Below are 251,410 nucleotides of genomic sequence, written 5' to 3'. Positions count from 1 at the left end.
TTCTGGTAATCCTTGTATGAGTGGGTTCTGGACAACAAGACACGGTTTCTTCCATCTTTTGTGCCGTCAGAATTGGAAACTCATTTCTCATCCAATTGATGAGATTTGCAGGGGATTTCAAAATTTTCCATATTCAAGGATGGCTACCAATGCCATGACCCTCCAGGCTCCAAGGAAGGTATCGTCATTAGAAAGAATATTGTTAGCGAGTACTAGTTAGCAAGTCTTTAGTCTTAATTTTGATGAGTTCTTCGTTGGCTTTCACGTCACTTTCAATTCTTGCTACTGGGCTTTAGAAGTTGAGCGATCACATCAAGTTGGTCCAGACTTAAGAACAAAACCACACTCATAAATTTCTACTCACACTTCTGGTGTAACCTAGGCAGGTTATTGTGAGTTCTGGCTAAGAACCGTACATTAAACACCCAAAAGAATAGCTGCATTTATATTTTGTGACATGCAAAATAACTTTTACATAGTTGAATCTTGGAATGGCATGAACCTCATTGAGAAACCAAACGGCTCGACCTGATCTTTCATATATATTGCTAATCAAATGTTAGAGTTCAGCAGATTTTTACCAGTGACTGCATACATTAATTACTGATAATCTAATTTTTATTTTTTTCATTGTTTTTCTAACAAAAACTTCTGTGATAGTACAGATGATCGACCGAGGTAAGAGGTTGATACACTGAACTACATTTGATAAATGCAGAACTCACCCTGTATAGACAGACCAACAATAATGTAAGAGAACATGCCATCTTTGTCATGCAAGAGATCAATCAGATCAAATAGAAGTAATGATAATAAAATGGGAGTGAATTTGATCAACACCAAGGGTTTTACAAAAAGTTGGCGGAACAAGTTCACATTCAAAGAAAGAAATTCTAGTAAATGATATGTTGTTTCAGAAAGCTTAGAACGAACTGGAGGCTGGATGTTTGCATTTGCATCAGATTCCATCCGTGTTCCCCTTCTCTTAGTTTACGTACTTGGTTGTTGCATTTGCATCAGATTCTTGCTTGAACTACAATGTCCCGAAAGAATGTATAAATTGAATGGTTTAAGCTGGCCATTGTTCATGATACCTTCCATAAGCAATTTTAATGACTCTAAGGGGGAAAAGAATTCCCATCCAAAGTAAAAAAAGAATGATTTATGGAGTCACATGATTAGCTTGCTCTAGTAAATTTTGGAATATTTCTTCTGAGAACTCAAAAGGAAAGAATAAAGGGCATTTCTTGGGGAAGACAAGTATCCCAAAAACCATCGTGAAAGCAAAGCTCTTTTGCTTCAGTACATGAAATTAAGAGATTCCATGGCCTTTTCCAATGTACTATATATACATCAAGTAATAGATCATATGAAGCATCATCAAATCATAAGCTCCTCTTTGCATGCCCTTTTCATTTCTCCTCTTTTCTCAACCAATCAATTAATTACTCCCTATATTGCACATTCCTAAATTTATAATCCTTTTATTTCAATTTTATCCCCTCTCAAGCATTCCTTAGTTCTGCATAGTATGGCTGATGCTCTTGTTTCTGTAGTCATGGAGCAGCTGAGCTTAATGTTTGCTCAAGAGGTGCAACAGGAAGTGAGGCTCGTTGTTGGTGTCAAGAACGAGGTTAAAAAGCTTACCAGCAATTTCCAGGCCATCCAAGCTGTGCTTGCCGATGCAGAGGAAAGACAGTTGAAGGATGGCTCCATCCAACGTTGGATAGATCAACTCAAAGGCGTATCTTATGATATGGATGATGTTCTGGATGAGTGGGGCACGGCAATTGCAAAATCACAAATGAAGGTAAATGAGCATCCCCGCAAGACTGCTAGGAAGGTATGCTCCATGATCTTCTCTTGCCTTTGTTTCAGAGAAGTTGGTTTGCGTCGTGATATTGCTCATAAGATAAAAGAACTAAATGAAAGAATAGATGGCATTGTGATTGAGAAAGATAGATTCCACTTCAAATCATCTGAAGTAGGAATTAAACAGCTTGAATATCAAAAAACCACTTCTGTTATAGATGCAACAGAAACTAAAGGTAGAGAAAAGGATAAAGATAGGGTGATGAATATGTTGTTGAGTCAGAGTAGTCAAGGACCAGCCCTCCGTACAATCTCTCTAGTAGGGATGGGAGGGATAGGAAAGACAACCCTTGCTCAACTAGTTTATAATGATCATAAGGTGGCTACCCATTTTAAGAAGAGAATATGGGTTTGTGTATCAGATCCCTTTGATGAGATAAGGATTGCCAAGGCAATCCTTGAAGCCTTTAAGGTTTCTGCCTCAGATGCAATCGAATTGCAGACTTTGTTGGAGGACATACAAAAATTATTTAGGGATATGAAATTCTTGCTTGTCCTAGATGATGTGTGGAATGAGGATTCCTCAAAGTGGGAGCAACTGAAAATCTCCCTTAAGTGTGGTTGCTTGCCTGGAAGTAGAATTTTGGTGACCACACGTAAGAGGAAAGTTGCAAATTGCATGGGCTCCTCATCCGTTGACATTTTAGAACTAGGACTTCTCTCTACAGATGAATGTTGGTCATTATTCAGTCAGTTTGCATATTTTGAAAAAAACAGTAGAGAGAGAGAAAATTTGGAAGATATTGGTAGAGAAATTGCAGCAAAGTGTAAGGGCTTGCCTCTTGCTGCAAAGAGTCTAGGAAGTCTTTTACGCTTCAAAAGAAGCAGAGCAGAGTGGCAAAGTGTCTTGAACAGCCATGTCTGGGAGACTGAAGAAGCTGAAAGCAAAATTTTGGCTTCTTTACAGTTGAGCTACCATGACCTACCCTTTGATATGAGACGTTGTTTCTCATATTGTGCAGTCTTTCCAAAAGACTTCAGATTTCAGAGGGATACTTTGATCAAACTGTGGATGGCACAAGGTTTCCTTCGGGAAATGCAGAATAAAGAGATGGAAGTAATGGGTCATGAGTGCTTCGAAGCTTTAGCTGCTCGCTCTTTCTTTCAAGATTTTAAGAAAGAAGCGGGTGATGGTAGCATTTATGCATGTAAGATGCATGACATGGTGCATGATTTTGCACAAAACTTGACAAAAAATGAATGTTTTAGTGTAGATATGGATGGTGCGGTAGAGTCAAATATAGACTCTTTTTCTAGAGATGCTCGACACACCATGGTAGTGTTTGGAAATTATAATACCTACTCATCATTTCCTGCAACCATTCATAAGTTCAAAAAGCTTCGCAGTCTGATTGTTGATGGTCGTCCTTCATCGATGAATGCAGCCTTACCTAACTTAATCGCTAATTTGAGTTGTCTAAGAACACTGAGGTTGTCAGGTTGTGGAATAGAAGAAGTCCCATCCAACATAGGAAAGTTGATACACCTGAGGCATGTTGACTTGTCTGAAAATGAGATCAGGGAGTTACCTGAAGAGATGTGTGAATTGTATAACATGCTAACTTTAGATGTCTCCTTTTGTCAGAAACTTGAAAGGCTGCCTGATAACATAGGAAGACTAGTCAAATTAAGACATCTCAAAGTTTTTATTTATAGGCATGATTCGTGGTTTGTAAAGATGAGAGGATTTGAGGGGTTAAGTTCTCTTCGGGAATTGGATGAGTTCCATGTGAGTGGTAGTGGTGAAGTGTCTAATATTGAGGATTTGAGAAACTTGAACCACCTTCAAGGATCTCTTACGATAAGTTGGTTGGGAGATGTGAAAGATCCAAATGAGGTTAAGAGAGCAGAATTTAAGAGGAAGAAACACCTCACTAGGTTAGATTTATGGTTTGATTCTAGGACAGATAGGAGGATAATTCGCGATGTTGAAGTCCTTGAAGCCTTAGAACCAAATCCAAACGTTGATTCATTGGCAATAGGTTGCTACCAAGGAATCATCCGAGTGTTCCCTAGTTGGATTAATAAAATAAAGGTTGTTAGACTCTTTAAGTGGGGGAAGATTGAGAATCTGCCTCCTTTAGGGAAGTTGCAATCACTTGAAAAATTAACTGTAGAAGAGATGGAATGCATAAAAAAGGTGGGGCATGAATTTTTGGGAATGAAAGTTGATGATGATGATGATTGTAACATTAGAAACGGAGAAATGGCACCATCACCATCACCGTCAAATACTATTATTGCATTCCCCAAGTTGAAAAGTCTTACCTTTATAGATATGAAAAATTGGGAAGAGTGGGAAGGACGAGGTGGAAATGAAGATAAAACAAACATCTTCAATTCAATCATAATGCCATCTCTTCGTTACTTGGAACTTGTGGGGTGCCCAAAACTGAAAGCAGTTCCGGATTACGTGCTCCAGTCAACAACTTTTCGGCGCCTGCATGCCGATAACTGCGAAAGTCTACGTATCCCTCGCAACACCTCTCATCATATTGTTATTTCAATGGTGTTATGACTGCAATACCCACAGTTTAGGTAATATGTTCTTTTACAAGGTAAACCTATTTATTAAATCTGACTTCATTTTTTTTTTTTTATCTATTTATTTATTAATAGAAAAGAGTTGCACTTTTATGTATAATTTTAGGAAACTCTTCTACTTCGTTTCTCCTCTTAATTGGCAGTCCTATGAATTCCTTCTTCTATGGAATTCAAAGAAGATCGACTGCAGGTAACTTATGACAACTATTTTATTTATTTATTTATTTTTGTGTGTGTTCCTATTGAATTTTGCCTATTTTAGTATATATCAATGAAGTAGATATCTTCAGCTAATAAAAACGTGTGATTTTAGTGTATACTTAATTTAATAAAAAAAAGCTTGAATTAAAATGAATAATAGCTTTGAATTAAGAGTATGATCCATCAGTTTCAATTATATAATCATTTTTCGTGTTGCCATGCAGGCGCCTAACAATATGGGGAAAGGAAATCCATCGGAGGAGAAGATGTGTATCCTTTAATTAATTAATTGTATTGTTCCTGACTTTGCTTCTTTTTATTTTACTTCTTATTGTTGCTCGTTTTCTGTCTCTTATAATAGCTTGAATATTATCTGTACATTAAAAAAAAAAAAAAACAACAAAGTTGTTACCTTAATGTTTAAATTAATAATAGTGTTTCTGTGATTGTCCCGTGGTTTTTCCCCTCATTTTGAGAGGGTTTTCCACGTAAAATTATCGTCTCCTTTCCCTTCTCTGCTGTTCTGCTATTTTTGTTTTTTTTCCATGCTTTCACTGCAATAAAAACTTTACTTAAGAAGCAGATGCTGCTTTTTAATAGCCAATTGTTGAAATTAAGAGAATCATCTCTTAAAACATAAGCATGTTTTGAGCCTTTCAATCAACATTGTATATACACCAGAGTTACTCAATGCTTTCATTGACTTCTACCATCAATTGGGGCTTCATATTAATTTCTGCAACAATCAGTCGAATTTGATTTCCGCGGCTTCATTAACAATGAAGAAGTCCTTACTAGGTTAGGTTTATGGTTTGGATCGAGGACAGACATGAGGATAATTAACAATGAAGAAGTCCTTAAAGCCTTAAAACCACCTCCAAACTTAGAATATTTGAAGATACGTGATTACCAGGGAATCATCCCAGTGTTTCCTAGTTGGATTAATAAACTAAGGGTTGTTGAACTCATTGATTAGGGGAAGATTATCTGGGGAAGTTGCCATCTCTTGAAAAATTGAGAGTATATGGGATGGGATGCGTGGGGAGGATGGGGCGTGAATTCTTGGGATTGGGAGTTGATAGTGACATTAGTAATGGAGAAATGACATCATCATCATCATTCCCCAAGTTGGAAAGTCTTTCCTTTTGGTACATGGGAGAGTGGAAAGAATGGGAAGGAGGAGAAAAAGGAAATGAAGATAAAACAAACATCTCCATTTCAACCAAAATTATGCCTTCTCTTCATTACTTGAAAATTGTGTATTGTCTAGAACTGAAAGCACTTCTAGATTACGTTCTCCAGTCAACAACTCTTGAGCAACTGACAATCAAATTCAGCCCAATTATAGGAGCGCAATTCAAAGCAGGAGGAAAGGGCTGGCCCAACACCTCTCATACCCCAACCATCACATTTGAGGTAATATCTCAATTTTTTTTTATCTATTTATTTATTTAATACCCACAAATTAGATGAGGTAAAGTGTTCTTTTATAATTAAATCTGACACCTAATTCTTGAGGACCTGGAAATCTATAGGAGCTTAATTATAGGAGCGCAATTTGAAGAAGGAGGAGAGGGCTGCCCCAACGCCTCTCACACCCCAAACATCATAGTTTTCTAATACCCACAGATGAGGTAATGTGTTCTCCTTTTACTAGCTAATCCTATTTATTAATTCCCTTGGCATCACATTTTTTTTATCTATTTATTTATTAATAGAAAAGGGTTGCACTTTTATATATAATTTTAGGAAACTGATCTTCAACTTAATTTCTCCTTTTAATTGGCAGTCTTCCTAATTATTGGCAAGGTTTAATACGAGAACAACAACAATAGATAATTGGCGGCAAGTAACTTATATATATGTAATTAGGAACTAACTTCCTCTTTTATTTATGTAATTAGGAACTGTATAATTAATTTTAATAAAAGAACAATAGCTTTGATGAATTAAGAGTATCATCCATCAATTTCCTAGTTCAACTGTATAATCGTCTTTCGTGTTGCCATGCAGGCGCCTCACTAACAACCTTTTCCAATGCTCAAATCCATCGGAGGAGGAGGAGGAGATGTGTATATATCCTTTAATTAGTTAATTATATTGTTTCTGACTTTGTTTCTTTCAATAGCTTGAATATTATATGTACATTAAATAAAATAAAAAAAACAAAGTTGTTACCTTAGCATTTAAATTAATAATAATCTTTCTGTGATTGTCCCGTGGTTTTTCCCCTCATTTTGAGAGGGTTTTCCACGTAAAATTATTGTCTCCTTTCCCTTGTCTCATGTTCTTCTATTTTTGTTTTTTTCCCCTGCTTTCTCTACAATAAAAACTTTACTTAGCCTGTTTATTTGCTAAAAAATAATTTTTTTAAGTGAATTTCAGAAAAATAAATTATTTTTCAATGTTTGGTAGTATAATGAAAAATAAATTGAAAAATATTTTTTCAGTGTTTGGTTATGTCATCAAAAATTAACTGGAAAATAACTTATTAATGTTTTATTTTTTTCAAGTTTATTAAAATAATGAGGAACAAGTTTTATAAATTAAAAGGTTGAATGAGAATAAAATTGAATAAAAATATAATTTCATAAATTATTTCAAAAAAATTAAAAATAAATTATAAAATCTAATTTTCAATTAATCCAATGTTAAATAATAAAATTAAAAAAAAAATCAATTAAATAAAATAACAAGATAAACTTAAGTCAACTAGGATTAACAATCTAAATCTGTGATCATGATAACTTTACATCAAATATATCAAAATAAAATATAAATGTAATATTAAAAAATTAGAAAATTGAAAAATAAAGTAGATTAAACAAAAAAAATAAGATTTTTAAAAAGGCAAAGCTCTGTTATAGGAATCAATTTCGTAAGTAAGGAGGTAAAAAGTAAAATCACCTCTTCTTTTAATTTTTGTTAATTAATAATTATTCATGATTTGTTCTGTTTCTTTCTTTTCTTCCCTATCTTGTACACGGCATCCCTTTCCGAAAAGTTTAGCATAGCTAAAAAAGAATGTAGATTTTAAAAATTATCGTAGCTTGCTTAGTAGCTTGGATGGATCCAAAGGAAGGAACTAAAAACAGGCGGGCCATATGACTTAAAGCAGATCCTGTAGTAGCTGTTTTTCAACATCCATCACTGGTACTCCACATTTTCTTTTGTGCTGATCATTATTTATTTATTTATTTATTTTGGGTGTTCCTATTGGATTAATTGCCTATATTAGTATATATCCATTAAGTAGACAATATCTTCATCTAATAAGAATGTACGTGTGGCTTTACTGTATAATTAATTTTAATAAAAGAATAATATCTTTGATCGATGAATTAAGAGTATAATCCATCAGTTTTAACTATATAATCATGTTTTGTGTTGCCATGCAGGTGCCTAACTAACAAATCTATCGAAGGAGGAGGAGATGTGTATATATCCTTTAATTAATTAATTAATTAATTATAATGTTTCTGACTTTGCTTCTTTTTATTTTTTAACTTATTGTTGTTGCCCTCTCTCTGTTTCTTATAATATCTGTACATTATAAAAAGATCGTTACCTTAGCGTTTAAATTAATAATAGTCTTTCCGTGATTGTCCCGTGGTTTTTTTCCTTATCTTGAGAGAGGATTTTCCACGTAAAATTATTGTCTCTTGTTCTGCTATTTTTGTTTTTTTCCCTGCTTTCTCTACAATAAAAACTTTCATTTAGCCCCATTTGTTTGCTGAAAAATATTTTTTTTTGGAAAGTGAATTTCAAGAAAATAAATTATTTTTCAATATTCGGTAGTATAATGAAAAATAAGTTGGAAAACATTTTCCAGTGTTTGGTTATGTCATAAAAAAATGAGCTGGAAAATAACTTATTAATGTTTTATTTTTTTTCAAGTTTATTAAAATAATGAGGAATAAATCTTACAAATTAAAATGTTGAATGAGAATAAAATTGAAAAAAATATAATTTCATAAATTATTTTAAATAAAATAAATAATAATCAAAATAATAGAGATCAAATCTAAAAAATAAAAAAATTTGAAAGATGAAGAAATTAAAATAATAATAATTAACATTTCATAAATTATTTCAAATAAAATAAGTAACAATTAAAAGAATGGGGATCAAATTTGATAGATAAAAAATTTCAATTAAAAAATAATAAGGGAAAAACAAAATAAAAATCATGATCAAAGTTAATATACAAATTAAATTCTAAGGGATGAAATTGAAAAACAAATTTTCAAAACAAAATATATATAACAATCAAAAGTTTAAGGATCAAATTTGATATAATCAGCAAATAATATGACTTTTTTAAATTTTTAACAACTTCCAGAAAGTATTTTCCGTCCAAAATAAATGGAAAACATTTTCTTGGAAATCAAGCCAAATTTTTTTTTGATCGGAAAATGTTTTTCGTTGGCTGAAAAATATTTTTGGTTGATCAATTTTTCTAATATCAAACAAACATAAAAAAGTTTGAAAATTGATTTTCCAGAAACTATTTTTTTGAAAACAAACGCACCCTTAGAAAGCTAATGGTGTTTCATTAAGAGGATCAGACTCCATAAGAGTTCTAATTTCTACCATCGTGTGATTGCATCAAGCCTATTGGACAACAAAAGAGGCGTAAGAGCCTGCCATCCGATTCTTTTGGATTTCCTTCGTCCCTATTGTCGCACGTGTGCGGCGTCGCGGCGAAATTGAGTGTTTCCATTTTTTTTTTTAAATGTAAATCTATTTCTATATGGCAGATATTGGGAAGACAAGAAATTCTTGTTGTTTATTGGTAGAAAAAATGGAATGAGAGTCGCCACCTAGTATTTTGATCACTAGGAACCTTAACTAGTCTCAAAGATCGGGTACGGGGACTGGTTGCGTAAAGAAAGATATTAGCACCCCAAATACGCCTTACCTAAGGTAAGCTGCATCATTTGATTGTCTGATGAAAACTAAGGTGTTATTGTACTTCTAGTTGTTGGTCTGTCTATGGTTCAAGAAAAATCCTCCTCGATAATAAGGTCTTTATCTTATCGGGTAAAAACTTAACCGTTCTAACGTCTATACCAAAACTTTATTAATAATGTTAGGAATACGTTTTACGTATAAATTTGTAATCCCAAATACTAAAAGAAAACAAAAAGATTTTTTTAGAATTTTTGAAATATTGGCCTAGTTCTCATGGCTTGAATAAACTGGTTATTAAAGCCAAAATGTATGCTAATACATATATTGTCTTGAAATTTCCTTTGTTGTGTGAAAATATGATGTTATAATATATATATATATTGGAGAGGCTAGGCCGTATTTTAAAACAAAAACATTTTTTTTTATGTAAATACATATTTGTTTTATGCTTTGATGAAAATCGGGTATTTTAATACTGAGTTTGTATCCTTACGGTATAAAAATACAACCCAATATTAATCCACCTTAATAAAAATATGCAGGAAAAATCAACAATATTTTTAAGGACTTTTGGAATTTTTTTTTTTTGAAAGCAAAAATTTTTTTATTTTGAAAATCTTTAATGTTTTGACGAAAACCGGGTATTTTAATACTGAATTTGTATCTCTACAATATAGAAATACAAACCATTATTAAGCCATTTTGACAAAAAACTATGCGGGAAAATCAACAATATTTTTCAAAGATTTTTCAAAAAAATATATTTTTTTATATATACAAAATATACACACACATATATATTATAATTTATAATATATAATATAATATATTAAGTGGGTGGGGCTGGCCCAAATAAATGGGCCGGACTCAGCCCAGCAAAAAAAATTAGGCCGACCTCGGCCCAAAAGGAAATTGGGCCGATCTCGACCCAACTGAAAAATCCCTCCTTAGTCTGGGCCCGACCCGGCCCTGACCACAGGGCTGGGCCAGAACCATTCTGGCCCACCCCAAAAATATTTCTAGGCCAGAACCCGTCTGGCCAAGAGAAGAAAAAAACAACGCTGGGCCAGCATCAGCCTGGCCCAGCAAACTAAATGGGGGGGAATTATTTTCCCTCCCCGCCTCCTGCATGCAGAAACGATTCTGCATGTAGGAGGAAATCTCGTGCAGTGAAGGAAAAAAATGCAGGGGGAAGAAAGCGTACCTGGCGCGGAGGAGGCAGTCGCGAGTGGAGGCCAGTGGCGATGTCGTGGCTCACGGACGACGGCTCCAAGCGGCGGCGCTGCTATTCCAAACGGTTTGGTCCGCTCTCTCTCTCCTCCCTTCTCCTTGTTTTCGGTTCTTTTTTTTTTCTTTTTCTTCTCGGTTTGTTCAAGCATTCCCTTTCCTTTCTCTCTTTCGTTCTCTCTCTCCTCCCTTCTCGGTTTTTTTCGTTTTCCAGTTGTCTCTCTCTCCTCCCTTTTTTCGTCCCTTCTTTCTTCTTTTTGTTCTCTATTTATAGGAGCGAAAGGGCGTTGGGCCCTTCATTAGTGCGCATGGGGAGCGGGTTTCGCGGCGGCTGGTCGGCCACCACCCGTGACAGCAAGGCGCCGCTCCCGTGCTTTCGGCAGGGCGAGCGGCCTGTCGGCCAGTGGCTTCGGTTGGTGGTTCAGAGCATGGGGCTTCGGGTTGGTGGGCGCGAGGAGAGAGAGTGGTAGGTTTAAGGAAGAAAACCATTTCTCTCTTCCTGTTGCAGTTTCGGGGGGGAAGAAGAAAGGGGAACAGTGCCGTTCAAAACGGCACCGTTCGATCTTTCTTTTTTTTATTTTTTTATGTATGAAACGATGTCGTTTTGGAGAAAACGCGTCGTTTCATTTAAAAATGGCGCAGAACGCTCCAAATTTCAAATCAACCCTCAATTATCTTTTGTTCATTTCAATTGCGTCCCTGCCAATTTCGGTCCCCGCCCCCATAGTTGGCCGCGTTTCTCACTTTGGTCCTTGGCCTCTGATTTATGCAATTGAGCCCTCAATTGATCAATAAACTTCTAATTTTTTCAATTAGGCCCCTGAATCAATTCAATACAACCCCCTCTATCTTCACGCCTTTTCCAATTTGGTCCCTGGATTCGAATTTTCTCAATTAAGTCCTTAATTGGCCATTAAACTTCAATATTTATGCAATTAAGCCCCTGATTTGACCTAATAAATTCCTAAAAAATATATTTTGGCCCCAGAACTTAAATTTATTCTAATTAAAGCCCAAATTGACTTAAAAATAAATTTTTCTTGCAATCAAATCCCCTATAAATTCAATTAAAAATCCAATTAAGTCCATAAACATCCAAATTTGGACTTTCCTCCTCAAACTTCCAATTTCTTATCCAACAGGGCTCTCATCATTCAAAAATATACTGTTAAAAAAATCTATCTTTGTATTTTTAACCTCCTTGACCAATTTTCCGACCATTTTCTGAGCGCTTCTGTCTCCTGTTATTTTTCTAACCTCTTTTGGCTATTTATTTTATTTTTTTGTAGGGATCCAAAAACGAGTTACAACACTCATCTCTTCAAACATAAACATGTTTTGAGCCTTTCAATCAACATTGTATATACACCAGAGTTACTCAATACTTTCATTGACATCTACCATCAATTGGGGCTTCATATGAATTTCTGCAACAATCAGTCGAATTTGATTTCCGCGGCTTCATTAACAAGCACTAAGCAATCTGGCTAGCTAGTTACAAATGCTTGAAGATGTTGATACTTAATTTTCTAATACAAGGATACTGATGGTGACAAGAATTATCACACCTGTGCGGCATTGGAATCAGCCTCGTTGAACACCAAAGAGTTAATGAAATTATTAAGGACAGATCTTTGACACTCACAGCTTGCGGCATCGCTAACGATGCCCTTCTTAAGATTGTCATTGCCGATTTCCGTAGTTCCAAGCCCAAGTCCTTGGATTCTATTTAATTTAACTCGGCCAAACAAGAATGAAAAACAAGAGCAGTTGCAATCGCCATCACTGGAGTCACATAGCTCATCAGTTTAAGGGGATTTCTCAAACCTGAATACATCCCAAAAGCACCATTATTTTGTAGGAATAACTTTACGTATATGTCTTGCATTAAAATGTAGAGAGTTACTAACCAAGGCCAAAATGTTAGGATATAAATTGACACTTACAATATATGAGACTTGATGCGGGCACTGTCTGTGGCCCGATGTAATCTTGGTGCGTAATGCCACAGTTGCTTCATCTTTGCAATTATGGAACCCTGCAAGTATGTAGGCTCGTCGTGTTTAAGAATAAACTGTACTCAAATCAACCTTTCAGTTGGTGGACCATGAACCTCTTAAGATGCTCATGAACCTCATTGAGAAACAAAATGACTCGACCAGATCTTTCACATAATTGCTAATCAAATGTTAGAGTTCAGCGAATTCTTGATCTTCTTTCTGTTTTTTTTTTTTTTTGACAAATCAATAGCCTTTTTCCTGTGACTGCATGCATGAATTACTGGTAATGTTTTGTTTTTCAAACAAAAACTTCTGTGCAGAAGACCAACTGAGGTAAGAGGTTGATGCACTGGACTACATTTCATAAATGCAGCACTCACCGTGCATAGAAAGACCAACAATAATGTAAGAGAACATGCCAGCTTTGTCATGCAAGAGATCAATCAGAAGTAATGATAATAAAATGGGAGTGAATTTGATCAACACCAAGGGTGGTTTTTTCTCAGGATTCCAAAGCATCCATACCCATGCTAGCCAAACCCAGTCATTAGCTATAATAGCCAACGAAAGTGGGGAAAATAAAAAGCAGAGAATTTGGCTAGCTATTCTAGCAATATGTACTGTAGCGCTCCTCGGTCGGGTTTGGAGAAGGCGTGAGAGAGAGCTAGGCACAGGGTTATGCACGCGAAGAATAAAAGAATTGTTGGCTGCTAAAAGGAAAACATCAAAGCAGAAAGAGAGAGAGAGAGATGAACCACTATAAACGGCTGCAACAGGAGTGATGAAGAGGAAAAGGGTTTGCTATGGAAGCTTTGGCGCTGGTTGGGAGTTGGTTTTGGTGTCGACCTGGAGGTCATTAATCACTGCTTCTTGTTTATCAATTTGTTATTTTGTTTTCCTGAAATTGAGAGAATTTGTTTGGTTCTAATTGAAATAAGTAGAACTTGTTAATTGGTTAGCCTAGGGTAGGAAGAACAATCTGGGCTGAAGTAGTATCATTTACTGTGTAGATCAGCTAGATTAGATAGTTAAAAAATTGGGTTTTTCCGTCGGGTAGGAAGAGCAATCTGGGCTGTTTCATTTCAATGTATTCTACTTGAAAATTGGTTGGCGATTAACTTTATCTGGTTTTTGTACCAGCTGCTTCCAAAAAGATAATAAGCTTCCAATAATAAGCTTATTGAGCTTAAAGAAGACTGTAGCAGATGAAGCAGGGGCAATCTTACAGGCAAAACTGAGGCGGTTGTCTCCGGCAACCTAGGATTTTCAGAATCTCAGCACTCTTTCTGTTAGGTTTTAGAATTTCTAGCTTTGTGTAAATGTACTGCTGCGTAACACTGCATCAGAGATGACGTTAATGTTCACCAAAATTTCTTGTTTCTCAGTGAGGAGTGGATAAGTTTTCTAAATTCAAATTAATTAGACTATGCTGAAAATACTGAGAAGTTAGTTATGATGCTTATCGTTAATCTTGTCAGTAGGGAGATCACTGAGGTATCCTCCCTGTTTCATCATTTTAAGGCATGTTGATCCGTTTAATGATCCTTTTGTTTCGGATTAAGTCTTATAACTATTGTCTTCAAAGGTGGTTTTTCTATGAATTTATTATTATCAGAAATTCGACGTGTCTTTCACTTTTTTTTTCTTCTCTCTGTTTTTTATGCTATATGTTAATAGCTATCGGATTATTTTTTTTTATTTTATAACTATTGATTCTTTATACAACATGCATGTTGACTTTTGAGAGCATAAATTAATTTGCTTTAGAAAAATTGAAGTTTAAGAGCAGTGTATTTGAAAAAGTTTTTATGTTGTTTTTTAAAATATTTTTTTATATAGAAATATATTAAAATAATATTTTTTAATTTTTAAAAAATTATTTTTAATATTGTATCAAAAATATCTAAAAATATTAAATAAATATTTATTTAAAGTAAATAAAAAAAAATTAAATACTTTTAAAACTCAAACGGCATTTTTAAGTCATAGAAATTTTTGTAATATGCTAGTTTTCAATTAAGCTGGTTTGGAAAATATTAGGAAAAGCTTCGACACGCACTTTCTATTTTCTCCTTGTTTGATAGAGAAACGGTTATTGTCGTTATCTATTAAACAACGCGTGAGTAACGCCTCCTACTCACCGTCGACTCAGCATGACATGGATTGGGGTTAAGAATGTTAAAAAACACGCCATATTTGATCGATCTCAATCGCCATTGATAGCCCTCCCAGCTGGTTTCGCTAATAAGAGAACATTAACATATTTGAAGCGTGCTAACATCCTCTGTTCACCATTCGATCATCTTACCATCAATCAATGTTGGACTCCAAAAAATCTCAACCTTCTATTTTTCTCTTCTTTTCTTATTATTTTGAATGTTTCAGCCAAAATTAAGTTTCCTTTTCTTTTAAATTTATAAATCATCTTAATAATTTATTTTACTCTCTTAATTATCTATGTATAAAATACTTTATGCAATATTGTTTTTATCAATACAAAGAATTCATGGATAGAATCATTTACATCTTAATTATATAGGAGATATGAAAACACATTTAATTAAAAATACATTAAATTTAAATGTATAAGCATTAATTGATTTTTAGATATCTTTGATATTATTATAATCAATAAAATATCATAAATGATATGCCTTCCTTCGTTTTAGAGATAAAATCTGCTCTTATTTTTCACTTTATTTCTGTGTGTTGGATATTATGGTATTTTTTATGGTTGTGATTTGAAAAAAAATTATTTTATAAAAAATATTTTTAGTTGAGATTTGTTTGATACTTATATATGTTTGGTTAAAACTGTGGTTGAATTTGAGATTAATAAAAAGTAGTTTAATGTGTTTGGTTAAAAAATTGTTTTTCGAACTGAGGTTATAAAATAATTAATGTGTGTGTGTGTGTAGTTTTGAATTTAAATATTTTAGATTTAATTATTGTTATTACATCGTGAAATAAATAATACTTTATATAAAATATTTTTTATTGTTCAATTAAACTATCTATAATTTCATCATATATGAAATACATCCGACAAATACTACAGTTTTCTTGGTTTTTTAAGCGCGCAACAACATCAGATAAAATATAATGAGAAACAAAATTGGGATTGCAATCAAATTCTGCAAATCATACGTCATAAATAAAATAAAATAAAATAATTTAATTTAATTTTTTCACTGGATTGGACCCGATTCAATGTATTTTTTAGCTTTGGACCGAACCTAATAAATTTTAAAAATAATAAATTTAATTCACTCTCTACTGTTTATAGGTTTGCAAAAAACAACTAAGAGCTATTTTCCATAGACATTCATTTTGTTTTAAATATACATGGATCCTTCATGCATAATAAACTATGTTTTAAAAAAATCAAATAGGTTACGCCTACATTTAAAACAAGACACAGATATAATCTCCTAAACAAACGGCCTCTTAGTCCATTTTAATTTGTTATGTGTACTTTTCAGTCTCTTGTTAATACATATAAAAATAGGAAAAGAAAAAAGAAAGATAAGGATGCCACATCGGCCAAACATGCTCTGACAGCTGTGACTGGTCAAATCTAAACTTCTTGATCTGGAGGTATACAGCTCCAACGGTCCAAAATGCACAGTGCTCGTTCTGATTAAAATGCGAACGTTCTCTTCTGATCACTCCTGATCACACCCGCCATCAACTTACTTTGCTGGCTTAAATTCCCGAAAACAAGGCAGCAATTTGTCTCCATCTTTATCAGTCTCTTTTGAAGTAGAAGGAGGTGAAAATGCGAATAGAGGAAAGCGATGGAGTATCGGCGTCGAGAACGCACCTGGTGTTTGCCTATTATGTTACCGGTCATGGTTTTGGCCATGCCACTCGTGTTGTCGAGGTCTCTTTCGCTGCTCTTATTTTTTCTCCAAATTGCAATTCCTCGTGGTTCTCAATTTTCTGTTCTTTTTTTTTTTTATATATATATAAAAAGACCATCATTAATTTAGAGACAGCTTGATGTTGATGATCATAGCGTGATTGCGATGATCATGCATAGTATTTTTCTGTTTTATTTTTTTAGGAAATTTGGGTTTGAGCTTGAAACAGTGTGATTTTGCTGGAAAAGGTTGTTAGGAACTTGATTTTGGCTGGGCATGATGTGCACGTGGTCACTGGTGCACCTGATTTTGTCTTCACCTCTGAAATTCAGTCGCCTCGTCTCTTCATTCGCAAGGTATATTATTATTATTATTATTATTATTATTATTATTATTATTTGGGAATGTGGAAGTAGAAAATTGATAATTCCAATTAATTTTTGTATTTGTGTTTGAATTGATAGGTATTATTGGACTGTGGAGCAGTACAGGCAGATGCATTGACCGTGGATCGCCTTGCGTCGTTGGAGAAGGTATAAAAACACTAATTATTTCCCTTTTTCTTTATCTTTTTTTCGCAATTATAGTTTCGGTAATTAGTGCTGGCTCATACTTCATAAATATCAATTGAAGTGATGGAATTTTTCTTTTGCTATGCTAATTACACTTTCTTGTTTTTCTGGATGTTAGTATTCGGAGACGGCTGTGAAGCCCCGGGAATCTATTTTGGCTACTGAGATAGAGTGGCTGAACTCCATCAAAGCTGACTTAGTGGTATTGATCTTGTTTTTCTCATATTTGTTATTATAGCTGAACTCCTGCAGTGTCTATTTATCTGGACTATGGTGTCAAGGGTTCACTTTAATTTAGTATTAAAAGACAAAAATGGTGAAAAATGAAGAGCATTCAGCATTGATGAATTGCGTTTTTGCTCATATGAAAACAGGTTTCTGATGTTGTTCCAGTTGCGTGCCGTGCTGCAGCTGATGCAGGAATTCGATCTGTCTGTGTCACCAACTTCAGGTAACTTCTTGTTGCTAGCATTCTTGTTCATTTTACAGTTTCTAGAATTTCATTTATTTGAGTCTAATTATCTTGGAGGGTAAATGTATTGAGTGTTATCAATAAACACTTTAGTCTTGGAGGACGAGAGGTTTTAACGGATAGCTCCACAAGAATTTATGTCTTTTTGTTCTTCTTCTTTCCTTTTAAGGAAAAAAAAATAGAAATATTGGTATGGTGAAAAAGCATAATTGCATGAAAAGTTTTTAATTTTATCCGCTGAATAAATATCCTTTATTGTAACTTACTTTTTTGTCATGTCAAAAAATTAAAACTAGATCATAAGGTTGCCTGACCTTAACTGAGATACTTGGATGTGAAATTCTTCTGTTGCCTGACCTTATCTAAATTTAAGATGTGAAACAAAAAAAGTTTGCTTCTTATATCTATTATCTATTTTAGTAAAGATGCTTCTTTCTAGATGAAGTTGCTTAGTGGAGTGGTTGATACACAGTGCTTAGGTCATGTTATAAACCCCAGACTTGGTTTGATGTTTGTGTTACCATTCCATGGTTGAAAATATGATATGATGTGCAAGGTCATTGGTATAACTTATGGAAAATTTAAAGCCCCTGCTTGAAATTTTGCTAGCCGCGTCATCAATCCTTGTAATTTTATGAAAACCTGTTTGATCTTTGTCTTTTCACTGTTGCAGTTGGGACTTCATCTATGCAGAGTATGTCATGGCTGCTGGAAATCATCATCGTTCAATAGTTTGGCAGGTGTCATATTGTTTTTATAGAATTCCTTTCCCCACGTACTCATAATTGTTCAATTAGTGTTTCCATTTCCCTAGTTCTTGTGACCTTTTGCCAATGCCTTCTTCATTTGATATGTTCTGGTCATAATTCCAATATCTTCTCCCATTATCTTTATTCCTTTTGTATCCAAAATTCCAACTAAGTCAATTAATCACGCAAGGCATAGAAAATACTCAATATAGTGATTTTACTGTCGAACCAATTGCCAATGACTCTTCATCTCAAGAATTTATATGAAATTTGAGATGGCTGTACTTTTTCTGTGTACCTGCACTGTTTTGGCATTCAGGATTTACCCTTTTGATTTGGGACTTGTTTTGGTGTGATTTTAGTAGTACTAAATTTGTTTATGGTCTTGAAATTATTACAGATAGCAGAGGATTACTCTCACTGTGAATTCCTAATCCGCCTCCCAGGATATTGTCCAAGTATGTTGGTTCTTACATAGCCTCAAGACGAATCTCCCTGTGTTTCCTTTCTCATTTCCATATCTGGTGCAGGAACATTGTTTGGTAGCTCTCAAAATATTAATTTGGTTCTCTTCTGTTTTCAGTGCCTGCTTTCCGGGATGTTATTGATGTACCTCTTGTTGTGAGGAGGTTGCACAAAACCCGCAAGGAGGTTTGGCTTCTGAAAACTGTTGAAACCCTTCTTTATATCATTCAAATGTTGATCCAGGTCTTCTATTTTCTTAACATAGGCAAGGAAGGAACTTGGCATCAGTGATGATGTGAAGCTGGTAATCCTTAACTTTGGTGGACAGGTGAGAATATTAAAAGTTTTTGTAGATCTGATATGTGTGCTCAAATTTGCGTGAAGTATATTTCTCTTTCTCCATTTAATGTCCGCTGCAATGTTTGCCCCTGATATGCTTCAATGCCTTATGCATTGGTTGGAAATGTACAATAATTTCATTCTTACTATAAACTTCTTTCCCTCTTGTGTAGCCATCTGGGTGGAAGTTGAAGGAGGAGTACTTACCTTCTGGTTGGCTTTGCCTGGTACCTTTTTCAGTAACAATGTCTATGTATTTGTAATGTATAAAAACACATTTTCATAATGGTTATTGAAGCATGTGAGTTTTGATTCAGGTTTGTGGTGCTTCTGACAGCCAGGAGCTTCCACCAAATTTCATAAAGCTTGCAAAAGATGCCTACACACCTGATCTTATTGCAGCATCAGACTGCATGCTTGGTCAGTATGATATTTTTGGTAGCTGAACTAAATTAGATGGTTTGAAACAGAAACTTAATGGGATTTCCATTTCTTCAGGGAAAATTGGATATGGCACTGTCAGTGAAGCCCTGGCATTCAAGCTACCATTTGTCTTTGTGCGAAGAGATTATTTCAATGAAGAACCCTTTTTGAGAAATATGCTCGAGGTGCAATAATTGTTTCCAAATGTCATCATAATCTTTTGTTTTCTTCCTTTCTTCCTCTTCCTCTTATTCTTCAGTTCTCTCTGTGATCTTTTCTTGTAGCTCCTTTCACGTTATTTTGATACTAGTGAAATATGATGTCTTGAAACAGTATTACCAGTGTGGTGTTGAGATGATTAGGAGAGATTTACTCACTGGTCACTGGAAACCTTATCTTGAACGTGCAATTAGTTTGAAACCATGCTATGAGGGAGGCATTAATGGAGGCGAGGTACTAAACTTCCTTTCTTGATTTCTGTGATTTTCTTGACATATTTCTCAACACTGATATACTGCTTTGGGATATTTTGAAATTGTAGGTGGCAGCCCACATTTTGCAGGAGACAGCTATTGGTAAAAACTATGCTTCAGATAAGGTAAGCAAAGGTTTGACATCTAGTTTTATATGGGGTGTAATCAATAATGCATGTGTTTCACATCAACATTGTTGTGGACAAGGTTTATGTAATGATAATGTAACTATCTTCAAAGAAAATGTACAAGACAAATGTTAAGAATAATTAATCCATGGATTTTAATCCTCGTATTCCTTCAATTTTCAACCTTTCATTCCTTTGTGCTGAGTTTTTGAGAGGTTTTGCATATGGCTGAGCTGCCTTGATTCTTTTCGCTGTGACAATTTTTATTTTGTCAAACACCTTGTACATTGTTAAAATGGTAGAACTTTTTATGAAAAAAATTGAGTTTCTAAATTCAGATTTACATTGAAATATTATTTCCTTGTCTTTGAATGGTCTAGAACAATTGTTCTGTTTTTCCTTGTGAAAGTGTAGTTCAGTGGAGCAAGAAGATTGCGAGATGCCATTGTCCTTGGTTATCAATTACAAAGGGTCCCTGGACGAGATATCAGCATCCCAGAATGGTATTCAAGTGCTGAAAATGAACTCAATAAATCTACCGGGTCTCCAACTACCCAAATAATTGAAAATGGATCCCTGACAAACATGTGAGTTTTGTCTTTCTCCATTTAACTTGGCAGATTCTTAATTTTGATGAGACATTCAATTCTTTATTCTGTTGACATTTTTATTCAACTCTTTCCAGATGCACTGATGATTTTGAGATTCTACATGGAGATCTTCAAGGCCTTCCAGATACAAAGAGTTTCTTAAAGAGCTTGGCAGAGCTAGATACTGTATATGACTCTGAGAAGAACACTGAGAAGCGCCAAATGCGGGAACATAAGGCTGCTGCAGGACTCTTTAATTGGGAGGTCTGTATCATGTCCAATAAAACACATTGATTTTAACTCGTGTACTCTTTTAGTGTTTTCACAAACCAGAATGCTTAGCATTAATAGCAACTATGTACAAGGTTGACTCTAGGCATTGTAGTGATTTGCAGTTTCTTCTCAATCAGTTGCATTCCTGCACTATGAATCACTATCATCTTCAAAATGGATGGATTGTAATGTCATTTGGAAATTAAAGTAGGTCCTCTTTATGTGTTTGATACAAACATGGAAGGAGTTTATGTGCCCGTGTTGTATTTGTACAGGAAGATATCTATGTGGCAAGAGCACCTGGGAGATTGGATGTAATGGGAGGGATTGCTGATTATTCAGGAAGTCTTGTGTTGCAGGTTAGACTTCTCTATTTTTTTAAGCTTTGCCATCACAGTAAAATTTTGTGCCTTTTTTTTTTTTTTTTTTGTATTTACTTAAACCACACCGCTGTATTTTATCCTTTTTGTTTCAAAAAGTTACTGATGCCTGAAGGCAACACCACAGTTCTCACTAAGTCTTGCTTTGGGTGCCTGAGCAATATCCATTTTGTGAAGAATTAATACACTTTATATTAATCTGGCTTCTCAAAATAATTTGGTGCTAATCAATTTATCTATTTCTCTTTCTGTCTATCACATCTGAATCCTATTTCCTCCGTATGTTGACTATTTCTTCCTTTCTCTTTGTTTGCTTTAGAAGAATCCTAATGTTGACCATGGTCCTGACAATCAAACCACTTCTGTATCCTTAAGTGTATTATGATGCACCATGTATGAATGCAGTCATAGTGAGGAAAAACTGCACTTCTTTCACATCAGATCTATCACTAAAGTTGATTAACCATCTTCTGTTTCTTTTGTCATAGATGCCTATTAAAGAAGCCTGCCATGTTGCTGTGCAAAGGAACCATGCGAGTAAACATAGGCTCTGGAAACATGCCCAGGCTCGGCAAAATGGAAAAGGACAGGGGCCTACCCCTGTTCTTCAAATAGTAAGTATGACATTTGAATATTGAACCATTATTTCCACACACACTCATACATCCATCATCCCCTCTAGTCACTCTCCATATACGATGTAGATTGTTGGTTTATGTTGTTAATTCAGCTGTGATAACTATGATTTGAACTCATTTTGTGCAGCTTAAAGTTTAATATGTGAGATAGATATTTAATTGCTATTGTAAACATCTTTCTTTATCTCAACCAGGTATCCTATGGGTCAGAATTAAGCAATCGTGGTCCAACCTTTGACATGGATCTATCTGATTTTATGAATGGAGAGATGCCAATATCATATGACAAGGCAAAAAAATATTTTGCCCAAGATCCATCACAAAAGTAGGTCACTGTCACTTTTTTTTCTTATTTAGATATATTGAGAACTCTGTATCTTACTTTCATGGTCCCTCTTCTAGGTGGGCAGCTTATGTTGCAGGGACAATTCTTGTTTTGATGACAGAATTAGGTGTGCGCTTTGAGGATAGCATTAGCATGCTGGTATGAGTCGCCTTCTTGCATTCTTTCTCTATTAGACGATTCTATTGCTTCTTTTTTTATCAATTGCTATATTGGCTTTCTTTGTTTTTCCCCTTCCTCTGTCCCACTGACTTCAATATGCATGAAAATACGGATGATAAGATTGCTTTCATGTATCTTGCTGTCATATAACCATAAAACTGCTATACTATAGGTAGGTTTACAATGACCCAAAGCTTAAGGTGAACTAGGTAAACTGTGCTAAATTTCTGGTTATTGTAAGTTGCATGTGGACTTTTTTTGTCCTTTTCGTTGTAGATCATCTGGTGCACATTCTGGGCTTTGCTCATTTCAGATCTTAATTATTCCTACTCGGAAATACAGGTTTCTTCAGCAGTCCCTGAGGGAAAAGGGGTATCTTCTTCTGCATCAGTGGAGGTTGCCAGCATGTCTGCTATAGCTGCTGCTCATGGTAACTGCTATTCTAATTCTCCTGAACTCATTGGCAGTTCATTTTTTCTTTTAATATATCTGTCATGTTATAATTTGGTCCTTTTGCTAGCTGCCCAATTAATGCTCTTATCATGACTAATGACCTTTATGTAAACTGGATTTTGAAATAATCAAGATGGTTCAACCACAGATCAATGGGATAGTGGATGGCTAAGTGGAAGCACATGAGTTTTAGGACAGAATACTAGGTAGGAAATGAATAAATAAATAAAAACTGTGAATTTGTAATTTTTTACCCTGAATCAATGGATACGAAGACCTTTCTCCATTGTTTGAGACTTTTTCAGAGTTTCTTGAAGATTAATTAAATTGGTTTTACTTCCAATTACCAGAATAAATGCCTTGCCACTTTGGAGGACTTGCCAACGTGAAACAAAATGCTAAGCTTAAATAATGTAAAGCTTTGAATTTGTCACCGTAATTTTTTGTTAGGAATGTTCCTTGCAGAAGCTAATAATCTACTTTGTAAACATCTGCAGCTAATGAACTCTGTAAATATCAAACAAGGTTTAGTTTATTTATTTCAAGCTGTAGTCTTGTTAGATTGAATCCCAGCAATTTATGAAGAATACTGCCTGCATCATACAAAAAATTATGTTTCTTACAGTAAGCTGTTGTATAAAGGCACTATCATTTATAAAGCCACTATCATTTATTTTTCCTACTGGACCATGGATACTCTTGGATATTCATGAACTGATATTCTTGATGTTGTTAAACAATTGACTTTAAAGTTCAACCTTCCTGTAAATGTTGCAGGATTAAGTATCAGTCCAAGAGATATTGCTTTGCTCTGCCAAAAGGTTTGATTTTTAACAAATAGAAGAAAACTTCTTATTAGCAAAATATGTATATCAGTTCTGACATAAGAAGTGTTCAATAGGTAGAGAATCACATTGTTGGAGCTCCATGTGGTGTAATGGATCAGATGACGTCAGCATGTGGTGAAGCCAACAAACTTCTTGCAATGGTGTGCCAGGTAAGGATCATTCATGCCGTTGACTAAACTTTTGATAAAGATGTTCCAAAGGATAAGAAACAGTGCTATACCTGTGTTGATTATCAATGCAGCCTGCAGAGGTTATTGGGCTTGTAGAAATTCCTAGCCATATTCGTTTCTGGGGAATTGATTCAGGAATACGACACAGGTATCCAGCCCCCTGAATGCTTTTTATTAATTCTCCTGCCACTCATTTTACAAATTGGCATTTGCATGTAATGTTCATTCATTCTAAGCACTCTTTCATATTCTCTATTTCAGTTTTTTTCTTGATTGCTTTCACTAATTGATTGCTAAGTCCCCATGGATGTTTTATCTTATTTGATTTGAGGATTTGGCATCTTTTCATTTTAGTAAAAGAAACTGTGTTGTGGCTCACTACCAACCTCTCCAACCTCTATTGGACATGGCATATTAGTTGTTTACAGATCAGGCATTATGGAACTTAATAATGGTTGTTAATTCTTGTTCTTGCCAGGCCCTTGACTTGCTCACTTTCCTGCAGGAAAATATTTATTACATGTTCAAGAAATTAATGGTCTATGAAGCTCCTTTTAATGGCTACATTCGCTTCTGGATCATTGTAGTAATTTTTTGGCATTGCTAATGGCTTAGATAATGTAGTAATTTCACCAGTTTGATAACTTCTGTAGCAAAACACGCTCCTTTATCTGTTGGCATTGCTTAGCTCCTATTTTAATGTAGTAATTTTTTTTCTTTGGCAGTGTTGGCGGTGCAGATTATGGATCTGTAAGAATAGGTGCCTTCATGGGTCGAAAGATGATTAAGTCTATAGCATCATCTACTTTGTCCAGATCACTGCCCACTGCTAATGGGTTAATCCATGACGAGTTGGAGGATCATAGTGTGGATCTAATCAAAGCTGAAGCTTCATTGGATTACTTGTGTAACTTATCACCACACAGGTAAGGGTCTTTTGAGGTCCATTCCATAATTTGTGTAAAGTAGGTAGTAATCCATGTGATGTGTGGGATGCTTTGATTAATTTCTCTTATGTTGATAATGTTTTTATCCTTACATCCTGTAGTTATCTTACAGAGCCCTGTGACTGTTTTGATTAAAAAAAGCTCCCTCTCTTCTCTTTGCGGGATGAATTAAATACTCTTACATTGCTTAAGAAACATGGGCTCTTATTATAGTTGAAACGCACATTTTAAATAAAATAGAGAAAAAACAGTTTTTACTTGTCATAACCTCGTGCTTCCACAATCGACAGGTGATTCCCCGCTTCTATAATATATTATCACAGTGTTAGATGGTTCTAACTTGATGTTCTCTTTACTTTCCGTTCCAAATGCTGTATTTCTTTGTGAGTTTTACATCTTAATGTTAGTTTTCTGTTCTCATTCTCTATTATCTTGCTTTATGATTATGGTTATGTAACATCTGAATCTTGTCCTGCAACTCTGAAGTAAATGTACGTGCATTTTTTACTGTTATGTTAAATCTGATAATACAGATATGAGGCTCTCTATGCTAAGATGCTTCCTGAATCCATCCTTGGAGAAACCTTTCTGGAGAAGTATATTGATCATAATGATGCTGTCACGATAATTGATGAGAAGCGCACATATGTTGTGAGAGCACCGGCTAATCATCCTATATATGAAAACTTCCGTGTCAAGGTCAGCAATAATTTTCATTTCATTGTTTCAAATATAGATTGAACAACTTTGGAAATTATGTTCGGTGGATACTGTTGTCCATGCTATTTCTAAAATCCTCTTTGTTCTGCTTCTTGATGTTAGGCCTTCAAAGCATTGTTAACTTCCACCAGTTCAGATGAGCAACTTACAGCTCTTGGAGAACTATTGTATCAGGTATATTCAAATTCGTTTGACATTACTGTGATTGAGAAAACTTCAGATTTGATTTGCTAGATATTCATTATCCAGATATAGGAAATGTTACAAAGATGTTCACTGCTCTATATTTCTGTCCCGTAATCATGATAAAGTGACTGGAAAAGCCATTATTAATGTGCGAAGCCAGCCATGTTTGGTTAACAGTGCCATGTCCCCTCTCCTTTAGAGGAACTATTGACTTATTGACCACAGTAAGCATTATTCTGAAAGTAGATAAACATCCTGATTGTTAACTTTTTATCCAGATATAGGAAATGTTACAAAGATGTTCACTGCTCTATATTTCTGTCCCGTAATCATGATAAAGTGACTGGAAAAGCCATTATTAATGTGCGAAGCCAGCCATGTTTGGTTAACAGTGCCATGTCCCCTCTCCTTTAGAGGAACTATTGACTTATTGACCACAGTAAGCATTATTCTGAAAGTAGATAAACATCCTGATTGTTAACTTTTTACACACAATAAATCTTACTATTTTTTAACGTTCAAGTAAATAATAACAGCCTGCTCAATGAATGGAATCATGACAGCACAAGAAATATGAAATAGAGGAAAGTGGATTGAAAGTATTTATTAATGTGCCATGTTATTTTGCAGTGTCACTATAGCTACAGTGCTTGCGGGCTTGGCTCTGATGGGACGGATAGGCTTGTGCGGTTGGTACAGGAAATGCAACATTTTAAACCATCAAAATCCGAGGATGGGACGTTATATGGAGCAAAAATAACTGGTGGGGGTTCTGGTGGAACAGTTTGTGTAATCGGTAGGAACTGTCTTAGAAGCAGCCAACAAATTCTGGAGGTAATTCTAGACCAGCATGATCATAGAAAAATGTTAATTTTTCTTCTTTATGCATTTGTTCCTTTTATCATGGTGCACATGTTCTTGTTCTTCGAGGTGGCCAATTACAAATAGAATAATCTTGAATTTGATATTTGCCGAGATACTTTCCTTTCCCTTTTGCATACATGCCCTGTTTATTTCATGCTCTTGCATTTGATGATAGGCCTAGGACACCGAATTAACTAGAGCTTATATTTTTGCTTTCTATTGTCATTGCTTGTATTTAACAAGTAATTACAATTGCAAGCCATTGTAGATTGATGAGTGTATTTCCTGTTGCTTATCGCTGCTAAGCATTTAGAAGGGGAAAAAATAGTAGTATTTTTCTTGGTCCTTTATAATTGCTATTGGATTTAACTTGTTAATGAGCAATCTGTCATTTTGAATTTCCAGATTCAGCACAGATACAAAGGTGGAACTGGCTATTTGCCATTTATTTTCGAGGGTTCGTCGCCTGGATCAGGAAAATTCGGATACTTGAGAATTCGCCGGCCAGTGTCCAGAACTTAGTCAACTGTCTCTCATTGTGGTTAGTGGTTACTATATTAAGATACAGAACATTTCTGTATTAGTAAACTGTAACCACAATCCAGCTGCATAAATTATTATCATTATTCCAGGAATTTGTATCTCTGATGTTAATTTATAAAATCCAACTGCTTCCCCTCCGAATAATAAAGCACGTTTCAGACCAAAAATTGTCACCGATTCACCAGTGTGCATTAGAATCTGATGGGATATCCCTCTATGACGTTGATGTGAAGGACTCAGTACAGTTTTGATCGCCTCTGTGCCATCTGTTTTTTACCGCCGCAATTTATCAATACGGAAACGAATCGTTTAATGACCCAAGACATACAGTTTTATTGCCTGATAGTTTAAATTAGTCAGTTACGTTTAATGACCCAAGAGATACAGTTTTATTGCCTGATAGTTTAAATTAGTCAGTTACTTTTTACCACATAATTATTCAATGCTGATTTATTTACTGGGAATTTAAACTTGATAGTTAAATTTGTCAACTTAGGAAAACGAAGGGGTTTCCTAAATTGACTAGATACTTGTTCCAATCAGAAAAGGAATATGGTGATAGAGCCTTTGAAGCCTATAGATTTACATCAAATGATTCTTTTGGTTATATACTGTCCAGGAATGGCTACCAACATCCATTATAATGCACGTCTGGGATTATAAGTCCCCACTCGCCTTTTATGAACAATTGACCATAAAATCATAGTACAACGCCTCCGCCATTAATGTAAATCTAAATTCAGCAGAAGGAATGTCTGCTTTCAGGGGGCGAGGGGACTGTCGCTGCCGTCCTGCTGATAGTAGGATTCGTAAGTGGCTATTCTTGTCTTCGACTCGGGCAGCTCCAGATCTTTCCTAAATTCAGCAGCCATCTTGGCGAAATCCGACATCTGAGTCCTCTTCCATTCCTTTCGACAAATACAGTAAAAACAAATAAGCAAGCAAGAAACAGAGTTGAGGAAAATGAAGGGGTGAAGGCATCGGAAGTAATGCAGCAAATGCAAATGATGGGGCTAAAAGGTGGGATTGACTGGAGCATTAAGAACATATCCAACAGATTGACAGCAAAATCCTAGACGTTCTCTTAAAATAGAAACAAAGAAAAGAAAAAACCTGGGCGTGGGCTTTGGTTACATCTTGGGCTCACTTCAGCTGAGACAACACAGTGGCTTGCCACGTAACCTAGCTGGCAGCCATGGCAAACCTATAGCTAACCCTGACCAGCTAATACTGTTGTTGGCCAGGCATGAAGCAATATAACCTTGATGATTTTGTGGTTGAGACGGGTCTCATGCTTTCAATTATGAATTATAGGATTTATTCTTAATGCTCCTCCAAAACCAGAACAACAAAGACTAAGAATAGGTACGATGACAGGATTTATCATTTGTAGACTACTAGATTTCCAGAGCCTGATTCTCACAGATTTAGAGCGAAAGTACATTGAAACAAAGCACAGCAAAACCCTGGTTGGAGGCTTGAAAGTTCAATGGCTGTGTAAATTCAAGACAAGTGGGCAAAAAGTAAACATAGCTATCATGCAAGGAAAAGAAAAGACATGCAGTCTATTGGATGATATTGGTATCTTAGTGCGGACATGAGAAATGTGTGGAATCTACTCCATTTTGACTTTGCCAACAAGGTTATTGACCTCGGCACTGACCAATTAATTAACTGATTTAATTACATGGTGAAACAAGAGGAAACTAGCTGAATCAATCAAGATTTCGACCATAAAAAAAGGGGTACGAATAGAGCCAAGCACAATTGCCTTGACCTTCTGATTTTTGAAGTTTGCTGAAAGCAAAAATGGGACTCTTGGTTCACAATTCATATTCTAACATTCCCCCGTTCTCGAACATCTTTTGCCCGAAACTACAGTAAAGCATACAGTAGCAACCTACGCAAAGAAGATTTTCAAGAAAATAAAATATAGCATGTTTACCTCAAAATCCCACTCCCCGTACAAGTTGGGATCATTTTTGTCTGACCAAACATAAGCAAATGCTTGTGACTTGTTAGATGAGTCCTGCAAAATATCATCACCATCTATTACTTTCAGCAACAATATAGTACAACTCCATGAGAGCCACATGGAGCGATCTTTCTCATCTGTTTGGGGACCTTCCCCTTGAAATGGACCATAAATTTTCAAGAGTATCTGGCTTTTCATTTGAATTTTAGCCCACGCATTCGTTTAAGATGCAGACTCAAAACCACAATACTTCTTTTGCATCCACCCATGAGACATTATTCAAATTTGAAACGTCCAAAGAAAAGTATGACAAAACTAAAAGGGCGACATGCCACTTAACCAATTGATTATGAATTAGAAAGAAAAAAGAGATGGTTCATGATCAACAATGTTCTTGACAGTCAATTCCTATCCTGCGGAGAAGGAATTGGCAGCTTACCTACTTAGCAACAACAAGGGCATGCAATCAATGAAGCATGAACATCTCATTTAAATTCATGACAAGAAAACATTGAAGATTGTTGAACCGAACTCACTTACCATCAAAGAAACATCAACAGCGACTCTTTCATATTCAACATCCTCAAATTCATCTAAAATATACAATTCCAGATCAGTGATGCCCTGGAGAACCTGCACTAACAAGAACTCATGCATTGGATGCAGCCTAAGACACAAGAATCAAAATCACTAAGAAAACACGTTCATTAAATTTAACATTTTAAAAAAGAAAACAAATGGCAGCAACCAAAACTTGAGATTATACATAAGAAAGATTTCTGCTTAGATTAAGAAGTGAAAAAATTAGGACTTGAACATAAAAGTGAACCATTGGGGGGATGAAACAGACCTTTCCAGTAACTTTCTTGTTCTCCACAGGTAGAATTGCAGGGTAGACACGCCCTTTTATGCTAAACCTGTGACTACAAAACAACAACAACAACAAAAAGTAAGCAAAAATAAATTGAGGGTTATTATGACTGATGAATGAGCAATAAAAAAAATGGGAAAAAAAAATCGATACAGGGGGGGGAAGAGTTAATATTGAAATGAAATCACAGGCCAATTTTTATTTAACGGAAAAAAAAAAAAAAAAAAAAAAAGAGACAGACTGGCCGTTGAGGATGGCTGGAGAAGATTGAGGGATGCGGCTCAAGAGGGCACGAACAACGTCATCAGCAAGAAGGCTCCCGTACACGAACACGTTGTGGACCTGATTGCCTCCTACCATTGCCATTGCTGTTGTTGGCTTGTTGCTGACCAAATATCGCCCTCTCTTTCTCTGAACAAGACAGGACAAAATGGTCTTCTTATTGCCACCTTGGACAACTCATTTGTAATGTGAGATGTTCATTCTAGTCCTCAAATTAAAAACAAAAAAACAAATTGAAATGTTATCCAGTCAATTGCACACAGTCCATATACTTCATTGATTCGATTGATTGAGGCCCTCTCGGGTGTTTTCATGTGTTTGATAGTTTTCGTAAGATTGGGATTTGTTTGAGTGAATGTTTTTAGCCTAAATGGATTTTGGGCTATATATAATGGAGTATCTTTCTCTGTTGAGTCAAGATATGTATAGAATTAGGGCATCCATCAATGGCAACATAACTTCATACGCTCATTGGATAAACACAGATGCATTTAACATGTCCAACAATGGAATCTGAGGCTCCAACTCTTCATGCCACAGTGGCAGGGGGTCAACGGGGTAACAGTTTCTTATCGCTCCCTCAGAGTTAATCCTTGAAAACAATGAATAAAAAGAGCAATAGGATTGAGTTTGATCTAACAATGACAGTGCAAATAACAGCCCCATTTGAACCATATCGTGAACGGGAGGAAACTGCCTTTACCACCAATTGCTGCAAGAAAGTGCCAAAGAGCCGTTGTTACTCACAGCTCAAGCACAAATTCGCATGGAATGAATGTGCTCTCTGTTTTTGGGCCCGCAGGTTGCTTGGCTATTGTAGATACCCCATTTTGTCAAATTTAATTTGAAATCATATTTCTTGACAATTTGTTTTAGATACATACCCTTTCAACACTTCAAAACCATTTTCTTCAGCTCCCCTGTGTATCCTATCAGGTTGTTTATGGCAGCTATAAAGCAAAAGGTTTGGATGGGCTTTTTTTTTTTTTTAAGCGCCACAATTATTTTTTAAAATATTTTTTATTTAAAAATATATTAAAATAATATTTTTTTATTTTTTAAAAAATTATTTTTTATATTAGTATATTATTACAATGCAAAAATATTAAAAAAAAAATAATTGATATCCATTATATGTTTATGTTTGGTCTATTTGACTAAGTTTCCAAGTCGCTTCAAATCAAAATCTTTCCAAAATGGAAGGAAACAAAATCTTTCTAAAAGCTATAAGCTATTAAGGGTCTGTTCATTATTAAAATCAATTATTTTCTTTTTCCTTTTTCATTTTCAATAAAAAAAATTGAAAAACATATTCATTTATTAAAAATAAAAATGAGTTTTTTAAAAAAAATTTCATTAAAATTAAAAGTTTTTTTCATAAAAAAAAAATCAAATTTTTACAACAGTCATCTAAATACTTTATTTCATTTAAACCAAGAAAATATTGTTAACTAAGAAAATATTTGTAGTTAAATTTATGATATTATTGAAACATGAAAATGTGAAAAAAATAATTTTAATCTTTTGCTGGCATTTACAAAATTATATTGTATCCTGTCTTTTTTTCTCATCTCAAAAACTTGTAAAGAATAAATGTGAATGTGGATAACCTCTAACATGTGTGGTTTTTCAAGCTTAATAGAAATTTGAAAAATTGAAAAACTAATCTTTTAGTTTTTAGATGGAGAAATATTATATTAAAAAAAAGTTTCACTTTTTATTTTTCTGATTTGAGTTTTTTTTTTTTTTTTCTTAATCTGAGTAATAATTTGTTCAGAATTGAAGTATTGCTTTGTTTTTGCAGCAATAAATAAATGGATGGGTATTTTGAAGGCCTAGCGAGTTAAATGATTTCCTTTTTTTCTTCGAAGGCACTTCATTTTTTTTTTCTTTCCTCGTACAGATGACTCGCTTGTTCAGCGCTACTAACAATTATCATGACTAGCAATAGTTTCAGCTGTGAATCTCACGCAAGTTAGGTTATGGTTGGGAGCTGTAGGAGTGCTGACCATACGCTCAGCTATCCCCAAGGTTCAACAATAGCAGTTTATATACTAGGAATTTGTCATGCTGTTGGAAAACAAAGATAAACTTTGTAAATTTTTGGCACTATTACAAGATCAACAGAATTCTACAACCAATATTCAAAGCTTCGACAGCTTTTCTAGTCTCCTAAATCGTCAACGCTATTGACCTGTGACCAATGACCAATTTGACGGCCTCCTTGTTTCATCTCCCGGGAAATTTCCAGGAAGAAAGCACGCTAGGCATCTCAAAACATTCTACCCTTGATTCAATCAAAATCAAACATTCAAGACATGCTTCTGAAGATAAATTGACACTCGCATGAAATAATGGAATTTGAATTATTCCTTGTTCTTTTCATTGGAAATAAAAGGTTGAATAAAAGAAGTTGTTCCATCTACTTTTCTGTCATTTGGCCAATAAGAACAAGTAAACATCTTTTGCCGTTTGGAACTCAATCTAATTGAAGGTTAGAGATGTGGCACAGTCAAAAGACTAGATAGACTGCTACAGACTCTACTATAAAAAACTCTTCCTCTGGTTTGGAAAGGTCAACGGAAGATTCAAAAAGTTGGGCTAAGGAAGCTTGGTTTATCTCTAATGTATAGGTCTTCTACTTTCAAGAGTCCATTGCGACGGCTTCTTGGAGTGGACGAAGTTGAAGGACTGGCATATGGGATTTGAGTGCTTTTGGGGATGTCCCCGTTATCTTCTTCTCAGTGGGAATACCATTCCCTGTAATTCCAAGAACCTTCCTCACTTCTTTTGCCAGTTCTATCACCATGTCGTCCTCATGACCTGTTTACACATTTCAGTGCTCGATCATTAGCAAAAGCAATTCAAAATGGATATAAATAGTATGGTATATTGATGAGGAATGATCACTTTACAAAAAGAAATTAAATCTTACCAATAGCAAACATGGCTTTTTCTAGCAGGAAGAGATAGTCTCTGTTGTTCCCACATGGTCCATGAGCAGTTGCAATTTGCCTGAAACGGTGAGAAAGAATCTATAAGGTAATTGTTTATGGGCTGCACTTCATTGAAGCAGAAACAATAATGGCTATAAAGGGTTAGATTATGTCAGCTAACGTACCTCGCCATTTCCACCAACGGGGCAGGCCCTAGGTAGTACTTGTTTGACACCTTGTCTGGAGTCGATGTGAAACTGCACATGTGAACACATTCCTTTAAGAAAATAATGCCCAAAAGGAGGATGGATGTCATAAACATCGTCTCTTTTAACTAAAATAAATGTGAATTCATAGATGTTAAAATGGTTAACTTACACTATAACTCCAGTTAAAGCAGGCTGTGCGGGTTCCCCTTCCTACAATGAGGAAAAGCACAAATGAATCAAAAATATGAGGACAATGAGCATAAAGACAGACCTAGAAATCATTTGGCAAATTCAGACACTTCAACAAAAACAAACCATCATCTTACCTTATAAAAGTCTACGAGGGTCTTTTTATCATATTCGCATTCTCTCCTCTCCAAATACTACAAAATAATAAAAATCAATGCATATCAATACATGTAAGAAATGACAATTCAGTAACTGCTTTCAAAAGAAGGGGAAAAGATTTCCCACTATAATAATATATGAAAGTGGCTGAATTATGTAAAAAGGCGTATGAATTGCAAATTAATTTCTTTAGTAATGCCACTCCATCTTAGATCATACCCCCTACATTTCTCCCATCAAATTTGTACATAAGTCAGCTCTGCTCAGCAATGTTAAGCTAGAAATACTGCAACAGGACATACCTCCATAGCTAATCTTTCCCTTTCAGGACTTCCCCGTACACAATAGGCAGCTCCCCACTACAAGAATTGAAAAGAGAGGAATAAGAAACAAAACAAGGAAGAACGCAAGCCTATTGAAAGTGAGATAGAGCAACAGTACAAACATTTAAATGAAAAAGAGGCCGGCCACCGCCACCAAAAAAACCAGGTCAAAGGCATAAAAGTTGCTAAAGAGTTGAACTTACGCAAATAGCTCCTTCAACATTTTCCAGCGTGCAAGTTCTTGCAGGACTCTCAGGTGTACCTCTGTGATCAATGCACGCTGACATCCAGAACATGAGATTTGTTAACAACAGCTTCACTAATTAGAGACCATAAATATTCATGATTATTACTGTAATTGATAAATTGACTTCAAATTAACAAGTAACATACCAAGATCAAAGACACGCCTGTAGTCCTTGATAAATCCAATCACTTTCTCATCATATTCAAAACCTGGGTTCCACACCAATGAACCATAGCCAAAAATCCAGAAAACCATTTTCGCTTATCTCCTGAGAAAGGTCACCATTCACATAATTAAAAACAAACTACAAGGCTAATCCCAAATCATAACATTATAATTCCCGGGAAAAAAAAAAGAGAGAGTTTCAGGAATCAACACAAATAACAGTAGTTCCGATGGGCCATATTCTCCAAGTTCAAATAATTACAGCAAAAAACAAAAACCCCAGTTCCTATCCTACGGGATTGCATCTAAAATGTCGATCAGAAACATTTCCCTTGGTAAAAGATTCTCACTTTTGGCCACACCACATAAGACTGAAGCAAGAATTACATTACATAATAAAATCAATGTTCGAAAAGTAAAATGACAATAAACAACCGACAATGTTTCATGGACAGAAAATGGAGAGACAAAATAAAAAGAAAACGAAATCTGAAAGAACAAAAGATGAGATCGAAAAGGAAAGACAAAAGGATGGTGATTACAAGGAGTGGAGCAAGAAGGAGACGATGTTGTGCGATCCAAGAGGGCAAAATGTGAGATTTACGAAGATGGTGGCTGAAGGGCAATGACCAGTCAGCTGGTTGGCGGGTTAATAGAGAGGAAACAAAGAGGGGAGAGAGAGATGAAATCGGGGCTTAAAGGATCTTCTCTCTATCTTCTCGCCTTGGTTTCTTCTGGTTTTTGAGGATGAAGAGGGATTGTTAGAAGGGCGAAGATAGAGCCTATTTATCGAGAAAGGAAAGAGTGATGAGAGGCCTCTGCAAGTTGTTGTGCGGCCAACTGGACTCAACCCCTCGACCACAATTCCATGCCTATGCCACCTATGTGTATTATGTATGCATGCATGTATGTATTTCTCTTGCATGCATTTTTTTTTCTCAAAAAAAAAAAAATCAATTTAATTTTCTAAATAAAAAACACTAACCAAAGTAATTTGAGAAAAACATAACCAATACTATGGATTTTCATATTAGCTTTTATATAAGTAATATATTGACTTAGTTCTTATACATTGAGATCAAGTCTATCTTTTGATTTAATCAAAAGAAATATATTATATAATAAGATTAACTCTTTGATTTTTATATTAACACATCAAAACCATTAAAAAACACCTAAAAACATTTAATTAATATTGTTTTAGATAAAAATAATAATTAAAATGCAAAAATACTATCCATATACCATATTAGTACTTGAAATTAAGAATAATATTGATTGTATGATATTAAACTACATATCCATGCATAAAACTAACAAGATGACAAGCCTTTGCTTTTTATCTTGAAAAATTGCCAATGAGGTTTCAGCACCTCAAGTTTAAGATAAGAAGAACAAGTTCATGGTGGCCCTCTGCGAATCTCCCATTAATTTCTCCATTGATCTTCTTGTTTTCTGTTCAATTTTTATTTTTTATTTTTATCTCAATGTAGTATTATTATGAAGTGTCTTTGTAGGAGGTAAAAATGAGCAAGAAAATCTATATATATTTAATAAAAAGATATTGCCTTGAAAAAAAATAATATATATATATATATATATATATGTTGTTTTTTTCTCCAAATAAAAGTGTTGAATAGTATTTAACAAAAACTATTGAATAATGCAAGCAGTGATCATCATGCATGGCATAATTAGCATGAAAGCATCGTGATAATGGAAAACAGTAAGTGTATTGGTGGAGGGCAGGGCAGATGCATTGAACGTGGACAGCATTTTAGATGGATGGGTTTCTTCCGTTTTTCCATTGAAAGCTTCAAGAACAGGTTGCTGCTGCAGCAACTCGTTGTTCTCTCTCTCTCTCTTCTTTTTCCAAGTCAAAACCCACGACGAGAAGCTATCACCGTCCAATGACGGTCATTCTTAAGGTTCAATGAACCTGGACATGCTCTCTCCCTTTTGCGTTTTAATAGCTGTTTGGGATTGCGTTTGAAAATTGTTTTTTATAAAATTTGAATTTTTTTTTTTTTTTTAGCTTGGAAGTAATATGTTTTTGATGTTTTCAAATCATTTTGATGTGCTGATCTCAAAAATGATTTTTAAAAAATAAAAAAATATTATTGGCATGCTTTTCTAAGTAAAAAGCACTTTGAAAAGCAACAGCAATCACACTTCCAAACACCATCGCTTCTTAACCGTGTGTTTGGGATTACACGTCCATTTATTAGTGGAATTAATTAAAATTAGTTGTTTAGGACTATTTCTCTGTACTCTTAATATATTAATATTAAAAATAAAAAATATTATTTTAATATATTTTTAATTAAAAACCATCTCTTACCGCAACGTCAACTTATCCAAAAATCATGTTGGAGAGAGGGAGAGGCTTTGGAGGGAGCAGCAATAGCGTCATGATCAGAATTAAGATGGCCACAAAAGAGACAAGATTTCACATCCAGTAATGAAATGTAATTTAATAATTAAGATTTATAGTTTAATGGTTCATGCGTTAATTATAATTACATTGTTATTAATTTTAAATATATAAAATTAATTGAGATATATGTAAAATGGTTCAAATCACTTATTTTAATAAAATAAAATATTAACAAGATATAAACCATTCGAGATGGCTGGAATATATTTATTAAATTATTTTAGATATGGGACAATCCGTTTTGATCATTATATATATATATATATATATATATTATATATATATATATATATATATATATATATATATAAAGAACACAGCAATATAATTTAATAAGAAATTACTTGATTGTTTCAAATATTACAAAACAATAAGTCGTCATAATCAAGCAAGCATTATCTTCAGCCCTTCGTACAGGCTTAGCACAACAATCACAGTACATCAACATACAATTAATAACACCAAATTGTTGACCTTAGTTTCTGTGCAGATCTAGAAGAAGTCGACTTTTGACGGGATCTATATATCTCTTGAAATCTAGATTTTGCAAGGCACGTTGTCGTGAAGATATATATATTTGGTGTGGTGCCCTTTGTCGCTTGTGTTGCCTGCAAGGGTGTTAACGATTCAGTATCCTTGCGAGCTCCATATATTTGAAATTTGAAAGGTTCACTTCCCTACCTCTTATAAATGAAATATAGCCACTCTCGGTTTCCCATAAATACAATTGAAAAACAATTTTAACTCAATTTCATAGTGCCCTTTTAAATATTTCAATCAAAATTTTCTTATAATTTTTACCTAATCATTTTACACAAAACATATCAAAAGTAACCTTATGGTTTTTAATGATGTATGTCTAATATCTTTTAATTATGCTATAAAAGGGCTTGATTGAAAAAAATAATTAAAACTCAACGGGTTAACTCGGAACTTGGTTAACTTAGAGCTTGGACTGAACTAAGTTGAAAAAAAAATAAATAAAGAAAACAATTTGACTAACTCTGTCAAAAACTTGATCAATTTATTGACTTAGTTTATCTGGACATCACTTAATCAAAACTCAATTCTCAATTTATCAATTTTTTTTAAAAAAAAATTGATTAAAATAATTTTATTTTGATCATTTAAAAAAAATAGAAGTAAACCAGATTGATCGGTTCAACCCTTTTAATCCATGACTTTTAATCTTATCCTGTTTGGCTTCTTCCAACTATGTTTCTACCAATGAGGTTGCTTATAATTCCTTGTCCAAGGAAAACTACAAGAGGATTGTTTGGCAAATTAACATCGCTAAGCTTGGATACTACGTGTTGTTGATATTGAACCCCTTGGAAAAAGAAGCACGACGTCGGGCAAGAGCAAGATGATGAGCCGTCGGGCCATGGTCGGTCTCCTGCATGTACACGGAGGAGTTGATGTGCTAGCTCGAAGAAATGGTGGGCAGATGTCCTCGATACCGTCCATCAACAACAACATTTCCACAACCATGGCCTCCGGGTTTATTTTAAATTATAGTAATTTTATCTAGAAATATATTAAAATAAATATATATTTAAAATAATTTTAGAGTAAAGTTTTATAATTTTAAAACAAAAAATACATAATACTCTTTCATTTATCACCATTAACTTTTTTTATTTATTATAAAATAGTAACTAAACATTACTTTAATAATCGACACCATTCAATTTTACACTTTAAGCCTCTAAAAGTTTATTTCATAAGCCAACATGTTTTTTTTTTTTCTTTTTTGAAGTCAAAATACCATGAAAAGGTCATGTTTCATATGCAATGTCAATAATCACGTATTTTAACCATGATAAATGAGATAATAGCACTATGTGATATAAGTACATTTTTGGAATTTGAATCCAAACCCAAATTCAATTTTTTTAAAATAAAATGGGAAAGAGAATTCTATCCCCGTCTAATTCAATGGATCCTCTATTAATAAAAATATATAATTGCCTTTTTAAATCAACTTAGCATAAAACTAAACTCTAAATTTTATTTAATCTTATTGCACATTATTTATAAATTTATTTTAAAACATCAAAATATACCATTAGGTTTGCGAATTCAAACTTTGTATTAATATATATTGGTTATTTAATTTTAGAGTTGGATTTTAAATTAAATTGATTAAAAATTGATTCGAATGATTCAATAAATTAAATATTTAAAAATTATTTTAAGTATTTTTTAAATATATTTTAAGATAGTATGTTTTAATGATTGATATGATAAGTTAATTGTTTAAAACTTGTTTTATATATTTTTTTTTAAGTTGTGCTGATACAATATAATTTTAAAATAAAAAAAATATTGAAACGATACTGTTTTGGATTGATCGGATTAATCCATATTGATCTGTATAACTATGATTTCAACACCGGCCGGGTTTAATAACTTTGTTTCCTAGAATTCATTCATTGGAGTGTAATTTTGCCATCGCTAGACCTGAGCAAGACATGCCTGGGATCACAAGACCAGAAGTGTCACGGGTGAAGTGTGCAAACACAACAGAAGAGAAGCTCCACCGCAGGTTCAAACCGAAGACCCTTGTCTCCGAACGTCCTCATTTTCTCCACCGCAGAATGGCCATCTTCACGGTCACTTCGAAACGCTGCCACGGATCACTGCGTCATCACCGGTACTTATCTTAAAGAAAACCCAAATGCCTCTTTTGCTTTTCTATTGAAAATTTAACTAATTTTTTTTTCTTGTTTTGCATTGAAGTTTAAATTCATATTTTTTCTATAACTCATGAACTGAAATTTAGATTCTTTAAATTATTCTTTGATCAGCATGTCTCAACTTATATTTGTTACAAAAATCCTGGGTTAGTTTCTGAATTACAAAAATTGAACTCTGGATCAAGTCTGGTTTTGCCACCATCCTGTAACAACTCGATGAGCTTTTTGGAATATGGGGTTTGATTGATTTTAACATGGCAGATATTGAAATGGAGGCAACACAATCAACCACATCAATTAATAATAAGAAGCGGAAAAAGGGAAATCAAGACTGCAAGAATAGTAATTCATCTCGTGTTTTGAGCACTCCGCGAACGCGTTCTCAGGTATCCCCGGAGTGGACTGCTAAACAAGCACTCATTCTAGTGAATGAGATTGCTGCTGCTGACAAGGATTGCTCAAAAGCGGTATCGACCAATCAGAAATGGAAGATCATTGTTGGTAACTGCGTTGCGCTGGATGTAACGCATACTGTGAGTCAGTGCCGGAGTAAGTGGAACTCTTTGGTTATCGAGTACAACCAGATTAAAAAATGGGATAAAGAGTCCGGGTCGCGGAGTGACTTCTACTGGTCTCTGGGATGTGAAAGGAGAAAGGAATTTGGACTTCCGGAGAATTTTGATGATGAGCTGTTCAAAGCTATTGATGATTATATGTGGAGCCAGAAGGAACAGCTGGACACGGATCCAGGTACCGACCTTCAAAAGGCTGGCTTGCTTGATGTAATTGCAAACTTGGGCATGCTTCCTCTCCGATTTAACATGCAGTAATTTTGCTGTTGCTAGTTAAATCATTGATTGGGTATGCATATCATATTGTCAGTAATTACGAATGGTGCTTTACAGTGTTTATGATCAAGTTTTTTTTTCTTTTTCCCCTCCTGTTTTTGTTCATTTTAGATCAATTGTCATCTTATTTTATGTGTGTCACAAAAGTTCTTTAACGTTTGATTTTGGTATTCTGCTATGAAAATCATGAAATTAAGCTACTATGAAATTAAGGTGATAGATTATATTTCCAGCTGTGCTCTTACAATCTCCTATGCCTCTCAGGGGCCAAGAAACAAAGGAGGTGGTTAACATCTCTGAAAACCCATACGGAAGAAAAGACTCACAAATGCTGCAGAAAGGAAAACTCTCAAACAATCCACGCAGAAGAAGAGCCTCAGAAAAGACACGAGGAAGAAAATTCTCAGATATACTGCACTATGGAAAAGCCTCATGGATTCCTCGCTGAAGAAGAATGTCAGGAAAGTCAGGTGCAAGAAAACACTCAGACATGCTGTGCTGAAGGAAAGCTTCAAACAATCCATGCAGAAGATGATCCTTGGGAAAGTTGCACCGAAGAAGAGCCTCATACAATCCATGCAGTAGAGTGGCTGCAGCCATGCTGCTCAAAGGAAAAGCCTCAGACAATCCATGTACAAGAGGAAAATCAAGAAAGATATGTGGAAGAAAAGCCTCAGACAATCCCTGCAGAAGAGGAACTTCACGAAATTCAAGTGAAAGAAAAGCCTCAAAAGCGACTTAGAAAAGAAAAACCTCAAATTGGCAATGGGGATGAAAAGCCTAAAATCTACAGCGGACGAAAAAAAATGCCCAGCACAGAAGATATGGAGCAAATGATGGTGGAAAAACTCAGTGAGAATGCTGAAATGATCCAGGCCGTAGTTAATGGCAACCTTCCTGAGATGGCAGACCTCAAAGCTGCTGATTCAAACGATATCGAGGGCTTCAAAACTGATCTTATAAGAAGTCAAGGGGACAAGCTTATTGCATGCCTTGAAAATATTGTCAACACTGTGAGGCAGTTCCCTTGGCTTCTCCAAGATGCAACTAGATGATGTATCTAATGTTAAATTTTCCCCTCATGGGTTAATGTAGGTAGTAGCCTCCATGACCGGGATCATCGGGCATAAGACAGCTCCCTCTCCTACAGGTTTGAGCACGTTTCCTTAGTTCAAAGCCTTAAACTTTCACATGTATTGTACTGGTTTGAACGATGTAGAAATGGAACCCCGGTTGCGGAATAAAACATAAATCTGTTCTTCAAGCTATCTTCTGGATCCCCCGATGAGGTTTAGCATATTTCATCTTGTCAAGGTGAAAGAAAAAGAGAAAAAAGAAGTGAAGAAAACCGGGGTCCTCTGGTTTACACAATGCACGACTCCACTGGGGATCGAACCCAGAATCTCTGGTTCCGTAGACCAGCGCCTTATCCATTGGGCCATGGAGTCTGATAGCTGTCAGCCGTTGAGAACGGTAAGTCTTTAAAGTTGCCATGCAAACATTCAGTTTCTAGAGGTGTCAGGATTAAATAGGTTAATCTTTATTTGCCATTCCATGACTGTGCATGGACTAACATCTAATTCATCATTTAACATTTTTTCAATGAGCAATCATCAAATTAACGTAAGATCCTTTATCTCTTCCTACAAAACATTCAACTGAGGAGAAACATGGAAATGTGTCATCGAACTTCAACTAGCAATAACAAACATGAAGATCTTATTATTCTTCAATAAACATGATTCCAAGTTACAAATTCAGAATAAAGATTTAAATTTATAACATCTCAGGCATTGCTGGGGTAAATTAAATAGTTCCATAACAACTTCTTAAGACAAAACCACCACTTTACTCATAATCCACATCCCCAAAGAGAACTCAAAAGCAAAGAGTGTATGAAGCAATCCTCGATCAAGTGCAAATCCAAACAGTGTGATCCCCCCATTGTTGTGTTGCAAATAAGCCACTGCAATTGAGAACGTTAATTAATATTGCAATCATCTGCTGTTAGATTCAATAGCGAATCCAGAACAAGATTTTAAGCGAGGTAACGACATAGCTAGCCAACTGCTCTCCCCTGCCTCTATGTCTAATCAATCCTGCATTGATTCTCTGGACATACAGATTGACAAGGGTAAGTGAGAAATATTTAGGTCAAGTTTTACCCACCTAAAGCCTGCCTGGTTTGGAAGGAGCAAGGATCCTGTGAGGAAATTGCAATGAAAAAGTCCGAAGAATCGGACTCGCTGTCTCCAGCATTGAATGCTAGACTCCCATCAGCTTCCGGCAAATGGTTTTTTCCCTGGTCTACCCTGGCAAATGCAGATGTAACATTCATATGCCATCTAGTGGCTATTGACACAATACGTTGAGCTCTATGTGTAATTCTTGCAGCTCCAAGTAAACATAAGAAGAATCCACTTAGTTGAACTGCTGAACATATCTGCATCAATCCCTCAAAGTATTAGGAATCATCAGTCTTGTAGACTGCAAAACACTTAGTATAAAGGCAAACTTCTTACCACAAGGTCTCCGGAATTGAAGAAACTCTTCTGAGTGTTGAATCCCAAAACCAGCAACAATGCTCCAAATTGACTAACTGTAATGGTAACCAAACAGGATATGATAAAGAATCGATATCTATGGCTTGTAAGAGATAATTGCTTCTTAATCCTAACATGCTCCCTGAATATGACACCGGCACCCGATCCACAACCCTCAAACAACTTATGAAGCCCTTCAAATCTTAGTATCTGAAGCTCACAAGTCAGCCGAAACAGGACACAAACCAACAAGAACACTCCTGTCCTATAAACCCAAGACGCCAGCACCAACACAAACATGATGGAATTCAATGGAATACTGTGAGGACTAATATTATAAGGTAACCATATTTTGACTGTGGAGAAAAATATGATTTTGTGTGCAAGTTCGACAAAGAAAGATGGAAGCAATATGCAGGCTAGGTACCGAAAAGCCTTATCGAGCTCGCGCGAGTATCCTTGTCTAACGAACAACGAGTCATCCTGTAAGCCATCGAGGAACAAGAGCTGGCGGAGACCGTATCTCTTAAAGAAACGGAAAAGAGTAAAGAAAGCTATAAAAGCCAAGGCAGACTCAGGAACCTGCACCAGCTTGTTGTAAGAAATGGGGTCGTCAGCTGGTGCTGAGGATGGGACTCTAATGGAGAGGGAGCTTACAATCGGGACAATAATGGCAAGGAAAATGAAAACAAAGTAGGACACAGTTTTTCCTATGCAAGAGGAATGATCAAGTGCACACCATCTAAGGCTCATTCGGAAATTGCGTAGCTCATCGAAGAGTAGTGATTTTGATCTAGCATATGAAGGTTGAAGTAACAAGGGTACATTAGCCTGCAGCTGGTCTGATTGATCGTTTTCCTTGGTGAACGTTACATGCGGACCGGAGCAATGAGCATCTATAATGGTATCGCCAGAAGTGGTAGAGGTGTTGTTGATCATTGTTGAAGTTGTGAGGTGGAGATTACTCAGGTTGGCAGTCCGTGTAATTAGGGCTGGTACTTTATATGTGACTTGAGAGAAGCTAGCAAGAGGTCTGTGACACCATTCAACTTTTGTAGCGGTGAAGAAAGCAACATCTCACAATATAGGAGAGAGTAAACAACATCTTGCTTGGGAGTTTAAGCTAAGCATAATATATATGCTTTGTGGAGGGAAAGAATACAGATTTACTAAATCTACAGTGTGAAAGATTCTAGTATCCCTGCAGCAGCTACACGGCTTTCTGACCACAAAGATGCAGGAGTAGCAGTGAAAATTAGCCGAAAGCACTTGCTGTAAAGCAGAAAGGCTTAACTTTTTCCCGTGAGCTCTCTTGGCCTTCAATGAAGTGAAAGGGAAAAAAGACATTGAATGAAGTGAAGAATAAAGGGTTGCTACTTGCTCCGAGTGTGAAGGTGGAGAACTCTTTTTTTTTTTTTTTTTTTTTTTTTTGGGGGTTAATTACCTTTCTTCACTTCTCAAGTCATTATCATATTCTTTGCTTTGCTTGAGATGTCTGATAAATATCAACTTTATTAAATTTATTATTAATTATAAGATAATAATTTGTTTTGATTCACCCAAAACATAATAATTTGGATATTTAAGTACCTGGGCTTGAAATTCACGATTTTTTGATGACCTGGACAGGTTATTCAGTCAAACACTCTTGTGTCCACATGATCTGATGGGGAAATAATTTGTTTATCCTTAAATTAATTAAAACCATTTTGATCCAATTTCCGAGTTCATGTAAAAGGTTTTCTATCAAACTGCAAGATAACACGTAAAGACTATAATAAAGTCCTAAATACAGAGCCCAGCTTAATTGGATCTTGATCGGCAAGGATTTTTTTTTTTTTTTTAATCCATAATGACTTACTAGAAACGGGCTTCATATTCATAGTTTCGCCACCGTAGATCACATTGTCCAGTCAAGTCTTTTCGAGCAAATTTGACCAATTCTGTGACATGGTGGCCGAGTTTAACATCAAATCAACTACGAAATTGATTGAAAAAAACTAAAAGGTTCCGGAAAACACTGTAGCTACTGAGTGTAATCACTGTGGATTGGAGTTGTTTTTATCGCTTGAAGTTCTACATTTGTGTGGTTTTGTTGTACTATCCTATGTAATTTTTGTTTTTGCAAACTCAACCGATTCAAATATAAGGTATTCAAAAAAATAATATTATTTTAATAATTCATTCAAAAATAATATAAAAAGTGTGTTAATTTAGTCATCCAAACCCTTGGATCGGTTTTAGATTCAACATTGCTAATTACTTGTACCTATTTTTTAATTTTATATTGCATTTATCATAATTATACACTAACACATACCAAATTAAAAAAAAATTAAAATTAATTTGAGAAATTATTAAATCTAACTTAAATAGTAATCCTATCAAACTATTAGATTTATTAGATTTTTGAGTTACTGGTCGAATCATATGTTGTATGTGTGTATTTGCAAACTCAACCGATTCAAATATGAGGTATTTTAAAAAAATAATATTGTTTTAATAATTCATTCAAAAATAATATAAGAAGTGTGTTAACTTAGTCATCCAAACCCTTAATTGGATCGGATTTTAGATTAAGCATTGCTAATTACTTGTACTTATTTTTCAATTTTATATTGCATTCATCACAATTATACACTAACACTTACCAAATTAAAAAAATTAAAATTAATTTGAGAAAACTAAATCTAACTTAAATAGTAATCCTATCAAACTATTAGATTTTTGAGTTATTGGTCGAATCATATGTTGTTTGTGTGTATATATTTGCAAACTGAACCGATTCAAATAAGAGGTATTTAAAAAAATAATATTGTTTTAATAATTCATTCAAAAAAAAAATATAAAAAGTGTGTTAACTTAGTTATCCAAACCCTTAATTGGATCGGATTTTAGATTGAGCATTGCTCATTACTTGTACCTATTTTTCAATTTTATATTGCATTTATCACAATTATATACCAACACATGCCAAATTAAAAAAAATTAAAATTAATTTGAGAAATTACTAAATTTAACTTAAATAGTAATCCTATCAAACTATTAGATTTTTTGAGTTATTAATCGAATCATATATTGTGTGTGTGTGTATATATATTTTAGAACTTGTGAAACATTAAACAATAAATAATAAAATAAAAAGTGCATAATTTTAAAAGATAAGGGTGAAAAAATTGAAGCTTGGCAAATTATATGTAATGTCTTGAAATAGAAAATAAAGATTTTAATAGGAAAAGACAACAATACCCTTAGAGCTGTAGTTATTAAGTACAAATTAATGAGGGACATTAAGATAATTGCACAACCAATTGATAAATATAAAAGGAAGAGAAAAACAAAAAGAAAGAAAATAGAGAATTTGAAATTGAAAGAGAGAACCGGAAGTGGAAGAAAAAGAAGAGAATTGAAGGAAAATAGAGGAAAGTGAAGAGAATTTATGAAAGTAGGTTTTTTTTTATTTTTTAAAAATTATCGGACATGCAAGCTGTTTCAATTTTTTTTTACATAAAAAAAATTTAAAGTGTAAATTGAAAAACCTTTGCAAATATCTAGTTAAATAAATTGATAACTATTTATATAAATAAATAAATCATTAACAATAACCAAAAGAGAAATTAAAAAAATTAAGAGTTGAATGGATTGAATCAAAGAAAAGGGAAATTGAAGGGTTGATTTAATGTCTTGCATGATCAATATGCAATCTAAAGAAATAAAAGAAGGAAAAGAAAGAAAGAAAAAGCATAATGGTGCTAAACCAGATCAAACCATCATACACGCGTTATCTAAAGAAGAATAGGACATTGGGATAAATCAAATGATATAGTGAAAACACAATTAACACCACCGAATTCAGCCGCACGCGCTGTCTGCTAACGTATATAAAATATGTATAAACAACTTTATCCTTTTTTTTTTGTACAAAATAAAACATGCCTCTAGGACTAAATAATAATAACAAAAACCATTATAAAATTACAACCAAATCCCTTAAAGTCAAGACTAAAAAAATTGGATGTTAAAGGTAATGGAGTAATTATGTTTAATGAGAAACAAAATTACTATAAAAGCTCCTGGATCAAAGGTTATGATTATTTACTTTTTAAGGTCAATATTGTAATTGCAATGTTAAAATCAATGTAAAATTACTACAATGCTCTTATTACCCTTGAAAATAACACATAAACCAATAAGAAAAGATAGCAATACCTCCATCCCAAGCCTTATGAGCTTTGAATATGTCTTAATCTATAATAGAATGTGTCTTAATCTATAATGCATTTACACTAGAAATCTCACATGATTTAGAATTTTATTTAATATCAAATATTACGTGTAACTCTTGTTGAGTTAATAGAAAAGTTTGTATGTATATTTCAGGGACTATGAAAGGGATCTATATTAGTTATGCATTCAGAAATTAAGTATGTATATATGTGTGTGTGTGTATATATTTGATTCAATTGATCCAATTAAATGATTTGTCTAAGTTTTAGCGTCAACTCATTAGGTGAATGGTTGAGTCATCAAGTTTTCAATTAAAGAGGGATCCGTTTTGAGGTTCAAGAACAATGCTAATTGTTTTCAAATATAAAACATCCATTATTATTATTATTATTATTTAAAATGATGTCTTATGTATATTCACAATCCAGTTTAAGCCTCCTGGGTTAGAGGTTTGGGGGCCAACTAGCCAAACATAACTCTATTAAAACAGAAGAAAATCTCAGTACTATTCTGGATGAATTGACAATAATCTTCTTGTGATGAATTACAATTTGCGTAATTCGGTGCATGAAAAGCATTTAACAAAAATATTAATTTAATATTTTTTAGGTAAAAAATAATTAAAAAAAAAAACAGATTGAATGACAAAAACAAGGGTTATACATGCAAATTAACCATGTCCTCTACCATACCATATCGTCTAAAAGGAAACACACAAATCACAAAGATTAATTAAAGACATAGAAGTCATAAATCAATGTGTTTTTCTTGTCACCATCACACTGATTACAGACTGCTTGATGCCTTGTCAACAGCAAAAGACACCCACATAAATATAATCATATGATCTTACCAGGACATGCCACTAGTTACCAATCAAGAAAATCATTATATATATATTATATAAAAGAAAAAACATCAAAATGGCCGGCCTCCTTGTAACACAGCTCATGCTTCTTCATAGGAAGACTTCGTCAATTACAACCTTAACTTGTACCCTTTGCTTTCTCCAAAACTCTTGATTTCCTAGTCTGATACCCTCTTAACCATTTCCCACCCTCTCTTTTTTGTTCAATATTTGATGCTTGAAAGAAAACTACACACATCTTCATTATGGCTCATAAGGTAGCTTGTTGGCACCTCATGATGCTGCTGCTATTTTACTTTTTGGTCACGGCGAGCCATTTTTTTGTGACATCACACGGTGCAACTGATGCTGAAATCCTTGTCAACTTCAAGAACTCCTTGTCTACAAACTCCTTGCTCTACGATTGGAATGTGTCAGGCATTCCTCCGTGCACCGGTGGCACTGACAATTGGGTTGGTTTGCGTTGCAACAATGATAGCACGATCGATAAGTTGTTGCTTGAGAATATGGGCTTAAAGGGTACCATTGACATAGACATCTTGATGCAATTGCCAACGTTGAGAACGTTAAGCTTCATGAATAATAGCTTTGAGGGTCCAATGCCTGAAGTGAAAAAACTTAGTTCCTTGAGAAACTTGTATTTGTCCAACAACAATTTCTCAGGAAAAATGGACAAGGATGCATTTGACGGAATGAGTTCGTTGAAGGAAGTTTATTTGGCACATAATGAGTTTACTGGTGAAATTCCTACATCACTTGTTTTGGTGCAGAAGCTAACAAAGTTGAGCCTTGAAGGGAATCAATTTGATGGGAACTTGCCTGATTTCCCTCAAGAAAACTTGACTGTGTTTAATGCTGCAGGTAACAATTTCAAGGGTCAGATACCTACCAGCCTTGCTGAATTCAGTGCAAGCTCCTTTGCAGGTTAATTCCTATAGCAACTCTATGCTTTTCAATTTCAATCCAATATTCACCTTTTTTCTTGTTCTCATAAATATACATTGGATGCAACTGGAAATCCATTTCTGTGTTTTCCCTTGATAATTATGTGAAAACTGGTCTAATAATTTTGATGGATTTGTATGTGGTAAGCACGTTGTTGATCCGATTCTTGTTGTAGAAGTCAAATTATGGGCTGTAAAAAGAATCTCTTCAGAAACATTATGGCTGTTGCAATATTTAAGGCATTCATTTGTGTATGCATGATGCAGGGAATCAAGGTTTATGTGGAAAGCCACTGACTGTATGCAAATCATCCAGGAAAAAGACCGTCGTAATTATTGCAGTCGTTGTTGTATCTGTGTTCGCATTATCTGCTATTGTTGTCTTTGCCTGCATCCGCAGCCGCCAAAACAAAACACTCAAATTTAAGGATACCAAAAAGAAATTTGGTGATGATAAAAAGGAAGCTCAATCACCAGATCAGTTTGGTGATGGTAAAATGGGTGATAGTGGGCAGTTACATTTCGTAAGATATGATAGGGATAGATTTGATTTGCAAGACCTCCTCAGGGCCTCTGCTGAGGTCCTGGGCAGTGGTACTTTTGGGTCATCTTATAAGGCAGTTCTTTTAGACGGGCCTGCTATGGTTGTGAAGAGGTTTAGGCATATAAGTAATGGAGGTAAGGAAGGATTTCATGAGCACATGAGAAAGTTAGGAACATTGTCACACCCTAACTTGCTCCCTCTAGTGGCATACTACTACAGAAAAGAAGAAAAGCTTTTGGTCTCTGACTTCGTTGAAAATGGCAGCTTGGCTTCTCATCTTCATGGTAACTAAGCCTCTCTCTAACACTTTACATATACTAAAGGGAATTGTATTAAGAAATTGTCATCCACGCACATGTTTGTGCTTTTACTACGAGGGACAGACATGATTGCCTTAGCGTGTGGATGATTGTTTTTTTATCACATTTATAATACAAGAAATAGAAGGAAAGAGTGCTAATATTGTTTATCAAGACTGATTTGTTGATTTTATCGATTTATCTTCAGGTAAGCGTTCCCCGGGAAAACCATGGATTGAATGGCCAACTCGGCTGAGGATCGTCAAAGGAGTTGCCAAGGGGTTGGCCTATCTCTACAAGGAGTTTCCAACACTAGCTTTGCCTCATGGTCACCTAAAATCCTCCAACGTTCTTCTAGATGATACATTCGAGCCCCTCTTGACAGATTATGCCCTAGTTCCTGTGGTTAATAAAGACCATTCTCAACAAGTTATGGTTGCCTACAAGTCGCCTGAATGCTCTCAATCCGTCCGAATAGGAAGACTGATGTGTGGAGTCTTGGTATACTAATTCTGGAAACCTTGACAGGCAAGTTCCCTGAAAATTATCTAACGCAAGGAAAGGGTGGTGATGCAGATTTGGCAACTTGGGTTAACTCAGTTGTTAGAGAAGAGTGGACAGGAGAGGTATTTGATATGGATATGATGAGGACCAAGAATTGCGAGGGTGAGATGCTAAAGCTGTTGAAAATTGGGATGTGCTGCTGTGAATGGAATTTGGAAAGGAGGTGGGATTTGAAGGTGGCTGTAGCCAAAATTGAGGAATTGAAGGAGAGAGACAATGACAATGATGAGTTCAGTAATTCCTATGCAAGTGAAGGTGAAGTCTATTCTTTTAGAGCAGTGACTGATGATGATTTGTCCTTCTCAGTCAATGGTTGAATTGAATGAATAAAGTTAGCTCTCTTGCTGCTGCTATTTTCCCCAAAGTCTGCATTGGAACAAGGGTTGGAGTAGCTACATAAGATGAATCGATATTGTTTGTTGCAAGTGTCTATTTATTTTGACTTGATTCATAACTGTTTATGTAATGTTACTGATTGAGTCACATATCAGTTGTTTATGCTCTCTGTTTCTTCTCCCTCTCTCTTTTCCCCCTAATCTTGCTACTATATGATGGTGTAAGAAAATCTTTTGATGTTTTTGACAAAATTTGAGAGGAGAAGACAAGATAATAACTGTTCAAATAATAAATTTGGTTAGTGAAAGAATTAAAGAAACTAACAATGGACGTTGACAGAAAATGAAGAAAAACTATATTCTCTGCATACTATTTTATTTACAGTGTGCATATATATATGCGTACAATCTTAAAGATAGGATAAGTGCAAGTATTTGAATTTTGAAACTATAACAGATTTGAAACTATAACAGATTATCTTTATTCATCTTCTTCTGATCTTCATCTGATCTTTCTCCCATGCTTGATTCTGCTCCTGATTTTGTTGACGTTGCTATGCTATTCAATACTCTAACACCCCCCCTCAAACTGTGGGGAAGAAGACAGACACACAGTTTGTCTCTGAGAAAACAAAAACGATTTGCAGTATGACTTTTTGTAAAGACATCAGCGATTTGATCTTGGGTGGAGGTATGCAGAATTTGAACATCATGATTAACCACCTTCTCCCTGATGAAATGGTAGTCAATTTCAATGTGTTTGGTGCGTGAATGAAAGACAGGATTAGAAGCTAATGCAATAGCACTGACATTGTCACACCATAAGCTTGGAGCAGTAGATAACGTGATATGCAATTCTCGAAGAAGCATGCGAAGCCAGTACAATTCAGCTGTAGTATGAGTCATGCTTCTATATTCAGCCTCTGTGCTAGATCGAGAGACAACACTCTGCTTTTTGCTGGACCAAGATATAAGATTAGAGCCAAGAAACACACCATAACCGGTGGTGCTCCGCCTGTCATCAGGATTGCCTGCCCAATCAGAGTCACAGAAGGCATGCATTGTGATTGGTCCTGGAGTGTAAAGAAGCCCAAACTCGACAGTACCTTTAAGATAGTGCAAGACACGCTTAACAGCTACCCAGTGAAGTTCACGTGGAGAGTGCATAAACTGGCATAACTGGTTTACTGAGTAGGAAATATCCGGTCGTGTGATTGTGCAGTATTGAAGAGCCCCTACAACTCGCCGATATTCAGTTGGATTTTCTAACAGTTCACCAGCAGTAGATGAGAGTTTTAAGCCAGAAAATGATGGACAACGAAGAGGCCTTGCACCAAGCATATAGGTACTGTTGAGCAAATCAGTGATATACTTTGTCTGTCGCAGATGTAAACCAGCTTGGTTCCTAATGGCTTCAACACCAAGAAAGAAGCTTAATTCCCCCAGGTCTTTAATGGGAAACACGGTCTGTAGTTGATCAATAAAAGAATGAATTGCTTGATTGTCAGATCCTGTGATTATGATATCATCAACATATACTAACACAAAAACACATAAATCGTCAGAATTATATGTAAACAGTGAATAGTCCATCTTGGATTCTGAAAAACCAAAGTCAATCAGCTGCTGTGAGAGGCGTTTAAACCAAGCTCGAGGAGCTTGTTTGAGGCCATAAATGGACTTGTGTAGATAGCATACATGATCAGGAAAGATGTGATCTTCATAACCTTTCGGCTGTTCCATGTACACTACTTCATCGAGTATACCATGCAGAAAGGCATTGGAAACATCCAATTGCCGAATATTCCATTTGAATGAGACTGCAAGAGAGAGGATTAATCTAATGGTTGTAGGCTTTACTACTGGCGAAAAAGTATCAAAGTAATCAATACCAGGAATTTGTTCAAATCCTTTGGCTACAAGTCTTGCTTTGTAGCGATCAATACTGCCATCAGGATGTCTTTTTAGCTTATACACCCATTTATTTCTAACAACATGTGTATGTGAAGGTCTAGGACAGAGAGACCATGTGTTATTTGCCAGTAACGCATCAAATTCACGTCCCATTGCTGCTTTCCAATGTGGGTTGGATACTGCCTTTGTGAAACAAGTAGGTTCAGATTCAATGACTATACTAGATAAAACACGTAGAGGATGTCGGGTAGAATAAAAAGTTTTAAAACCAGGGAACTCTTTAGGCTTAAGGCTACCCGTTTGAGATCTGGTAACCATCTGTCTAGGTAGTTCAGAAGACATTGCAGGAGAAGAAACAGGATCAGCTAAGGACACAGGGGCGGTAGGAGAAGGCAATATTGGAGAAGACAGGACAGGGGATATGGCAGGACAAAAACTAGAATCAGATAATGACACATGTTCGGTGGAATAAGGTGTAGGAATTGGAGTTGCAATTGTGGAAGGTGATAAGGATGGACCTGCAGTAGAAGGAGGACTTTCGATTGCAATAGAATTGGAAATTATAACTGGTGGAGTAGAATTGAAATGCTGAGCATGAGAAATTAAAGGAATTAATTTGGAAGGAAGAGTAATACCTGGCGACTGGTTGCTCGTAGGAGTGGCAGAAGAATGACTTTTATCCAAGTGAGGGAAAGTGTCTTCATCAAAAACAACATGCCTGGAAATAAACACCCTGCCTGTAGCAAAATCTAAACACCGATAACCTTTTTGCTGACTGGAATATCCTAAGAAAATACATTGTTTGCTTCTAAAAGCTAACTTATGTTTTTCATATGGTCTGAGATAAGGATAACATGCACAACCAAAGGTGCGCAAGTCAGAGTAGCGAGGCATAGTTTTATGGAGAACAAAGTAAGGTGTGATATTATTAAGGACTTTCGTTGGTAAACGATTGATCAGGTATACTGAAGTAAAGAAGGCATCTACCCAATAACAGTTTGGAAGACAAGCTTGTGCTAATAAAGTCAATCCCATTTCTTGAATATGGCGATGTTTACGTTCAGCAATTCCATTTTGTGGGGATGTATAGGGACATGTCAAGCGATGAAATATTCCATGTTTAGCTAAAAAATTCTGAAATTCTGTTGATAAGTATTCTCCACCATTATCAGATTGTAGTTGTTGAATCGTGCAGGAGAATAAATTTTCAACAAGAACTTTATATTGTTGAAATATGGAAAAAACGTCACTTTTAAAACGCATAGGATACATCCATGTAAAGCGACTAAAATCATCAATGAATAAAACATAATATTGACATCCCCTTACTGAAGTAACAGGAGATATCCAGACATCAGTGTGAATCAAGGCTAAAGGTCTGGCCGATTGTCTTTGAGAATCACTAAAGGGTAGTTTTTTAGCTTTTCCTAACTGACAAGGAGAACAAATACTTGATTTGCTAGGTGACTCTTTTATTGGTAGGAAAGAAGATAAATAATTTAAAATGGAATTGGAAGGATGACCAAGGCGTTTATGCCATTGATCTCTAGTTGCCTTTGTCCCTAATTTAGAAGTAAAACAACGAAATTGCTTGGTACAATTTTTATTCCCATTGATTGGATAAAGGCCATTCTCAACCAGCCCTTGGAGCAGCAGTCGGTTGGTCGTGTTTTCCTTGACAAAAAAAGAAGTTCCAGTAAGTATGAAGTAACAATTATTGTCAAGGCAGAATTGATTAATGGACAAGAGATTAGATGCAGCTTGAGGACAATACAAAACATTATTCAGACGGAAAGAATTATGTGATGTATTTAACAAGGAGGAACCAGTATTTTGAATCATCAAACCTGAACCATTTCCAACTTGGACAATATCCATACCATCATAAGGCTGCAGGGTTGTTAAATCTGCTACATTAGCAGTAATGTGAGCATTAGCCCCACTGTCAGCATACCAAGTTTGTTGCTCAAAAGTATTATTGGCTTCAGCAGCCATGGCTGCTAATTCAGAAGGAGGTCGTCTGCCCTGAAAAGAAAAGTTAAACCGTTGAAAACAATCCAATGCAGCATGACCAGATTTGTCACATATTTGACATTGTGGTCTGTCATATGAAGGAACACGATCACTATGAGGCTGAATTCTGGAAGGGCCTCGAGGTAGTGCAGAATGTGGCTGGAATTTGGTAGGAATCATTGCAGGTTTCCGTTTTTGATAATGAGATGTTTTTGCAGCAAAAGCAAAATTATGAGTTTGGATGGGATTGGAGGCTTCAAGTAATGTTTCAAAACTGAGAAGTTCAGATTGAAATTCATCCAAAGATAGATCTTTATCTCTGCAAGCAAAATTATAGGACGTGATAAAGGGTGTAAAGTGGGGATGAAGACCTCCAATTAGAAATGTAATGAAGTCTTGATCGTCGACAGGTTTGCCTGCAGCAGCAAGTTGATCAGCCAACAGTTTTGCATCTTCAAGAAATGCAGAACATGGTCGGTTGCCTTGAACAAGAGTCTGAAGTTGCCTTTTAAGAAGAGCAATACGGGACCTTGAGGTAGATGAAAATCTTGCCTGAAGAGAGTCTCAAACTTGTTTAGAAGTCTTTAGATTAAAGACAGTAGAAACTAACTTCTCAGAAATGGAAGCTAGTAGCCAGCTAAGAACACAATTATCTTGTTTGAACCAAATTGCGTAAGCTGGATTAGAAGAATTATCTGAAAGAGTTCTGGTTGGTGGCTCTGCAGAACCATCAATCATACCATTGAGATCATGGCTACGAAGAAAGACTTGAAATTGAACACTCCATGGCAGGTAATTATGTCCTTCAAGTCTTTGACTAACTGGTTGTGAATTGGATTGAATCTTTTGGGATGAAGAGAACAGGGGAAGAGTTGTAGAATCAGATGAAGTCATGGTTGATGAAAAAGAAAGAGTTGTGTTTGTGTTTAATGTGCGGAAGCTGTGGCAAATCAGGTGTTAACCTATATTTGTTCTGATACCATGAAAGAATTAAAGAAACTAACAATGGACGTTGACAGAAGATGAAGAAAAACTATATTCTCTGCATACTATTTTATTTACAGTGTGCATATATATATATGCGTACAATCTTAAAGATAGGATAAGTGCAAGTATTTGAATTTTGAAACTATAACAGATTTGAAACTATAACAGATTATCTTTATTCATCTTCTTCTGATCTTCATATGATCTTTCTCCCATGCTTGATTCTGCTCCTGATTTTGTTGACGTTGCTATGCTATTCAATACTCTAACAGTTAGGACTTCAAAGAGGATCTAATGCCAGCATAATTATGGAATATACCTGGCGAGGCTAATAGTTGCTTTCTTAACTGTAAACTGTCACCTGTCACTGCACTTATCTAAAGATAGAGATCATCTCCATCTGAGGATACACTTGATTGCCTACGTACATATTCCTTCACAAGGGATCCTCTCTGAGTTGGGTTTATCCTCTCACACGTCTCTCTTATCACTTCTTTTGTATTGGAATCTGACCAGCTTTCTCTCCCTCATCTTAAACTCCCATCACAGGATATCATTAGAAATACTAAAGTGCTTTCGCTTGCTGTTCTTTATTTCCAAGGTAAGTTTTAGTAGTTGGAAATTTTGTGTCATGGATAAGCAGACTTGGAGTTAGTATGCCAGGCAGTTTTGAGAGCCATTTGCAAGAGAAATAAGACATTTTAGTTTGGTTTCTTCTACTTGAGTCCTGCTTTATACTTATGGGAATTACTGAATCACATCCTTGTCTAATTCTCATGATATCAGCCTACAAGAGTTTTTTATATTCCGATGATGAAATAAACCAAAAGGAATTTCAAGGAGTTTCTTGTCATGTGTTGAGGCAATTGATTCTGTGTTCTTAACATGAACATCCCTGATTTTTTCTACTATTGGGCTGTCAAATGCTCTCTTTTTCCAACCTTTACTTGCTAGATTGTTGCCTCGGTGCTGCCGCTCTTCCTATGATGTTTGAGGGAACCTGCTTTAAGTACAATGACAAAACAAAGAACCCATAATTTATAAGAACACTATTAATTCACACCATTCTAAACAAATCCATTATAATAACTGATATATTCTATTCTCAAGTTGTCTTTAGCAAAAACTGGTATTCTGACTCACATACATATATTCATATCAAAATTAACTTATAATATCAATTAAATAAAAAGTTATCAATTCTGAACTATATAATAATTTATATCAAAGATTCAATTTTAATAAGTGATCATGCTTAATCATAAATAAAGAATAAATAACATTATAAAAATAACCAAGAAGAACGATCAATTCCATATTAACAATTCAAGTATTTATAATAATCCTTTGGTATATTGAAAATTATCCACTCACCCGACTCAAAAATAAAAAATAACATGAAAATAGATATTAAAAGCAATTCTATTGATGTGTTGTCACATGCAGAGTATCAGGATTATATGAATATAAAAAGAGACATACTAAAAACCAACTAAAAAAAATATAAAATCTATTTAATATACTTAATTAAGGGTCTAACTCATAATCTTATGTGTTTTTTAACCAAACTGGTCATTTTTCTAAAAAAAACCTAAAAATCAAATAATTTTTTTCAAAAATCTAATTTAAAAGAAAATAAATCATAAGATTTGATAATAAGTCACCAAATAAACCTCAATTTTTTTTTCAAACCAATCTGAAAAATTATAATTACAACTAGGGACCAATCAGAATTTTATTAGATTTTAGGGGTTAAATTGTAATTTTATCAAATGAAAGGACCAAAATGAAAATATCATAAACTCATAACTATATTGAAATTTTGCCCATAATTCATCCTCAATTCTGTAAAAAAAATCTTAAATTTTACTTTAGGGACCAAACTATCATTTTTTTCAAAACTCAAGGACTAAACTGTAATGGTTACAAATTAAAGGACTAAATTAAATTTTTATCATCATCAACCTCAAACCCAGATATTTCTACATATCATCTACTGATCTACCAAAATCTCTAATTCAAATTTATTATTTAAACAAACCATAACTTAAAATCATTATTCTTACCCAAAATCTTCTAAAATCAACTCAATAAAATATTACCATAACAATTAACTTATAATATTTCAATCAACTCATCAATCGAACCCAAATTAAAATATTCAAAACTCTAATTTTCAACAAATTTATAATCTTAATTAATACCAATAATTATACATATCAAAACATAAATCTTACATTTTAAATTTTATTTTGTTTAACTCTCTTCTCCTTCCTTTATTTTTTTTCTTTTTTTCTCTTTGCTTTTTTAGGGTTTTCTCTTTTTAAATCTGAGTCTTGTCTGTCTTTTTTGTCTTCTTCATTTTTTTATATATATTTATTAAATTTTTTTAATTACTAAAATGTCCTTTATCCATACATACCTAAGACTACTCTTCTAAGGGTATTGTTATCATTTCCTTTTAAGCCTTCTTATTTTATTTCAAAATATTACAGACTTTTGTGACCATCTTATCAGCACAAGGGATAGATTATCTTTTTTCCTGTGGAACTCCCTTTAGCTGTGATTCTTTTTTTTTTTCCTTTTCCTTCTCTTAATTGCAGATATTATATCCTTGCTGCAGACCTTTTATGTTTATGTTTGATTACTGAAAAGGTTGATGAAAAAAGAAAAGTTACGGTTTATTTAGCTTCTAAAAAGGAATTGTTCAATGCAACGAAGAAACAAAAATGCCAAATCTCGTTTTTATTGAGCTCAGGTGCCCTTGTCATCATGTCATGGTAAGGTAATTTCCCTCCTCTTCTCGGCAAACTGGTGCAGGCCATGTAAATCATTTGCTCCCCAGCTACTCAAAATTTATAATGCCCTAAGAGCTACTGGCAAAAAACTAGAGATTGTCCTCACCTCCTTTGATCGCGACGAGGATTGACTCAAGGAACACTTCAAGTGCATGCCACGGCTTGCAGTCTACAGACCGAGACCTTAATGAATTTAATACCAACCCAAGTAACATGCCATAGCTTGCTATTCCAAACAAGGATAAAACATGGCAAGGCCTCTGCAGGATCTTTAACATTAAAGGGATTCCAGCTTTGTTCATTATAGGACAGGATGGTGAGACCATTAGCACATATGGGAAGGCCATGATTTCCTTGTGTAGTGCTAAGGCTTCCCCACTTACAGAGTCAAGGATTACAGAGATGAAGGCAGCTTTGAAAAAGAAAGGAGATGCATTGCCCCGGCAAGTGAAGAATGTAAAGCACCAACATGCTCTGAAGTTGGACATGGTAAAAACATGTGTGTGACTGTTTCAAAGGGCAAGGCAAGTTCTGGGCATTCTCTTGTGATTTTTGTGATTATGACCTTCATCTATCATGTGTAGAAGAGGCATGCTCAGAGTGTTTAGTGGGAGTGGAAGATGTTAACATAACAGCTTAAATGTAGTACTTGAAACACTTGAATGAATAATACATTACCTTTCCAAGAAAAAAAAATTCTTTGTCCATCGATTTAATGTAACAAACTGATTTTTTTGACACCACAGACCAATTGGCTGCATCAATTTAAGACTAGTTGATTGAGTCACAAGGCCTCAATTCACTAATCCTATGCATGCCATTTAGGATAACAGAACCATAAATCTGATGGCAGCTGAGTATTTATTGGTCAAAGCTCAAACACCAGAGAGCAATTTGTGGGGGAGAGAATTTAGAGGGTATGAATTTAATTAATTAATTTCGTTAGAAGAGAGAAAATAAAAGGTTAAAAAAAGAAAAAAGAAAAAACTAGACTAATTTAGGAAGATACAGCTAGGATTGTGGAACTTGAGGAAAAAGGATATTGCAGTAGAACCACAAAGAGCTAAAGGTCCCTCCCTGGCTCTCTTCTTCTAGAGAGAGGGAAATAGATAATCAAAGAAAAGAGAAAAATTCCCATTTGCATAAAATTTTGATATGCAGATTGCATTTCTGAGTTTCTTGTAGAGAAAGTTAAAGGTTGATCAAAAGGTTCTCATCAGCTTCTGATAAGATACCAGAAGAGAAATCAATCCATTGAACGTTTTGAAGGTTCTGTTATTAGTTTCAAGGATAGAAAATAGTTGATTGAGAGAGATGTGGATGCCCAGGTCTTTGCCAGAGAAAAGGGTTGGAGGAAATGGATTAGTTGCAGTGGCAATAGACAAGGATAAAAGCAGTCAAATTGCCCTCAAATGGGCTATTGACAATCTTTTGGTTAAAGGGCAGACTGTTATTCTCATCCATGTCAATCTCAAATCATCTCTTTCTTCACATTCTTCTTCACCAAGTAAGCATCTCCCTTGCAACCATAGTCCTGCATACATATTGCAGATGCAAATGGAAAATTGTCGTGGATTCCATTTTGTAATTGTTAATAGCTTGATTTCTTAATATTTTTCTGAAAGCATCATCTTAGCAGGAAATTCTATTTCCCTTAGAAAGTCTTACATAAAAAAGGGATGGAAAATTGGAAACAAATGAAAACATGTCATGGATTTGCATGCTAACAGAAAGATGCCGCGCAAAAAGCAGTAAAGCTTTAAGCCTTGAGATGAAAGCAATATTTCTGTATCGTAGTCTCGTATAGGAGAAGTTTCTTAACCATGTTACTGATCATATTATTGCAATTTGCATATTCATTTTCGATGCAGAGAAGAACCAATTTGTTGGTTCCAAAGATCCTGATTCCAAGGATTTGTTCCTTCCTTTCCGCTGTTTCTGCACACGTAAAGATGTAAGTGTAGAAGATGAAATCTTCATTTTCTTTCAACGTGAACTTGAATGGAAAAGCCTATCCTGAAATAAATATTGAGTTATGGAATTATCAACAGCATATGCATACTTGTCCAGAAATTCTCTATGAATTGAATTCGTTAAGGCCTTCTAAGGATGCCTGCACTTTAAATTTATAGTTAACCATACTTGTTTCATATTTTCAAGTCTTTAAGCTTCTGCATTCAATTTTGACATCAGATTAGCTGCAAAGATGTCATGTTGGAAGACACGGATGTCGCAAAAGCATTAATTGAATATGTTACCCAGACTCTAATTGAGACTTTGATTGTTGGTGGGTCGACGAAAGGAGGCTTTCTGAGGTATGTACCTCTCTTGTGAAGTCACTAGCAGGAAAAAAAATCTAGCAAAACCTTTTCAGATAGAAAAAAGTCATATGTTGGTGAGAGATGAGAAGATGAGTGCTTAGAAGTTAGAGTTCTGAACATGGTGCTTCAAATGGCATGTAACAAATGCATCTGAAATGCTATCAAAGACAAGACAGACTGACATCAGATGCTATGATAAATTGTTCAAATTTCTTATCCAGGATGTTGAAATGTGATGATAGGCATGTGAAAATGGCTAACAAGCTTTATATCAATAATCCGTATGAGTGTTTTTGTGTTTCTGTAGAATGTAAAGCTAATGATATTATGAAAGCATAAATTTCTTCCGAGTTCCCTAACCTCCAAAACATTTCTTCCCAAAAGATTCAAAGCAGCAGATATAGCAGGCAACGTGTCAAGGGGGGCACCGGATTTTTGTACTGTTTATGTCATAACCAAAGGAAAGATTCAGTCCATGCGACCTGCCTCCCGTCCTGCACCGGTTACCTCAGTGCACAGCCAACTTCTTAACCAAAACGACACAATGCCAGCTTCAATGGACACGCATATCCCTCCAACTCCTGTTAAAAGAGGTTGGGGATTTTGTTTTTGTTTTTGTTTTTATTTTCTATGCTCTGAGTAAAATCCCATTGATCATAAATTTAATAATGTGTATTCAATCGGTAGCTGAGAAGCCACCACTGGAACCACCCCGAAGATCAATTGGTGAGACAGAATCCTTCAGGCAAGTGATGCTCAGCGCTCATTTTCCTTGTTTTGTATGAGAAGAACAATAAAACTGTGAAAAACATAAATTATCTATATAGTTAGTTTTCTAGTGAAGGGAGACCTGAAATTTTTCATCAAAATCGTTCTGAACTCTTATCGATGACCTACTGTGTCTTTTAGAGTCCCCAGATGAGAAAAGGGAAAATCTATCAGTCTCTTGAAGAACAAACATTAAATTTTTTGCTTCTGAAAACAGGTCACCATTCACTAGGAGAGGTTTGAATGGAAAGTCATATGGTGAACTCTCGGTTCCAGATAGCGATATATCATTTGTCAGCTCTGGCAGAGCAAGCATCGACAGCATATTTCCAGCATTCTATGACAACACAGAAACAAGCCGCACCCCTCCACGGCTGTCAAACATCTCTGACTTTGACAGCAACTATAGCTTTGAGTCATTGCATTATGGAAGGAGATCAATGGATCAAGGTGGCTTTTCACCTGAATTATCACCCTTCTCACATGAAAGTGACCAGCTGCCATCAGCCGCGGTAAGAGCATGCAGTCATTCATTTCAATAGCAGAAATATATAAAAGTAGCATCTGCATTATCTGTAGATGAATAAGCATACATCTATAATAGTATCTTTCATAATTAGTGTAACAATGAATAAACATAGATCTAAACATTGTCGCCCTGGAAATAAACTAGTCTGTGAAAAGTTCCAGTTTAATCCACGCAGATGAAAGCACGTTCCACCTTCCGGTAAAGCTGGCAACAATTTCTGACTTTTCTCAAATGACAGATAATCCACTATCTACATTAGTGTTTGTGATTTGTGAGAGCTAACAATTACATTCAATATATTCTGTAAAATCTCAGGAAGATGTGGAGGCTGAAATGAGAAGGTTAAAGCTGGAGCTCAAGCAAACAATGGAAATGTACAGTTCCGCTTGCAAAGAGGCACTCACTGCAAAACAAAAGGTATAAGAAATTTCATCTTCTTGTCATGTGGCCTTAAGAACTCCACCATGAGTTTTGAGATTAACGTCTTTGCAGGCAAAAGAGCTCCAGCGCTGGAAAATGGAAGAAGAGCAGAGATTAGAAGAAGCACGGTTAGCCGAGGAAGCTGCGTTGGCAATTGCAGAAAGGGAAAAAGCCAAATCCAAAGCAGCAATTGAGGCTGCAGAAGCAGCTCAGCGAATTGCTGAGCTGGAATCACAAAAAAGGATTAACGCAGAAATGAAAGCACACAGAGAAGCAGAAGAGAAGAGAAAGGCTCTTGATGCTCTAGCAAATTCAGATGTCAGATACAGGAGATACCCAATCGAAGAAATTGAAGCTGCAACAGATTACTTTTCAGAATCACGCAAGATTGGTGAAGGGGGTTATGGTCCTGTATACAAGGGTTATCTGGACCACACGTCCGTAGCAATTAAGGTTTTACGTCCGGATGCAGCTCAAGGAAGGTCACAGTTTCAGCAAGAGGTACGTAGCCAAAAAGATTCTCTACAGGTGCTTCAATTTTAAAAATTTTCAAGCTCTTACTTCTGAACGACTTTTTCGAAAGGAAAAATCGGTATTGTAACTTTTCAGAAAGAAATTTCTCCAAAAACACAATTTTTAAATTCATTAAGCAGCTTAGGAGTGACCCCCTTCGAAGATTTTAACCCTTTCATGGGTTACAACAATTCAACAGAAGCCTTTCTGAAACTATACTAGACAACTCTTGAAAATTATCTTTTTAGATTTTCGATTAACCTGGTGAGAACTGTTTTCAGGTTGAGGTATTGTGTTGCATAAGGCACCCTAACATGGTCCTCCTCCTGGGAGCCTGCCCTGAGTACGGATGCTTAGTATATGAGTTTATGGCTAACGGTAGCTTAGAAGATCGTCTCTTCTGCAGGGGAAACACTCCACCTTTATCATGGCAGTTAAGGTTTCGCATTGCAGCTGAAATTGGCACTGGTTTGCTGTTCCTCCACCAAACGAAACCTGAGCCACTCGTACATCGTGATCTAAAACCTGCCAACATCTTGCTTGACCGCAACTTTGTGAGCAAGATCAGCGATGTTGGGTTGGCCAGGCTAGTCCCACCATCAGTTGCTGACAACGTGACGCAGTACCGTATGACATCCACGGCTGGAACTTTCTGCTATATAGATCCAGAGTATCAGCAAACAGGCATGCTAGGTATAAAGTCAGATATATACTCTCTAGGGATCATGTTTCTACAAATATTAACAGCGAAACCGGCAATGGGATTGACTCACCATGTTGAAAGGGCACTTGAAAAGGGTACTTTTGCTCAGATGCTGGATCCAGCAGTGCCTGATTGGCCGATCGAAGAGGCAACATACTTTGCCGATCTATCGCTGAAGTGTGCAGAGTTAAGGCGGAAAGACAGGCCTGACCTCGGAAAGGTTGTCCTGCCAGAACTTAAGAGATTGAGAGCAATTGCTGAAGAAACTATGCATCGCTCATTGTCAACACCAAGTGCAGTAAGCTCGCCAGAATTAATTCTGCATAAAAATCTACAAGTATGCATAGCTACAAATTACCACATTAACAAATACTTAATGTTTTTGCAGAGTGACCTTCCTTCTTCAAGATCCGAAGTAAGCTCAAGAAGCTCTTCAGCCCATGCATGAAATGTCAAAATCAAACAGGACTGTTAATAATTAAGGAAATTAAAATGGAAGTTCCATTGATTTTTATTTTTTGATACCGTGTAGATATAATCAATCAAGATGAGGTCAGAAGTTCCTCTGACGTTTTTCTCTCCTTTTGTGCTGTGTTTCAATATTGTCACAAATTAGTCGTCCCATCTCTTTGAATTGCCAAGGGAAGTGGCTAGCAAAGAGCTTAATTAAATTTGTAGATTGTCACTACAACTTTTTGCAAAAATCCTGAAATTTGATTTTGCTGTAAAGGTACCCCACATTGGTACAAGCATAATCACATAATACCTAATAATCTGATTACCGATAGATGTTATGTCATCAAATTTTGATACTCCCATGTATTTGCAATGTACTCTCGGTTGAATATGAGGTCTCCTCCTCAGCTTCTGCTCCATGTTCTCAGCCTATCAACTCCTAAGATGGCGCTTTAATTGCTTAGACTTTCCCTTTTTACTTGGTGGTTTAGTTTTATAGTTAAAAAAACTATCATAACTCATAAGTTAAAGTTGTTAAAATGAGGTTTTAAAATATAATTTATATTATTTTTCAACATATTCTTTGTGAAAATCCTTTAAAAATATAATTTATATGTACACTACACTTTCATTTGACCACAAGATTAACATATTTACGTAACAAAAGTGCTCTGCTTGTCTGAAACAATGAAGTGAGGACACCCATAACTTGAAGTTATGGTAACAATCAACTATTCTAGACGAGGCTTGTTAAATGATTGATAGATTAAAATAAACTTAATCCAAGAGATGGACATTGTTTTGAAGTACGTGCTAGAAAACTCAAGAAATTCCGAGTTTGAATTACATCTTACATATACAACTCGGATAAGGTAATTAAAACTCAGTTAAATGATGACGCATTCGATCTCAGAGAAATCCATATCTCAAACAAGAAAAGGTGTCCAGAAGAAAAATCATCCAAAAATGGTCCTAGAACTAACGGTAATACATGAGCTGCTGAGCAGCCAAACCGTTATGATATCCATCATACATAGCTTGGGACCCACCAGCGCTCAGGTCCATTGAAGCAGCAGCTAGGCCATGCTGTCCGGTCAGCTGGAGAAGAGCTTGGCCTGAAAGGCCGGACGCAGCAGCCTGGCTCAAGGCGAGCTGGCGCTGATAGGCCAACAAATCAGCTGCAGAGTAGCCTTGGTTTATACCAGTTGATGGAGCGATTTGATATGGTTGAGCTGGAGGTGGAGGTGGCAATGGATTTGAAGCTGTTCCAGGAGGAGTTGACTTGCTACCCCATGAGCACTGCACATGAAAACACCAATGTTGACATGAAAGGAAGCAAAAAACAAAGAAAAGAAAACCTATCAAGTAATATCATGTCTGACCTTCACGGGCTTTCCACAAACTATCTTCCCATTGCCCGTTTGAATGGCTGAGGCTGCTTCTTCATGAGTGTTGTATCTGACAAACCCAAAACCTTTATCTCTCTGGACTCGAACATCCTCAATTACACCAGCCCCAAGAGCATGAAAATGACGATGCAGCTCAGCCTGGGTGACCTGATCAAACATACCAAATTGTCAAGCAAAAAGTACAGAGCCAAGGAGCCAACATCTTATCACTTCCATTCAGAAGTAAGAGCGATCAAAGAAGATAAAAAATGACATGAAACCCATCACTCTCAAAATCAGAATTTCCTGAACAGATGGCATGCTTTTTATTCAATCTGTTGCCTATAAAGCACTTATTTAATAAATGCAATATTGGAGATAAAAGTTACCACTTCCAAAAGAAAAGAGGGTTCAACGTAAACATGTAGAAAGCAGTAAAATAACTGTAAATTCCTTATTCATCCTTTAAGTACCTCATGGGAAAGATTGCCAACATAGACAGTGGTGTATGCAGGATTGTTTTCAGGAGCCTCCTCGTTAGTGCTTTCCTGACCTCCTTCTGCTTACCAAGATACAAAAGCAAAACCCTGTCAGCATTCAACTCTCCAACCATGCATTTACAAAAGATATCTGTTTTACAAACTCAATACAACAGGAAATTGCTCAGCTAAAATTCAGAACTCTGGAGTGGGAAATGAAGTTCAATAGTGATTACAGCTGAAATAAATTCATGCCAAAATGAAGCTCACATATGGCAAATCAAACCTGATAGTGATCACACACACACACCCCTGAGTCCACTTCATGAAAGCAGGGACTAGTAAATACTTCGGGACTTTGAAATCAGCTAGTCACCTATCTACGCATGCTTGGTAAATAACCTATTAACCATAAGTGCAGATATGAAATATGGAAAGAATATAATTTCTTATTTAAAGTCATTTGCCATTATCTCAAGTGGCATCGGATTGAATCCATCTTATAGTTGAGATACAAAGGACAAAAGGAGGGAGAGAGCTACCCCCTTTCTAGGTATTACGTAAGGCTCAATGACCTTTTGGATCAAGCAAAGAAAAAAAAAGATTATTTTACATAACGTGGGCTGAATTACCAGAAAAGGTTTATGCTACCTGAAGATCCATTAGTAAGTACAACTGCATTTTGGTTATCACTGTTTTGCTTATCTTCATTGGATTCAACACCTTTAGTTGCCCAATTACATCTTATCTGCCTGTTTCCAAGCCATTTACCTACAGTTCAGAATGGAGCAAAACATCAAAAGTATGCACTAACTCTTCCCAGAAAGCACAGAAAAGTTAACCCAAGGAACCAAGGATAAATTTATGTGCCTTACCAGTTAAGTCATTAATAGCACTTTGTGCCTCCTGCAGATTAGTATCATAAGAAAATTAGTTTATGGCTTAAGCAACTTCTTCAGAAATTTTAGTCAATATCCAAATGGAAAAATCAGAACATAAGGATATCCATGCCACCAGACATCTAAATCAGTCTTCAATTTGCTGTTGGAAACCAATCATTATTCACTCAAAAACATTGAAAATAGATTTGTTAAAAAGAAATTAAAATGGAAAATAAAAGCAAATAATTTCTTCTTGAATCTTTATATCCCCAAATAAACTAGAAAAGTACAAACAATTCTAGCAGAGGACCTCAATACTTCAAGCTCCAAGCAAAACATTGTTAACTCATAAAATCTTCTATCAACTTGAACACACTGTGTAACAAGAAGTTCAGAAAGCGTAAAATGGATTGAGAAATAAATCCACAACCCTGAAACTTGATCCAGTAGCTACTCATAACTGGAAAGCAGTACCTGCTGATTACGGAATGAAACAAAGCCATATCCTTTTGAGCGGCCAGTTTTGTGATCCCACATGACCCTTGCATTGCTGGAAATGAAACAACATTGTGAAAACAAACATAATGTTTTTAGAACAAAAACAACAACCTGGTATTTTTACACAGCCAAAAAAGAGCATAAGACATGAGTAACATAAAAGAGATGGTAGCAGTCTACTCATAACATGTTAATCAAGACTGTTAACATCAATCAAAGAGAAAAATCGTGTTTTAACAAATACATCTGTAGTTTTAGACAAAGTGCACAAGAGTACAGTGTGATTTAGCCATTTACATTTCAGTGATATCTTCTTTTCCCACTTGAGTGACATGTGTTTTGTTCCTCAACAGTGTCATTAACTGTTTTAGCAGCAAGAAATATGCCCCTGACACTGCATTTAACAACTACTTAAATGGATGAGCATAATTGGGTTTACTTAAAAGTGTCACAAATAGCAAAAGGGCATCATTACCTTTGCCTTAATTTTCTTATAGTATTGACACATTTAAGAGCATTGCTTGAAGAATAAAACACAAATAAGTGCAAATGGCCAAATTACAAAATACTTTGTTTGCACTTGACCCGAAACATTTTGGATGAAAAAAATGATAAACAGAAAACAAGGAACTTACGAGCAACTAGGAAAGACTGAGAAGCACGCAAATAAATTAGCATCAGTAATCTCTGGACTCAAATCACCAACAAATACATGGAAATGCCCTGACAAGATGAAAGAATAAACCCATAAAAACTGCGAACAAGCAAGACAACCAAATAAAAAACAGCTGAAACAATGAAACTGAAAATAACCTGATGTATCCTCCCTTTGGCTATTGCCATATGCCCAATTCACTTTAAGCGCCTGACCATAACTGGAAAATTATATTAATAAAACACAAAATCTATGATGTCCGGAAAAAAAAAAAAAAAAAAAAAAGAGTTTACATTGAAAATAAGGTAGCATTTGCTACAGAGTAAAAATTGAATAAAGTCATACTGATTATTTGCAAATCTTAATCACTCAATACACAACATGCAATCAAATCAGTATTTCGACAAATAAATAAGTGGCTTGGTCCAGAAGAAAATGATAGAAATTAGGAAAAAGATTCGGTGGTACAAACCATATTATTTAAAATCATTTCCTTGCACTTGTTTTAGATTGTCAGCTGAACGAATCCATTGGGCTAAAGGTACAAGATTAACCAAGCTTAATCAAGGAGACACAAAAACTTACAGTTGGCGTCCATGCAATGTCATTATTGCAAGTGCTGCAGATGATTGGTCATGGTAGTCCACAAAACCGTAAGATGACTGCAATTAGCACAAACCATATGAATCATTAAAAAAAAGTGCAGGCAACATTATGGAAAAGAATATTGTAAGAAGACAACAGGCAAAACCAGCACAAAATCAGAAGAGAAGAATTTTTTCAGAGTAAGAGAAATACAATATCTAGAACAAGTCATCCTCTATTCTAACACTAAAGTTTCTTTGTTTGTTTGTTTTTTTTTTCCTTCCCATCTGAAATAATACTAGGAAGTGCAAAACACTTAAAGAATTCAACGAAAAATGTCGGAAAAACAAGAGGCTGGGGCAATGGGGAGTTGAATTGATCGGTAAGGAAAGAAAGAAAGAAACCTTATCCTTTCTGATGAGCTTGCATCCAGCAAGAGGGCCAGCAGTTGCGAAAACTTCAGCAAGAAGTTTGTCAGTGACGTTTACATGAATATTTCCTACATAACTAATTGATCATCCATGGAAGGAAAGAGTGTTAGAATTTTTTTTAAAAAAATTCAAATCCAAGAGAAGGGAAATTAGGATAAAGATGAAAGAAAAGAAAGGGGAGAAAATGAAAGAGGCTTACACTCTGCGACAAGAAGAAGAAGGATCAAAAGCAGGAGGCAGATTACCACCAAGGATAGGCTCCATCTGCACCAACCCCGCACAATAAAATAAATATTTATATTAAAATAAATGAAAAAAGAATAAAATTTGAATTTAATTAACTGAAGAATGAATGAATGAACTAAAAAAAGTGATTGTAGCGGAAAAGAAACATAATAAACAAAGATTGAAAATTTAACAAACAGAGGGAGAGAAAGACCTGAGACATGGCAGAAGCGACGAGAGCAGGATGATGATACATGTGATGATGTTGAAGCAGTGCTTGCTGTTGCATTCACGCTCTTCAAGATGACGACAGTGACGGGGACAACGGTTCTCGCTCTCCCTCTCCTTTTCTTCCAACCTTTTTTTCCCTCGGTTACGTTATGCCCCGCTTGTCAGCAGCTACATCAACGATCCCTAAATTTATATTTTTATGTTACTGCTCCAACCATTTTATTTTTTAAGTTTATTATTATTATTATTATTATTATTATCCCTCATGGAAATGATTAAACTCCATGGCATTTAGTTATTCGTTTTCGATTTTAATAAATTTAGTTCCATTAATTAAACCATCAAGAATCAAAATGTTATTTGATATTTCTTGATTATTGAAATAAAAATATTTTAAATGGTTTTCAATGAACACCATATTTCTCTCAACTTTTTAATATAAAAATTGATTTTATGGTTTTTAGTTCTTTGAAAAAACATATTTCTCTCTATTTTTTACTATAAAAAATGATTTTTTGTTCCTTGAACACACTTTTTTTCTGGAGTTGGATCTTCTACATTTATTGATATATTAAAACACAAATTTTTAGTATTTATCACCAATTTGTTTCCGAAAAAAATTCCAAAGCTTCAATTAATTACAAAGATAAAAACATCCAAGTTAAATAATATAACACATAAATATAAACATACCCCAAAAAAAATATTCAGAAGAAGAATTTCCATGGTGAGTGCATCATTTCTAAACTTAAATTACCACACAGCAGCTTTCCAAGATTTTCTGCTGAATATTGTGAAACCGGCAACCAGACTGTCCTAAAAAACCCCAACAAGACATTTCAATTGCTACCTTACAATATAATTGCATATTCTTACACTGCTGTACAAAATTATATTGTAAGAAGAATCTCTCTTGTCCATACAGGGGCTGGAACCCTTCTCAGAAGAGCAATGCTTTCTTCTGTTGAAACTAAAAAGCTGCCTTCGTTCAACAGATCCATTGATTCATTCATTGTGTCAAGGTGTTAGCCAAAAATGATTCCATGTATTTACTATTTACCAACTCCACTCTCCCTAGCCTCAACAGCTTCTTTGACTTTCGGTTTGCTCTTAGGCTGGCCGGGTCGATCTGCATTTTTACCCAATAAAAGCTCCAACGCTTTCTCCAGTGCGACATCCTCTGGCAATGTTTCAAATAACATTCTGCATATGTTTCAAATAACACCCCGAACATGAATAGTTAGATGAAGATCCTGGAAGTCTAAAACTATCAATTGCTTCATAGATTCATCAAGGGGAGAAATGCAAAGAGGCACTTTGTATGGAGTGCAATAAAAGAGAAGGTTTTTTTTAACATAGATCCATCAAAGGGAAATGGTAAAGAGATACCGTGGATGTAGTGCTATAAAACAAGGGTTTTGGGTTAAGAAATTAAGAATATTTTATCTTGATCACTTACAAGCAATCATTTCATACAAATAACTACTGTTTATAGTCTCCCTCCCCAATTGCGCCGGTATTCCACCACTTTGCTGTGATCATAAGCAGTGATTGACCTTGAGGTAGACAGGAGCCATAACGGTTCACAAAAATGATACGTCCCCCTTAATATGCAATGATCCTCATTTGCCCTTATTTCACGCTAACTTAAAAGTGTAATTCACTACCATGCTAATCCCCTTAGGGTTCCCCACATATGAGGGGCCCAATCCATTTGGGGTGACTCTTTACATTCCATTTTTCCCCTCCAACTTCATGCATTGGTAATAGTCCCTTCAACTATGCTTGCCAACATGGATGATAAATTAGGCTAGATTGTAGTAACATATGAAAATCACTACTCAATACAACACAAAGAAATGCCAAACAAGACATACCTTGGGAACAGAAGCCATTGTTTGGCGATGTTTAACCATATATCCAACCCTTCCGATCTTTAGTATCACAGGATTCCCGTCCTTTGGATGGTCACCCTAACAAAAAGAAAAAATAACTGAGTGCAACAATAGCCAAAGATGAGGGAAAGATAAATCTGTAGAGAAATTAACGAGCATACCAATGTCCACGGGTAGCGTAGCAAGTCGAGAGCAACTTCAAGAGCAATAGCATCCACATCTTTTATCTAAAAAAGAACAATTCTGTCCATTTAATACTTGTTCGCTAATTACAATGATAGCATGGCACAAAGTGTATTTCCAAGAACAAGTTGGACCCATCCAAGCAGATGCTAGCAGTAAAAAAAATAGAAAAAAGAGTGAGCACAAAACTTCAATGAATAAAAGATACCAACAATGACAACAATATGCTGGTGCAGAGCAGCATGGCAAATGACATCACTAAATTTGCCCCGAAGAAAAGAAACCAAGAAATGGACAATGCACACACAACACTGCATCACCATAAATGGTATCAGAAAGAAAAATGAGGTTCCAAAATAATTGCATGTATCATGCAAGCAAATCTAAACACACATGGGAAACAGAAGATCTTTTAAGCGTGCAACCTGTCCTGTCTTCGCCAAGCTGTACATAGAATCCATATGGACCTTTCTTCAAAAGAACCTAAAAAGGAAGGAAAAAATTTCTAGTCAACTTGAAAGAAACAGCAAACAAACCAGTTGCACTGGTTAATGGAAGTGATACCCTGACTCTGATGCAAAGAACTAAAATTTTCAAGGAAAACCTACTCATCGGAAGTTGGATGAACATCAAGCAGTTTTGTTTCATCAACATTAGTATCATTAGTATCTTGAGGAGTTTCTTCTTCCTCATCATCGCCATATAATGTCTTTGCAATGTACCTGTTGCATTGAACAGCAAAACTCAACATTTGCTACCAAATAAAAGAAGGAATGCGGGGGTTGCGAGGTCTGGGGGGTGTTCTCAGAAAACTAAATCCGCTGTCATGATTAAGAGAATCACTCAACTGGAAAAACAGAAAGAAATAATAGGTTATCTCCGGCCTGAATTATCACAAATTAGTGACAAAAACTAAAGATATGATGTGGATCCAGCTTCTCTATCTTTTGCCTCAGATTTACTTCAGAATACAACAGTAAATCAAACTGAAGTACCATTATTAAAAGACCGATGGTTTAAGAGACTTCCAGTGTTTAAGTGTGAATTAAAGGCTGACATATACATAGACCATCCATTGGTGAGATTTTGAGAATGGTTGATGGAGGTAATAGAAGACAGTCCATCTCTTCTTAGTTTAAGCTGTGAGCATTGCGTGTAATTACGACAAGGAGTACAAAATGATAAATAAAATGCTGGATAATTCAGAAATGCCCGGCTTTGTAACTGCAAACATCGATGCAAAAGGCAAAACAAAAAAGATATGAATTAATTTAAAGTTAGCATCTTTATCACTGTATTATGCTATACAGAGAACAGGAATCTAAGAATGAAATGCTTTGTTTTTCGTTTTCATTGACCAAGTACACAAAGAATCAATTTTTATCAAATGGAGCATCAAGAATCACAGATATGAGAGTAAAAATAAAAAAATTAAACTGAAACTAGAAGAAGAGAAAAAGAAGGAACCTTAGCCATGAGAGGACGAAAATGGAAAGCTGTAGCAGAAGAAGTAGAGAGTGACAAAAAGCTCTTCATCTCCCACCTTCTATTCCTTCATTTCCTTTGCTCTTTTGTTAATAAAGTTGCAAGCTTTCCTCCTTAAATTGTCTTTTTTCCCTTTCCCGTTTTGCAGTGTCTGTGTTTTCAGCTTGCTGGCGGTGGAAGAGAGAAACCTCAGGGTCACAGAGGGTGAGGTCCCAACTCCAGGGTTTTGCAAAGGTTTATTAGTTATTATTTTAGTCCTTCAAAATACAAAATTTTTGCCCCAGTGTATCGTCACGGGGTCGAGCCGGGTCAAATATAGTGGTCCGGGCCAAGCCCAACAGAATATATTCATAACTTTTTCAGGTCGTCAATCCAACAAAGCGGAGTACTTATTTAGTTATCGGGCCCCCGACTCCGATAGCCAACTGGTTCTCTCTCTCTCTCACTCCGTCGTTCGATCGCTCTGTCTCTCATTCCCCGATAAGCTCTTTGCCGGTTTTCGTGTAGTAAGATTTGGCTCTGCTTTGGTTAATATCACAGAAGGTATGCTTCTCCTTCTCCTTCTCCTTCTCTAGTATTTCCTCTTGTAGTAGTAGTAGTAGTGCAAGTCATATTTAATAGCTGTTTGTTAGCTGAGAAAATTAGCAAGACTCTCAAAGTTTCAATTTTTAATTACTTAGCCTACTAATTAAGTATTGAATGAATGCGGGATTTTAGTGTAATTGTTGTTTCTTATGTGAAATCATGGTGAGTTTGAGGATGGGTTTTAAAAATTTATTTAGTTTTTTATTTGCTAGGTTTAATGGATAGGCAACCGCCGCCTCCGCCCCATGATTATGCCGCAATGGCATATGCTCAGCAGCAGCAGCCACAATATGGATATCCTCCTCCTCCACATCAACACCAACAATACCCTCCCCCACCTAATCCATTCATGCCTCCTCCTCATCCTTCAGTGCAGCAATATCCCTACACTCAACCTCCTCCACACCCTCACCATCTTCAACACCCGCCACAGCAACAGCAGCACCCTCCGCCTTTTGCACCACATTTACCGCCTCACCTTATACCTCCACCTTTTCATACTCCTAATTATGATTCTCCCCCAGCTCCGGCTCCCCCTCCATCTGATCCTGAGCTTCAGAAACGTATAGATAAGCTTGTTGAGTATGCCACAAAGAATGGGCCGGAATTTGAAGTCATGATCCGTGAAAAACAGCAGGATAATCCTGCTTATAGTTTCCTTTTTGGAGGAGAGGGTCATGCATATTATCGGTATAAACTTTGGTTATCTACGCGTGGTCCTCTCAATCCTCCTTTCCAAGCATCTTCTATGATGCATCCACCACCAAACCCAATGATGAATGCCACTGTTGGGCCTCCTCCTCAAATGCACCAACCTCCTTTTCCACCTTTTTATGATCACCATCACCAGCACACTCCACAGCCCTTTGGTGTTCATAATAGATCAGATTTTGATCAACCATCCAAGTCCTTTAAAGGACTCTCTGGTCCACTTCCTCCTGATGTTGCAGTGGAACTCGGTAATGTGCTTAACACTCTAAATGGTACCAAGGAGTCTATCAAAGGGGCCAAGACTTGGTTCATGCAAAGGTCTCCATTTGCACCAGCTCTTGCTGAAGCACTTAGGGACAGGATTTTTTCTCTGGATGATTCTGAGAGGCAATTGCACATCATCTATCTCGCCAATGATATTCTTTTTGACAGGTATGGTTCTACTTCTGCATTGCTGTCTGAACTTACTGCAACTTGATCACTCCTTAACAAAATCTGTATTGTTCAACAACAGCAGTTTGTCTCTGTTGTTTGTTCAGAAGCTCCTTGCATCATACACTCATGTTTGATTCATTTTCTTTTCATTCGTCTCTCCTTCCCGTCTTAAGGATGCATATATCTTTAATGGAATTGATCTTTGTAATTGTGTGCCTTGTGCTAGAAGGGCCTCTTTAGTCAAATATTGCTATAATCCTTCATGAGTGAATTCCTTGTCAATATTATCTTAATCTGAGGTCTTCTGTTCTTAAAGAAGCTTAAACTCTGTGTTTTCATTGCTCTGAAATCTAGTCCCATTGAGCTAAATTACTCAAAGTTATATGGTTGATCAGAATTGGATGCTTACTGATAATCGAACTTGAAATCATATGGTTCATCAGAATGTAGATACTTACCTATAATCGAATTTGACAAAGATGGAAATAAGATAAATAATCATTGAGTCACAAAGTAGAGAATGAAGTTGTTGGCTTTCAGCTACCAGAAGTAGATTTTTCCATTTGAAAGCACCCTTGAATGATAGATTTATAAAAATTCAAGGAACCAGAATTTCAGAATACTTTGACTTGTGAAAGCGCCCTTGATAGTGTAAATTATATGAAATTTGTGGTCCCAGCTTCCTTCCTAATTGAAAATCTCCCTCTTTTACATAGCATGTAATGGCTTAAGATTTTGGTACATGTAGATAGGATTTATTAAAAGTATTGCCATTGCAAAGATATAAACCCAAAGTTGCATATTTGTGGCCTATTCATAGTTTTAAGCCCCACTTGTTATCCTTTTTATCTGTCTCACAAATATTAGTGAGAGAACATTATATCTTACTGCCTTCTATAGTCTCTACAGTATATAATTGGAAAAAACTCACAAACAGGGCTTCAGATAAAAGGCCACATAATAACATTTTTTGTAGTTTGGGAATAGATTTCAGAAGGCTGAAGTATCTCTCTCAATCTCCGATGCTCTTTTTTTTAGCATCGTCTCTTCAGTCTGCAATCTAGCTCCATGATTGAGCAGCTGCTTCTCCTTGAATTCTAGCCCTAAAAGGCCAAACTCAATCCCAGCTTTAGGCCTTCTTTGTATGAACTTGAAAGCAAATCACAAGCAAGGAACACAAACTTTTGCTGGAGTTGATGGCTTGTTTTCACATCTTTGTATCATTAGGAGATTCTATGAGGGGGCACTGGGGGTGCTCCACCTGTATTGGGAAAAAAAATAACATGTTCAAGTTTACATCATCAGCTAAAATTCTGAGCACAATTTCAGATAACATTATTGGCAATCCCTAATGTTGTTGTAGTTTCCTTTTTGCCCCTGGAGCTCATATTAGATTCAGGTTACATATCTAATATGTAAAAGCTTTGGAATTTATGAGTGCACCTTGAAAGTTGACATTAATATGTAAATGTGTTATAGACTTATAGTTATATCTTCAAAATGTGCAGTTTCTCCAAAAGTCTTTTATGTCAGTCTTCTTTTATCATCCTAATTACCCTGTGGCTGACTCTCTGCAGCTGCCAGTCTGCTAGGTCCTTCATATTTGTCTTTTGAAATATTTGACTATTTTTATTTTAAGAATTATCTTGTATGAATCTTCAAGCCTGCTTGATTTTTAATGCAACCACCTGTAGATTTCCATCTCTGCTTGGTTGTATTTTGTTTTGGTTTTTTTACTTTCTTGCTATGGCATTGTGAGCCATGATTGCGTTTTTTTTCTTTGGTAGAAATGATGATTTTGTTCATAGGGAAAGAGTAGTCTGAAACTTCCTTGACCTTTTTGTTATTCGTTACCTGCAGTTTGCAAAGGAGAATTAATCCCCATGATCTTGATAATGAAGCCCTTGCATTTAAGCCTGTGCTAGGTTCCATGCTTGCAAGGATTTATCACTACCCTCAGAATAAGGATGAAAACCAGTCGCGGTTGCAGAAAATTCTGCAGTTCTGGGCCTCGAAGGAGGTCTATGATCAAGATACCATTTATAAACTTGAAGGTGAGATGGTTAGCGGACCACCAGTAAATTCTTTTCCAGGGCCTCCAAAAGAATTATCTACTGGCTCAACAGATTCTGTGCCTGCTGCAGGTAGCTCCTTCCATCCTCTTGCTATACATGCAGAGCATTTTAAACCAATAGTGTTATTGTACCAGGGGTAGTTGTGACTACTGATTGAGTTTTAGGGGCAACTTAATAGCATAAGGTGATTTGTCTTCGGATTTGTTTTGATGAATTTGGCAATTTCATTCTCGTGAGAAATGTTACAGAAGTTCCTTTTCCTGCAGGCTTTACTCAACATGCAACAAGCCACAATGCTCCACAATGGCCACCTGATAGGCAAAGTGTACCAGATCAGGAGCATCTTGATAAACAAATGCTGCCCGTCATGCTTCCAACCCTAGGAAATCAGCAATTTATTCCAAATCCAGTCCCTGCTGCTACTTTTCCGGGTTCCCTGCCCATAAATTCTTCTGTTCTGCCAGCAGGTCAACAACCTGCACCACATTTATTGCAAGCACCTCCTGCAAACATTGCTGAAAACTTGTCACCATATCCCCTGTTCCCACCCGGTCTTATTCCTGGAATGGTCCGAAAGATGCAGATTGGCAGTGGGGTGCCCTACTCACCTTTGAGCCCTTTGGACATCCCGACAACCATACCCCCGTCCAATGTATCCCCATCAGAAATTCTAGATAGAGTCTCAAAGTTTTTTAAAGAGATTGGAGAGGTTAACCCATCTGAGGGACCTATGAGAGCTGACCCAAAAGATGAAGATGATGAGTATGAGAGAGAGTCTCCCATTCGCAAGGGGGGAGCTTGCATCCCTCCTCCCCCAAACTTACAGGTTGAGCCAGAGACAGGAGCTTATGCAGATGGAAGTGTGGAGCGGAAACCTGGAACTGGCTCAGGAAGATTGGGACTTGGGGCAACAGCCGATCCTAATGAGCCAAGTCAATACGACGATGTTTACACATCTTACAGGAAACAGAGAAGCACCAACTATCACTCGTCCATGAGTGTAAGGGCTGCTACTAGGTAGAAACCCCGCATGATCGATTTGTTGTTAACTGGAAAAGCTGGAGTGGCTGTACTGTCTGCCTTCTTCCCATCTTTATCAAAGTGTTGGGTGTATTCATGGGAACTTGGATGTGTAGCAGGTCGTCAACCTTTGGATTATGCTAGTTAAAGTTTTGATTCAGAAGAATTTGGTAGCATGCATTAGACGGTCCTCCTTGCGAGTGTTGTAATCATTCAACCAATACCAACATTGGCGTAGAAAGTTCAATATAATTACCCGTTTGTGAGTTTTGTTGCCTGGATGAAAAAGAAAAAAGGAATTATGAAGTGCATTTTTTTCTCTTTTTTATATATATTTTAATAATTCAATAGCCTTTGATTTTCCCGCTAGTAATAAATGGCAGGCAGTCATTAGCACGAAATAATCTCAGTGATGGAACTTTAGTCTCAGTTGATGAACAAACTGATAATTGATATTTTTTTTCTTAATTACTGTGCATTATTCTGTTTATTTGCATGTGTATTCCCCACTTGTTTACAACAACTATACAGCGTGGGAAAACTTCCTGAGGTGTGGGAAACGCAAGGAAAATATCTTTTAATGCTGGAAAAAAAAAAAAAAAGTTTAGATGACCAATGGAGTATTATTAAATTGGAGTGTGAAATAGGCCCAAATTAATTGTTTTTGTTTTCTAGCCCTATCAAAATTTATTAGCCAGAAATTGGCTAATAATAAAAATTACTAAGAAAACTAAAAGGCACGGGCTTTTTTATTTTGTGTGGAAGATTGCACTGTTTATCTTCTCAAATATTATTATAGATAAACTGTGCTGAACTTCTTTGTTTTTTTTAATTTGATCCTAAGAAGATTTTTTTCACGTGGTTTCATCCCTTTTGAACTAGATTCAAGGGAAATTAAATAAATTTTATTGGCTAAGGATGAGATTGAAAAATTAGAAATATATAAAAAAGATGTTTTAAATGGGTGATGGTTTCAAAGTTAATATAAAACTTTAATTTGGTCCTCATATTTTAGAAATTATAAATGTTCGGTACCTCAATATTTTTTAATTCTATTTTGGTATGAAAGTTTATTTTTTATTATTTTTTGGTCTCTGATTTAAAAGAAGAGAGAGATCGTTAAATTCCAACGAAAAAAAAATAATATTATTAGACGCTGATTTACGCCACCAAAACAATTAATATTTGTTTCAAATGATTTCATTTGATGAATTAAGGTCATATTAGGTGGATGTTATTTTAGTTTCAGGTTGATTTTTGGTTTCATGATGGTTTGAGAAGTTTTTAAATGCCATGAATAGGTTTATCATGGCTTCTAGAGTGTTGTTCTATGTGTTTTGATTCAAAAAAAAAAAATTTGAAAAATATATTTCGAGTCAAAGAACCATTTTACCTAATTTTTCAGACATCACAACAGGTAGATTATGAAAAAAATCAAATAACAGGTTGTTTGATTCTTTTTATTTTTTTTTTTAAAAAAAATTGGGACAGACAACACACCTAAATGCGACATAAAAATAAAAGGGATCATGCACAAGGACCCTAACGAGTAGGCCAAGTAGGCTTACCTGATCTTTTCTGTCCTTTTTTTTCCTAAAATATTTTTATTCTTGTTTTTTTTAATTAATTTTTTTATTTATATTTAGATTAATATCTTTTCTTTCTTTTATTTTGTTTATAGAGCCATTTTTAAATGACAATTATTTTTTGGCTTTTTTTTTGCTATTTTTTAATATATATTTAGAATCAATGTATTTTTTTTTTCAAAATTATTTTTATTTATATTTAGATTAATACATTTTCTTTCCTTTTTTTGTTTTGTTTATACATCCTTTTTTAAATGACAGTTATTTTTTGAATATTTTTTTACCTTTTTATATACATATACATATACATAATTTTTAAATTTATGTTTCAATTAACACCGCTCATTTGTGATTTTTTTTAGTTCATTTATTTAACGTATTTTGGATAGAGATTTTTCTAAAAAAATTAATTTGCGTGTTTAATTTTTTGAAGCGATTTTTCCAGTGTGTGTGTATATATATATATATATATCTTGTTTTTTAAAATAATAATAAAAAATTCAGATACTTTTTTTAATATATGCAACCTTGTATATTTTGTTTATTAAAATAATTTAATATGTGTTTATTTCTATTATTGTTTAATAAGATAAAAAATTATTTTGATTAGCAAGATTCAACAAACACAACAGGAAATATATCTTGTATTGCGAAATTAAATATCTTGATCTACACTTATCTCTTAATTTTTCCGGTTTTATTTTTAGTTAGCATTAATTTTTTGTTTTCAATTTATCAGAATATATAATTTTTGATTTATTTGATTACATATATCCATAAAAATTTTAATTTATACTTAAAAAAGTTATTAGCTATAAAAATATGTGAAAAAAAACTAATATATATATATATATATATATATATTTTAATAAAAATAAAAATAAAAATATTTGACACAACAAATCACGAAGACAGACATACAAGTAGTTGATAGCCTTAACATAATAATATAATGAATGAAAGCAATTTTCCGGCTCTTATCTGCTAATGTTTATGAGGCTGCCAGTGATCTATAGATACAAAGAACCATATGCAGTCTGCTCTCCAGTATGAAAAATACTGCAGGAATCTGCAGTCTGCTCTGCCAGTGCTTTGCCTCTCCTCACCTTTGTTAATTTCCTCTCCAGTAATTAATATCAAAAAAAGAAAAGAGAGAGAAAAAGAAAAGGAAAAAAAAACCTTGAGTTCTTGGGTAGGCTGGCTCTGGGCGTAAATTTGGAAAATACATAAGGGCAATTGTGTCAATCGAAAATCACGAGAGAAGACAAAAGAAAGAAGGAAAAGAAAGAGAAAACCGAAGAAGCATTGAAAGTTACAAGCAATGAGAAGCCAAGCGGAGACTGTCTGACTGATTTAAAGGACTGTTTGGGTGTGTTTTTTAAAAATATTTTTTATTTTAAATTAATATATTTTTAATATTTTTAAATTATTTTGATGTGTTAATTTAAAAATAATTTTTAAAAAATAAAAAAATATTATTCAAATGTATCTGTAAGTAAAAAATAACAGCAGTAATTACCAAACACTCCCTTAGTGTTTAGCTTGTTTCTTTGTTTTTTGTCTAAAAGTATTCTTCCTCTTCTTCTTCAGCTACAACATCATCATCTCTGACTTTGTGTTGATGATGGAGATGAAGATTATGCATTTGCTTTTATCGTTGATTGATTGATTTCCATTTCATTTCATTTTGATTCGCAGAGAATCTGACGTAGGCAGGCAGGCAGCTTCTTTCTATTTTTTATTTTTATTTTTATTTTACTACTGTTACTTTGTATTTATTTCTTAATTATTACTAACAACTATAATAGTCATAATCATAGGATTGCTAAAAGAAGGAAATCATCTCTTGTTTTTTTTCTTTTCTTAGCTGTGATTGTGTTCAAGACAAATTAATTTTATTAATTAGCTGATCAAATTTCTGTCAGACCCTCTTCCTCTTTTCCCATTTCTATATCTAAAGCTCTAATCTTTTCTCCGATCCTTTTGTTTCCCTTGAAAGAAAGAAAATATTTGAGCTCACAATATTTGCAAGGGTTTTGATTGATTTTGAAGGGTTGTATTATGTCAAAAGCTTCTGACTTGTTATGTGACTGATTTTGTAATATGAATGTTGATTGCAGACAGTGGCAGAAGAATACTGACTTTGTGTGGGTGTGGTGGCTTCAAATCTGTAGAAGAATGTCTTAACTAGCTCTTGCAAAGGTATAATCCTTCTCTTTATACTCTTAACATGATCTAGTAGTGGCAAACTTCATGGTTCTTTCTATTTTTGCTTTCTCATATTATGGCTTTTATTTAACCCCATTTGTTGACAAATAGGTTTCCAAAGTTGCCTGCTTTTCACCTCTTCCGTCTTTAATTCCATGATAATTAGAGAGTGATTTCGCAGGTACATGTCAAGTTGTTTCATTTTCTGCTTCTTAATCATCACTAATGATCTTTCGAGTCTTATAATCATGTCTGGCTTTTTACGTTCTGCCGTGTTCTTTTGCAATTAATGTGAGTGCAAGCTGTGTAAATGGTTTCCGATATCATACCCCACTTAATCTTGATTTCCTTCACCCATTTCAGTAGTAAATACATCACCAGGCAAAACAATGCATTACTTACCGAAAATTGTTGAAGGATTTAGATCAAGATAACTTCAAATGCTCGTTTTTGTGTTTTGTTCTGGGGTACATGTGCTGGACACTCTGTAACAGTAGATGAGTTGCAGGAGTTTATGATAAGACGAATTGTGCGTCTCTGATTTTATCTTGACAAGTTCATGGTTGGGAAAATGGTGGAGGGTCAAAAATTTACTGGACTCATAGGAGCAAGTAACAACAATGGTAACAACTACTATGGCTTTACACAAGGTTTTTATCAAGAACTTGGTGATGGTACAAACATGTCCATTGACAGTTTACAAACAGGCCATGCCGGTGGGTCTGTCTCAATGTCAGTGGATAACAGTAGTGTCGGATCCAATGATTCTTTAACCCATATGCTAAGCCATCCAGGTTTAAAACCTGTCAACCGCCATAACTATAGTGTATCAGTAGGCCAGAGTGTGTTTCGTCCAGGGAAAGTCACCCATGCCCTAAATGATGATGCATTAGCGCAAGCTTTGGTGGATAATCGGTATCCAACAGAGGGACTGCAGTATTATGATGATTGGACAATTGATTTGAGAAAACTCAACATGGGTACAGCTTTTGCCCAAGGTGCTTTTGGAAAGTTATACAGAGGCATGTATAATGGGGAGGATGTTGCAATTAAGATATTGGAGAGGCCTGGGAATAGCCCGGAGAAAGCACAAGTTATGGAACAGCAGTTCCAGCAGGAAGTTATGATGCTTGCAAATTTAAAGCACCCGAACATTGTGCGGTTCATTGGTGCCTGCCGGAAGCCCATGGTTTGGTGTATCGTAACAGAGTATGCGAAAGGTGGGTCAGTTCGGCAGTTTTTGACCAGGAGGCACAATCGGGCAGTACCGTTGAAAATAGCAGTTCAGCAGGCTTTAGATGTTGCGAGAGGAATGGCATATGTTCATGGACTCGGGTTTATACACCGTGATTTGAAGTCAGATAACCTCTTAATAGCAGCAGATAAAACCATAAAAATTGCTGATTTTGGTGTTGCACGGATTGAGGTGCAGACTGAAGGGATGACACCCGAAACCGGGACATACCGTTGGATGGCTCCGTAAGTCTCAACACTTTTTATACATGAAGGTTTCTTTCTTTTAGGTTACATTGTGATTGTATTCATATTTTTTTTGCTGTGAGCATGTGATAGTTTTCCCTTTTCAGGGTTCTTTTTCTGATAAATGCATATTATTACAGTAGATCTCCTCCCTTTTATTGCATGAATAAAGTATCTGATTATGAAAATGGTTGTAGATATAGGCTTTTAAGGAAATATTGGTGGTCCACATCATTGTTTGGAGCTGTCACTCAAATAAAGTAAAGAACTGCACAGTGAATGAGAAAGAATGTCTTAGGAAGTTGAGGTTTTCATAAAGTTTCTGGAAATGTATTCATTCTTTTGCGTTTCTTCTTTCAAAGGGGGTAGGGAATGGCTTGTCCCTCTTCATCGAGGTTTCCCTTTTACCCTGATTCCATTGAATGACAATAGTGGTAGCTACTTCTATTAGGAAGAGTTGATGATGGCAGGGGGAGTAATGGTGGTCAACACCATTTAGGCAATTAGGAGAATTTGGGAAGCTTTTCTTGAGAATATTGGAATTCTACAGCAACGTTGTTTGCAGTGCTATGCTGCCCTACGATTAGAATGGAGGGCCAGCAATGATATTCTATTTTCCTTTCTTATTTTTACCAGTGGATAGACTGATATCTTTTGGTGAGGCCTGAAATACGACTTAAAAAGTAACTCCATCTTTCGTGTCTGGCACCAGAACTGGCTTATGCTGATTAATGCAATGTATATTATACTGAGGTGTGCACAGCTTGCATTATATTGTCTCTAAGAAGCGGTTGGAGTATTGGTAGAATGTAGTTCCTAAAAGGCAATTTTAATTATTATAGATGATTGGTTATGCCGACAGCCACTCCTAACTTGAGTTTTTTCTCAATGAAACAGACACTTGATCAGAGCATACATTCATAGGGAAATGTTAAGTTTGAAAGGAATTTGGATATATTCTATCTGAAAGGAATTTAGTTGGTAGTGAGTAGAACTTGATGCATGTTCTGGAAAATCAATTCATATATCGAACTATAATAAAACTAGATCTTAGTGTCATTGTCCGATCTGGATTTGAACGCTGATACTCGACTGCAACATACATCAGTTTTTTCTGATTTTTCTTTTTCAAGAATCTGCATTCTTTTGCTGATAACAAGGGATTGTGATTGTAACCACCCTCTAAAGTTTTAAATGTCCCAATTCATGCAGAGAGATGATTCAGCACAGGTCCTATACACAAAAGGTGGATGTGTACAGCTTTGGAATTGTTCTTTGGGAGCTCATAACAGGCTTGCTTCCATTCCAGAACATGACTGCTGTTCAGGCTGCCTTTGCTGTGGTGAACAAAGGAGTAAGACCGATAATCCCTTATGATTGTCTGCCTGTTCTGAGTTACATCATGACCCGCTGCTGGGACGCCAACCCTGAAATTCGCCCCTCTTTCACAGATGTTGTCAGGATGCTTGAGAATGCCGAAACCCAGATATTGACCAATGTGCGCAAGGCACGCTTCAGGTGCTGCATAGCTCAACCCATGACAGTTGAATGATCCACCAGAATATAAGACTGAAAAACACACGTTTAAGATGATACAAATGAAAATTGTATTATTAAACCTAAGCTGTGTGAACTGAAGCTATGTCATGTATCAGTTTTCTTTCCCCCTTTTCCACCGCAAAGTAGGAAGATGTTAACCGTTTAGAATGCTGCTTTTTTTTTTTTTACCCTTGTTGGTGGCAGTTGTACTGATGTATCTTTATCGAAGGTCGTAGTGGTGGGGGAGCATCGATGTATCTTCCCACAGTAGCTATAGATGGAGACCTGTCGTTTGTATTGTCTTGCTTGTCATATAACAAACGAACTCAGGTTCTGTCATTTGTTGCTGTTGAGGCTTGCGAGGGCATGTTTTACACGTTGTTATGCGTTCTTGACGGGGACGAATTTGTGTGACGTCGTACATGTAAAAACGAGGTCCACTTGTTTAGGGCATCAGAACCTGAAGATATTAATGACATAAATATAAATAACAGTACCTGTTGTTGTATAATTGCTCCATGATTTTGAGCATATGGTAGCTGTTTTCTAGTTTTATTATGATTAGGAAACATCTAAATTTATGAGGTGAATTGATCAAATTCTCAGCTCTGCCAGGGAGTAAATAGTGTCAACTTTTATGAAGCTGTTGCTCACCTCCTCATCCAGGAGTGCCACTTGACCATATATCGATTAGCATCCAAAAAATGAGGAAACACACGCACACGCTTGCAACACAAATTGTGAGAAATCAAAGGTTGCGACTCAAATTGAAGAATTTAAACACTGAAGGACTTGGAAATAAGTGTCATGCATGGCCCATAACCATTTGCTATATTAGATTATTAAAATGAAAGGGCAGTAAAGTATTTTCACATACATTTCAAGGACATTTGTGTCCTTGGAGAAATAATAATAAAAAAAAACAAATAAATAAATAAAAACTGAGACTTTGAAAGTAAATGCAAAGAGAAGACTGGTCTCTCTCTCTCTCTCTCTGTAGTTGTTGTAGCTCATCATCTAAACATCTTGTCTTCTTCCTCCTCCTCCTCCTTTCCTTGTTCTTCTTCTTTTACTCTGCGATTCTTTATTGTAAAAGGCAGCTGAAGAATTGAATTCACACATTGTTGCTGCTGCTGATGACCCCTCCTTCCTTTCGCTAATTACTGGTAACCACCAGGTGGGTAATAGGTATGCAACCATTTCTTTTTATCTATTTCACTGGTGCTCTTTCCTGATTTCTTTTAAATTACCTGATCTAATATCTGCCAGACCCTGCTTTTCATCTCTGGGCCTCTTACTCATATATAAAGCTCTAAGCTTTGAATTTGTCAAACTTAGTCTTTAGAAGTTGAATTTTTCATATTTCAGCTCAATGTTTTTCCGTTTAAGTCTTTCTCAATTAGTTGTTTCGCTGGCTTGATGGGTTTGGATTTTCAGGGTCTTGACATGTGAAAGTTTGTATCTTTGTATGTGACTGTAACTGCTATGATATTTTGGTCACAGATAGAGTCTAGGATCGGGATAGCTGAATCTCTTCGAGGAGTTTCAGTTTTCATTAATTTATTCAATCATTGCAAAGGTATCACCTTTTCATTTCAGAAATGTAAATTTTCTTATTATTATGTTTCTATATTTGTTTTCTGGTATAATTAGTTTAGGTCATTTGCCCCCAAATAGGTTCCCATTGTGCTCTGTTTCTGTGGAGATTGGTTAACGATTTCACTGTTGCTTGTCAATTTGTTTCATTTTATTAGCTTCCTAACCATCACTACAACATTAGGTTTTCAAAAAAAATTATTTCTTTTTATGTTCTGTTGTGATCTTATCTGGCATTAATTGTGGGTTGTCCTTGGGAGAACCGTGTAAAAGACTTTTGATGGTGCCCCCACATAATCTTAATTTGTAATACCTATAAATGATAGATGACCATTTCAACGAACACTAAGAAAATTAGTGCATGCAACACTTTTCAAATGATAGCATTACTAACTGTTCATTGTCGTATGATGTTAATCATAGCTTAAAAGTCCTTCTTTGTGTGTTTATAGGGTCCATTTAGTGGAGATGCTGCCCATTTAATGAGCGTGACTAATTTTGGATAAAAAGAATTGGGTATTGTTGATTTCAATTTGACGAGCATTCATGATTGGAAAAATGGTGGAAGGGCCAAAATTTACTGGAATCATAGGAGGAAATACCAACAATGAGAACAACTACTATGATTTCACACAAGGGTTTTACCAAAAGCTTGGTGAAGGTACCAACATGTCCATAGACAGTTTACAAACAAGCAATGCCGGTGGATCTGTCTCAATGTCAGTGGATAATAGTAGTGTGGGATCCAGTGATTCTCTAACCCACATCTTAAGCCATCCAGGATTAAAACCTGTCAATCACCACTATAGTGGGACGGTGGGACAGAGTGTGTTTCGTCCAGGGAAGGTCACCCATGCACTAAATGATGATGCATTAGCTCAAGCATTGATGAATCCTAAGTATCCAACTGAGGGGTTGCAGAATTACGATGAATGGACGATTGATTTGAGAAAACTCAATATGGGTACAGCGTTTGCCCAAGGTGCTTTTGGAAAGCTATATAGAGGCACGTATAATGGGGAGGATGTTGCAATTAAGATATTAGAGAGGCCAGAAAATAGCCCAGAGAAGGCACAAGTGATGGAGCAGCAGTTCCAACAAGAGGTTATGATGCTTGCAAATTTAAAGCACCCAAACATCGTGCGGTTTATTGGTGGCTGCCGTAAGCCCATGGTTTGGTGTATTGTGACGGAATATGCAAAGGGAGGGTCAGTTAGGCAGTTTCTGACAAGGAGGCAAAATCGGGCAGTGCCATTGAAATTGGCTGTTAAGCAAGCACTAGATGTTGCAAGGGGAATGGCTTATGTTCATGCACTTGGATTTATACACCGGGATTTGAAGTCAGATAACCTTTTGATTTCGGCCGATAAATCTATAAAAATTGCTGATTTTGGTGTTGCAAGAATTGAGGTGCAGACTGAGGGGATGACACCAGAAACTGGGACATACCGTTGGATGGCTCCGTAAGTCTCTACTCCTTCCATGCATTGAGGTTCCTTTCTTTGTGTTATTTTATGATTGTTATGCATATTTCTGTTGTAACCAGATGAACTTTTTTTTTTTCCTAATTCTGATAGATATGTTTTACATGGGCAATTCTTTTCCTTTACTGAATGATTAACCTATCTCTGCACAAATGGTAGTACCTGTAAGTTTTGTAGGAAATGGTGCTTTCTCCCTCTGTGTGGTGGTGTTGTTGATTAAATAAAGGAATGAAACATTGATAATAAATGAGAGAGGCATTCTAAGAAAGTGGGTCATTTCTTCCCGTTTCATTCTTGTGCACAATGTTGTGTTTCTCTTTGTATAGCTTGTCTAACCTGGATTTCTCTTTTTGCAAATCAATTCAGCATAACGGTTTTTAGTTCCATGGATATTGGTAAGTGAAGCAGTATGGCAATTCAGCATAACGGTTTCTAACAATGGCCATTCCTAGATTTCTGATTTGTGGCTGGCTAAACAAGCTTGACCTAAATCTTTTTACATAAGCACCATCCCGATGAGGTGGGCTTTTTTGTCATTTGTGGGACGCTAGAAGAAGACCAGGAAAGAGATGTAGATTGGAAATCTCATTTCATTCCTTTCTCTCTCTTGGGAACATTGAATCTTATGTAACGAAGTAAAAAAGACTTCTACCCTTTTATTCAGCGCCTCATGGTTTTGAGGCCATGCTTTTTATAAACTATCATATAGATGTTGTTTTTCTGATAGACATGCATGCTGCCATGAGACATTCGTGCTTGTACACACAGAAGTTCCTTGTGCTTAAATATATTTTTCTTGAAGGGGAATTTAATGATTATTAATTGGAGTTTGCTGAATGCTCTAGGATATCAATTATTGTGCTCATTATAGCACTACAGTAAGTTTTATCTTCTTAGTTCCATCAACTGTCAAGCATACGAGTTTTTCTGAATTGCTGTTTTCTTGAATCTACGAACTCCTGTCAATTGCGACAACAGATTGTGGTTGTAATTATTCTCTTACGTGTTTGACTTACCAATTTGTACAGAGAGATGATTCAGCACAGGCCCTATACACAAAAGGTGGATGTGTATAGCTTTGGTATTGTCCTTTGGGAGCTCATAACAGGTTTGCTTCCCTTCCAGAACATGACAGCAGTGCAGGCAGCATTTGCTGTTGTGAACAAGGGGGTAAGGCCAGTTATACCAAATGATTGTCTCCCTGTACTGAGTGAAATCATGACGCGCTGCTGGGATACCAATCCTGAAGTCCGTCCTCCCTTCACCGAGATCGTCAGGATGCTTGAGAATGCTGAGACTGAGATCTTGACCACCGTGCGCAAGGCACGTTTCAGATGTTGCATGACTCAACCCATGACAGTTGACTGATCCAGAACATAAGACCCGATAACAGATCGTAAAGAGGATACAAATGAAAAAAACGAAATATAAACCGAAGCTGTATGGATGAATTTTATGTTTGTGTATGTATCAGTATTTTTTTTTCTTTTTCCAGATAGGGAAAAGTTGACCATTTAGACTGGATGGTTCCTGGTGTTTGGTGTCAATTGTAATGGAGTAGCGTGGTTGAAGGTCATGGTTTCCAAGCTGTAGTAGTAGGGGAGCATTGGTGTATCTTCCCTCTGTAGCTATAAATATATATATGTACCTGCCATTTTCGTTGTTGTTTGTTGTTGTATCTTATATAACAAACGCAGGTTCTCTTTGGATAATAATGCTTCAATTTCCCCCCCTTTACTCGTTCCCTCCTTTGCTTCTCAGTTCCATAACCACCCTGCCCTTTTAGCGTGGGAGATGGCGTATCTGCCAATCGTTCTCAAGTCAGCATGTGTACACTTTACAGGGATGAACTTTGTTGTATTATACTTGTAAATTGGAAGTCTCTAGGACCCGAAATCGTTTTGCTTGTAAATTTGAATCTCTAGGATAGTCGTCCAGTTTTTCAGTAACAATGGCTCAAAAGTTTCTGGTTTTTCAGCAATACCTTCCCAAACCAGAAAGGGATTAAAATGCACTTTGCTGCCAGTTAAACATAAACTAAAGACCAGTAACATAAACACCAGGACAGAAAAGGGGGGTTTTGGGGGTGGGTATTGTCAATACAAAAGAAAAGCATAGATGGAACAGGAAATGAACGTTAATAACAAGCATCAGAGACCAGTCATGCTAAAACTAAGTGTTGTGGTAGCAATATGATGAATTGGTCACCGGTCACCACAGCAGCCGCCGCAGCTTACATAGCACGCTGCCCCCCAGATTGAGAACCGGAGGCCAATCCGTCCTAAAAATAAGAACATATAAACACTTGTATTAAAAAAGAAATGCAATGCTACAAACACATGGAGTTAATTAAGAACTCACGGAGGTAAGTTTGGTCCGCCTTGCTGGTTGACACTCCGTTATCTTTTCCTCCCAAGCAGGAGACATCGTCTCCAGGTAATCCAGATTAAATCCATAAGCTAGATTAAAGGCACTCAAATAGTAGATACCAACAACAGTCCCATTCTTGCTAAAAAATGGGGTGCCACACACATGCTCGCTGCCATAAATAGCTCCTACCTCCACAAATTGTATCGGAACTCTCTCGTGATAAGCATGCTTAATGCTAGGTGCAACTATTTGTTGCACTTCTTTACTCATGATAATAGATGACAAGTTTCTGTTCGGACATGAAACCATTCCTTTAAGATATCCATACGCATTATTAAAAAAGACATGAATAAAATGAATCTCACAGCCTTTTACAGCTGCAGAGGTAGCGAGGCGTGCATAGGGAAAGTCCTCCCTCTCTGACTCCAACTTGAGCAGTAAAAAAGGATGATCAGCATATTCATGACAGATAGCCGCCTTGAATCCTTCATCATCATCATCATCTTTAAAACAAACATGCATTCCTGTTCTGTTAGTGCCGGTGCCGATGTTGATAGTAAGGATGTGGCCATAAGGTGAGATCACAACACCAGCTGCAAACAAGGATAGCGTGCCGGATTCAAAAACATTATAGATTCGAGCAACAGTGGGCACCATGGTTTTGAAAAAAGTTGGTATCTCAGAAGCATCCAGGGATGGATGATCGTCTCCTGCATCATAGGATCGAGCATCAGCCGGATACATTGTGATTTGGAGGATAGTATTTCACAGAGGAAAGATCTAGCGGTTGAAGATAAGGGATCTAGGGTTTATTACAACGGCAATCTAGCGATCTAGCTATGGACGGAATGGAGTGGAAAGGCATTAAGTAGTGACGAGGTCTCAAGGGTGAAAAACCCGCCTTTCAGTCGTTCACGTGAATACTGTGTTGGTTGGAATTTCGTTTTGTACACTGCGCTTTTGGTTACGAACAACTGCCTTCCTTTATCTCCTTGTGATTTATTAATCTAGTTGTTATTTAATCCCTATATCCTTTATAAATTAATCATTTTCGTCTATTTCATCTAATTTATTTTGCTTTTTTTTAAGTTTAAAAAATAAAAGTAATTTTATATACGATGTTGGAAAGTTTAAGGAGGATTAAAAAACATGATATTATTAAATTAAACGTGATCAACACTTATTAAACAACTATATTATAATTAAATATAAAATAACAAGGGAAATTATTGTGCAGCAGAGGATATAAAAAGTTATTCCTTGTAGTAATATAAAAATGAAATTTGAACTATAAAATCTTTTAACTATGCATAGGAGGTTAGGTGATTTTTTTCATTATAATACAATTTTCTCTTACAAATTATAAAAAACTAGACTTGTTATTTTTTTTATCATAGTAAAATTATTAATTTAATCCTAAAGTAAAAAAAAAAAAAAAGTTTGTCATTCAATCAAGGTGTTCTGGTATTTATTATTTTTTTAAAATAATAAAATTACTTTATTAATCTTAAAGAAAAAATCAACTAAACTTTTTACTTATGTTTTTTTTTATCTTTTTACCTTGTGTTTTACTTTTTTTATATCAAAATTATTTATGGATATTATTTTATTTGATAATATATTAAATATTATAAAAAAAAAAAAAAAAACAATTGAAAGAAAATACGTTGATGCATGCAAGATTTGAATAGTCTTGGCGTTTTCTCCGTGTTCTCTGACACCAATAACTTTTTTTTTTTCCACTCCCTGCCTCGATTTCTGCCCGACCACTGAAAAATTTAAAAGCAGTCCCTTCGATTTTTTTTTGGGTATGGAGGGCGAACTCTATGTCATTGCATCCGAAATCGCCAAGGATTTGATCCGCAAATTAATCGATGGCTTCGTATGCCAGAACAGCCCGATGGTGTCTCGCACGGTTATGCATCCTTGGTCCCGGATTTTGCTAATGGCAGGTTTCTGTTGCACAGTCTCAACTCCCTTTATGCTTACTCTTTGAAGGATAAACACCGGAGTTGCCTTGGATCCATGGCATGATCTCTCTGTTGTTGCCGATGGCGCGTTCCTGATGGGGGTGGCATTGAATCTTTAATTGCCTCCGATTTGGTTAACAGGGTCTGGGTGGCAATGGCGCGCTGTTCTTGTTCCATGGAGGTCCACTCTATCATCTAAAGGATGAGAATGGTGTTTATGGGGTAGAATGCTTGGCTGGATGCCTCAAGTTCAAAGCCAAGAAGACACTGGATATATATGAGGGTTCTTTTTAATGCACCTATATATTTTTGCATCAAATTAAGACGGCACATCTGCTGACAGTTTCCTCGCAGTACTAGAGGTAACTTTGATCAATCAAATATAAGAATTTATCCTTTCATATGGTAACTGTAAGCTTTGCATTTTTCAATCTTAGTAGCTGTCGTGTTTAATTAGTTATGAGATATTCTATTGAGATTAAGATAGAGATTGGAACTATTTTCTTGCTCAAGGTTTTTTTGGCTCAAGTGTAGTAATGGGATATTCTATTGAAATTAATAATAAAATCCTATCAATAAAATATATCCAATCTTTACTGAAAAGATGTCAATATATATATGGAAGATTGGCTGCGACAGACGTTTGAGTCTTTACAACAATATTTGCATAAGATATGTATGATCCTTGTAGAAAAGCAAAGAAACCCCATGTGATTCATCAACAATTTTACAGCGTGTATTTATGCGAGGGAAATTGCAAAACTTGCAACTCAATATGCATGTGATCTCCACACAAGCCACATTCTACCATAATATTGCCGCAGCTATAATCATTACAGAATTTCTACCCAATAATTAGATTGCTTGCAATTATTTCTTCAATATGAGCTCGCAAAACATCAATATTGCTTGCAATTATTATTCCAGAATTTTTTTTGTGTTAAATTCTTTTTAAATTTATATATATTTTTTGTTTTATCCATTTTTAATTAGTTTTTTCATATATATCTCTAATTATTTTGGTTAGTTGAGAATTTTACATTATTATTTTTTAAGATTTGTCTTTTATATTATGATTTGATCTCATAATCTGTGTTAGAAATTCATTTCGATTATATATTTGTAAGTGATGGTCAGAGGATTATGATGATAGTAGTTGCTTCAATCTTACAGTAGTGGCGAGGATGACGATTGTGCAGGCAATGGTTTCTATTAAATGTTTCGTCATTATCAAAATCCTCAAATCGCTATTTAAAGTAGTGTAGATCATGTAGTTATTGGACTATAGTTGCGTTCAAGAAAAGAAAGGCATTTTTTTTTTATTTCTTATTAGATTTTCCCACTTTCCCATCTTTTGCTGTTGTACCATATAGAAACCAAAGATCACAGGTGTAAGATCTGCAGAAAAATGGATGGCTGCTAGTTGATGAACCAACATACACGCAGAGGATTGAAGTGTTTGCAAGAACAAGAAAGGCTCAATCTGGTATAAACGAGTCAAACTGTAAAATGTGGGTACGAGGATGGGTAGAGGTTGATTCATAATTTCGTATCTCACTCATGACGGCCTCAGATAGGACTGGTCAAGCAGATGAGCTCAAGTGAGCCATAGCCCCTAACCACTCGAGCACTACATTGGAATGGTCAACATTAAACACTCTTGTTTTAAATTCACGGATTTGAGGTCAGGAGTCAAGGTATTACGGAGCTAGTCTTTGCATATTCGAGAGTAAGTCTCTTTTTTTGGTTTTTCACAGACAATTTTTCCAGGTTCGAATCCAAAACTAACAAGCAGAGTGGCGAATAAAAGTAGTTATGCCCGGTGAGATCAGAACCATAAACCAAAGAAAAGAGTGATGATGGTGAAAAGACGAGATGTAAGAAGGCACGTGGAGATGAGGAGGCAGCCAATAATGCAATTAAATTCAGACTTGGCTTGATGAGTCCTGTTTTGTCCTATAAATACAACGGAAGGACCAAAACCCATCCGCTCATCGTTTTCCTTACAGCCCCCTCTAGTCATCCTCCTTTCTTCACTTCTTACGTGCAGCAGCAGCACCATTGGTATTGGAGAAGAAGAAGAAGATGGCCAAATCCTTGAATTTATCACCATCACCTTCAACACCCACTCTTTCTTTCTCTTCTTCCTCTAAATACTCTACCCTCCTCAAAACCCCAACTACCCTTTCCTTCCCTTTATCTCGCCACCACTCCCACTCCCACTCTCTAACCGTAAGATCCTCCTCCTCCTCTGCTACAACCACCGCTACCCCAACTTCCGCCACCTCTTCCAACCAATTCCGAGTAGACATACTATCAGAATCCCTACCTTACATCCAGAAATTCAGGGGCAAAACCGTTGTCGTCAAATATGGTGGCGCTGCCATGAAACAACCTGAACTCAAAGCCTCTGTTGTGAGCGACCTTGTCCTCCTCTCCTGTGTTGGTCTCCGCCCTGTTTTAGTCCATGGTGGCGGCCCAGAAATCAACCACTGGCTAAAACTCCTCAACATTGAGCCTCTCTTCCATGAGGGTCTCCGCGTTACTGATGCCAAGACCATGGAGATTGTGTCTATGGTATTGGTTGGAAAGGTCAATAAAGACCTTGTTTCTTTGATCAATAAGGCTGGTGCCACCGCGGTTGGCCTTTCTGGCATGGATGGCCGCCTTCTTATGGCCAAACCAACTCATAACTCAGCTAAACTGGGGTTTGTTGGAGAGGTTGCACGCGTAGACCCCACTATTTTGCAGCCTCTTGTCAATAATGGGCACATACCAGTGATTGCTTCTGTGGCGGCGGATGAGTTGGGTCAGTCTTATAACATCAATGCTGACACTGTGGCAGGGGAGGTGGCTGCGGCATTGGGGGCGGAGAAGCTGATATTGCTGACTGATGTGGCGGGGATACTTGAAAACAAAGATGACCCAGGGAGTTTGGTGAGGGAGATTGATATAAAGGGGGTGAAGAAATTGATTGAAGAGAAGAAAGTGGGAGGTGGGATGATACCAAAAGTGAATTGTTGTGTGGCATCACTTAGTCAAGGTGTTAGAACTGCTAGTATTATTGATGGAAGAGTACAACATTCTTTGCTTCATGAGATTATGTCTGAAGAAGGCATTGGTACTATGATTACTGGCTGACCCACTGTTCTGTTTTTGGTTGTTTGTCTGTTTGATTATGGAAGAATAATGACTCAATGCTAAAGCTCTGTACTTTTTGATACTGAGTACTTCAATCAAGTGAAGTCTTTCTTTGATGTTTGTTGTTTTTGCTTGATGGGTTTCTATTAAATTTATTTCTTAGCTTGTCAATGGTGATTGATTGATTTGATGACTCAAGCAATTAGTGATCTTGAGTTGTATTTGATTAACTGTATGACTTGCTAGTGTTCTTGTTCATTTCTGTAAACTCTAATCCATTGCTCCGGCGACTTTGAAGGCGTTCAAAAGACACCTGTTTGATGTTGAGCCTGATGCTTAAATGACTGAGTCAGTGCCTCCGAGATCTGATCACCTACATGACCGGATCCGGACATGCCGTAGGTCAACATTGAACCGGAGCCCCCGTTCCGGTGCTCTCTACAGTAATTTAGTTAGTGAATTGCGATAATCAACAATTGTTCCAGACAGCCATTACTCCTTATTCTTTGGTTCCAAAAAGGGATAAGAATATGTGTTGACAACTCTGGGTTCATATCATATGGTATCGTTTTTATGATTTAGAGCATTGGATTCGGAGCGTGTAAAAAGATTGGTTCGAGGTTTAGCAGTGAACTCAATATTAAAAAATCTACTCCTTTCGCCCACAGGATTTTCCTTTAAAGACTGGTTATTTCCTTTGCATACTCCAAAGGTGCATTTCTATTGGCTTGAACCTCTGCTGGTTATGGCAGCTTCTCGCCGGAGCAAACCTGTTATGACTTATGAGCACCCAAAACCTTACACATCCACCTTTTGTGTATAGGGCCCATGCTGAATCATCTCTCTGTATAAATGGGCAAGTCAAACACATAAGAGAATAATTACCAACACAATCTGCTGTAGAAATTGACAGGAGTTAGCAGACTTATGAAAACATCAATTCGAAAAAACTCGTGTACTTGACAGTTGAAAGCGCTTGCAGGTTCCCAAATAATCTTTCTGTTGTTACAAGCAATGACCCGTCTACCGGGACTTGCGAGTATAGGATCATGATTCAAGGTTAAACAGTCGCCTCTGTTGTTGAAGGTGGAAGAAGGTTTTCAATGTCTAGTTTGGTAGCGTTTATGTCTTCGTGTCTCTTTCAGCGTTTTTGTGACTTTTGGGAACTGATTGTATTGGATTGTTAATTGTATTTCCTTGATTGGTATGTCTAGACGAAGCTAATTTGAGCATTTCACTTTTAAGTCTTGAAGCATACCTGCTAAACAAGAAAACTCAACATGATCAAATTTAGCTGCCCATTTTTTATTCAAGTCGAAGCGCACTATTTTCCACCTGCATTAGTGGACTTCTGATTGCAGATGAAAAGAAAACGTTTAATACATGTTCATTGATTTCATCAAACAACTGGAACACAACAGGATCATAACAGCTAGCTGGTCTCACGCTGCTGGTCGAAATAGTCATGCATCCAGACCAGAATGATGAAGATAGCCTGCAAATGCCTTCCAAACACTGAATCAACTCCTCCATGAATCACAAGTCCTCTGTGTTCATAAAAACGAAAGATGTCACCTCTGAAAATCAAATTTACATATTCCTATCATTCGTAAATTAAAAGGAAGCCATAGCAAGAATGTCAATCAAACAGCCACCCCCTGTAAAAGACCATAGAAATGGTATAAAAGTGAGGGGAAAAAAAACATTTGCGAGGGATGGCTTGGAGAGAGCCTGTCTCATCACAGCAAGATCAGATTCATTAATCTCATTTTTCTATGTCGTTAGAGTTTGAGACCTGGACAAACAATACGGTAATGGGTTAAGAAGTTAAGGCAGAATTATAAAACCTATTAAAAATCGGCTAAATCGACGCCCTTTGTTAATGCAAACTGTAACCACAACAGAAGATAGAAAAAATGGATGAAAAAAGGGTTATGGAGTAGTAATGACAATGCATCCATGCAAATCTCAGATGAGAAGATGCAGAATTTGGGAACACATTTAGCTTGCTAGGGATATGGGTTTCTTGTAATGCGTAAGCTGTCATTGTTAAGAGTAACATTTAATCTATTTTGTCACCGTATTAAGAAAATGAATTGAAAACAGAAACAGAGGATGCAACAGAGTGTAAATAAGATGGAACAAAGCAGAACCAAACTAAAAGAGGGAAAATGATGCTGGTGACGCATGCATCCCAGCAACATGGGAGGATTCGTTGATCAAAGTGATAGATAACAGATCATCGTTAGCGAGTTTCATCTCTAGTGTAGCGTGATGACAAAGAGCTTGAGATCTGCACGGTAAGTCTCGAGTTCAAGTTAGGACGTGCACCTCTTATAAGAACCTGAGACAACTAGGATTTTACTCATTCACCTGAGTTCATAAAGTGCTTTTTTCAGGAAATAGGGTTTCCTCGAATCCAAAAAAAAAAAAAAAAGAGTTTCATCTCTAGGTAAAATGAGGTTGATAAACTGCCTTATTCAATGTAGAGGGAGCTGATTAAATAAAGAAACATTCATGTTATTTAAGAAGCAAATAACCATCATACAATGAACGTTTTGGGGAGTCAATAGAGCTACTGGAAGTTTGATTGAACATCTATACATACATATATGTGTGTGTGTCTGAAAAAAAAAATGGAGGAGTGCTAGCTTGAACACCAAAACTAGAAAAAAGAAGAAAAAACAATTCTTGTCATTACATTTATATTTATATATGTTGTTGCAAAAAGGGCAAAAAAAGCTCACTAAAAAAACCCATGAAAATGCTAGATTTTGATAGTTTTTTTTCTCTAAAAATCTAATTGAACTGAACCAAAACTAAGTGTAATTGAACTAATTTCTGGTTAGTTTTGATTATATATGAAAAGTATCGGTTTAGTTGGTTTTTTCTAATAAAAAACCAAATGTAGCCAAAAGAAAAAATGTTCACCCCTGTTTGAAATGATACACATATTCACTCCATTATGGATGAATCACTACCTACCACCTTAATAAATCATCACCAGTGCAAAATCAACCCTCTTTCCCTGCAACGTCTTCTTCTCCAATGTGCCCGGCCCTCTTCTCTCTTTTTTTCTTTTGTCTGTCTAGTATTCCCATCCTTGTTCTAGCTTTTTTTTTTTTTTGAATAATCATCACTAGAACCGCCATTTTAATTGCAACTGACATGAGAGTCGCGCCACTTTCCCGACAGCATCTTCTTCTTCAATATATAATGCCCTCTTCTCTCTCTGTGTTTTTTTTTTTTTAAATTCTTAATTTACCACTGTTTTCTTTGGCCCATCACAAGCCAGATCATGCGAGGGCATCACATGATCATGCATCCAGCTAATATATACTCATATAAAAGGGAAATCTAGGAGTTGATAAAACAAATGAAAGAAGAAGAAGAAGAAGAAAATAAGTACTAGCAAGGGCTTAAATTCTTTCCAATACCAATGGTGGAGTGCTAGCCTGAACACTAAGATGGCAAGGAGAAACTTATTTGTATGGAATGCATAATAAGAATTGAAGATCCGATGGCAAGCCAAACCGAAACTTGTAAAGCAAAGCCTAATCCAACCCCTTTTCATCTCTAATTAGCCTTTAATATACTTCCCACCCAAATACAATCTCAATGTGTTCATGCATCAAGGGTATTCACAATATAATAATAATAATAACAACAATAACAACATGACACAAATGTTTGTTGCTAATAAATAAAACAACAATAATTGAAGTAATAATATTGTTGTATGTACCATTTAGTAGATGGTCTAGTAGTAAGAATTTGGGACTAAGAAGTTTGCTCTCCTTGTAATCTCAAAGTTTGAGCTTTATGGTTGTTAATATGATGGTCACTGAAGGCTTACAAGGTCATTAACTTCAGGGCTCGTGGAATTAATCGAGGTACGCACAAGTTGATCCGAACACCACATTAATAAATAATAATAATAATAATATTGTTGTATGTTTGTGGTGTTAAGACAAATATCCTTCCAGATTGGTATCATCAAAAATGGAATTAGTGTCGTTGTCTTGTATTTCGATCACTAGAAATTTTAACTAGTCATAGAATCTAGATAAGATAATTGATTATGTATAAGAAAAACGCATCTCTTAACTATTATAAAGCTAAAAACATATAAAATAATAATAAAAAAGACTGCCATTTCATTTAATATTTGAAATAAATCATACATATAAGTTCAAAATGTCAAATATTAAAAGGAACAAAATAAAATTTTGATGTTTTTTTTAGATGTAAATCAAATTCTTATAACTTTTACTAGTTATCAAATTCAACACTTATGCAAAATGACACAAAATATGATTTTTGAAAAACTTGGTAATATTTAAAATTAAAATATTTAAATGTATTTTTTAAAGAAAGATTTTTTTATGTTATTTTTAAATAATAAAATAAAACAAAAACTAGTTTATTTAATATTAAAAAAATATTTTGCATGTAAATTATAATTTTAAATATCAAATATAGAAGGGTAAAAAACAATTGCAAAATTGTCAAATATATATATATATCTGACAGAATTCTTGTAAGCCAAAGATGGCCTTGAGGCTCTACATGTGCTTAGTTTAGCCACGCGGGCAGGGCTTCTTAACTGGGCCACAGACATAAAATTTATGTTCGTAAAGATTTTTAATATATTTTTTTTAATATAAATTTATTATATTTTTCCTTAATTATATATAAATATTGTTACTTTTTCTAAATGTTTTTTTTTAATAAAAAATTTACCTTTAATGAATTGTTGTTCAGGAAATGGTGCTTGCAGTTTATAAGACTCCGTTTAATCCTCGGTTATGCAAGGTTTTTTTTTTATATATATTATTAAATAAAAGTTAATTTAAAAAAGCACAAAATTTTTAAGTTTGACCTGATTAATTAATTTTAATAGCAATATATTCCCCAAGACTCATACAGCGCCGGAACTATCCTAGCAAACTATATATATATAATAGAGGATCCCCGCGTCAAGGGAAAACCTGAAAAGTAACGATGGAGTCTGCTACCTCTTCTAAGCGGCAACGAGTTGGTAATGTTATTGACTGAAATCTTCCTAATTGCTTGTTATAGATTTAGATTCGGTCGGTAATGGTGTTGAATATAATTTTTTTTTTTGTTTTTTTTAATAAAACAGTACAACGTGCGGCGAGGGATACAGTGGATGAGGAGGAAGAGGAGATGTTTGATGAACGGAGTGTGAACAAAGATTTGGATATTGATTCCAAAATAGCTGCTCTCAAGGTTTCTCTGTCTGTTGTGTGCCTCTTGTCCCGCACAGGTATCAATGAATGAATGATAATCTAATGAATGCTCTTACAAATATTTAACTACTACAGAGGAGTTGTTTTTGTTTTTGTTTGTGATCGATAACAATAATAAACAAAATTAATTAATTAATTCAGGTGGTAAGAATTTATGTAGATGCTCGGGGACGGTTGTAGAATGTGAGCGCAAACAAGAGAGTGGCGGCGGGGGTGGCGGCGGTGAATTTGTTGCTACCATCCTCACTTCTGCTAACCTTCTCAGATTTCCGGCTTACTCTAGATATACTTTTTTGGCCCCTGACATCACCGTAATTCCTATCTTCACCAGCTAATTTTTTTTTTTTTTAATTTAGTATCCGGGGTTGGCCTGGGCTATCTTTTTTCAGAAGGCATCAATTCATATAAATTTATTAGTATACAATTCATTCAGGTTGAGGTTTATTTATCAAAGGGCAAGCCATTGAAGGGACAAGTTCTTGGGTATGATTTCCACTACAACCTTGCCATCATTCAAATCACAACCGACTATCCCCTTCCTACAGCAATTCTCACAGACATAGATGTTTCGATGCCTCTAACTCCTACACCTCTGCTCACTGATTCAAAACCATTTGGCCTTCGTCCTCATACGGTAGATTCAAGTTTGTTTAAGCTCCGTGGCGGTGACAAGGTAATAGCCTTGGCCCGAACTCATAACTGCCATTGTCTTCTGGTTGAATCTGGCATGTTAAGGTATGCAAAATCAAACTTGGACTTTAGTAGTTTTTTTTTTGTTTGCACCAATTTTCTGTAATGCGTTTTGTGCGTACCCATAACTTCTAATTATGCTTTCAAAATCATTACCTTTAAATATCTCTAAAATAAAATTTATGGCTTCTACATACGCTCTTACTGACTTTCCTTCCTTTTTTTTTTCCTGCTATCTAGCAATGAACGAACTTTTTTTTTCTTGTCTTGTTATTTACACTTAGCTTCTTTCCTTTCCTTGTCTCATCCCAGTATCTATAAGAGCAGCTGGCTTCATTGTCAAGAGCTCCTCTACACTTCTTGCAAGACTACTCAAGTAATCCCATCATAATCTCAATCTATTTTTAATGTTAGTTATTCTTGGCACGCCTTGGTTTTTGTTGTGAAATTGCAATACTCATTCTCGCGCGTTGCGTTGCGAGGATTTACTTTTGGTAGATTAAACACTTGGCCCAATTGTTAAATCAAATATGGGTTTGATGCATAATTGAGAGGCATGAATAATTGCACGCAAACACTATTGGAGGAAACGGGTGCAATGAAGTGAGATTTTGAATACAAATTTCCTTTTTTCTCAGGGAGTTTTTGTCATTTTGTTAAACTTCTCCTAGTGTTTTGGTTGAAGTAAATGTCAAGGCATAAACACAACCCTTTGACATTTATCACTTTCCCTAAGCATGCCTAAAAAGTGTCAAAACTCACAAATTTATCATTGTGCTGCCCTTTTCTTGAATGAATTCCTCAACTGAAGATCTTGACGCCCCATGCTGCGTGCAATCTACAATAAACATGGCCCTTATACTAGTTGTGCTAATCCCACCAAAAAACAAGAAGCTCACACACTTTTACTCGTAAAAATTAAAAACTTGGCTTTTATACTAGTTGTGATAATCCCACCCGAAAAACAAGAAGCTCACACACTTTATTGGTTCGGTGAATTGCCTATTCCAATAAACAAGAGACTCTAAACAAAACCATTGATCTCAACATAAAAGGATTTTCCAAAATCTTCTCTATAAGAAAGAACTTCACTACAAAAAAAAAAAAAAAAGACAAAAGCTATAATCGGTGGCTTGTTACTTCTTACAAGTAAAAGAAGTGAGGGGTAGAGATTTGAAGGTGAGTGGAAGTATTTTCCGTGCCAGTAGGATAATTATGTTGGATTATGTCTTAAAACCCTCTTTCTTCTTCTTTTTTTTTTTTTTTTTTTTTTTTTTTTGTGTGCGCGTGTGTTGTAGAACTAGTATATTAATTTATTTTGCAAAATGTATTTGCTATGCAAGAATCCTTGACACTAATGTTGCTTTTATCCTAGGTTTATATTGGTGGGCCTCTTATAAATTGTGATGGAGAGGTCATTGGGATTGTTTTTCATTATGATGGCTATGCTGCTTTTTTGCCCATCAACATAGCTTCTAGATGCTTGCAGCTTTTAAAGAGAGACAGGTATGGTGCACATCATTGTTTTGAGTACATGACAATTTATAGTTTGTCCATGATACTCTGACTTGGGTTTGTAAAACATCGAGCTCGTAATGGTGGTTTAGGTTTCTTTAATTTTAAGTGTTCCTTTATTTTTATTTGCTATTTATTTCGGATGTGGAACAGAAAAGAGAAGGAAATTGGTATTAGAAGAGAGGAGTTATGGGTAGAGATGGAGAAGGAGAGGAGAAAAAGAGGCAAAAATAAATAAATAAAATAATTATATAGAGGCACCAAAGAAACCCTAGATTTTTAAAATAAATAAAATTAGTTATCAATGTCTTTCCTTCATAATAGAAAAGAAATGAAAATCCCTAACAGGTCCTCTATCAATTTCATTCTACATGCAATTGGATCTAAGCATGGTTTTGCAACTATTTAGATTGGCGAGGTGTATCTAATACTTTTCTATTGCTGCACAGGGGAGTCTGTCATCCTTGGTTGGGGATGACCCTGACCAATTCTTACGTTGCCAAGGCATCTGTCTTGGAGGAAATAATTCAAAAGTTCCCTCATATCAGCAATGGAATTATAGTTAAAGACGTATGATCTTGCATCTTTTTTCCCTCTCTTTTTTTCTTCCAAATGCTCTTTAGTTGCTTCATTTGTGGTCTGGATGCCATGAAAGATGTTCATGTGTTGCTTAGTCACTTAGGAGGTATGCATTCTTTTGTTCCTCAATGTCCCTTCATTTCTATGATGCTGATGAAACAAATAATTGCTGTTTTGAGAAATATTTCTGCAACAGCTTCTAAACAATATAATTTGGGGTTCTCATAGGTTGCCAATCTACTGGCTCTAGTAGAGTGGTAAATTGCGCTTATATTGGTTAGTGTTTCATGGAGAGTTTGGTTTAAAAGACATATTGATATCTTGAGTGGCTTGATGGTGAGTGTCTTAAGCGCACCTTGTGGATACATAAATATTGATAGTTTGGTTTAAAGGACATATTAAACTCAGTACCTAACTAATTAAATTACATCTCTCAAGATTAATAAAAACACACTAAATCTTAAACTAGATTGTTGGTGAGTATCTTAAGCGCCCCTTGTGGCCTTAGCTCATAATAACTGTATTTAACTACTATCAATGAGTAACGATTGCAGTTTTAGGTGATGTGTAGTACGTGGTAACTGGTTTTGAATGATAGATACATGCTTGAGTTTGTGATTGCTTGTTTTATCAACCTTTTTTTGTTGTTTTGTTAGGTAATGAAAGGGTCTCCTGCAGCACATGCTGGAATAATCTCCAAAGACATTATAGTGGAATGTGATGGAGAAGTTGTTAGATGTTCTTTAGAGGTATTTAATCGAATTTATTTATGCTATCTCATGTACGATTTTATTTTCGTCATGTAGGCATTCTCGTAAGAAACCTACATTTACATGCATGTGGGCTAACAATTCATATTTTTATGGACGTGGGCTGTCATGACAGCTCATATTTACACAACTCATTTTACACCCTTACAAGGCTGCATAACAGCCCCATATGTTACTTAATTCCCACAACATACTCCTAAAAGTCTAGCCAAATACTCTTTACTCCCTATGTTTCCCAACATTGTAGATCAAACAAAACACACACACTTTCATTTTCAAACAATTACACTTATTTTATCAAACACTCGGAGAGTATTCTTAAATAATCCTTTTACATAAACTTTAACAATATTCAAACCTCCACAATATACTTATTTATAACTTAAATCCCACAATTACTCTTATATATATACCATATATAATGAAAGAATGGCAATATAACAATAAAAGACACTCGAGTGTGTAATTTTTTAGATTTTTTTTTTATCAAAGGGCAAAGTGCCATTGTCATCTATTAGGATGCCTGCTGAGTGCAGTGAAACTTTAATCCAAGTGGTTAAAAGGTTTTGGTTTCCTATGGTGCCTTAATACTTAAATGCCATTAAATAGTTGGAGAAATCTCTATACAAGGGGTGGAGAAATCTTTTATAGTTATTATTCTTTGCAAGTGATTTTTAGAATTTTCTATATTGATTTAATCTTTACATCGTGATTTCAGTTTTGTAGAATGGTGTGGAATAGGGCTAGCCAATCCGTGGAAGTGGTTGTGATGAGACCAAGTTCCAGCAAGCCTGTGAAGCTAACTATGGTTGCTGATGAGTTAAAACCTGCTAGCTATAACTGGCAAGTCCTTTTTCATTTGTTTGCATGTTGGTTTTCGTATAGAAATACAAGGTGGCACTAAAATAGAGAGTTCATTAATTGGTTTATCTCAAGTGTCATGATGTTTTTGGGTAGGCATGTCCCTGTTTTATATTTGTGTGTGTGTGTGTGTATTGAAACAATTGATTTTCTACTTGTTCATTTTAAAAAATATAATTATGTCAACATTAACTCATTAAATGATTGCATATTTATATGAGCTTTCTACAAGTTTCTCTCATATGTTTATTCCTTGCTGTTTTAGGTTCTGTGAGCCTTTTGTATTCCATTTGTGCTTCATTATCATCTCGTCCAATTTGTTGCTTTCAGTTGGCCAGTTCCCGCAGATAAAGAGTATGCTGCAGTTATATGGATGTCAATTGACTTAGCAGTGCAAAGAACTACCACGTGGCTCGATGCTTAATATGTTGGATTGTTTCTCTGCAAGTATCACAGGGCGGGACGCTGCTCCATCAGATGTTTATAACTTTAAAAGGAGAAACTATTTGGTTTACTTGCTAAAATATGTGTTTATTGTTTTTGACACATCTCAAGCAAAAAAGCAAAGTACATTTTTCATGATTTAAATGTGGCAATCTGGGGCTTGGGGTGTTTTGTGATTACATGTCTAGGAAAAGATGGATGTTTTGTTATGTTTTCACTATAAACAACCAGAAAACACCTTAAATTTGGTGATGTTTTGTTATTATGAAGATTGTTGAAGTAGATTATAGATGGTTGCTTTTTAAACTAATTAGAAAACATGATGTAAATATTAAACTTGTTCGCGAGTGCAGGTTGCCTACTTTGTCAGTTCTCGGCCAAACAGAAACAAGTGAATTTGCTATGACAATGATAGCTAGACTATATTGTGGTAGCCGAGAAAGTAGAGGCTTTTCCTAATATTTTCCAAACCAGCTTAATTGAAAACTAGCATATTACTTAATGTGCAGATAAAATTTATACAACTTAAACTTCAATTTTGCTTGGCATCAAAACTTTAGGATTTTGATCACGATCAAATGACTCATTAAAGAAGACTGCATTAACAAAATTTCTCTTTTTCTTTAAAGGATGAGGAGCTAACCTGTAAGAGCTTAATGAGAATTGATAGATAAGTTTTTTGATTAATAAAATTTCTTTATCTAATAGCAGAACACATTATCCAAATCCAGGAAGAAGAAGACAACATGAAAACCAAGAAAGCATATGGAACAACTGAAATGAAAAGCATATAAAAAAGCATACATTTTAAATAAGAACACCTCCGCTGATGTGGCCAAACTTCTAAATTATATTTTTCAACATATTTGCACTTATTGCATTACAACTAGTCACTTTAACCCCAAACGAAGGAAACATTAGTTACTCTAAAAGAACTAATGTTGCTTTAACAAAATTTACCACAAGTCTAAAATACATTAGAAAAGATAACCCTAAAGGGTATAACTTAACTAGTTAGGTTCTAGGTTTACTTCTCAAAGATCACCAATTCGAGTGTCACAAACCTAAGAGCCAGTAGAAGTTTACCTAGTCGTTAACTTCAAAGTCTTGAGAAATTACTTGAGGTGCGTGTAAGTTGACCCGAACACTTATGATTACAAAAAAAAAAAAAATCAGAAAACATACAAGGATATAACATAAACACCCTCACCTCTTAAATTATATTACAAGAAGCAAGAAAATAATAAACCCATATATGAAAATTACCTAGGGATAGATATACCAATCAAAATATAAACGTGGAAAGTATCACACCATCATTTGTGGTGTGATACTTTCCTAGTCCTCAAAAGCAGTACATATAGACAAGTGTGATTCTTGGGATGATTTTTTTTTAATGCAAAAAAATGTGGATGTTGTTAAAATTTTTTTTATTTTAAAGTTAATATATTGGTTCAATAAAATTTAAAATTAGATATATTAAAAATTGGTAATAAATATGTTAATACTAACTTAATATTAAGTTTTTAAACTGAAATAAATATGCATATTATATTATATTATATTATAGGGCTATTTATATTTTTTTTTATTTATAAAACAATAAAATTAAATTTGAACTCTATTGAAAAAAATAATCAAGTGTAGCTCTTTTTTTGTTAATATATTTCTTTAACAAAGAAATTTTTTTTTTTTGTCATGGTTCTTAATTTGAAAAACACAAAAACAAAAAGAATTAGAACATATATTATCCTACATGATACCAAGTACCAGCAAGCTTGTGAAGCTAACTATGGTCGCTGATAAGTTAAAACCTACTAACTATAACTGGCAAGTCCTTTTTCATTTGTTTGCATGTTAGTTTTCATATAGAAATACAAGGTGGCACTAAAATAAAGAGTTCATTAATTGATTTATCTCAAGTGTCATGATGTTTTTGGGTAGGCTTGTCCGTGCTTTATATATATATATATATATTGAAACAATTGATTTTTTGCTTGTTCATTTTAAAAATATATAATTAGGTCAACATTAACTCATTAAATGATTGCATATTTGTCTGAGCTTTCTACAAGTTTTTCTCATATGTTTATTCCTTGCTATTTTGGGTTGTGTGAACCTTTTGTATTCCATATGTGCTTCATTATCATCTCGTCCAATTTGGTGGTTTCAATTGGCCAGTTCCCGCAAATAAAGAGTATGTTACAGCTATATGGAGATCAATTGACTTAGCAATGCAAAGAACTATCACGTGACTCGATACTCAATGTGTTGGATTAATTGTCTCTCTAGAAGTATCATAGGGCAAGGCACGCTAAGAAAGAGAGAAGGAGAGGAGCAAAAATAGAGGAAAGAAGGACATTGTCCATCGGTGGAGAGCAACTCTCTTTCATCACAGATGTACACTGTTTTCACCATTCCTCTGTCCATCACTGTCGTGCTGCTCTTCTCCTTCTTCTTCTTCTTTGTTTGGAAACACTCTCCATTGTTCTGCAAAGTAAACAGTGATGAGTGAATTAATTCACTCTCCATTGTTCACGTTGCATCTGAACAGTAGAAAGTGACCGGCCTCCATCGTTTCCACCATCCCTCAGGCATCACCACGATGCTGCTCTTCCCATTCCCCTTCTCATTCTCCTTCGTCTAGAGACACTCTCCACTGTTCTACAAAGTGAACATAGATAGTGTCTCCACTGTTCATGGCAGGACTGAGTCTAAACCAAACCTAAATGCATTGGACCGGTCCAACCCAGTAAAATAAAAAGATCCAAAAACAATTTCTCAAATATTGTGTTTTATTATAAAAAAAAAAAACTAGTACTTAACATTAATCAATGACACTATATAATTACATTAGAAGGAGATCGTATGATGACGTAACATTTATAGAATATGATCGCAATCCTAATTTTCTTCCGATGATATTTTATCTGATGTTGTTACACGCTCAGGAAACCATGAAAACTGTAGTCCTTATTGGATGGATTTCGTACATGATGGAATTACATATAGTTTAATGGAACAATAAAAAATATTTTATATAAAGTATTATTTATCTGATAATGTAATAGTAGTAGTTAAATCTATAATATTTATATTAAAAACCATCAATATTAATATATATCTTTTTTAGTTATTTTATAACCTCAATTTGAAAAGCATTTTTAACCAAACACATTAAACAACTTTTTGTTCAACCTTAATTTTAACCACAATTTTAACCAAACATATATTTTACCGAACTAACCTCAACTAAAATTGTTTTTTATAAAATAATTTTTTTCAAATCACGACCACAAAAGTTACCACAATACCACACTTTTTAACTATAGAAGATCAACATTATCTTTTCTATTCTTTTTGTTTTATTAGCAAGGGTTGTTTTAGCAACCGCCTCTGTCAAGTCTTGAATATTGTTTGCCAATGATAATGGCTATACTTTTTTTTTTTTTTAATGTGCTCGTATATTTGGTTATAGTTTGCACTCTTAAATTTTTACTTGATCAATAGAAACTAACCAAATTTTAGAACAAATGATCAACAACCCATAACAAAGCGCGATCACCTCATATACTACTCTTTTATAAGAAAGTAATATTTTCCATTTCATTCTCAATTTCCAAACAATATCACATATTTATACCTAAGAGTAATTCCTTCAAGAGAATGTCAATATAAATTTATTGATATCATTAACCATCCTCCATTGGATAGCTAATCATATCTTTTTTTAATTTATTTTTAACTATGCACATTGCACAATCAGAACATAAACAAAATAAGTTATTGAGCAGGTACATATCATGTTCAACCACAGTCAGGGGCACCATGCACGCCTCCTCAAAATGCCTCTTCTGGAACCGGCCATCTGAAATGACCACCACGTTGATAGATTATAATACAAACGCACAAGTAATAAAAGCGAAGAATTAAAAACAACCTCCCAAGGTAAGGAAGATTCACACCAAGATCTCATTGATGGACAATAAACAAGAAATTCAAGAAACTTATCCATCATTATTAAATTTTCCAAAATTCAAAAAGAAAAAAGGATCCTACCTAAGCATTCACATGAGACACGATTCTTCTTTTAAATCCATATGTAAGCTAGAGCTAGTTTGTATAATTGTCTAGCTACTTGTAGATTTTACCTGTAATATTTCTTCGGGTTTGTTTCATCGATAACCTTTATGGTTAGACTCAAATCTCTACCAAGACATGGCCTCATCACAATTATCTCCATGGATTCTCCAGTATTGTTCAGCAAAGTTCCATAGAACTGACATTAAAACCACAAAGGTTACAGCAACAGCAAAAACAAAACAATGGTATAATAAATTAATGATATAGTACTGAAGTTATTGCTTATGACCGAGTGTTCACCATACACAACAAGAACAAATAAGGGTAAGCTGAATAAATAAGAGGGACCATGCTAACAAAGCAAATCATCCATATAAAAAGAAAATGTTTTCAATTTCAAAAGGGGAATCTACATACATTGAAGCATTCTTCAATCTTTTTTTTAATGAGACCTAGTTTTCAAAGGATGCAAGTGAAACTCCCCTAGCAATGAAAACAATAAGGTGGCGTACCTCGAAGGAAGATACAACAGCCTGTTTACCACATCGAATGATGATGTCATTAGGACGCACGCCAGAAGAATAAGCAGGAGATTCTGGTATAACCTGTGGATTATTTAAATGATGACAAGAAATAACAAAATTAGTTAACTTGTTAATAAACTAGAAACAACATTTGATCATGATGATTCACTGTATTTAGAGAGAAACCAACTAGCTTAATCCAATTATGCCCAAATTTAAGCCCTTTATGGGTTAAATTAAAAGATTTTGTTTGGCATCATAACTTTAAGATTTTGATTACGATAAAAAAAATCATCAAAGAAGACTGCATTGACAAAATTTCTCTTTTTCTTTAGGGGATGAGGAGCTAACCTATAAGAGCTTAACAAGAATTGACATATAAGTTTTTTGATTTACAAAATTTCTTTATCTAACAGTAACACACATTATCCAAATCCAAGAAGGAGACAACACCATGAAAACCAAGAAGGCATGTGGAACAACTGAAACGAAAAGCAAATAAAAAAACATACCTCTTCAACAAGAACACCTTCACTGATGTGGCCAAACTTCTGAATTATTTTTTCAAACATATTTACACTTATTGCATTACAATTAGTCACTTTAACCCCAAACCAAGGTTGAGGAACTCTCCGGAACTCTCCTAATAAAATAGAGCGACAATGACAAATAAGAGGGAGAAGTTGGAATATATCAATGGTAAAAAATCTTATATACAATTAAACATAAGAGAACAAAATTAAGTGGTTGAGATAAAATGATAATTTGGAAGTAGATATGTAGTTTTATCTTCTTTTTAATTAGAGACATTAAAAACATGATACAACCTGTGTTTTATCTTCTAGTATAGCTCCTTTTTTTATTATTAATATATTTCTTTAACAAAGAAAAATGTTTTTGTCATGGTTCTTAATTTAAAAAAAAAAAAAAAAGAATTACAACGAATATCATCCTACATTAAAATTTGCGTTAATGGTCTGTAACTTTTTGCTTGGCCTATGTATGTAAGCTTTGACTGTAGAAGACCAACATTATCTTTTCTGTTCTTTTTCTTTTTTTTTTTTTGGGCAAGGGTCAGCAACCTCTGACAAGTCTATTCATAAAATTTTTAATTTGTTATATATTTTAAACTATCATTAAAAAAAATCTACATGGATAATATTTGATAAAATAAAAATAAAAAATGCAGGTCCCCTAGCTACACCCTAGTATTTGCCGTTGAAAAAAAAGGGCCTCTTTCAGAGCAAGGTGGCAGAAACCTATTAAAAGGCCCAGCCGTTTTTTTTATTGTTCTTGGAAAAAAGAGGAGGATTATTTACTCCAGTCTCTACTGCTGCCTGCCTTTTCCACATCGTTACTGATTAATAATCCCTAGTGTACCCGTCTCTCCTATCTGGTATCGTTGGGACGGAGAAAACATGAATTTTTCAGGCCGGTGGTTTCTTCTTCTTCTTCTCTCCCGATCAGTTTCTTCCTTCATCTGTTTTTATTTAATCTGATTTTTCTTGTTCTGAATATTTCTTTACAGTTGATATAATTCCGCCTCCGCCTCCGTTTTTGAAAAAGCGGGATGATGATACAAATTTAGCTGCTTTGAAAGTTTCTCTATCGGTTGTGTGCCTTGCTGCATACGACAGAGGTAGGTATATCATATATTTTATTCTTCCTGACATATATGATCTGCCTGGTAACATAAAGCTTTATGCTTTGCTGCCTTTCTGGCAGGTAGCGGAGAAAAGTGTTTTGCGTGCACCGGCACAATTGTAGAATGTGAAGGTGCAGCAGGAGATGATGGTAAATTCGAGGCTACCATATTGACTTCTGCTTCTCTCTTTCACTCTTATAGAGACCCTTCTCAAATCACGGTACAGCACCGACTTTATTATTATTATTATTATTATCATTACCTTTTTAGTAGAATTGAAAATTTCTCAAAATATTGTATTGCAATTGCAGGTTGAAGTACATCTATCAGATGGCAGTTCGTACGAGGGAGAGGTTTCAGCTTTTGATTTACACTACAACATTGCTACGGTCAAGTTCAAGCCTGATAAACTTCCTCAAAAAGCACGTCTTAAATGGATAGATGATTCTATGTCTTTACAACCTGATAATGATCACACCATGGTAGAGGCTAACTTTTTTAACCTTTGTCCCGGGGATAAAGTAATAGCTTTAGCCCGGGTGCAAGATCAATATCACCACAAGCTTCTTGTCAGTTCTGGTGATTTCAGGTATGCCAAAATGAACCTTGTCTTTTCATTTCTTCTAGCAACGTTGGATATATAGGAGGTTAGTGTTTCAAGATTTCATCAATATCCTTACCATCACCAGGATATCTTCAATTGCATTTTTCTGCATCCTTACAATTACCTTTTATTGTTATATGTTTGCTTTCCATATCATAATTAAGCTAGTAGTCTCCTTTTCAATTCTAAATATCACCTCTCTACTCTTGTATTCTTGTTTCTAATGCACCGTGGCGCACTGTTTTGACCACAACGCTTTTTTTTCCGAACTAACTGCTCTGCTGTGATCTTACCCTACTTTCTTCCCATATAGTATTTATTGCTGCGGACTGGATTGCCAAGAGCTCCTAATGACAACTTGCGAGATTTCTACAGTAATAACACTACTCTCTCTGTTTCATGCATTAATTTGTTTTTTGGCTTAGTCGCATCATGTATGTTGGCTTATATCTCATGTGTGTTACTCGGGGTTAAGCATTTTACCCCAGAGTATTTGTGTCGATGAAATGACTATGTACAAGCATGGATTCCTTTTCTAATTATTGTATTTGCACTTGGACACAACCTCATCTCTATCCAAACTAAACAAGCAACATATTGATAACAATGGCTGTTTGTAATAAACTCAACAAAGGTTTTTTTAGAGAAATGATGATGGAGAAATGCGAGAGATGAAGAATAGAGAAGTGTTAAAGTAAGCATACTTCTTGCTTGGTTTGGTTAGTGATATGGTTCTCCGGAGAAGGTATTAATGACCAGTCAATTTGAGGCTCAAACTTTCAAAACCCCTTGGTCTTGCTTACACTTGAAATAGATGAAATTTATTTTCCTTATTGCCTTCATTAGCATTCTTTCAATCTATTCCCAATTTTTATATACAAGCCAGTACTGCCCTCTTGTTTGAATTTAGGACTACGAGTTACATAATACATGGAACATCTTTTGGGCAATAGGTCTCAATTAAACTATAATTGGAGGTTACATCATGCATCACATTCGTGTACTCACATCCAATATTTTAACACTTTACAGTCAATTCACCATATTCAGAAATTTTGAATTCATCTTTTCTGACTCTTGGGCCGATACTCGGACTTGACGCCCTGAATTTTGTATCTGAGCAACATAGCTCAACACTCATCCTCACATGCTATGAGGAGATCAAACTCCTGTGTAGGGAAACCTAGAATGAGAGTATTAAAGTCAACTAGGATCACTGTAGAACTAACTACTAAGAGAAGTGAATGAGAGTGTGAAGGAAAGGAGTGGTGTTTTTATGCAAAAAGCTTGTTTCTTAGAGAATTTTTTGTTCTATGACTAAGCGATTTCACTTTCAAAGAGAGTCCAAAAGATATATCCCCATAAAATTAAAAAAACAAAAAAAAAAAAACCCTTTCAGAGATTGATTTTCAAAAGAATTTTAAGTTGTGCCTATAAAATTTTCACTGTACCCACCAAGTCCTACTACTTGAATTTGTGATGAGCCCATAATTGTTGACCTTCCTATGCCTAATTTAAGGTACCCATGGAACAACTCTTAATTTGATCCATTAACCTTGTTACAAAATGGAATTAACCCTCTTTTGTTATTTCATCCACCCAAGTGCAATGCCTAGACTTGAACCTCGTTTTGAAAGGGAAAACCACCAAAGTGCAAGTTTAGTGACTAAACCACAAGTTTGGTGACTAAATCATGGTTCATTAACACCGCTTTCACCATAAAACAGTCTTTGTTGCTTGAGGATAGCAAGAAAGGGGCAAACAATTGTTTGTCCAGAGCTTGTTCTAGATTTGGCATGTTCTTAGACTGACTAAAAGATCTATGCTTTGATGTTATATATTTGATGAACTGATACCAAACTGTAGCATAAACTAGTTCTTTATTGTAGCCTTTTATTGGGGGGCCACTCATTAATTGGGATGGAGAAGTCATCGGGATCAATTTCTTTTGGAAGGGCCAGACTCCTTTTCTGCCAATCAACATAGCTTTTAGATGCCTGGACTACTTAAATAAGAAAAGGTATGTTCCTCACCATTTTTGCAGAGTATTTATTGCTTTCCATGACATTTTGGCATGCTCATGGCACCGTTCCACAATTGATTTGTATTTGAGATTCCTTTCATAATTTGTATACCCTGTTTACTTACTGATCATGTTGTTCTCAATGGGTTGGAGCATTCCAAATCTTTATATTTATTGGTAGAGATGTGGTATTGGGTGTGTGAAGAAATCGCCAGCCAAAAAACAACAATTCAATGTTCTAGACACGGAGGACAGTTAAAGCTAAACTAAATTACAAAGAAAATTATTTAATTCTTTCAAAATCACCTGCTGCATCGTGGTGCACATGCTGTATTTTCTTTTCCCATCCAGGGTACTGCATGGGGAAGGAAGTTATTTAATCTTCTGTTTTTTTTTTTTGGTCAATATGCAACCTGAAATAAGATATTGTGAAAGAATGTTGGGTGCATCTAATGTTCTACAATGGCGTAGGAGTGTCCCTCATCCTTGGCTTGGGATGGAATTTACTAATCTTTATGCTGCTGACGTGGTCACTTTGGAGGAAATAGTTCAATTGTTCCCTCTTGTTTGCAAAGGGGTTATAGTTGAAGAGGTATGGTCTTTGCTGCGCTTTTTTATTTTCTTCCTCTTTATATTTTCCCCAAATACACTTTTGGAGCAGGTGTTTGCTCCATGGCTTGGTCCATGGTGTCCACTTATTATTTGCTCATATATTCAACAGTTTCATCCTTGAGGCCCTTTCTTCTATTCCATGATTTCTTTTAAGGCTTGTTTGATGAAAGATGATATCTCTCGAAAATATTCTTTTTGTGCGTCTTGTAACTAGCAGCTTCCACACTTATGAAATCCTCATAACCCTGAGCCCAAAGCTGCTGCTTAACTGACCATGCTGAATCAAATGTTTCTTCTTTGGGCTAGGCATCCAAGTTCATGCCCCCTGTTCTGTAATTATTAATGTAATTTTCTTTCAAATGGAAGCAATTAGGAGTTGAAATGATACAGGATAGCCAATGATTTTTGTGCTATCAATTTGACAATCAAAATCAGGAATAGTGGCCATTTGTGTTGACAGCAGCACTTTGTCCTCGATATCCTTGCTTTCATAACTTTGTGCTCAGCAATATTTTTCTTTTATTCATCTAAATCAAGTGTAACACAGGGTTCTTTAGGCTTTGTAATCCCCTGATTATAGATTGATTTTTCTTCTCTTTGCTCTCCACAGTGTCGCCAATCTGAAATTCCTCACTTTCTTTTTTAATCTTCCCTATGGAAAACAACACCAGATTTTTCTTATCAACAAAAGCTTGCTACTCTGTCTCTTTTTTGTTAATCAATGTGATTTATTTATTTTTCTCAAATCCATTTCCAAATCAGTTAAAAAGAAAGAAAGCAGGCAGGACACTCTGTCCTGCATCATAAAGTTCAAGGTTTGGTCTCATTACAAACCTACACAAGTATTTGTGAGTGTTGTATTTCCATGGAAGGGTATTGTTCCATCCAAGGCATTTGTGTGGAGAGCTACGTTACAAAGGAGACCAATGAGAGGGATTTAGGACACATTCTCGGTGTGCTGTTGCATGTCATAGTGGATCCCAATCTTCCAAAACTAATAATTAATGAATTTGAGAAGCTGGCTTATAAATCTTCCAAAACAGTAACATTTGAGCAATTGTATCAGGTAACGGAAGAGTCTCCTGCTGATCGCGCTGAGATACAACCCAATGATGTTATAATTAAATGCGACAGAGAGGTGGTTAGCTGCTCCTTAAAGGTACGTGACTTTAGTTTATTGCTTGGGTGTAGAGCGCCCCGCCTCTGTTGTAGTGTTTTTATCATTCAATGTTTGTCCCAGAAAAGGGGAAACAAGAGTGAGTTAATCTTTTTTAATTCTTGGCATCAGTTCTTTGGAATGATTTGGGACAAGGTTGGGAAATCTATGGAGTTAGAGGTGATGAGGGCAGGTGTTTGTGGGCCTTTGAAGCTCGTTATACTCGCCGATGACCTTCTTCCAGACAGTTATAACAGGTAAAATCCCTTTCTACATTCTTTGGGTGGTTTGTGTATTGATGCATGGTGTTGGCATGGAAAACTTAAGCAAAGAGCTCTCTATGTACGAAGTTTGCTGCTTTATGTTCGTTTCTTGCCATGATTGGGTCATCTGACATGCCAACCTGTTTTGTGATTTATTCTAATCTGTAGCTTTTGGTGCTTTCAGTTGGCCAATTTACTTGTCTGGGGAGAGGGTTTCAGGATGACAAATACATTTGTTCTGGGTGGTCACTTCCTTGAGATCATGGAAGCAGGCTTTCCTGCTTTGCTTATCAAATGCCGCCATGCATATGTAGTTTTGCATCTTCTTTGCTCTTTTCCTAGCTAGTATTGCATCCTGTGTGATTTAGCTTTACAAATTGGGAAGCAGCTTTATATTTATTCGATTCTCTTCATCTGCGTGAATAGTCTAACAACTAACAAGATACTTGAAGTAAGAATCTTTGGCTTTGACTCGATCTTATTATATTCTTGGAATGGAGTTTGCTTACAGTTCATGTAAGAAGAGGCTACATTAGCCCCCCTTTTGATACTGTAATAATTACATCAATTTAGGTCAACCTATTAACCCTATTATTTAAGTCATGAATTTGAAATAAAATCATAAAAAAAAAAAAAAAATTAAATCAATTCAATATTAAAAAAAAATTTTAAAAAAAAATCAAATAAAAAAAATCAAAATAACTTGTGATCTGGATTATGAAACTGTGATAAATTTAAAAAAAGCAAACCAAACTAAATTATAAAGTTTCATTTCCAACATATCTAATGTTAAAAGTTGAAATTAAAAAAAAAAATCAATAAAACTGGTATATAACCAAACATATAGAAAAAAAATATATATAAAGTACAATTTTTAAAATAACCAAACACTAAATGATAAAATTAAAAATATATAAACGACTGAATTGTTAAAGGGTGAAATTAAAAAAAAAAAACTAAACAAAAGGAAGAAAAAAAAATATTATTATAGTAAATAGTGTTTTGTGGGTGTGATTAATAATAATTAATAATTTTGTAACTAAGTTTTGTATAAAAACTTAAATTTGTTTTGTTAATAGAGAGAGAGAGAGAGTATTTTGGTTAGAAGAACAAAAATGGAGATATAAAAATAAATTTGTTCTTAAGATTATTTTAGAATAAATTTATATTATTTTTCAAAAAGATATGTTCCATCTGATTTCATCTTTTTTTATCTCAAAATAATAACTAAATTTTAACTAAGATTGTGCTCACTAATCACAACCCAACCCAACCCATTTATAGCCCAATTGTTTTAATACAAAGCTCATTATTTTTCTCCAGCCCATAAAATAAATTTGAAGCCCATCCCATTGTGTAGAAAACCCATTGTTACTCTACAGCCCATGACATAAATTTGAAGCTCATCACATTACGTAGAACTGAACACATTGTTTCCCTGCGACCTATAACATAAATTTGATGTCCATCACATCATGTAGAACATGTCTATAGCGTGGTGCATTGTCTGATTTAGCAATGCCGATTGTGTGAGTCTCCCCCCTCGGTCTGATCACTCTCCCCTGACTTCTCCTTCAAGGTAAGCTTGGTTTTCATTTTAATAAATTCATAAAAAACAAAGAAAAAATAAAAACGAAAAAAAAAATACAGCTAACAGTTTCACTGTGCACTGTGCAGTGCACAGTGAAACACATAAAAGGCGTGGGAAAGTTACAGTACTTTCCCACGCCTTTTAGTATTGTACCATGGAAAATGCCAAATGCATGAAGAGCTATATCATGTAAAATGCATGAAAAGCAGTATCCTGTGCATGAGTTATTGTTATTTAATCTGTGGGTGCGACGTTTAAACATTGAAGTATTTAGTGCTCTCTCTCTCTCTCTCTCTCTCTCTCTCAGAAAATTAATGGGTTTAAAAACTTATTGGAAGGTTACTGAAGATCAAGGATACCTTGATGATCTTAAAGGTAGTCAATTAAAAGAGTTTTTCGACTGCATGGCTCCAACAGTTGTTAACGTTGAGAATAAAGATAAAGGCAGCGGCTCTGGTGTTATCATTGACGAGGGTCGTTCTATTATCACCTGTGCTCATGAGATAAAGCATGATTCGGAGCCTACAATCTTTAGAGTTTCACAAAAAGGTGGAACGAAAGTATCCATATCTAAGCACGATGAAGAAAGTGATCTTTGTGTTTTGAAGTATCAGAAGAAGAAGAATAAGAAAGTTGATTATGCTGAAGTATATCTTGGAGATGATACGGTTAAAATTGGACAAGAGGTCTACATTATTTCCATGTCTGCAGGTCTCCCTCACGTCTTCACTTGTGCAAAAATCACTGGTTACGGTACCTACGGTACCCTTGGGTTCGATTTCGGCAATAAAAGTCAGCCGATGTTTATGGTTAGTGACATATCAATTGTGTCGGGTTGCTATGGAGCTCCGGTGTTTGATGCAAGAGGGAGAGTTCTTGGGATAGTAACACATGGACACCTTGGATATAATGTTGTGAGGAAGTTTGTCGGAAATGATTTTATTTAAACTTGTAACCTTTGCAGACTTATAGCTTGAAAAAAAGGTCTGTATATCTTAATTAGTTCATCATGTGATCGAGACGACAGGGTAGAAAGTAAGATGGTTACTGCTTTTGGCATTTTGAAGCAGTACTTTTGTGTTCTGCTAGCTATTGTTGATTTTGGACCTTTTCCAGTTCTAAAATGGAGTCCTCTTCGATGTTAATACCTCTGTTGTTGGCATCTTGCTTGTTTCAATGAACTCGACTCAATATCATTATAGACTGTATTGTTTTTTCTTTTGCTTTGTTTATTGAACTTTTATTATTTTCAGTTTTATGATTCCAAGTTACAATATTACTCTATCTTTTTTTTTTCTTTTTTCTTTTTTGCATTCTCTTGCATACATGAAGTCTCAAGAAGTACTCGGGAATGAATTAAAAATACATCAAAGAGTTAAGGCATGTTTACTTTCTCAAGAGTGATTTACTAGAAATAATTTTTATATTTATTTATTATTAGAAAAGTTCATCAACAAAAACTATTTTTTAATTAAAGAAAAAATTGTTTTAGTTTTTTTAAAAATATTTTCCTTTTATTTTAACCAGAAAACACTTTTTAGAAGTTGTAAAAAATTTAGAAATATCATCTTATTTGTTAATTATATCAAATTTGATCCTCAAACTTTTAATTGCTATATATTTTATTTTGAATCTTTTTTTTTTTACAATCTCATCTCTTAAAATTTGATTTAATTTGATTTTTATATAAACTTTGATCTTCATTTTTTTTTTATTGTTATTTACTTTTCTATTATTATTTTTTTAATTGATTTTTTTTCTATTAGATGTGGTTTTTATTTTTTTATTGCTATTTATTTTATTTGAAATAATTTATAAAATTATATTTTTTTTTAATTTCATTATCTTTCAACTTTTTTATTAATCAGATTTGATCTCCATTATTTTAATTACTATTTCTTTTATTTAAGATAATTTATGAAATTATTTATTTTTTAATTTTATTCTCATTCAACTTTTTAATTTGTAAAATGTATTTTTCATTCTTTTAATAAACTTGAAAAAAATAAAACACTAATAAATTATTTTACAACTCATTTTTCATGACATAGTCAAACACTGAAAAATATTTCCCAACTTATTTTCTATGATACTACGAAAATATCAAAAAATAATTTATTTTTTAAAAATTAATTTTTAATGAAATCACTTTCTAAAATGAAACTATTTTCCAACAAACAAATAAGGCTAAAGACTAAGAGTCTGTTTGGTATTATAGTAACTATTGCTTTTAAAATTATTTTTTTAAAAAAAAATATTAGTTCTTAAAATTTTATTTTTAATATCAGCTATTTAAAAACTTAAAAAAAATAGCTTAAAGTGAAGAAAAAAATATATATTAAAAAAAAAGGTATATAAACATGGTATATAGGTTATGCTGGCCTTTAGCTAATATCCTATTTATTTTTATGTTTTAATTTTTTTTTTGAAAAAAGTTATTTTTTTATTTTAAATTAATATTTTTTTTTGATATTTTAATATTATTATTTTAATATATTTTAAGGAAAAATACATGTTTAAAAACATTTGTAACTGAATTCTCGTACACCCGATCCTTCAAGATCGGCATAAATTTGAATAATTTATTTCCTTCGATCCTGATGGGTGACAAGCTAGCGGTTGAAGTTCTCATCATTTGTTACTAAATTAATAATTAAAACGTAAATATACTGCGTGATTGATGGGCGGCGGCTAGCAATCTGTGGTTTTGGCAACTGGGCTGAAGATCAAGCAACGATTACATCTATGGATGATCATGGTCTTCGTCATGGACGGGATCGGAGAGAATCATCATCATCAATTGAAATCCAAAATCAATGGAGAGAGTATGATGCTAGGCTGCAACTCGTTTGCTTGCTTGCTTGAATGCTGTTGTCTCGTTCGTATAGCAGTGATTTATGTGATATATTTGATCGATCGATTGATTAAATGTTGTAAAAAGCAGGATTCAAGATTTACTTAAAGAGAGGTTGATAACACAGGATGATTTCCCTTGGAAACTGCCCATACCCAGCAGCAGCGGCAATGTTGTTGTTGAAGAAGAAGAAGGAACGTTATTGAAATATGTGGGTGGGGTTGATGTAAGCTATTCTAAGGAATTAGACTCAGCAGCAGCAGCATCAACGGCAGCATGCGGATGTGGAAGCCTTGTTGTTTTGGATGTCACCACTCCCACTCTGCAAGTCGTCTACCAAGATTTCTTTCTCCTCACCAATTTCGATGTCCCTTATATTCCTCCCTTCCTTGCTTTCCGAGAGGTCAGTAGAATCTATTATTATCATTGCGATTCTTTCTTTCCTTCTTTATTTCTCATTGTGATGATGATGATGATTTTTAGGCTCCAATACTCTTACAACTGTTACAGAAGATGAAAAACACTGACAATCCATTCTACCCCCAGGTCAGCCAATCCACAATCCTCTTTCTTTTTAATTCCATCCCTCCCCTCCCATCCCCATTATGAATATGATAATATCCTACCATAAATACCTTCCATGCATCATATGTATTGATTCCTACTCTCTTGCCTTGCCTGTTAATTAAGGTTTATCTGAAATTAAGGTTGTCTCTGTTTTATTCAACAGTTACTGCTTGTTGATGGCAATGGTTTGCTTCATCCTCGAGGCAAGTTTCTCTCCCTCTTTTTCCAGTGAATCTTCATTTCTTTTTATGCATTGCATTACATATAGCAAATAGCTCTCTTTCACAGGTTTCGGCTTGGCTTGCCATCTTGGTGTTCTGGCTAATATCCCCACCATTGGCATAGGAAAGAATGTAACTAACCTCTTACTACTTCTCAACTACCACTCTTTTATTACCTAATGCTAACTATTATAGCCACTATTAGTCTTCTAATTAAGTTTCTCGTTGATTTCCTTAGGGTATTCGCAATTCAACTAGCCTTTCTTATTTCATCACTTAACTTGTCCTATCGTTAAGACCTTTTCCCTCTATTTTCTCGTTTGTATGTCTTAGCTGCATCATGTTGATGGTCTCACTCAATCTGGAGTGAGACAGCTTCTTCAGGCCAAAGATAGCAGTGGTGAAGATTTTATTACTTTGAAGGGATCCTCTGGCTGTGTATGGGGAGCGGTAACAGATTTTACTCATCATCTTCTTCTAACTCGGCATAAAAATTTCATATCTGAGTGATACATTACACAATTTGATCACAAGCACTTGTGAAATGGCGAGTTGTTAAGGGATCAGTCTACGAGGTCTTGCCGGGATCTTTATCATCTTTCATGTAAAACTCAATGAAGTTAGCTTGGCGAATCCCTCCTCTTACCTTGTGTGCCATGTGTACAGATGTTCCAAGGATCAAACACTCTAATTATTATAATTGAAATTGGTTTTTAAAATCAAAGCTGTAGAAATTTGCAAAGAGCAGTTAAGGGATGATCAAGCCCACATTCTCCCTCATCTTCAATCTGTCCTCGGTGTTTCTCTTGTTTAATTCTTCCTTTCATTTTAGATAGTTCCCCCTATTACCACTGCAGTATATTATTCTCAGGGAATTTAACAAAGTCCTAAATTAGTTCTTCATCCTAGAAGCTGTCTTTTTCAGGGTGTCCATTTTACGAGATTCCTATTTCTGCATCGTTTGTTATAAATACGAAAGCAATAGTAATGTGGTTAGCTTGTAAATACACATGGATTATCTTAGTTATAGTGGCATGGGAAGTATTTATAATGGGTGAATTGCTGTTTACTTTTTTCTGCCATGTAGTAGAACTGTAGAACTGAAAATGTCCATCCTTCGACATCAAGTTTGACTCTGGATGATTGGATGGTAGAGTGTTTATAGAGGAATTGGTGCATATGTTTTTAAATAAGAACTGCTTTTCATCATGCATCTGCTACTAACCCTAAAAAAATTATGAAGATTGAATTGTGGGAGAGTAAAATTGAAGAAAAAAATATTCAATTAAAAAAATAAACTGAGTTAACCTAAGTCAACTTGGATCAACCTACTAACCATATGATTTGAGTTATAAGTTTGAAATAATCTTATAAAAAGAAAAAAAATATGAAACTTAATTTTCAATAAATTTAATTTTAAAAGATAAAATTAAATAAAAAATAAAACAAAATAACTTTAATCAACTTAATTTAACTGGTTAAATTTACATCCTGCCATAAATTTTGAAGCTCATCACATTACGTAGAACTTAACGCATTGTATTTGTTCCCTTGCTACCTATAATATAAATTTGATGTCCATCCCATCATGTAGAACATGTCTTTAGCATGGTACATTGTCTGATTTAGCAATGCCGATTGTACAAGTCTCCCCCTCGGTCTCATCACTCTCTCCTGACTTCTCTTACAAGGTAAGCTTGGTTTTTACTTTGATAAATTTATTTTTAACGGGTTTAAAAAACTTTTATGACTATCTTTTCTTGATTATGCCTAAGAGAATGAGCAAGTCTAGTACTGCGAGGGCTTGGCAATGTGTCAAAAGAGAATATAATTTATAAAATAATTCAAAATATTATAAAAATAAAATTACCGTTTAATTCTCTCTTCATAAAATAACAAAATTTATAGATTAAACCTTTAAAATAAAATTTTACAAACTCATTCTTTATAATATCTCTCTCCATGAAATTTAAAAGCTCATAAACACAAACGAGTTTTGAAAATAAAGGATAAAAATTTAAGAAAACTCACTGAAAGCAGGGAAGAGGATACCAAAAAGCTAAAAAAACCAAAGCTTCTGCAGGAGATTGAGACAAAGGAAGAGAGGGGAGATGGGTAAGCAAATTGCTGTTTGGTGCAGTGTACTCATTTCTCTTGCAGGCTTTTGAGGGCCAATTGTTTCCCTCTCTTTGACGCCATCCTCAACACGTCTCCGTTTCTTTGCAATAATCACAACGAAAATATCTGGATGCCCTCTGCCACGAATCCTGCTCATGGCAGGTCTTTTCAGCACCTTTAATCAGAGAAGTTATCGTATCCGATTTGGGATTAACTTGGTCAAGAATTTAGGATTGACTCGGTTAAAAAACTGAATCTGAAATTATATGAGTACATTCGAGTCGATTAAAAAATTATTAAAAAAAAATAAAATTTTTAACATTTCATGTAAAAACAATTCATATAAATATATATATATAAATTTATAAATAATAAAATTTAAAAAATTTCATAAATTTACCAAAATAAACTCAAAATTTTTTTATCTCATATTAACAAAATATTATATTAATATATTATCTTTTAAAGTTGAAATATTTTTACTTTTTTTTTCATTATTTAACTTGATTTATTTTAATTGGTTCATACTTTTTTTTTGTTAAAAACATATTGCAGTACCATTAAATGCTTTATTAAATTTAAATTTAATAAAATATTATTCTAAATATTTTTTTATAAAAATAAAAGTTTCAAGCCTATCTAAGCTAAATTAAAACTTGTAAAACAACATATAGTTCAACAAGTAAACGAGTTTAGAATTATAATTATTTTTTAAAATATTTATTTTACTTAAAATAATATTTTATTTTTTAAAATATTTATTTTTTAAAAATATATTAAAATAATATTTATTTTACTTCAAAAATTATTGTTAACATTATCTTATCAAAATCATCTAAAAACATCAAAATAATATTAATTTAAAATAAAAAAAAAATTTAATTTAAAAAAAAAAAAAAAAAACAAACGCACCTTACGCCCAAGTCCCAATCTCTCCACCTATAACACTACAATTTCAATATATATTTCATGGTTGTCATGCATCAAGGGTTGTTCTATAATCATCCAGAGTCAAACTCTGGTAATGAAGGGATGGAGATCTTCAGTTATACTCCGCAAGCAAAAAGTAACCAAAAATTGGCAATCAACTACCCAAACCATGACTGAGATACCCCAATGTTTACTCACAAATCAACAACATTACTATTGCATTTGCATATTAAAAATAAAGGAAAATTAAACAATCTAGACCGAAAGGAAAAAAAAAAAAAAACATACATCTTCATATTTATCCATTTAATCAAAACATAGAGAGTTCACGATACAATAAAATAAAAAAAAAAAACCCATAACATAGATATCTGTTGCTTACAAATAAGACAGCATCAATCCGAATAAAGCTTATATCCAACAATATAAACTTGCTATACGACAATAACTTATCCGTTATAGGCTAAATAAAATTCAAGTAATTTCTCACCAGGCAATCCAATTGCATGATGAGAGTTATGACCCTGCTGCAAAGCTACAATCTTTCCTGATGAATCATACACGGGAGAACCTATCATGTAAATCATTTCTGGAAAGTCGTGTGCGCTCCAATTGACTTCTTCATTCAAAACATTTTGAGTTCCGAAAGTAACCAACTCATTAGCATATGAATGTGAGCATTGAAAAGGTGGCAATTGGTATGAACTACCGATAGATAATACTTCTTGACCTACATCCAAAACTTGAGGCGAAATTTGAGCGTACATCAGTCGTTGCCCTCCTTCTAATTCAGAAATCTTAATTAGAGCTAAATCTGAATTAACAATATCAAATACTAGTGTTGCCTCATATGTAGTTGTCATGTCAGAAAGTGTGGCTGAGATTGAGGAAACCTCGTGGACAAGCCTCAACGATGTAAGTATCAACCCTTGCTCGTTCAAAATCACACCTCCACCTCTGCGTGTATCTATCACCGTTCTTCCTTTATCGGTCACATCTCTAGCGATCTTACAATCAATGACTACTGTCGATCTCATCATACAATAATATAGCTCACTTCTTTGCCAAGGAGAGAGTGATCTATTTCCCATACTATTTTCATATCGTGCTAAAGGCATTTCTCTCTGAAATCAAAGGCTGTGGTGATGGGTAAAAACAAAAGGAAAAGAAAATAAGTAGAAACAACAAGCTATAATCAAAAACTAGAAAACCATGGCAACTTTTGTTTCTTCCTTAACAAAAAGAAGGCTAAAAAGAAGCCAACAATTACTCATGCATTAACCAAATTTCATCTAAGCACCAAGAAGAAAAATCCAAACCTGGGTTAATTTGTTTGCGTGAAAAGTATGGTTTTTTCTTTCAGAACCCAAAAACCAATAAACTTCATATTTTCAGACTTCAACAAGATTCATGATTTCTCTCTCTCTCTCCACCAAATTTAAAAGCTCACAAACACAAATGAGTTTTGAAAACAAAGGATAAAAAATTCAGAAAACTCACCAAAAGCAAGAAAGAGGATACCAAAAAGCTAAAAAACCAAAGCTTCTGCAGTCGGTGGGAGATGGATGAAATGGACAAGACCCAAGCTGAAGAGAGAAAGAAAGAAGAGACACGGGAGTCAAACAAGGAGATTGAGACAGAGGAAGAGACGGAGATGGGTAAGCAAATTGCTGTTTGGTGCAGTGCACTCATTTCTCTTGCAGGCTTTTGAGGGCCAATTGTTTTCCTCTCTTTGACGCCATCCTCAACACGTCTCCCATGTTTCTTCGCAATAATCACAACGAAAATATCTGGTTGCCCTCTGCCACGAATCTTGTTCATGGCAGGTCTTTTCAGCACCATTAATCAGAGAAAGCCCTTTTCTCTTTTAGCGCTGACTCGGAGTTTATCCGGTCATGAAGTAAGAAAATATCTGGAGTTTAACTCTTTCTTTTTAATTATTTTTATTTATTTTATATTATAAAAAGTTATGTTATTATATTATTTTTTAAAATTGAAATATTTAAAATAAATTTATTTTTATTCCATGTTGAAAAATATAACTTTTTTCTTACAAAAATAGATATATATACTTTAAATTTCATATTGAAAAAAATAACATTTTTCTTATAAACATAAATTATATATACTAATGGGTTTTGAATCCTACATTGAAAAAATAAAATATTCTTAGTATGTATATAGTAAACTTTGAAAAAAATTAATAATCAATTTTAAAAATATATAAAAAAAGAGGTGTTTCTGACTAGGAGAAAACACTCATCAGAAAAGAAAAAATCGGGTTCCAATCGGGTTTTGCTGGAGTCACGGGTCAACCTGGTAAGTCAACCAGATTTTATCGAGTTTCTGCTTATTCTGATTTTTTAACTTACTCGGACATGTCTAATCACTAGGTCGATTGGATCCTATATTAATCTGTCTGGCCAATCCAAATTTAATAACTATATTTTACCTATTTTAAGACAACAAAGCTAATGTAATGAGAAAGGAGAGTTATCAAAGTAAAATAGTTTTATACTTTCTAGAATCTCAAGAACTAAGGTGTTGTTTGTCATGTGTTTAAAAAATATTTGAATTTTAAAAAAAAATTAATATTTTTTTAGTGATTTTTAAATCATTTTTGATGTAATGATATCAAAAATGATTTTTTTAAAAAATAAAAAATATATATTATTTGATATATTTCTAAATAAAAAATATTTTGAAAAAACAATCGCAACAACACTATCAAATGTCCTCTAAAAGAGTTGATTTTAGCAATTTAAGATTTAATTTGTTAATTGATTTTTTATTTAAAATTTATTTCTATATAAAATTTATTTGACTTGAATTAATGAAAATATATTATTTATGCAATTCATTCTTAGTCTTAAGAAATTTCTTTCAAACATGCGAGTTAAAATAAGAAAGAAAAAAGAAAGATGGCATTCATATTAATTTTTACATATTAATTATGAAGGGTATTAAGGCTATGGTTGTTTTCCGAAAAGTAGTTTTCGGGAAATCATTTTTCAAACTTTCATGTGTTTGTTTGCCATTAGTAAAGTTAGTAAACAGAAAACACTTTCCGATTAACGAAAAATTTGTCTTTGTTTTAGAAAAGTGTTTTCCTTTTATTTTTGGGCGGAAAACACTTTCCGGAAGTTTTGAAAAATTTAGAAATGTCATATTATTTGCTGATTATATCAAATTTGGTCTTCAAACTTTTGATTGCTATATATATTTTATTTTGAATATTTGTTTTTCAATTTCATCTCTTATAATTTAATTTTTATATTAATTTTGGTCCTCATTTTTATAATTTTCATTTACTTTTCCCTTAATATTTTTTTAATTAAAATTTTTTTGTCTATCAAATTTGGTCCTCATTCTTTTTGATTGTTACTTATTTTATTTGAAATAATTTATGAAATGTTAACTATTATTTTTTTAATTTCTTCATCTTTCAATTTTTTTTATTTTTTAGATTTGATCTTTATTATTTTGATTATTATTTATTTTATTTGAGATAATTTATGAAATTATATATTTTTTTTCAATTTCATTCTCATTCAACTTTTTAATTTGTAAAAATTTGTTTCTTATTATTTTAATAAACTTGAAAAAAAAAAATAAAACATTAATAAGTTATTTTCTAGCTCACTTTCCATTGCATAACCAAATACTAAAAAGTGTTTTCCAACTTATTTTTTTCCATTACACTACTAAATATCATAAAGTAATTCACTTTCCCGGAATTCACTTTCCAAAATGAAACCACTTTCCAGCAAACAAACAAGGCCTAATTTTTTTTAATAAATTTAAAAAATTAAAAATTTATTTACAGTGTTTATTTTTCATTAAACATTAAAATTGAGTAAATAGTGTTGTTTTATTTTATTACATAATAAATTTAAACATGTGGGGTGAACATTGTATAGCCTTGTTATTTACCCCATCAAGTTTTCAAGTTTTACTGTGGATGATATTATTCATCATTTTTATTATTATTAAAGTATTTCTATAAATTTAAGAGGAAAATGTGTACATAAACATTGTGTAGCCACATTGTTCATCCTATCACTTTTTTATAGAGGATGACATTGTTCACTTTTTTCCCCTTAAGATTTGCTATAAATTTAAAAGGAAAAAAATATTGAATCTGATTAATTTCATGGTCCAGGTCATATAATTTTTTTAAGGTTGAATATAAATTTAAGTGAAAAAAAAATATTGAACTTGGTTGAGTTCAAGTTCTAGGTTGTGGGTTTAACGAGTTAAGTCACAACAACAGACAATTATATTTTTTCTTATAATTTCTTTTACTATTATCTTTTGTTATATATCTTTTTTAAAAAAATAATATTTAAATTAATATCCCTCTTCTGTGATTTTTTTTTTGTTTATTTAACATTTTTGGATATAAATTGTTTTATTATACTGTTCTGCATATTTAATTTTTGATTTTTTTTAAAAGGTTGAATATCAATTTAAGAGAAAATAATTATTGAACCTGGTTGAGTTCATCATCTAGAAAGTTTTTTTTTTAAAAAAGGTTGAATATAAATTTAAGATAAAAAAATATTGGACCCGATTGAGTTCATGGTTCAAATTACAAGTTTAACGAGTGAAGCAACAATAACAAAACAATTATTTTTTTTTCTGACATTCCTTTTTGTGTGTGTGTGTGTATAAACAAAACATGAATTCAATCGAGTTAAATATTTGTTCCCTTTAAATTTTATACCAAACCTTTTAAAAAATAAACAGTATCATCTATAGTAAAATATAAGGGGGTGAACAGTATAGTTCCACAGTATCCAACCCATAAATTTTAGTTTATTTAGTAATAAATTATTATATAGTTATATAAGTGAAAAATAGGAAAAACAATGTGGACTGGCACAATGTGTTTCCCTTTAGTAATGTATTTTTTACTAGACAGGTTGTATGTGTTTTGGTGCAAGTTGGACATTTGTTTTTGCAATGCAAAAAAAATAGCTCAAGTGTTGTTACTATATTTTAAAGGAAAAAGCTCACGACCTGATATCATAGAAAAAGAACTAAAAAAAAATGAATTTTGAAGGATAAGAACTAAAACAAGATCGTCAATCCTCATGAATTAAAATGTAAAATGATGAAATTATAAAAAAATCAATGAAAAAAAAGTACTAAAAATGAAGCAACAACAAAAAAAAGTGAGGTTTTCAAAACCCGCGAGAAGAATCATGCAGGTGTGATAACCAAATAGAAGGAAAAACAGAAATAAATAAGTTTAATTTAAAAAAAAAATGAATTTTGAAGGATAAAATAAAAAAGAGATAAAAAAAAGGAGACTTCAAAAGAAACCTAGGTCAGCTAGATAAACGAAGATCCTTTTTTAAAACGAACAACTGCAAAGGATGTAATGGGAAAAGAAAATGATATCAATCCATGTAAACTTTTCAAACTCATGACTTTAAGCACTGACTAAATTTAAAGCATCGTATCTGGAAAGCAATTACTTAAAAACTTGGCTTGACTCGACGATTTGAACCATGATCGGGCTAATTTTCAAAAACCCAGGTTAACCTACGTTTCGACAGCACTAGGAAAATCCATTAAAAACGGAGTCAAAACCCGTTGATTTTTTTTTTCTTTCAAAATGGTTTCATTTTGATTTTTTTTCATAAAACAAAAGAACAGAATCCCAATAACTAAAAATGTCATATGATGAAATAAAAAAATTAAAGGATAAAGAAAGAGTAATTAAGAGAATAAGGAACTTATTTGCACACAAAAAAAAGGACAAACAAATATCTTGAATTGAAGAATAAAATTAAAAAAAAAATCAAATTAACAATTGAATCCAAAAAAAAAAAAAAACAAAGAATATCAATTTCCAGTGAACTCAATGATGATGAATGATTTTTTTTTTTTAAATAATGAAAAATGATTGAAACCAACTCAATCCAACCTTTTGAAATTTGTAATATGGATCATGAGACCGGATTATAAAATAAAAGTTTAACTTGAAAAAATAACAATGTAAAACTCATAACCACCCAAAACAATTAGGGATGAACTTGAAAAAAACAAATAAAAAAATGATTTAAAAAGAACAATTTAAAAAAGAAAAAGAACTAAATTTGAAACAAAAATAAAATAAAACCAAATCATAAGGGATGGCATTGAAAAACAATCTCAATCTAGAAAATGATAAGAACAACTAAAAATAATAATAAAAAGAATAAGGATCATATTTGATATAAAAATAAAAAGTCAATGAATAAAATTGAAATAAAAATCAAATCAATAAAGGATTCAAGACCAAATAAATCAGAATTAAAAGATTGAGAACCAATTCTGATATAGAAATCAAGTTCAAAGGGATGTAATTGAAAAAAAATAACTCAACAAATAATTGAAAGCCAAATATATTACAATCAAAAGAATAAGGACCTAATTTAACTTAACAGAAAAATAGCCAGATCTTTTTTTATTCAATGGGCAGCTTGATTTTCTAGGAGGATAAAGGGGAAAACTCTCGGCTAGATCTCATCGGCAGGTCGCCTTGGCACACGTGCCTCATCATTGTACTTGGGGTGGCGAGACGCATCAAACGCCTCCCAGAAGGCCACGTTCAATTATGTTTCGGCACCACACTTCCTAGAGTACGCGCCTTCTGAATATAAATAATAATTTATATGAATACAAATACTCAATTACCCCTGATTACACATGATATTTACAATAAAACCATATAGAAACGATGAAAATACCTTTACACTCAACCTTTTTTTTTATTTTTCAAAACCAAAGGGTAATTCTGTATTTGCATTATTTCAATAAAAAAAAGATATAAAAACCCCTCAACACGTGCATGTTCCCCTCTCTAAAGACATGATTGTAACTTCACTATTTAATGTTTTTTTAAAAGATAAAAGAAGCCCACAATATAAAAATTAAAATGTGTGCTTTAATTGGCAAACCAATATTTATATTATAGCAAAAAAAACTTGAATGAATCATTTTGTCTCTGATTATTATTTCAATATCAAATCTATCCAATGGAAAAGATATTTCTACCCCCTACTGCATACTAAGCAAGTTTTTTTTGGCAATGGTAATTCTGTTTTTTCGCATTGATGTTTTCATAAATCTGCTAACTCCTGTCAATTTCTACAGCAGATTGTGTTTGTAGTTATTCTCGTATGTGTTTGACTTGCCCATTTGCATAGAGAGATGGTTCAGCATGGGAGCTCATAACAGGTTTGCTTCCCTTCCAGAACATGACAGCAGTGCAGGCAGCATTAGCTGTTGTCAACAAGGGGGTAAGGCCAGTTATACCAAATGATTGTCTCCCTGTGCTGAGTGAAATCATGACGCGCTGCTGGGATACCAATCCTGAAGTACGTCCCCCCTTCGCCGAGATCGTCAAGATGCTTGAGAATGCTGAGACTGAGATCTTGACCACCGTGCGCAAAGCGCGTTTCAGATGTTGCATGACTTAACCCATGACAGGTGACCGATCCAAGACATAAGACCCGATAACAGATCGTAAAGAGGATACAAATGAAAAAACGAAATATAAACCGAAGCTGTATGGATGAATTTTATGTTTGTGTATGTATCAGTATTTTTTTTAAAAAAAAAATTCCAGATAGGGAAAAGTTGACCATTTAGACCGGATGGTTCCTGGTGTTTGGTGTCAATTGTAATGGAGTAGCGTGGTTGAAGGTCATGGTTTCCAAGCTGTAGTAGTAGGGGAGCATTGGTGTATCTTCCCTCTGTAGCTATAAATATATACATGTACCTGCCATTTTCATTGTTGTTTATTGTTGTATCTTATATAACAAACGCAGGTTCTCTTTGGATTAATAATGCTTCAATTCCCCCCCCCCATTACTCGTTCCCTTCCTTTGCTTCTCAGTTCCGTAAACACCCTGCCCTAGTAGCGTGGGAGCTGGCGTATCTGCCAATCGTTCTCAAGTCAGTTGGCATGTGTACGCTTTATACAGGGATGAACTTTATTGTATTATACTTGTAAATTGGGAGTCTCTAGGACCCGAAATCTTTTTAGTTGTAAATTTGAAGTCTCTAGGGCAGTCATGTCCAGTTTTTCAGTAACGATGGCTCAAAAGTTTCTGGTTTTTCAGCAATACCGTCCCAAACCAGAAAGGGGTTAAAATGCACTTTGCTGCCAGTTAAACATAAACTAAAGACCAGTAACATAAACACCAGGACAGAAAGGGGGGTTTTGGGGGTGGGTATTGTCAATACAAAAGAAAAACATAGATGGAACAGGAAATGAACATTAATAACAAGCAACAGAGACCAGTCATGCTAAAACAAAGTGTTGTGGTAGCAATATGATGAATTGGTCACCCGTCACCGCAGCATCCGCCGCCGCAGCTTACATAGCACGCCGCCCCCCAGATTGAGAACTGGAAGCCAATCCGTCCTGAACATAAAACATATAAACACTTGTATTAAAAAAGAAATACAACGCTACAAACAGATAGAATTAATTAAGAACTCACGGAGGTAAGTTTGGTCCGCTTTGCTGGTTGACACTCGGTTATCTTTTCCTCCCAAGCAGGAGACATCGTCTCCAGGTAATCCACATTAAATCCATAAGCTAGATTAAAGGCACTAAAATAATAGATGCCAACAACAGTCCCATTCTTGCTGAAAAATGGGCTGCCACGCAAATGCTCGCTGTCATAAATAGCTCCCACCTCCACAAATTGTATCGGAGCTCCCTTTAGATAGACATCCATAATGCTAGGTGCAGCTATTTGTTTCACTTCATCACTCTTGATAATATAAGATAAGTTTCTGTTCGGACATGAGACCATTCCTTTAAGATATCGAAACCAATTATAATTAAAGACATGAATAAAATGAATCTCACAGCCTTGTACAGCTGCAGAGGTAGCGAGGCGTGCATAGGGAAAGTCGTCCCTCTCTGACTCCAACTTGAGCAATAAAAAAGGATGATCATCATATTCATGACAGATAGCCGCCTTGAATCCTTCATCATCATCTTTAAAATAAACATGCATTCCTGTTCTGTTAGTGCCCGTGCCGGTGTTGATAGTAATGATGTGGCCATAAGGTGAGATCACAACACCAGCTGCAAACCAGGATAGCGTGCCAGATTCAAAAACATTAAAGATTCGAGCAACAGTGGGCACCATGGTTTTGAAAAAAGTTGGTATCTCAGAAGCATCCAGGGATGGATGATCGTCTCCTGCATCATAGGATCGAGCATCATCCGGATACATTGTGATTTGGAGGATAGTATTTCACAGAGGAAATTAAGATCTAGCGGTTGAAGATAAGGGATCTAGGGTTTATTACAACGGCAATCGAGCGATCTAGCTATGGACGGAGAATGGAGTGGATAGGCATTAATTAGTGACGAGGTCTCAAGGACGAACAAGCCGCCCTTTCAGTCGTTCGCGTGAATGCTGTGTTGGTTGGAATTTTGTTTTGCACAACGCGCTTTTGGTTTACGAACAACTGCCTTCATTTATCTCCTTGTGATTTATTTAGTTTTTATTTAATCCCTATATCCTTTACAAATTAATCGTTTTCGTCCATTTCATCAGATTTTATTTTATTTATTTTTTTTTTTTAAATAAAAGTAATTAAATACGATCGAAAGTTTAAGGAGGATTAAAAAACATAATATTATTAAATTAAACATGATCAACACATATTAAACAAATAAATTATTATTAAATCTAAAAATGGCTGCAAATCTTTTCTAAGCTAGTCACTAGTCACTAGTCACTCTTTGATACAAACACGATTCCGTTAAGCTTTTGCTTTGTAAATCTGGATTGGGCTGGGCATGTTCTATTTTTTCAAGTGTCAAATTTATAATAATTAAATTATAAAAAAATTAAATTTAGGAAGAAAATTATTGTGCAGAAAGATATAAAATATTATTCATTGGAGTAATATAATAATGAAATTTGAAATCATAAAATCTTTTGACTATGCATAGAAGGTTAGGTGATTTTTTTTCATTATAATGCAATTATCTCAGATATTGATTAAACAATAGTTGCTCTCAAGATTTGGATAGTGAGACAGGATCATAAAATAAAAGTTAAACTTGAAAAGTTAACAATGTAAAACTCATAATCAACTAAAATAATTAGAGATGAATTTAAAAATACAAATAAAAAAACAATTTAAAAAATGTCAATTTAAAAAGAACAATTTAAAAAGAAAAAAACTAAATTTAAAACAAAAATAAAATAAAACCAAATCATAAGGGATGTCATTGAAAAACAATCTCAATCTAGAAAAGAATAAGAACAACTAAAAAGAATAATAAAAAGAATAAGTATCATATTTGATATAAAAATAAAATGTCAAAGGATGAAATTGAAATAAAAATCAATTCAATAAAGGATTCAAGACCAAATACATCAGAATTAAAAGAATAAGAATCAAATTTGATATAGAAATCAAGTTCAAAGGGATGAAATTAAAAAAAAAATAACTAAACAAACAATTGAAAGCCAAACACATTACAATCAAAAGAACGAGGACCTAATTTAACTTAACAGAAAAATAGCCAGATCTTTTTTTTTTTTCAATGGGTAGCTTGATTTTCTAGGAGGAGATAGGGGAAAGAGGGAGGGAGGGGAAAACTCTCGGCCGGAGCTCATCCTTGGGTTGCCTCAGCACACGTGCCTTGCCACTATACTTGGGGTGGCAAGATGCATCAAACATTGCCCCAGAATGCGGCGTTTGATTATGTTTTGGCACCGCACTTGCTAGAGCACGCGCCAACCATTTCTGAATATAAATAATAATTTATATGACTACAAATACTCAATTACTCCTGACTCCACTTGATATTAATTTACAATAAAACCATATAGAAATGATGAAAACACATTTACATACAACCTTATTTTTTTTCAAAACTCAAGGGTAATTTTGTATTTGTATTGTTTCAATAAAAGAAAAGGACAGAGAAGCCCCTCAACACATGCATATTCCCTCCTCCAAGAGCATGATTGTAACTTCACTGTTTAATGTTTTTTGAAAAGACAAAAGAAGCCCGCAACTTAAAGGTTAAAATTTTATGCTTTAAAAAGCAAATCAATATTTATATTATAGCAAAAAAACAAACCATTTTATCCCTAATCATTATTTCAATACCAAATGTATCCAATAAAAAAAAACAATTCTATCCCAACTAGATACTAAGCAAGTTTTTTTTTGGCAATTTAGTTTTTTTATTATATATTTATATTATTATACAGGTATAAAAAGAGGAAAATGAGAAAAATACTGTGTACTTTAACAATGTTTTTCCATTTAGATTATAAGTAATAATTACAAATTAAAAAAAGGGGCAAGCTAATTCACTATATCTTCTCTCGTTCACTCTCATTGTGAATTACAACAGTGCAATCAACAGTTTCCCTTTTTTTTTTTTTTTTTTGCTCCTTTTGTATAGGCAACGTGGTGTGTTTGAGATAGTGTCTTTTGAGTTTTTTTTTTTTTTTTGTAATTATAGTTGTTTAGATTAATTTGAACACATCTCAATTAATTTTTTAAAATCTTAAAATTAAAGACTATGTAAGTTTTTAGTGACCCTAATGCTTATAGCACTCGAATTAATAATTTCTAGAAAGCAAATCTGAAACCTAATTTTTTTTTTTGGCTTTCAAACAGAGAAAAAAAAAACTATGTCCCTCATTGACTTCTCTCTTCCATTCCTTTCTGTGTGCTTATTGAAGCAGGAGAAGGATTAAAAGAAGGAGGAGGAGCTTAGAAAAAAGGAGGGGGTTTTTTTTGTAGAAGGGAGCAAAGAGGGTGGTTGAACTCGAGAACAACTAATTTCTTTATGTGCTAGAAGGAACTTTGACAATTCCAAATACTTACGATTGTAATTCTCTCAGTTTACTTTGATTTTATCTCTAAATAGGTTGGTTTGTTTCTTTCTTCTATGCGATTTAATTTTGCTTTTGCATATTGTTTCCACTAAACATTAAGTTATGTTTTGTGAGCTATTTGTGTTAACCTTTTTCTTTGTTGGGTTTTTTTTTCCTATCCTTTCTAATTATTATTATTTTTATTGATTTACCTGTTTTTCCATTGAATTTTTTTTAAAAAATATATGCTTCTTTTTTCTTAGTGTTTCTTTAGTTTAGTGTGCAATACGGTATGCCTTTGCGTAGCTTTTATTTTAATTATGGATACAGGTTTCTTTGCTTTTTTCTTTTCCTACTTGCCTCTGATTTCGAGTTTTATGCAGTCCTAGACGCGTCTGGCCTTCTTTTAGATGGGCCAATCGCATGGGTTTGACCCATTTCTAATTTAAAAAATAAATAAATAAAAATTGAATGTCTTTTTTAAATGGACTAAAAAACATCTTAACATTATTTTTCACTTATTATTCAATTCATCCACAGTTCTCACATAATAATATAGTTTATTTTTATTTTTATGGGAATCTTGATATTTGTTTTTCAATTATTATGATATAAAAACATCTCATGAATATTCAATTAAAATAATTTATATGTTTTCTTTTTAGATTTTAAAGAGATTTTGAATATGATTTAATCTAAAAGTTTCAGTGTATTATTCTTCTAGTTTTTAATACACCCATGTCATAATAATAAAAACATTTTTTAATTTTCTTTTAATATTTTTAAGATTTTTTGTTTCGACAAATAAAAATTTGGATAAATATATTGTTAAAAAAAATCATATTCATAGGATAAAGAGAGGTTTAATCCAGTAGATTTATTTTTTATCCTTATTTTTAATTTTTTATGAGTCTTTGGAATATTTATTTTACTCGGCTTTGGTTTTTATTAAATGGACTGCATTTCTAAAAAAACAAAATTGGCTTGAGAAAAAATAGATTAATAAAAAAAAGATATTATAGTGGCAAATTATTTTATTTGGCTGAAATTTAAACTATTACTTTTCCTATAAAAATTTATTGACATATAATTACATATGTCACAAATCATTATTTACCCCCTATTTTCCAAATATATAAAAACTCTCAAAAAATATATTTTCAATGTAAATTAGTCAATTTACTGTATTTTTGGCACTATCACTTATATTATTGTGTGACGAGTTTATACAAGATAAAAAAATAATAAATAAATAAAAAGAAAAAAATATGGAATAAAATGATAAGCTAAAAAAAAAAATTAGGACAAAGATAGTAGAGAATCAAATAATATAATTGGATATCAAATAAACAAGAAAAATTCAAAGATTTAAAAATGCTTAGAGATCTTCCGATTAATCATTAGATTTTATTTTTTTATAGTCATTAACACAGAACACAAACAGACAGGAAAGATGCATAAAGAAAAACTCTAAAAAAAATAAAAAGGATAACAACTCTATCTAAAAACCCTACCTGAAAACACAAGTACCTTTTCTTTTTCAATAACCACCAATCTTCTTCACCCATATTCATTGCTAGAATTCAACAACCTAGGACACCAGCACCCATCATAACCTCTTATTTGGCGTTCATCCTCGACAAACATACTAGCTCTCCCAATCTCTTTCACTCTCGACGAGTAAAGTAGCTCTCCTAACAAAAAAAAAAAGACGGGCCCGCTTGAAATCGTAAACCCTTCCTTCTTTTTATCAAGCAAGAAAAAAAGACGGGCCCGCTTCAACTGGGCCTTAGAATTGGGCTATCAGCAGTAAAAAAAGAAATAATAATAATAACAATACAAATATTTAAGGATCCCCGCGTCAAGGGAAATACTGAAAAGTAACGATGGAGTCTGCGACATCTTCTAAGCGGCAACGATTTGGTAATGGTGTTGACTGAAATCTTCCTAAATGCTAGTTATAGATTTAGATTCGGTCGGTAATGGTGTTGAATATAATATTTTTTTTTTTTTAAAAAAAAACAGTACACCATGCGGCGAGGGATACAGAGGAGGAGGAGGAGGAGGAGGAGATGTTTGATGTACGGAGTGTGAACAAAGATTTGGATATTGATTCAAAAATAGCTGCTCTCAAGGTTTCTCTGTCTGTTGTGTGCCTCTTGTCCCGCACAGGTATCAATGAATGAATGATAATCTAATGAATGCTCTTGCAAATATTTAACTACTACAGATGAGTTGTTATTGTTTTTGTTTGTGATTGATAACAATAATAAACAAAATCAATTAATTAATTCAGGTGGTAAGAATTTATGTAGATGCTCGGGGACGGTCGTAGAATGTGAGCACAAACAAGAGAGTGGTGGTGGGGGTGGCGGCGGCGGTGAATTTGTTGCTACCATCCTCACTTCTGCTAACCTTCTCAGATTTCCGGCTTATTCTAGATATACTTTTTTGGCCCCTGACATCACCGTAATTCCTATCTTCACCAGCTAATTTAATTTTTTTTTTTAATTTAGTATACCGGGGCTGGCCTGGGCTATCTTTTTTCAGAAGGCATCAATTCATATAAATTTATTAGTATACAATTCATTCAGGTTGAGGTTTATTTATCAAAGGGCAAGCCATTGAAGGGAGAAGTTCTTGGGTATGATTTCCACTACAACCTTGCCATCATTAAAATCACAACCGACTATCCCCTTCCTACAGCAATTCTCACAGACATAGATGTTTCGATGCCTCTAACTCCTACACCTCTGCTCATTGATTCAAAACCATTTGGCCTTCGTCCTCATACGGTAGATTCAAGTTTGTTTAAGCTCCGTGGCGGTGACAAGGTAATAGCCTTGGCCCGAACTCATACCTGCCATTGTCTTCTGGTTGAATCTGGTATGCAAAATCAAACTTGGACTTCAGTAGGTTTTTTTTTTGTTTGCACCAATTTTCTGTAATGCGTTTTGTGCGTACCCATAACTTCTAATTATGCTTTCAAAATCATTACCTTTAAATATCTCTAAATTAAAATTTATGGCTTCTACATACGCTCTTACTGACTTTCCTTCCTTTTTTTTTCCTAGTGTGGTAGCACTTGGATATCTAGCAATGAACGAACTTTTTTTTTCTTTTCTTGTTATTTACTCTTAGCTTCTTTCCTTTTCTTGTCTCATCCCAGTATCTATAAGAGCAGCTGGCTTCATTGTCAAGAGCTCCTCTACACTTCTTGCAAGACTACTCAAGTAATCCCATCATAATCTCAATCTATTTTTAATGTTAGTTATTCATGGCACGCCTTGGTTTTTGTTGTGAAATTGCAATACTCATTCTCGTGCATTGTGTTGCGAGGATTTACTTTTGGTAGATTAAACACTTGGCCCCAGTGTTAAATCAAATATGGGTTTGATGCATAATTGAGAGGCATGAATAATTGCACGCAAACACTATTGGAGGAAACGGGTGCAATGAAGTGAGATTTCGAATACAATTTTCATTTTTTCTCAGGGAGATTTTGTCATTTTGTTAAACTTCTCCTAGTGTTTTGGTTGAAGTAAATGTCAAGGCATAAACACAACCTTTTGACATTTATCACTTTCCCTAAGCATGCCTTAAATGTCAAAACTCACAAATTTATCATTGCGCTGCCCTTTTCTTGAATCAATTCCTCAACTGAAGATCTTGACGCCCCATGCTGCGTGCAGTCTACAATAAACATGGCTTTTATACTAGTTGTGCTAATCCCACCAAAAAACAAGAAGCTCACACACTTTTACTCGTAAAAATTAAAAACTTGGCTTTTATACTAGTTGTGATAATCCCACCAGAAAAACAAGAAGCTCACACACTTTATTGGTTCGGTGAATTTCCTATTCCAATAAACAAGAGACTCTAAATTAACAAAACCATTGATCTCAACATAAAAGGATTTTCCAAAGTCTTCTCTATAAGAAAGAACTTCACTACCAAAAAAAGAAGATAAAAGCTATAATCAGTGGCTTGTTACTTCTTACAAGTAAAATAAGTGAGGGGTAGAGATTTGAAGGTGAGTGGAAGTATTTTCCGTGCCAGTAGGATAATTATGTTGGATTATGTCTTAAAACCCTCTTTCCTTCTTCTTCTTCTTCTTTTTTTTTTTTTGTGTGCGCGTGTGTTGTAAAATTAGTATATTAATTTATTTTGCAAAATGTATTTGCTATGCAAGAATCCTTGACACTAATGTTGCTTTTATGCTAGGTTTATATTGGCGGGCCTCTTATAAATTGTGATGGAGAGGTCATTGGGATCGTTTTTCATGATGATGGCTATGCAGCGTTTTTGCCCATCAACATAGCTTCTAGATGCTTGCAGCTTTTAAAGAGAGACAGGTATGGTGCACATCATTGTTTTGAGTACATGGCAATTTATAGTTTGTCCATGATACTCTGACTTGGGTTTGTAAAATCATCGAGCTCGTAATGGTGGTTTAGGTTTCTTTAATTTTAAGTGTTCCTTTATTTTTATTTGCTATTTATTTCGGATGTGGAACAGAAAGGAGAAGAGAATTGGTAATAGAAGGGAGGAGTTATGGGTAGAGATTGAGAAGAAGGAGAAGAGAAAAGGGGGCAAAAATAAAAATAAATAAAATAAAATAATTATAGAGGCACCAAATAAACCCTAGATTTTTAAAATAAATAAAACTAGTTATCAATGTCTTTCCTTCATAACAGAAAAGAAATGAAAATCCCTAACAGGTCCTCTATCAATTTCATTCTACATGCAATTAGGTCTGAGCATGGTTTTGCAACTATTTAGATTGGCGAGGTATACCTAATACTTATTTTCAATTGCTGCACAGGGGAGTCTGTCATCCTTGGTTGGGGATGACCCTGACCAATTCTTGCGCTGCCAAGGCATCTGTTATGGAGGAAATAATTCAAAAGTTCCCTCATATCAGCAATGGAATTATAGTTAAAGACGTATGTTCTTGCATCTTTTTTCGCTCTCTTTTTTTCTTCCAAATGCTCTTTAGTTGCTTCATTTGTGGTCTGGATGCCAAGAAAGATGATCATGTGTTGCCAGTCAATTAGGAGGTATGCATTCTTTTGCTCCTCAATGTCCCTTCATTTCTATGATGCTAGCTGATGAAACATATAGTTGCTGTTTTGAGAAATATTTCTGCAACAACTTCTAAACAAAAACACAATAAATCTTAAACTAGCTTGTTGGTAAGTGTCTTAAGCACACCTTGCTTGTGGCCTTAGCTCATCATAACTGTATTTAATTATTATCAATGAGCAACGATTGCAGTTTTAGGTGATGTGTAGTACGTGGTAACTGGTTTTGAATGATAGATACATGCTTGAGTTTGTGATTGCTTGTTTTATCAACCTTTCTTTGCTTTTTATGTTAGGTAATGAAAGGGTCTCCTGCAGCACATGCTGGAATAGTCTCCAAAGACATTATAGTGGAATGTTATGGAGAAGGTGTTAGATGTTCCTTAGAGGTATTTAATTGCATTTATTTATGTGATTTCATTTAGGATTTTATTATCGTCATGTAGGTATTTTCGTAAGAAACCCACATTTACATGCATGTGGGCTAACAGCCCCATATTTTTATGGACGTGGGCTGTCATCACAGCCCATATTTACACAACCCATTTTACATCCTTACAAGGCTACATAACAGCCCCATGTGTTTCTTAATTCCCACAACATACTCCTAACAGTCTGGCCAAATACTCTTTAATCCCTATGTTTGCCAACATTTTAGATCAAACAACACACACACACACTCATTTTCAAACAATTACACTTATTTTATCAAACACTCTGGAAAGTATTCTTAAATAATCCTTTTACATAAACTTTAACAATATTCAAACCTCCACAATATATTTATTCATAACTCAAATACCACAATTACTTTTTTCGAAGAAGTTGATATATTGAATAAATCCCACAAATACTATTAGATATATACCATATTTAATGAAAGAATAGTAATATAACAATAAAAGACACTTGAGTGTGTAATTCTTTGGATCTGTTCTTTATCAAAGGGCAAAGTGCCCTTGTCATCTATCGGGATGCCTGATGAGTGCAACGAAACTTTAATCCAAGTGGTTAAAAGGTTTTGGTTTCCTATGGTGCCTTAATACTTAAGTGCCATTAAATAGTTGGAGAAATCTATACAAGGGGTGGAGCACTACATAATAATTTCCACGGCTTCTTAGAGATTGTCACTAGCTTATCTGTTTCTTTTATAGTTACTATTCTTTGCAAGTGATTTTTAGAATTCTATCTATTGATTTGATCTTTACATCGTGATTTCAGTTTTGTAGAATGGTGTGGAATAGGGTTAGCCAATCCGTGGAAATGGTTGTGATGAGACCAAGTTCCAGCAAGCCTGTGAAGCTAATTATGGTTGCTGATGAGTTAAAACCTGCTAGCTATAACTGGCAAGTCCTTTTTCATTTGATTGCATGTTGGTTTTCGTATAGAAATACAAGGTGGCACTAAAATAGAGAGTTCATTAATTGGTTTATCTCAGGTGTCATGATGTTTTTGGGTAGTCTTCTCCCTGCTCTATATATATATATATATATATATATATATATATATATATATATATATATATATATATATATATATATATATATATATTCCAAAACAATTGATTTTCTGCTTGTTCATTTTAAAAAATATAATTAGGTCAATATTAACTCACTGAATGATTGCATATTTGTATGAGCTTTCTACAAGTTTCTCTCAGATGTTTATTCCTTGATGTTTTGGGTTTTGTGAGCCTTTTGTATTTCATTTGTGCTTCATTATCATCTCGTCCAATTTGGTGCTTTCAGTTGGCCAGTTCTCGCAGATAAAGAGTATGTTGCAGTTATATGAAGATCAATTGACTTAGCAGCGCAAAGAACTACCACATGGCTCGATACTTAATGTGTCGAATTGTTTCTCTACAAGTATCACAGGGTGGGGCGCTGCTCCATCAGATGTTTATAACTTTAGAAGGAGAAACTATCTGGTTTACTTGCTAAAATACGTGTTTATTGTTTTCGACACATCTCAAGCAAAAAAGCAAAGTACATTTTTCATTATTTAAGTGTGGCATTCCGAGGATTTGGGGTGTTTTGTGACTGCATGTCTAGGAGAAGATGGATGTTTTGTTATGTTTTCACTATAAACAACCAGAAAACACCTTAAATTTGGTGATGTTTTGTTATTGTGAAGATTATTGAAGTAGATCATAGATGGTTACTTCTTAAACTGATTAGAAAACATGATGTAAATATTAAACTTGTTTGCGAGTGCAGGTTGCCTACTTTGTAAGTTCTCGGCCAAACAGAAACAAGTGAATTTGCTATGACAATGATAGCTAGACTATATTGTGGTAGCCGAGAAAGTAGAGGCTTTTCCTAATATTTTCCAAACCAGCTTAATTGAAAACTAGCATATTACTTAATGTGCAGATAAAATTTATACAACTTAAACTTCAATTTTGCTTGGCATCAAAACTTTAGGATTTTGATCACGATCAAATGACTCATTAAAGAAGACTGCATTGAAAAATTTCTCTTTTTCTTCAAGGATGAGGAGCTAACCTGTAAGAGCTTAATGAGAATTACAGATAAGTTTTTTTATTCATAAAATTTCTTAATGATGTTGCTTTAACAAAATTTACTACAGGTCTACTAATTCATCATAAAAGATAACCTCGAGAAGTATAACTTAAATGGTTAAGTCCTAAGTTTACTTTTTAAAAATCATCAATTCGAGTATAATAAATCTAAGGGCTACTAGAAGATTACCTAGTTGTTAACTTCAGAGTCTTAGGGGATTACTCGGGGTGCGTGTAAGCTAGTCCAAACAACTACGGTTACTAAAAAAAATCAGAAAACATACAAAGATATGACATGAACACCCTCACCTTTTAAATTATATTACAGGAAGCAAGAAAACAACAAACCCAAATATGACAATTACTGAGGGATAGATATACCAAGCAAAATATAAACGTGGAAAGTATCACACCATCATTTGTGGTGTGATACTTTCCCGATCCTCAAAAAAGTACATATGAATAAGTTTGATTCTCAGGATGATTTTTTTTTTAATGCAGAAAAATATGGATGTTGTTAATATTTTTTTATTATAAAGTTAATATGTTGGTTCAATAAAATTTAAAATTATATTTATTAATAATTGATAATAAATATGTTAATACTAACTCAATAGTAAATTTTTAAACTGAAATAAATATGCATATTATATTATATAATCTTATATTATGGGCTATTTAGATTTTTTTTTAAAATTATATAATAATAAAATTATTTTTATTTATAAAATTAAATTTGGACTCTATTGGGAAAAAAAATATAGTATAGTTCTTTTTTATTAATATATTTTTTTAACAAAGAAAAATATTTTTTTGTCACGGTTCTTAATTTAGAAAAAAACAAAAAGAATTAGAACAAATATCATCCTATATTTAAATTTTATGTTAGTGATCTGTAACTTTTTGCTTGGCCTATATATGTAAACAACGAAGGCTTTGAGAGTGTTTGTTTTTGTGGTTACTACTGTATTTGAAGTAGACAAAAAAAAAAAAACAAATCGTTTGGTTATACATAAAACACTTTTCTATTTGTGAGACCATTACTATTTACGTTTAAACTGCAAGTTAATAAAAAGCAAATTCAAGTTGTGTTGCAAACTGTGGACAGAGGCACACCCAGAAAAAAGAAAAGGAGAAGAGCAAAAATAAAGGAAAGAAGTACCACCATCTATCAGTGCATAACAGCTCCCTTTCGCCACAGACTTACGCCATTTCTACCGTCCCTCGGTCCATCACCTTTGCACTGCTCTTCCCCTTCCCATTCTCTTTCTCCTTTGTTTGGAGACACTCTACACTTTTCAAGTTGCATGTGAATAGTGGAGAGTGACCAGCCTCCGTCGTTTCCACCATCCCTCAGCCATCACTGCGACGTTGCTCTTCCTCTTCCCCTTCTCCTTCTCATTCTCCTTCGTCTGGAGACACTCTCCACTGTTCTGAGAACAGTGGAGAGTGTCTCCATTGTTCATGGCCGGACCGAGTCTAACCCAAACCTAAATGCATTGGACTGGTTTCACCCAGTAAAAAAAAAAAAAATTCAAAAATAATTTCTCAGATATTGTGTTTTATTAAAAAAAAAAAAAACCAGTGTTTAACATTAATCAATGACACTATATAATTACATTAAAAAGAGATCGTATGATGATGTAGTATTTGCAGAATTTGATTGCAATCCAAATTTTGTTCCGATGATATTTTACCTAATGTTGTTGCATGCTTAGGAAACCATGAAAACTGTAGTTCTTGTCAGATGAATTTCGTACGTGATGGAATTACATATAGTTTAATGGAACAATAAAAAAATATTTTATATAAAGTATTATTTATTTCAAGATGTAATAGTAGTAGTTAAATCTATAATATTTATATTAAAAACCATCAATATATATATATAACCTCAATTTGAAAAGCATTCTTAACCAAACACATTAAATAATTTTTTTATTCAATCTTAATTTTAATCACAGTTTTAACCAAACATATACTTTACCAAACCAACCTTAACTAAAATTGCTTTTATAAAATAATTTTTTTCAAACCATAACCACAAAAGCTACAACAATACCAAACATGTTTTTAACTGTAGAATACCAACATTATCTTTTCTGTTCTTTTTGTTTTTTGGAAAGGTTCGTTTCAGCAGCCTTTATCATTTGTTTTTTGGAATGTCATTTACCGATAATAATGGCTATACTATTTTATTTTTTAATGTGCTCCTATATTTGGTTATTAGTTTGCACTCTTAAATTTTTACTTGATCAATCATAACTAACCAAATTTTAGAACAAATGATCAACAACCTATAACAGAGCGCGATCACCTCATATACTACTCTTTTATAAGAAACTAATATTTTCCATTTCATTCTCAATTTCCAAACAATATCACATATTTATACCTAAGAGTAATTCCTTCAAGAAAATATCAATATAAATTTATTGATCTCATTAACCATCCTTCATTGGATAGCTAATCATATCTTTTTATTTATTTATTTATTTTTAACTGTGTACATTGCACAATCAGAACATAAACAAAATAAGTTATTGAGCAGGTACACATCATGTTCAACCATAGCCAGGGGCACCATGCACGCCTCCTCAAAATGTGTGTTCTGGAACCGGCCATCTGAAATGACCACCACGTTAACAGATTATAATACAAACGCACAAGTAATAGAAGCGAAGAATTAGAAACAACCTCCCAAGGTAAGGAAGATTCACACCAAGATCTCATTGATGGACAATAAACAAGAAATTCAAGAAACTTATCCATCATTATTAAATTTTCCAAAATTCAAAGAGAAAAAAGGATCCTACCTAAGCATTGACATGAGACACGATTCTTCTTTTAAAGCCATATGTAAGCTAGAGCTAGTTTGTATAATTGTCTAGCTACTTGTAGCTAGATTTTACCTGTAATATTTCTTCGGGTTTGTTTCATCGATAACCTTTATGGTTAGACTCAAATCTCTACCAAGACATGGCCTCATCACAATTACCTCCATGGATTCTCCAGTATTGTCCAGCAAAGTTCCATAGAACTGACATTAAAACCACAAAGGTTACAGCAACAACAAAAACAAAGCAACGGTATAATAAATTAATCATATGGTACTGAAGTTATTGCTTATGACCGAGTGTTCACCATACACAACAAGAACAGATAAGGGTAAGCTGAATAAATAAGAGGGACCATGCTAACAAAGCAAATCATCCATATAAAAAGACAATTTTTTCAATTTCAAAAGGGGAATCTACATACATTGAAGCATTCTTCAATCTTTTCTTTTTAAAGAGACCTAGTTTTCAAAGGATGCAAGTGAAACTCCCCTAGCAATGAAAACAATAAGGTGGCGTACCTCGGAGGAAGATACAACAGCCTGTTTACCACATCGAATGATGATGTCATTAGGAAGCACGCCAGAAGAACAAGCAGGAGATTCTGGTATAACCTGTGGATTATTTAAATGATGACAAGAAATAACAAAATTAGTGAACTTGTTAATAAACTAGAAACAACATTTGACCATGATGATTCACTGAATGCCCAAATTTAAGCCCTTTACGGGTTAAATTAAAAGATTTTGCCTGGCATCATAACTTTAAGATTTTGATTATGATAAAAAAAAAAAAAATCATCAAAGAAGACTGCATTGATAAAATTTCTCTTTTTCTTTAGGGGATGAGGAGCTAACCTATAAGAGCTTAATGAGAATTAACATATAAGTTTTTTGATTTACAAAATTTCTTTATCTAACAACAGCACACATTATCCAAATCCAGGAAGGAGACAACACCATGAAAACCAAGAAGGCATGCGGAACAACTGAAACGAAAAGCAAATAAAAAAACATACCTCTTCAACAAGAACACCTTCGGTGATGTGGCCAAACTTCTGAATTATTTTTTCAAACATATTTGCACTTATTGCATTACAACTAGTCACTTTAACCCCAAACCAAGGTTGAGGAGCTCTCCTAATAAAATAGAGCGACAATGACAAATAAGAGGGAGAAGTTGGAATATATATATCAATGGTAAAAAATCTTATATACAGTTAAACATAAGAGAATAAAATTAAGTGGTTGAGATAAAATGATAATTTGAAAGTAGATATGTAGTTTTATCTTCTTTTTAATTAGAGACGTTAAAAACATGGTACAACCTTTGTTTTTAAAAAATTAGAAACCACAAAAGCATACTTTTGCTGCTTTTCATTTTGAGAAAAAAATAAATGTACATACCCATTTTTCTCCAAGCATTCCAAGCACCTAGAAGCAATATTGATTGGCAGAAAAGAAGTATAAGAATGCTCATCGAAATTGATTCCAATGACTTCACCATTACAATTGATAAGGGGTCCCCCAGTACCACCCTGTTTGGAAATATACAAAAACACCATATTTCAGATATTCTTGCTTGAAGCCACATTTGTTAAATAAATAAATCCGCATGCTAGTGGCATCTAGTGGCCAGAATAGATGGCTAAATAAATAATAAAAAAAAATGTTTCACTTGGCAGTAATTCGTGATTATCCAGCTATGATATCGTTGTTTTATTTGTTTTCAAATTGTTTCCTAAATCCCTTTAATAAGAAATCTTCTTGGTTGCCTTTTAATATTGCCTCTCCTTACATATCAGACAGATACATGGGATGTCGCGTGGTAAAATGACATTGATGTCATGAAATTAAAACATAAGGCTCATTCTGAATGAGTATTAAAGAATATACCACCAAAGAGCTAGAACGAAAAGAAGAAGGAAGTGAAAAGGTGTGTGCATGTGTATTAGTACTATGATCTGGATTTCCAAACAGAAAAATGATCAGGGAGAAGCAAAACACAATTTTAAACCAATCGAGAATCTATGACACTTAAAATCTAAGCATGGTGTCCACCACATTGCTGTACTGTTATGAGCCTGCACTGAAACCTACTCTTGATAATTTTTCGATTCATAGGTCAGACAATGAATATCGTTCTTATATAGATAAAGGTAAGAGGGAAAGGTGAAATGTTAGAATTTAACCAGCAGCCATCGACTGCGCAAATGCATGTTTATATACTGCTAAGGGAATATTTGAAATTCAAATGACAAAAAAATAGTCTTAAATATCTGAGAGCTAAAATTTGGCCATTGTGCAGCAAACATTTACTAGACATTTTTTCATTCTCAACCTAACTAGGTATTGATTTCCTGCACACTCAATTTATGCCATTGACTCTATCACCTAAGATTTGCCCTCCTTTAATATTGAAATAATGACTTCGGTAAAGACAGCAGAATTTAGCTCTGCCTTTTCAAATGGTAGGGCGAAAACTGGTCAGAACAGCATGCATACAAGGAAGAAGCATGTCATCTGGGGTTGGTGTATACTCGAGAGAAACTAACAGATCATGAAAGCCACCAGGAGAAAGTTGTATGTAAACTTTAAAATGAAACAGACCACTAATATACACACAAAGGCTAGCTGTGAGAAGTGAGAGAGAGAGTAATGTCATTACTACAGTAATCCTGCAACTTGCTGTGAGAAGCTCTACGCAATCACCATCACGGAAACCAGGTCCGGAAAAACGTGGTCTGAACACACCTGGTCTGCGCACACCACGTCTTCACATCGGAATGAAGGAAAGACACAAAAACCAAGTGTAAGTAACTAACAAAATTGAGAAAGCATTTTCATAAAATGAGCACGAGTATTTAAAGCACCAGGAGACTACAATGTTACAATGAGTTTAAGATCATAGAGAAAGTCCCTTTTTGGCATTAAAAAAAGAGAGACAATACCTGAAAGCACCTGGTGCAACCATGAGACTGTGGGATAAGTAATGGCGGCCAAGTGCTATTACCTTCTCTCCAGGACAAAGGTTGAATAAATCTGAAGGTTCGGCGTGAGGACGGAGTCCAAATGACGTGTTCTGTAGCTCAGCTTTGGTAGTTAGAGGAATGGAACCATCTATGTGCTTCAGAATTGCAGTCGGGAAGCGTGAGCTGGACTTGAATTTGATGATGGCAATGTTGTAATGAAAATTAAAACCAAAAATTTCACCCTCAAATGAATCACCACTTGATAAATACACATAAACCTGCATGCAAAAGATCAAGCCAATGAAGAAGATTGATCGAACAAATTTGTTTTAATAAAAAAAAATAAAAGAACTCAGAGATAAAAGAAAATCAGCAGCACCTTGATACCAGGTTCAGGAGCCAGAGGAGGATGATCCTCCGAAGTTGAAGCAGCGCGGGTAATGAGGAGATTGGCAGAAGTGAGGATGGTATAGGTGAATGAACCATTTTCTTCAAGCTTGGATCCTATGATGGTTCCCGAGCAAGGAAATACTAATATATTTTTCACGCCTACACAAGATCAGTCAAGTTATTATTTGGCCACACATACATACATGAAAGCATGCATGCATGCATACACGCCTAGCATACCTCTGCGAGCGCGAGACACGAGACTGACAACAGATTGAGAAGCTTTAAGAGCCGATAATTTGGTGGGAAGATCCAAGTAGAAATTCTCCTCTATCCTTTTATCAAAACTCTCCTCGAAAGAATGGGAACGGAGTGCAACACAACCACCTATAAATCCATATTAAAATAAACAAATCTAGCTGAAGAAGAAGAAGAAATTACAGTAAGTGCTAGTTAACTAATTACTAACTAACCAGTACGCGGGCGTGCTTTCCGTTGCCATGGTGACCGAATCTCTTTTTCCGTTACTCCCTGTAGCCTGACGTCCCTGGATTCCATTCTAATGGCCATACTTATCAATCAGTTTAGCTTTCGGGATTGGGGAACGCCCCGGCCGCCTTATATATCGTTTCTGACAGATAAGTGATCGGCACCCTTTTCTTTTTTGATTTGACAATTCTACCCTTCAAAAAATATGGTGGTCCAGAGCGGCAAAAACCCTAGTTTCCCGATCCTCAAAAGCAGTACATGTAGACAAGTTTGATTCCCAGGGTGATTTTTTTTTTTTTTAATGCAGAAAAATGTGGATGTTGTTAATATATTTTTTATTATAAAGTTAATATGTTGGTTCAATAAAATTTAAAATTATATATATATATATTAATAATTGATAATAAATATGTTAATACTAACTCAATATTAAAATTTTTAAACTGAAATAAATATGCATATTATATTATATTATATGATATTATATTTTGGGGCTATTTATATTTTTTTATTTAGTTATAAAAAATAAAATTAAATTTGAACTCTATTGAAAAAAAGAATCTAGTATAGCTCCTTTTTTTATTATTAATATATTTCTTTAACAAAGAAAAATGTTTTGTCATGGTTCTTAATTTAAAAAAAATAAAAAGAATTACAACGAATATCATCCTACATTAAAATTTGCGTTAATGGTCTGTAACTTTTTGCTTGGCCTATGTATGTAAGCTTTGACTGTAGAAGACCAACATTATCTTTTCTGTTCTTTTTCTTCTTTTTTTTTGGCAAGGGTCAGCAACCTCTGACAAGTCTATTCATAAAATTTTTAATTTGTTATATATTTTAAACTATCATTAAAAAAATCTACATGGATAATATTTGATAAAATAAAATAAAAAATGCAGGTCCCCTAGCTACACCCTAGTATTTGCCGTTGAAAAAAAAGGGCCTCTTTCAGAGCAAGGTGGCAGAAACCTATTAAAAGGCCCAGCCGTTTTTTTTATTGTTCTTGGAAAAAAGAGGAGGATTATTTACTCCAGTCTCTACTGCTGCCTGCCTTTTCCACATCGATACTGATTAATAATCCCTAGTGTTCCCGTCTCTCCTATCTGGTATCGTTGGGAAGGAGAAAACATGAATTTTTCAGGCCGGTGGTTTCTTCTTCTTCTTCTCTCCCGATCAGTTTCTTCCTTCATCTGTTTTTATTTAATCTGATTTTTCTTGTTCTTAATATTTCTTTACAGTTGATAGAATTCCGCCTCCGCCTCCGTTTTTGAAAAAGCGGGATGATGATACAAATTTAGCTGCTTTGAAAGTTTCTCTATCGGTTGTGTGCCTTGCTGCATACGACAGAGGTAGGTATATCATATATCTAAACTCTATGCTTCCTGACATATATGATCTGCCTGGTAACATAAAGCTTTATGCTTTGCTGCCTTTCTGGCAGGTAGCGGAGAAAAGTGTTTTGCGTGCACCGGCACAATTGTAGAATGTGAAGGTGCAGCAGGAGATGATGGTAAATTCGAGGCTACCATATTGACTTCTGCTTCTCTCTTTCACTCTTATAGAGACCCTTCTCAAATCACGGTACAGCACCGACTTTATTATTATTATTATTATTATCATTACCTTTTTAGTGAAATTGAAAATTTCTCAAAATATTGTATTGCAATTGCAGGTTGAAGTACATCTATCAGATGGCAGTTCGTACGAGGGAGAGGTTTCAGCTTTTGATTTACACTACAACATTGCTACGGTCAAGTTCAAGCCCGATAAACCTCCTCAAAAAGCACGTCTTAAATGGATAGATGATTCTATGTCTTTACAACCTGATAATGATCACACCATGGTAGAGGCTAACTTTTTTAACCTTTGTCCCGGGGATAAAGTAATAGCTTTAGCCCGGGTGCAAGATCAATATCACCACAAGCTTCTTGTCAGTTCTGGTGATTTCAGGTATGCCAAAATGAACCTTCTTTTCATTTCTTCTAGCAACGTGGGATATATAGGAGGTTAGTGTTTCAAGATTTCATCAATATCCTTACCATCACCAGGATATCTTCAATTGCATTTTTCTGCATCCTTACAATTACCTTTTATTGTTATATGTTTGCTTTCCATATCATAATTAAGCTAGTAGTCTCCTTTTCAATTCTAAATATCACCTCTCTACTCTTGTATTCTTGTTTCTAATGCACCGTGGCGCACTGTTTTGACCACAACGCTTTTTTTTCCCGAAGTAGCTGTTGTGCTGTGATCTTACCCTACTTTCTTCCCATATAGTATTTATTGCTGCGGACTGGATTGCCAAGAGCTCCTAATGACAACTTGCGAGATTTCTACAGTAATAACACTACTCTCTCTGTTTCATGCATTAATTTGTTTTTTGGCTTAGTCGCATCATGTATGTTTGCTTATATCTCATGTGTGTTACTCGGGGTTAAGCATTTTACCCCAGAGTATTTGTGTCAATGAAATTAAATGACTATGTACAAGCATGGATTCCTTTTCTAAATATTGTATTTGCACTTGGACACAACCTCATCTCTATCCAAACTAAACAAGCAACATATTGATAACAATGGTTGTTTGTAATAAGCTCAACAAAGGTTTTTTTTAGAGAAATAATGATGGAGAAATGCGAGAGATGAAGAATAGAGAAGTGTTAAAGTAAGCATACTTCTTGCTTGGTTTGGTTAGTGATATGGTTCTCCGGAGAAGGTATTAATGACCAGTCAATTTGAGGCTCAAACTTTTCAAAACCCCTTGGTCTTGCTTACACTTGAAATAGATGAAATTTATTTTCCTTATTGCCTTCATTAGCATTCTTTCAATCTATTCCCAATTTTTATATACAAGCCAGTACTGCCCTCTTGTTTGAATTTAGGACTACGAGTTACATAATACATGGAACATCTTTTGGGCAATAGGTCTCAATTCAACTATAATTGGAGGTTACATCATGCATCACATTCGTGTACTCACATCCAATATTTTAACACTTTTCAGTCAATTCACCATATTCAGAAATTTTGAATTCATCTTTTCTGACTCTTGGGCCGATACTCGGACTTGACGCCCTGAATTTTGTATCTGAGCAACATAGCTCAACACTCATCCTCACATGCTATGAGGAGATCAAACTCCTGTGTAGGGAAACCTAGAATGAGAGTATTAAAGTCAACTAGGATCACTGTAGAACTAACTACTAAGAGAAGTGAATGAGAGTGTGAAGGAAAGGAGTGGTGTTTTTATGCAAAAAGCTTGTTTCTTAGAGAATTTTTTGTTCTATGACTAAGCGATTTCACTTTCAAAGAGAGTCCAAAAGATATATCCCCATAAAATTAAAAAAACAAAAAAACAAAAAAAACCCTTTCAGAGATTGATTTTCAAAAGAATTTTAAGTTGTGCCTATAAAATTTTCACTGTACCCACCAAGTCCTACTACTTGAATTTGTGATGAGCCCATAATTGTTGACCTTCCTATGCCTAATTTAAGGTACCCATGGAACAACTCTTAATTTGATCCATTAACCTTGTTACAAAATGGAATTAACCCTCTTTTGTCATTTCATCCACCCAAGTGCAATGCCTAGACTTGAACCTCGTTTTGAAAGGGAAAACCACCAAAGTGCAAGTTTAGTGACTAAACCACAAGTTTGGTGACTAAATCATGGTTCATTAACACCGCTTTCACCATAAAACAGTCTTTGTTGCTTGAGGATAGCAAGAAAGGGGCAAACAATTGTTTGTCCAGAGCTTGTTCTAGATTTGGCATGTTCTTAGACTGACTAAAAGATCTATGCTTTGATGTTATATATTTGATGAACTGATACCAAACTGTAGCATAAACTAGTTCTTTATTGTAGCCTTTTATTGGGGGGCCACTCATTAATTGGGATGGAGAAGTCATCGGGATCAATTTCTTTTGGAAGGGCCAGACTCCTTTTCTGCCAATCAACATAGCTTTTAGATGCCTGGACTACTTAAATAAGAAAAGGTATGTTCCTCACCATTTTTGCAGAGTATTTATTGCTTTCCATGACATTTTGGCATGCTCATGGCACCGTTCCACAATTGATTTGTATTTGAGATTCCTTTCATAATTTGTATACCCTGTTAACTTACTGATCATGTTGTTCTCAATGGGTTGGAGCATTCCAAAACTTTATATTTATTGGTAGAGATGTGGTATGGGGTGTGTGAAGAAATCGCCAGCCAAAAAACAACAATTCAATGTTCTAGACACGGAGGACAGTTAAAGCTAAACTAAATTACAAAGAAAATTATTTAATTCTTCCAAAATCACCTGCTGCATCGTGGTGCACATGCTGTATTTTCTTTTCCCATCCAGGGTACTGCATGGGGAAGGAAGTTATTTAATCTTCTGTTTTTTTTTTGGTCAATATGCAACCTGAAATAAGATATTGTGAAAGAATGTTGGGTGCATCTAATGTTCTACAATGGCGTAGGAGTGTCCCTCATCCTTGGCTTGGGATGGAATTTACTAATCTTTATGCTGCTGACGTGGTCACTTTGGAGGAAATAGTTCAATTGTTCCCTCTTGTTTGCAAAGGGGTTATAGTTGAAGAGGTATGGTCTTTGCTGCGCTTTTTTATTGTCTTCCTCTTTATATTTTCCCCAAATACACTTTTGGAGCAGGTATTTGCGCCATGGCTTGGTCCATGATGTCCACTTATTATTTGCTCATATATTCAACAGTTTCATCCTTGAGGCCCTTTCTTCTATTCCATGATTTCTTTTAAGGCTTGTTATATATATATGTGGAGATGTTGAAAGATGATAGCTCTCGGAAATGTTCTTTTTGTGCGTCTTGTAACTAGAAGCTTCCACACTTATGAAATCCTCATAACCCTGAGCCTAAAGCTACTGCTTAACTGACCATGCTGAATCAAATGTTTCTTTTTTGGGCTAGGCATCCAAGTTCATGCCCCCTGTTCTGTAATTATTAATGTAATTTTCTTTCAAATGGAAGCAATTAGGAGTTGAAATGATACAGGACAGCCAATGGGCTGTTCTGAATCTGACTTCAGAGGCTGTTTTAGGGCTGTTAGAACTGTGTTAATGTTGATTTCTGATGGAATAAGAGGAAGAACATGGGATAGATTTAAAAGAGTCACACTTAGAGGATATAAAAAAATAAGCTTCACATTTAGGGTACTTAGTAGTCATATCTAAGGGAGATCGACTCAAAGAATAAAAAACAAAGTGAAATATTGAAAGACTATATAAGATGCTAGTACTCCTAGTCCAACAAAGATTTAATTTTCCATATAAGAAATCTATTTAGAAGTAAAAACCTATAAAAGCTAATTATTTTAGAACCAGCAGATTACTAGATAGAAAATAACCCAAGACAAATTTTCAGCAGATCTGAATATTACAGAAATACTCTTGTCTACAAAAAGACATCAATCTTGCTTCTTTTGTTATCTGCATCATTCTCCCCTGGTTGGAGAAAACTTGACCTTGAGTTTTCAAGCGTCGAAGCAGTAAAAATCACATAGCTTGCAATGACATTCTGCTGCAATGCAACACCATTGATATAGGAACTGGTATGTAGGTGATAGTAGTGATAATATGAGTTTTGTGCTATCAATTTGACAATCAAAATCAGGAATAGTGGCCATTTGTGTTGACAGCAGCACTTTGTCCTCGATATCCTTGCATTCATAACTTTGTGCTCATCAACATTTTTCTTTTGTTCATCTACATCAAGTGTAACACAGGGTTCTTTAGGCTTTGTAATCGCCTGATTATAGATTGATTTTTTCTTCTCTTTGCTCTCCACAGTGTCGCCAATCTGAAATTCCTCACTTTCTTTTTGAATCTTCCCTATGGAAAACAATACCAGATTTTTCTTATCAGCAATAAAAGCTTGCTGCTCTATCTCTTTTTTGTTAATCAATGTGATTTATTTATTATTCTCAAATCCATTTCCATATCAGTTAAAAAGAAAGAAAGCAGGCAGCACACTCTATCCTGCATCATAAAGTTCAAGGTTTGGTCTCATTACAAACCTACACAAGTATTTGTGAGTGTTGTATTTCCATGGAAGGGTATTGTTCCATCCAAGGCATTTGTGTGGAGAGCTGCGTTACAGAGGAGACCAATGAGAGGGATTTAGGACGCATTCTTGGTGTGTTGTTGCATGTCATAGTGGATCCCAATCTTCCAAAACTAATAATTAATGAATTTGAGAAGCTGGCTTATAAATCTTCCAAAACAGTAACATTTGAGCACTTGTATCAGGTAACGGAAGAGTCTCCTGCTGATCGTGCTGAGATACAACCCAATGATGTTATAATTAAATGCGACAGAGAGGTGGTTAGCTGCTCCTTAAAGGTACGTGACTTTAGTTTATTGCTTGGGTGTAGAGCGCCCCGCCTTTCTTGTAGTGTTTTTATCATTCAATGTTTGTCCCAGAAAAGGGGAAACAAGAGGGAGTTAATCTTCTTTTAATTCTTGGCGTCAGTTCTTTGGAATGATTTGGGACAAGGTTGGGAAATCTATGGAGTTAGAGGTGATGAGGGTAGGTGTTTGTGGGCCTTTGAAGCTCGCTATACTCGCCGATGACCTTCTTCCAGACAGTTATAACAGGTAAAATCCCTTTCTACATACTTTGGGTGGTTTGTGTATTGATGCATGGTGTTGGCATGGAAAACTTAAGCAAAGAGCTCTCTATGTACGAAGTTTGCTGCTTTATGTTCGTTTCTTGCCATGATTGGGTCTTCTGACATGCGAACCTGTTTTGTGATTTATTCTAATCTGTAGCTTTTGGTGCTTTCAGTTGGCCAATTTACTTGTCTGGGGAGAGGGTTTCAGGATGACAAATACATTTGTTCTGGGTGGTCACTTCCTTGAGATCATGGAAGCAGGCTTTCCTGCTTTGCTTATCAAATGCCGCCATGCATATGTAGCTTTGCATCTTTTCTTTGCTCTTTTCCTAGCTAGTATTGCATCCTGTGTGATTTAGCTTTACAAATTGGGAAGCAGCTTTATATTTATTCGATTCTCTTCATCTGCGTGAATAGTCTAACAACTAACAAGATACTTGAAGTAAGAATCGTTGGCTTTGACTCGATCTTCGTATATTCTTGGGATGGAGTTTGCTTTCAGTTCATGTAACAAGTGGTCAAATTAGCCCCCTTTCGATATTGTAATAATTAGATCAATCCAGGTTCAACCTATTAATCTTGTGATTGAAGTCATGGATTCGAATAAAATTATAAAAAATAAAAAAATAATATAAAATTTATTTTTCAAATCAATTCAATGTTAAAAAATAAATTTTAAAAAAAAATCAAATAGGAAAAAAAAAAAAACAAAATGATCATAGTCAACTTAATTTAACTTGCGACCCGGATTATGAGATTGTGATAAATTTAAATAAAGCAAACCAAACTAAATTATAAAGCTTCCATTTCCAACATATCTAATGTTGAAAGTTGAAATTAAGAAAAAAAAATCAATAAAACTGGTATATAATCAAACATATAAAAAAAAAAATTAAAAAAAAAAATATATGAAATACAATTCTCAAAACAATCAAAGACTAAATGGTAAAATTAAAAATATATAAACGACGTAATTGTTGAATGAGGTGAAATTAAAAAAAAAAAACTAAACAAAAGAAAGAAAAACAATATTATTATAGTATATAATGTTTTGTGGATGTGACCACACTCCTTTAGTGTTTTTGGTAATTAATAATAATTAATAATTTTGTAACTAATGAAATTTTATCAAAACTAAAATTTATTTTGTTAAGAGAGAGAGAGAGAGAGAGAGAGTATTTTGGTTAGAAGAACAAAAATAAAAATATAAAAATAAATTTAGAGTAAATTTATATTATTTTTCAGATAAAGATATGTCCCATTGATTTCATCTTTTTTATCTTCAAATAATAACTAAATTTTAAGTAAGATTGAGTTTATTAGTCACAACCCAGCCCATTTATAACCCAATGTTTTTAATACAAAGCCCATTATTTTTCTCCAGCCCATAAAATAAATTTGAAGCCCATCCCATTGTGTAGAAAACCCATTGTTACTCTACAGCCCATAACATAAATTTGATGTCCATCCCATCATGTAGAACATGTCTATAGTCGTGGTGCATTGTCTGATTTAGCAATGCCAATTGTACGAGTCTCCCCCTCGGTCTGATCACTCTCCCCTGACTTCTCCTCCAAGGGAAACTTGGTTTTCATTTTAATAAATTCATTTTTAATGGGTCTAAAAAACTTTTATGATCATTTTATTTCGAACATGCCCCAGAAAAAATAAGTTTAGTCGTGAAGGGGCTTATAATATGCCAAGAAAGAATATTATATTATTTCTTGTTATTTTTACGGTGAGCTAAAATATTATAAAGATAAAATTATTTTTAATATTTTTTTTCATAAAAAAACCAGAATTATAAATTATAAATATAGCATGATATCTTTAAAATAATTATTTCTCTTAAAATTCAAAATAAAGGATAATAATCTTCATTATACATGCAGTAATTCTCAAGGGGATTTTAGTTTTTTTCAATGGATACCCAGAATAAACCGAAGGAACACATGTATATTGTAGTCATGTTAAAATGTGATAATTGTTTCCTGACAAGAGAGTTTATGGCATGATTAGAATACGTAACAGAGGGGCACATGTATATTGAAAACAATCTTGGGCATTGTTTAGTGGCTTAGAAGACTTCGTTGATAGAATATATACTAATTACGTATCCGTATGACATTGCAGGTTAATTTTTTATATATAAAAAAAAAAAATAAGATTTAAAAGTAAAAATTTCTATAAAGTTATATATTTTTTTACAAAGTTTGACCCAAAAGTAATATTTATAATATTAATAATAACATTAAACTTGCATGACCCAAATTTAAGTGAGTCTGGACAACAATACCTGATCTAATAGCCTTGGATGTAGGTTTAACTGCAAGGTTGTGTTATAAAAGTATAATAATTAAATTAATTAATTAAAAAGAAAAAAAACAATAGAAAAAAAAAAATATGAATTAACTAGGTTAACCTGTCAAACCTTGGATTCCGTGTTGTGAAAGTTTGATAACTAAATAGAATAAAAAATTAACGGGTTATCCAGAATTAACTAAGTTAACCCTTCAAACCCGGGATCCTGTGTCATGAAAGTTTGATAATTAAATAGAAAAAAAAATTGAACATTAACAAACTAAATTAAACGAAAAAAAATCAATTAAAAAGGAAAAAAACAAAAACAAACAAAAGACACCAACCTTTTACTAATGAGGAAAAAGAAAAAAAAATTTGAATCTACAAGGTTCAAACTAATCAAACCTGGGAATTCGTGTCATGGAAGTGTGATTACTAAATAGAAAAAAAATATTTAATATTAAAAAAAAAAAAAAAATTAAAAAAAAAAAAAAAAAAAAAAAAGAAGAAAAAAAACCTATAGGAAAAAAAAAAAAATCTAAATCAATTGGGTTAACTCGTTAAACCTAGAATTCATGTCATGAAAGTTTAATAATTAAATAAAAAAAAATTAAGATTAAGAAACTATAGACAAAAAAATAAATAAAGACATCAGTCTTTTCATTGAGGACTACACGATGTAGTCTATAATAAAAAAGGTTTAAAAAGAAAAAAAAAAAACAAAAACAAAAACAAAAACAAAGACATAAGCCATGGGTTATTTTTTTTTTATTGCATAAAAAATATATAAAAAATCTAAGATCTAAGAATGTTAGGTTTTTCTACAAAGATATACTCAAGAGCATTGGGTCTAGCTGCAACGTTTGGTCCAAGAGTAATATTTATAATATTAATAATAATATTAAATTTACATGACTCAAGTTTAAGTGTGTTTGGCTGCAACACCAGAACTAAGAGCTTTGAATGTGTGTCTGACTACAAAGTTTAACAACTATATAAAAAAAAATTGACGGGTTAACTCGTCAAACCAGGTTAACTCGTCAAGCTTGAGATATGTGTCATGAAAGTCTGATAAGTAAATAAAAAGAAATTTAACATTAACAAACTAAACTAAACTAAAAAAATTGATTAAAAAGAAAAGGAGAAAAAAAATTCCGGGTTCACTTGTCAAATCAAGTTAACCCGTCATACCTGAGATCTGTGTCATGAAAGTAAAATAACTAAATAAAAAAAATTTCAAATTAACAAACTAAATTAAACAAAAAAAATTCATTAAAAGAAAAAAAATACAAAAAAAAAAAAAGCAAAAAAAAAAAAAAACTCATAAGGACAAAAAAAAAAAAAAAAAAAAGTACAGCTAACAGTTTCACTGTGCACTGTGCAGTGCACAGTGAAAACACATAAAAGGCGTGGGAAAGTTACAGTACTTTCCCACGCCTTTTAGTATTGTACCATGGAAAATGCCAAATGCATGAAGAGCTATATCATGTAAAATGCATGAAAAGCAGTATCCTGTGCATGAGTTATTGTTATTTAATCTGTGGGTGCGTCGTTTAAACATTGAAGTATTTAGTGCTCTCTCTCTCTCTCTCTCTCTCTCTCTCTCTCAGAAAATTAATGGGTTTAAAAACTTATTGGAAGGTTACTGAAGATCAAGGATACCTTGATGATCTTAAAGGTAGTCAATTAAAAGAGTTTTTCGACTGCATGGCTCCAACAGTTGTTAACGTTGAGAATAAAAAGGGTGGCAGCGGCTCTGGTGTTATCATCGACGAGGGTCGTCATATTATCACCTGTGCTCGTGTTTTGGAGGGTGATTTGGAGCCTACAATCATCACAGCTTCACAAAAAGATGGAACGAAAGCATCCATATCCAAGTATGATAGAGAAAGTGATTTTTGTGTTCTGAAGTATCAGAAGAATAAAGATGATTATGCTGAACTGTATCTTGGGGATGATACAGTTAAAAATATTGGACAAGAGGTCTACATTATTTCCATGTCTGCAATTCTCCCTCACGTCTTCACTGCTGCGAAAATCACTGGTTATGGTACCTACGGCACCCTTGGGCTCGATTTTGGGAATAAAAGTCAGCCGATGTTTATGGTTAGTGACATATCAGCTGTGCCGGGATCCTCTGGAGCTCCAGTGTTTGATGCAAGAGGCAGAGTTCTTGGGATGGTCACACATGAACACCTTGGATATCGTGTTGTGAGGAAGTTTGTCGGAAATGATGCTGTTTAAACTTCTAACCTTTGAAGACTTGTAGCTTGAAAAAAAGGTCTGTATATCTTAATTAGTTCATCATGTGATCGAGACGACAGGGTAGAAAGGAAGATGGTAGCATTTTGAAGCAGTACTTGTGTGTTCTGCTAGCTATTGTTGATTTTGGACCTTTTCCAGTTCTAAAATGGAGTCCTCTTCGATGTCAATGCCTCTGTTGTTGGCATCTTGCTTGTTTCAATGAACACGCACGTTAATTAGAAAATCAAGATTTCGTTTTTGGTAAAATGGGTGGAAGTTTGATTGAATATATATATGTGTGTGTGTGTGTGTGTGTGAACAATGCACGCGTTTTTTCTTTTGCTTTGTTTATTGAACTTTTGTTATTTTCAGTTTTATGATTCCAAAAGTTACATTCCTATATCTTTTTTTATTTTGCATTCTCTTGCGTACATGAAGTCTCAAGAAATACTCGGGAATTAATTAAAAATTAATTTTGCAAGATTGAATTTTACTTTTTAGTTACAAATTGATAGAAATTAAAAGAAAGGATCAACTTTGACAAAGAAAAAAAAACCACAACTCATTTAAGTTTTAACATGGAAAACTTCAATTTAATCCTTAAGATTTTAATTTATCTATTATTAGTTTTAGTAAATAATGTTTCAGACCAATTTTTATTTTTTCTTCTTAGCATTGATTACAAGTCATTTTCCTACATAAAACAGCATCAAAGAATTAAGGCATGTTTGTTTTGTAAAAATGGTAATTTTTTTATATTTATTTGTTATTAAAAAATTGATTAATAAAAAATAATTTTCAGTTAAAGAAAAATTAGGCTTAGTTTTTTTTTGAAAAAAAAATTTCTTTTTATTTTTGATGGAAAATATTTTTTAAAAATTATAAAATTTTTTAAAATATCATATTATTTGTTAATTATATCAAATTTTATCCTTAAATTTTTAATTGCTATATTTTTTTGAATCGTTTTTTTTTCAATCCCATCTTTTAAAATTTGATTTTTATATCAACTTTAGTTTTTATTTTATTTTATTTTATTATTTTCTTAAATGATTTTTTTTCTATTTGATTTTATTTTCATTCATTTGATTGCTATTTATTTTATTTGAAATAATTTAAGAAAATTTTTTTATTTTATCTTTTTTTAAATTTATCTGTTGATTTATTATTTTAATTTTTATTTATTTTATTTAAAATATTTTATAAATTTTTTTTTTCAATTTTATTCTCACTTTTTAATTTGTAAAATTTATTTTTTATTCTATTAATAAAGTTAAAAATAAAATAAATTATTAATAAATTATTTTACAACTTATTTTTACGATATAATTAAGTATTAAAATATATTTTTTAATATATTTTTTATGATATACTATCAAATATAAAAAAAATTTGATTTTCAATCCTTCAAAATCGACATAAATTTGAATAATTTATTTCCTTCGATCCTGATGGGTGACAAGCTAGCGGTTGAAGTTCTCATCATTTGTTACTAAATCTGTGGTTTTGGCAACTGGGCTGAAGATAGTTCAAAAAAAAAAAAAAAAAATTGAGCTGAAGATTAACTGAATCCCCCGCCCCCCTTTTTTTTCCAATCAGATTGTTCTTGTTCTTAGGCAAGCTTGCAAGCAACGAATACATCTATGGATGATCATGGTCTTTGTCATGGACGGGATCGGGGAGAATCATCATCATCATCATCAATTGAAATCCAAAATCAATGGAGAGAGTATGATGCTAGGCTGCTACTCGTTTGCTTGCTTGAATGCTGTTGTCTCGTTCGTATAGCAGTGATTTATGTGATATATTTGATCGATCGATTGATTACATGTTGTTAAAAGCAGGATTCAAGATTTACTTAAAGAGAGGTTGATAACACAGGATGATTTCCCTTGGAAACTGCCCATACCCAGCAGTAGCGGCAATGTTGCTGTTGAAGAAGAAGAAGAAGGAACGTTATTGAAATATGTGGGTGGGGTTGATGTAAGCTATTCTAAGGAATTAGACTCAGCAGCAGCAGCATCAACGGCAGCATGCGGATGTGGAAGCCTTGTTGTTTTGGATATCACCACTCCCACTCTGCAAGTCGTCTACCAAGATTTCTTTCTCCTCACCAATTTCGATGTCCCTTATATTCCTTCCTTCCTTGCTTTCCGAGAGGTCAGTAGAATCTATTATTATCATTGCGATTCTTTCTTTCCTTCTTTATTTCTCATTGATGATGATGATGATGATGATTTTTAGGCTCCAATACTCTTACAACTTTTACAGAAGATGAAAAACACTGACAATCCATTCTACCCCCAGGTCAGCCAATCCACAATCCTCTTTCTTTTTAATTCCATCCCTCCCCTCCCATCCCCATTATGAATATGATAATATCCTACCATAAATACCTTCCATGCATCATATGAATTGATTCCTACTCTCTTGCGTTGCCTGTTAATTAAGGTTTATCTGAAATTAAGGTTGTCTCTGTTTTATTCAACAGTTACTGCTTGTTGATGGCAATGGTTTGCTTCATCCTCGAGGCAAGTTTCTCTCCCTCTTTTTCCATTGAATCTTCATTTCTTTTTATGCATTGCATTACATATAGCAAATAGCTCTCTTTCACAGGTTTCGGCTTGGCTTGCCATCTTGGTGTTCTGGCTAATATCCCCACCATTGGCATAGGAAAGAATGTAACTAACCTCTTACTACTTCTCAATTACCACTCTTTTATTACCTAATGCTAACTATTGTAGCCACTATTAGTCTTCTAATTAAGTTTCTCGTTGATTTCTTTAGGGTATTCGCAATTCAACTAGCCTTTCTTATTTCATCACTTAACTTGTCCTATCGTTAAGACCTTTTCCCTCTATTTTCTGGTTTGTATGTCTTAGCTGCATCATGTTGATGGTCTCACTCAATCTGGAGTGAGAAAGCTTCTTCAGGCCAAAGATAGCCGTGGTGAAGATTTTATTACTTTGACAGGATCCTCTGGCCCTGTATGGGGAGCGGTAACAGATTTTACTCATCATCTTCTTCTAACTCAGCGTAAAAATTTTATTCTGAGTGATACATTGCACAATTTGATCACAAGCACTTGTGAAATGGCAAGTTGTTAAGGGATCAGTCTACGAGGTCTTGCTGAGATCTTTATCATCTTTCATGTAAAACTCAATGAAGTTAGCTTGGCGAATCCCTCCTCATACCTTTTGTGCCATGTGTACAGATGTTCCAAGGATCAAGCACTCTAATTATTATAATTGAAATTGGTTTTTAAAATCAAAGCTGTAGAAATTTGCAAAGAGCAGTTAAGGGATGATCAAGCTCACATTCTCCCTCATCTTCAATCTGTCCTTGGTGTTTCTCTTGTTTAATTCTTCCTTTCATTTTAGATAGTTTCCCCCTATTACCACTGCAGTATATTACTCTCAGGGAATGTAACAAAGTCCTAAATTAGTACTTCATCCTAGAAGCTGTCTTTTTCAGGGTGTCCATTTTACGAGATTCCTATTTCTGCTTCTTTTGTTATAAATACAAATGCAATAGTAATGTGGTTAGCTTGTAAATACACATGGATTATCTTAGTTATAGTGGTATGGGAAGTTTTTTTTAATTGATGAATTTCTGGTTACTTTTTTCTGCCATGTAGTAGAACTGAAAATGTCCATCCTTCAACATCAAGTTTGACTCTGGATGATTGGATGGTAGAGTGTTTATAGAGGAATTGGTGCATATGTTTTTAAATAAGAACTGCTTTTCATCATGCATCTGCTACCTCATGACCTCAAGCGTTTAAATAGAGTCTATAAACATTTAGTAGGCATCAGCTACCTCAATACAGTGAAAAAAATAAATTAAATAGAGTCTATAAATGCTTTGGTCATATATTTTATTCAGAGCATCATCTTCTCTTCTGCTCCAGAAGTCTTTTTCATGACAATGTTCTTCAAATCTTTATGTCTTTGATTTTTTTTCTTTAACAGGCGATGAGATCAACCAAGGGCTCATGCAAACCCATATATATTTCAGTTGGTCACCGTGTCTCGCTCAATACTGCCATCAAAATTGTGAAAATGATTTGCAAGTATCGTGTGCCAGAGCCTATCCGGCAGGTGAAACCTTATAAATTTTAAAGTTTTGAAAGTGTCACTCACTAGTGGTATTTTCTCCATGAAGGATTTGGTAGTAGTATTCAGACAGAATAGACAATGAACAAACTAATATTTAAGTCAACATTTACCACATCCAGACTAGTTTAACTGTGATTCTGTTGTCTTGCTTTTGCAACTTAATGAAAGGCCAATAAAAATGATGTGAGAGTTCTCCTAACAGTAGTGGGATTAACCTTATTGGTCTTTAGCTATTATATTTGGCTGTGTCTCAAATGAGATAGCTGTTGGATAAAAGCTCTAATGTCCTGTAGATGTTGTCTTGTTCATGGAGAAGCATTCTGTCACAATAGCTAGCTTTTCTATTTAATTCCTTTTGAAGCCTGATGCTAGTTTAGTGATTTGAAACGTCATGTTTAGTGAAGGTAAGCACATGGTTAAATGGGTGGTTAGGAGGAAATCTCATTAAGTGGCCATGAATTGTTTGATGATTTGCTATAATCCGTCTCAAATATGACAGTGCATCTGGTCTCAAACATTACTCTCAAAGGCCCTTATTTATTCGATGGTCATGTTCCATGTTTTACTGAAAGCTGGGAGGTAAAAGAGATTAATGTAAAAGTTGGTGACTATGCGTTTAACCGTAGCTCATAACTTTGAACTGTCAAATGCTTGTGACACTATTCTTTTCATTTCCTTTTTTTGTTTATGCATCCTGTTGGGGGACTTTGCTATTTTATCTGGTCATTACCATATTGCTTTAACTGCAGGCTGATATAAGATCAAGAGACCACCTCCAAAAGAATAGCTGTGGGAATGGTGGAACATTGCAGTAGCTTGAATTTGGTGAGGACTTGTGTTTTTTTTTTTCTTCACTATTTATTGTCATCACTCTTATACTGAGAGGTGATCAAATAACCAGAATTGAGTTTGAATAGATGGCAAGTATGAGGGTAAATGGGCATGGGCACTGTATATTAGCGAAATCTTTGGATAAGATTGATGTGGCTGATTATTTCAACATTACCTCATTGGCTTGTACTTTACTAATAAATCCCAGGGCCATGGTATTTTGAGTTCATTAATGTGATAAGAAATGTTTATTTGGGGAAAATGCACGGAGGAATTGACAGCTTTTGGAGAGGAATTTGTAGGCTATTGTCTGCAGGTCTGGATGGTGGCTATTTTGAGATGCAATGCTGCACTAATTTTTGGTTTTCTTCTTGTTAGTGTTTGATGAGACTATCACTCATGACCATTCGGTTTAGACAATTTTCTCCTATATATATATATATATATATATATATCAGGGAAATTAACGAAGTCCTATAAAAATTAAATACATAGGCTTTTTCAATTTTTTTATATAAAAAAATATTAACAGTAAAAAACTTATACATGAATCTAATTAAATCAATCAAGAACCATATGCTTTAATAAATAATAATAAAAAAACACTAATAATAATTAAATATGTATATGGAAAGGTTGATATGGGAATGTAAAATCAATATATTTGATTGTGTTTAATGATTTTGTTTATTAAAAATATTTTGTTTATTTAATAAAATAATTGTATAAATAGACATACATATAAAATTGATTGAATAAAATCAAAGGAAAAAAAAAATCTTGCAAGGTTGCACTTATTATAATTACCATCAAAAAATATTTTTTTAAAATAAAGTTTAATTATATAAAAAATTAAAAAAATATATAGATGAATTAGAATAATCTCATAAAACACTAAATACAAACCAAATAATTAAAAAATAATAAGTATTTTAAAAAGACTAAATACAAAAAACAAAAAAAATAAAAATAAATTGTATTAATTTAAATATAAATTAAAAATTATTTTAAAAAATACATTTGTATTTTTAAGACAAAAATACAAAACAAAAAAGATAGAGGACGGGCTAGTGCCTAACCTGTCTAGCAAGGGATTGTGCTCCGCCCTAATATTTTTTTTTTAATGTATTGTGACAGATTGACAAATTGTCTGTCCCATTATTTTTTTAGAGAAAAAAAGTTAGATGATGCTTCACGTGCCCAAATTTCAGCCAATATAATGGCTGGAAAAACTGGTTCTATGTTGTTTTTTATTCTAAAACTTATTTTCAACCCAAAACACTTGAAAAAAAACCTAAACTTTCTCGGCAAACTCATAAATGACCTTAAAAAACAACAAAAAAATTAAAATAAAAAAAACCACACAAAAAACCAAAATCAACTCGAAACCAAATTTTTTTTCAAGCTCATATCTAATTTTTTTAGGCAATTTCAAGGCACAAAAACATCTAAGTGAAACTCCTATCACCAAATGAAAACCTTTGACACCAAGATTGACTATTTTGATGGTCGAAATTGGTGGCAACATCATTTTTCTCTCTTTAGCGCAAAAATATGACAACCTCTATTTCTCGCTCTTCTCTCAAATCAGGAACTAAGAAATAACACAAATAAATTTTTATACTAAAATCGAATTGAAAAAACATTGAGGGACCGAATATGTATAGTTTGTAAACTTTTGTGTGAACTTTGAAATCATTACCCATTTAATTGATGTCTTTCAATTTTGTGCTTAATCAATAAATTTGATCTAATTGTCCTTCAATTTGATCAAAAAACGATGCAATTGCGAAAAATAAATATATGAGGATCAAATTGAAAAAAGAAAAATTTTGAATAGTGGGTCTTCAATAAAATGTGAGAGAATGAACAATGAACGTGTGCTTAGTTTTTTTTATGACATCTTTTAGATTTACTTAATAGTTATGTAACCTACTCTATGTTGCGGGCCATATGTTTTTTTTTCAATAAAAAATGGATATACACAAGCTTTTTTTGATGTGTATTTATAGAAAATTAAAACATTCATGCATACATGTAATAAAAATAAATCGACAACTATATTTGTTAATAAATGAAAAAAAAGTCATAAGTAATAACTAAAAATAAAAAACTAAAAAAATCAAGAGATAAATGTAGATTAAGATATTTCATCTCGCATGACGAGATATTTACCCTATTGTGTTTGCTAAATTTGTTTATTAAATAATTTTTTTATTCAATCAAACCTATCCATTACCTAAAAAAACAAAAAAAAAAAAAACCATTACAAGAATCAAAATTAACATGAAATAAAAAATTTACCTGAGCTCTGATATGTTTTTTCACAAGTTTTAAAGGTAAAAAAAAAAAAACATCTAATATGAACTCCCATTATTAATTGGAACCATTTGACATAAATATTAATTGTTTTGATGGTCAAAATTAATGTCAACGATATTTTTTCTCTCTACTGCTAGAACTCGGCAACCTTTATCTCTCATTTCTTAAATTAGGGACTAAAAAAATAAGAAAAATAAACTTTTTATACCAAAATTGAATTGAAAAAAGTATACATGTGCTGAATATGTGCAATGTTTAAAATATGAGGACTAAATTAAATTCTTTGTGTGAACTTTGAAACCATCATCTATTTATGATGTTTTTTCTACTTTGATCCCCTGTGTTTCAATTTTATCCTTATCCAATAAATTTGATCTAATTATTTTTTAATTTGACCTTAAAAAAAAATATAATCACTCAAAAAAAAAAATTAAGGATCAAATCAAAAAACAATTTATATATAAAAAAAAAACAATTTTTAAAACAGTTTTAAATAAAATGTGAGAGAATTTATTTATAATAAAATGTGAGAGAATGCATATTTTAAACACCCCTCGCTTTTTAGTTTTTTACTTAATTATTATTATTATTGCGATAGAAGTCGTCTTTAACAGGGGTGGCTGTTTGATTGACATTCCTGCTACTGCTTCTTTTCAGCATAAGAACGCGAGTAATATTTAAAATTGATTTTCAGAAACACAGAGGACTTATGATTCATGGAGGAGCTGATTCAGAGTTTGGTAGGCATTTGCAGGCTATCTTCATTCATGTTTGGATGCGTGACTCTTCCGAACAGCAGCACGAGACCAGTTGGGAACTATCCTGCTGTGTTCCGATTGTTTAGTACTTGTGCTTAAAGGCTTAAAAGTTACAGGCTCAAATTCTCAATTTATCTCCTTCTCTATACATACCAATCAAGGAAATACAAGTAACAGTCCAATACAATCAGTCCCCAAAAATCACAAAAACGCTGAAAGAAACGCGAAGGCGAAGGCTACAAAACTAGACATTGAAAACCCTCTTCCACCTTCAACACCAGATGTGACTGAGTGACTTTGAATCATGATCCTAAATTTGCAAGTCCCGGTAGATGGATCATTGCTTGTAACAACTGAAAGATTATCCGGGAACCCACAAGCACTCTCAAGCTGATTGTTCTGCTGGTAGTAACTGTTAAATGCGTAGGAGATGTTGCCCTGTGCACTTAGATCTCCACAAGATGTCCCATAGCCCAGACTAGTACAGTCTGCCCTAGCACAAGCATAACTCACACTTGGTGCCACCTGCGGATCGTCAAGGCTTGCTGATGGAGACATAATACACCATTTTTGAGCTAAATAGGTCACACCCCTTGCTGGCACCAGACCATTTGAATTCGTCGTCCCCAGGCTAAGTGCATACTTAGGCTGTCCATCCAAGTAAAACAATCCCCAGTGTCGCTCAAAATTACCAGGTTGAATGCTTTTGGCATCCTCGTCTAAGAGACTAAACAAATAGGCATCCACAGGAGCAGGACGCATTGGGGTTCCCTTACCGGCAATGACATTATTCATAAACCCTTGGTTGAACTGCTGTGCATAGTTCAAGTTTGCATTTTGGTCTCCATCGGTAGGCCATCCAATCTCCCCAATGACTATGGACAAGTTTCCATATCCATTTTTCTGCAAGGCCCATACAAGGGTGTCATGATTCGCATCGAACACATTGTCGTATATTTTTCCACCATCAGTAAAGGAAGACGAACTGCTGTTGTTGAAGAATGCAAAGCCTAGGGGGAAATTAGGATTAGTGTAAAGGCTTATAAAGGGATAGATGTTGACAGTGAAGGGAGCCCCATTGTCGCTCAAGAACTTGACAATCGACAGCATGAGATCTTGGATGTCTGAGCGGAAGTTACCATCGGACGGGAGATTTGTGGGACTCTCATATACATCAGCGTTGAGGGGAACAGTGACTTTCACCCGAGCGTCTAGTCCGGCTTTCGTTAAAGCAGATTGGATATTTTGCAGAGCAGGAAGAGTTGTTCCCAGAAAGCTTCCATTGTATGTTGACAAGAACGGCTCATTTCCAACTGCAACGTACCTTATAAATAGCTCAAAATTACTGGCGAACAAATCCTCCAATACAAGAAATGCTCCACATATAGTGGAACATAAACACCACAAAAGCAGCCAAAGCAAGCTGATATGGTATGATTTGATCCTAGTCATGATCACTCGTTTCTTCTTACTTGACACTTACTTGACACTTACTTGGCTTGTGTAAATCAAGTCAAAACATATTGATCGAGTGCTTCAATATTGAATATTGATCGGCATATAAATCCAAGTCAAAGGAAAAAAAAATTAAGAGGGAAGGGAAGGAAGGGTTTGATGGATTACCTGATGTCTATGCCGCCAGAAGAGATATGGGAAGAGACGTTCTTGGCCACCCAGTTCTCAGCAGCTTGTTCACTATTAGCCAGAGTATAGAGCATATCATTGGGGATGCCCACCATGATTTGAATCCCAGAATTAGCAAAAGCATTTAGAGTAGCTGAATCAGCATCAAATAGCTTAACCTTCTGGAAACCGTTGTCTCTGAGCAAGTTAACCACCGTGGAAGGCGGCAGAGGATGTGTTGCCTGTGTTCCCCAGTTGACTCCAGTACCACTTACGGAACTCAGCAACAGCAGCAGTGGTTGAAGAATATATAGGCAGCACAAGGCTAGACCAAGAGGTTGTTGCCTTTGCCTTGTAGACAGCGCCACTCCTTTGACCAGACCCATGTTGTTACGTATGTAGTTGAGAAATTAAGACAAGATCATGAATTGATCCTATGGATCATAAGAAGAAGAAGACGACGATGACGACTATAATACGTTAGATGGATGGATGGATCAGCAGAGTTAGTTAATTAATTAAGGAGCTAGTTTGTAAGGTGATCAGAGAAGCATCCAAGGCTTGCTACAAAAAGAAAGGAGATAGAAAGAGAGGTGGAGGCAAAGAACGTGATCAGCAAAAATTGCGAAGCTTAAACAAATTAATTGCTCAGGCCTTGATTAAATTATTTTCATATAATAATAATAATAATTTGATGCTGAATAACCAGACAGAGCAGTACTATTATTATATCTGTTTATTTATAGAAAAAAAAGTTTCATTCTAATAATTGTTTTGTTTAATTAATATATATTCGATATAACTTGCATGTAATAATATAGAGTGGGGGGAGACAACCTTACAATAGAGCCTTGTTTTGTTCTTGTTCTAATAAATAAGGAGATTAATTTATTTTAAAATAAGAAGAGGAAGAAGAAGAAGAAGAAGCGTGGTGACTGCTTGCACGATGGACGTTCATTTTGATTCGATTAACTCTAAGCCCTAAAATAGACAAATTAAGAGCAAGTATAAAGTAATTAAAATAAAGTAGTTGGGTGCTGGATGTAACTAGAAAAAATATACAAGACATGGGGACGGTGCACCCACCCTCCTAATTTATGTTATCTGTTTGTTTATATATATATATTGCTAACTCTTCAATCAATCAATCCATCCATCCATTCGGCATGCATGCATGAGTGGTCATCATCATGTTAATAACTTTTTTTTTATTAATATAAATATTCGAATAGTATATATTTTGATTAATTCTTAAAATTAACAATTAAATTTATAATACTTAAATTAATAATTTTTTTAAAAAAATAAATTTAAAATCTAATATATTTCTCAATCAACTTATCATGCTGTGTTAATGAAAATGACTACTTAATAACACTGGAGGGTGCAAGTCCATCGGAGCTCAGTTTAATTACAAAATTAATTAACGGCCCCACTCCGGCGTCAGGATGCTCATTCGAGGGTCATCAGAGATGGGCTGGGCCTTTCCAACCTTAGAAGGTTCAGTCAAAAGCCCAGATTCCATCTTATTGATTGACGGCCTGTTTGTGTCAATAAGTCAAGATGCCATAGGCCCACGTGTTCAAGAGAATCTCACGTCTTGACATCAAAGAATGATATATATAATTAGCCTTTTCTCCCCATCAGTTGAGATTATAAGCTGCTCTGACAATACTTGTTCTATGCTCGGGATTTGAAGGAGGAGTAACAGCATAAGAAGGCGGGTTTATGGGACCAAAAACCAGATTGAATCTGCAACATAAAATATTTATGAGAAAATGTTATGTTAGAGCACTTGAGCAGCAGATACATGTTATCAATGTCTGGGGACTGGTCCGACGCCATGTGGGATGGATCATGAAACGTCCCCGATTCTTTGAACAACCGCACCAAAATGTCATGATGGATGGAACTGTACCGGTATAAAAACAAATACACGGTATATTTACAGTAACCCTCCCCTGCTCCATCGTTCTCCCCTCAAAATCTCCTGCTGTGTCAAGTTTCCACCCACCATCTCTGGTCTCTGCCCTCTCTGCTCTCGGTGAAAACCCAAACGCAGCCACCCAAGCCCTAAAACAGCGACCTCTCCTCTCCCTTCCACCAGCCCCTCTCCTCTTCTTCCATCTCCAGCACTCCCCTGCTTGCAGCGGCAGTCTCTCCTCGGTATGTTTCTTATTTTATTTTATTTTTACATGCTGATTTTAACTTGTTAAGTTTACAGACTTGTGTTTAGGCAACCTAAATGAAGAGAAAAAACAAGTTAACTTGATTGCTTTAGAAGAGAACAACATGAAATTAAATCCGGGATTTGCAGTAGATGAATAATGATTTTTTTTTTTAATTTTTATATAAACATTTAATACCTTTAATTTAAAGAAATTAAATCTAGGATTTACAGTAGACTAATTTAACATCTTTATATAAAATATTTATTAAGGTGGAATAGTTAAAACCCTATGGTGAAATTATATCTATAATTTAAAGAAATTAAATCCGTGATTTGATTTTATTTTGGTTTTGTGCACTATGGTTTCCCCTGACAAAACCCAAGCTAAAACCCTATGTTGTTGAGAAGAAGAAAGTACCCAAGTATTGACAGAGTTACTAGCCAGAGCATGTGATTTCTCCACATACCTATTATTAGGAATTTTGTTATTTGTTTGAGGTTTTCTGTAATTTTTTTTTAGTACAAATAAATGGCTTAGACTTTAGTAATTTGCTTATAAAACTTGGTGTAAAATATTAAAAATCGCAGGAATTTGTGTGTGGTGGTACATCATATCCAAAGCTTCAATCTTGATCTTTATAGACTGTTTTTTGTCCATTTTTTAAAGCTTGAATGAGGTTGGTAGAGAACAAACAAATATCCGATGTAAATGAATAATCCCGTGGTTAAGGAAACAAAATGTGCACCAATAATATTAATCTATCAGGATATACTTTTGATGGTGGTTACATTGAGGCTAGGCCTGAGCCGAGCATGTCTTTATAGCTGCTGTTGCACACTGATTTTCTCTTCTTCAATGCCATTTTTAACAACAATAAAACCAAAAAACCCCCTCGTTTTTAAGCCACCTAATTATTTAGTTACTTCATCAGACCTTACAAAATGGCATGGTTGGGCAAAACCCTTGCCTCCTCTGTTGGGTCGTCTTTTGTGGAGTCTGATAATGGCCCTGACTCCACTCTCTTGTGTAAGGAGCTTAGTTGGCTTCTTGAGGACTCACTTGAAAACAGCCCCTACTCATCTCGTGCTTGTCCTTTTCCAAGTATAAATATGATACTAGCGGTAAAAATGAGAATATCATTATATGGATAGGTTTGGATGATCTTTACCAATTGTGGAAGCAGAGGATTGAAGAGAGGAGGCCTTTCCAGTAGTAGGGTGTGAGCACTGGAGGGACTTGGTGTTGAGTGTGCAAGAAGGGGTCTTGATTCTGAGGTCAGAGACAGAATTGATTGTTGATCTAGTAAGTGATGCGGTTTCCAACAATGAAAAATTGGGACAGGGGTTGTTGACAGATGTGGGTACAGGTAGTGATGCTATTGCTATAGGTATTAGAAAAATTTTGGGGAGTTATGGGAGATTATTGCCACAGATTTAAGCCCAGTTGCAGTGTCGGTGGCAACCCTTAATGTGCAAAGGTATGGGCCTTCAGGATGTGATTGACTAAGGCAAGAATCTTGGTTTGAGCCCTTAAAGGATGTTGAAGTACAAATTGTAGGTATTGTGAGAAATCCACCATGCATACCAAGTGACAATATTTCTGGACTACAAGCTGACGATGGTATACATGAACCAAGACTCGGATTAGATGGTGGTGCTAGTGGCATGGATTATCTTCTTCATCTTTACAATATTGCCGCTGCAATGTTGAAACCTGGTGGGTTTTTTTGCTTTTGCAAGTAGCAGGGAGAAGCAATGTGAGTTTCTTGTCGATTGCATGCAAAATGACATATCGCAGGAAGCTTTTGTAATCTGAACATTGTATCTGATTTTGCTGGTATTAAAAGACTTGTGACTGGGTTCCTGCCAATATGTAACATAATTGCAAATGTCCCTTTACCAGCCATCAAGAAAGATGCAAGACAAGTTGTGTCACAGTTTAACTAAATATAGTAATATCTACGAAATCATGGTACCATCCCTATCAGTGGCCCTTTGTCATATCATTGATGACATGAATATGTTGAGTTTTAAAACCTTAAAACTTATTTTGCTAGTTTAGTGTGAATGCACAAATCTTATGAGATACTTTTGCAAGTAGAGTTGCCATACCTTATCTCTCTCAAAAGTTATGGTTGTTTCTGTCTCTCTGTTTATTGCTTTCTGAGTGTTTGATCCATTACAAAACATATGAAGGAATACCGACTCAGAAACTAATCTTTTGTCTCAACTGTTTTGGCTTTTTATAAAATCTGAAATTCTGCTCAGAGCTGTACTGCTTCTTAGGAGGTGTGAATCTTTTGTTTTTCTTGTGCTGCTGGTAGTGTTTTAATCGTTTTAGTTTCAAATTTGTTTTAACACTTACTCAGCCACCAAAACGAGCATTGTGTACAGAGATACATGATGTCTTTCATATCTTTGACCTTGACACAAAATTGGCACTTCAAGTGCTTCATGCTTTAGAATCCTGTTAAAAAACTATTTCTGTTCTGATATATCATACATAACATATTCATCTTTGATGTTCTCTCAGGAGGAATGAGCCGTTTACAAGGACCTTCATCCCTTAAGAGGAAACGGCCAGAAGTGAATTCTCCAGCTCAATCTCTTACTGAACATGAGCGTCTCCTCTATGATGTGATCCGAAGCAAACAAGATATTGGAATCTGGACTAGAGACATGAAAAAAGAAGCCAAACTTCCGGATAATGTGGTAAATAAGTCTCTCAAGGCTCTGCAGGTAAAAAAACTGATAAAAGAAGTGGTGAACATCCAAAACAAGGGGAGGAAACATTTCATGGCAACAGAGTTTGAACCCTCAAAGGAAATCAGTGGAGGGGCATGGTATCTTGAAGGGAGCCTTGATACAGAGTTTATTGAGTCACTGAAGCAGTTATGTAAACGCCAAATAGAAAGGAGGGGGGTTGCCACTTTGGAGGAAGTTACAGACTCGATCAATAGTTATCCAGCCTTCAATGTTGACGTGACAAAACAGCAAATTGAAGAGATCCTGAGGACTTTGATTTTGGACAATGTAATCATGGAGGTGAAGAGTAATGGAATGGGTGAGTTTGCTTCAATTCCTTTTGGAGAGGTTTGCTATAAATACATTAGCAAGGTAGGCCTTGGAGGGGAACCAAAGGCAGGGGCATTAGCTTCCATCCCGTGTGGAGTTTGTCCACGGATAAGTCAGTGTACACCTGATGGCATTATCTCTCCAAAGACTTGTGTCTACTACCAGAAGTGGTTGGATTTTTAATTTCCAAGTATACTTTTCTTAAAGGATTTCTCTTCGTTTTACATTATAGATGTCGAAAACGAACCATATTGCCATTTATATATAGCATAGTTTGGCATTTTTATTATTGCTCTTTGAAGTCCCCTATTGCTGTTCTATTCTGCAATGTTATTAAGCATCTTCATTCTTAATGTCCAGTGGTGGCTCAGTTTCAACTTTGGGGCATCGTAATATTTTGTGAAGCTCTTCAGGAAGAACAGTTCATGGTCTGCTAATACATGTAACTAACTTCGGTTGCAATTCTATTGTTGCTTGAGTTATAACGTGATTTCATTGGAAAAATGAATTTAGCTGCTTTTTTATTTCTTCTATTGTTATTACCGATCATTTTGAAAACACAAGCCAATCCGTGTGTTTTTAAAAAATTAAATTTGTTTTTGTTAATTTATTTTTGTTAATTTATTTTTTAATATTTTGGATCGTTTTGACAAGCTAAATAATTTTTTAAAAATAAAAAAAATATTATTTTAATATATTTCAGTATAAAAAATATTTTAAAAAATAATTACAACCACACTTCTAAATAGGTTAACATGTCTAAACATCCTCCATTATGAAAGTCATATTTACGATGATTTGTGCATGATTTACAATGATAGCTGCAAATTTCTTTCTTTCTCATATTTGTTAGATTCTGATTGGAGTATTTTGACAATTTGGAGTCATGAAATAAGTGAATGGCAGCCGAACTTAGGGCACTATGCACAGGCATTTTGTTCTCACGTGGCCTCATGTCCAAAGCTAATTATGATGGTTGTTCAATTGCTTTCCTATGTTCCTAGCCTTCCTGCATAAATTGCGTAAACTGGAAAATGCATTACAGAATGGACAAAAGTAGTTGGTCAATCTTTGGATGCTAAATTAGGTATTGCATTTAAGAAGTTGCTGGTTGTTGACTTGGAGGTTGCACTCTAGTTTCCATGGACCATCGCACAAAATCAGCCTTATTAAGGGCGTATTGCACCCCATCCTAAAGGTTTCCTGGTTAGGTATCATCTCATCAGTTTTGTGCCAAAATTCAAAACAATGCCATAGGTGTTCAAGAGAATCTCATGATGAGAATATAAGCTGCTCTGATAAGAACTCTTGTTCAATCCTTGAAATTTTACATGGAATTTGAAGAAGGAATAACAACAGAAGCACAAATAAAAGATCCAAAATCTTTCTACAGTACATCATTAGCTGTAATTTAGCTACATTCATTACTATCTTTACTGCTCCTGTCATTTTTTCTCTCTTTAATCAAGTATTATTCCCGTCTTCTTTACAACAATTTAGAATTCATATAGATCGGAGAGTCAAATATCTAGTCCATCATTGTGGTCTGCATAGCTTATTAGGTATACCAAGGAGCAAATAAACTATGATTAGACCTCTGGTATTTACTACATATTACGAATCCAATTTAAAGCATTGCAATCCTAGCATTATTGACATTACTTCTACATTAGAAAAGAATGGACCATTGGAAGAATGACCGACAATTTCTCTGAAATAAAAAAGAGAAATCTAAAAGTATAACCTAAGATTATTTTACATTACAGGATCAAAGAATTAGGGGTTATACAAGGCAGCAACAATTATCACTACCAAATGTTGAATTCAGAAGTTACGATTCACCGAATTAGCGTGTCCTTTTTTATGGGATTTTTTACATCTTGATCATCAAACACAACGACCAACAGAGTAAAACACTTACCTCAGAGAACGCTTTCACCTCCATCATCATCACTCCCAACACCATTATCATGAAAATTGGAAGAGCTGCTGGCATTAGTTTGTACATCTTGGAGCCGATAAATAGCATCTCTTACATCCAAAACTAGGGCATTTTTTGCAGCTCTAACCACATCTATTTTCTGAACATTGATCTCTCCCCTATTCTCTTTTCCTGCAACAGATTTTCCTGCCCGTGCTAGTGCTGCTTTTCTCTTAGCTTCTCTGCAGTGTAATTGGTCAATATATTTCTCATGTAAAGCCTTGTTTTTCACCTGCTTCAGTACTGGGGGACTTACAATATCTATCCCACATGAACTCAATCTCAAAAGGGGCCTTCTATGGTCAGAAGAACTATCATGGAGTTTGTGAAGAAAACCCAGTTTTTCTTGTGAATGCTCTGGGGTTGAAATTTCAACAGCCAGCTTAGAATCTTGCATAGATGAATTCTGTTTGGGTTCAAGAATGGAGAACAAGTCTGCTTCATAATCTCGGTTCACTTGATTCTGCTTTTGCAATAACTCTCTAACATTTTTATGTGCAAGATGACTCTTCTGCTTACAACTCAATCTTTTATTCTTTGGGCCAGAGGGATTAAGCAGTTTACTAACAGAGATTGAAAAACATTCAAGCGGTGATGAGTTTATTCTCTTAGCCCTTGATCGCGGGAAGGTTTGGGGTAGAGTCATGTGGTCAGAGTTAACTTTGTCAAAATAATCCTGTGCAGACTTTCCAGGAACCTGCAATTAATTTCATGCACATGTTAATATAAAGCTCACAGTTGGTGCTCTTTTAAGAGAAGCTTATAGATAGAAACTGCCTTCCACATATAAAAGGACACAAAATTACCACTCCCAATTCAATAAAAGACAAGACTACCCTTTGACATGGGATATAAGAAAGCCCACAGTTAACCTTTAGGAACAACCAACGACAGTGCCTGGGCATTGCTGGGGGGCACATTCTGCCAGCTGATAAAACAAACAACATAGTTGCCTGCATTTGGATACAATGACCTTCACTTTTAAAGTGGTAAATGCGATCATGTGGAGTCAGGAGGAAATAGGCTATCTGACTCCAGATGGTGTATGAAGATAAAAAATATTTTACAGATCATCAACTACACGCAATATCTGAAAATTATATTAACAAAATATTGCAAGCAACGAATGCATCACTGTGCTTTATAACAATTGAATACTGACTAATTCTTGCAGTGAAAGAATGTCATTCTTTAATTTTCACTTGCGTGATTATACAAAAGGTAACGGTGTGTAGAAAAGCTGATGCAAAGCTCTGAAAGCAGCTGTTGATATTATGATTGGCTATGCAGCATGACACGAGTTAAAGATTTTATTAATTGTGAAGTATAATAAGTAGCCACAGTTTATTCATTGAGTTCAGAAAAAAAAAAATTCTAGAAATTATTATATGACTAAATATTATTTTGAACAAAAGATAGAAGAAAACAAATGACCTAGTCTCGAAATTTCTCAAATGAAGCTCTTTAGTACCGATCACTTGGAGAATTTTCAGCTAGTCTAAGCTCATATGGGCAATAGCAGATGCTGCCGACTTCAATAGATACCATAGAGGCAGTGGAGCTTACCAAATGAAAATATATAAGGGAACAGAGTTCTGAAATTTTTACTGATAGCCATATAGTTCAGCTAGTGGCAACAAAGTCAGAAAGATTTCTATCCAAAATTGATTTAATTTTGATAGCTAAAGTAGAGTGAGAAATATAAGAATAAAGATTAAACCATGAAATTGTTTAAATCCAAGCCAGGTAAATCACCCATACCTGCACTTATTTTTTGCAATAATAGAATCAATACATTAGCATAATGCACTGTAATGTTATAACACAGAAAACATACAAATTTATATTCTCTATAATGGTTTGTCTCTGGTTTTCCTACTTTAAATCATAAACCAATCTCTTTTCCATTGGCTGTTAAGAATAGATTAAAGCACATACCATCATCATTTTAATCCCAGGGATATTGTGATTGATGTATGAAATAAAAAAGTACGTGAAGATTGAAGCATGCAAACTATACTCTCACTGCCTAGAATGACAGTAATTTGAACTCAAAATTGCAAGAGTTCTTTCACAGGAAACCTCAAGAGAAAAATTTGCACTTTTTTTTTTTCATGCTACGGTTTTCTAGAAACCTAAGCTTCCAAGTTATGCTAGTGCCAAAGCATCTTAAATATGCATAATATACATAGTACCATCCCATCTAAAGTAACCATCTTGTAATTCAAATTGTATTTTTTAAGGAAACAATGATATCATATGATTAAACACAGTAAAGGAAGGGTAAAAGAATATCAGCAGAAGCAGAAAATAGCAAAAGAGAAAAGAAAAGAAAATTACCAGCTTAGAAACCCTTCTTCCAGAAATTAGGGATAGGCTTGGCTGTAAAGAAAGCTCTTTGCAAAGCCATTTCCTGATCCTTTGTCCACCCTTCAACAGCCCGTTTATTAGCTCCCTCTGCTCTCTCTCTTTTCCTATTATTATTATCAGCAGTAGCAATCTCTAGTTTCTTGGTTTCACAGATACCAACAACACTCACTCTTGCTTCGGATGCTTTAAGTCCAATAATAACACCCCTCCTATTACTGGTTTCCACTTCACCTTTTACTTTATTCGAAGACGAAACCCCGTCATCATTAGACTTGCAATTACTAGTCTTGTTGTTGAAAAGTTGGTTTGTATTTGGGTCCTGCAACAGAGATCGCCTAGGAGTTGAAACCTCACGGACACCGACCACATTGTTACGAAAGAAAGGGAATTTTGCGGACCTAGAGCCAGAGCCAGAATGGGAAATGCCACAAACTAGGGATCTTTTTCCAGCGGGGTTCTGTTTTTGTGGGGAAAGGAAATCATTGTGAATTTTTTCAGCCAGATTTTTTGAGTTTCTTGTATGTATTGGCATGGTGAGGGAGTGAGTTTTTGTTAATTTGAATTTGAGCGATTGTTAAAGAACGAGGAGGAGGATGTAATGTTGCTAAAAGAAAAAGGATGATTAGTAATCTTTTTCATTTTACAGCTACAATCAGTTATTTCATTTTACAGCTATAGGTAGTTATGCTTTCCTTTATTGTTATAACAAAATCTGTTACCCATGCTACTGTGCGTGGGCACAAATTCCTTCTGCATGGGAAAGGCTAATGAGTCAGCCTTGATACCTGTATATATATTCCTTCTGCTTCTTCATTGTAAATTAACGAGACAATCAATATAGAAAGCTTGGACTGCAGATTAAGCAGCCAAAACGTTTTGTTCTTTATTTCCTTTCTTTCTTTTTGGTTTTCAGCCTCTGTAACCTTCAGCATTTCTTTCATGGTATCAGAGCTTCGGTTCTTTAACTAAAAATGGAAAAAGATGCTGAAAACCAACAAATACCACCATTCACTACAAAATCAACCTCACGTTTCCATAACCTCTCTGACCCAAACAATCCATATCGACTTGATCATGGAGATACGTCAGTTCTTGGTTTGGTAACTGATCCCTTAACCACAGAAAACTATGTTACTTGGGCAAGAGCCATGAAGAGAGCCCTTAGAGCCAAGAACAAACTTGGTTTTGTTGATGACAGTATCACAAAACCTTCAGACCCCAATGATCCCCTTCTAGAAGCGTGGGAAAGATGCAATGACATGATTGTTTCATGGATTCATAATTCTGTAAGTCCTTCAGTAAAGTCTTCTTTCATTCTTGTTGATAATGCCTATGAGATTTGGAATGAACTCTGTGAGAGACTTACCCAGCAAAATGGTCCACGAATATTTCAACTTAAAGGAGCTCTAGCCAACTTAAATCAGGGAAATGATTTAGTCAGTGTTTATTATGGGAAGCTTAAAACAATTTGGGATGAATTAACCTTACATTGTCCCATGCCAGAGTGTTCCTGTGGACAGATGAAAATGTTGATTGATCGATACCAACAAGATTGTGTAATCCAGTTTCTCATGGGTCTAAACGATACATATTCTAATGTGAGAGATCAGATCATGTTGATGGATCCCATACCACAAGTCAGCAAAGTTTTTTCTCTTATTCAACAACAGGAGAAACAACACCAAATGTTATCTCATACGTCTGCTCCTGAGTCAATGGCTTTTCTTGCCAAAAACACCTCCACAACCTTCAGGTCATTTAACAGACCCTACTGTCCACATTGCAAGATTCAAGGACATCTCTTAGAAGACTGTTTTAAGGCAGGAAATGCTACACCGCCTACTTGCAGCCATTGCCATATGAGTGGACATTTAGCAGAAAAATGTTACAAGTTGATAGGCTATCCTCCTGGTCATAAATTACATAATAAGGGAAGACGGCCAAACATGCATACCAGACAATCCAACGTCACTATAGCTGAAGATCTACCTCAGACTCAAGTTGACAAGATGAATTTGATCTCACATCAGTATCAAAAAATATTGCAGTTGCTTCATGAAAAACAAAGTCCAGCTGCCACACCTTCTCCAATGGCCAACTTTACGAGTCTACCATCAATGTCTGGTATCACAACTTGCTTCTCTGCTTACTCTCATAAATCTTTTGATATCAATAATGTTCCTTGGATCATAGACACAGGAGCTACAGATCATATGATCTGCAGCACCATATTTTTTACAGCAATAACAGCTACTGTGTCCTATAATGTTGAACTTCCAAATGGCCAAGAAGTTCCAGTCACACACATAGGAACAGTCAAACTCTCCACATTGATCACTTTTGAGAATGTTTTGTGTGTTCCTTCTTTTACTTTCAACCTTCTTTCGGCTCCAACATTAACCAGAAATGTTTCTTGTTTTTTTGTCTTCCTTTCCACTGCTTGTTTTCTGCAGGACCTCATGTCATGGACGACGATTGGATTGGGTGAAATGAAGCATGGTCTCTACCATCTTAAGCATGTTGAAGTATCTCCAGATGCCTTGATGTGCAAACTATCCAAGTATTTTGACAATCACCATCTGCATTCTGTTTATACCACATTAAACACTCATCCTTTTGATCTATGGCATTATCGCCTTGGCCATATCTTCAATTCCAGATTACAGTTAATTAAAGATCCTGTTGTAATCAAAACTCCACGTTCTACTATTAATACAGCTCCTTGTTCAATTTGTCCATTAGCAAAACAGCATAAACTCCCCTTTAATCTCAGCCTGCATCAATCTTCTTCCAATTTTGAACTTATACATTGTGATCTATGAGGACCATGTTCTGTTGAAGCTTATGACGGGAGTAAATACTTCTTAACCATTGTTGATGACTTGTCTCGTAGTACCTGGGTCTATTTGCTCAGCCATAAGTCAGACACACGTAAATTTATAGAATCCTTTTGCAATCTTATTCACACTCAATTTGGAGCTAAAGTTAAGTATCTAAGAAGTGACAATGGGGCCGAATTCCACATGCAAGATTTTTTCCATACAAATGGCATCATTCACCAAAGAACCTGTGTAGAAACTCCCCAGCAGAATGGCATAGTTGAAAGAAAACATCAACATATCCTAAATATCGCTAGAGCTCTTAGATTCCAAGCTGGTTTACCTCTTGAGTTCTGGAATGATTGTGTCCTCACTGCCACATACATTATCAACCGTATTCCTACTCCTCTAATACACAATCAAACACCTTATGAGGTAGTTTTTCACACTAGTCCCACATATCACCACCTACGGGTCTTTGGCTGCCTTTGCTTTGCAACTACTATAGGTCAGGGCAGAAAGAAATTTGATTCTCGGGCTAGAAAGTGTGTTTTTCTTGGTTATCCTTTTGGGGTCAAAGGCTATAAATTGATAGATTTGGAAACACGTGAAATTCTTTTATCTAGAGATGTGGTTTTTCACGAACAAATTTTTCCTTTCAACCTACCTATTCCCAACTCTCTCCATTCTGATACTCTGCCTCCTCTTACTTCACCTCAGTTTTCTGTTCCTAGTTCTTTTTCCATTTTAGAACCTTTTCCAAATTCTATTCCTGACACTTCTCCTTCACCTTCCACTTCCACAAACTTATCTTCAACCCCAACTATTTCACCTGACTCACAATCCTTAGATATTGATTCCTCTTCACCTCCCATTTCACACACTTCTCCATCTCACCTTCCTGTTCGCAAATCTGATAGACCGAAACAGGCTCCCAAATACTTGCAGGATTTTCATTGTCAACTGGCTTCCTTCAATTCATCCAATCCAATCCAAGACACCACAACTGAGGCTCCTTCAGGTAACACAGTTCCTTTGAGTAAATATCTTGCATACAGTAAATTCTCCTTACCTTTTCAAGCATTCTCTGCTTCAATTTCTTCTCACACCGAGCCACAAACCTATGCTCAAGCTATTAATGATCCTCATTGGTGCATGGCCATGAAAGATGAATTGAAAGCTCTGGAGGATAACCAAACATGGATCATGACTGATCTGCCTATTGGCAAGAGACCTATTGCCTGCAAATATGTCTATAAAATCAAATACAATTCTGATGGCAGCATTGAAAGGTATAAGGCAAGGTTAGTGGCCAAGGGTTACACTCAAGAAGAAGGTATTGACTATCACGAAACTTTCTCTCCTGTTGCTAAACTTGTTACAGTACGTTGCCTCCTCGCCATAGCAGCTGTGAAAGGTTGGGGCTTGTATCAGTTTGATGTCAACAACGCCTTCCTTCATGGCGATTTACAGGAAGAAATCTACATGAAACGTCCTCCTGGATACACTCATGGTCATCCTCATCAAGTTTGTAGATTGCTTAAAAGTCTTTACGGGTTAAAGCAGGCCTCACGCCAATGGTACTCAAAATTTTCTACCTCTCTACTTCAGTTCGGTTTTTATCAGTCCAAGGCAGATTATAGTTTGTTCATCAAGCAAGATAGTCGATCATTTACAGTCTTACTAGTATATGTCGATGATATTATTGTTGCCAGTAACTCTCCTGCTGTTGTTAAAGATCTTAAAGTCTTTTTCAACAAGCAATTCAAAATCAAAGACTTGGGCCAATTACGGTATTTTCTAGGACTTGAAATTGCCCGCAATTCACAAGGCATATAGATTTGTAAAAGAAAATATGCTTTAGATATTCTTGCTGACTTTGGCACTCTCGGGTCTCAACCTTCTAAGCTTCCTATGGATCAGAACTTGAAGCTCAGTAAAGAGGAGGGCAATCCTATATCTAATGCTACATATTACAGGCAGCTGGTTGGAAAACTTCTATTCTTAACCATCACGAGGCCAGACATTTCTTATAGTGTCCAAATTCTCAGCCAGTTCATGGATCATCCTACTGATTTTCACTTAGCTGCAGCTTTCAAAATCCTGAAATACATCAAAGGGGCTCCAGGCCAGGGTCTTTTCTTTTCTTCAGCAAATAATCTGGATATCACAACATATTGTGATTCCGATTGGGCATCTTGTCCTGATACTAGACGTTCTGTGTCTGGTTTCTGCATCTTCCTTGGTTCCTCTTTAATCTCTTGGAAATCCAAGAAGCAATCTGTGGTCTCTCGCTCGTCAGCAGAAGCTGAGTATCGTGCCATGGCCATCACTAGCTCTGAAATTACTTGGCTGCGTTTCCTTCTAACAGACCTTCATATTTCTCATCCTCACCCCGCTGTGCTGCATTGTGACAACCAAGCTGCATTACACATTGCTTCGAATCCTGTTTTTCATGAACGCACCAAGCATATTGAGTTAGATTGTCACCTTATTCGTGACAACATCCAAGCCGGTGTCCTCCAAACTGCCTATGTGTCTACAAAATGTCAACTGGCAGATGTGTTTACAAAAGCCTTACCTGCATATCTATTATCTTCTCATATGTCCAAGATGGGCATTGTCAACTACTATGCTCCATCTTGCGGGGGGCTGTTAAAGAACGAGGAGGAGGATGTAATGTTGCTAAAAGAAAAAGGATGATTAGTAATCTTTTTCATTTTACAGCTACAATCAGTTATTTCATTTTACAGCTATAGGTAGTTATGCTTTCCTTTATTGTTATAACAAAATCTGTTACCCATGCTACTGTGCGTGGGCACAAATTCCTTCTGCATGGGAAAGGCTAATGAGTCAGCCTTGATACCTGTATATATATTCCTTCTGCTTCTTCATTGTAAATTAACGAGACAATCAATATAGAAAGCTTGGACTGCAGATTAAGCAGCCAAAACGTTTTGTTCTTTATTTCCTTTCTTTCTTTTTGGTTTTCAGCCTCTGTAACCTTCAGCATTTCTTTCAGCGATCGAAGAAAGACAAGGAAAGGAGAAGTCCTCTAGTTATAACTTGCAGGGGGAAAGAAACAGACACTGGCGGCGGCGGCAGCCCACGGCGTTGAGTCCTGGGCCTTGTTTGAAAGACAGGTCCATAGTTTTGATTGGATTTGATTATAGCTAAGCTAAGCCAGCTCTCCTCAAGTTTCACAGCCCTTGCCTTGCCGTCCAATTCAATCAATCAATTATTAATTAATACACACACCAGAGAGTCAAACAAAAAGAAAAAGAAAAGTCAGCGAAAGATTCAGTGAATCTCTCTCTCTCACCTCACGTTCTGACAGCTTTGATTTGTTGATAAGAGTGAAAGATCCTTTCTATGGAATGGAATCTCTTTTTTTTTTTTTTTTTTTTCTTTATATGGAAACTATAAATAGAGAGGAAACAATCCTATTAGAAGATAGGGTATAAAAATAAAATACAGCACCACCAACTGTAATTAATTGCACATCGACGTGATCATGTATTAGATGCATCCCTGTATGATCGGGCGAGCGTCTGTGTGTGTCTCATAATAATGATTCTATTCAAATGACAGCTAGCTAGGAAATTAAGGAAACTCCTCCGCCCAGTAGATGATGGTAGGGAAATATTATATATATATATTATATATATATATATATATATATATATATATAACATTAAATTGGAAAATCGAATCCTTCCTTGGTAAGTAATCTTATAACATTGCATTTAATCTGAACAATTGGATCCAATAACAACTTGGGGTTTTTAACAGCTATATATGTGATGATGACGTGTTTAACTAGCAAAGGGCTGCAATGCATTTTAGATGCTAAGGACCGCTTGATCAAATTACCAAGTATAAGGAAGACAGGGTTGAGTTTGCAAAATATTTACAATATGGTTTAATGTGTCGATTTGATACAAGGATAGGTCCTCACAAATACATTATTGTTTTTTTTTTTTTTTTTTAAAAAAATATAAAGCTTAAAAGAATTAGGTGGAGGAGATTAGGTGTAAATAGAAGAGCTAGTAAAGAAAAGAGAAAAGGAAGGAGATATTGAAGGCAGGAATTGAGGATCCGGGGAGAGAGAGAGAGAGACAACACAGACTTGTGTCATTTACCATATATATATATATATATATATATATATATAAATCTGCTTCACATTTATTTCTTTCCTAACCAAAGACGCAGAATTCATTCATAGGGAAGAAGAGGAGTTAGGGAGCGAGAGAACTCTCATCTATCGCCACCCTTTTAAAGGATAAGAAGAATCAATTTCTTATTCCTGTATTTTAATAAGAGATCCCCCTCTCCCCCTCTCCCCCTCTCTCTCTTCGGATCTTTTCAGTACTTAATAGGTAAGACAAAACTGTTTCTTCTTCTTCTTCTTTGATGATGATGCTTGCTTCTGTGGAATTAAATTGTTTCATCATTCCCGTCTTCTATGCATAAATAAATCAGGTATAAAACATCAACAGATAATGGCTGTTACAATGAAGCATATGGCGCTCGCAATCACGGCTCTTGGAGTGATCTCTTTCCTTTTAGGCGTTGTCGCCGAAAATAAGAAGGTACTCTACTATATTCTATATTATTATGTGTTTGTTACATGTAATTTTCTGATTAAATTTGGTTGAGTTTTTTTATTTTTCATGGAAATAATTTTGTAGCCTTCTGCTGGAACTGCAATAACCGGAAAGGGTGTTGTGATTTGCAAGTATCCATCCGATCCTACTGTAGCCTTGGGCTTTCTCTCTGTTGGATTTCTCTTAGCAGCTTCCGTTGTTGGTTACTTGTCTCTCTTTTATCCTTACAAAGGAAAACGTGTCCCCAACTCTGCCTTGTTTCAGAGCACCAGTTTCACCATCTTCTTCAACGTTGCTTTGTAAGTCTTTCTTTTAAGAACTTGCTTCCTCTGTTGGGTTTGCCCTTTTCTATTGCATTCAACAGGTGTAATCAAACTCATGCTGTGCTCGTCTTCCATCTTTATTGACCCATCCCAATTAATCATTAAGCGTTAACATGGAGCCTGTATTGTCCTTGGAGGGTTACACAATTGAAATTCACAACAATTAAACCAACTATTTCGACAATCTAAGCGTGGATCTGCTCGCAAGTAAAATGCATGTTTCCTGCGTTGCATCTCTCAACTTGATTAGATTTTTATAGGCTTAGACTCATGCCAGTAGATTGTTTTCTACGCTTCTTTATTTATTCCGTGGCAAATGTCTATCCTTTTGTGCCGTGAACTTAATTCACCAAATTAAAATTTTGAAATTGTGTCGATCCCTTTGATAATTTTCTCTGAAATGACGGGTCTTGTGAAACTTGAAACAGGTTTACAGCAGGACTGGCAGCAGCTTTGATATTGTGGCCAACAATTCAAGAGCACTCTCACTTGAGCCGCACCGTTCATCACGATCCTGACTATCAATGCCCCACTGCCAAGACTGGCCTCCTTGGTGGCGGTGCTTTTGTTTCTCTCGATTCAGCCCTTTTCTGGCTAGTCGCACTCATGTTAGCGGACAATGCTCGTGAGGACTTCTTTGATGAAACGGAGAAGGATGTCAAGGGGGAACTTAATTATGAGGTGCTTGAAGGCTCTGCGTAAAGCCTTTTGAGTCCTGGAATTCTCTCTTTGGTCTTACACATTTCCATGTCACATAAATAATTCTCAGTTAGCACTACCTGGAAGCCACACTAACATGGAATTCCTAATTGTAAATATGATGTATCTTTTGGATTTCAATTCTACGCTTTTCTCTGTTGGAGTTTGGACCAAGTATCAGAAATGTTTTTTTTTTTCCAGCTCCTTGTTAATTATTAGCTCCTAAATTATTTGTTGTCTGTGATTGTGACGTTGCATAAGTGTCAGCTGCCATCCAATTTAATGGTTATGTTTTGCAATCATACTGTGATATTTGGTGAAACCATGCATGGGGTTACCTGGAATGTTAATTTTAGACGATGATATTATCATGAATCCGAAGGCAGCAAAACTTTGCTGGGGGACCCTGGGATATAGCATCTCTTGCTGGTGAGACAACAATATGCAAATCATGCATACTTGACCACTTTTTAAGCAACGAAGGGATGCTTGTTGAAAATATTTTTAATGTTTAGTCTGTTGGAGTGGAAATACGGGAGTATTGTTACGTTTGGACTCTAGATGGATGAAAGAGGCAATTAATTTCTGAAGTAACCAAGAATAAACTGAAATATTAATTAATTAATTCATCCATCTATCTATTAAGAATATGAACGTATATACTGAAATTAACCAATTGTTTTACGGGTATTTTAAACTAAGAAGATCAGTGCACAACTCAAGGAAGGAAAGTGAAAATCATAAGATGAAAGCGTGCACAACTCAAGGAAGGAAAGTGAAAATCATAAGATGAAAGCGTGAACTCGGTTGGGCCTGAGTCCAACAAAGCCCCCACACTCGGTTGGATTGAGGCCCAACCGAGACTTACATTTGGTTGGCAACGACCCAACCAAGACTCAACAAGCTAATGAGATTCAACTCTCGGTTGGGCCAAGGCCCAATCAAGTTCTCCTTCTCTTCTCTTTTTTTAATTTCCCCTCTCCTTTTAATGTCTTTTTATTATTACAAGCTACAAACCTATTACAATTCTACATGGAGAGATAACAACGAAATAGGGTTGCCACCTTGAAAAGCTAAAAGATTTTTTCTAGATACTATATAGATATTTTTATGTTTTTTGAGATATAAAATGTCAGGTTTTAGTAAGAGAATGGAGACTCTTTTAAAAAAAGACACAGAAAAAATATCTTACTCTCTCTTTACTTATTGTCTTTATATTATCAATACATAAAAATCCCTAAATCAATTTTGGCATCAAAGGGTTTTTTCCAGGTAACTCTCTTATCTAAACAATTATCATCCGAAAAGAAGCACAAATTTGGTGAAGTGTTTTTCAAGCTTCATCAATGGTGTTGCTGATGGAAACTTGAACAAAATTCTTGTTTGTTTCCTATGTTAATCTTTCTTGTTTCTCTGATTCTAAAGTATTTATGGCGGATAATACAAAAAATCCCAAGAGGAAGGGTCATTGACCTCTCACCATCTTCCTCAGCTCCTCATATGGATCTCCATCAACTCACTCAACAGATAATGACACTTACTGAGGCTGTGTTCATTGCCTAGTGACAACACTTATTGAGGCCGTGTTCATTGCTAGTGACAACTCATTTCTCTACAGAACTTGCCAGTTACTACACAAACTCTTCTTATATCTATGGCACTAGTCATCCCTATTACATGTCCTGGGCAACGCCAGCTCTTAGTTCTTGAGAAAAATAACCAGAATAAGGTAGAAAGTAGACATCATACCCACACTTACAAGTAGATCACATTATGAAGAGAAACACTCTCATGCAGGGTCATCTAGATGTGATCTTCATAGATTAAGATGTCAGGTCAAGGGTCTTAACTATCCCTGCCAACAAGCTCATTCTCCTTCAAAATCTGACTCAATCATCCTATAATCAAAGAGGCAATGCAAAGACAAAGATAAAAAAGACTCAAGATAGGTAGGAGGGTCACCATTATGTGGTTATGTGTTGAACACATGCCTCCTCATAGACTTTATAGCTAGTAAGATGAATTTGGATAATTATGATAGATTGTCAGATCCTAAAAAACATGGTCAAAATGTGAGAAGTAGTTTGGGATTGGTGGTGCAGGATTCTAAAGCTATGTGCAAAGTCCTTTCAACTACTTTTTGGGGTCTACACGAGCATGGTATCACAATCTCAAACCTGGTTCAGTATCCAGTTTTTTAGATTTATGTGACAAGTTGATCACTCGTTTCAAGACGATCATACAAAAGCTCCACTGAACTTTTCTCTATTATTCAACTAGAAAAGAAAAGCACCTAGAACTTGTAGCAACAAAAGCCCTTATCAATAGAATACATAACTACTTTTTCTGGAAAAACTTTATACCTTTTTGTAGAGAAATCTACTTAATATAAAATAGTTGATAGAGAATCATATCTGAGTGGAAAATGCTAGTGTATTGTGATAAGAGCATCCTCACTTCAACAGACGAAAAAAGGTGTCTTCCAAGCAAGATAACATATGTCTATCTTGAAATACCCAATATTTCAAGGGTAATACCAGGGTTTTAGCATAAAATAGACTAGTATACCTAGAAATAATAACTACTCCTTTAAACTCTACCAGGGTTGAGGTGCTTACAACAATCAAGAGGAAGAAGTATGTGCAATACCCACTACCCATGATGGGAGATGTATTGAAGTGGAATCAAAAGAAGTACCTATTCCATAAGGATAGGGATCATGATACTAAATAATGTTTTGCCCTAAAAAAAGATATCGCTGTAACCCATTGATATCATTAACTATTCCTACCCCGAAATAGTTAATCGGGTTCAATATCCCCCATGTTCCGGGATGATCATGCCGATGTTAGTAAACCTTATTGACATCATTAGCCTTCCATTCTCAGAACCAACTAATCAAATCCAGGGAAATGTTGATATCAATGAAACTCATTGGTATTATAAACTATCCCAACCTGAATAGTTAATCAAGTTTGTTTCCATTTCTTATTCATTTCATTATATGTTTTTCTTTTGACAACATTTATATATAAAATCCAAAAATTAAACAAGTTTTTATAATTATGTACATTTAAGAAAGATATGTGTGTAGAACACCTACTTGCTGCAGAAGCTCGGCTCATGATCCCCTGCTGCTATTGTGCAGCTCTTGTGGTCCCTCATGTATTCACAAATATACCATATTATTTCCTATTCAAGTTATATTTCTTTTAATAACAATAAAATCAGTAAATATTGACTTCCCTTCAACAATTTCTTCCTTCACATTTGTGTTTCTCATTACATCCTTAATGATGATTGTTTTTTTTTTTTTTAATCATAACTAACATTGCAAATCTCGGTTTTAGACATGACTTATTTCCTTTGAACATTAAAATGCTGAACTACACATTTTCTGAGGGCAAGAAACCGAATTCTGCCCCAAACACATCTAAATTACTCATTGTAGCAACTTGTTGAAACTGCAAGCAGAGATGGCAAACCAACCTCTCTTCAAAGGTTTACCTATATTTGGAGTTTTAGAACTCTAAATTAGGCGAGGTCAGTCTCATTGGAAAACTAACATCTTTGACTATAACTTATATGAAAGAACATTTTTTAAATTCTATCATGTTTAGGCTTGAATCCCTTATTGAAGTTAGGGAGACAAATTTGTCTAGTTTTGTCAATATTTTAAGTGAACCCTCAAACATCCTAATTTTTCACTCTCTTTTCAAAACAACCATTTGTTCATATTATAAACAACACATGACAATAAATTTACAAATAAAATCATAAATTCTTCTTTTTCCAATTCACCCCCTAATGGGCGCCCACCTTTGCTTCTTTAACCATTGATTTTTTTTTCTTTGGTATCTCTATATAATTTCACATTCAAGACAATCTTCAATACTCTAATTAATTTAATTCCATACGATTCTATATTTCCCTCAAATTATACTCAAGAACCCTAACTTAAATTCAAGATTAATACACCAATTTCTAATCAAATTCAAATTGGCTTACATAATCAAGTTTAAGGCTCTTTACCTCGTGATAAATTAGACTTTGATAATTAACCAGTCGAAAATTTTTTACTCCTTTTTTTATGCACACTAGTCGGCCCTCACTCTCTCCTTCTCTCCCCGTAATTTTCTTTACTTGTTTCTTGCTAATTGTCTTGTCTAATGATGCTTTCCCTACCAATTGATCTAAACCTTGTGTAAATTTAGCATTTTTTGGTGTTTATCTCTCAATTTTTGGTGGAAAGATTCAAATTTCTCTCATCTATTTTGTTGTTGTTGCAGCCTGTCTTATTTCTTCCTTTTACTATTTAAGTTACACCTCTTTTTATCTTTTATAATTTCACCCCTCAACATTTGAATTTAATTTATTTTCCTTACATTTAACCTTACCCTCTTTGTCTTTTGAGTTAATTAAACTCTTCATATATATACTCTTCTTATATATATATATATATATATATATATTTCAAATACATTACCCGAGAAATTCATACTAGAAAAATTTTCAATCCCTAATTTATTTAATTTGTACATTAATTATCTCATTTCTCTTTGTTCATTTATATTATTTTCAATTTATGTAAAAGTTTATTCTCTGGGTTTACACTAATCATCAGAAAATCTAGGCAATACTAAATATGACTCCTTCTTAGACAATAAAGGATGTACAAAGACTAACCGGAAGAGTTGCCACCCTCAACAAGATCATCTCTCACTTAAACAAACGTTGCTTGCCATTCTTCAAAACTTTAAAGAATATCATCAATTTTGAGTGGACTTCAGAGTGCCAGTAAGTATTAAAAGAATGGAATCTCTATCTTTTCTCTCTTAGAGTCTTTTTAGTTTTCACGGCCTAAAAAATAGAGAAACTTTTTCTTTACTTAGGGGTTGTTGACTTACCAAATCTGTCCAAAAAATTGAGGTCACTTGGACATCTAGAACTCGAGATATGACCCAATTACCGAATAGTGTTCCAGTTTAGACTGCACCAACATCTTTTTTCTAAGTTTAGCCCTCTCTTTGTCCTTTTAATTTCAATACTTAAACTCATCAATCAATCCTTTTATTTATGTGATAGGCCTGCATTTAAGATGAGCATTTACCATAAATTAAGGTATCTTATAGTATCAAACTTGTTATTATAAAACATGCTTTAGTTAAGGAGTTATTGATACTTCAAGTGCAAAATGATGATATAAAACCTTGATAAAAATGTACTTTTAAGTACTAATCACCCCCCCAACCAGCTTATTACTAATCCTTAGTAATCAAAGCGTTAAAATAGAAAAAAAAATTTCAAATTCTATAAAGCAAGGCATTCATCATTCAACTTCCATTAATCTATCCAGATAAACAAACTTTCATTAAATTCATATATCTGCTCAATACCTCTTAAACAAGATATTAATAAACCTTTCTTTTGTGCTCAAAATATCAATATATAGTTATGGGGCTTTAGTTGAAAGAAAACAAAATTTTTTTTGTTATAATGTTTAAGGTTAATTTTCTTGGGTTGAGATTATAATCTTTTTTTTTTTAATATATACATATAACTTAAAACACAATACATCTTTAACCCATGTAACGAGCTTTCGGCTAATGACTCCTAGACCAGTTAATCTTAGGGCATTAGGTGTTGAGACACCTCTACGAGCTTAGTAACTCGGGTTGCAGATACTGATATGTAGATAGTGCAATGTTTGATTCCCTTAAGCTTTTCTCCTCAACCCATGTAACAAGTGTTAGGCCAATAACTCCTAAGTCAATTGACTTTAGGGTATTAAGTGTTAAAACACCCCTTTGAGCTTAATTGCTTAGGTTAAGGAGGCTACGAAACCGAACTTATCTACGTTTTTTTTTTTTTACAAATTATATACTATCTCTTTCCCTTAGTTGTTACCTTTAACAAAAGAACATAAATAATGTAATAATCAAATGTGCAACCCACAATCATATGTTAAAGTGTGTGTGTGTGAAAATGAAGATGAATAATTGTTAAATGAGCATATGAGCAGAATCAAGTGATAACAATACGAGAGTTTTTAAACCTGAATATTTCAAGAGAAGTATGTGATAGACCTTGTTATGAATATTGCAAATAACCATTGGAAAATGTTTACTAAGATGCATCTCAAGAGTCAATAAAATTCTCCCTTACTCTGCCATCTTAGTAATAATAATTTTGTCAAATGATTTTAATAATAGCAAAAACAGTTAGTAAGTTTTTTTTTTTTTTTAATGTCAACTGCTACTCTCTCCCTCCCTCCAACCAAAACGATATATTGTCCTCAATGTCCTAAGGTAGAAAGATAGTATAGAAGACATCACTTGAAACAACGAACACTAACAAACCTAAAACACACTTAAACAAATATAAAAAAATAACAAAACAAAATAATGTGCTATTAATAAAACCAAAAGACACAAGATTTTACAAACGAAGGCTCAAATCCAATTTAAGCTTTTTACGGCTTTCCGTAGTTGACCAATTTATACGACTCATTGAGGGATCAATTACAGGGATGAAAGATTGTAGTTGGTCATTCAATTATTCAGTAGTAGCAGCAGAGATTATGATTTATTGTGCCGAAGATGTTATAAATTACTGTTCCACAGCTTGATCAAGAAAAGATAACAAATTATCATAAAAACCATTAACATTTAACAAACCTATAGGCTTATGGTGAATGTGCAGTTGAGCCTAAAATGAAATATGAAAGATCTCTTTCAATGTGCCTAGATCACCTAGTAAGGCAGTGAAGACGTCAACATGGTTAAACATTGTATTCATTCGATCAGACATTGTGGCGAGCTGTAGTTCCTCTCCAATTATTTTTCCAATGATGTCCCCTTTTACTAAAGCTTTGGGGACGACCCTCAAAATTTGACTGCCTCCTAAGAATGCAGCTGTTGACACTCCCCATTAACCCAAGGCTGCCTCCCTCATATACTAAATGAATCTTTCTCTCAGCTAGTATCTGACCAAGATAATTTGCGGATTCTATAAACTCCTTTTCTTTCCAAGGACTAGATCCACAAAAAACACAAATATTTTTTATTTTAAGAGTTGAGGATCCTGCCATTTGAAGACCTGTCTATACTTATAAAATGTATGGGTTGAGTAGAAATGAAGGGAAGAAGAAGAAGGTTTTATAGATGAGAAAAAAAAAATGCAATCATATCACCTTTATGGAAGCTAGCTGGAGTCTCTCTTTCTTTCTTCTCTTTTTTTTTTGTTCTTTTTTTTTTTGAAAAAGCATGTGTATGTATAGGTAGTTGTGATTGTGGCTCACATCTTCCCTTGGTTTTACGTCCAAGAACGACTTAAACGCCCTCTATGGGTCGAGGATAGGCTTCCCATCTAGTTTTCTTAAAAACTGGCAAATAAGGTCTTTTTTTAGTTAGATTCCCAAGAATATGATGAGCATGTTCTTTATGAAAATGAGGCCATAAATCATGAATTGCATGATGCGCATCTCCACTATGATAAGATTTAAGAGTCAATAGAAGATTATTTAAAGACTCTATGTTTTGAAATAAATCCCACCTTTTGATAATTTTCACAGGTTTTGCAGAATGCATATGAGTCCTTGAACATGGTGGGCTAGTAAAATCTACTTTGTAAGATTTTTGTAGTCATCTTTTTTTACGAGAAATGATCCCCACATGCCTCAGAGTGATAAAATTTAATGACACTACTTACCTCATTGTCAGGAATGCATCTTTGTAATATTTGATCAGGACAATACTTGAATAAGTAAGGGTCATTCCAATAAAAGTTTTGCACGTTGCTCAAAAACTTTTTTTTGTCTTGGTTATCCAAATGAGCTAGCAAAAATCCTGAAGTAAGAAAATTGCTATTTTTAACAAACCAAGGCATTGAACTAAGAGATGTCGGATGTCGAATCTATTGTCAATTTTGACAAATGATCCGTGACAACATTTTCGGTGCCTTTTTCATCTTCAATTGCTTCCTGTTTGGTCATGGTATGAGGAAATGGAAGTGCTGGTGGGGAATTAGTCTTTTCTTTGCAATATTCAGATTCAACCCCTTCCTAACCCTTAAAGATTGACTCATCATCTTTCTCACAAGGTTCAAGAGTGGGTTTTTCAATAACCTTACCACTGCGAAGAGTGATGAATGATTTGATTTGATCCATGTGTTGGCTTTCAGAACTACTTACATTTGCATTGTATTGCTCCTTTGGATTTTGTTGTGGTTGAGATGGTAACTTACCATTCTCTTGAAAACTGAGAGCAGATGTCAATTTTGCAAGAGTGTTTCTACCCTATTTTTTACCCATGTATTGATAAATTTTCAAAAAAAAAAAAAAACCTAAAAATAAAAAAAATAAATAAAAAATAAAAAATAAAGGCGATAACATAGAGCATGAGGACTAATATTAAGGAAGCAACATGTCAAAGAGATAATTATTGAATCATATATAATTACTGAAATATAAAATATCATAGATATATGATTTGATTCATGCTGGTTATGGAATACAATCTCTACAATATGAAATATCATATATATAAGATTTGTCGATACTGGTTATAGAAGACAATCTCTGCAATAATTATTACAATATTTCATTGAATAGCACACGTAGAAATTTTCTATATAAGTGAACCTCCAATCATAATAAATGGGGGGAATATTCACAAAGAGGAAAATTTTTCAGAAAAGGGGAGCAAAACATAAAAAAAAAAAAAAAAAACCATAAAGATAAAAAACCCTAAACCCATTTCTCTTCCTTGGCCGCAACCCCTCCCCTCTTAAAAAATAAAAATAGCAACCGTCGCTCGTTACCCCATTTTCTTTATCCCCACACTTTCCAGTCACCGCTCACTCCCACTTCGACTCCTAAAATCATAGCCTCTCATCTCCATCTTCACAAATTTTCTTCCATTTGCCAAGCTAGCCATCACTGTTCCCCCATCCTTTTTCTCTCTCTCTCTCACCAAAATCAAAGACCAACAGACCTCCCTTATTTTTCCAGAGATCTTCTTCTCCCTCACCTAAATCAGCTGAAGCCTCCTTCCCCCATTCTTCCTCTGGTTTTCTCTCCCAAATAAAACGAAACCCGAGCCCCTCCATTTCCCTCATTAGCACCAGCTTCCCCCACTAAACAGCCTCATCTTCCTCGATCGAGAACGAGCAGACCCATTCTCGGTCTCCACAGACCTCTCATTGTCAGCAACAACAACATTATCCTCACCGGAGACCAAACCAGCAACAGACCTAGCTCATCGCCTCCCACAGCGGCCCAAACACGGCAGACCACACAGAACCCGCTGACTGAATAGCTGCTCCCATCTCAAGAGCAGCTTCAGCGGCCTCGTGCACAGTAGCAAGGCCGCCCCCATCACTACCCCAACCACTGGATTTGACATTGGAAGAAAAAGGAAATGAGAATGGAAGGTTTTAAACAGATCTAAAAAATACCCAAATAAAATCGATTGTCTGTGTTGTTCTTCTTTTTCAGTTGATGGTGGGCGTCACCGCGGGCAGGGAAAGGAAGAGGAGAAGAAGCTAAGCCAGATCCACTCTCTTCCTGTATTTTTCATACGACAGCGCATGAACCTGGGCGCCGCCAGTGGCGGTAGCACGTGGAGGAGACGTGTCACCACTATTTTTTTGGTGTAGGAAGCCTTCCCAGCAGTTTCCTGGATTTTTAGGGGGCTATTATGTAATTTTTTTTATTTGTGTGATGTGTTTGTTTTATTTAAATTTTTGTTTTTTGTAATTACATGGATGAGAAAAACATAATAAAAAAGGATCTGTGTGTGTTTGTAGTTTTTTTTATGTATGTTATTGAATTATAAAATAAAAAAAATAAAAAAATTAATTTAATTTTTTAATTTGGTATATGGTTAAGTATCTAAAGAAAAAATAAAATCATGTTGTATTTCTCGTGAAAATGTAAGATGTTTCTACATATATCCTGGGTTTTAATAGCTGATTTATTAAAGTCTTAAGAATATTATTAATATGTGATTTGTTGACTTTAATTACGATTAACTGTGATGTGTGTGTATTTTATAAAGAAAATACAAAAAAAATGTTTTTTTGTGTGTTGCATAGGGCCAATACCCTAACATGTTTTGAACGTTCTTTTTATATAAAAAATATTGAAAGTTTTGAAAATGTGTTTTCGCATGGATTTCTTAAACACAAAAATTATTTTCTTGCATTTTTGGATTTTACAATATGTTTGTAAGACTCCAAGGGTATTGGCCAATATTCCAAAAAATATAAAAATCTTATTTTGGGGAGAAATCATCTATTATTCACCATTAATATTTGGATAAAGAAATCCCGAAGGGATGAATATCCAAAATATTATTGGGAATAACTTATTATTATTCGCTGTTAATATTTGGATAAAGAAGCCCTTAGTGGTAAATATCCAAAATAATTTTCTAAGAATAATAAGTCACCATACATCCTTGAAAGAAGCCTTGATTATAATCGAGGACACTTCAATTTTTGACTCCACGGTTTACGAGCCGTGAGACTATGAAACACTAAGGTAAAAATAGGCTTTTAAAGTGCCCTGAATTTCCTTAGATTTCTAATTTTTGTCCCTTTTCCTTGCGATTTACGAGTCGCAAACTCTTGAAATACTAAGGGAAAAATGAGCTTTTAAAGCACATGGAATCTCCTTGGATTTCTATCTTAATAAATTTAGTTTGAATCAAACCTAGGAAAACTAATGGAATTAGAAAACACCAACACCATAACAATTATAAGACAAACCAAACACCAAACAACTTACCTTAGGTAAGGCGTACTAGGGGTGCTAATACCTTCCCTTTACGCAACCAGTCCCTTGCCTTAGAATCTCTGAAAGACTAGTTAGGATTCCTAGTGATCAAAATACTAGGTGGTGACTCCAAATAACCAATCAAGCAAAATAAATGAAAAATCACCATTGGATGCCGCGTGGGGGACGTGCGACAAAGAGTATCTTTAAAATTTGTCATGCTTTGAGCAAGTTGAGTGTTGATTGTCTCTTTCTTTTCAATGAATAAATTCAATGTTTCCTCAAGATTTCTTCTAGGAGGTGGAGCATAATGAGGTTTATATCCATGAGAATTTTAGAAATTATGGTGTGCTTGAAACGGTGGTTGTGAAGTTTGTGCATTATTGTTATCACTTTTCCAATTGAAATTTGGATGATTTCTTCAACCAGTGTTGTATATTTTGCAAGTGTGGGTTATGATTGGGCATTTGAAAACTGTTTAAAGCATTAGCTTGTTCATGAAGACATTCCTTAAAAGAAGGCAAAGATGGATAGTCATTGGTTAAGTGTTTATTTGTTTCACAGATTTGACACATAATGTCTTGAACAGATTTTAATTGCAGACTCGTTTTCAATTCTAGTGCCTCGACTTTTCTAGCTAAAGATGCAAACTTGGCTTGGAGGTCATGGTCTTCCCTAAGATTGTACATACCTGCACTGGATGTATGAGGTTGAGTTTTACCTGGTGCCTCATAAGTGCCCGTAGTGTTCTAATTTTGAGCATTTTTAGCTTGCAAATCTATGTACTTCATTGCTTTATTAGGGTTTTTATCTTCAAAAGTTTCATTACACATTAATTATATCATTTGTCTATCTTTAGGTGTTAACCCTTTATAAAAATATGAAACCAATCTCCATGTTTCAAAATCATGATGAGGGCAAATATTAAGCAAGTCTCGATACCTATCCCAACACTAGTAAAATGTTTCACCTGGTTTTTAAGTGAAAGTGGTGATTTGTCTTTTGAAAGAGTTTGATATGTGAGATGGAAAAAATTTCTTTAAAAATTATTGTTGTATTTCATCCTAAGTACGAATGGATCCTGATCTCAAATTTTATAGCCATGTTTTAACTTTATCTTTTAAAGAAAAAGGAAAAAGCTTTAATCTGATGGTGTTCATGCTACAATTTGAGTCATTATAAGTGTTACAAACTTCCTCAAATTCTCTTAAATGCAAGTATGGATTTTCTAGATCTAAGCCATGAAAAGAAGGTAAAAGTTGAATAATGTATAGCTTAAAATTAAAATGAGATGCATTAGGAGGAAAAAATATACATGACCGCGCAATTGTTATTGTTGGATTCATGTAGTCTTTAAGTGTTCTAACCTGATTATTCTCATTATTCTTATTATAAAATGACTGATTATCCTCTTCAACCATGTTTTCTAAAAAAGATAAGGATGCCCTACAAAGTCTATCATTTAATGTACGTGACCAAACTCTCATGCATGTGTAAGAAGAGAATAAAAAAAAGAAAAGAAAAATAAAAAGAAAAGGAGATAAAACACAAGAAACAAAAGTTAGATAAAAGAAAAGTGAAAGGAGAAAAATATAACAAAATTTATGATTTGTACAGAAATTTACCTCCCCGGCAACGGCGCTAAAAATTTGACATAACCAAAAGATTAATGTCTTCTCCCAAGTGTAGGAGTGTTAAAAAAATAAATAACCCTGCAAGACCGGGGTTAAACCACAAGAAAGTTAATTGTATAAATTATAGACGACAACAACAACAATAATAAAGAAAAAAAAGAAGTTGATGAGAACTTTGAGATGAAAGATTAATGTAAGGATTAAACAATGATGAAAACAAATTTCAAGGTTAGAGGATCCACTAATGGCATGTCAAACAAGTATTGTATAAACTCTTATTATTCAACTGGAAACCACACACAAAGGAGGTTCCAATTGGATAATTTGTCATTAATAGCTCATTATAAATTGTTAACATGATCATATTAATTATCTTATTTAAGTAACACCAAACTTTTAAATATTGTCAGGAATTCATGATGCTAACTTATGTTAACAACAAATCAAGTTCCTTTCGTAGCACATGTGTAGGTATGAGAGTGCCAAGCATTTGTTGTATCAAGTGTTATACAACACAAATCTAGATTAACCATTTAACAAGTAAGGTATTAAGAATTAGTAAGATAAAAAGATTAGACATGTTAATATTAAACATTAAGGTCTATATTGAGTTTACACTATACTTATTCTTACACCATTAGTGTAACATTTTCACCTTGACGTAATAAACTTAGATAAACATAATGAAGAAGAGAAAAATAAATAAACAAAATAAGAACATAAATAAGATACAAGTTAACTAAGTAAAGAAAAGGAAATGAAAAGCATAAACAAGATATTAATGAAAGCAAAACTTAAGAATTACAAAAAATATAAAGAAAGAAATAAAGAGCATGATCTTGATCTGAACAACCAAGATGCCTAAATGCATGGCAAATGCCTCCTTTTATAGGCCAAAATTTGAAACTATTGATTTGATGACTAATTGTTGAGTGGGTGGCCAACTCTTGACTTGGTGAAAATCCTTATCTTCTTGTCTGAATAAAACGTCATTTCTAACGTCAAAACTAAAACCAATTGTACTCTGAAAGTTATAGGAAATTGTCTTATCTTTTCAGGAAAAAAAATTGAGGTCATTTGGACTTCTAGAACTCGAGATATGGGTTGAACACTGAACAATGTCTAGGCTGCAAGACAGATTCGGACTTCTCCGTTGTTGATATAATTTAGACTTGAAAACGGCCTTTTTAAATCTTGGACTCCACATGAAAGTTGTAGGCCTATGTCTTACCGAATCTGTCCAAAAAATTAAGGTCATTTGGACATTTAGAACTTGAGATATGACCCAATTACCAAACAGTTTTTCAGGTCGGACTGCACCAACATCTCTTTTCTAAGTTTGGCCCTCTCTGTATCCTTTCAATTTCAATACTTAAACTCATCTATCAATCCTTTCATTTATATGATAGGCTTGCATTTAAGATGAACATTTACCTTAAATTAAAGGTATCTTATATTATTAGGTATGTTATTATAAAAGATGCTTTAGTTAAGGAGTTATTGATACTTCAAGTGCAAAATGATGATATAAAACCTTGATTAAAATGCACTTTTAAGTACTAATCAGAAAGAGATAAATTCAGGTGTTGAAATGTCTTTTCAAGTTTTAAGAGATGGCATAGTGGCCATGGCGGGCAAGCATATGAACATGGTGATAAAGATTAAAAGGAATAATTGCTAATTAAGGCTCATGACTATAAATTTATAATGTAACCTGGAAGCACCAAAAGAGTTTTATTGGTGGCCGTGAATGAAAAGGGAAGTTGTGGAATTTGTAGCGACTTATGGAATATGTCAGCAAGTGAAGGTTGAACATCAAAAACTTGCAGGAAAATTGCAACCCCTTCTGATTTTAGAATGGAAGTGGGAGGATATCTTGATGGATTTTGTATCAGGGTTGCTAAAAAGAATGAAGGGTAATGATGTCATCTAGGTGATTGTAGATCGATTAACCAAGTTTGTTTTATTTTTATATATAAGGACTGACTCCATTGATAAACTAGCAAAGGTATCGATAAGATTACATGGGTTATCGATAATAATTGTATTCGACTGAGATCCATGGTTTACCTTTTGGTTATGGCCAAGTATGCATCATGTATTAAGGATAAAACTAAAGTTGAGCACTTCCTTTCACCCATAAACAGACGGACAAAAAAAAAAAAAGAATTGTACAAACTTTTGAGTTGTTAAGGGCTTGTGTCCTAGAGTTTAGAGGAAAATGGAAAGATCACGTACCTTTGGTTAAGTTCATGTATAATAATAGTTATCAAGCTAAAATAGGGATGGCCTCTTTTGAGGCAGTATATTGAAGGAAATGTTACACTTTGGTATTTTAGGAGGAAGTAAGTGATAGGAAGTTGTTGGGTTTGGATTTGGTACGGATTACTACTAATAAGGTGAAGGTAATAAAAAAAAGAATGAAGATGGCCAAAGATAAACAGAAAATCTATTCTGATAATAATAAAAAAAAACCCTTGGAGTTTAAGTTGGGGGATTGAGTGTTTTTACAGGTTGCCCCATGGAAGAATATCATTCGGTTTGAAATGAAAGGTAAGTTAACTCCAAGGTATATTGGTCCATTCAAAGTCATTATGAGGATTGGATCAGTAGCCTATTAGTTGGAACTACCTCCAATGATATCAAAAGTGCATGATGTGTTTCATGTGTAATTACTTTGGAAGGCCATGGTAGACCCCTTGCATGTATTGCCACAAGTCCCGATGGAGATCCAAGAGGACTTGGCAATGGAGATAAAATCACAAGCTTTTATTGTAAGAAGAATAATATGAAATAAATAATGTTTTCTTTTAAGGGTCTAAAATAAAAGAAAGGAGGATTAAAATTGTATAAAGAAAAGGGATTAGAGTTGAATACTAAGATTGACCTAGGAGGGGAGGGCCACAATTAGGAAATAGGAAACTTAAGAACTAAAAATAAAACAAGCTCTTTTTTAGAGAGGGAGGGAGGGAGGGAGGGGGAGGGAAAGAGAGAAAAAAAGAAGTTTTAAACATGTAATTCATATTCTCACACCTAAAGGAAATTATGGTCATGATGGATTAAAAGAATAGCAAAGAGGATATTGTGGGAGAAACAAATAAAGAAAATGAAGAGAAAACACGTATAACCAAGAACACAATAGAAGGAAACAAGAACTTAAAGAAAGATCAAGAATAAAAAGGAGGAAAAGAGAAGATTTGATCAAGAACTTGTTCAAATCAAGTTCAACTAAGATCAAGAAATAAGGTAAAATATCTATTAAACTCAAATAATGTATTTTGAGGTGAGATTGTGGGGTAGAAAGCAAAATCTTCAATCCTCGAGAACTTTAGGGTTTATGAGAAATTAGTAAAAGTAGGTTATTTGCATAAATTACATGGTATAATCTTAAGATAAGGCTTAATTGGTAGATATAAGCAAGAATTTTGAAAAACATTTTAGGTAGGAACCCTTGAGAGGTTCGGCCAAGAAGAAAAATTTAAAAGGGGAAGTGTTTTGTTGAAAATCTTATTTAATTTATAATGTTAATACAACCTAAAATGGTGTAGGATGGAAGGATTTTCGTTACGTGGAAACATATAGGAAAAATCCTAATCTTGATTTTAGAGTTCATATTGGAAATTTAAGGAAACTGAAAAGTAATTAAAAAAATTAATCAATAGGCATAAAAAAGTAGCATTAAGTAAGGAGTTGTTTAAAATTGAAGACAAATATGTAGGAAAAGAGGGAGATAGGTTCAACCAATTACAAAACATTTCCTAGGTGTTGTTGTAACCCATTTTTGGGTCCCCACACAAAAATAAAAAATAAATAAATAAAAAATAAAAATATATAATAATAAATAATAAAATAAATAAATATATAGCCAGAAGAAATTAGAAAAAATAATAGGAGGCTGGAGTGCGCAGTAAATGGTCAGAACAATTGATTAAAGAGGTTAAAAAATACAAAGATTGAAATTTTGATAGTATATACTTGAATGATGAGAGCCCTGTATGAAAAGAAAATTCAATTTGAGGAGAAAAGTTCAAAATTGGATTTTATTGAAAGTTCAATTGAATTTATAGAAGGTTTGATTGCAAGAAAAATTACTTTTTAACTCAATTTGGGCTGTAATTAGAAGAAATTAAAGTTTTAGGGTCAAATTATAATTTTTAAGAGTTGATTTGGTCAAATTAGGTGCTTAATTGCATAAATATTGAAGTTTGATGGCCAATTAGGGACTTAATTAAATAAATCCAAAACCAAGGACCAAACTGGAAAAGGCATAGAAATATAGGGTTCAAATTGAAGTTCGGCAAGGGTGAAATTAAACAAAATTGAAAGTTTGAGGCTAATCAGGGGTGTAATTAGAGATAAATCACAAATTAAAGGACTAAACTGTAATTGGCAGAAATTTACTATTCATCATCTTCTTCAGAGAGGCTACCCGATGAGCCTTCTTCCCAAGGCGTTTGACCCCTCGTTTATTCCCCAAATTAAATGAAACTTGCACGAAAACGATACCCTGACACCTGACTACACCTTAGTATAAATAGTTTTGGCCAATCGAGTCTGTAGAGGCGGCGGCACCGCCCCAAAGTGGTCAACCCGACCAACCATTTTCCTGCACAAAACTGGCAATTCATCATTGCTTCTTTGAAGTAGTGATTGGAGTGTTTTCGGGTCGAACCAAGGGCTGGAATTTGGCACTAGAAGAGACAAAGTGTTCCTCTTCCACCACCTATATATAGATGTGATTTTCATGTTTCAACGAGGAAGAAATTTGGGTCCAAAGACAACCAAAAAACTAGCATCCCTAACCCAATTTCTGCTGCCAGCAGAACCTGCCTCTCTCTCTCTCTCTCTCTCCACCGCAGCATTCAGCCGCCAACATCGTCACCACTGACTTGAAAACCTCCATATCCATCACAAAATCAACCGCTCGAACACTTCATTTAGTGAGTGTGCCGCCGAGCTTCTCGCCTCTGTAACTTTTCTTCTTCCTTCATCAGCAACCGAATCGGCCACCATTCCTTTCACAAAAGCTTGCTTTGCCACCAGCAGAGCCTCCTCGTTGCAGCCAAGCTTCCACCACAGGTCAGCCTCCTTCCTCGTCCCTTTCTTCTTCAAGAGATTACTTATATTATGCAAGTTTTTTTCGCTAAAACTTCAAGATATGCCATCAAAAATGTTATTTAATTCAAAATAAATGCTTGATTTAGTTTTAGATTTTGACATGGTTTAGCTTTGAATTTTACTTCAAAATCTTAGTAAAAGTATATTATCTTATTTAAAGTGATTAATTCCATTGGTAATGACGGTTGTTCATCAGTCACCCGGAGCAGCCAAATTTCGCAAATGGGTTCTCGGCCAAGCTCTTAAAATTTTTCAATGTTAAAAATCAACTGGACGACGAGATTAAAATTGAAATTTCAAATCCGATGGATGCTACCTCAACTCAAACTCAACGGGAGCTTCCAGTCCTGGCACTTTGCGTTGAACGCGCAATCCAGTCATTAAGATTTGAGTTTCTATAAAATAGGGTTTCATTTAGAAATCTCGGGTTCAAACCATAGGATGGTCGGCAAGAAAGTTACTGCTTTTGGATGGTCTAAAGCTCATTAGATCTCGTCATGAAACAGAGAAGAAAAATGCTCATGCATACACATATGTGCAGGTAGGGCAGTTAATAATCTCTTCTACAAAGCATTCAATTGATTGTCCAACAGGCCGGTTCGAGCTTGAAAGACCTGATGGGGCCTAGACAGGTATTTCAACTCGACCCAGCTTTGCCAAGTCTCAAAGGTCATGTCCGCAGGACAACAGCTAAAGATGCAGCCCGACTAAATTATCAGGCCAACAAAAAACGACAGAGCCCATGAGCAGGTCTAATTAGTCTGTGCGGTCAATTAAAATAATTTGTGAAAAACAATCTGGAATTTCATTAAATGCTATATTTGACAGCCAGTAACTTGCACAACGACTCGCTTGAATAGGGATCTAAGTATATTTCACCCGCTCTTGCACAAGGGCAGCACAATTAACATAGTCTTACATCTAGTCGACCCAGAATTCATCGCCCTCCTAGAATGACTGACATCGTTCCTGTCCGCGGTATTGCAAGGGTACCCGCCCTTCATGACTAATAAATGCTTCCATAAAATTTAGGAAAACCCTAGAGACCAACCCAGTATGAACGACCATTGCTGTTGTGAATAGCTGATGCGTTAGGAGATGCCACACACCATTCATACCAAACCTGCATCAAACAGGTCATTTCGAGCATCAAGATGGATCCATCTTCCGCTAACAAGGATATAACTAAGAGATTCTTTATACATACTCAATGCTAAGCAATAAAAAAGCTGTATGTACACAAATAATAATCATAATAAAAGCAGCAATTATGAAACCAATTACGTACTAACCTTAGAAGAACCACAACATCGCCAAAAATGTACTTCCAAAGGAGAACCAGACTTTACGCAAACTGGTGTCCTAAGAGGGAAGAATATTGCAAACCTGGAAAATAGACAATCACCCGTTTACAATAATATTTAGGCACGCATTCTCATATTTTAGACCTCACCAGTTATCACAACAAAAAAATTAAGCTAATACATGATGAATTAACTAGAATTCTTTCAACACTCACAATGCCAAGCACATAAAATACAGGTGGGTATCTTGAAATATGAGAGAAGGGAATATAAAAATCATGCTTTCAGGGGGGCAGTGAAAGGAACGCCCAATCCATATATACTCATTGAACTTATGACCTGTGGATGACTAATTCATGCACAAAATCAAATGTCATACCAGCTGAACATATTTGGTGTCGCTATTGATGGTTCAATGCCAAGATGAACATCTTTGTAAAGCTCTGCATCAAAATAGCCAGCAAATCCTGTGCAAAAAGGAAAATACAATTTTGGCTTTCAAGAAACAATACTCCAAACTTACTCATCTCAAAAGGTTGCAAGAAGTAACTTTCAATAGGATACCAGAGGATGATTGAACCTCGAACTGAGCACAATAGTGGAGTTATATGATGGTCTTCAGTTTAAGTTTTCAAAGTCTCAACTGCCTAGCTGGTTCTATATTCCTGATATATTTTAACTAACCTCGTGTTCTTTCCTCAACTATTTGCATGGGATCTTCACTACTAAGCAAAGTGGAACCTCCATTGCAATTAGTTATTTCCATACCATGGTTCTCCATTTCATGATATATTTTGACTAACCTTGTGTTGATCCAATCTTTCCTCTAACTATTTGCATGAGATCTTCAGCTACTAAGCAAAGTGGAATCTCCATTGCATTTAGTTATTTCTATACCACATTTCTATAATGTGCGCACTCAAATTCATACACGGGTGTTCTGAACTTTGATTAAGTTACGCATGGATCTATCAAAATTCAGTGTTCTCCTACAACATCCAATTTCTAACTTGTCAAGAGTTTCAAGATCATACTCCAAACAACAGCAAATCAAATTAGTAGGAGTAGAAGTCAAGATTCCAGAAATGGTAATCAACTGGTAACACTAACTAACAGTAAAAACTTTACGCACAAAATAGGAATGAGACTAGGTTACAGCATACCATGCACCATAGCTGATCCAGTGTCACTTGGTATCTCAAACTGCAACCTTTTGTAGCGTTGATTGCTTTTTTTGGTTGAGTAATCTGGGTGGGTAAATGTAAAGACCTGTACAGAAAAAGAATACATCAGTAGCTGAAACCAATTGATCTAAATATTTTATCAGCTGAAGAAAGATCAGAAAGAACAATGCACGAAATACATAATTTGCTTAATTAATCATTGCCTAAGAATTCATTAATTGCTAAGAATCATGAACTGATCAGATAAAAGGCCTAGCATGCAATGCAGTGGATTAGCCACTTCGATTGCACAAAGACATGGACCTAAACAGTGCCCAGATATCAATTAGCATGCTGTGAAGTGACTTACAGGTTGGGAAGGGGTGAGCCTTGCTATATTATGCATTTTGACAACATATGCAGTCTCAAAGTGTACAAGATCTTTGTGTGACTTAACCTGCACAAAAAGAAAAGAAAAGAAAAAAACCAATTACATTATTCCAGTAGAAACAGGAAAAGAACAGAAGAGAAAATTCAAAGGACATACATCATTATATAGCTTGGCAGCTGTCAGTGGTTGGATAAAACTAGTGTACCTGGAAAAGAAAATTTTGGATCAAGACGCATTGCACTTCACAATTTATAATTAAATTCCCAAAGTAATCTTCATGCTGGCTGCCAAACCAAGATTCTAAATATATTTCAAGGAACATCAATGTATAATGTTTAAGGACATAACGGCTAGGTATTAAACAGATATAAGGCATTGTGGTCAAAAAGAGGACCTGACTTAGAATAAGAATCATGTTAATAATGGTCTGGTTTTGGCTGGGAAACCTTGTCTTTTCTGTAAGTGATTACAAGGTTCTGGGAGAAAATTCCCATGTATGTTCCCATGGCCAATTTATATTTGACATCAACTCGGAGGATGATCCATAAGGCACACCAACAGAAAAGCCCCTTCTACCCCAAAATTGGCAGGATTAACTATTGATCAAGTGAAATGTTCATCACAACAGATTACAATCTGAGCCTGGAAATTTACACATATCAATGTATCATTTTATGCTGCTCAATAAACTGATGATAACATGTCAAGATAAACACACAGAGAATGAATCAGCATCAATGAGGCCCTAGGGGGGCCAGGTAGAAAGATCACTTCAGGCCAATAACGTCCAATTGTTCTATCTTACCCACATATGTGATGAACATAAACATAGGCAACAGATAATTCACCATAACTTTGTACAATATATTAGAAGAACAAGTTTTAAAACAGTTCAACAAAAATGATTTTACATACGATGATGGTATTGAGATTCCATCTTGCTTCAAGAACCTTTGGGCACCATCAAGGCATTCAGGTGATAGCTCATTGTCACCAAAAGAACCCAGCAATTCACTAACCTGGAAAGCAACCAAAAGAAGGCACGTACATGAGCAGGTAGTCATTAACATCCAGAATGATATGCCCAACAGATTAACCACAAAATAATCACATACCAAGATATCAGCTTTTTCAGGAGCATCCCAGAAACGCATATCACAAGAAATTATGGTAACAATATCTTCCCACCCTTCTAACTTAACCAAGCTCTGTTGCAACAAATACCATGTTAACTCTGAGATCCAAGATATTAGAGAAATATGATTAAAAAAAGAACATGTGTTTACACATGTCTTAACATTAAACTAGATTGGATCTGTTGTATTTCAATTCCTAAGGGATTCTCTAGACTCGTATAATGAATGTCCAAGTTGATATTGTACAACAGTTTGCACACGCAAGCTTAATATTTTTGGTAAACATAATCTAGGGGTGTTCACAGTCTAGTTCGGTCTGGTTTTGGTCAAAAAATCCAACCAAATCAGGAAATGATATTTCTTGAGAATATGACCCGGACAGAACCAAAAACCAGTTCAAACTGAACCGGTTCGGTTTGGTCAAGTTCAGTTTTTTTACATTAAAAACCGGGAAACCATAATTTCTGGACTCTTAAAAGAATAAGTCAAAGAAAATCAAGCAAAAGAAAGGGGAGATCAAGTCTGGACTCTTAAAAGGACTCAAGTAGTAAGATCAAGTCTAAAACAATAAAAAAGAAAAGAAAAAGCATGTTGAGATAAGGTTTAAAATTGGCAAGCCAAAGCCTAAGTCAAGCATAATCACATCAGCACTAGCAATGGTGGGCTACGAGTAAAGGAAGATAGAGGAGGGGAAAAAGTGGTGGGGAAAAATGGATTGGGTCTGCTACTCTCTGTCAAAGGAAAAGAACAGGGTGAACAAGAGAGATTGGAAGGGAAGGGGCAGCTGCTGTCAAAGGAAAATGGGAAAATATGGTTTAGGGTCAGGTTAAGTAAACTATTTATACCCCTTTTTTCTGTTCAAATTTGGTTTGAGCTGATTCGGTTTGATCCGTTTCAATTAGTTTCAGCTTTTTGAAACCAAAACCGAACCAAACAGAGTGATTTTTTTGGTTTTTAAGTTGGTTTCTTCGGTTTTTTTCTCGGTTTGGTTTTTTCAGTTAAATTTTTTTCAGTTTTTTCAATTTAATCAGTTGATTGGTTTTTTTAAACACTCCTATAATGTACAACAGTTTGCACACACAAGCATAATATTTTTGGTAAACATATTCTAAGACATAATAACTACCATTGGAACTCACATGAAGTGTGACAACTGCATTGGGATTTTTCTCCACGGCATAAATTTTCAGCTTACGTCCAGTTTCTTCAGCTGCCTGTAAGCAATTAAAGTGAAGAATGAGACACAAATAAAAACAACCACAGGTTAAAAGTTGCAGATGGCATAGGAAAACACCTGCAACGATGCCCTCACAAGAGGTCCACGTCCTGCTCCAACAACCATCAGTACCTGACCAAAATTTACAAATGCATAAATCATGTCTTAGCATCGCAACTACATCATGTTCATTTGGTAATAAGTGCGGTACAAGAAGATAAACACCAACAAAATAGAAGTGGGCTGTCAGCCAAAATAGAATGTGAAAAGGCAAATGGTAGCTTACAGTGGTTGCACTTGCTTTGTCATCAGGGACCCTGTCCAGCAAAGCTTTACTGATTGCCCTTTGGTACTACAAAATACAAGCATGTTATATAAAATTATCACAACTGATAATCTGGAGATGGATACTAGATCAAAGCTTTTATCTTTGACCCATTCATCAATTGGAATATTTATAACCCAATTCAATCTCTAGGTTTTAATCTCTGCAGTGACAATCAATTCAGTACATTAAGCCTGTACTTGTCCATGATTGAATATCCAAAGATTGTGACTATTTCAACTGCATCCCACAGCATGTCTTACCATATATATATATATATATGAAGACAAACAGATGCAAATTTAATATCAATCATACCTGGATGTATTTCATTGAGTCTCTCTCAAATGTCTCATATGTTTGGGCTTCTAGATTATCCATGAGAGGCTGAATTACAGTAGCAGATGCACCCAATAGTTACTTGAGGACAATGCAAGAAGCCACCAAAAAGAACAACAGTGCAAAGACTTGACTTTGAGCAAAAATACATTGAGAAAGAATATTTAGAGAATGAGATAAGACTAGATGATGTGATGGAAAAGCTCACCTGCAACGGAGACTGTAGGAAATCCCTGTAACCAAGCTGGCATAAGAGATTAAAGCAGTCAAAAAACAAATTAGCATGGGAAGAAAAGAAAGTAAGCATCCCTATCTAACAGGGAAAATGATTTGGAATGGGGTGTGTTAGCGTGTGTGTGAAAGCACAGAAAGCCATTTACTTCAAAACGTTCTTGCTCGGGAAGGGGATCCATCCTTTGGAAGAGAAAGCCCACATAGTCCAAATATGGCCTGAGGGGATGTCTTTGTGGACCTATAAACAGAAGCATGGACTAAGGCTGTCTACTATTGAAAAACATAAGTGTTTATGCACGCACACATAAATAAGAGCGATTATTATATATAAAGAGGGATGTCCAGGAAGTACATTCACAATCAAATAAGCATAACAGTGGCAATCATTGACATGTACACGACTTAAAAACCAACAGTAAAACTTACAGTAACTTACTTTCACCATTATTATCAAAATTATTGGCTGCTAAATCTGAACTTGGTCTGGGAATACTGTGTGCAGGTTTGCCAGAAATTACAATCTGAGAAGATATTTCCGAGGACCATGGTTAGTAAATTTGCATGCTGGCAATTATTTGTAATATCTGTGCCCAATAATAGCAATTCATACGAGGAAAATCAAAATATAACAACAGAATACACTGGATTATGTGTCTCATAAGGTTTCCAAGTAAAAGTTGCCTTCCTATGCAACAAGTACAATATGTGTAAGTTTCCTAATACCAATCACCTTAAGATCAATCATACCAGGTCATCCATTAATACGACCATATCTGAAACTTGATTCAGAGAATTAAAATTGATGTACAAGAGTACAAGATGAAACACTCAAATCACTTGTGAGATATACTGAGTAAACTATTGTAACATATACTGCTACTCAGCATGGAGGGAGAAATATAAGAACTCGTCAAAAGACGGTAAGAAAAAAATTCATATGAGCAATGGAGCCAAGAAAATATTCTTTATATACCTGTATTGAATGGTTAAAGAACCCGGTAATCAGTTTCTGATGGCGCTTTGACAGGCATGGGTAACCCCGTCCATTTGTTAGGAAGGACTGGTAAATTAAACAAAGCTCCACTTAAAAACCACATGGTTAAAGGAGCAGCATGCAATCAATTAGTTTACTGTATAGATATCAAAATATTCTCACATCCGTATTGATTATGGCTGCAGCAACAGTTTCTCCAAACCAACGGCCAAGTGAGTTCACTGAAGGCAGGGAACTCCTAGAGAACATGCAATTATTATCATTAATCAAATAAAGTTGGTGAAAAAACTGGCAACCATTAAAAAATAATGCAAGAGAGATTAGACTAACAAGATATCAAGTGCAATGGACAGCTGACCGTGATGTTCGCAGAGAAGACGAAATGAATTCCATAATTCCCAGGAATCAATCTGTGCATGAAAAGAAGAAAAAGAAGTTGAGCAACATAAAATGTTGTATTAAGTTTTCAATGAAAATAGTCCCATTAGACCACATGGTATTCCATTAAAATTTATTTCAACCAAGCCAAATCATTGTGCTTTGAAGATTTTAAGACCAAGTACAATTATATATATATATATATATATATATATATATATCTTACCATTTTGACTTGGAATGAATATTATAGATCTAATAAATTGAAAGAAAAAGGCAAAATGGAAAGGGAAGTCACTTACAAAACTAGTAGAGTTCGCATCCATAGCATCATCATCAGTCTTCACCAGAGGAATCCTAAGCCACAACTTTATTAAAAAAAGTAATGAGAATAGAGACAATAACAAAAAAAGAGAACATAAATGAAATCACTAATCAAGGAAAAAATATTGAGAGATTGATTTGAATGAAGAAAGTTACCTGCATATTGTTTAGGCCCTGCAAAATCTGATTTACACACCTGGCATAATTAGCACAGGATGCACCCTTGGGAGGAGGAAGAATGCATGCCTGCAGCAGACAATGAGAGCCTTAACACCATAAGCTCTTAAAATGGTTTTTCTCAAAGAACCATATCTAGAGCACAAAAAACTACCACAGCACAAACATTAAAGATGAATGAACACCAGGAAGGGGATAAATGTTGCATGATGGGGTACACCGGAAAAGTGCAACAACCTGTGCCTTTTGTTTTCTCCAGGACAGACAAAAGTGGAAAGAACAGCTATTGAAGATGCTGAACAGAAGAGGTATCAACATCAAAATTTGTCTTGAACAAACTAATTTCTGTATGCTGATACACCTCCTATGACTGCCTTCTTATTGACATGGAACAGAAAAGGGTTTGGTTTTTAATCAAGTTTTTGGTTTCTCCACAATTTTCCAGTCAAAGTTGTGCCATATGAGGGTAGAGGCAACTGAAATACATAGTAACTTTAGAAGAATAAAGTAAGGAAACAGTTTAAATTTCAGGATTTAAATTCACCTGTACAGAGAGATGATTAGCCCACGCTATTTCTTGTTTCAATGTGGTTTCGGAATCTATCCGAAGTGCTTCGTCCTCTGAATCCAAGTCAATCCAAGAACTAAGTTTTCCTGAGAAAAAACAAGAATTCAGACATGAGACAGAGAGTTAGAAGGGATGCATGCCATGAAAATTTTAAAAGAAGAAGAAGAAGAAAAGTGCAGAATTAAAATGCGGTCTAGAAGAGTTGATACCAACAACATGACTGCTCCACTGGGAAGGACTCAAAACAAGGTCTGATGCAGCAAATGGAAGAACCCCATCTTTTTCCAGCAAGCTGGGCCGATATGTGGGATTCATCTGTGCCAGCCACCAACCAGGTTGCAAGGATACAATCACAATTATTATGCAATAACGTCAAAAGACCTCACAAAATACAGATATATAGATCAAATTGAATAATTGGCTGCTAAAATCATATATTCACAATATAAGCAAGAGCTTAATAACAATAAAAGTATAACTATAAGACGTTAATGTTGGAAGCCAAGCCTAGCGTAGGGTAGGGTAGGGTAGGGTAGCGTAGCCTAGGAATAGAAGCAGCAATAAGAATAATGCTGCAGACTGCAACTGCGAAAAAGGCGAAAGGAAAGGCTGCCAAAACATCAATATTGAGCCTACTACCATTCACACAAATAATAAGAGGGGAAAAAAAGAGATATATGAATGGCTAACTAGCCACCAGAAATCAAATTATGTTATATTATATTAAAAAAAAATAAAAAGAAAAAGAAAGGAAAAGGACGAACCAGAGGAGCGACAACGAAATCGAAGGAGCCAGTAGAGAGGTTAAAATTGAGAAGCTGAGGAATGTCATCGTTGAACTCTGTCTCCACTCCACAGTATCGAGATTGGCTCTTTTCAAATCCTGCTTTTTCACCCAGCGGCATTTTTGCTGCTTCTTCTTTTCTCCTCCCGCTGCTCTACTCCTCCTCTTACTATTACTGCAAATGCAACTTGTGTATTGCAGACCAAAAAGAGTTGACTATATACTATTTAGTTAGGGTTCTAGTAGGGTTTTTTGAACTTGAAACTTTTCAATTTCAATAATTAAAAGAACCGTAATGGCAGCCACCGCCACCACAACCAACAAGACCATTATTATATTCTCCTATTGTTTTTTGTTTTTTAATTTTAAATTTTTCTTACTTATAACTCGATCGGGGCTCCTTGGGCCATTCCATGTAAAGGCCCAAACCATTGATAACGAGAGCAAAGAAAAGGCAGCAATTGATTCGACCGACCTTGGGCTATGACTTATGAGTAAGCTGCAATTAATTAGATTGTTTTAATAATTGATTGGGGTCTTTTATAGTTTTATCAGTTTTGGAACGTCGTCGTACTATTATTTTTTGGAGGGTAAGTTTTTATTGGGGTGTTTAAAGTTAAAGAATGTTAGCAATAAGATACACTTAGATATCTTAGATAAGTTTGTGTACACCGTGGGTCTACATTTTTTTAATAAAAAAATAATAATACTTATTATTATTATTATAAATGTTGTTATAATAATCATTGTTAATGCTATTTTTATTATTATTGTTGTTGATACCGCTCCTCCTTTTACTATTGTTATTGCTTTTACTACTATTGTCATTATCAATACTAATTAACAAAAAAAAAAAAAAAATCTCCTAGCAAATTTACTATGTAACAAGACTTAAATTGCTATTCATTTTAATAGTATAATTACAATTTTATCCTTGAAAAAAAAACCATTGAACTAGGTGTTGGGGAAGAGTTGTCTTTTAACATATTGCATGGGGTTATAGAGATGTCATTTCTTTTTCTTTTTCTTTTTCTTTTTTTGCATGATAAAATTACTACTTTGACCTTGAATAAAAAAAAATATAATGCCTTTTACTCAGGGATGTTTTAGTCATTTTACTTTTTTGGAATAGTGCAATTACTTTGATGCTATTTTATATATATATATATATATATATATATAAGTTCTCTTATAAAAGTTTTTTTTTTATCATTTTACATTGGTTTTATTGTAGTTTTGGACATTGTTTAAAGGTATTATTGTAATTGGCATATATTAAATATTATTTTAAAAAGACTTGTTAGCGTGTGCTTTTAACGAAGCTGGAATTCCATTAAGGTAGTTTTACCGATGGGGAGAAGAATTCTAAATCAAATATGACTGGGACTAAGGAGGGCTAGCTTTCACATGGTTTTAGGCTATAGGGGAATGCTTGTTAAACTCATACCAAGAAATTCCATATTAATAGAATTCTTCCATTAGAGCAAGTTGGGTCAGATCAAGCTATTCAAGCTAGTTTGGCTTAGGGTAAGGGTGTAGCGAGCAGAAAATTCCTTATCAAACAAAGCTTTATAAGGCAAGGAAGAAAATTAGTCTTAAATGTGTGAACACCCCCCCCCCCGTGTTATTCAAGTAACGCATATGGTGTCATCCTACCACACACCACGCCGCCTTCCAAGGTAGCATTTGGAATATCTTGCCGCCCTTTACACAATGGTGAGACATGTGTACCAGAAGCGCCTTTGGTTTAACATTGATGACCATTTCTCTTTTTTCTTTTTTCCTTCTTCTTCTCTCTCTCTTCCTCAAATTTTGTGCTCACCCTTGCAAAATTTTAGAACAACCCCTTCAATTTCTTTTTCCTTCATATCTGGTCCCTATCATTTTGATTATAATTTTTTTTTATTTTAGAATAAGCTACAAAGTTATAAATGCTTGCAGTTTTACCTCCTATTATTTTTTAATCCATCAAATTTGTCATAGCCTAATTTTGGATCCCCAAAAATTATTTTATAAAATATACACTTTTTATTCAAAAATACAAAAAAAATCAAAAATAAAAAATTCAAAAATATTTTCAAGACATGAGAAGATAAATCTTTGAGTTGCAACAAGTCAAAAAGATAGAAGAATAATCAGATTGTGATATTTTGACAAGACAAGTTGAAGAAAGACTTAACGGAAAGAAAGTTGAGGTTGAAATCCAAACTTGACCAAATTTGAAAGAATTAATTAAGTTTAAGGACTTAATTAAACTTTTAACAGGTTTTAATTGATTTAATAAAAAACTTAATTGAAATAAAAACTAAGTTTAAAGTCAATTGGGCAAAAACTGAAAGAATTAATTAAGTTTATGAACTTAATTAAACTTCTAATGGGTTTTTTGGATTCAATCAAGGACTTTATTAAATAAAAATCAAATTTGGAGGTTTAATTCAGATCAATTCACAAAGATTGAAAGATTAGAAACACAATTAAAACTTTCGAAGGCTAATTTGTTTAATTAAAGGCTTCATTAAAACAAATTTGAAACCAAGAACAACATTATAAAAAATGCTAAAATCTAAAGGTCCAATTGAAGAAGGCCAAGGATGAATTGCAAGGAATCCAAAATATTAGGGTTGATTGGAGCTCTATTGCAAAGTTTCAAAGGTTCAAAGATCAAATTGAAAAATACTATAATTTTACTATTCATTGTCTTCTAAAAAACAAAAGAAAAGGATGTCTAAGTATCCACGTTTCAACCCTGATTTCTCCATCACCTCTTCACTACAATACTTAAATCACATACCAACTTACATCTTGGTACTTGTACTTCACTTTAAGCCAAAATTTCAGCTCTTATTGCACTAAAAACACTTGCAGATTCTCTCTCAAAAACAATATTCAACACTGCTCTACTTGCAAAAATAGCCTTATGTCCTCCCTTTGTCAAATTCAAAGCAGGACAAACTTTTGTCCTTAGCTTCAATGAATAGTTAAGATTTATTCATCAATATTAAGGGTCGAGATCCCATTAACCCATAAACCCTAGAACTTTTTTGTTTCTCCTATAAAAATCCCACAATACCCTAACTCAAGATACCATCTCTCAAACTATCCTTCTTACCATCTCCTCTCATTAAACCATTACCCATATAAACCAAGAACTCTAACACCCAAGACAGCACCGTGACCTTCTCTTGATAGCCACCACCACATACTTTCCATTTTAGGTGCTTTTTTATTTTTTAATAGACCCCTTACAAGCAACCTCTATTTTCAACCAAAGTTTTCATACACTAACGTCCATCTTTCTTCTCCACCATAAATAGCTCACCAAAGGTGGTAGCTTTGCTCCTTAACCAGCCATCAACAACCCAGCAAGCTAACCCTCTATTAACACTAACTAGTTGCGCCAACAACACCAACAACTTTCACTCCTCACTTTCCTACGTAAGAACAACTCCTCTCACCAAGTTATCTGCATCATGAGTAGTAGTTCCTCCACTGCCTAAGTCACTATGAGTAAAAGCAAACTTCAGTAGATCTTCTATTATCCAAGGCATGCAATATAAGTAATGACAGGCAAGCAACAAAGCAACATCATATATTACATATTAAAATTGAATGATTAAATTGAAAACAAATAAAAGTTTAGCAAAAAGGGAAAGGAAAAAAAATCAAAAATCAAAAATCAAAACCAAAACCAAAAGGATTGAATTTGAATGACTAATAATAATGTGGACCATAACTCATTTTTCGGGGTAAGAGCGAGAAATGAAGGGGGGAAAGAAAGTCAATCGATGACAAACTAACCATCGTAAGCCTGAGATGTCGATGAAAAATAACATGAGATGTTGGAAGCACATTTAAAACCACCATAGGACGTCATACTCATTGCCCAAAATAAGTAGCGTCTCTCACGTGTTGGCACATGCACGACACGCACTAGCAAATTTTCCAACAAAAAAAAATTATTTAAATGATGAATGATGTTATTACCCCTGATCAAACCAACAATTAACAAAATACTTAAGGTAAAAAATATTGTATAACCCTGATTCCATGTGTTATTTTTTTTGTTCCAAGGGCATGTGTGTAATTCTATTATACATAAAAAAAAGTAAAAGGGAAAAATATCCCCACCCGACAGAGTAAGTTGTTTTTGGTTTAAAGGGCTTTTTTGGTTATTTAACTATTCATTAATACATGAAAAAATTGATAATACCCCCAAACAAACCAATAATGACTAATTTGCCTTATGAAAAGATAAAAATGCCCCTAATTTAAAGATAGACAATTTTTTTAGGAATGACAAAAGGGTCATTACACTGTAGTAGTGAATAGGAAAATGTTAAGGTGGCAATAGTGAATATGCCATCCATTTTAGTTATTTTATTATGTGTGTTAGTTAGTCACGTTGTTCTTTTGCTTAGCTGATTAGGATACAAATATAAATATAAAAATAAAAGAGTTTTTTAACAAAATTCTAGCCATTGTACAATGAGTGCTCCTAGTACTAATGGATTCATTATAGCAAAATCTTGAATCAACCAACTAGTTTGAGCCTTATTCCCAACAAATGCATGCCTAGTCCTTTTTTGATGAAGCTTAAAAAAACCTTCACTGAATTTGAGCTTCCTATTGGGTGATAGTTGTTTGGATGAGGGTGTTACCTACAAAAAACTCTTCAATGCCAAAATCAGTTTAGGGTATTTTATATAGCAATAATGTAAAGACAATACGTAAAGAGAGTAAAATATTTTTTTCTTTTGTCTTGTCTTGAGAGAGTCCTCCTCTTATTATTAAAACCTGACATTTTATAACATGAAAAACATCAACAAAAATCTAGATAATATTTAGAAAAAATCTTTCAGCTCTTCATGACAACCCTATTCCGCTTATTATCTCTCCACATAGAGTAGTAATGGGTTTATAGCCTGTAATAATAAAAAGAGATTAAAAAAAAAGAGAGAAAAGGAGAAGAGAAAGAAGGGAAACAAAAAAAACTCGATTGAGCTTTGACCCGACTGAGTGTTGAGTCTCGGTTAGGCCTCAACCTAATTGAGTTTGAATCTTGGCCCAATTAAGTGTGGGGGCTTGGTTTAGTCTAGGCCCAACTGAGTTCCCCCTTTTATCTTATCATTATTAATTGCTCCATGAAGTAAATTTTTAACAAGGTATTGTTAAAAAATTACTTTATCATAACGTCATACATAGGAGGGGAGAAACAAATGATATATACAAGGAATAATGTGAACTTATAAGGAAGACTGGTGATATCATGGCCGACATTTGTAGGATTAAAGCCTGAGGACATGTCATGAATCATAAGACATCTTTCACATGGGTGTGTACATGATAAGGTTGGAGAATGTTGGTCCACCTCTTAAATGTTTCATATGAGCATGTGAGAATCTCTAATGGTTATTAGTAGAATCACTATTATAAATAGTCATTACTTATTCTCTGCTTTAGCATCACATTCTTCTTTCATTAGAATTACTTATGGTGAACCTTTAGTGTGTAAAGACAAAGGTGAGGAACCCTACTCTTATTTTCTTGATTTTGTGCTTGCTTTTAAGTATATTTTGTTGGATAAAAAAACCTTAGGTAGAGGAGATTTTGGAGCTGGTACTTTTGTCAGTAGGAGTGAGAGAGTTAATCTTTCTAATCACACTAATAAGAGTAAAGGCGCTAGATTTTCTCACAGGATACATTGGTCCTCCACACTTACTTCTAACCCACCTCAATCTCAAGATCCTTATAGGAGCATTGTAGCTAATAATGCTATTACTTAACTAACACTTAACATAAAGATGGGGTATAATGTTAGGACTTCACTTCCCAGTGAAAGAATAAGTAGAACACCTGATGCGATCCAACCATCAAAGGATCCATTGTAGGTTTTGGTTGGTCCAGTTACTAGGCTTAGGGCTAAGAAGTTCAAAGAAGCTTTCAATGGACTTCTTCAAGAGACATGGGTTAAGGTGGAATTCGAGAGGATTTGTAATAATAAAGAGCAAGCTTTGATTAATTTGATTCCTATTTAAGAGGGGCTTGTTGGTGGAACCAAGACCATTACACAAGGATTGGGAGAATATGACTAGATTTGGACAATTTGACCTTTCATTACTCTTTTGGTCATAAATGGAGCTATAAATCAAATTTTTAATGTGATTCTAGTTGGGCTGGCAATTAGACTTCCATACATTTTTAATGGTATATGGCACACCTTCTAATTCATTAACACGAGAGAGAACCATTCATTTTAAGTTGGGTTTTTGCTGCTGCCAGACAGAATGCAGAAACAACGAACTTGTCTTATTTAATTAGTTGAGCTATCAAACTTTATTTATTTTGAGAGGAGACATTTTATTTTGGGTCTTAGACTTGTTTATTTTGTTTATTTTAATTAGTTTAGGCTAGTTTTAGCTTGGGTTGATTATTATTTAAATTGCACTTATGTGAGACCCATTAGGGAAACTAGAGTTTTGGATTGGAGTTTAAATACTCTTTAGGAATAATTTTGGAGCAGACTTTTGATGATATTTTCAGCATTGTATCCAACTTTTTGGTTGATCAATCTTGGTTCTTGATTGAACTTTCAACTCTTTAAAGAATTGATCATTCTTTGTTGTGAATTTATACTTTCTTTGCTCATCTCCAGGTGTAGGCGTTATGATCAAGTTGGTTTATAGTCTTGTTTTCTTAGAGCAAGTCTTTCATTGTGATAAGCTCATTCAAATCTTAACCAACTTGGATTAGATTGATCTTGGGGTCATGAATTCCATTAAATTTCGCTAGGGTTCGTATCAACACCATGTGCAACAACCAAATATTTTTAGATCACATCACCTATGCACATGTTTAAGTTTGAGTATTTTTTTTTTCTTTGTCTAGTTTTGTTAGAGATAGTTTTCTATTATAACCTATTTATGGGTCACTTGCACCTAAATAGGTGGATGACTGTGTAATATTCTCAATTCTAGAATTGGATAAGACAATTAAAACTAATGAATTTTATGGGTATATTTATTTATTTAATCGAAATTTTGGTAGAGTTTCCCCTATATCAAGAAGTCACAAGTTATCGTCAATTCATCATATACATATCTTATGTTAATTCCATCATCATCGCACATCCATGTTGCATCGCAACCACAATTATTATTAGTCACAATATATATTGAAAATCCACAAATTCATTTCAAACATATAATTTACAACACAAACTAATAGTAATAAACTTGATTAATAACAATAATATTACAAGCATAAAATCATGAAGGTCTTTAAGATTAATATAAAGGAATACTAACATCATTCCAGTCATATAAGTATTTTAAGAAAAATACAACAACATCCATTTCATTCCAGCTTCATACAGAAGAAATAAAGATGCTAACCCTAAGTCAAACAAAAGGAATTAAGAACATGAAATCCCTAATTCACACAAAAGATTTGGAAATGCTAATTTCCTAATTCATGCAAAAGAATTAGACACCTATGATACTACTCCTGACAGGAATGAGAAGGACACACAACATCAAAATAAAAAGATAATTATATTAAATAAATAAAATACAACCAAAAAATGTAGAGTTATTACTATATGTATCTACACATACAAGTACCCACTCGATAGGGCATAATCATCGTTGATCCGCAAAAGAAGAATCACATTTGACGCTTCCTTTACTACATCTAAAGCCTATCATTCCCCAACATACTTATGGTTTTCTTTTCAATTATCACACATTAATTTTTTTCTGATTTACCCCATTTCCTTATCCGCCCCAAGTTTTGAGGTGGTCGCTATCGACACTAATAACTCCTATTAGTGTCATTAGTCACCCTTACCTGGATTGACTAATCAATTCCTTGATAATGTCGGTACCAACTTAATTGGTCGATGCCCTTAAACTATTTCCAACGTAAAATAGTCCATCAATTGCTCTCCATCACACTTGGAGATGTTTTCGGTAATGCCAATGCCAAGTTCTCTTGACACCATTAACTTTCTCCTTATGAAGTTAATCAAGTTATTATGGGCTTGTCGATACTCATATTATTTGTCGGTATCATTAACTATTCTTGATACGAATATTTAATCAAGTTAAACATTCATTATATTTCCATCAAGGTCTTGCCGATGTTAACAATATTTGTTAACATCATTAGCAATATTTGTTAACATCATTAGCCGCCCCTATTCGAGGTTGACTAATCAAGTCAATAGGTGGTCGTTTATATATATATATATATATATATATATATATATATGAACTCTAAATCCACGAGTCTATGACTGAAATTTAAATTTCAAATCCATTTCTATTTCACCATATCTTTCCTTTCTTTTGTCATATTCACGAATATGATTTCTAGCATGAATTTGAGTACGAAGTTTATTATCATTCAAGAAGAGTATAGGTGTAGGACACCTACTTACCATCGATGCTCGATTTGTGTTCCCCTGTTGTTGCTGTACTTCCTTTGTGGTTCCTCCTAAATTCATAAGTACACTACACTAATTTATGGTCGGTTTCCATTTTGCAAATAGCAAGGCAACAACAATAACATTTACTCTTTACATTTCATTGTTTTAAATCATTACGCACATCATCAACTTCACTTTTCAAATGTGGTTTATCCCCTACCGGTGTTAAGGTTCGTTGTTACAAGAATTTTGGTGGGAAAGAAAATGGTTTTCTGCTCCTATCACGGCTAAATCCCCCTGTTTTATTAATTCTCGTCAAATCTGCCAGTAGGGATGGTAATTTGACCTTTCCTCATATATTTACCTATATCTAGAGCTCTAGAGCTCTAAATTGAGCGAGGTTGGATTCATTGGAAAGCTAACATCTTAGGCCACAATTTCTATGAGAGGTGTCTTTTAAATTTTATCGTTTTGAGGCTCGAAAATCCCCTAGAACAGGAGTAATGAATCTATCCAAAATTCATCAGTGATTCCTAAGTGAGTTTTCTACTATAATTGGTTCCTGTGTAAACATACATAACACACCAGAATTCTTCTTCTTTCCCTTTATTTAGCCTTGGCCGATCTTAGTCTAAGGGAACTAAGGATCCCCCTTTTTTTTTCCTAGCTGATTTTTCTTGCCACACTCACTCATTGTCCACATTCTACACATGCCATAAGTGTTCATCAACCCTAAAATTCAGAATCCTTTTCCTTCTCCTTTCCATCCTCACATGGCTGGCCATTTAAGTTTGGAGTCAATGATTTCTTTCTTTAACAATTTTGTGTTTCTTTCAAGTTTAGAGCATCTTATATTAGCTTAACTAACCTCATTTCATCAATTTATGCATTTCCCTTATATTTTCCTTCAAGAACCCTAATTTATAAAATCTAAAATTTATGCAGAATTCCTACTTAATCATTAACTTGTTTTATAAAATCAAGTTTAGTGTCCATACCTTTAGAAATTTCAGAATTTCAGCTCTTTTTAGCCCTTTTTTTCAAGCTTATAGTCGACCCCTTCTCCCTCTTTTTCTTCAATTCTGCACTTGTTTTATCCTTGTTAGAATCCTTGTTATTGGTTGTCCTATCTACTTGAGTTTCTAGGTTTGTATAGTCCTAAGTGATTTGGTGTTTTTCCCTCTTTTTTGAAGAAGAAAATCTGCATTCTTCCCCTTTTTTTCTTTAGTTTCCAGCCAGCCATGAAAGAGGAATGAATGGGGGTATTTATAACCCCTATTTTTTATAATTATACATTGGCCCCTATTCTTTCATTTTCTTTACAATTTGAGTCACATTCCTTATGTCTTCATATTTTCCTATTTAATTTCTTAATTATTATTTTTATTTATCATGTGTATAATAACATTTTAATTTAATTTTTTTTTCTAGGATTTTACAAACTATGACGACTTTTGATAAATATTTGAGACTTAAGGTTTAAAATCCTACTGTTGATCTGTTTAAATATTATTATAGTTTGTCTAGTTCTCTTAAAGCTAAAAAATGGTATGGCATGGTTTTACTCTCTTTTTTAAGAGAAGAGCACAAAATCCCTTAAAAGATATTTTTCAAGGTAAGTCACTCTTAGTAAAAAAATTGGTGAAGTGATTGGATTATAGTGTATTATAATGGTTTTATAACCTCTACTAAGAAAGTGAGGGGATGTTCTCCAATTTGGAGAGTATATGTTGTAGATAATGTTTCTCCTCTTTTGAGTTTAAATAAGAAGAATATGTTCTGAAATCTTTCTGATAATTTTCAATACTACTTTCTTTGGAGCATAATTGTTATACTGATAATTGTGTATGTTATTTATAGATAGGCCTCACTCTTTGAGACAATTAAAGAATAAGAAAAAATGAGCTTTAAATTCCTCATCATCATTATCATCCTTTGTATAGTAGTAGAAGGAAGAATCTTGAGAAGAGAAAGCTTCAGAGGAGAAGGAAGCCATAAAAGAATATGAAGTGGAGGTAATAGGCAAAACTCAATAGAATAATGGTGAAATGGACATCAATATTGACATGAAAATAATTGGGAGCCAATATGCTCTTCACTTAGGAGTAAGAAAAAACATAGTTCCCAGCCTATGGATCCTAACTCTCCCCTAACAATAACACCTTTGCTTATTCTAATGTCAAACCATGCACACGTTATTTCCCTAAATCCTATTATTCTCAATCCTGTGAATACTATGACAAGTCCTATTAACATTAGTATTGATACAAGTATAAGTGGTAGTATAGATGTTGGCATTTCTTCTTTTATCCCTCCTTTATAGTTTGATTGTCTTTCTACCAAGGATTTTATAAATTATATATCTGCTAGTGGTTATGGCCTTATGCCTAAGGAACCTTTTTTGACATGATTCCAACCTTCTAGAGAAGTGATATACACTGATAGAGAGAGAGAGAGAGAGAGAGAGAGAGAGAGAGAGAGAGAGAGAGAGACTTCTTGACTTTTATTTGACTCATTACATTGGAGGCAATACCTTACAGTTTTTCCAGTTAACTTGATGACTTTTATTTTGTCTAATGATATTTCCTCATTAAGTAAGTATTACTTGAGAGGGGTATTCTACTCTTCTCTTGTAGCTTCATATATGACCATCACCATGTTGCTTTGTTCTTCCAAACTTGTTTTTTTGAGCTCATTAATCTATATATGAGGTGGCAATTCCACCAAATTCCCATTGGAAAGCTTAGAAAAGAGATCAGCTTGGTTGTTTTCTTCATATGAAATTTTAGAGTTAGATATCAATTTTTTTTCTTTCCTTTTTAAAATAGTTTTTGAAAACATTTTTTATTAGTACTTTACCATGAAAGGCTCTTTAGCCCTATATAGCTCTTGACACTATCTCACCGCTAATTGGGAGTCACAAAACACTAAAAAAAGGTAAACATTCAAACTCTTTACTAAGTAGAGGCTTGCCAAGAGAGCTTTAAACTATGCTATATTATTAAAGGACGAGAATTCCAAATGGATTGCATACTTAAAGGCTTGCCCCTCCAAGGCTATTCAAAGTAAGCCTAGCTCCACGTGATGTTATTGGAAATATAGTTTTAGCTTCCCAACAATATTAACCATAGCAAGGGCCACCTTTTCAATCTTTATATACCTTATATTAGCATCATGAAGAACCTTACTAGCATAATACACTAGCTTCTGGATTCCTTTTTCTTCTCGTACTGGCATTGCATGAACTATGGAGTCCAAGATTTAAAAAGGTCATTTTCAAGTCCAAATTATAGCAACTACGGAGAAGTCTAAATCTGTTCTGCATCTCAGACACTGTTCAGCGTTTAGCCTATATCTCGAGTTCTAGAAGTCTAAATGACCTCAAATTTTTTTCATGGAAATATAAGACAATTTCCTATAACTTTCATGTGTACAGTTGGTTCTAGTTCTGATGTTAGCAGTGATGTTTTATTCAGACAAGAAGATAAGGATTTTCACCAAGTCAAGAGTTGGCCACCCACTCAACAATTAGTCATCAAATCAATAGTTCCAAATATTGGCTTATAAAAGGAGGCATTTGCCATGCATTTAGGCATCTTGGTTGTTCATATCAAAATCATGCTCTTTATTTCTTTGCTTATATTTTTTGTAATTCTTAAATTTTGCTTTCATTAATATCTTGTTTGTGCTTTTCATTTCATTTCCTTAGTTAACTTGTATCTTATTTATGTTCTTTTTTTGTTTATTTATGTTTTTCTTTTTCATTATGTTTAGCTAAGTTTATTATGTCAAGGTGAAAAGGTTACACTAATGGTGTAAGAATAAGTATAGTGTAAACTCAACATGGACCTTAATGTTTAATATTAACATGTCTTATCTTTTTATCTTACTAATTCTTAATACCTTGCTTGTTAAATGGTTAATCTAGATTTGTGTTGTATAACACTTGGTACAACAAATGCTTGGCACTCTTATACCTACACTTGTGCTATGAAAGGAACTTAATTTGTTGTTAACATAAGTTAGCATCATGAATTCATGACAATATTTAAAAGTTTGGTGTTACTTAAATAAGATAATTAATATGATCATGTTAACAATTTATAATGAGCTATTAATGACAAATCATCTAATTGGAACCTCCTTTGTGTATGGTTTCCAGTTGAATAATAAGAGTTTATACTATACTTGTTTGAAATATCATTAGTGGATCCTCTAACCTTGACATTTGTTTTCATCGTTGTTTAATCCTTACATTAATCTTCCATCTCAAAGTTCTCATCAACTTCTTCTTTTTCTTTACTATTACTATTACTATTACTATTATTATTGTTATTGTTGTTGTTGTATTATTGTTGTCTATAATTTATACAATTAACCTCCTTGTGGTTTGACCCCGGTCTTGCTGGGTTATTTATTACTTCAACACTCCTACACTTGGGAGAAGACATCAATCTTTTGGTCGTGTCACTTTCCCTACTTCTTCTACCTTTAGATCCTTTTCTTAAGCCTCCAACACTTTATCCCTCAACACTGATCCACATTAACCTGTGCTAACAATATTCCTTTAGACCCCAAAGTCAAATGTGCACACATTCCCCTTAATTCCTTTCTACCCAAAATGGTCTCCTTATCACCCTTCATTCCATTCTTCTAACTTAGTGCATCGACCACCAAATTTGCCTTTCTTGGTTAATACTTAATGACACAATCATAATCTTTTATCAATTTTACTCAAAGCCTTTGTTGTATATTCAAATCCTTATGCGATATTAAATGCTTTAAACTCTTGTGGTTAGTAAAAATTTGTACAGGAGTGCCATATAAATAATGTCTCTAAACCCATAATACGAACACTATTGCTGCCAATTCCAAGTCATGCACTAGGTAATTCACCTTTTGAGTTTTCAATTGTCTTAATGCATATGCAATAACTTTGTCATGCTGTATCAAAACACATCCTAAACCCTTCATTGATGCATCACTATACACCACAAACCCCTCAGTCTCTAAAGAAAGAGTCAATATTGGGGTAGTTGTGAGCCTTTTCGTTAACTTTTGAAAACTTATTTTTTGGTCCATTCACTCACTCCTTTTGGAGTCAATTAAGTGGGTGAGGGGGAGCAATAATAGATAATCCTTTTATGAATCTATGAGAGTACCCGACCAAGCCCACTAAGCTTGGATTTCAGTTACAGTTACTGGCCTTTTCCATTTCAAAACTGCTTTAACTTTCCTTGGATCCGCCAAAATCCTTTCCTTTGACATGACATGCCCTAAGAAAATCATTTCTCCTAGCCAAAATTTGTATTTATCGAATCTGGCATACAACCGATTCTCCCTTAACACTTGTAATACACTTCACAAATGTTTCTCATGTTTCTGATATGAACTTGAATAAATCATTAAGTCATTTATAAGTACAACCACTAACTTGTCCAAAAATGATCTAAATACCCTATTTATCAAATCCATAAATATTACGAGAGCATTTATGAACTCAAAAGGCATTACCAAAAACACATAATGACCATACCAAGTCCTAAATGCGGTATTTTAACCTTTGTTTATGATACCCTGATCTCAAATTTATCTTAGAAAATACTCTCTCCTTTTAGTTGATCAAACAAGTTGTCTATTTGAGGTAATATTAGAAAACACCTCACGTGTAGGTCATAATTCCAAATATTAAATATTTGAGGGTAAAAATATGTGTGGGATTCAAAAATAATTGCAAATTGGTCCCTTGAAAAATCTAAAATTGAATTAAAAAAAACCAAGAATGTGTTTGCCAAACATTCCTTAAGGATCAAAAAATACATTTTTTCTTAGATAAATTTTAGCCTTTCCAAATATAACCTTAAGCCTTTAAAGGTCTAGCCACATGGACTGTGTTACTCAGCTTAGGCCAAAACCCATGCTAAAAGTTAAACTCTTATAAAGCATTCACGAGCCCACGACAAAACTAAATCCCAAATCATAGACCTATAAATCTTATTAGGCAAAAAAAAAAAAAAAAAGGGGTGTACTTAACCTAAGAATTAACCCAAAAAAGAAAATAGGCCCGACTAAAGAGCATGACTTGAAAATTTTCTTCAAAATGAATAAAATCTGGTTCTAATAAAAACACAATAACAAGTGCCTAGTTTGTCTCTTGATGTATTTAAGTAAGTAAAACAGAAGTTTTGCCTATAGTTCACATTGTTTTTCCTACAATTAAAATTACCAAACATATGTGTAACACCCCATCCTCTAGAGGATGCTAAACTTGGAAATTCTACAATAATTTCACATTTTCAACCAAATATGAGTTTTTATATCTTCCTATCATGGATTTTTTTTTTTGTATTTATACACATAATCATGCTCCTTTATTGATAAGCAATTCTATTGAAAATTTGACAGAGTTTCCTCTATAAGTGGACATACCAAGTTATCAGTTATCTCATCCATTTCACAATCATTATCACTACATAGTCCATTTGTCTTAGAACATATTCCATATCATCTCAACCATAAGTCAATCCTAACCTTATATACATATATACAACGGCGGAACCAAGGGGAGGCCAATAGGGGCCCGGGCCCCTGCAAAACTTTTTTTTTTAAAATATAATAAATAATAGACTTTTTAATACTAAATTATTATTTTATTAGTTATGTTTGATTTTAAAGTTATATCTCCGTATCTCTATGTAAAAGGCCAAATAAACTTTTTAATTTTATTCCCTTCCTTTACTGTCTCTCTCTTTCTTCTCTGCAACCCTAACCGAAAATATTAATAATACAAAGCATAAAGGTAAAGGAAAGCTGCTGCCAATTAATTCTTCATCAAGGTAATTAGTAATTTAATTTTTTTTTATGTTTGTTAAGAATTTGATATATATATATATATAAAATTCTGCATTTTCTTTTCTTTTCTTTTCTTTCCAGATCTACTAGTTTTCCCATTTTTTATTTCTTGTTATAGTGAATATTGTTTTTTTTTTTCTAATTAATTGGATACATTCTATGGGTTTGTTTGTTTTGATTATGCTTGGATTTTTTTATATTTTGTTTTTAGCAAGAGCCACCAAAATTATCAATTTTTTGATCACGTGTACCTTACTATCACCAGGTCCAATATACAATTAGACACGATCTTTCTAGCCAAATTGAGTTCTTTAAAGAGCGTATACCCAACTTTGATTCAGTAAGTTTTCTTATTTAGGAACCAGTAATCCCATTTTTTATGTTAGATATGCTTTTATATATCAATTTCTTTTTAATATGTTAATTTTACTTTCATATGTCAGTATTGTTTACATATAAAAATTTATTTTTGGTTTTGATTATTGCTTCAACACATTGTTATTTGTATTTATTTTTTAAATAGGAAACAATAAAAATCTATGATGTTTTGATTTTAGGTTGAACCATGAACAAAATAAGAAGAATTAATTCTTTTTTTGAGAAAAAAGAGGAAAAATATTGATAACTCACAGCCTAGTGAGCAGGAAATGCGAAGGTTGTGTAATGTTGAAAGTTATAGTTGAACAACCCCAATGTGCTTCAGTTTATGAAGAACCTACATTGATTAATGAGCAGCCTCCAACTAGAATCGACACTGCTCATCTGATTAGAGATCCAAGTAATCGTCCTTAAATTTGGGAATACCCAGTTAATCAACAAGATGAAATTAGAAGGGCATACATTAATTTGGGGCCATATCAACCTTTGATGTCTGAATATCCGCTGACTGGTAAAAAACATCCTTGTTGATTTCAGTCTCATTGGTTCAAAAATTATCCATAGCTTGAATACTCAAAGAAAAATACTGCATTTTGTTTCCCTTGCTATCTATTTTCAAGTAAGTCATCTGAAAAGCCAGGATTAGACACATTTACTGTTAAAGGATTCAATTGTTGGAAGAAAGTTAATGATGGGGAACGATGTGCTTTTTTAACTCATATGGGTAAAAGTCCGAATTCAACTCATAGATTTGCTACCAGGTGCTTGGAAAATTTGAAAAATCGATTGCGTATTAAAGCTTTAATAGATATTGTTCGTTGGTTCACATTTCAAGCATGTGCTTTTAGAGGACATGATAAATGTCCAAAATAAAAAAACCGAGGTAATTTTCTTGAAATGTTGGAACTTTTAGCATCATACAATGAACAAGTAGGTGCTTTTGTTTTGGATAATGCTCCACAAAATGTTAAATACACCTCGCATCAAATTCAAAAAGAAAGTTTGCATGTCTTTGCTAGAAATGTTCAGTCTTCAATTCGTTATGAGATTGGTGATGCAAGATTTTGCTTAATTGTTGATGAAGCGCAAGATGAATCCAGAAGAGAACAAATGGCCCTTGTTATAAGGTTTGTTGATAGAAGTGGATTTATATGAGAACGATTTTTGGATATAGTTCATGTGAAAGATACAACTGCTTCAACTCTTAAGAAAGAGATTTCCTTTGTTTTATCTCATCACAATCTTGATGTTCAAAATATTAGGGGCCAAGGGTATGATGGTGCTAGTAATATGCGTGCAGAGTGAAATGGATTGCAAGCTTTATTCATTAATGATTGCCCTTATGCATATTATGTATATTGCTTAGCTCATCAATTACAATTGGCTCTTATTGCTGCAGCTAGAGAAATATCTGATGTTCACACTTTCTTTCAGAACTTGATTTTTATTATTAACATTGTTAGTGCTTCTTGCAAGCGTAATGATGAATTACGGGCTTTTCAAGCAGCTACAATTGAACATTTAGTTGATATTGATGAGATTGAAACGGGTAAATGAGTTAATCAAGTAGGTGGTTTGCAACGACCTAGAGATAACAGATGGAGTTCGCACTTAAAATCAATTTTCAGTTTGATAAAAATGTATGGGGCAACTTGCTTGGTTCTTGAAAACATCACTTTAGATGGATTTACTTATTCTTAACGTGGTGATGCGGCCTTTTCATTTATGTTGCTAATGTCATTTGATTTTGCATTCATCTTGCATGTAATGAAGAATGTTATGGGAATTACTGATGTGCTTTGCCAAGCTATGCAACAGAAATCTCAAGACATTTTAAATGCTATGCATTTGGTGATTACCACAAAGACTTTAATTCAGAAGTTAAGAGATGATGGTTGAGAAACTCTTTTAGAAGAAGTGACATCATTTTGTAAGCATTAAGACATTGAAGTTCCTGATATGGATGCTTGTTTTTCTAGTATGGGATGATCTCGCCGTAAAACAAAATCAATAACAGTTGAGCATCACTATCAAGTTGATATATTTACAGCTATCATTGATCAACAGTTGCAAGAGCTAAATAATAGATTCAATGAGCAGGCGATCGAGCTTCTTACGTTAAGCACAGCTTTAGATCCTAAAAATAACTATAAATTATTCAATGTTAAAGATATATGCTTAGTTGTTGACAAGTTCTATCCTGAAGACTTTTCTGACCAAGAAAAAACTCATTTGAGATTTCAGTTGCAGCATTATGAGCTTGATGTACCCAATCATCCAAAGTTAAAGAATGTGTCATCGATTGTTGAATTATGTCAAGGATTGGTTGAAACAAAAAAATCAACAATTTATCCAATCGTTGACAGGTTGATTCGGCTTATTTTGACTCTTCCTGTTTCGACAACAACTACTGAACGAGCTTTTTCAGCGATGAAGATTGTTAAAACAAGACTTTGCAATCGGATGGAGGATGATTTTCTTGCAAATTATTTGATTGTCTATATAGAAAAAGAAATTGCTGAAAGATTCACACGTGATATGATAATCGATGATTTCTACTCTATAAAAGAACGACGAGCACAATTAAAATAAATATGTAAGAATAATTATTTATTATTTTTTTACTTTATTTCAAAGTTTTATCAAACATTAATATTGCATCGCTTTAGCTAATGTTTCTTATATATTTTGTATGTTTATATTTGATAGGTACAAAGACCAACAAAATTAAAGTGATGAATACATTATGAAGATGAAATTAACTTCATAGCTTTGACTCAATTTGATATTGTTTTAAACCTCTTATCTTATACAAATACTGTCATATGTTTGTATTTACTTCTTTGAATAAAACTAAATCATGCAGTTTTTTTTTTTTATATAATTCATGTATAGTAAATTAAAAAAAATATATTTTTTTTATATTATTTTGGCCCCCTATCAAATAATCCTAGCTCCGCCCCTGCATATATATATATATATATATATATATATATATATATATATATAATTTTTTGATAATGACATCGTATCCATTACACAAGAACTTAATTATAAACAGATGTTAAGAAAAAAAATATTCAATCTCATATACCTATTAACTTGAATTACATAGAAAGAGAAGAAAAATCTAAACACACAACTTAAGCTCGTCTTTCATCGTGCACATGCTACACGACCTTACTAGGTCTCAAATTAAATTATTTTACTACCTTTATATTTTATTTTATTTGAATTTAATCTAATGACTAGTATAAAAATGAGTACTTGATTTATACACACCATGAGAATGCATACGAAAAATACACACACACACACACACACACACACACACATATATATATATATATATATATATATATATATATATATATATATCATCTTGCATAATAATATTTACTTAACAATTCCATTACATAAATCCAAACACAAATAGAACAATGTCATTAAGGAAGGAGAGATAATGAAAAGAGTTTTTAGTTTAGTTTACAAAATTATTTACATATACAACAAAAGTTTTGAAATCCTGAAGTTTGCCTACCGACTAACTACTTAGTCCGCCAATACGCGAAGGTTGTGCAACAAAGATTTGTTAAGCATGAGTTCATATTTCAAACATAAATTTTCTTCTAAGTTTGTACGATGATGATGGTACTCATCCTTCTTAGAAGATTTCATGAACAATAGTTATACTTTCATAATAATACTACCTTGAGGTATTCATACTTGACATGAGTACGACCAACCTTTAATTTTAAATTGGTTAGCATGCTTTGATTTATATAGTTATCAAAATCCAACAAATCACAATACTCATTCCAAATCAATGATATGTTAATTAATGTTCATGTTTGGGATTTGATCTCCTGAAGATTGTTGGATACAACCAGAAACCAATTCGAGCTGGTGGAGGTAGTAGCAGTGAGTATATCGTACACCATTGGTGGTTGTCCCTATGTGTAACGTCTATTTCACATGCTGGCGAAGATGGACGACACGTCGATAAGACCACTTGGTGCTCCTCTTCATCCTTTTTGTTTCGGTGAGAGTCACCGTAGCTCCAATCCATATATCAAGGCCTTCAAATTTTTAGTCTAGTCTCATTTTCCTTTGTTTAAATTTGCTTCTCTCTTCAGTTTGGTTTAACTTCTATGATAATTTGGCGATGGGCTGAGAAAAAAGACTTATGGTGGCACTGGGTTTATTGTTGTCTAGAAAAAAAAAGAGACACCGCTATTGGTGTTGGTTAGAAAGCTGATTAATCTTTTGTGATTGTCATGGTGATACTGTCTGCCTAAAATTTTATGATTGTCACAGTTAGAAAGTTGCATGGACGAATTAACATAAGAAATTAAGTCCAATGACATAATAAAATTTTTAATGTCAATTTGATTTAATCATGGGCCAAATTAAAAGTTTAATCATGTTTAAGAATTAATTTGGGTCCAATTAAAGGATTTAATTAGGTGCAAGGGCGTAATTATATTTTAAATAGGTAAAATTAATTTTATTAAGGGCTTAATTGGTGAAATATTAAGTTTGAAATCCCAATCTGGGCTTAATTGAGAAGAATGTAATTTTAAGATACTAAATTTATTTTTTACCTAGTCAATTGATTGAAATCAGGGGCAAAATCACAAGAAAATTAATGTTTTGGGATCAATTAGGGGTCGAATTGAAACATTTTGCATCCAAGGACCAATCTATAAAAGACATTGAACTGTAGGGGCTTAATTGATTGAAATCGAGGGTGAAATTGAAGAAATTAGAAGTTTGATGGTCAATTAGGGGTAAAATTACAAAAATCAGAGACTAAAGATCAATTTGAAAAACGCGAAGTTACAAAAACGTGCTCAAATTGGGAGCTCATATTGTAATTTGGCAGGGGCTCAATTGTACTAAATCAAAAGTTTAGGGTCAATTAGGGATGTATCTAAAAGCTGGAGGACTAAATTAAACTTTGGCCAAAATCATAAATAAACCCCAAAACGGTGTCGTTTTGAAAAAAAAAAAAAATAGATGACACATTGTCTGGTTACTATTTATTATCTTTTTTTTTTTTACCTGAAAAGCTACTCAGGTTACCTACTTTACAGGTGTATTTAATGCCTCTAACCTTCATCAAATTTGAAAAAAACTTGCACGCAAATCATCACTTGACATCCCTCTTCAACCTAATATGGTCTGTTTAGGCCAATTGTCACCATAGAAGCCACAACATCCCTAAAATGGCCAACTCAGACAGCCTTTAATTGTCAGATTTGACAGTTCATGGTGTCTACTTTGAGCCAATAGTTGGGATCCACTTTCTCACTTGCAAGGTGTTGTGATGTTGCGGTCGCACAAATTAATTACCCTAGCTTAAATCACACAAGATAATATAGAGCAAGCAAGGGGTCGATCCCACGAGGAAGGTTTAGTTCATATTTTTATGTTATACATTATGCAATGGGGGGTTTTGATTTGCAATGATTTAAACTATGGCAGAAATTAAACTAGTAAATAAAATCAATTGAAACTGAAATATATCAAGAAAACAAACCTTGGTTGCAAGCACACATCTACCAACGAAAATTAGAACCGATCCTTGAAACGAAAATTGTAGTTTATGTTTTGAAATTTTATCTTTTCTTAACGTTGATTAATTAATGGATCCGCCGTATAACTGATTCTAACCAACAAACAATCAAAGTGTCTGCACTAATGATTCAATTTAATGGCAGCTTTAAGAACTAGATAATTTCATCAAGATGAACATACAAATTGTCTGTAGCTTGTGTCACTTTGTTTAAATGTTCTCCCTAAGTTCAATATTGTAGTTCCGCCACAATTATCAAGCTTAGTTGCTTCACAAGTTCGTATATCATAACTCCGGTTTTGATAGTAAATTTAGCAATAGATTGTTCACAACAATAACTTAGAGTTCGCTCTAGCAATTATCAACAACAATCATAGGAAATATGCATAGGAAAACAATCATAATCATTCATAACATAAACTGAAAATAAAAGGAAGAATAAATCTCATGGTTCTTGAAATTCAAAGGTTTGTTGTGTCCTTGCAACCAAGAAAAGAGTTTAGCCTTGCATATCTATTGAACAACTACTCCTAAAGATGGAAGAATACATGATTTCTGATTTATAGAGGGGAGAGTTTGTGTTTCTTCATTTCTGGCTGCCATCTCTTTCTACTCTCCCTCTCTCTTTGCCCCCTTAATAGCATAAACTTAGCTGCCTATTTATACACAAATTGTAAGTAAGAAAAATCAAAGTTCAAGTGTGAACATCAACAGATGGTGGTAGTGTGAAGGCGACTGGAGGCTGGTGGCTGGTGGATGGCAGATAGTTTGTGGTTAGTGGTTGCCTTGACCTTCTGGATTGATTTATTAGAGAAGCTAAATTGCTAAAAAAACTTGTATGTCAGTTTGGATGCTTCTGGATGTAATTTTGATTCGTTTCTTCACGCAATCTGCTTGTTGGCAGAATTCAGCTGTCATCTTTGAAAAATCATATCTCCCTCATATGACATCATTTTTGGCTGAAATTCGGAGTGTTTATAGGTCTTTGAATTAGGAATCCAAGAAAATTGAGTTTGCATCAATTAGACTTCTGAAACTCTAGATATTGAATTTTGAATGGGAAAAGGTCAACATTGGTAGATTGCAAGATTTGACTTTGAAGGATGTGATTTTCATGATCTTTCTCTTTTATTTTTCTTGCATTACATTTCTAGAAAGGTATGGATATTATCTTTTTAATGCCACTAGAATCACTTCATTTCAATCTCTAGAACTCATGCTCTGCACAAAACATCAACTGAACGTCAAATCTGCCAATTACCTCCAATTTACTCCTTTTTGCATCTTTCATCCAAAAATGCCTTCAAAATATAAAACAAAGAATATCAAGGCATTTTACATATAAAACATGGACAAAACATTAGGTAGATGCGGGTGAAATTATCAAATAATATGGTTATATCACAAAGCTGTTTCTTCTTCTTTCTCCCTTTACCACCAGCAACCAGCACACCCAGCAAAGCCACCGTCTTAAGCCAAACTAGTGATAGAAATCGCAACCCCTGAGCCAAGTGAGCTCCCCTTCCCCTTCTTTTTCTTATTCTCGTCCTCTATTCATTACAAGAACAGTGGGCGTGAATTATAATTCACGGCAATTGTTCATGTAGTGAACTTTAGGCCGGGTCAATTTTGGCCCAACCCAAATGGCTGAATTGAGCTTGGCCCAGAACAAAAAAAAAAAAAAAGATTTGAGATCGACCTGACCATTTTTGGTCAAGAACAGCCCGCCCGCCCGCCCGCCCCCCACACACCCATTATAATATTATTATATTTTAAAAAATAAAAAATCCTCTAAAAAATACTGTGATTTTCTCACATGTATTTTTACTAATTTTACATAATATCGAGTTGTATATATACACTTTAAGATATAGACCCGGTATTAAAATACCTAATTTTCTTCAAAAAATATTCAAATTAAATTCAAAACTTTGAAATTAATTTTCCTTTAAAAAAACAAACAAAAAATATTAATGTTTGTATACATACAGTTAAATCCTAAAACTTTTCCAAGCATATCTTCATAATTTTTTTTTACATCTCTCTCATTTTAAAATGCAAAATGAATATCGTAACTAGTTTATGATTATCTATTAGGATGTGATCAAAATATCAAAAAACCCTTTCCAATCTTTTTTTAGGGTTTAAATATACACTTTTAATAATATGTGGTTGTAAAACTATGCAATAGAGTACACCCTCAGGTATTAAAGATACAAAGTGTAAAATAAATGCGATGTTAAAATTTTGATTTTAGAACAATTAGGATTAGACCGATGAGGTAGTGATTCTCCCATGAAGGGAGATCTGTCTTGGACTTTAGAAAAGACCAACAAATAGAAATCCGACATAGATAAACAATCAAACAACAATGTAGCTTACCTTAGATAAGGTGCATTGAGGTAAGGTACATTGGAAGTGATGCATCTTTTCTATGCACAACCAGCCCCTTACATAGACTCTTGCAGACCATAGGTTTGTAGTAACCATAATATTAGGTGACATCTCCTGAACCTTAATCATAACTTTATGATTAAACTCAAAACCCTTTCCTTCCCAACAATATACCTTATCAAGAGGCACAAAAAGCTCGTTGTCACCCCGATGTTGTGCACCTATGACAATATCAACAGATGATGTCAGTATCGACAAACTCATGAAAACTTGATTAGATTTTCTAAGAAGAAAGCTAATGATGCCAAGAATCCTTGACATCGGTATTTCCGAGAATATTTCCAAGGTATTATGGAAAACTGATTAACTATTTTAGGTTGGAAATATTTAATGGCATCAACCAGTTAAGTTGATGTCGGCATTACCAAAGATTTGTATGAATTAGGAACGTATTTTGTCCCTAATGTATTTTTTCTTTAAGTAACCATAAAACTAGAAATGTAATAGTATCCTTTTTGTATTAAATGTTGGTTGTAAGATTATACTATTTTGTGTTTGAAATCTCATATTTCCGTTTACCTATGAATTTATGCATGTTTAAATGTGAAAGCAAATAAGTAGGTGAGATTGTGATTTGAATGAGAAGGGAGTATGAGATATGTGTAGGATGATTGTCGATAACTTGGGACCTTTCACTATATAGGAGATTCTACCAAAATCTAAGAAAAAGTTTTTTCGCAGCCCATCGCCAAATTATCATAGAAGTTAAACCAAACTAAAGAGAGAGGCAAATTTAAACATAAAAATGTAGAACACTCTTATTAATGAAAAACTATGGAAAAAAGACTTGTGGTAGCACTGGGTCTACTGCTGTCATAAAGGAGGATATTACTGTATGAGAGGGATTTTGGGTATGTATGAGAATGGGTTTTTGGCTGGGTGTTAGTTTGAGGTGGTGCTGGTTCTAGTCGTTAGTGGTTGCTGGATCTTCAGTGACGATACTAGTGCTTCAGGTGAAAATAAGGGAGAATGGATGGTGATGGAGAAAGTTTGTGTGGGAGCTGGTATGGTTTGGTTTCTTAAACTGTGAAATTGAAGAAGCAGCGTCGACTGAAATAACTGTTAGAGGAGATATAGTATTTTGGTTGAGTGAATGAGTGCTATGTATATGGTGATATTTTTTTTTAGGGAACGTAAGATTGGTTTTGACTGTTTTTCTTTTGCCACTCTAACTAATTCCCATTTGCTTATGACATTCTTTTTCTATTTACATGTAAATTAATTTTTTTTCTTAATTGCTTGATCCTCCAGTAATTTAAATTTTTTTGGTCCCTTATTTTCTTCATTTTTATTTTTGATCCCCTTATCTATTTATTTTTATTATTATTATTATTATTATTATTATTATCATTTTTTTTATTTTTTATAAAAATATTTTTTGGATCCAAAATTAGATTATAACATTTGGTTTGGGCCTAGTATTTTTTTAATTGGTTCTAAAATTTATATATACACAACATTCTCATTTGTTAGATATTATTAGATCATTGGGCCCTACTATGATGTAAGTCAAATTAATTTTCTTAACATAAAAATATTTCTAGGCTTTGTTAATGTTTTTTTAATAGAAAAAAACTGTATGGGGATTGACTTCATGTGACCTGGTCGCCTTGACAGGTTCAAAGACAACACAAATGACTATTGTGTAGTTTGATTCAAAATAAATATTTAAGATGATTTTTTTTATATAAATGTTGAGACGACAATATATTGGATTGATTTGGGTCAACTCGAGTTAACCTGCCAATCTTCACATCGGGTTATAAGACCATGATAACTTCATGGAAAACAAATCAAAACAAATTATAAAGTAAAATTTTCAATAAACCCAATGTTGAATGATGAAATTAAGAAAAAAATAGTTAAAAAAAGGACCGAAAAACTAACTACAATCAATCTGGGTTAACTTGTCAAACTCATAATATGATATAAAGCAAGTTGAAATAATTTATGAATCTCAATTCCCAATGAATCCAATATTAAAATATAAAATTAAAAACAAATCGATTAAGAAAGGTCATAGAAAACAACTCGAGTCAACCCGAGTTAATCCGTCAAACCTGTAATATGAGTTATGAGACGAAGATAACCTAAAAAAAAAGCAAACCAAAAAAAATTATGAAGTCTAATTTCTAATTAACCCAATGTTGAAAGACAATTAAGAAAAAAATCAATTAAAAATAAGAGAAAAAACTTAAGGTAACCGAGTTTTAAGTAAAGTATGTTGCTAGTGCCGATCAAGACTAAATCACTTAACTTCATTCATAAATCCCCATTTCATTTTTAAGTCACGTTTGTCAGCCAATCAAAACAAGTTTTATCCCTACTAGCTATTGCTATTAGTACCGTAGCTTCAAATGGCAAAGACAGGGCTTTAAAATTTCCTATTTTGTATGAATGTGACATTTTTTTCTTATGATAACATGACATGTAATCCAAAATACATATGATTATTTTCGTCAAACTTAGTCTGACCTTCTTTCCCCTTTACTTTAAGATAAATGTGCAATATTTTGTGATAACAGTCTATATATTTACACTATTATTCACTATTGTAATCAGTTTCTTGATAATGAAGTTTTTCGAAAGCAAATGTTGTACAGGTTGATCTGGATTTTGGCATTCATACTTGTGGGAGTATGTCATCCAAGGTCAACTGTTGGTGTTTGTGGAGAAAGAATTCCGCTCTAAGGTAACATGAATAGAGAAAATGATTTTGGTGGTTCAGATGATTTTTCCAATGACGATGTTAACATTATAGTTAGTAACAACAAGATTTTTAGTAAAGTCTGGTTGTCCAAATCAATGTTGAGAGATTTGCATCCCATACCCTTTTGGAACTAAAAAAGAATCTTACAAGGACGAGTGGTTCACAATTGAATGCAACCAAACTCCCACCCTCCGACAGCTTTTATATATAAGTTTAATCAAATTGTATGTGGTGAATATTTCCAGTTGAAAAAGGGTGTTATTGTCAAAATTCCAATGATATATTTCAATTCCACTCCTAAGAAAGATAGTGTAACTCTTAATCTCTCTAGAACTCCTTTTTTTTTTTTTTTTTTTTTTTTTTTTTCTGTGTGGAATATGTTCAATGTAGTAGGTTGTAATAATAGTGAAGCTTCCATGAATAAAGATATTGCCAGTTGCTTCTCCATTAGCAAGAACATGAAGAATAACATTAGTTTAGGAGAAAATAACAGGAATTCTATCAGTAATCAAGGTGGTGAAGGATGCTTAATGGGTGATCCTGAATGGTTTTAAATCCAATATAATTAGAATTATGTTCCAATGTACCTATAATGGTTGATCAACTTGAATGCATAGGTAAATATCCTTTCCTCATATAAATATTGCTTATGTAAATATTCCCATATAAATATTTTTTGATCTTTACTTAGTTATCTTAATAGATGTTGATAAAGGCATGACTCCAAAGAAAAACCGGTGCCAAGGGATTCTCAAATTGAATACAAGAGGGAGTTGCAAGATAAATAAAATTTATATAATTATAATAGGTACAAAATCTTTGCTTTGTTATTTTATGAAATGTAATATTAGCATTCTAAAATCCTTCTACAACTGCATGATGTATCTGGGAATAGCTCAACATGCACAATAATTGTTTGGCAAAGAATCACTTATAATAAAATAAATGTTATTTTTGGTTAAACACTCATATATGTCAAGAAATTATATGTCAAGAAATTAATATTTTTTCATTTGCTGTAAATAACACAGTTATCGAAGCATTCATTTTTGTATGGGCATTACTTATTGGCTTATGGTGGTTATACAGACTAGCAAAGAAAAGATAAAAACAGAGAACTAGAAAGGAATTTCTTCTAACAAAATAATGATTTATTATTACAGCGACAATTATCCTCAGATCATGACACTGTTAAAGAAACAAGGATATTTACTTTAAAAGAGCTGGAGAGAGCCACTGGTGAATTTAATAAAGATAAAATAGTTGGTCAAGGTGGGCAAGACATGCTTTATGAGGGGATGTTAGAAGATGTTAACACTGTTATTATTAAAAGGTTCGAAAAAGTGGGTGGAAAAAGGTTTAAGGAATTTATTGACGAGGTGATCGTTCTTTCACAAATTAACAACAAGAATATGGTTAAGTTGCTAAGATGTTGTTTGGAGACTAAAGTTCCTCTCCTTGTCTATGAATTCATTCCTAACAGAAATCTTTATAGGCATCTTTGGTTCAAAACAATGATTTCTTATTATCTTGGTAAAGGTGATTAGGGATTGCCATAGAGGTTGTGGGAACCTTTTATAAACCCCCAGTTATAATTTTTTCTGGGTTATTAAAATATGAGAAATTTAACCAATAGTAAAATGAGTTAAATTAAATTAAAGAAATCTAAATCAAGATAAAAATAATGAAATTAGTGAAATGAAAAGTGAATATACTACTAAATTTTTGAAAAGACACATTTATAGGGATAAAATAAATATGTAAAACCAAGAGAGGTCAATATTCAAATAACACAAGGTTAGGAGTTTATGTATAAATAATAAAAAGAGGTGGGGATAAATATGCAATTAACAATATGATAGCACTATAAATATCATTCTATTTTCTCTTGGAGTGACTTGCAAGAGCAAGAGAGAGGCTGGAGAGAAGACATATTGATGGTAGCAAATCCGACAACTATAACTCCACCTTCCATCGTTGGATTAGAATGATATTCAGATATGTTGTTCTCCTCCATTTCGTGTATATTTTCACCGGAAGGATCATCTATATCAGTCCCGTTTGAGAGATATCATGGGAGGAAAATTTATGGGAGAATACATTTCTGGACAGTCTTTGTCGCTAACTGTTTTCTCCTCCAGCCACCGTTGATTCGGGCTATAATTTGGATGTGCTATTTTTCCTGATGCTGTCTAGATTTTGAACGGTAGAGATCAGAAACAAACACTTGGTATAGAAGTTGTGCTTTTCGCACAGGAGGTCTGCAAGTTGAAGGTCAGTTCGGTTAAACCCATGTTTTTGGAAATTGCACCAATTATTGAAGTTGATATTTGGATATGTTATACTCATAATAATGCATTATAAATTGACCATATGGATTGTTTGGAATATTATTCTTTTGTTATTTATGATTGATTGGAACTATTGTCAAAATTGGTTTTGTGTGAACTGAAACAACCTTAAAATTTAAAAGGGAATGGAGCATTAGAGATTTAATTTTTGGGAGACTTTGGGGTTGTTGTGACTTGGGACCTTTCGGTATAGGAGAGACTTTGCCAAAATTTTGGTAGACTTTTATATGAGAATTGAAAAAAAAAATACCTATATTTTTATGTACCAAATCGTAGAAAAGTAACTATAAGCACATATGAGAGTGTGGGGTGTTATACCTTTCCTATTTACACTCATAAGCATCCATTCAGATATATCACCAAGATATTTAGTCTACGAACATACTTATAGACAAGGAATATATAGCCAAAATATCATATTTCAAAACTTTAAAAGCAATAACCATTAATCAAACTCACTTGACCACTCAAGTGAAAGTTACCTTTGGCTACTTTGTTTTGGAGTACTTCCGATCTGGTTAATATACAGAAAAAAATGATGTCTATGGCTTGGTATGGTTTTGGTTAAGCTTACGAGTGGACAAAATCTGGTATTCTCTACAAGTCTAATAAGAACCAAAAGTTTAGCTATACAACTTATTACATTGATAGAAGACAGAAGACCATTTGATATTCTGGATGCTAGAATCAAAGATCATTGCTAGAACAAAGTTGTTGTTGTTGTCAGTATTGCAAAAAGATGCTTGATTTTGAATGGAAGAAACCAACCAGCAATAGGAGCTCGTCATCCAGGGGCAATTGTTGGTGTTTGTGGAGAAAGATGCTAGGTGAGATAATTTTTATTTTTTTTTTATGATTTGTTTTCTTTTTTTTGGCACAAAAATAATATTAATGATAATTTCAAATACCAAGTACAATACCAAAGAGGTAAAATCAACAAACCAAAAAGTAGAGTAATTTATTGGCCAAGATTTAAATTGTGGAATTGATCACGGATGGACCTTAGATTACGTGTCAGCTGACATGGCAATAGGCGATGACATGGCAATGCCTGTTGACGTGGCTGCCAGTGGCTCCAAACTGCTGACGTGGTGGAAGACAAAGATTCAGATAGTTGACGTGTTAGTTAGCATGGCAAGGTTAATTAATCTTGCCTTAAACATCTTTTGTGTAACAGTCCTTTATGCTGAGTTTCCTTCTTGTTGTTGTTGGCGACGAGGTGTGACTTCTGATATGTTGATATTGCTGTTTAGGAGTCGCTAAGGCTAAAAGACGAGTTCTGGTGGCTGCGGCTAGTGCTACTACTAGAGGGTGCGATTTAGTGGTGGCTACAGTAGATGGTTTGTAATGCTGTTTTGGGTTGTTGAAGATAGCTCTGTTGTGGCGGTGTTGTAGGACTGTAGAGACAACAACTCGGTGTGGCTCTGTGGGCTTCTTGTGGCATGGAGTGGTGGCTGCGGCTGGATGTTTGATCTGTCGATGGTGGGGAAAGGATGAAATTGGTAGGTGCGTCGCCATCGATAAAGATCTACTATTGCTGGTGTGGGCGACTTGTTGTGGCTGCAGGTTATTGACGGTGTGTACATATGGATTGATATGGTGGTATTGGCTGTGATTGGTGTTGAAGGCAGGCTGGGATGAACAGTGAACAATGAACAATGCACAACGGTTGTTTTTTTTAGTAATTAGAACTATCGCACGTCATTCGCACGGTGTCCGTTGGTGATTTTTCATTTCGTTTGCTTAATTGGTTCGTTGGAGTCACCACCTATGATTAAACACGTGTATAAATAATATTTTATGTTCGATGTCCCCACCACATGCTTATATTTTTAGCTCCAACTAAGTCTATAGCCAGTGAAATGCCGCATGTTAATTCGTGAATGGTAGCGAGTTTTATGGGTTTGGCGGACAACACGAATATAAATCACATAAACAATCAAACCATGGATGCAAAATCTAAGCTAGATAAAATTGTGGACTGAAATGCAATGGCTTCTTTGCATCCAAATCGAAAGCCAAGTCCATTGCTTGAAATCATAATTGTCACTAGCCAACGACATATAAAATGGAAATCAAAACAATGATTCACAAACAAGTAAATTCCAACACCCGTCCCGTTGCACTACCATTAAGGTAGACGATCGATCAATTCCCATGCTGGTTTGACCAAGCGATTTATGACAAGTCTGTCTTCATTTTTATTTTTTTAGGGGGGCGGTGAAAAAGAACACCAATATGCTAACTGAATACTTATTCCTGGGTAGGATACCTTATAGCTTCACAGCTACAAGTCATTTTTGTTATGACAATGTTTCTCTTGCATTTTTTGTGCCTTTTGGACTCCTTTTATTTTCTATTTTTTTCACGGAAAGAAAGGGACATGCCATCGCTACAACCAGTGCTCAAAATCAGGGTGGGCATAACAGGGATGGCAACGATTAGAGGAAGAGGAAGGAGGCAGATAAAGCGTAACGACCCCAAATCCGAAAGGCTGAGAAAGTGATTGCAGAGCTCCTGCACAACCTCACAAAGGACGACCACATATTCACTCGTTCCCCATCCCAGAAAAGAGTGGTTGAACGTCACAAGAAAGGTCTATGATGATATATGTTCCGAACTTGAATCCCTTGAATTGCAGTTAAGTAGTCCCCTCTCTGCTCTTTTTTAGTATGAGAGCCCCCTTGGTTTCCTCTCATACCTTGAAGGGTTACGAGGGTTGCCTTCCTCTCTACTTCACCTCTGGTATAGGTAAGGGAAGCTTGATTGCTATAATGAGATTACCCTATGTCGCTTACAGCTAAGTAATGTTAAGTATGGTAGAAATCGCTTACAGCTAGGGCTTCTTTCCCTGCCGCTATTGTAGCTAATTTGCATTATCAATAATAGCCCTTGACCTATATTTATACCGTTTGGAGCTAGCATCTAGTTCAGGTATTGCGTGTGAAGCTTAAATAAAGTTTTTCAGGGGTCACCAGTCACCACTCCCCATCTTTATTTATCTTGACGCGCCAAAGTATTTTTAGAGGAGATCCCTCCTATTTCTCCTTTACTCTAAAAATCAAGTCCCACCCCGCCATATAAATCCCCTATTCATACTAAGCAACCATTTTCGTCTTGTCTTACTGACTACTTGAATGACGTGTGCTAACACCCAATCATATAAAGAACCCAAAAAAAAGTCATTATCAAGCATAGTTCTCAGTCCCATCATATTTTCGAATTGTTTCTCCTCTATTGATATGCAAGATAACAGGCGATGAGAGATAAGTTTCTAGCACGATTGAAGAGAGATAATTTGGACAACGCAAAACACAACACTTATGTCTTCGAATAATGCTAACCTCAACCAAATTTGTCAAGGCAACAAAACTGTCATAATCAGAAGAAAAGATTGTCTTGAGAGGCAGAGAAAAAAATAATGCTACCTTTTTCCCTTCAATCTTTAAAGGCAACTCCCTTCCTCCCTCTACACAGCATTGCCTTCTGCATAAACAAATAACTATAATCTTACGAACAACAATAAAAGCAGAGACAACCCACCTCTTTTTTTCCAATTTATAAAAAGATAGAGCATAACACTTCAGAACAAAAAACAAAAACAACCCTAAAAAAGGATGCAAACATTTACTCCTCTAAAAGAAAGACTAAAACATAAAACACTTAAAAGTACACAATTTAATAGTCCACCAAAGGCAAAACAACAAGGCCAAAAAGCAGAAAACATAAGCAACCAAACACCCAATATTGAAACCGAAGAGAAAAAAATTATGCACATGTTTCTAGTAGAGCTCAAAGAAATGGGAACCCATTCTCTCTTTCACACATCTTGTAAGGAATACTAGCAAAGGAAAAGAAGAAATAATGCCACCCCCCAACCCCCACCAAATAACATGGCTAAGAAAAGACATTAGATGCAGAAAAGTGATGATTGCAAATCAAAACAAAATGACGACAGGCAAAATAATTGAAAAACCTGGTTTCAATCCAATAAAATAGCAAGAGACTAAACAAATGGCAAAAAAGGAAACCAAAGGCAAAGGAATCGAACTCCCTGGTTGCATTCCCACAAAATTGCAATGAAAAATTGAGACTGAGTGGGTTGGCAACTGACCATGGCTGTGCTAACTGAACCAAGCATCGAAGCCCACCCAAATTGAGCAGACCATCTCAAACCATCTTCTTAAAATTGGTTTGCATAAACAACCTAAGAGGTTCGGCGGCTTTGGTGGTTTGACGCAGAGACTCTATCTACTACACCTTTGGGGATCCCATCTCTAGGATTCATGTTGTATCTCTAGTTTGTGGACCACTGGCCCCTTTTTATGCACTCACGAGTCAAAGAAAAGAAGGGACAAGATAGAGCCTTAATGACAATAAAGTGTCTCCGGCCCATAATCAATTTCAATGAAAACTGATCTAAAAATAAGACCACATAGATACTTTTTTTTTTTTACCTATTTTCTTTGAAAAATAAAACATAATCCACAAATATGATAAATAACAAAATTTACTTGGAAAAATATGCCTTTGAATTCCCATCTCAATCACCGATCCTGACTTTGCCTTTATTAATAACACTTTCTTTGAAGAGTTTACAGCCAAAGCGTCAACCAAGTTACAAATAATTTGGTATTTATTATTATAGAAGATTTGTACTAAAAATGTTTAATTATGAAGGAAAGTTATTAAAGATACTTGTAAAATAAAATAAAAAATATAAAAAAAAAGAGCTAGTAACAAATTATTCATTCAAATGAATTATTTTTTTTCTAAAATCAGACAGACCCCATTCCCTCTAACAGAATAAAAATCGAAACAGCAACACGTTATCCTTTTAAAATAATTAGTAGTGAATCCTAAAATTACTAAAACAAATAGATAGTAAACAACTCCATAGTTTTTCTTTTTTGTCAAATATTTATTTTTATTAAAGAATAACAAAGAAGTACCGAATATCTGTTTTTATAAGAAAGATAAATTACAGATCCAGGTGGATTCGAACCACCAATCTATCCAGCGCTAGGCTAGGGCGCTCTTACCGAATTCGAGCTATTGGATCTCAACATATTAATTTTTATTGAAATTTTGAAGGTGTTAGTAACTTGTACGAAGTTACACCTCGGATCCAAAAAAGCATAAGAATTATTTGCGCTTACCATAAAATTTCTCAGAGCAAGGACGAAAAATTATGCATCAAGGCATTAGACCAAAAATTTAAGGCAAACATGAGGTTGATTCTCAGTTTGTTCAAAACAAATAAAAAGTAGATTTATTAATAGAGCATAGAAATGAAGTAAATACAGTGAATGCTTTTATTAATTCATAACTTAAAATTGAAATTAAATACGTGAAAAAAACCATGTTTACCTCAATGATATAGATCACATGCTCATTGCATCCTGAACCCATTTCCACACAAGACCTATGAGAAAAAGAATTCCTATCCCGTTAGGAACTGTCATACAAGACCAGAAGCATCAACATCAAAAGGTTTAACTTTTATATTGGTATTTCCGCCCTCGAACACCATCTACTTGGACAAAAATAAAATATCAACATACCTTGAAAGTGTTAACCTAAGAAAAAACCAAACCAAGTTCTTCGATCAGGATACCTAAGAAGAATTTAGTACGAAGACACTCATAATCATAAATTATGTACACATTGGAAAAAATATATTGCAAGAACCTCAATTTTGTTACCTTCACATGGATATAACTCTTTTAAGGATACAGAAAACGCACGCTTGAAATAAGAAAGACAAATGTAATCTCTTGGATTAAAAAACCATTCCATTAGCCAAACAAGCTTAGCTATTGAAGGAGACAAGAACACTGATTGATGTTCCTAGCAGAA

The 251,410-nt window shown here is 34.4% G+C and overlaps 27 protein-coding genes, 2 long non-coding RNA genes, 1 other non-coding gene and 2 pseudogenes across 52 annotated transcripts in view; 19 read left to right on the top strand and 13 right to left on the bottom strand.

Moving 5' to 3' along the window:
• The first annotated feature begins 1,396 nt into the window (after positions 1-1,396).
• On the top strand, positions 1,397-5,075 carry LOC118059498 (putative disease resistance protein RGA3). The gene is made up of 3 exons (XM_073406227.1): positions 1,397-4,410; positions 4,523-4,606; positions 4,842-5,075. The coding sequence occupies exon 1, from the start codon at positions 1,532-1,534 to the stop codon at positions 4,388-4,390; it is 2,859 nt and encodes a 952-aa protein (XP_073262328.1). The 5' UTR covers positions 1,397-1,531; the 3' UTR covers positions 4,391-4,410; positions 4,523-4,606; positions 4,842-5,075.
• Positions 5,076-16,390: 11,315 nt separating this feature from the next.
• LOC118059471 (L-arabinokinase) lies at positions 16,391-27,526 on the top strand. Its single transcript, XM_035072348.2, has 29 exons — positions 16,391-16,641; positions 16,870-16,977; positions 17,086-17,154; positions 17,312-17,395; positions 17,568-17,644; positions 18,339-18,405; positions 18,815-18,872; positions 18,998-19,065; positions 19,145-19,207; positions 19,392-19,445; positions 19,536-19,638; positions 19,717-19,826; positions 19,975-20,094; positions 20,183-20,239; positions 20,657-20,829; positions 20,928-21,096; positions 21,381-21,464; positions 21,974-22,099; positions 22,318-22,448; positions 22,526-22,607; positions 22,971-23,058; positions 23,859-23,902; positions 23,983-24,078; positions 24,171-24,247; positions 24,825-25,025; positions 25,580-25,745; positions 25,869-25,940; positions 26,583-26,786; positions 27,222-27,526. Exons 1-29 carry the CDS (start codon positions 16,537-16,539, stop codon positions 27,336-27,338), a joined length of 2,973 nt encoding a protein of 990 aa, XP_034928239.1. The 5' UTR covers positions 16,391-16,536; the 3' UTR covers positions 27,339-27,526.
• Positions 27,527-27,892: 366 nt separating this feature from the next.
• Positions 27,893-30,650, bottom strand: LOC118059472 (AIG2-like protein D). The gene is made up of 5 exons (XM_035072349.2): positions 30,447-30,650; positions 30,185-30,257; positions 29,875-29,967; positions 29,305-29,388; positions 27,893-28,267 (listed from the first exon to the last, which is right to left on the bottom strand). Exons 1-5 carry the CDS (start codon positions 30,569-30,571, stop codon positions 28,121-28,123), a joined length of 522 nt encoding a protein of 173 aa, XP_034928240.1. The 5' UTR covers positions 30,572-30,650; the 3' UTR covers positions 27,893-28,120.
• Positions 30,651-32,834: 2,184 nt separating this feature from the next.
• On the bottom strand, positions 32,835-35,569 carry LOC118059469 (gamma-glutamylcyclotransferase 2-2). Its single transcript, XM_035072347.2, has 9 exons — positions 35,258-35,569; positions 34,697-34,818; positions 34,507-34,583; positions 34,283-34,339; positions 33,959-34,015; positions 33,802-33,842; positions 33,609-33,680; positions 33,423-33,502; positions 32,835-33,310 (listed from the first exon to the last, which is right to left on the bottom strand). Exons 2-9 carry the CDS (start codon positions 34,803-34,805, stop codon positions 33,132-33,134), a joined length of 672 nt encoding a protein of 223 aa, XP_034928238.1. The 5' UTR covers positions 34,806-34,818; positions 35,258-35,569; the 3' UTR covers positions 32,835-33,131.
• Positions 35,570-39,533: 3,964 nt separating this feature from the next.
• Positions 39,534-41,967, top strand: LOC118059468 (uncharacterized). The gene is made up of 3 exons (XM_035072345.2): positions 39,534-39,808; positions 40,113-40,601; positions 40,964-41,967. Exons 2-3 carry the CDS (start codon positions 40,121-40,123, stop codon positions 41,752-41,754), a joined length of 1,272 nt encoding a protein of 423 aa, XP_034928236.1. The 5' UTR covers positions 39,534-39,808; positions 40,113-40,120; the 3' UTR covers positions 41,755-41,967.
• A 107-nt stretch (positions 41,968-42,074) lies between these two features.
• TRNAR-ACG (transfer RNA arginine (anticodon ACG)) lies at positions 42,075-42,147 on the bottom strand. The gene has a single exon. It is a non-coding gene; the product is annotated as a tRNA-Arg (tRNA).
• Positions 42,148-42,395: 248 nt separating this feature from the next.
• LOC118059467 (uncharacterized) lies at positions 42,396-44,486 on the bottom strand. The gene is made up of 3 exons (XM_035072343.2): positions 43,222-44,486; positions 42,869-43,142; positions 42,396-42,665 (listed from the first exon to the last, which is right to left on the bottom strand). The coding sequence occupies exons 1-3, from the start codon at positions 44,179-44,181 to the stop codon at positions 42,529-42,531; spliced, it is 1,371 nt and encodes a 456-aa protein (XP_034928234.1). The 5' UTR covers positions 44,182-44,486; the 3' UTR covers positions 42,396-42,528.
• Positions 44,487-48,467: 3,981 nt separating this feature from the next.
• Positions 48,468-51,211, top strand: LOC118059466 (probable LRR receptor-like serine/threonine-protein kinase At4g31250). The gene is given in 4 exon segments (XM_073406066.1): positions 48,468-49,261; positions 49,549-50,109; positions 50,333-50,587; positions 50,590-51,211. Coding segments are annotated over 4 exon segments (1,911 nt in total). The 5' UTR covers positions 48,468-48,582; the 3' UTR covers positions 51,006-51,211.
• Positions 51,212-58,927: 7,716 nt separating this feature from the next.
• LOC118059497 (U-box domain-containing protein 35) lies at positions 58,928-64,715 on the top strand. Its single transcript, XM_035072389.2, has 9 exons — positions 58,928-60,242; positions 60,607-60,689; positions 60,929-61,050; positions 61,441-61,649; positions 61,744-61,801; positions 62,042-62,336; positions 62,669-62,770; positions 62,846-63,274; positions 63,568-64,715. Exons 1-9 carry the CDS (start codon positions 60,050-60,052, stop codon positions 64,435-64,437), a joined length of 2,361 nt encoding a protein of 786 aa, XP_034928280.1. The 5' UTR covers positions 58,928-60,049; the 3' UTR covers positions 64,438-64,715.
• A 477-nt stretch (positions 64,716-65,192) lies between these two features.
• On the bottom strand, positions 65,193-69,994 carry LOC118059465 (RNA-binding protein 208). Of its 3 annotated transcripts, none has more exons than XM_035072340.2 (12): positions 69,802-69,994; positions 69,562-69,626; positions 69,336-69,438; positions 68,932-69,008; positions 68,505-68,566; positions 68,327-68,414; positions 67,668-67,743; positions 67,188-67,218; positions 66,964-67,083; positions 66,307-66,395; positions 65,828-66,001; positions 65,193-65,744 (listed from the first exon to the last, which is right to left on the bottom strand). In XM_035072340.2, exons 1-12 carry the CDS (start codon positions 69,874-69,876, stop codon positions 65,424-65,426), a joined length of 1,281 nt encoding a protein of 426 aa, XP_034928231.1. In that variant the 5' UTR covers positions 69,877-69,994; the 3' UTR covers positions 65,193-65,423. The 3 variants fall into 3 exon arrangements, with proteins under 3 accessions (XP_034928231.1, XP_073262210.1, XP_034928232.1); XM_073406109.1 differs by having other exon boundaries at positions 66,307-66,389; XM_035072341.2 differs by having other exon boundaries at positions 66,307-66,392; positions 69,802-69,993.
• Positions 69,995-70,289: 295 nt separating this feature from the next.
• Positions 70,290-73,648, bottom strand: LOC118059464 (uncharacterized). Of its 5 annotated transcripts, none has more exons than XR_004689313.2 (6): positions 73,364-73,641; positions 72,505-72,618; positions 72,322-72,379; positions 71,875-72,045; positions 71,696-71,791; positions 70,292-71,021 (listed from the first exon to the last, which is right to left on the bottom strand). It is a non-coding gene; the product is annotated as an uncharacterized lncRNA (long non-coding RNA). The 5 variants fall into 5 exon arrangements; XR_004689311.2 differs by having other exon boundaries at positions 71,875-71,940; positions 72,501-72,618; positions 73,364-73,640; XR_004689314.2 differs by having other exon boundaries at positions 71,875-71,940; positions 73,364-73,640.
• A 119-nt stretch (positions 73,649-73,767) lies between these two features.
• On the top strand, positions 73,768-78,557 carry LOC118059458 (uncharacterized). Of its 2 annotated transcripts, none has more exons than XM_035072318.2 (4): positions 73,768-73,924; positions 74,179-75,109; positions 76,973-77,256; positions 77,454-78,557. In XM_035072318.2, exons 2-4 carry the CDS (start codon positions 74,184-74,186, stop codon positions 78,206-78,208), a joined length of 1,965 nt encoding a protein of 654 aa, XP_034928209.1. In that variant the 5' UTR covers positions 73,768-73,924; positions 74,179-74,183; the 3' UTR covers positions 78,209-78,557. The 2 variants fall into 2 exon arrangements, with proteins under 2 accessions (XP_034928209.1, XP_034928211.1); XM_035072320.2 differs by having other exon boundaries at positions 73,781-73,924; positions 74,164-75,109.
• Positions 78,558-81,321: 2,764 nt separating this feature from the next.
• LOC118059459 (serine/threonine-protein kinase STY13) lies at positions 81,322-85,358 on the top strand. 8 transcript variants are annotated; one of them, XM_073406440.1, is made up of 5 exons: positions 81,322-81,509; positions 81,914-81,995; positions 82,113-83,480; positions 84,693-84,834; positions 84,932-85,358. In XM_073406440.1, the coding sequence occupies exons 3-5, from the start codon at positions 82,561-82,563 to the stop codon at positions 84,971-84,973; spliced, it is 1,104 nt and encodes a 367-aa protein (XP_073262541.1). In that variant the 5' UTR covers positions 81,322-81,509; positions 81,914-81,995; positions 82,113-82,560; the 3' UTR covers positions 84,974-85,358. The 8 variants fall into 8 exon arrangements, with proteins under 8 accessions (XP_073262541.1, XP_034928217.1, XP_034928220.1 ...); XM_035072326.2 differs by having other exon boundaries at positions 81,328-81,509; positions 82,113-82,182; positions 82,510-83,480; positions 84,693-85,358; XM_035072329.2 differs by having other exon boundaries at positions 81,328-81,509; positions 82,113-82,182; positions 82,499-83,480; positions 84,693-85,358.
• Positions 85,359-85,969: 611 nt separating this feature from the next.
• Positions 85,970-89,764, top strand: LOC118059461 (serine/threonine-protein kinase STY13). Of its 3 annotated transcripts, XM_035072335.2 has the most exons (4): positions 85,970-86,207; positions 86,523-86,598; positions 87,068-88,078; positions 89,128-89,764. In XM_035072335.2, the coding sequence occupies exons 3-4, from the start codon at positions 87,162-87,164 to the stop codon at positions 89,465-89,467; spliced, it is 1,257 nt and encodes a 418-aa protein (XP_034928226.1). In that variant the 5' UTR covers positions 85,970-86,207; positions 86,523-86,598; positions 87,068-87,161; the 3' UTR covers positions 89,468-89,764. The 3 variants fall into 3 exon arrangements, with proteins under 3 accessions (XP_034928226.1, XP_034928229.1, XP_034928228.1); XM_035072338.2 differs by lacking the exon at positions 86,523-86,598 and having other exon boundaries at positions 85,970-86,196; XM_035072337.2 differs by lacking the exon at positions 86,523-86,598.
• Positions 89,765-89,833: 69 nt separating this feature from the next.
• LOC118059457 (uncharacterized) lies at positions 89,834-91,357 on the bottom strand. The gene is made up of 2 exons (XM_035072317.2): positions 90,461-91,357; positions 89,834-90,380 (listed from the first exon to the last, which is right to left on the bottom strand). The coding sequence occupies exons 1-2, from the start codon at positions 91,211-91,213 to the stop codon at positions 90,333-90,335; spliced, it is 801 nt and encodes a 266-aa protein (XP_034928208.1). The 5' UTR covers positions 91,214-91,357; the 3' UTR covers positions 89,834-90,332.
• Positions 91,358-94,164: 2,807 nt separating this feature from the next.
• On the top strand, positions 94,165-95,696 carry LOC118059456 (acetylglutamate kinase, chloroplastic). Its single transcript, XM_035072316.2, has one exon. It carries the CDS (start codon positions 94,525-94,527, stop codon positions 95,578-95,580), a length of 1,056 nt encoding a protein of 351 aa, XP_034928207.1. The 5' UTR covers positions 94,165-94,524; the 3' UTR covers positions 95,581-95,696.
• Positions 95,697-100,482: 4,786 nt separating this feature from the next.
• Positions 100,483-106,056, top strand: LOC118059455 (putative protease Do-like 14). The gene is made up of 10 exons (XM_035072315.2): positions 100,483-100,621; positions 100,727-100,870; positions 100,995-101,164; positions 101,287-101,588; positions 101,856-101,919; positions 102,919-103,049; positions 103,508-103,628; positions 104,294-104,386; positions 105,126-105,250; positions 105,599-106,056. Exons 1-10 carry the CDS (start codon positions 100,585-100,587, stop codon positions 105,690-105,692), a joined length of 1,281 nt encoding a protein of 426 aa, XP_034928206.1. The 5' UTR covers positions 100,483-100,584; the 3' UTR covers positions 105,693-106,056.
• A 5,546-nt stretch (positions 106,057-111,602) lies between these two features.
• Positions 111,603-117,132, top strand: LOC118059496 (putative protease Do-like 14). Its single transcript, XM_073406056.1, has 10 exons — positions 111,603-111,750; positions 111,848-111,962; positions 112,049-112,184; positions 112,276-112,553; positions 112,882-112,942; positions 114,458-114,588; positions 115,063-115,183; positions 116,270-116,362; positions 116,492-116,616; positions 116,807-117,132. Exons 1-10 carry the CDS (start codon positions 111,738-111,740, stop codon positions 116,844-116,846), a joined length of 1,113 nt encoding a protein of 370 aa, XP_073262157.1. The 5' UTR covers positions 111,603-111,737; the 3' UTR covers positions 116,847-117,132.
• A 3,628-nt stretch (positions 117,133-120,760) lies between these two features.
• LOC118059453 (uncharacterized) lies at positions 120,761-124,353 on the top strand. 2 transcript variants are annotated; one of them, XM_073406315.1, is made up of 6 exons: positions 120,761-121,038; positions 121,158-121,470; positions 121,551-121,613; positions 121,798-121,837; positions 121,923-121,987; positions 122,189-124,353. In XM_073406315.1, the coding sequence occupies exons 1-6, from the start codon at positions 120,959-120,961 to the stop codon at positions 122,363-122,365; spliced, it is 738 nt and encodes a 245-aa protein (XP_073262416.1). In that variant the 5' UTR covers positions 120,761-120,958; the 3' UTR covers positions 122,366-124,353. The 2 variants fall into 2 exon arrangements, with proteins under 2 accessions (XP_073262416.1, XP_073262417.1); XM_073406316.1 differs by having other exon boundaries at positions 122,094-122,332.
• Positions 124,354-132,518: 8,165 nt separating this feature from the next.
• On the bottom strand, positions 132,519-134,394 carry LOC118059452 (uncharacterized). Its single transcript, XM_035072310.2, has 2 exons — positions 133,405-134,394; positions 132,519-133,325 (listed from the first exon to the last, which is right to left on the bottom strand). Exons 1-2 carry the CDS (start codon positions 134,149-134,151, stop codon positions 133,278-133,280), a joined length of 795 nt encoding a protein of 264 aa, XP_034928201.1. The 5' UTR covers positions 134,152-134,394; the 3' UTR covers positions 132,519-133,277.
• Positions 134,395-138,617: 4,223 nt separating this feature from the next.
• LOC118059495 (uncharacterized) lies at positions 138,618-144,370 on the top strand. 3 transcript variants are annotated; one of them, XM_073406215.1, is made up of 10 exons: positions 138,618-138,693; positions 138,796-138,942; positions 139,067-139,239; positions 139,365-139,656; positions 139,940-140,003; positions 140,995-141,125; positions 141,596-141,830; positions 142,151-142,243; positions 143,076-143,200; positions 143,603-144,370. In XM_073406215.1, exons 1-6 carry the CDS (start codon positions 138,657-138,659, stop codon positions 141,017-141,019), a joined length of 738 nt encoding a protein of 245 aa, XP_073262316.1. In that variant the 5' UTR covers positions 138,618-138,656; the 3' UTR covers positions 141,020-141,125; positions 141,596-141,830; positions 142,151-142,243; positions 143,076-143,200; positions 143,603-144,370. The 3 variants fall into 3 exon arrangements, with proteins under 3 accessions (XP_073262316.1, XP_073262315.1, XP_073262317.1); XM_073406214.1 differs by having other exon boundaries at positions 141,596-141,716; positions 143,603-144,369; XM_073406216.1 differs by lacking the exons at positions 141,596-141,830; positions 142,151-142,243; positions 143,076-143,200; positions 143,603-144,370 and having other exon boundaries at positions 139,365-139,604; positions 140,995-141,017.
• A 2,415-nt stretch (positions 144,371-146,785) lies between these two features.
• Positions 146,786-151,311, bottom strand: LOC140954925 (putative protease Do-like 14). The gene is made up of 10 exons (XM_073406085.1): positions 151,047-151,311; positions 150,814-150,960; positions 150,563-150,732; positions 150,163-150,461; positions 149,880-149,985; positions 148,619-148,749; positions 148,231-148,351; positions 147,734-147,826; positions 147,288-147,415; positions 146,786-147,000 (listed from the first exon to the last, which is right to left on the bottom strand). Exons 1-10 carry the CDS (start codon positions 151,141-151,143, stop codon positions 146,973-146,975), a joined length of 1,320 nt encoding a protein of 439 aa, XP_073262186.1. The 5' UTR covers positions 151,144-151,311; the 3' UTR covers positions 146,786-146,972.
• A 991-nt stretch (positions 151,312-152,302) lies between these two features.
• On the top strand, positions 152,303-158,219 carry LOC118059494 (putative protease Do-like 14). Its single transcript, XM_073406093.1, has 9 exons — positions 152,303-152,418; positions 152,511-152,646; positions 152,738-153,015; positions 153,343-153,403; positions 154,929-155,059; positions 155,532-155,652; positions 157,333-157,425; positions 157,556-157,680; positions 157,871-158,219. Exons 3-9 carry the CDS (start codon positions 152,876-152,878, stop codon positions 157,908-157,910), a joined length of 711 nt encoding a protein of 236 aa, XP_073262194.1. The 5' UTR covers positions 152,303-152,418; positions 152,511-152,646; positions 152,738-152,875; the 3' UTR covers positions 157,911-158,219.
• Positions 158,220-161,705: 3,486 nt separating this feature from the next.
• Positions 161,706-162,242, top strand: LOC118059493 (uncharacterized). Its single transcript, XM_035072385.1, has one exon. The coding sequence runs from the start codon at positions 161,706-161,708 to the stop codon at positions 162,240-162,242; it is 537 nt and encodes a 178-aa protein (XP_034928276.1).
• A 1,467-nt stretch (positions 162,243-163,709) lies between these two features.
• Positions 163,710-167,420, top strand: LOC118059451 (uncharacterized). Of its 2 annotated transcripts, XM_035072308.2 has the most exons (8): positions 163,711-163,971; positions 164,087-164,402; positions 164,487-164,549; positions 164,734-164,773; positions 164,859-164,923; positions 165,125-165,241; positions 166,214-166,342; positions 167,110-167,420. In XM_035072308.2, exons 1-8 carry the CDS (start codon positions 163,886-163,888, stop codon positions 167,173-167,175), a joined length of 882 nt encoding a protein of 293 aa, XP_034928199.1. In that variant the 5' UTR covers positions 163,711-163,885; the 3' UTR covers positions 167,176-167,420. The 2 variants fall into 2 exon arrangements, with proteins under 2 accessions (XP_034928200.1, XP_034928199.1); XM_035072309.2 differs by lacking the exon at positions 165,125-165,241 and having other exon boundaries at positions 163,710-163,971.
• A 2,903-nt stretch (positions 167,421-170,323) lies between these two features.
• Positions 170,324-172,861, bottom strand: LOC118059447 (glucan endo-1,3-beta-glucosidase 5). Its single transcript, XM_035072305.2, has 2 exons — positions 171,895-172,861; positions 170,324-171,595 (listed from the first exon to the last, which is right to left on the bottom strand). Exons 1-2 carry the CDS (start codon positions 172,278-172,280, stop codon positions 170,473-170,475), a joined length of 1,509 nt encoding a protein of 502 aa, XP_034928196.1. The 5' UTR covers positions 172,281-172,861; the 3' UTR covers positions 170,324-170,472.
• A 687-nt stretch (positions 172,862-173,548) lies between these two features.
• LOC118059489 (uncharacterized) lies at positions 173,549-177,428 on the top strand. The gene is made up of 2 exons (XM_035072380.2): positions 173,549-174,060; positions 176,598-177,428. The coding sequence occupies exon 2, from the start codon at positions 176,603-176,605 to the stop codon at positions 177,320-177,322; it is 720 nt and encodes a 239-aa protein (XP_034928271.1). The 5' UTR covers positions 173,549-174,060; positions 176,598-176,602; the 3' UTR covers positions 177,323-177,428.
• LOC118059488 (uncharacterized) lies at positions 174,067-176,587 on the top strand (annotated as a pseudogene).
• Positions 177,429-177,894: 466 nt separating the features above from the next.
• On the bottom strand, positions 177,895-182,056 carry LOC118059509 (uncharacterized; annotated as a pseudogene).
• A 6,305-nt stretch (positions 182,057-188,361) lies between these two features.
• LOC118059492 (uncharacterized) lies at positions 188,362-190,141 on the top strand. Its single transcript, XM_035072383.2, has 4 exons — positions 188,362-188,691; positions 188,795-188,904; positions 189,004-189,218; positions 189,671-190,141. Exons 2-4 carry the CDS (start codon positions 188,815-188,817, stop codon positions 189,942-189,944), a joined length of 579 nt encoding a protein of 192 aa, XP_034928274.1. The 5' UTR covers positions 188,362-188,691; positions 188,795-188,814; the 3' UTR covers positions 189,945-190,141.
• An 18,074-nt stretch (positions 190,142-208,215) lies between these two features.
• LOC118059448 (protein arginine N-methyltransferase 1.5) lies at positions 208,216-217,158 on the bottom strand. Its single transcript, XM_073406333.1, has 23 exons — positions 216,784-217,158; positions 216,229-216,334; positions 215,996-216,105; positions 215,431-215,520; positions 215,253-215,318; positions 214,903-214,982; positions 214,735-214,810; positions 214,552-214,638; positions 214,015-214,099; positions 213,725-213,816; positions 213,553-213,588; positions 213,324-213,392; positions 212,967-213,032; positions 212,759-212,812; positions 212,604-212,678; positions 211,444-211,536; positions 211,244-211,347; positions 210,485-210,533; positions 210,308-210,394; positions 209,938-210,043; positions 209,154-209,241; positions 208,763-208,856; positions 208,216-208,593 (listed from the first exon to the last, which is right to left on the bottom strand). Exons 1-23 carry the CDS (start codon positions 216,922-216,924, stop codon positions 208,510-208,512), a joined length of 1,938 nt encoding a protein of 645 aa, XP_073262434.1. The 5' UTR covers positions 216,925-217,158; the 3' UTR covers positions 208,216-208,509.
• Positions 217,159-246,486: 29,328 nt separating this feature from the next.
• Positions 246,487-251,410, bottom strand: part of LOC118059510 (uncharacterized) — a 7,415-nt gene continuing 2,491 nt past the window's right edge. For all 3 annotated transcript variants that reach the window (XR_012168599.1, XR_012168600.1, XR_012168601.1), the window contains 4 exons: positions 251,257-251,410; positions 251,116-251,168; positions 250,922-250,976; positions 246,487-249,037 (listed from right to left, as the gene is read on the bottom strand). The exon at positions 251,257-251,410 is cut by the window's right edge. This is a non-coding gene — a long non-coding RNA (uncharacterized lncRNA). The remainder of the gene's footprint in view (positions 249,038-250,921; positions 250,977-251,115; positions 251,169-251,256) is intronic.

The sequence above is a fragment of the Populus alba genome, chromosome 18 (assembly GCF_005239225.2).
Source record: "Populus alba chromosome 18, ASM523922v2, whole genome shotgun sequence".
Taxonomy (NCBI): Eukaryota; Viridiplantae; Streptophyta; class Magnoliopsida; order Malpighiales; family Salicaceae; genus Populus; species Populus alba.
Note: the sequence above shows the minus strand (reverse complement) of the source record. Positions and strands in the feature narration are given on the sequence as shown.

Coding starts and splice junctions, on each gene's coding strand:
- LOC118059498 (XM_073406227.1), top strand. CDS start 1,532: ATGGCTGATGCTCTTGTTTCTGTAGTCATGGAGCAGCTGAGCTTAATG.
- LOC118059471 (XM_035072348.2), top strand. CDS start 16,537: ATGCGAATAGAGGAAAGCGATGGAGTATCGGCGTCGAGAACGCACCTG. Junction 16,642..16,869: donor ATGCCACTCGTGTTGTCGAG/GTCTCTTTCGCT, acceptor TTGCTGGAAAAG/GTTGTTAGGAACTTGATTTT. Junction 18,406..18,814: donor ATCGTTCAATAGTTTGGCAG/GTGTCATATTGT, acceptor AAATTATTACAG/ATAGCAGAGGATTACTCTCA.
- LOC118059472 (XM_035072349.2), bottom strand. CDS start 30,571: ATGGCAATGGTAGGAGGCAATCAGGTCCACAACGTGTTCGTGTACGGG. Junction 29,389..29,874: donor CTGTTGATGTTTCTTTGATG/GTAAGTGAGTTC, acceptor GATATTTTGCAG/GACTCATCTAACAAGTCACA. Junction 28,268..29,304: donor ACGGGGAGTGGGATTTTGAG/GTAAACATGCTA, acceptor ATTTGTCGAAAG/GAATGGAAGAGGACTCAGAT.
- LOC118059469 (XM_035072347.2), bottom strand. CDS start 34,805: ATGGTTTTCTGGATTTTTGGCTATGGTTCATTGGTGTGGAACCCAGGT. Junction 33,843..33,958: donor CCCTCGTAGACTTTTATAAG/GTAAGATGATGG, acceptor TCCTCATTGTAG/GAAGGGGAACCCGCACAGCC. Junction 33,681..33,801: donor GCTTTAACTGGAGTTATAGT/GTAAGTTAACCA, acceptor TCACATGTGCAG/TTTCACATCGACTCCAGACA.
- LOC118059468 (XM_035072345.2), top strand. CDS start 40,121: ATGGAGGCAACACAATCAACCACATCAATTAATAATAAGAAGCGGAAA. Junction 40,602..40,963: donor ACAGCTGGACACGGATCCAG/GTACCGACCTTC, acceptor TATGCCTCTCAG/GGGCCAAGAAACAAAGGAGG.
- LOC118059467 (XM_035072343.2), bottom strand. CDS start 44,181: ATGATCAACAACACCTCTACCACTTCTGGCGATACCATTATAGATGCT. Junction 43,143..43,221: donor TCAATTCCGGAGACCTTGTG/GTAAGAAGTTTG, acceptor GGATTGATGCAG/ATATGTTCAGCAGTTCAACT. Junction 42,666..42,868: donor CCAAACCAGGCAGGCTTTAG/GTGGGTAAAACT, acceptor TCTCAATTGCAG/TGGCTTATTTGCAACACAAC.
- LOC118059497 (XM_035072389.2), top strand. CDS start 60,050: ATGTGGATGCCCAGGTCTTTGCCAGAGAAAAGGGTTGGAGGAAATGGA. Junction 60,690..60,928: donor GTTTCTGCACACGTAAAGAT/GTAAGTGTAGAA, acceptor TTTTGACATCAG/ATTAGCTGCAAAGATGTCAT. Junction 61,650..61,743: donor TCCAACTCCTGTTAAAAGAG/GTTGGGGATTTT, acceptor TTCAATCGGTAG/CTGAGAAGCCACCACTGGAA.
- LOC118059465 (XM_035072340.2), bottom strand. CDS start 69,876: ATGCAACAGCAAGCACTGCTTCAACATCATCACATGTATCATCATCCT. Junction 67,084..67,187: donor TGCTATTAATGACTTAACTG/GTAAGGCACATA, acceptor TCTGAACTGTAG/GTAAATGGCTTGGAAACAGG. Junction 66,002..66,306: donor TTGGCAATCTTTCCCATGAG/GTACTTAAAGGA, acceptor ATGTTTGATCAG/GTCACCCAGGCTGAGCTGCA.
- LOC118059458 (XM_035072318.2), top strand. CDS start 74,184: ATGGATAGGCAACCGCCGCCTCCGCCCCATGATTATGCCGCAATGGCA. Junction 75,110..76,972: donor AATGATATTCTTTTTGACAG/GTATGGTTCTAC, acceptor CGTTACCTGCAG/TTTGCAAAGGAGAATTAATC. Junction 77,257..77,453: donor AGATTCTGTGCCTGCTGCAG/GTAGCTCCTTCC, acceptor CTTTTCCTGCAG/GCTTTACTCAACATGCAACA.
- LOC118059459 (XM_073406439.1), top strand. CDS start 82,561: ATGGTTGGGAAAATGGTGGAGGGTCAAAAATTTACTGGACTCATAGGA. Junction 83,481..84,692: donor ACATACCGTTGGATGGCTCC/GTAAGTCTCAAC, acceptor CAATTCATGCAG/AGAGATGATTCAGCACAGGT.
- LOC118059461 (XM_035072338.2), top strand. CDS start 87,162: ATGATTGGAAAAATGGTGGAAGGGCCAAAATTTACTGGAATCATAGGA. Junction 88,079..89,127: donor ACATACCGTTGGATGGCTCC/GTAAGTCTCTAC, acceptor CAATTTGTACAG/AGAGATGATTCAGCACAGGC.
- LOC118059457 (XM_035072317.2), bottom strand. CDS start 91,213: ATGTATCCGGCTGATGCTCGATCCTATGATGCAGGAGACGATCATCCA. Junction 90,381..90,460: donor GGCGGACCAAACTTACCTCC/GTGAGTTCTTAA, acceptor TCTTATTTTTAG/GACGGATTGGCCTCCGGTTC.
- LOC118059456 (XM_035072316.2), top strand. CDS start 94,525: ATGGCCAAATCCTTGAATTTATCACCATCACCTTCAACACCCACTCTT.
- LOC118059455 (XM_035072315.2), top strand. CDS start 100,585: ATGGAGTCTGCTACCTCTTCTAAGCGGCAACGAGTTG. Junction 103,629..104,293: donor ATGGAATTATAGTTAAAGAC/GTATGATCTTGC, acceptor TTGTTTTGTTAG/GTAATGAAAGGGTCTCCTGC. Junction 105,251..105,598: donor AAACCTGCTAGCTATAACTG/GCAAGTCCTTTT, acceptor TGTTGCTTTCAG/TTGGCCAGTTCCCGCAGATA.
- LOC118059496 (XM_073406056.1), top strand. Junction 112,943..114,457: donor CAACTTGCGAGATTTCTACA/GTAATAACACTA, acceptor TCTTTATTGTAG/CCTTTTATTGGGGGGCCACT. Junction 114,589..115,062: donor GACTACTTAAATAAGAAAAG/GTATGTTCCTCA, acceptor ACAATGGCGTAG/GAGTGTCCCTCATCCTTGGC.
- LOC118059453 (XM_073406315.1), top strand. CDS start 120,959: ATGGATGATCATGGTCTTCGTCATGGACGGGATCGGAGAGAATCATCA. Junction 121,039..121,157: donor ATCCAAAATCAATGGAGAGA/GTATGATGCTAG, acceptor TGTAAAAAGCAG/GATTCAAGATTTACTTAAAG. Junction 121,988..122,188: donor CCATTGGCATAGGAAAGAAT/GTAACTAACCTC, acceptor TGTATGTCTTAG/CTGCATCATGTTGATGGTCT.
- LOC118059452 (XM_035072310.2), bottom strand. CDS start 134,151: ATGTATCCGGATGATGCTCGATCCTATGATGCAGGAGACGATCATCCA. Junction 133,326..133,404: donor AGCGGACCAAACTTACCTCC/GTGAGTTCTTAA, acceptor TTTTATGTTCAG/GACGGATTGGCTTCCAGTTC.
- LOC118059495 (XM_073406215.1), top strand. CDS start 138,657: ATGGAGTCTGCGACATCTTCTAAGCGGCAACGATTTG. Junction 139,240..139,364: donor TTTTGGCCCCTGACATCACC/GTAATTCCTATC, acceptor CAATTCATTCAG/GTTGAGGTTTATTTATCAAA. Junction 140,004..140,994: donor CTTCTTGCAAGACTACTCAA/GTAATCCCATCA, acceptor CTTTTATGCTAG/GTTTATATTGGCGGGCCTCT.
- LOC140954925 (XM_073406085.1), bottom strand. CDS start 151,143: ATGGCCATTAGAATGGAATCCAGGGACGTCAGGCTACAGGGAGTAACG. Junction 149,986..150,162: donor GTTGCACCAGGTGCTTTCAG/GTATTGTCTCTC, acceptor TCCGATGTGAAG/ACGTGGTGTGCGCAGACCAG. Junction 147,001..147,287: donor AACCCGAAGAAATATTACAG/GTAAAATCTAGC, acceptor TGGTCATTTCAG/ATGGCCGGTTCCAGAACACA.
- LOC118059494 (XM_073406093.1), top strand. CDS start 152,876: ATGTCTTTACAACCTGATAATGATCACACCATGGTAGAGGCTAACTTT. Junction 155,653..157,332: donor AAGGGGTTATAGTTGAAGAG/GTATGGTCTTTG, acceptor CACTTGTATCAG/GTAACGGAAGAGTCTCCTGC. Junction 157,426..157,555: donor TGGTTAGCTGCTCCTTAAAG/GTACGTGACTTT, acceptor TCTTGGCGTCAG/TTCTTTGGAATGATTTGGGA.
- LOC118059493 (XM_035072385.1), top strand. CDS start 161,706: ATGGCTCCAACAGTTGTTAACGTTGAGAATAAAAAGGGTGGCAGCGGC.
- LOC118059451 (XM_035072308.2), top strand. CDS start 163,886: ATGGATGATCATGGTCTTTGTCATGGACGGGATCGGGGAGAATCATCA. Junction 163,972..164,086: donor ATCCAAAATCAATGGAGAGA/GTATGATGCTAG, acceptor TGTTAAAAGCAG/GATTCAAGATTTACTTAAAG. Junction 164,774..164,858: donor TGGTTTGCTTCATCCTCGAG/GCAAGTTTCTCT, acceptor TCTCTTTCACAG/GTTTCGGCTTGGCTTGCCAT.
- LOC118059447 (XM_035072305.2), bottom strand. CDS start 172,280: ATGGGTCTGGTCAAAGGAGTGGCGCTGTCTACAAGGCAAAGGCAACAA. Junction 171,596..171,894: donor TCTGGCGGCATAGACATCAG/GTAATCCATCAA, acceptor GCTATTTATAAG/GTACGTTGCAGTTGGAAATG.
- LOC118059489 (XM_035072380.2), top strand. CDS start 176,603: ATGAGCCGTTTACAAGGACCTTCATCCCTTAAGAGGAAACGGCCAGAA.
- LOC118059492 (XM_035072383.2), top strand. CDS start 188,815: ATGGCTGTTACAATGAAGCATATGGCGCTCGCAATCACGGCTCTTGGA. Junction 188,905..189,003: donor TTGTCGCCGAAAATAAGAAG/GTACTCTACTAT, acceptor ATAATTTTGTAG/CCTTCTGCTGGAACTGCAAT. Junction 189,219..189,670: donor ATCTTCTTCAACGTTGCTTT/GTAAGTCTTTCT, acceptor AACTTGAAACAG/GTTTACAGCAGGACTGGCAG.
- LOC118059448 (XM_073406333.1), bottom strand. CDS start 216,924: ATGCCGCTGGGTGAAAAAGCAGGATTTGAAAAGAGCCAATCTCGATAC. Junction 210,534..211,243: donor GGAATCTCAATACCATCATC/GTATGTAAAATC, acceptor TTTCTTTTCCAG/GTACACTAGTTTTATCCAAC. Junction 209,242..209,937: donor TGGATCAGCTATGGTGCATG/GTATGCTGTAAC, acceptor CTTTTTGCACAG/GATTTGCTGGCTATTTTGAT.